The 288,358-nt window shown below is 38.2% G+C and overlaps 5 protein-coding genes across 5 annotated transcripts; 3 read left to right on the plus strand and 2 right to left on the minus strand.

Moving 5' to 3' along the window:
* Positions 1-3,907: 3,907 nt before the first annotated feature.
* On the plus strand, positions 3,908-12,438 carry sbspon (somatomedin B and thrombospondin type 1 domain containing; the record flags this gene model as incomplete). Its single annotated transcript, XM_081353493.1, has 5 exons — positions 3,908-4,133; positions 6,135-6,329; positions 7,679-7,754; positions 8,106-8,282; positions 12,321-12,438. 5 exons carry the CDS (start codon positions 3,908-3,910, stop codon positions 12,436-12,438), a joined length of 792 nt encoding a protein of 263 aa, XP_081209619.1.
* A 110-nt stretch (positions 12,439-12,548) lies between these two features.
* Positions 12,549-20,004, minus strand: terf1 (telomeric repeat binding factor (NIMA-interacting) 1). The gene is made up of 10 exons (XM_081353494.1): positions 19,804-20,004; positions 19,574-19,675; positions 18,011-18,135; positions 17,004-17,090; positions 16,590-16,739; positions 16,058-16,167; positions 14,609-14,647; positions 13,727-13,824; positions 13,138-13,208; positions 12,549-13,044 (listed from the first exon to the last, which is right to left on the minus strand). The coding sequence occupies exons 1-10, from the start codon at positions 19,979-19,981 to the stop codon at positions 12,883-12,885; spliced, it is 1,122 nt and encodes a 373-aa protein (XP_081209620.1). The 5' UTR covers positions 19,982-20,004; the 3' UTR covers positions 12,549-12,882.
* Positions 20,005-22,949: 2,945 nt separating this feature from the next.
* Positions 22,950-129,103, minus strand: kcnb2b (potassium voltage-gated channel subfamily B member 2b). The gene is made up of 3 exons (XM_081353033.1): positions 128,807-129,103; positions 126,959-127,657; positions 22,950-28,852 (listed from the first exon to the last, which is right to left on the minus strand). Exons 2-3 carry the CDS (start codon positions 127,538-127,540, stop codon positions 26,915-26,917), a joined length of 2,520 nt encoding a protein of 839 aa, XP_081209159.1. The 5' UTR covers positions 127,541-127,657; positions 128,807-129,103; the 3' UTR covers positions 22,950-26,914.
* Positions 129,104-190,805: 61,702 nt separating this feature from the next.
* Positions 190,806-228,122, plus strand: trpa1b (transient receptor potential cation channel, subfamily A, member 1b; the record flags this gene model as incomplete). Its single annotated transcript, XM_081352766.1, has 28 exons — positions 190,806-190,913; positions 191,125-191,287; positions 198,352-198,527; positions 200,445-200,552; positions 200,649-200,757; positions 201,716-201,861; positions 206,318-206,454; positions 207,038-207,086; positions 207,312-207,411; positions 207,503-207,603; positions 207,777-207,946; positions 208,147-208,311; positions 208,793-208,907; positions 209,608-209,774; positions 213,398-213,482; positions 213,571-213,630; positions 213,742-213,840; positions 214,072-214,142; positions 218,679-218,832; positions 220,724-220,813; positions 221,134-221,303; positions 221,820-221,949; positions 222,057-222,239; positions 222,337-222,405; positions 223,417-223,512; positions 223,653-223,771; positions 224,961-225,141; positions 227,973-228,122. Exons 1-28 carry the CDS (start codon positions 190,818-190,820, stop codon positions 228,120-228,122), a joined length of 3,459 nt encoding a protein of 1,152 aa, XP_081208892.1. The 5' UTR covers positions 190,806-190,817.
* A 7,093-nt stretch (positions 228,123-235,215) lies between these two features.
* msc (musculin (activated B-cell factor-1)) lies at positions 235,216-238,113 on the plus strand (the record flags this gene model as incomplete). Its single annotated transcript, XM_081352587.1, has 2 exons — positions 235,216-235,623; positions 238,030-238,113. 2 exons carry the CDS (start codon positions 235,216-235,218, stop codon positions 238,111-238,113), a joined length of 492 nt encoding a protein of 163 aa, XP_081208713.1.
* Positions 238,114-288,358: the final 50,245 nt, after the last annotated feature.

Genomic DNA, 288,358 nt, shown 5'->3' on the forward strand with positions numbered 1-288,358 from the left:
TGCAAAGCATTCTCATCCTAGGGCGTCATAATACTGATGCTTTTGAAATTTCTTTAATATCCGACACAAAGGGCACCCTTTAGCGTCAACATGTGACGCCGGTTGCCGCCGTGAAACATCACTCGTTTGAATCATAGACAGTATATAAACGAATCAATTATCGCGTCTGTTTTGAGCGATTTAAACTTACCGTTTTCGTTAAAACCGGAGCAAAGAACAACACTCGAAGCATACGTCATCCCTTCATCGATCTGATTGGTTTTAAGACTATACAACTGCGCCCAGATGAATTTGAGCTACGTCAGTTGGTGACGCCCCTTTGGAAATGATTTGTATACATAGCTTCCCCAGACCCTACACTCAGTTTCAACTGAGAAGGGTCTGGTTTTAACCAGGCTAGTACCAAACGTTTTCAGTAGATGAAATTCGCCTCCCGTTCATTTCCAATGTGATAGTTTTTGACCGCGAACAATACAAGTGTGACTTCTTTTTTTTCAGGACCATTTAACCTTTTCAAATAATGTCCATGATTTTCTTTTTTGTCCACATAGCAAGTGGCAAAACATAAATGAATAAAAAAAATTCTGTAAAAAATGACCAAATTGCACCAGAGGGTTCGCAAAACATTCTTAGAAGATATTTTTGCTAACTGGGATGGTGATATTGATGATGATGTTAAAAAGTGTTACTCTTGCTTGAACTGGCTCCCTTGTTACACTGAACAATCAAAGCAGTCGAGACTGCCGGCAGTCTCAACAGATCGAGGATAATTCTCACTAATATCCCGTCTTTCCCTTGATCCTGCTCTCTGTGCATGAGCCGACCCTCATTCCTCTCATGATTAGTCTGAGTTCCCCGTGGAGGGCACAACAGTCTGAACCAAAAAAGTTCTGGTCAAAACATCAACATTTTCATGCCTTCTGTGATGTTTCCTAGCTAACAGGAAACTTTCCAAGAACTTTGGCTAATCTTCTCTTCTCTTCTTTTGTATTGCCATTGTATTTGTATTGTATTTTTTTGCAATAGTAGAGGACAGTTTCGGTTTCAGTAGCGACGTGTCATACACAACGTTATGTGCTCTAAAATCACCTCAAAATATGAAACTTGTTTTGATATTCTCCGACTGGATGGAATTATAGTCTGAAGCTAATAATCCGAGTTTGTGCTCATCATACACTATGCAATTTTCTGTGAATTTTGTCAACTCTGACTGAAAATGGGGGAAAAAATCTGAGCAAAAGTTGTCTATTCCAGCCTTATACTACGGGGCAGTTAAATGCTTAAATCTGATTGGTTGACGAACGTTCTAAGGTGTGCAAAAGAGTTCAACAGTTCCCACCCCCTTTTTCAGAGGGAAAGAACTACAATCCCATGAAGCATTGCGAACAGCATTATTGATTTAAAAACGATGGAGAAATATTAAACTTGTTGATTATACTGAATATATAAACAATATATTTTAGGTTTTTGCTATATATGTATATATATATATATATATATATATATATATATATATATATATATATATATATATATATATATATATATGAATATTTAAGTATTATGAGAGCTTAGTTAGACTCGATTACACCATTCTATTTTGCCGCGTGCTCACTTATTGGTGTAATTTTCTCTACAGCATCATGGGTAATGTTAGCCTAGAAATCTAGACGCACCCTAGCGGCAGCAAAATGTATTTTGCAGCCAGGGTAGTCTAGCAACTCTCCATAGACTTTCGAGCTGCAAAAACCTAAATTGGGTCAGGCCAATCACGTCGCGTATAGAGTAGGCGGGGGCGGGCTTAACATAATGACGACAGAGTTGCGACGGTTACCTGCCACTTGAAAACAAAGAATGACGGCTGCTGCTGGAGAACAGTCTTTCGAATCGGCTTTGGCCGCGACTCTGGAGGACTTGGAGTTAAGTTTTTCTTTGAGAAAAGAGCAAAGAACGGCACTTAAGTCATTCTTAAAAAAAGGAAGATGTGTTCGTCGTTTTGCCGGCCAGATATGGCAAAAGTTGAATCTATCAACTAGCTCGGCTGTTGGGAAAACGCTCTGGTTGGTTGAAGCGCTGTCCTATTGCGTGCAGAGTGAATTTGAAAGACAGCCGTTTATCCCGCCCCTCGGATTGAGCCGTGTCTATGGTGAGTTTCCAGACCCAACATCTTGATGTAGGTCTGGCTTGCCAGGCTAGGGTAATGTAGTGTTTCACCAGTAATTGTGCTGTTAAATACAATTATTTTAAAAGTAAGCTGAAATAACGCAGCTTCAACAGAAGCAAATATCACTGATTATCAACCTCGTTGCTCACAGTAGGCCTGTATTTAAAGGTTTGAAAGTTATCGTTCAAAATCGATTTCCCTATGGAGAAAATGAATGGAGCTTTTACTTCCTGAACCCGACTGTTGCACTTATTATTTTCAGGGAAAGGCACGGCTAAAGTAGTTTTGCGCAGGTCTAGACGGTATCCATATCACTTCGCCAAATTATTTAAGTTATTTCAAAGGTCCTTACAGCCTACAACAGTAAAAGAACCAAAACCCACAATGACACTGACCAAACAAAAAATATATAAACAACAGGATAAAAATGACAAATTATTTCCATGTTTTTGCCGTGAAATTACATTTTATTATGTACGGAAAGCGCATGCTATCTTTTTCCCGCTCTCTCTCCAAGAAGCCCGTTCTCATCCTAGGGCGTCATATATTGACGCTTTTGACATTTCGTCTACAATATGACTCTGTGCGTGTCATATTGACGCTAAAGGGTGCCATGTGCGTTCGATGTAGACGAAATGTCAAAAGCGTCAGTATATGACGCCCAAGCGTGAGAATGCGTTGCACGTACAGCACAGACACACACTCGCACAGAAACAAGTTGTCAGTAAAATGGTTTAACAGCTTAAAAGCTACACAACATTTCTCACTAGCAAGGAAATAACAGCGCGGTTCTTGAAGCAGATAAACTTACAGTTTCCCTATTAGTAGAGACGCTCTTCCTGGCTGAAGCCTCCATTACTAGCTCTAAAATGAAGTTTTGGAATTAGCAACGGAGGCTTTGGATGAGACATTTAATAAATTAGTCCTACACACAAGAGCGTTTTAAGGACAAAAACTCTCATGAGAATCCTGACTCTGATTCAGTTACGGCACTGCAATCCAATGTACTGATTAGACAAGAACTAATTCAACAACTCAATTCTCCAAAGAGGAAACGTTGCAGACATACCTCAGTTAATTACCAAACATAACATCGAAGGTCTCTTTGGGAGTTTGCATAGCAGAGGTGTATGCGCTCATGGGCTGGAAAAGAAGCATGGTGATGTGACAGCAACAGGGCCGTGTGCTGCCCCAGGCTCTGTAGACTGGAGCCAGGCCAAATCTTCACATTCCTCCCTCTGTTTCCCTGCTGTACAAGCTTCGGCTGCCCGGTGGAAATGACCTGGGCACTGATCTGAGATCAGTTTGATGTGGTATGCCGGTGCACAGCGGCCAAAAGAGCAGTACAGAGAGAGAGAGAGAGAGAGAGAGAAAGCTCTCACACACCCTCCACTCAAACAACATTTCTATCGTGTAACATCTATCGTCCACTTTTGTGTGCTGAAACGAGGGCAGAGACAAATTTTACAGACAAATCAGGGGAGGACATTTAGTTCCACAGAATAGCTCTTTTCTTTTAGCCCGAGCTCTCTGGAAACGTGTTTTTATCTGGGCAAACAGAAGAGCTGTGTGGTCACAGGAATTCCAGGTCACAAGGATTCCTTCGGCAAGGATGACTTCACCTGTGACAGATTCATTTCCTCGCCAGGAATGAGACCTGTTGCTTTGACTTTGAGAGGAACTGAAGACGTTAACAGGAACTTTTGCCTTTTTATACCACTGAGGGAGTTCTTTTTGGACATTATGGGGTTGTTGTCAATGGATCAGAGTTCCCTACTGGTGGTGGCCGCTCTTTTTGGGATGCACCACTTTGCTGAAGGGGGATGCTCGGGAAGGTGCTGTCAAGGCACAGATTTCACCTGTTTCACTACAGACTGGAGGATGGACCGTGTCTATGGGATGTGCTATTGTGATGAGAGGTGTGTAAAGACTAAAGACTGTTGCTTTGACTACCCAACTGAGTGCCCAGGTAAGTGGTATATTTGGGCAGTTGACAAACTGATTTCTGAACACAGTAAAGAATATATTTTAAATATAGATTTAAATCATATAATAAGTACAAATAATAAAATGGTGAACCTGATTTCATCAAGCACAACATGTTCCTGGATCAACATTCCAATCATCCAATCAGATTTGAAGGACAAGTTTACAGTTTATGTCAATTTAAGGCTTACAACCAACCAAGCTTCTACATCAGTGTTATTCACATATAATTTCCCTCTGATTTTAGGGATAATTTATGGGTAGGGTTAGGTTTAGGGGTAGAGATCGGGTTAGGACAAAATTTTCGGACAGGAATGTTGTTCCAGGAATATGTCTTACTTGACAAAATCACAGTGACCATGATAAAATACCCAGACAGCAACATAGTGTCGGCCCATATCCGGCCCACATCTGGGATTCCACACGTACCGGATGTGGACCGGATCTGGGCCTACACTATGTTGCTGTCTGGGGCTACGTCTACATTAATCCGGATACATTTGAAAACGGCGTTTTCATTTAAAAAGTGTGGACATGGCCTGTACTGATGAATAAATCTTATATTTTAGGATAATTACCAGCTGACTGTTGTAACAGTTTTCAGGCAGGGTAGTTGAGCCCAGGATCTAGCTTTTATTAGAATAAACCCAGATGAATAATATCTAAAAATGTAGGAGTTAACACAATCCAAAGAATGGCCAACCGTGACAGCTTAAAGTCACCAGGAAATCAAACTTGATAATTCTTATTTCTTATTATGGAATATTGCAGTACTATCCGTGCACATGATTAAAAAAAAATAATAATCATGTGCCCTCATAATCTTTAATCAAAATAATGTCCCTTCTCTCTTGAAACAACATCTCTTCTCTGATGTTGTGTTTATTGGCGTGAGGGCGGAACATGTCACACACATGACATCACAGAAATAGCAAATCTAAATGATCCAATCGATTCCTGATAGACAAAATCAAGTTCCGGTCTACATTTTTTCTCTTTTGAGAAGGTGTTTCAATCGAATTTACATCACAATAAGGAAGTAAAGACAATCACAAGCTTTATTCTGACTTTATTTAACATAAAGGTAATAACTAACCATGTTAGACTAACAAAGAGGGCAATGACTGCATCCGGAATCACATACTTCTCTACTATATAGCAGGCGAAAAACAGTATGTAACTAATTAAATATGTCCGAATTCACAGTATTCATTTTAAGAGTAGGCAAAACGTACCCGGATGACCTACTACTTTCAGCGAGATTCTGAAGTGTACATACAATAGACATTTTACTATCCCATGAAGACACGGGAGAGGATTTGCGAATGGCAGGGAAGCGACGCAATTGATGCTGGTATGTCACGTGATAATGATAAAGCATTGCAAATGTAGTAGTCCGGATTACATTCAATATAGAACATACTTTTTTTTTTAGCTGTCACAAAGTAATTACTTATTTAAAATAAGAGAGTATGCGATTTTAGATGCAGCCTCCATATAAAAATGGATAAACAAGGAACTAAACAAGACAAAGGTAATACTAATCAGTAACCATGGAAACTAATACACAAAGGAACTAAACACAGGAAATGTGAACGTAAAGGAAAAGAAATGTTACCAAAATAAGATTCTCTGAATTGAAATAAAACACAACATCTGTGCATTATCTCAATTATTACATGGCTACTCATCAAACGTGGACAGTATAATGTTGACATTATTTTGTTACAACAGTAAATATTAAGAAATGAGAATATTAAGAAAATCATAATTAAGTGTTATAAAAAGTTGTGTAACAAATAATCTTAATATAATTCTAACTGTAAATCCAGTTTATAGTAAATTATAGCAAAGAAACTCCCTTTTCGCGAACATTTACTTTTAAGATTGTAGGACCCCCTAGTTGGCCCCAGCCACCTGGTTGAGAACTACTGATATATCCTGTAGATTTGTGCAACTTCTCACCCATGGGTTGTGTTTTAAGCCCAGCCATGTGTAGTGAGTGAGTGGAGTCACTGGAGCGGGTGCGCACAGCCCTGCCAGCCCTCATTCCGGGTCCGGAGACGCAGCGTTTTGAGACTGCCCCAAAATAGCGGACAGGCCTGTCCAAGGCTGGAGGAACAGGCCGGATGCATGGAGTATCAGGATCGCCAGGGCCAGTTTTGCTTTCAGACGCAAGGTATAAATCTGAGTCAACATGGCTTATACATCTTTTCGATCAAAATGCACAGTGACTTCCATAGTGTAATCATTATAAAGTTGAGTTTTCCATGGACAACACATTTGGATTTTTTTAAAGAGCTCTTGCAAAACTGCCAACCCTTGTATAAAAAGTATCAGCATACTTTTAAAAAGAGAAATTATTACAGAAATAATACACTTAAGTGTGAATGTTTTCAGACACTTAATTGCATGTTGTTTACAATTAAATGAAAATATATAGGCCTATAGTTAAATTGTCTTTATGTGATGCACCGAAAATCATTTATGATAAACTATGGCCTGGTTTCACAGGCAGGGCTTAGATTAAGCCAGGAGGACTTAAATTAGGACATTTAAGTAGCTTTTTTAAAAGTACCTTAGAAAAAAACCTTGAAGTGGATCGAGGCATTTTACGATATGTCAGTTGCTTTCAGTTAAGACAGCTCAAACATGCATTTTAGTCTGGGACTAGCTTAAGAAGGCCTGATCCCATAAGAAAGGCCTAGTCTGTGAAACAATTTCTAATGAAACTTGTATGTCATGTATTTAAATACTTGTAATTACACATTGTAATGATGATGTTGCAATTTAGTTCTTTACTTAATCCCCGGTTTAGATTTAAGATAGTCCCAGACTAAAATGCTTGTTTGAGCTGTTTTAACTAAAAGCAATTTGTACTGACACATCTTTAAATATATCAGTGCCATTGTTTTGTCTCAAGATGCACATCAGTAATGTTTTTTTTTCTAATGCACTTTTATAAAAGCTACTTAAATTGAATTTAGGCCCAATCTTTTCTTAATCTGAGCTCTGTCTGTGAAACCAGGCCAAAATGTAATATCAAATAACATTGTACAGTTACAAATGATCAAGAATAGGCCTATGTGTTAGTCACCAGATCATAATAAGTGTAAACTTCTAACAATCCTGACGAAAGATTATTAAAACATAATGATTTAACATGTATTTTAAAGAAGCATTTTTATTTTGACATCATCACAAAGTGCACTATTTTTAAAGAATTAAAAAAAGTGGCCTTTTATGTAATTGATATATTATCTGCAATTGCAGTTTTTAGTAGTATACCTTTTCAAGATTTGAAGTACTCTACAAGTGTACATCCAAAACAATTCAGCACACTTCTTTTTCACAAGGGAGTATTGCTTTTAAAGTACCTTCTTGCTTATATTGGCAGAGCTTTGTTGTTAAAGAACCCAGTGAACTTCAGTCAGAAATCAAGGGACTTTTCAACTTGATGGTCCAAAGTTGATCACTTAGCCGTTTATGGGTTGAAACTAAACACTGGCTGTGTTGGATTATTTCCAGGAGCAGCATTTATTACCACAATGGAGTACAGCAAAGGCAGAACACATGATTTGTATGGGGCCCAAATGGATGCTGGGTATGTATCACCGTCGATTAAACAAACACAAAGAGACTGTTGATGATGAGAATTTGTGAGGAGAAGCCTGTTTACTCACTTCAACAAATAGTTCATTACTTAAAGTCACAAAAACAGACAAGTAATAAACTAATAACATTAGCAATACACAGTATTAACAACGAATGCCTTCTTCATTTAGCTGTTAGCATTTAGCTTTCACTGAAAGCGACTTTGTCTTGAAACGCCATGTAAAACTTTGAATGTGAACTGAAACAATGTTAAATCTCACAATGTGACTGTTTCTTATAACTTTCTTACAATAAACACAATGGAAGATTTGAAGACATGTAATGATGATGTGCTCCACAGTTTCTGTATGGAGTTCAAGATGGAGTCTCTGACGCCGCATTGCACGGTGGAGAACAGACCCAATACACGCTGGATGCAGTATTTGAGGGAGGGCTACACTGTTTGCGTGGCTTGCCAACCTCCAGCTATGAGTAACCACAGTCGGGGCTGTCAAGGAGACGGTAACCTAGCCGAGAGGTAGTGTACCCATAGTGCCACAGTGTTGTTAAACTAGAGGACCTGTTACTGATGCAGCAACAACAGCACATTCTGTTACAAGTTCATTGTGAGGTCAGAGTATGTCTTCATGCTGAAACAACATCACAATTCATGAGATATCTAGGTTTCACAAAAGGCTCTTACAGACTTTTGAAAAACAAGTTTCTTGGGGTGATAATAGATCATAAAACAAGCTGGAAATCTCACATAAAACATGTACACAAACTTTCAAGAATCATTTCGGTACCACATATCACTCCACATTCTTTATTGCACACTGATGTTAACATTTAAATTACTGTGCAGAGATTTGGGGCAATAATTATAAATGCATCACTATCTATTTAGCAAAAAAGAACCATAAGAATAATTTATAATACTGGTTATAGAGCTCACACAAATTCATTATTTAAAAAAAAAAAAGAAGATATTTTCAAACAGCACAAATAATGTATAAAGCACAAAAACACCCTACTCCCTGGCAATATTCAAAAAAAAAAAAAAAAAAATTTAATAGAGAAGGGAAATATAATTTTAGGGGGTAGTGCAACTTTTTAGTGTAGTGTAGTGTAGTTTTTTTTTAACACTACTTATTATATATGGTGGATTTATACATGTAAATATGAATGTTTTCTTTGTATTTTTTTTATTTTATTTTGGTCTGTGGGGATAATTATAAATATATATAGTAAATGTATAGTATTAAGATAGGATTAAAATGATTTAACCATGAAGCCACTCTGATGATTATTAACGAGTAGTGAAGTACAATTAAATAAGCTTAATCTTCTTCCTACTCCTTTTCAGACATGTATAAGTTTATATTGTTTTGCTTTGGTTTATTAGCTTTTATTGTATTGATTTTAAATGTTCGAAAGTTAAAGCCATTTATTGATGTATACCTCCTAGAGGACTATACAGGTTCATAATTAGTGAGAGTAAAGCACAAAGCATGATTACTTCTAAAGATCTGGCAGTAACCTACTTGTAATTACTTAAGTGTTACTACAGCCTTCTAAAGGAATGACTGGTCTTTGGATCAGTTTTCTAAAGTAAAGATCATGGTAACTCATTAGTAATGACTCAAGTACTACCAAATCCATCAGAAGCAATTACTACAAAACCTTACAATGACTAAAAGTTATCATGCTTTTCACTTTAGGATGCTAGTAATTCTGAAGGATTACTTGAGTCATTACTAGTGGGTTACCATGATCTTCACTTTAGAATTAATTATACATTAAAAGGAGAATTCCGGTCAATTTTAACATTGAGCTAATTTTTTTGTACATTTGGAGTGCTGTCAATACAGAGAACAACGACAAAAGTCGGTGTTGCCTACACCGAGTTATTCTATTTTTAAAATTTGCACCCTGTTGACTTCAATGGGGCAAGTACTAAACCTGCTTTTAGCCTCTTAACATCCTTGATGTGTCATTACAAGTGCACAGAAAATGTGAGTGATTCCTTCAGAGTGAACACGAGTGGATCTGACTGCAGTAGATGTGAAAGATATGTATAAAAATGATGTTATTTAAGCCAGCGCAAATACCTGTGTTTACATCCTGTTTTCGGTTTAAGTCCAAATCAGTCGATTGCCGAGTTCACGCGCATAGGTTTGGTACCTATGATCACGCACGTGATCATAGGTAAACTATATAAAAATTATATAGTTTACCCCAAACTATATAAAAAGTTTGCCCCAAACTATATAAAAATTATATAATCATAATAACTCCAAAACTATAGCAAGGAGAGTCAAAAGGTAGGTATCGTTTGAAAGAACTCTTTTTAAATTTTTTGAAAATATAAATTACATTACATTTGGACATTGTCCTGCCAAGAAACAGCGGATAAAAGACAATATATATATATATAATTTTTATTATGATTTTGCATATCTTTCTTATTTGTCATGGAATAACTCAGGAAGGAAATAAGGTAGCAGGAAAATTATTACAATAATTTTTGGATAAAGGAATCAAAAGTTACAGCATTTGGAAAAGAGACAGCCTTTTTGTACAGTCTTTGACACCCCCTCATGGGCAATTTTTTCTCCATGAAAAATATCTTGTCATAAAAGCAATAGATTATGTTAATTTTGGGCTCATTTTAATTGTAATAATATGCTGTAAAAAATGAAGTGCCATTTTCAATTATCTGAGAATGTTTCATGAGCTGTATGATGTTTTTGACACATTGCAGTACATTATTTTATAGATTATGAAAAAAAAGAAATTCTATTTATCAGCAAATAACTCAGCAATACTAGTTTTTCAAAGTGGATACATTCACTGTAAAGTTCAGACTCTAAGCTTTCAAATGACATCAACTTTTCTGTTAATCAAGGCAAGATTTTTTAAAAATATGGTAAAGAATATTTTCGCAGCTAGGTAATAAATGTAATTAGATGCATTAAAAAGCTGAGATCCTAAGCTTTAAAATGATATATAATTTGTGTTGTTCCATCCATTCAGTGGTTGCTTAGTAATAATTTTTTTTCTTTCCGAATGGGAATAAATCAAATAAATAAAAAAGCTATAGGCCGCCTATAGGCGGTTATTGGACATGACATAAATTAATACATTTTGAAGCCACTAGATGGCGCTCTTCTCACTTGAAATTTTTTTTTTAGGCCTGCACTATTTTGATGTGAAAGGTATGGAAGCTTGTTTCCGCCACAAAATAAAAAAAAATAAAAGATAATTGCGACTTTTTATCTCACAATTGCGAGTTTACATCTCGCAATTCTGACTTTATTTCTCAGAATTGCGAGATATAAAGTCAGAATTGCGTGTTTTAAAGTCGCAATTGCGTGTTATAAAGTCAGAATTCTGAGATATAAAGTCAGAATTGCGTGTTATAAAGTCAGAATTCTGACTTTTTTTCTCGCAATTGCGACTTTATATCACGCAATTCTGACTTTATATCTCAGCATTCTGACTCTATATCTCAGAATTCTGACTTTATATCACGCAATTGGGAGATATAAAGTCAGAATTGCATGATATAAAGTCGCAATTGCGTGTTATAAAGTCAGAATTGCGTGTTATAAAGTCAGAATTCTGACTTTTTTTCTCGCAATTGCGACTTTATATCACGCAATTCTGACTTTATATCTCAGAATTCTGACTTTATATCACGCAATTGGGAGATATAAAGTCAGAATTGCATGATATAATGTCGCAATTGCGTGTTATAAAGTCAGAATTGTGAGATATAAACTATTCTGAGGTAAAAAAAAAAAAAAAAAAGTCCGTCTTTTTTCCCCCCTTAGAATTGGACTTTATATCTCACAATTCTGAGAAAAGATGTCAGAATTGCGAGATATAAACTCGCAATTATGTGTTATAAAGTCAGAATTGCGTGATATAAAGTCAGAATTCTGAGATATAAAGTCAGAATTGCGTGATATAGTCGCAATTGTGAGAAAAAAAGTCAGAATTCTGACTTTATAAGACGCAATTGCGACTTTATATCTCAGAATTCTGACTTTATATCACGCAATTCTGACTTTATATCACGCAATTCTGACTTTATATCTCGCAATTCTGAGAAATAAAGTCAGAATTGCGAGATGTAAACTCACAATTGTGAGATAAAAAGTCGCAATTATCTTTTATTTTTTTATTTTGTGGCGGAAACAAGCTTCCATAGTATGGTTACATTTATTGAAAAATAAAATAAAATAAATAAAATATATATATTAATTCTAATGGAAAAAATAGCTCATAAAAATTATATAATTAATGCAAAGTATCATAAAAAATTTAAAAAAATTCTAAATAATACTCAGAAAACATTATAGAACAAAAATATATTTGATTGGTTATCCTGGGAAAAAGTAAAGTAAAATTTTAAGGCTTCGCCCGTTTTCGGGCGGGAGGAAGCTAAGTGTGACTATTTTACGAAGAAGCCCAGAGGGTTAATGTTGTATTATTCATTTGCTCCTGTGTAGTTACTCATTCATGACGGAACAGTATTGTAAAGTGTTACTGATTCTTCTTATCTTGGCAGGGATGAGCTTCTACACTGGCAGGCGGTGGGAAGTCCTCGCTGTAGAGGAACATGGAGGAAAGTACAGAAACTACAGCACTGCTCCTGCCCTCAAGTGCACAGCTTCATTTTCATTTAACAGTCTATAAATAAGACTGCTTCTTCAAAGTCCTTGTTAAAATCCACAAATAAGCAATATGTTCTATTATACATATTAACAACAACAACAAAAAAAACATCACACATTTTGAAACATTAAAAGCTCTTTAGTTTTTTTTTTTGTACAGTACTGTTTCAAACTTTTTTTTTTTTTCTGTAAAAATAAATCCAGGAACAATTAAAGGCAAAACTAAGCTTTCATTTGTCTCACTTGCAACCTCTACTGGACAAATGTTGGCCTTACAGTATAAGCAAACAGCAATAGAACACTTTGAACGTTATACTATTCATCACCAACACTGTTCTGCCAAACAGTATTTCTGAACTTTTAATTAACCAAAAGTTTTAAATAATTAAAACTTTAAGTCTAAAGTTCATAAAATAATAATAAAAAAAAAAAAAAAAAAAAAAAAACGGCGGCAGCTCAGAAGTCCTCCCCCTTACTCTTCAGGGTTCTCCATCTGTCCTTAAGATTAACACCGGTGCGGTTGTCAAACTCAAAGTCATTCAGGATCATTCTCCAGTTGCCTTCCCCGTGTTTCTTCACACCTGCTTTCAGCTTCCTATCTTCTATCACAGTCCACTTCTGAAACAAACAAACATTGATGCGGTTTATACGTTCAAATACTTGTGCTGTAAACACATTTAACGGAACAGTACACATTTCAGAGTAACTCACCCTCCTGATTTTGCTAGTCAAACTAACATCGCTTTGTAATTCCGAAGGGCTACTACTTCTCCTAGAAAGCTCTGTGTGGATAAAATAAGAATGTATTAATGTTAGAGATTTATAAATGGAATGAGTTGTTCCAAACCCGCATGGTGTTATTTCTATGGAACACAAAAAGAGAAATTTGAAGAAATGCGCATTTGTACATAATCATGATGTTTTATGACATTAAACCAATTTTGATGTTATTAAGACCAGAACATACAATCATCTGTGAAATGGTGAATATGAACTTCCGCATTGAAAAGATCTACAGGATGTTAAGTTCTATGTATTTTTCTCATGGAAAAATAACAGGTTTGGAACAACATGAGACCGAGCACATGTTGTCAATACTACTTAAAAGGGTTAGTTCACCCAAAAATGAAACCTCTGTCATTAATTACTCACCCTCATGTCGTTGATGCCCTCAATTAATGAGAAAAATGTCATTTTTGAGTGAACTAACCCTTTAACAACATACAGAAGTACAAAATTATTCAGTAAAACAATATACATCAAACTACACACACAAAAAATCCATTGGTTGAGAACTTACTGCAAATGGAGGTTCTCTTGCCTGTGGTTCGCGCTTTCTTAGCAGTTTCTGGATTCCACGGGTCATGAGTTTGTTTGGAAAAAAGTTTCCTTCTGGGTCTGTGACGCATACAGAATTGTCAATTTTATGTTTTTAATTTGTTTTCAATTATTAAAGCAATTAGTTTATAAAAGCAAATACAAGTTGGTATGAGTGATAAAAAAAATTAGGTGACATCATATGCCAGCTTGTTATTGATAATTTGTCATACAAATAATTTTGATTTAATTTTTTTTTTCTGTTGTCACTTACAGTGTAAGCCTTTTTTTTTACTTTGAATCATACATAATAATAATAATAATAAAATTCATGACAAAACCTGAAAATTTTTAATTGACAACCATTGCGGTAATCTCAAATAAAAGTGATTAGATTGAATAACCTTGATCAGTCGATTAATCAATTGCAACAGTGTTAGTCAGTATGGTGACTCTCAAGGCCCATTCACACCAAGAACGATAACTATAAATATAACCGGAACAATTACTATATTAGCAGCATCCACACAAGCGGATGATAACAGTTTATATTAAGGGCGCTGCAGTTTTGTCGTCCGTCGCTTTAAATGCTCCAGCTCTTTAAAGCAGAAAGCAATCTGATTGGCTGTCAATGTTTTTATGGTTCATCAGCTGAAGGCATTGTTCTGAAAGTGATTCCAATGATATTGTTTCTCTGTTCTGTTTTCGTTATAGCTGTGGTGTGGACACTGCAATTCTTATATATTTAGAAAAATGTACCTATATGTTTATCATTATTACTATCATTCTTTGTGTGAACGGGCCTTTAAAATTCCAACATTGTAACAACGAATGCCGCTGTTGAAATAACTTTCAAGGCCCTCACCTCACATTTAGCGCCAGTTGATCCACCTGTGCCTCATTTCTGTATGGAAACAAATAAATAAAGCAATAACTAAACATACATTTTCACATTAAATAAAACATACATTAAATAAGAAAAATCCACAAAGGTCTCTACAATTTAAGATTTTACTTTAGAACAAAAAGGTTTATGTTTATATATATATATATATATATATATATATATATATATATATATATATATATATATATATATATTTTACATGGCTTGGTTGAATTCTAATGTAGAATGCGGTCTGTTATTTATTGATATCCTGCTAAGTATAACACACCGTTGCCATGAAAAAAGGATTCTAACCGTAGACGGAACAGACTATTATCTTTAGAGATTTAGCGGAAGGAATACAATTGTTTTTAAATCAATAAAGTCCTTTTTAAATCAATATTTTGTGTCAAATTATTGATTTATTTGGTAGGTAGCCATGTAATAAGCGGGATAATGTACAGAGAGGCGGTTGTTATAGGACAGCCTGTCGGGGTTGTATTCGCTAGAACAACCGCCTCTCTGTACATTATCCCTTACACACACACACACACACAAACACACACACACACACACACACACACACACACACACACACACACACACACAGTGCAATGCATAAGTTTAGACACCCATGCTAAAGTTGACTAAAAAGAGGAATAAAAAATCATATTTTGGAAATTGAACTTAATGCCTTAATTTAAAAAATTAGGAAAAATCCAACCTTTAAGGACACCAATTTCCTTTGTGAATGAATAATGTATCGTAAATAAATAAATGTTCTTCCTTAAAATACAGGGTGCATAAGTTTGGACACCCCTATGTTAAATTCCCATAGAGGCAGGCAGATTTTTATTTTATTTTTTTTAGGATACTATGCATCCTGATAAAGTTCCCTTGGCCTTTGGAATTAAAATAGCCCCACATCATACCTAGAGATTGGCATGGGGTACTTTCCATAAGATCATCTCTCAATGCAAATCAAACCAGCTATTAGGCTAACTGAAATAAAACCATGCCAAGGGGAATTTAACATAGGGGTGTACTCACTTATGCACCGTGTATTTTAAGGAAGAACATTTATTTATTTACGATACATTATTCATTCACAAAGAAAATTGGTGTCCTTAAAGGTTGGATTTTTCCTAATTTTTTAAATTAAGGCATTAAGTTCAGTTTCCAAAAGATGATTTTTTATTCCTCTTTTTAGTCAACTTTAGCATGGGTGTATTCACTTATGCATTGCACTGTATATATATATATATATATATATATATATATATATATATATATATATATATAAGACCAAAATTAAATGTTATTTTAGAAAATTTTATTTCTTATTTACACAATAAATAAAATGTTATTTTATTCTAATCATAGACATTTGCAGTTTAAAAGTTTTGTAGATGAGAAAGATAATTTTACTCTTCTGTTTGAATTGACTCTGGGCTGGACGGTATCCTCTCACTTCTGTCCTGTTCAGATAAGGTTTTCTCTGATCTCTCATGACGTGCTTCAACCACTTTTGATGCTGCCTAAAACACACACACACACACACACACACACACACACACACACACACACACACACACACACACACACACACACGATGAAAATTCACATTTCTTGTAATAAGCAGTAAACTACACGGTCAATAAATCACAGTCAAAGTAACCCATTAGCGGCAACATGACTGCATATTCAATGTGTTGCCTTTACTTTTCTTAGGTGGTTATTGAGGGTGAAGCTAACAGCAATATTTCAGTACCCCCATAAAAACAACACAATTCTAAGAGATCATTATGCAAATTCACAGTACGGTAACCGCATTGAAACCACAGTCAATGATGCCCATTAGCACAGGGATTCTCTTTCCCACAGGAGGTAGCACACAAATCAGTCAGTTTGTCGGAAAGTGGATCAGTTTTTTGTATGTAAAACAAAAAGGGCCTCATACTTCGAGTAAGAAAACGGAGGACCTTTCCAGGTTGACCGCGTCGAGGAACATGTCAATGTTCTCCAACAGCTGGTTGAAAGTGAAGTTCATCAGAAGCGGATCATAAGCATCTTTCTTACTCACAATGGCGGTAAGCTTTCCTTGTAGTTTCTAACACACACACACACACACACACACACACACACACACACACACACACACACACACACACACACACACACACACACACACACACACACACACACACACACACACACACACACACACACACACACACACACACACACACACACACACACACACACACACACACACACACACACACACACACACACACACACACACACACACACACGATGTTAATTTGCTGCATTGTAAGAAAAGCATGTTAAACTGTAACAGGTAAATGCACACCTCAGGTATTTGAGTCTCTTTTTCCAGCCACTGCAGGGTTTCCTTTGCCAACTTTGAATTCCCTTTCTTCACACACACAGCGACAGACTTGGACACAATGAAAATACGGTTACATTTTTATTAATTATTACCGCCATATTTTGTTATTTTGATTATATAATAATATATACAATATACATGTGTCTATTTTCAATGCTATGGCCTTTGTGTAGCTATTTATCTCGTAGTTTGGATTTATATGAAATGCTATCACTTTTCAATAAGAGCTCATTTGTAACTAACTAAGGTTAATAAAAGTATTGTTCATCGTTAATTTCAACATTTAGCCTACTAATACATTTTTACATTTTAAAGTTTTATCTCTTAGCAATCACAATCGCACACCTGCAGGTGATGGGTGCGTGAGAGAATAGACCAAATACGTCAGGTCGAATATAAAAAAAAACAAACAAGGAAATCCCACACAATATAGTTTTAGTTTTGCGGGATTTCCTTTTTTTTTTTTTTTTTTTAGTTTTATCTCTTAACATTAGTTAATGCACTATGAACTAACATTAATGATCAAGGTTTAAAATGTACAGTACATTTTCATGCTTCAATAAGTTTTTTTTTTAATTTTCATAATAAAGTTCAGCACTATTTTATGTGTTATGTTTGTTTTTATTCAGTAACCATTTTAAAAACTATTGGTTGATTAATCGGTTATCGGCCAGTATGGTCGACCCTAGTTATCGTTAGTGGTCAAATCCACTATAGGTCGACCTATATTATTAATTATAGAGGATTTATCCATGAACATCATTTTTAACATATAAATCCAATCAATTCCTGATGGACAAAATCAAGTCCCGCCCTACATTTTTCTTGTTCAATAAGTCATTCCATATATATATATATATGTCCCAATAGGGAAGAAAAGACGATCAAAACTTCGGTTTCATGCTGACTTTAAACCTATTAAAACCCTACAATGTTAAATAAAATAACTCTCTCTTAAGCATACGTACCTGAACAATCAGTAGCGTTTTGATCTTAGCGTGTAAATCTGTATCGGACGCTTCCTTTAATGACTCCCAAATAGGCAGCGCTGACATCAAGGGAGTGATTTGAGTAACGCGATCATAATGGACATCTTAAAAACACAACACATGATGGGTGAAAGTTTCAGACCAGCGCACTTGAATCTTTCATGTACTTTTTTATACATTTAGAAAACATACATACATACATAACATATATATATATATATACAGTACCAGTCAAAAGTTTGGAAACATTACTATTTTTAATGTTTTTGAAAGAAGTCTCTTATGCTCATCAAGCCTGCAGTTAAAAAAACAAACAAAAAAAAACAGTAATATTATGAAATATTATTACAATTTAAAATAATGGTTCTCTTTTTTAATATATTTTAAAATGTAATTTATTTTTGTGATGCAAAGCTGAATTTTCATCAGGAAGTACTCCAGTCTTTGGTGTCTTATGATCCTTCAGAAATCATTCTAATATGCTGATTTATGATCAATGATGGAAACAGTTGTGCTGTTTAATATATTTTTTGGAATACTTTTTTCAGGATTCATTGATGAGTAAAATGCTAACAGCATTTATTCATAAAAACAGCATTTATTCAAAATAAAAACATTTCTAACAATATAAATCGTTACCATCACCTTTTATCAATTTAACGCATCCTTGTTGAATTAAAGTACTAATTTCTAAAAAAAAAAAAAAAAAAAATAGTTATTGTTCCCAAACTTTTGAACGGTAGTGTATATTGTTACAAAAGATTTCTATTCTAAATAAATACAGTTCTTTTTAACTTTTTATTCATCAAATAATCCTGAAAAAAGTATCTCAGGTTATAAAAAATATATTAAACAGCACAACTGTTTCCAACATTGATCATAAATCAGCATATTAGAATGATTTCTGAAGGATCATAAGACACCAAAGACTGGAGTTCTTGCTGATGAAAATTCAGCTTTGCATCACAAAAATAAATTACATTTTAAAGTATATTAAAAAAGAGAACCATTATTTTAAATTGTAATAATATTTCATAATATTACTGTTTTTTTGTTTGTTTGTTTTTTACTGCAGGCTTGATGAGCATAAGAGACTTCTTTCAAAAACATTAAAAATAGTAATGTTTCCAAACTTTTGACTGGTACTGTATATATATATATATATTGGTTTTTTTACAGTATAAATTGGGCCTTTATATATAGCAGCCTTTTAAAAAAAATGCAGAATGGGGGTTGAACATATTTGAGGATCTGTGGCATCTAAATGATTTAAAAATCCTGTTCTAAACAAAAAGGATTATAATAAAATCACTCAAATTTCCATGATTTTCCGGGACTGCATTTTGGAGTTACATTACAGCTGTATAATTTCGTGGTATTATTGCAAATAATGACTTTGAAGCCAAGTATAATTCTTGTATATAATTTATGATTATATTATAATCAAATATTCTATACAAGAAATATACTGGGCTTCCCAGTCATTTGCAATAATACCACGAAATGATATGAATGCTAATTATATAACGTTAGTTGCATTACCCAGTTGTTCCCCATCTATCACTCTGGCAAGGAGGCAGCAGATCGTTCTCTGAGAGTGATGACCTGACCTCTGGGAACATGACTCGAGCTCATCCACCAAAGCTGAGGAAAACACCAACACATGAGAATGCAATATTAGTGACATTTATAATACAAGTAACGTTAAGAAACGAACGCACCGAGCATTAACTATCGGAATCCTTCGAGGAATCAAAAAAACATTTTCTTACCTTCAAATATTTTTAAAGCTTTATGAAACTCCGGTCCAGATCTTGCCTTGAAGTGCCGACATAGTGTCGCGAAATAATAGTCGACCATCCATGACTGAACAACACTTTCGACTTCAACTACATTCGTTTTTTCAGTTGAGCTCGAGATCTCGTGATGAGACGTGCACTCCGTATCCATGTTTATGCAGAAAAATAACAAACGTTCCCGCCAACTGTTGTGCGGGCGGAGTTTATCAGATGCTCCGGCCACAGCGCCCCCAACCGACGGGGAAGAAACAACAATAGCGACTTTTTGATCGAAACAGGGTTCTTCTTTTCTCACAATATCACAACTAAATTAACACTTACGTGAATTTTATAGCACTTTGCTTTGGTCTGACTTTTTCCGTGTAACTTCAACCATGAAACAAATCATCATCATTTTGTTAGGAACCTAGCAATAACACCAGTAAGTAGTCTAGCAATGAATTCTGTGACTGTGATGTGTTGTGGTTGCTGGTTTGTACGAATCTAAAATATTATGTTTGATAAAATTACAGAAACTGGTATGACCAACTTTTTATCATGCAAGTTAACAGTAAATTCACTGATTGGCCAGGTTTGGCTACTTATCTTTCTTAAGTATATAATGGTGTTATAGGCTACACAATAAATACAATAATGGCTATTATGTTAATTGTCGTACCCTTGTGTAAATAATCAATTAATGATTAATAAAATTATATTTCCTTAAATGACAACATAATAATTTACATTGCTAGAACTCAAATTGTACATAATATGTAGGCCTACCTGGATACACTCTATGAATTTATATACTGTACATACAAATATATAAGCTAAATCAAAATAAGAAGGGATTGTTCACCCAAAAATTTATATTCTGTCATCATTTAATCCCCCTCAAGTTGTTCTAAACCTGTATGAGTTTCTTTCTTCTGTTAAGAAGATATTTTTAAGAATGTTGGTAACCAGACAGTTGATGGTAGCCATTGACTGCCATAGTTGAAAAATAATAATAAAATAAACTATGGCAGTCAACGGCTACTGCCAACTGTCTGGTTTTGAACTACATATGGGTGAGTAAATGATGGCAGAATTTTCATTTTTGGGTGAACTATCCCTTTAATGCCTAATCAATTTTTAAAATCCTTTAATTAATTGAGTGACAGTGCTGTTGGAAGAAAACATTAACATTAAATGTGCAGTTAAAATGATCTACTAAGTCATTCCCTTCACTCCTAAGTATTTATAAATAATATATTTCACCTTTACTCTCTGAAAGAAAAATCTGTGTAGCAAATAAATCAACACTAGGTGTCAGACTAGTTCAACCCCATGAACACGTTGCTCGCTATCTTGAACCCTGGCATTAGATGACTAAAGCCATTCAGCTGTGTGTGGAATTCACTTCTATAACTGCTGTATGCCAGATTTCGTTACATTTTAATAAAAGCCTTAGAATGCATTTGCACAAAAGCAAATTACTCTGTGTATTATTGCTTCAAAACTTCTAACATTGCTTCAAAAATTCTTTAAAGGGATAGTTCGGCCAAAAATGATATTTAACCCATGATTTACTCACCCTCAAGCCGTTCGAGATCCATATGTAAATCTTTTTTCAAACAAACACATTTTCAGTTATTTTAGAAAATGTCTTAGATCTTTCAATGGTTATAATGTCAAGCTATGGGGTCCACCTCCTTCAAGTCCCAAAAATGTGCATGCATCCTTCACAAAAGTAATCCATCCGGCTCCAGGGGGATAAACGAAGGCCTTCTGAGGATAATCCGTGTGGTTTTGTCGTAAAAATATACATATATAAAACTTTAGAAATGAAAATATCTTGCTTCCGGCAACGGTCGACGCGCGTTCACGGAGATGGATGCTGGCGTATGACGTAGGACGTTTTCATTTATAAAGTTTTATATATGTATATTTTTACGACAAAACCGCACGGATTATCCTCAGAAGGCCTTCATTTATCCCCCTGGAGCCGGATGGATTACTTTTGTGAAGGATGCATGCACATTTTTGGGACTTGAAGGAGGTGGACCCCATAACTTCACATTACAACCACTGAAAGATCTAAGACATTTTCTAAAATAACTGAAAATGTGTTCATCTGAAAAATGATTGACATATGCATCTCGAACGGCTTGAGGGTGAGTAAATCATGGGTTTAATATCATTTTTGGCCGAACTATCCCTTTAAGGCTGAAATGATGTTTAGAGCATGTAAATTATATTGCGAATAAATTATTTTCTATTTAATAAATAGTTATACTATTTATATAAAAAAAATCTACACTTTTCCTCCACCAAGCGGATGGAATAAAGGCCATATTTGATCTTAATATGGCAAGTTTGTCATTCATGATATCACCTATTTTCTATTCATTTTGGATTGACAAAGTTATTAAACAAGAAAAACGTACCTGCTGCTTTTGTCTCAGGCTGTGAAACCTCACAAGATATTACGTTCGATTACATGTCAGTCTTGTAAACATGTTTATTGTCTTTTGTTTTTCCGACATCCTACAGAAAATACACCCAAGAGCAAGGAATGAGTGGGCACCTGAAGAGCCGCAGGCACAGTTCTGTTCAAAAGTTTGCAGTCGGTAAGATGTTTTTATTGTATAATTAATACGATATTTTTAAATTAAGTTTCTTATGCTCACCAAAGCTGCATTTATTTGATAAAAAATACAGTAATAATTTAATAATATGAATTATTATTAACTGTTTTCTATTTGAATATATTCTAAAATGTAATTTATTCCTGTGATGATGGCAAATCTGAATTTTCAGCATCATTACTCCAGTCTTCAGTGTCACATGATCCTTCAGAAATAATTCTAATGGTGCTCTAGAAACATTTCTTATTATTATCAATGTTGAAAACAGTTGTGCTGCTTAATATTTTTGTGGAAACTGATAAAAAAAATGTCATGCACACCACAACGATTTGAAAGTCTTCCTGATTTACATGTTATGTAATTTGTGCAATTTTTTGCGTACATTTGCAGTTTTTCTGTACTATGAAGAGGAAAAGGCTTGAATAAAGACAGGAGATGGAAGGTGCAGAACACAAGTGAGTTATTTACACATTTATTTGATATCCTGCATATGCTAGTAGACTTAACATAGACAATGCGGTTTATTTTACAGAAATGTTGACATACATGTACCATGACAAAGTGTTCTGTGATCACATAATTGTACAGACTACTACATGCATTCAAAGATGCTGATATGTGCAGAAACAGTCTGCAGTGTAAAGGTGTCTACGGACATTGAGATACAAGATAACACTTAAACAAACAAAAACAGAAAAGAGGCAGTGAGAGGAAGAAATACAATGTATGCATGGGAGAACAGGCTATGACAGATGGATGACACATTCATATTTAACCTCGCTTTCAAACAAACAAACAAAAAATAAAATAAAACACACACTTGCCAAGACAATATATCACACATGATCATGTTATGAGAAACATGCTTGTTCACAGTCCATCAGCTGTTAGAGTTCATTTTACCCTTTACACATGAGCAAAGTCACACAGACACAAATCCCTTTGCATCTACTGCTCCCATAAAGGCTCATGGGAGAAGCTTCTATAGTCATATGATGACATGCTACAGGTAAAAAAGCAGGTGATTGCCTGGTTGTTTGAGTTATGAAGAAAACAAAAGTTTAACAGTACCGACTTTGAGCCCCACTCATTTGTCTTGATTCAACAGGTGCTATGGTGTGAAACTTTTATTTGTGCAATATTTGAATCTGAACTGTAATCATGAAATGCTGCGATACACATGAGAGTCTGCCGTTGACAGATAAAAACAGTATATTGGGATACCAATTAACAAGATATGATATGTTCAAATGATCAAGGCTCTGAAATTGAATTTCTGAGCATATGCAAGCACTTATATGATATGGGACAGCATTTCATCTTGCTTGTGTTTATGGTATCCGATATCTTTAAAGGGATAGTTCATCCAAAAAAGAAAAGAAAAAGGAAAGTGTCATCATTTACTCACCCTCATGTTTTCTCTCTCTCTGTGGAACACAAAAGAAGATATTTTGAAGAATGTTTCAACTGTTTTTGTCTATATAATGAAAGTCATTGGTGCCCAAAACAAGACTGAACCCAATTGACTTTCATTGTAAGGACAAAATATCTTCTAAGTTCCACAGAAGAAATGAAGTAATACACGTTTGGAAAGACATGGGGGTGAATAAATAACAGAATTTTCTTTTTTGTTGTTGAACTATTCCTTTTAAACAGTTGTTGATGTGTATATACGGTACTGAGGAAATTGTAGAAGATTTAACATGCTGAAAAAATATCTTGCTCTGAAAACCATTTCCATTCATTAATCATAACAGAGGTGCCTAGCCAGGCACAAAACTGGTAACAAAACTTCATTCATCGTACCCTCGATAATTATCTCCACATAATATTTGGACACTTGTGTGAATGTCATTGCATTTGATACAAAATATCACACCAAGTAGCATTTGCATGATGCTCTTCTCAACTTCTCTTGATTTTTCAAAGTGATTGAGTCATTTTCCTTCTAGTATATACTGTACGTCAACATTTGACAACCAGAAAGTGTCCCAATTTTGAAACCTAACATGTCTTTTTGTAAAACGTTTTGCTTTAAAAGTGTGCTTGTGCTATATGTCTTTAAAATAAATGCCACTTCATTTGATATTTTGTTAAAAATATCATACATTTTGTCCAAATCCTTTTGGGGGCCATTGTATATGAGGCATATAAAGCACAGCAGGGAAGCTGACCGTCCTGTGGGAATGCATGAGATGGGCCATTATTCAACAGTCTGTCAAAACCAAAACAGGCATGTGATGATTTTCTTTTTAAAAAACAACGACAACAAAAGAAACAAGACGATGCTTTCTTTAAATGAGGAAAACGTAGACATCCACCATATTAGAAGATTAGTGTCGTAGAAAACCTGAGAACTTAATATTACGCATATCTATTACTTAAAGACCTGATTTTTTTCCCCCTATAAAAAGTATAATTTTCTGTACAGTGCTATATGAACAAAGCCAACTTATTTGTAGCCTTCTCATAAATGTTTATGAACAGGCACGTGTCATTTAAACCACCATATGGCAGGAAATTGTGGTCGTGCAGAATTTTGGTTTAGAAAAAATAGAACCACTGTCAGCATTAATTAATAAAACATAAAATACTTTTCATGAGCCCATTAAATCATTTCACAAGTTTGTTTTTCATATTTCAAATGGACCTGTTTGTAGACATTTATAAAAGACCCTCCTGGTCGATTTTGTCAAGAGAATCTTGTTTGAAGAGTATAACCGGAGTGATTCTGACAGCCACGCAGTGTTTTTGTAAAACGTCAAATCTTTTTTGAGTGGTAACACTGATATTTTAAATATTAAAGATATATCATCTGAAAAATACAATTGAAGTCTCTGCCTGTACACTTACAAATCCATTAGACTGTAAATAAAGTGCCACAATTCTTGGCCTGCATAGATTGCAGTATGCTGTATTGCACTTTCCACTATAGGGTAACCGCGAGAGCCAGCTGAAGTCTTGAGTTCCTCCTCCTTGTCTTTTCACAATCTTCATTCGGCCCATTTAGATTTCTCCAAACACAATGTACATTTTGAACAATCAGCCAACCGCCATGCCAAAGCAAGTAATATACATATACTTCCAGCAATCTTGAAATAAAGGCAACATAAAATGAATATTTTCTCAGGTGACAGTAATAAAAATGAAAAAAACTCGGCCAGATGATAATACATAACTCAAAAGAGAAATAAATATTCTTCAATACTCAGTAAAACTGGACAAATGTGAGTTTCTGTTAAGAAATGACTCAAAGGTTAGGCATCTGAATGATACAGATGTGGTGAAATCGTGTGAAAAATTAACCGTAGTGCCATTTACACTACTGTACTCTTGTCAAATAGAAAAAAAAGAATAACTTGGATGTCTGTGTAAATCAAAACATAGTTTGGGTTTTGGTCCTTTTGATAAACCAAGAGGATTGAGGTTTTTAGTTTTAAAAGGGAAATGTGTGAACAATATTTGTAGGTTTTAATGACCAGAATGACCAGAGGTTTTAATGGTTTGATCATTGACTAATTGTACAAAATTCAACTGTTTGCTGTGCTATGGTATATTTGATTATGTAAAGATAAGTTAAGACATACATACCTGCTGTAACCATGTGTTTGTGCGATGCATGTTTGAACTTAAGAGCAGGTTATTAAGCTTGTTTTTTTTTTTTTTGAGAAGCTATCGTGATACATAAATGTCAATAAATAATTAGCATTTTCATCTACTGTATATTATCTGATTGCTAGTCTCATTTGGCAACTATAGGTGTATATGCAACTTTAATATCAAGAAGAAAAAAAGGTGGAGCAATCCATCTGGTCATTAAATCAAGATTTTGATGCTGCTAATTTGAGTATCAAACCAAAAATAATCAAATGAATCAAATAAAATCCCCAAATAAATATGTGACATTATAGACCATTCCTAAATCGTAACACAAAACACATCTGCATTAGGTACACATTGCTTTTCTAAAGAAAGTCATGATATGTTTCAATACGTCGCTACTTTGCAGCTCTCTTTTCACAGTCTTTGATGAAAAATTCCCTCTTTAAAACAGAAAAAAGGCTAACAAAAAACCCTTTTGATATCTACTTTGCCCTCTGTGCATTTTCATTGCTGTAGTCTCTATATTTACCGTGGAGTGCTCTCAGCAAACTAAGCACCGTAAAACAGCTTTGTTAATATGCATGCTCATGTTCTGACTGTCTCTATAAAATGATAAAACAAGTGAAAAGGTAAAATGTACAGGTAGGTCAACGATGTCCTCATTGTTTGGTAAATACATTCTAAACAAGCCTCTAGTTTGCACCCGCATTCTCCAGGTCTCGTCTGCAAGAACTGCAGTCTCGTTTGCGCTATTGACAATAACACAATTACAAGGGACTTTTCATGCCATGCAAAAATATCTTTCAGACCACATCTGTGTGCCTTTTCTCCCCCAGTGCTCTCCATTCTGTCCAAATGTCAGGCCACAGTCACATCCCGGTTTCGCAAGATGGCGAGTGATTGCCATCCCCTGGCATTAGATGGATCTCCGGCGTAAACATGTGGTTCTCCATCTTGTGTTCAGTTTGGTTGGAGTCTGGCTTTTCCTCCTCATTACCACTGACTACACCGACAGTGCAGTTCTGTGCTGCTCGTTTGGGCGTGGAGATGGCTGCAGAAGCCACTTCCATTTGGTTCTGTTCCTCATGGTACTCCTGTTCCTCCAGGTTCCCCAGAAGCAGCGCCGTCTCACCAGGATGGTATCTGCCGGCCAGCATCTTCGGAGAAAGAACCAAGCCTTTTATTGGGATACTACCCAGCGTCTCCGAATCCGAACAGAGAGGAGAGCACTCTCCCTCCGGGGAGTCATCTTCCAGACTGTTGTTGACATCCTGTGGAGAAGAAGTGTTAGGCGGTGTCAGAGGAGCGTTCTCTGGCGTTTCAATGAAGTTGACTTTGAGGCTCTTTGTCTTCATTGGATTCGTGCCACGAATAGAGCTTCTGATGTTCTCTACAACCTCGTTGAAGTTCTCACCATCTGGTTGCAGGTCAGTGTCTCGGTTGACAGTCCCAGAGTTCTCCACGGGACTTATTTCAGAGGGGGTCAGCTGGCCGAGTTGAATAGTCAGAGGTACTTTCGGTTGCCTTTGCTGAATCTGCTCTGCTGTATTTGAAGGGGTGGATGCCTTCTCACCCTGTCCAAATTCAGCAGCGCAGCTTGCAAAGCTGTCAACGCTCGATATGCTTCTGACCTCTGTGATGGCTCTTTCCTTGGGTTGCCCCTCATTGGCAGTCGGGACTTCCTTCATCTCCAACTCTACCTCATGTTTTGACACGGCCACAGGTTGTGTGCTGTTGGTTGTGCTGAGATCCGAGAAGGACTGTGTCTTTGTCATCTGGTTATACATTTCCTCCAGTTTCTGAACGTTCAGATGCTGTGGACTAGGCGTTCTGACGAATTCCCGTGACCCGTGTTGGCCGCTGTCGGGAAACTTCTTGTCAAAGGATCTGAGGCTGGTATCCGAGGATGTGCGCTGTGGAATACCCCACCGGCTCGGAGATAGGTGGTTGTCCATTGGCTGTTTATCGTCATTTTTGTCCACGGCAACGTCCATTAACTCCATGCTTCGTGCGAAGGCATCTTTCAGGTTCATTGAGACAATGCTTCCGTTCCTCTTGGCTCGTTCTAAGGCCTCTCTTCTCTTGATGGCTTTCTCCTGTCGTTTCTGCTCCTTGTAGAACTCGGAAAAGTTATTCACAATAATAGGGATGGGTAAGGCAATGACCAGCACTCCAGCAATGCAGCAAAGTCCACCGACTATTTTGCCAAGCAGAGTCTGTGGGTAAATATCTCCATAGCCCACTGTCGTCATGGTGATTGTAGCCCACCAAAACGAAGCTGGGATGCTGGTGAATTTGGTTGCATCCTCATCCTTCTCTGCAAAGAAGACCAAACTTGAAAATATCATGATTCCCATGGCTAAGAACAATATGAGTAAGCCGAGCTCATTGTAGCTGCGCCTGAGGGTGAATCCAAGAGACTGCAGTCCTGTCGAATGTCTCGCCAACTTCAGAATCCTCAATATTCTCATGATGCGGAATATCTGCACCACCCTCCTCACGTTCTGGAACTGCAGCACACTTTTGTTCGACTCGGTCAGAAAAATAGTGACATAGTAGGGTAATATAGCTAACAAGTCAATGACATTTAGTGGCCCTTTGAAGAATTTCCACTTGTTTGGTGATGACAGGAAGCGCAGGAGATACTCCATTGTAAACCATGCGATACACACGGCTTCAACGTGAGCGAGTTGAGGATTGTCATTGGCTTGGCCAAATTCGTCGATCACTTGGAGTTCGGGCAAGGTGTTCAGGGACAGTGCAACTGTTGAAAGAACGATGAACAGAATGGATATGATGGCCAATATCTGCAAGAGAAAGAAAAAAAGAAGCTTAAGTTATTATGATTTTTTTATTTTATTTTGTTTGACATTCTTGGATCATTATGCAAAATGTTCAATGAATCTGTAGAGCAAAAGATTTTGTTGAGTTGCTGAAGTTAAAGTTGCAAAAATATGTTTAGTTAAATTGTGTACTCGTTTATGCAACCAACAGAGGCATAAAAGCACAAAGCCCTTCTCTCTCTCTCTCTCTCTCTCTCTCTCTCTCTCTCTCTCTCTCTCTCTCTCTCTCTCTCTCTCTCTCTCTCTAAGGGTTCACTTAATTTAAATCCTTAAATGATAACAAATCCATTTTTAGAGGACAATTTAATATTATTTATATTATTTACAATATACTATTTAATTTTCCACTAAAAATTGATTTGTTTTTATTTAAGGATGCATTTGCTCTTCAAGTAAATATTGTTGGCACCAAGAATCCAATTTAAGTTTAAAAAATAGTGACATGATTTGCCTTGAATTCATCCTTTACATCCTCAAAAGTAATCACCAAACTTTCTTTTGCATGCCTGTCCTTGTGTGCTTTATGCATCTCAAGCATCAAGACCAATTTCCCTGTTCCTAGAACTGCTCTGAAAAAATTAATAACATAAAAACCATTTTGCTATGATAAGAGGAGTCCGTCTCCATGCTTGTTCTGTTTGTGTGCCGTAGGTGGGACCGGAAACCGGAAAAATAAGGTTATAAATAAAACCGGGACAAAAATAGCATCCCATTTTCTTTGATTACCTGTGTTAAAATGGACCTCAATGAATGAGCGAGCGTATGCTATGAATAACAAACATGGGCATGAATGAAGTGACCCAGCTCTCTGCCCGTAAATGGCTTCAGTAAATGAATGAGTGGGAGGATCAAGCGTGAGAAGACCTTCCTGCCTGTATTGACCAACTGCAGGCTGAGCTTTTCCAGTAAGAGCAGGTCGAAGAACACAGCCGTCCCTTCACCCACGTATCTCTCACTGCGCCCTATCTGCTGAGAGTTGTTCATTCAACATGACCCATTTGTCACCCGTCCTCAAACTTTGTTAAATCATGGCTTTACCATGCTAGTCTAGTAAACAAAAGTATCGCTCTTTGCCTTTTTTAAAGACAGTCCTGGCAATTCTTTGTTCTCTCAATGATTGCTTTTATTATTCTCCTTTAAAGTCTGGCAATCCAGTGAAAGAGGGATTTGGTCATATGTAACTCGTCACATGGACTCACAACCTGACGCATTGTGATAATGTTCTTTATCTTGTATTCCTTTGTAATCTCCTGCATCTTCAGATGTTTTGCAAGATTGCGATTATACGCAAACAAAATAAACTCAAGGCTCAGCTTCAGAGCAAGCAGCATATTAAAATGACATAATTTATAATTAAACATCTAGAATTTCTGGTCAATTTTGCATCATTTTAAATGGTAAATTAGTTATTTAAGTGTTTTATATGTGTAATTTATCTTCCTTTACAAAATATGGATTTCTGGCCAATGTAAAACCACATGCTAATGCTCCATTTCCTGTGGTGAACCATGACTCTATTACATAAGCCAGTGCAGTGAACAGCTTCGAAACTGCAGAAGACAGTTTTATGCACAAGTAACAATTACTGGCTCTGGTATTTGGGGGGGGGGGGGGGAAGACTAAGAAATATATTTTTGCAAATTGTAATATAACATTTTTTTTTAAATATACATTCTAATAAATGATATTTTTTAAATGTAAATGAATTACATTTTTTTGTTAAACCGTTTTTTTGTTGAAGCAGATGAAAGGTGACTATTATTCTGATGGCGGTCGAGAGAAGGTCTCCAGGAGTATTAGGGCTAATGAATCAAATCTTCCATGGCAGGCTTAGAACCTTTTATAAATGAGAGCAGGATTGATATTTATTACGAGAGAGTTCTCTCAATCATCTCTAGCGCAGTTCGGGTAATTCTGAAGGCCACATAGCTTTCTCTGACCTTGGCGTGTCAGAGGAGTGAACAATCTCCTTTCTTTTGAAGAATTCTGTCTGGATTATACACTGAAATTGTGCCATGAATGCAATCAATAGCAAGTTTTCATTTAGGTATTTCAACTTGTATGTCTATAATTTTACAGTAGTAAAATTATATGAAGATGTCTATGAACATAGTCATTGCTTAAATGTATCTATAAAGACCCATTAAAATGAGAACATATACAACATGTTGTTTTCAACAATAAATAACTGACTTTTAAATAATCACTGTACTAAAGCGAAAGCAAACTTAAAATATTAAAATATTGTTTTGGGGATACCTGTAAAATCTTGAATAAATGAATCCTTCATTTATCTTCATCTTCGAAACAAAAAATGATGATATTTTAAATACATTTTGAGAGATTTCTCTCCCTCCACAGACAGTCCACACAACTACCATTTTGAAGCTTCAAAAAGTTCATGAAGAGATTGTAAAACTAATCCATATGAATTGAGCAATTTAGTAAAAAATCTCTGAATAGACTTGATCGCTTTATATGATCAACAGGTTGAATTTAGGCTTTTATTCACATATAAACATTGATCAGCAAACATAAACAGATGCCGTGCATGCTGTATGTGCAAGAACAAACCTCATTGGTTCCATTGTGAGCTTCAATACCAAATCTGATGTGTGTTGATGATGTGTGAGGTTGATATGTGAATAAAAGCCTAAATTCAATCTGTTCATCATATAAAGTGATCGTGTCCCTTTAGAAAATTTGGACTAAACCCTTCAATTCATATGGATTTTATTTTTACAATCTCATATGCATTTTTTGAAGTGGAGGATCTCTCAGATTTCATTTAAAATATTTTAAAAGATGAACGAAAGTCTTACGGGTTTGGAACTACATGAGGGTGAGTAATTAATGACAGAATTTACATTTTTGGGTGAACTATCCATTTAATTCAAATAGTTTCCACACTGTCATTCAAACGTTCGGGATCAGTAGGAATAAGCTATTTATAGTTTTATTCAGCAAAGACACATTCAATTGATCAAAAGTGACAATAAAGAAAGACATTTCTGAAGTAATGGCTGCTGAAAAATCTGCTTTGATATCACAGGAATATTACATTTTAAAATATATAGTAACATTGAAATTGTAATACTACTTCACAATATGACTGTTTTTACTGTATTTTTGATAAAATAAATGCAGCCTTGATAACTAAGCATAAGAGACTTATTCAAAAAACATTTTAAAAATTCTTACCCACCCCAAACTTTTGAACAGTAGTGTATAAAACATTTGGTAACACTTTATTTTACAATGTCCTTGTTACATATGTTACATGTACTTAGTAATAACAGTAAATTATGCCAAATTACATGCAACTAACCCTCAACCAGATCCTATACCCTTACCCTATAGTAAGTACATGTAGTTGCTTAATATTACTCAGTACTTAAATATAGAATTACACTGTAACAATGACACCTTAAAATAAAGTGTAACCAAATATTTTAATAATTTGCTTTGGTCCCACAAATGGGGCTCATCATTCCATTTGTCATTTCTGCGTTGATTTCTACTGTATTGTTTTTGCACCGTTAATGCAAATTATACTGCATGTCTGCAGTGGTGAATAAAGTGATTATGATGTCATAAAGGGAGCGGCTTCAGTGCCCGCTCTTTTAAAACCTCTGAATCAGTCCACTATTACAAGCCGACCACATACAATGTTAAACCATAATATAAGGAATGCTCAAGACCAAAGAAATGGCCATGAAATGAGGTAATGCCTTTTATCTCAGTCCACAAAGCTCCCGCTTTTCTACATTTTGTAAAGCAATAGCGCTTGTGGTTCAGGAAGTATTCTAATGAGCACTCGGTGGAAACCTATTAGCAGCATGTCCCATCAGTCAAGCATGGATTTACTGAAGAACTGTGAAGTCATGGTGTTCTAAGGACATGAAGTGCCGTCTCACTTCTACTCTCCTGAGCAACTTCAATCCCGTTCCGAATTACAGCAATAGCAATGTGCCCTTTATCTGTACTGCACGTGCAGGAGCGACTTGTCTATACACAATGTGTTGTGAAATTAATTTAGGTACTATAAGTCATACATTTTATTTATCCTCCCACCTCAGCACTTTCTATCAATCGGTCACATGCTTGCACTTTCCAAACAGCTTTGAAAATCACATACCCACAGGCAACATTAGAGAGAGTGGGGTCAAATGAATACGGACCAAAGTGTCAGACCTTATTTCAGTGAATCCTATAGTGGCCAGCATTAACTTAAATGAAGCGGGAGTTGTTAAAGAGATAAATTACGATGTGCATCCATTTCTGCTTCATGGGTTTATTGGGATAATCCTTTTGAAAGGACCCAAGCCCTCTCATTCTGACCTAGGAACAAGTCTGCAAGGTCGCTCGCTTCTGCTTGTCCGTTTACGTCATTGCCTGTGGTTGTTTTGACTGTAACAAAAGCTCATCCAGCAGCTTCCAATAAATCTATAAAATGTGTTACATGAGTTTTGAGATTAAATGTTTTGTCCAGCATGTGGTGAAAAATCTCTAAAAAGACCTGGCATTTTCCATATTCAAACATTTTCCATATTAATTTAAAGTCATTTTTAAAGTCAAGTAGCATTTTAATTGACAAGTGCAAAATGAAACTGTTCTATTTTAATATTTACAATTTTAGTCTTAGTAAAATGAACTAAAACTAAAATGCACAAAAAATTACATGATGAACTATTTACAAAATTGAAAGAAAAAAATGGTCAAAGGACAAAAACGGTCACTATATTGTAAGAAAAAATTCATAGAAAAACTGAAAAGGTACTTTTAATTTTCTGCCAGGACATTAGTTGTTTTCTTTAACCCTGAAACACAACACAATGCAAAGCGTAATTCAAAATATGGGTAAAACTCCTGTGACAAATCAATATGGAAAATATATATTAAACACAGTATGCTAGACAAAATGACTCCAAGACTTTTCCAAGACTGCAGCAAATAATCAAAGGGCTATGGACGTATTCCCAGGCTGGCCGATGTTTCTCAGACCGCTTTGTGTCATCGGAATGTGAATGAGGAGAGCAAATAAATAAAAGAAATTCCACTTCAACTTCTGCTTATGTGGACATAAGTCTCACTGACTGCTCAGACAAGCTCAAGAGCCTTTGGTCTTGCCACATCCAGCCAAACCAAGAGAGTTGAGCAAGCATCTCTTTCCTCATTCCATATCTTTTCATTTAAAGATGTTCAATAATGAAAGACTTAAATCTGGCCAAACCCACTAAAGTATGCAACATCTTCTTGCTTTATGGTCCCAAGGTTTTAGTCACCTGTCACCTCTTCCATCCAGACCTATGGATATTTTCTTCCACTGGGACACTAACTTCCGATCTTCCAACTGTCATGGTGGACAGCCGTGTAATTTCCTGCCTCGGCCTGGTTGGCTCTTACCTACACGGCATGCGAGAGAAATGCCCTGGGCCACACCAGTCTTTCTGTCAACCTAGAGAGGTTATTGATTGAGTACACATCACATTATGGACACTGCAAAGAGCAAGCTCTGCCAAGCCATATTGATCGGCCACTTTGTACATAATCGTGCCTGATGCACCTTGAAGTGGGACAGTTTGCTGCCCCACGTCATCAATACGAGTGCACAGATGGGGTAGTATGGGATCAATTCCTGTCGTTATGACTGGGGAAATGCTGAAGGATCACCCAATGTTATACTCAAATATTTTTATTAAGAGAGTCAGAGGAATATATGGTACATGGTGCTTGCTGTTCCAACAGGGAGGAAAGGTGAAATACACTGTCATTGTGGAGCTTCCTTCTTAGAGACAAAAGATGAACAGAGAAAAAGATATACAGTATTCAGGTTGAGTGCCAGTTATGAAATGTTACATTGCATCAGTAAATGTTTATTTATACGACACCATTTTAAACCAAAAACAGATTTTTTTAATGCGTTTTGCCCATTCACTTACACGACAACGACATTTTGGGGGCCTGAAAACGCAAACTTTTGAAAACGGGTTTCAAAGTGCATGTTTTTGAAAACGATACCATTATCGTCTCCGTGTAAACTGTAAAAACATGAATTCGTGGCGTTGTGCACATGCGTATTACATCTTCAGTCTATAGGCTCGTAGTTTTTCTTTACAAAGTGACATTGCCAACTACTAGCCTGATATGCATAATACAGCTTTTTAATCGTTTTCGCAGATTCGTGTGAATGGGGATCGTTTTGACAATGTTGTCGTCTGTACGCAAAAAACGCGAAGGGAAAACTGTTTTGTTTTTAATACATTGTTGTCGTGTTGTCGACTCTTAGTCTGAGCATTAATGGTAAGACTTTTTAACTTGCATCAATACACCAGTAGGTTGTGCTTAGTGACTGTATTATGATTCATTGAATCATTTATTCGCTTGGTTCAAAACGCTGAATAATTCAGACACAAAACAAGTGACTTGCTAAATTTGGAACCGTGTAGTATGCTAGTATTGTTCCAAATGGATTACTTTTTATTTTTCAGTGAAACATTCACTCAACTGATTTGTTCTAAACACTGATTCATTTAGAAATGTCACTACTGAGCTGCTCAGAGTCATAGATGAGCAATAATTACTCTGCTGTGTGTTCGTTCAGAAAACTTTGCACGTTCTCGAACAACTTATGACTAAATGCAAAGCTTCTTGGGAATGCAAGTTTTGCGAGAGAAAGCAAACGCATTGAAATGCATTTTTTAATAATTTGAATTATTATTGAATTAGTTTCCATACTTCCATACATGCTTGGTGTTTTTGTGGCCAGCGTTTTCTGTTTATGCAGTTTATTTCTTAGTTATCATACTAGTCATGACATACCAGCTCCAAACCTTTGAAGTTACTATAGTTTATAAGCATTGATTTATCGCGACGAATCTTGGCTGTTTAAAATGTGGCGAATAAAATGAAACAAATGTTAATGTTGCTGAGCTTCAGGAGGTCAGTACGTGTTTGACTGCCATGGCAAATACGAGTGATGTGATTGGCACTGGCTACAGACAGCTTTGCTCAGGTTGGTCCCAGACTCATCTTCACAGCGTCGAGGCCCCGGAGACTTTATTGACTGGGCTATGAAAAATTTTGGTTGTACAAGCTCCAAGGTTTTAAGGGCTTTGGGAGCTAAGCCAATCTTAGCTTCAAGAGAAATGACCGCTGATCCATAAAGCAGAGAAAAAAAAACAGAAAAATAAAGTCAGGAGTGTCAAGTGGCCCACAGATGATATTTCATGATGCGGAGATATGCTTCACTGAATGCAAGGTCTACAAATTACACCACTTCTTCAAGATTCAAACAACCCCACTGTGGAGTACCTGAATATAAAAGAGGAATCCATCGATGTACTTGATTAAATTCAGTCCTTTGTGTGTCATGCTCTGGCTGTTTTCAATTAATGACGCTAATAAAGACAACCAGCCTCTTCATCTTCCTTTAACCATTCCTAATATGATCAATAATGTGTCTTGACATGCTTTAGTGAATATTTCATCACCACTCAGAATGTTCCTCTTAATGAGGCCCTTAATCTAAAATTCACTAATACAGACATCACTTATCGCTTTTGGGACATAAGGAAAAGACAGAAGTGCAAACAAAACATCCCGTTTTTAAAATCAATTTGACAAATGACTGCCATGTATAATTGATGCACTCTTGTAAAAGGTTGAGGGGAAACCCTGGAGCCACGGCTTCTAGTGTAATGACTTTCCAATAGGTAAATCTAATCAGACTGAAAGTGCTTGCTATTAGCTCTCATTGACTTACCTAGCCATTCATAGCGCCGGTGGCATTGTCTTGTTCTAAACCTCGAGTCTGTATCTTCACGCATGACATCTTCTCTTCAAAGTCTGTCCTTCTCTCTTTGACAGATGCCTATATTATTGACACGGCTTCTCTTAAACCGTTTGTCAAAGGCCCAGAGAGAACAATCTAGCCTTAAGCTTCAATACGAGACAATTCTTTGAATGCACCAGTAAATACCCTTGTAAATGTTGTACAGCAGGTTCTGTGACGGATTGATGGGTGTGGGGGAGTGGAAGAAAACACTCTCTGTCATACACTGAAAGCTGAGCCAGGTTTGGAGCAATAGAGCAGCAGTTTCCCACAATGTACCTGCCAATCCATACGATCCAATCAATATATATATAAGAATAATTTAGTGCAGATATGGCTGGGTTATATAGCCTAAACAATTATAATTGTATTATTTTATTATAATTAAAGTTCAGCATTATGTACACTCACCTAAAGGATTATTAGGAACACCTGTTCAATTTCTCATTAATGCAATTATCTAATCAACCAATCACATGGCAGTTGTTTCAATGCATTTAGGGGTGTGGTCCTGGTCAAGACAATCTCCTGAACTCCAAACTGAATGTCAGAATGGGAAAGAAAGGTGATTTAAGCAATTTTGAGCGTGGCATGGTTGTTGGTGCCAGACGGGCCGGTCTGAGTATTTCACAATCTGCTCAGTTACTGGGATTTTCACGTACAACCATTTCTAGGGTTTACAAAGAATGGTGTGAAAAGGGAAAAACATCCAGTATGCGGCAGTCCTGTGGGTGAAAATACCTTGTTGATGCTAGAGGTCAGAGGAGAATGGGCCGACTGATTCAAGCTGATAGAAGAGTAACTTTGACTGAAATAACCACTCGTTACATCCGAGGTATGCAGCAAAGCATTTGTGAAGCCACAACACGCACAACCTTGAGGCGGATGGGCTACAACAGCAGAAGACCCCACCGGGTACCTCTCATCTCCACTACAAATAGGAAAAAGAGGCTACAATTTGCACGAGCTCACAAAAATTGGACAGTTGAAGACTGGAAAAATTTTGCCTGGTCTGATGAGTCTCGATTTCTGTTGAGACATTCAGATGGTAGAGTCAGAATTTGGCGTAAACAGAATGAGAACATGGATCCATCATGCCTTGTTACCACTGTGCAGGCTGGTGGTGGTGGTGTAATGGTGTGGGGGATGTTTTCTTGGCACACTTTAGGCCCCTTAGTGCCAATTGGGCATCGTTTAAATGCCACGGCCTACCTGAAGATTGTTTCTGACCATGTCCATCCCTTTATGACCACCATGTACCCATCCTCTGATGGCTACTTCCAGCAGGATAATGCACCATGTCACAAAGCTCGAATCATTTCAAATTGGTTTCTTGAACATGACAATGAGTTCACTGTACTAAAATGGCCCCCACAGTCACCAGATCTCAACCCAATAGAGCATCTTTGGGATGTGGTGGAACGGGAGCTTCGTGCCCTGGATGTGCATCCCACAAATCTCCATCAACTGCAAGATGCTATCCTATCAATATGGGCCAACATTTCTAAAGAATGCTTTCAGCACCTTGTTGAATCAATGCCACGTAGAATTAAGGCAGTTCTGAAGGCGAAAGGGGGTCAAACACAGTATTAGTATGGTGTTCCTAATAATCCTTTAGGTGAGTGTATATACTGATATACTTGATACAGTATCTCTCTAAAATGGCTTAGATATATTTTTTCCTCAGAGGAATATAATTTGAACCAAATAGCCATTGCAGTAGACAAGTAGATTGAAAGTGTTAACTAAAACTGAATAAAAATAAAGCTATACAGATATAAAATAAAAAAGACAATATAAAATTAAATTAAAACTGAATATACAATATTATTAAATAATAGTATATAAATAATCCCAAAACAACACTGATGCAAAATACAGTAAATATCCTACAGTCCTAATTGCATTTTTCATGAATCATCCAAAGAACCAATTGGATACTCTGTGCTTATCTAGAATCCTTATGCATTGTCACTCCAAAAGAGAAGTGTTTTTGTATTTACGATGTCTTCAGGACACCTTGAGGCAGACCAGCTATGCTCATGATTCAGTAAACATTGTGGGAATGAGCTGCCCTATGGCTTTCAATGCCCAGAAGCACAGCCACCTCGAAGAAACTGGAAACACACATCAGGCCAGAGCATCCTTCCTCTTAAACACGCATGCCGTGCTTCCATTACTACTTGCAGTAATTTAAACATAGCCAGTTTTATTCAAAGGAGGGCACTCAGCATTTTGGAGTCTTTTTTTGTCTTATAACTATGCAACGGCACTCTCGGGGTTCACTCAATCTATACCTTAAAATGTGAAGCTCAGTTCATGAGCAGCATCTCCAGCTGTGTGGGCTGATAGGACATGAAAGGAACCGTAATGAATAACAGATTCACACCCACTCACTCACTGGTCATCCTTTCTTTCTTTCTTTCTTTCTTTCTTTCTTTCTTTCTTTCTTTCTTTCTTTCTTTCTTTCTTTCTTTCTTTCTTTCTTTCTTTCTTTCTTTCTTTGGAATGTTTTGCAGGCTATCAGCATTTCAGAAACTGAGAGTTGTGCAGCTTAGAGCTGCGAGCTACTGTATTGTGGGAAGAGATGCCTGTGTAACTTTAACTAATTGGTGTTTCTATTCACTGCAAAACATTTTCAGAGATGGATGACTTGAGTTTTCCCTCTCTCACATTCCACACACTCTTCTCTGGTGCATTTCCAAGTAATGATAGCCTCTTAAATACCATATCTTGTCTGCCATCTGTTCTCTGAACATATTCAAGGTCTGTTGCTGATTTTTGTATTTTTCTAATTTCCTCATGACTTGCAAGCACCATGTCACCTACAGCAAGCATGCTCATTCTAGTGTATGTACTAATACATAAGGCTAACAAAACAGATAGAGACTATTGACCGGAAAACTAATTAGGGAAATACAGTATTACTGTAAAATTAGTGATACACACAGAATCAAAATCATGATTGCTTAATATATATTTAGGCAAATTTGGTTAATGCTTTCTGCTACTGTGCATTAAGACACATTTCAACTATTTAAATCCATTGCACAGTTTTACACAGATTCCCCCCAAAAATCAGCTCAGAAAATGTGAAAAAAGTTCTCCAATTTCTTTTGGGCTTACTAATAGAGAATAATATTTAGTATAATAAAATATTTTAAATAATTATTATTTAAATGTATTATTTAACTCACTGGCGTAAAAAGAAGTGTGGGGTCAGTACGATTTTTTTAAAGAAGATTTATATTCTTATTCAGCAAGGAAACATTAAATTGATGAAAAGTGACAAAGACATTTATATTGTTACAAAAGATTTGTATTTCAAATAAACGCTGTTCTTTTGCACTTTCTATTCATCAAAGAATCCTGAAAAAATGTATAATGTCATGGTTAAATGTTAAATCGAATTATAATTATTAACTTACTCTGGGTTGGAAATGGGCTTTCATTGCTTTGCACTTGCAAAAAATAAATAAATTAATTAATTAGTAATAAAAACAAAGTATATAATATATATAAAACACTTCTGTTATAGATGTTCAGTTTCCACAAAAATGTTTGCAGTACAGCTGTTTTCAAAATGTATATTAATAAGAAATATTTCTTGAGCAGCAAATCAGCATATTAGAATGATTTCTGATGGATCATGTGACTGAAGACTGGAGTAATGATGCTGAAAATTCAGCTTTGTCATCACATTACTAAATTACATTTTAAAATATATTCAATAAAAAATGTCTTACAGCATAAGAGCATAAGAGACTTCTTATGCTCACTAAATAATTACAGACACCAAACTTTTGTATAGTGTGTAAATATCATAATATCATTTCATTAATAGTTTAGGCATGTATTGAGCTTTAAGTTAGACTGAAATAGAAACCTTATTCTGTGTAATATATCTGCTGCCCCAGAAACCACACCTCTATGATAACGGCACAAGAATAGCAGCAAAAACAAGAAAACTGAGTTAGTATAGATTTGAACTTCTGTGGGAATCAGAGTGGGTTGATACTGTATGTCATCAGTGCACAAATGCATCAAGGGAGATGTGCGATTAAGATGTTTGACAGTTCTGGGAATGACATGATTATCCGTAATGGAATCCGGCTCTGTTTATTTCCTTTCTCAATTCTGCCCCGCATCATTGTGGGATTACTGTTGCAAAAAGTCCTCGTGACATTTATGACAGATGTGCCGTTGAATACCGGGAGCTTGCAGGTTTTTATATGAACATTGATTAAACCGTGTCTCGATTAAATTGTCCTCTCACTTTCACTTATGTACGGTCCCTTTTTTTTTGCTTCCAGAGAGTAAGTGACACTTTGAGGATTTTAAACAGGCTCCCTAATAAACCAAACACAAAAAAAAAAAAAAAAAAGTTCTTCTGATGGCTTGTCTTGTATGGAAGGCAATAAATAAAAACTAAAATAAAAAGGTAATTATGATTTAAGCTTTTAAACTTATATATAAACTTAATAAAAATAAATAAATAAATAAATAAATAATAATAATAATGAGAAAAAAAAAAAAATATGTAAATAAAAATTATATTAGAAATGTATATATCTGATAAAATGAACAACATATGTATATAAAATATATATACTTAAAAAAATATATAATTTAAACAACAACAACAATATATATATTGTTATAGGCTACTCACTCTCTTTCCCACCAAACATCCCATGTGTGACCTCAATGTGATCAGATGTGCTTTGCACAGTGCACATGGAAGAATAGACACTGAGGACTATAAAATGTAATTGGATACCAAAAAATAAATAAATAATACAGTCATAAATTTTAAGCACTAAGATTTATGGATGCATCTGCCCAGTCGGGCACGTTCTCCGATCGCTGGCTGCATTGATTGTGAAATGTGATTTCATTTTATCTGTCATTGTTGCAGCTAATATAGAAATTAGTCTAAAGTTCCTATTGATATTCCATATCCAAATACCAGATCCAGGCATTTAATGTCAAGAGGATTTAGAATCTCATTCCCTTTCCAGAGTATAAGGGGTGGAGGGATAAGAAATTGGAAATAAATAAGGACAAAAGAAAGATGCAGATGAACAATAGAACAAGCTCAAATACCCAGCTGTCCCAAACAACCGAATTAGCAAACTCTTTTGTCTCTTGCTGCCGGTGTGTAAAAGAAAGCTCTCATCCACTTAATAGGTAGTTTAATGAAAGCACCTTCTGATAAAGAGCTAAGTTCTTGCTTTGACTCTATCCTTTCTCTGTATGACACTCTTTGAGTAGCTGTCCTTCAAGCTGAATTATGCATGCAGAAGATTGTTTGCCCTTTGAGAATACACTGCACGGAAGAACGACTTGTCTCATAATTTTCTATTTAAGTTGTTTTAGGCACAGTAGCGCCATTCACAGCAGTCTCCCTGAGAGCAAACATTGAATGTCAGTAGGTTGACATCTTTCATATCATACCTCAAGGATTATGCAGGTTATTTCAGACTTGAGTGAGTCAGTCAGTTGTCAAATTGAGGTAATATGTCATTTGAAAACTCATGTACTCATGCACTTCCTCAAGTTAGAGGCGGCCACAGTTGTAATGCCTTAAGCGGGCGATCTGATTTTGGGAATACCTTCCAGTTCGATCCATAAGTGTGAAAAAAACCCCCAAAGGTTTATGTGACTCCACATACTGTCAAAATGACTGTATTGTCACACTTGTTGTTACTAGGGGGAGTTATGTACAACAGTGGACTTTTAAAGGCTATTCACTTTTACAACATGCAGAAGTATTTAACTTATGCAAAAAATTGGAATATCACATAAAACATTTGCGAATAAAGCAGCGTTTCCATCCCAGATGTTCAAGAGAACAAAATCATCACTTCCTGGGAAATTGGTGCAAAGTACCTGTAATAAAAATGGACGCTGTGCCACTGTGGCTCTTTTTTTTTTCTTCTTCTTTTTTTTTTTTTTTTTTACAGTACATCATAAATGACTTGCGCCTCAGAGCGCGCAGACAAACGCAATAAACTTTGTCATGTCGTCTTACGTTCGGATGCCTGATGTAATTAATTTTGCACCTACATGGTAACTACCAGTCATTAGAGTATTAGTAGACTGCTTAATATCTGCTAACACTTTATTTTTAATGGTCCCCAACAGACATTCTACTGACTATGTACCTTTGCAAGTACACTGTAAAACCTGATGAGTTAGTTCAACTCAAACCGTTTAAGGAAACCGATTGCCTTAAATCATTTAAGTTTATTAACTCAAACAATTTAAGCATAAAAAAATATTTGATTTGTGTCCAAGTAACTCAATAACTTATTGTTAAGATAACTTGGGTAAGTAAAAGTTAATAGTACTAATTCCATTCAGTTAATATAACTTAAATCTATGAAGTACACTGTAAACCCGAATAAGTTGGCAGAACTCAAAACATTTAAGGCAATCAATTGTTTAAGTAAGCAGAACTAGCAGAACTTTTTATTTTGTACTTAAACATTTCAAGTTAAGAACAATTAAAATGTATGAATACATTAATTCATACAATTAACTTAAAACTTTCATGTAATCTCAATGTGAACACTTTTATTAGTATAAATTTAGTTAGCTTTAAAAAGCTAATCTGCTGACATGCTAATTTGCTAACATATTAGCAATAGTATGTTATACAGAAGCACTTGCTGTATGAGCGCAACAATATAAAGGGATTATTTGCTCTCAAATCAAGCTGCATGCACTTGTCACCATGATGATAACTAAAGCCAACATTAACAGAAATTCTTCTAAATTAGCATTACAGAACATTATTCACTACTAAATCTCACACTTAACATTAATCTTACACACAAAAAAACATTATATTACACTTAATTTAAGCATTTAATCTCCCTTTCGAGTGCCATCGGCAAAGCATGCTGGGAAATAGACATCCCAGCCGTTTCAGTTAAACTTAAGTTTGTCTAAATTAAAAGAAATAATTTCATAAAACTCAAAACAATGAAACAGTTCAGTTTACTTAAAATATATCAGTTCTGTGAACTTGAAAGAAAAAGAAAGTGCTAAATACTCATAAAAGTTAATCTGACTGAACTAATTCGTTTAATTTAAGTTTGTCCTCAAACCAATTAATTATTTTGAGCGTTAGGGTTTACAGTGTACGTCAACTTATTCTACTAACCCGAACCTAACAATCATCTAATACTCTGAGAGTTAGTTGACATGTAGTTGCAAATTAATGAGAGATATTTGACATGTTGCTTATAGTTTGTAGCATGGCTTGGCGATAAACGGTAACGATAATTATCACAATATAAACGATAACAAGAGTTCGATATAATGTTTAAGCACCAAAAGCAGAACGAAACAGCGCTACTCATTTTAACCGTGCAACACAAACCATTTATCCTCTCGGCTCTAGCAGCGCAGCGTTTACTCGCTGATCGGTCTCAGTCATGTGACTACTGTGAGATCCAGCGAGAAGCGCTTGCATTTAGTGAAGAACACAAATGTCTCTGTTATTTAAACTAGTTCAGATGAGACCACTTTGGCAAGTTATGGTTCCTTATGGGGGTTCTTGCTCCATAATTAATGACATACAGAGTTTTAGCATTAACCCCCCCATGGAACATTAGCTTGAGTGATATACAGATGATTAAGACAGTTTAGTAATGTCTTTAAAGCAAAACAGTTTATATAGCTTGGCTATGAGGATGAGTGTCTCTCGGCGATGATGTCCATGACAGCTAGGACTTGAAAGCCTTGGTAATCTGCAACAAAGAAGACGAAAGCCAGAAGGAGCACAGAAATATTCTTGATACTTATAGTGGTGAGGGCGGGAGGGTTGCGAGCAGTTTGATCATGCTTACCGAGCAGTAATGCCATGTATATATACAGTATATCCTCCCGGTTTAATAGGAGAATGGTAGTGGTTGGAGCGATTTGACAGCTGACCGCGTCAGCTGATCGCGGCCTATGCCTATGTGGCCTGTCTGAACTAACACTGCGCTCAATTTTAAAGCCAGATGACACAGGCGAAACACTGCCCAACAATCAGTCAGAACGCTTTTCAGTCTACAAATTGCCATCATCTACAATGGATTTAACACCAGCTGCACCATGGTATTGTGGAAGAAATGTGGGATATTCATATATATTTTTATTACGTTAACGTAGACATTTATTAAATGTATTTGTCATCTCCAGCAGCTGGAGTGTCCTTAATCTCCACCAGAGGGCACTTCTCCCTAGTCCTTTACCATTGCATCTAGAACTACATTTCCCATAAACCTTTGCCTGGACTCAGATATGATTACATCCACCTGTGCATCATTACCTTGTTAACTTGGCCGATAAAAGTCAGTCTTTGTCAGTTGTTGTCTTTGTGAGGATGTAGTATGTTTTGCCTTGTGCTCCTAGTGTTCTGGATTTCTTGTTCATGTTTGGAATATCTGGTTTTATAAAATTTCTGCTTGCGTTTGGATCCAGTTTCTCCTCTTCTCTTGATTTACTATGTTACAGTATTAAAGGAGTAATACAAATGCAGTATTTTTTTGTGATTAAGCTGTAGCATTTGTGCGTTTATATGTATTTAGGTTAATGTTTTTCATACAAATACCACAGAATCCATATGGTTACATTTAACATGGTAGTGAGGTGCTATATGCGTGGTTTAAACTGTGGTTATCATAATCTAAATGTATGCTACTATGGAAAATCAATGGTTAATTTTAAAAAAGCTCAAACAGTCAGAATATTTCAATTTGGCCATTTAAAAATAAGGTTAACATTTTTACAGGTACTATTTTTGTTATCTATCTGCATCCTAAGCTACTACTACTTTCAAAACATGTAATATTATTAATATTGCAGCCTGCACTGCAAACTGTGCTGAAGATACGCATCAAAGTCAGGCAACACAAACCTGTGTTTGTACCTGTTAGAACATGCAAAAAGTAAGAAATACACTTTTCTATAAAGATATTTATTTTTTTAAGGTAAAATGACTGGAAAAGATTTCCAAAACAGTGTTTGTCATATTCTGACAACAAAATGTAGTTTAAAAGCACAATTAACGGTCTGGTTTCTTCAGCTTGCACTCAGGAGCAAAAATCTGCCTTTAAACTTGAAAGAAACATTTGATTTGACAAGATTTGACATTTATCGTGATATGAAAAAAAAATATTGTAATTTTTTTGGCCATACCGCTCAGCTCTAATTAGTAGAATGTCTAAACTATCAAAATAAAGTGCAACCATTTATTAACACTTATATTAACTACATTTTATTTTGTAGCACTTATAGTCATCCATATACTTGCTGTAAAGTTCTTGCAATTGTACTTAGTTTATGAAAAATAATAGGTGTACAAAATAGATGCATGATAACGCAACGCATGATTATATATTTACTTGCAGAGCACATCCTCCTAAAATGTCTGAAATACTGTATGCCTATATAATCAGAGCAAAGCCTTACTGAACTTCCTTTTATCTTTAAATGAGTTTCCCGGGATGACACACCGTAAGCATTATTTTACTGAGCCGGTGAATATTGTATGTCCACTGGGAATAGAAAAGAGCAGTTGTATAGCCACTTTTAATCAGGTTTAAATAGGATCTGTTTAAATGATGTTCTCATGAATAAATTTATTAAGCTGTGAACTCAGCAGTCAGTCCCAAATTAATTAACATACGCGGGAAAAACAAGCTGATTCTTATCTGGCAGTACAATTCACACGCTCACTTGAGTGCCTCTGTCTTAGTTAGCTGTAACAGATTTAAATGAAGCTTACAGAGAATCTGCAACATTCTCGAGGACATTAGAGGGTGAGGGTCATTTTCACTTGAAACAGGTTATGAACACCACTTGTAGAAGCGTGCGTATAATGAAAAGCTCTTGGTTTGCATTAGCCTGACGGCCAGATAATGACATGAATTCTTGAGACAAAGGTGCCCCGGCATTGTGGTGATGATGGTGTATGCCATCGCCATGACAACGGATAAATGGATCTCCCATTCATGGATGGGATTGTGAGGGAAACAGGCAGAGATCTGCATAGAAAAGATGCATGTTTATTTCAGCGAGATCAATGGTCTGTTCTGAGGGGGTGTTTACTTTGCAGCAAAACCAATGTGACATGACTCTTCTTGCTTAAAGCAATAGTTCTCCTAAAAATTGAAATAATCTTAATTTGCATTTAAACCTGTACGCTGCTAATTTTTTCTATGGAATACTAAAATGGAAACTTTGAAAACAAAATAAAAATATATAGGTTAAAGACTTGTACTTGTTGTTATATTTTATATATATATATATATTACATTAATCATAAACACACTGGTTTGCACTGCAAATAGTTTTGCCATTTACTGAAATAGTTTGACCATTTAACTTCTTGTTATTCTTCCAGTTCTTTGTCTATGTCTGCTAATGAAGCAGAAGTCTTATGCATTCACAGGAAATAGCTTACCTTCTCAATGCAAAATATGCTGGAGCAGACTGAAATTTATGCAGTTATTTACTGATAATATTTCCCTGAAATGACATTAAAAATGCATGTATGCCTTTAAAACATTATACAATTGTATAACACTTTACAATAAGGTTCCATTTGTTAACATTAATGTTGATATATATATATATATATATATATATATATATATATATATATATATATTATTTTTATTTTTATTTTTACAGCATTTATTAACCTTTGTTAATGTTAGTTAATACAAATGGTCATGTTCATGTTAGTTTCCGGCGCATTAACTAATGTTAACGGATACGACTTTTGATCTTAAAAATGTATTAGTAATTGAATAACAGTATTTAAGATTATTAAATGTTTTTTGTTAGTTCATGTCAACACATGTAGTTAAGTAAAGTGAACAAATGAAACTTATTGTAAAGTGTTAGCAAAAATTTTATTACAACCAGTAAATAATTAGTAGATATTAAACCTGAAGTATTTCAAAATTACATAAAGTAAATCAGTCATATTATTATACGTCCCTTACAAAAAACAAACAAAAAACAGATCTCATAGAAATACCATGGTGGTTTGATATACTTAAATATATTTACACAATACTATAGTATTATAGAATAAGAATATGGTGTTCTTCGAAGTATCAAATGCCATGGAATATATATATATATATATATATATATATATATATATATATATATATATATATATATATATATTTATTTATACAGTATACACAATAGTCTTTTTTATAATACTATAGTATTTCATTGTACTTCACACTAGTGTCTAAAACATTTTTTTTCTAAAACATCTTCAACAGTGCATGTAATTAGATTACTATTGTCATGATTCCTGTCTTGCGTAACCCAGTCTGAAGGACTTTTAAGTTGACCGTTCTCATTGTTTCATGTGTCCTGTTCCTGTGGCCATGTCTGTAGTTTTGTAGTTTTCTCTGTTGATTAGTCTTCCCCAGATGTGTCTTGTTAATTTGTTAAGCTTGTTTGCCCCTGTGTATTTAAACCCCCGTGTTTCTTGTTTTCTTTGTCAGGTCTTGTCCTACACAGATGTATATGTTTGGTGCTACTCATTCTGTTCCCTGGTTTTGTTATGTTTATTTTATTATTAAACTATTTTGCGTTTGGATCCAGCTCTCCCTTTCTCTTTAAGTTCACCCTGCGTTGCAATTGTAATCACTCTCTCTAAAGAGTATTGCATTACTTATTACTAATCACTTTCGAAATCCCATATCAACCTCAACCAGTTGACCAATAATAGGATATATATGAATCTTCTCTTTTAATTAAAAAAGTAAAACCGCAGTTTTTTTTTTTAAATGCAAATGTTCAAAAATTTCAAAAGACAACTGTAATTAATTATTAACCAAAATTTGAGAAATGGCCAGAAATAAAGAGAGCTGCTGGGCGCTCTCTGTAGCTTTATGAGATGCTGATGGGACGGCTGGGCTTGAGGGAGGCTGGATGCTATGCCCTCTCTCTTCACGGAAGATTTACTTTAATTCATTCAAATGAGTGCGAGCACACAGAATAATTTGGACATTTAGGAGGGAGATCTTTATAATGGAGCGCTGTCAGATTTCAGCCACACAATCTTCTGCATTAAAAACCCATGCAGAGTCATTTTAGTGCTCGTATTTCCCGAGCACTGAGGGGTATAGTGACATAAGACAAAGTTTCCATGCTGTGCTACTAGCAGGTGAAGAAGTATCAGATTATTTGACAACTCTTCTTGTAGGAAAAGAATTAGTAACCGTATATAACCTCTTATATCCTTACTAAAGATAGAATAGAAATCCTATTACAGTTATCCCAAAACGTCCTCACACAGAACGTTAACTGTATGCTTCTGTCATGATAGCGACTGTGACTCTCTCTCACTCTCTTTATCTCTCTGACAGAGTCATTCACAAATTACATAAGTCTAACTACTTAACCACTGTTACGACGGATGGCTAGTGCCAAGCAGACCTCTGTGTCAGCATCAAGGAGCAGTGCAACCAGATAGGGCTTCAGACACATCCAGGGATTTAAGCATTGCTTGAGAGCAAATTAACAACCACTGAAAAGCAGGAGGTTGCAGCGGGACCATTTATCTGTGTCCTTCACAACAAGGCTTGTTAGAGTTATAGAGAAAAGAGTTCCTCTTTTATTTTTACTGACATCAGCACAGTCTCAACTGAGTTTTGCAGACTTGCAAACTTCAGAACTCAAGATACAAGTCATCTTCTTTAATAAGAATGCCCCCTTAGATAGAAAATATCCGAGGATATTTTGATTTTCTTTTTTTGAAAGTCAATGGGGACCAGTGTTGTTTTGGACCCCATTGACTTTCACTATATGGATTAAAACATTCTTCAAAATATCTTATTTTGTGTTCCTCATGACAGAACTATCGCTTTAACTTTATTGTGGATAACCATAGATGTAGACCATGATGTAGACCTTGGCAAATGCGTTTTTGCATTAACGTGAGTTGCACTCACGTCTTGCGTCTTTTGCATGACACAACGCTTTAAAAACACAGCGCTTAACTTAAATTTTTTTCTAAACTAAAATGCTCATATAATGATCCAACAATCTCAAAGAACTCAAAAATTCAGATTTAGGAAGAAAGAAACATAACAAAAAAGATAAAGGAGAAGGATTCATTATTAATAGAAAACCAGTGCCTCCACAGGGATGTTTGGTTCGTGAGTTTTGTGTGCTTGTATAAAAACAAATCCTATAACAAGGAGAAGTTTGCTTCATGAGGCGTTTAGTGTCTTAACTGCTCCATCTTTATGGCACTTTCCTTCAACTTTAATTCTAGCTCATAAAACCCACAGACAAAATGACGCATGCCTCTTTAAACATATCCTGTGTGATCATTTAATAATTCGTCTAGTATGCAAATAATAAATAGGAGCCATTAAATGCTAAACAGCATATTTTTAATTTGGATGCTGTGTTTGGAGCTTTAACACTGCAACTGAAATAGCCAGGAGTCTTTAATATGCTTTTTAAAATTTGAGACCTCATGCTGTCTCATTAATTTCCTTAGTGCCAAGCTTCCTTTTTGCTTTCTTCAAAGTCTATTCTCACTAATAAGCATATTCAGTGGTGATATTATTTGTGGATAACTGGGAAAAATGATTACTAATATCAATAGTGGAATTACTGCTGATAATTTATTTTGTTGAGCATTTTTTGTAACATGTATTATATAATACAATATAATACCATACAATAAAATTTAATTATTATGATCATATATAAAAAATGATCAAATTCAATGCTTCAAATTTTTCAGTATAAAAATAAAACAATATAAAGTAAATAAAAAAAGTAGTTAAATATATATATATATATATATATATATATATATATATATATATATATATATATATATATATATATATATATATATATATATATTTAAGTTTCCGGATTTTAAGCTTTTACATGACTTCTATATTATGTCAGATTAAAAGGGTTAAAGCGCAAAAAAACGTAAGACCATCTGTTATCAGAATCGGCCAAAACAAGATATTGATTTTGATTATCGTACAACGACGTAACTCATGTTTAACCACAATAGTACTATACATTGATGTAGAATCCATTTTTTAATCACATTAACATGCAATATTTGGCGTACACTTTACTCATATAAATGTGGTTCATTCAATCAGCAGTTTTTTATCCACAACGCAATTTTTCTGATATGCTGCTGTAACAAACATTTTGCTATTTTTGATGTTTGATTCATCAAGGCTTCCCTCATACGTCATACGCATTTATGCACACGTGTACTCTTTAAAAACAGTGCTGATTGATGACACGCTAAAATGTATGGATTTATGTGATGAAAGATATAGAATGTACTGAATGTAAGCTTGCTTATTGTGCCCAGAGCCTGATCTATACAAGTCCACATGTCATTGCAAATAGAAACTATGCTTCTAACCACAGCTCGAGAGCTTTAGTTCCAAACACCTAAGTTTACGGCGCTGTTTGCCAATGTTTGTTGGGACTATGGTTTTGGGAAATGCCAAATCATTCAAATATGTAACTAGTGACCTGTTTGTTAACAATGCTTTTGGGAAACACACCCTTAGTTAATTTCCCATGAGCGCTGCAGAGATAGTGTTTGTTTTAGAGATGTCAGAAAACACTGAGGGGAAATTAGGCTTGTCTTAGTGTAAATCCATCATAAAACTATAGCAGGAAATTGAAAAACATGAACACGACGTATTGGCAGACTACAGATTCTGTGAAGTGTGCTGCATTCTGTATTTATTGTCCCTTCAAGAAGATGGCACCCATTGCATGTCTGAAAATAAAGGTTGCAGTCAATCAAGATTTCAGACGTCATTTGTTCTCCTGCAGCTCTTGACACTGTTTATACGGATCTTAAAGGTGTTGCTGACGCAAATTCCAAACAGGCCACAGCAGCCATAGAGCTCTGCCAGTATTCTTCCATTCTGAGCAGAATATCTATGAATAGGTCTTATATCAGAAACAGAGATGATCCACTCATACATATAGAGTGGCTGTAGTCCCGCCTTACAGTACAAAAGAACCAATCGCCTTTTTGATAGAAGCATCACAACACTCAATATGGCAGCGGCAGGAAAGTAAGTTCCATCTTAAAAGAGCAGTTAAGAGACACACAACACGTTTTTTTTTATTAGTCACTTAAAATGTCATGTTGCAAATAACATGAGTGGTTCTCAAAGTGTTAGGTGTCTTTGTGTCATGATCGGCTACATTTTTACACAGTTGAACAAATTAGAATTACCACTCTCAGAAAAAAAGGTACAAAAGCTGTCACTGGGACAGTGCCCTTCAAAAGGGTTCTAATATGTACCATTTAGGTACTAATATGTACACGTTTGGTACCAATATGTACCTTTGAGGGACTAAAATGCACTTTTTAGGTACAAAGGTGTACCTTTTGAAAAGGTACCGCCACAGTGACAGCTTTCTTACCTTTTTTTCTGAGAGTGTAGGTCACTTAGTTACTCAATTTATAATAATATTAATAAACATTTTGGCTTAACAAATTTTAAAAAGATATTTCACCCAAAAATGAAAATTCTGTCATCATTTACTCACCCTTAAGTTGTTCTAAACCTGTATGAATTTCTTGGAACAAAATATTATGGAAGTCATTCTTTAAAGTATCTTCTTTTGCGTTCAGCAGAAGAAAGAAGCTCATACCGGTTTGGAACAACTTGATGGTGAGTAAATGATGACAGAATTTTCCTTTTTGGGTGAACTATCCCTATAAGGCCACTTTTGACTAGGTCCAAAACTTGTTCATAATTTAAAATAAATGAAAACTTTGATGATTTTGTGAATTACATTGATTGTTCACAATTACAAATAAGTTGATTATTTAATGATTTTTTTAATGTATTTTACTGCAACACAAAGTGTACAGAAAATAATAATAATGCAGGCCTACTGACAGTGTAAATTTGAATCTGAAAGAACATTTGATTTCCTTTGTTTTTTTTCCTCAATAAAACTGTCGCTGTTATTAAAAAAGACAAATGCAAAACAGAACATTACTGAGAGCCACTGAATTAGATAAAACTCATAAAAGTAAAATACAAAAGCTATTAAAGTAAAGAAACAGCATTGTATTTCTAAATGAGCATTATTCTTTTAGCATTGTGTGTTATTTTCTCCCATTATGTCTTTCTGTTGGGACAAAAAACATGACAAAAATGAGCTGTCACAGAGATTGGTCAATAAAAACCACAGGTCTTTTAGATCAGAGCCATTATGTGATGTATCTAATAATGAACAACATTAGCGAGCTTGTACTTCAGAGGCTTTCTAGGCACTATTGGATAATTCATCAACTGCAATTTATGTTACCATTAAATATAATGGAGCTGTGCTCTAAAGAAATCAAATCTACAATCATTAAAGATAATTGATTTCCATGTACCTTTAATATGGTACTAATTACTAAGCTTAAAAATGTCACATGACTACTTAAATTTGATGTATGTACCTAATACAAAAAAATTGTCTTCCACCACAGCATTGTAGGAGATTGGTTTCAAATGTGACCTCCACAAATCACAGTGTCATCCCTCCATTCCTATTTCCCAGTAATAAGATGACAGCATTGAAACACAAATAGCAATGGCATAATCACATCGCATGCAATGGGGATTGTCCCGGGAATGCAGGAACGCAACGCAACTGCGGTTGGGAAATCCATCCAGTGCCCTTCATTCTCACAAACACATCAATAAAAAAAAGCCCACTGCATGCTGGGAGAGACTGCAGCAGTGTAATGTCTTACAGTGGCATAACCTGCAACAGGACGATGTGATCGAACATGCCTCCACTCACAGACACTCAGGCACAATGAGATCCCCGGATGCTTGCGGAGAGCGTGTTGACATCAGTGGTCCGACAACAATTGTCACAAGAACGGCAGACATTTAACCTTGGCAACACTATTAGATGTCATTCCAGAACAGATCTCAGTCCAGTAGGAAAATGGACACGCATAAATAAGCAGAGTGGAGACATGGCTCACAGTGAAGCATGTGCCTCTATTTGAGGTGCATAAACACTGTGCTTTTCACATGTTTATATGAGCATGTGACAGCCTAGTTTGGTGAAATGGAGTGAGCTAGTGAACGGCCATATTTGGATCGCTGTGTTGCCGGCAGGGCAACCCTCTCGCACTCATACACACGTACACGAATATAAACCGGTGCCAAAAGAGTAAACATAGTACAAAGCAGTTTTATACAGGATGTTAGCAATGTAAATATTCCCAACTAAAACGTTTAACCGCAAAACAACACTTCACCAACATCAAGCTCTTAAAATATTACAATAATAAGCAGGGAGGTAAAAATGATTACAAGATCAGATGTTGTGTTTGACTAAACAGTGATAAATCGATTTTGTCAGGTTGACGGCAACTTTTTCTCCCTTATGAGTCAGTTTCCATTGAACTCTAACATGAGACTTTTTCACATATTTTCAACAGTTTTAGATATTTTTACAGTACCGGTCAAAAGTCTGGGGTTAGTGTGATTTTTTTTTTTTTTTTTAAGAAGTCTGATCATATTAATTTCAAAAATATTTGATCAAAATGCAGTAAAATAAGTAATTATTATTACAATTTAATAAATAACTGTTTAGATATTTGTATTTAACATATGTATTGAGAATTGTACTGATATATCAATACATACAAATTATAGGCTGATCCATATTTGATTTTTGGTGTCACATAATCATTCAGAAATCATTCTAATATGCAGATCTCAAAAATCATTTCTTATTATCAATGTTGAAAACTGTTGTGCTGCTTAAGATTTTCGAGAAAACCATGATACATTTTTTTTCAAGATTCTTTGATGAACAGAAAGTTCTTAAAAACATCATTCACCTTTTATTTAATGCATTCTTGGTGAAAAGAAAACCTCTGTAAGGCAGTGTATATCATATGATAATGCTATACTTGAAATGGTAGTAGTTAATTATTTTATAATTATATTGTAAAAATGCGCCATACAAATAAATGCGAATTTAATTGAATCTTCTAACATTCTAGAGTTTAGGTAGGCCTAACTTGACTAAATAACGTTGACTAAATGAATCTGGGCACATTTTATGCACTTTTGATGAATAGTGACAGAAAATGTGTCTTATATTTCAGAGCCTATGTATTTCTTTTCTACTATGCCTCTCGATGTGTGAAATGGTTTGTGTATGTAAGACACGTTTTGAGGGTGTGGAAAGAATCATATCAGTTTGAAAGAAAGCGAGAAGCAAAACAGGACCGGCCCTGAAATTCTCATCAGTCAACGGATACAATAGTCAGAGTGCATTGCAGCAAAATTTGAAACTTTGCTTGATGGTAAAACTTTATTTTAGCTCCTTATTTTGCATCATGTTTTTCAAACTCTTCCCCCTTGCGATTGAAATCAACAGATTTACACCTCTAGTGGATGCTCTAATGCACATCCTTTGTTCTTCATTTTGTTCCATTAGGCCTAAAAAAGCTTCCTGTCTTTGTCAGTAAGTGAAATGGTAAGTGAAATAGAACATTGCCAAGTGTCAAATTTTCAGATTTCCAAACTCGCAATTGGGAACTTCCCAGGAGGACCTGAAGACAGCATGAGTATTGTGATTCTTCCTATTAATTTTTCTAAGAGTGATCTGCCTCCTCCTCCTCCATTTACAGTCTCAGCCTCTACTGTAAGACATTGGCAGACATCCGGAAGAATAAAGTTTAAAAAGTCTGTCTGAATAAAGGCATTGCACCAAGCCAAGAAGTAGAACTGTTCTTTATCAGCATATCAACACAAGCCAAGTCCAAACATACGGTAGAAATCTGTCTTCTCGTTCTAATGAGTGAAGTCGTTTTCTTTGTTCTCTCCTCTCTATCACTCACAGGTGTGAGTGTGAGTCTGTGATTCTGACAACGAGCATATTAGGTCTTTTCCAGCACTCCTGCAGGCTTTTCCCTGCACTCCCGTGGGAAAGCCTGGCGTTCTCATTTAGATTTACTCACACTGTTTGGTGTTTGTATATTGGCTATTTTACAATGGTTCAAACATGGCTCAACCAATCATATTCATAATGTACTGCTGTTTTGAGTTTCTCAAGTGTTGTTTAATGTTTCTTTTGCACTAATGCCACGCAGTCTTTTGATGCATCAACAGTCTTATCTTTTGGTTTGCATCCATTAAGGTCTAAATAAAAAAAGCAAATAATCAACTGATAAAGTACCTTTCACATGTACTTAATTAAAATAGGCATTATGCACAGTATATCGTTACTATGTTAATTACAGAGATTGTTTTCATTAGAAATTAGATATTAAATTGATTTTATTTCCCCTGGCTATTTTTTTTACTTTAAGTTAATTTTAAAACATATAATAATTGAATAACGCTGCTAAATGTAATGTTTAGCAACTCTTAAAATTAAAATCATTTTTTTATGCTGTACAATATTATGCTGTGATGCCTAAATTCACTTCTAGCATTTAAAACACTTGATTTGATTTTTGATTTAAAAAAAAACCAACAGAAAAATTTAATATTGGTAACTGGTCTAAAATATAACTAAATTATGAAATTAAAATTGGTCCATTGACACATGGTTAATATATGATGTATTACAATATTTTGGGGTTCATTTTCCATTAAAAACAAGAATATCAAAATATATGTTATATAACAAATTTAAATACCATTAAAAATACTCATACAGTGATATTAGATTTTGGTCATGCCCTTCATCAGTTCTCAAAATAAACCTGTGTGTTTACTTCGTATTCAGCTGTCTCTCTCAAAATGACATATAGCAGGCCTGTTTCAAGTCACAGGACTTGGAGAACATTTCCCACTGCTTCATCTATATATAATGAATGCTCTTAGGTGTCCTAGTCCACAGCAACCAGTGTCTGGCTAATGCTTTTAGTTAGGCTACTCTGAAAGGGTGAAATGTCAATGTTTTGCCCATCCAGTGCTGTTTCCTGGCAAATATGAAGCCCATCCATTTACACTGAAGCTGCATGCATGCATTTAGAGATTGGGTTTCCATCTTATCTTCAGATCTCTACAAATGTGGTTACATGAGTGGGGTTTTCTTGCAGACTGTCTTTCACAGCCCTTTTAAAAACACTGATCTGGAACCTGTGAAGTCAGAATAGTGCTGGAATCCAACCAGGAAGTCAAGCAGACTACATTATGAACTTAAGGAATCACTGTCTTTAACTGTCTGTCACGCACACCGCTCACATGAAGAACCTCGGATAAATAATAAAAAGTAAGATATTGTATGTGGTGAAACCTTTTTAAAAAAATGGGTCAACAAAAACGGACTTTTACCGCTAACAAGTATAGTGGTGTTGCAAACAAATCCCTCATTGCTTTTGTGTTTAATAATTTTAATAAAATTAATACTTTTATTCAGCAGTGATACATTAAATTGATCAAAAGTGACAGTAAAGACATTTATAATGTTACAAAAGATTTCAAATAAATGCGGTTCTTTTGAACTTTTTAAAGAATCCTGAAAAAAATTATTGGTTGTATGAAAAAATATATATAAGCAGCTCAACCCTTTTCAACATTGTTAATATAAGAAATGTTTCTTGAGCCCCAAATCAGCAAATTAGACTGATTTCTAAAGGGTCATGTGAAACCGAAGAGTAATGATGCTGAAAAGTCAGCTTTGCATCACATGAATAAATGACTTTTTATATCAAAATAGAAAGCTGTTATTTTTAAATTGTAATACTATTTTACAATATTACTGTTTTTAATGTCGTTTTTATCAAATAAATGCAGCCTTAGTGAGAATAAGTCATTTAAACATTAAAAAATCTTCCTGACGCCAAGCTTTTGAACGGTTGTGTATATTTAAAAAGATCTTGCCACTATAAGTAGCATCCTTCCAGTTAGCATAGCTTGTTAGCAGCTTGTAGTGCAGCAAACTATTATTTTTTTAAAAGCTTGACTGTAGTTGTAGTTTGCAGCTCGGAAGCTAGTTTCAAAGTAGCTTCAATAACACTGTCTCCACCACAATTAAATGTCAATTTATTTGTTTAATAAAAGCAGTCACACAAAGCTCTGGACTGCATATTGATCAGAGAACAATAAACTCCATACTGCGGTGCCATATTTTCAGCATTCAAATGCAGTTTTCCACACAGCCCAGCCTGGCAGCGAAATGCGTTACGATTATTGTCATCTTGCATTCATAATTCATTTCAGCGGACATTTCGACTCCTTTGGGTGTTCAAGACAAATCTAGACGCGGAAATCTTCACGGAATCTAGTCTGTCGGAAAAACAAACCTCACGTTCGGTAATGATACTCAATGAGTGCTACTAACTCATTGCGTTTGCCTGAAGGGAGAACCGGCTGCGCTGTTGTCCTCTGATAATACACTAACACTTGACATCTGGTGCAGAGGGAGGAGTATTGCCCGTCCACCCACTCTCTTCCTTTCTCTCCGACTCTTCCTTCAGCCTGTAAGCAAATCCGTTATAACATCCTCCTCTGCCGTCACATGTTCGGCCCAATGGCCTGTTCAGCAGCGTGCGGCAGATTTACTGCACTTCGCTAAACAAATCTGTGCATGCCGATCACCATGCAATGTCGAACCAAACGCAAACATAATGCCAAATACCTCAGGGTGGCCTAGCTGCCATAAAAAGCAATGCAAATGAGATTGTATTGGGAAAGAGCGAAGCTTGCACCTCCTGCATCCCTTATCTTTCACGCCAATAAAGACAAATAAGACCTAACCTGACCTCCATCTCTTCGATGAGCCACACAAAAACGAAGGCACTGTGTTCGTTTGCATGGGTTAAATTATGTAATGCCTCAACGATGAGTAGATTGCCGCCTTTCGTTCGCCTTGCTTCACAGTTTCCTGGGAAGCAGTAATTAGTGTCAAGAACAAATTTGTTGTTGTTAATGAGCCTACAGGCTAAGGCGACAGCATGGGTAAAGAAAAAAGAAAGAAAGTTGCCCCCTTGCAGAATGGTTTGGATAGCGGAGATACACTCCATCTATTCTCCAGCCGTCAACGCTCCTCTTACAACCTCTTTGATGGGACGTCTCTGCCTTTTCCTTCACAGTAAATCAGGCAAGAAGCCAAGAGAAGGCTTATCGCCACCACCAACAGAACAGCTGCATAGACACCAGTGTAAACAATCTCTAATACAGGGATGAATCATCCTGAATAAATATTGTACTGTTCTATCAAGCTTTTGCACTAACACAGAATCAACTGAAAATACATGGTAATGCTCATTATTTAAGTTTATGAGGTCTTAAAAGGTTCTATTAAAGTTCAGGTTGTGCACATATAATAGTAAGTGTGTGAGGTAAGGCATTTTTATTTTAGCACAAGGCACGCGCAGCCAGCAAGAGGGATATGCAACCTATTCGAATCCTTCAGCTGGATGCATATATTCAATTTCCCATAGCAAGCATTCTCATTCCGTGTTTGTTCACTCCTCATTTTCAGAGCCTCAAAGAGAATAAGAACCCCAATCATGTCATTTTTTTTAAAGACGCTCTTCTTTTCTGTGTCTCGTGGAAGACATTCCTTCTTGGCAACAAAGGTGGAATTTACCAGCTGAATTGTGGGAAGGGATTACTATGCCATTGGCAGCTAAGAAAGTGTAAGCCACTGAATTATCTTGCTGTTCAAGATGACTGTTAATCATACCACAAGCCTTAGTCACATTAAGTTATTTTATGGAAGAAAGGCACACCCGTAGTCTCTTTCTAAATGCATTCAGAGAAGCAATAAACTCACAGTAAGTCAACACCCGCATCAAAGCAGTAAACACTGGTCTTGTGGATGTACTCAAAGCACGCAGCTTCCTTAGGGCACACATCTGCGTCGAAATAAACTCTCGTACGGCTGTAAATACAGATCCAGATATGAGATGAAACATTTTGAAGTGAGAAGTTATGACAGGCTTTTTTTCCTAGTGTTTAGTACTGCCTCCGCTGCAAAAAAACATAACTTTTTCTTCATCAGAATTTTGGTCTTGTTTTCCAAGAAAAATATTTAAATTACAAGTATTATTAATTTATTTATTAATAACATTTTGCCATTTGCATTAGATTGTATTTAATCATAGACCTCAATACATTTTGAGTGAAAAATAGGTAAAACAAAACTAAGCATGTTATATATTAAATTATTAAAAATAAAATTAATTATTTAAAATTATGTAAATTATTACAAATCTATTTTACATATATATATATATACAGTATATATACAGTATATATATATATATATATATATATATATATATATATATATATATATACACAGTATATACAGTATATATATATATATATATATATATATATACAAATAGTAACTATATACTGTATGTTTAAAATGGTAAAAAAAATATATATATTTAAAATGATGTAAAGTATTATAAATCTATTATATATAATACAAAAAGTAATTATATACTGTGTTTAAAATGGTACTATGTATGTATACTGTAAAATTGAAAATACAGTAAAAACACTAAAACAGTTTTTAAAATCTCTTTTTAAAACACCAAACTTTTTATTCTAAAATGTATTCATAATAATATATCTATCCGAACAATAGATGACTGTTTTATGGTTGGACTTTATCAGACTTGAACAGCAGAGTCCATGTCATCACTGTTCACCTGAAATAAAACTCAAAAGCAATTCATCAGATTGCACTGGACGTCATCTTAGATTAATACAACAGAGCAATTTCTATTCTTGGGTAACAGAATGCTGACAATGGATTACAATAAAACCAGATGATCTCTCTCAGACACAAAAGTCTTTCCCAAAAATATGGTCAGCTTGCGACAGCGTGCTTGGCCAGAATGCCACAAGAGCGACGTCTTATCTTGTCTTGTGCACTATAACACTGATTGATTGACAAAGCACTCTGACATCGAATTACATTGATAAATCACTGCAGTCAACTTCAATGTTTTGCTGAAATATTATTAGGATAATGCGTTCTTTCAGAAATGAGTGACTAAAAATCTATATGCATTTTCAGAAATCCTTCACAGCATGTTACGCCACAGACAGTCGGTCATTGTTCACTGAATAAGAACAACTAGAGTAAAAGAAAGACAAAGAAAGATTGCATGGCAAATGACAGATGTGTCCGTCTGTGACCTATGTCGCAATGCAGTTTTCAAACATCTGGCTGCAAGAGAGATTGAAAGATTTGTATTCGCTCATCCTCATTAAAGCACACACACACACACACACACACACACACACACACACACACGCACACACACACACACACACACACACACACACACACACACACACACACATACACGCACGCACACACACACACACACACACACACCTTAACAGGCTTTTTTAATTTTTTTTATTTAAATATAAAAAAAAATCCTTAAAACCTGAACTGGCAGGTTTTATATAAATTGTACAAATCTGCCAGTGCAGTAAGACAAAATACCTTTAATATGTTGAAAATGGAAAATATTGATATTATGTCTTAACATCTTATGCAGTGTTACTTAAAAAACAAATCTGTTATTTTTTTTTTTTGCACTGTAGCCACTGAAGTGTGCAATTTATTTAATGATGGAATACGCCTAATACTCTTAATATATGCAATGGCTTTTGGCTTTATTGATGTCAAATCTTAATTTAAGTAAAGCGAAAATACAACAGCTATTGCTCCAAATGACTATAATTGTAAATAAAGACAGAACTTTTCAAATTTGGGTGAACTATTTATTCAAGACCAAGCCTCAGACTTATTTTTTACCATCCATTGCGCAATATTTTCCCTCTGCGCTCAGAGAAAAACTACATACCGTTGTAAATACAGTATGGCACCCTGCATAAGCCAAACAAAGCCACAGACCCCACAAATAATGTTCAGTGATCATCACAAAGAGAATGAAAGCTATAGTCAAGCCTTATGTCATGGCAAAAGAGGGAAAAACTGCAACACAATTTCATTAAATTATATTAAATTATTAACACAAAACCAACAACCTCCTCTAAGACAATATGTCATAACTTCTTTAGGCTTGATCTCTGTTTGCATTTTGCCTTTGAGAACTTCAGGTTTATAGATTTCATCCATGGTCTGTGAAGCATTGATTTGTATTTGATGGAGCGGGAGTGTGTTTTCCAGCAGGGAGACCTGAGGGCAAACCCATGCCGCAGTAATGAGAGGCGATGATGGTGAGAACTTCACAATAAAGGTGATCTTTCAAGGTGGCCTTTGATGTCTCGAAAGTGCTTTGAATACACAAAAGCCCCAAAAACAATCTATACTCTTTTTTCTGGGATAGTGCTCTTTGTAGATTGAATTTGCTTCAATCAATGTACAAAACTAATTTCACCTCATGGAGTGTGAATGGAGAAAAGAAATGCACAAACATTAATGGGAAGAGACTCAGCATAGGAGCCCCATATAGAGTGTGTTTACAGGGCACTGCGTATGCCATCCTGACTGACAGACAAACACACAGGCCATCTGATCGATTGTATTGATTACAAGTAAGCTGCTTTGAGCTCTATGGAGTGCTTCACATAAACACATTATTGCTTATCAGGTTCACGGGACGACTAAGGTCACTTTGGATTTATGACATTTCCCTTCAGGCCGGATACATTTAGCTGGTTTGGCGGAGAGATAAGAGTTACTTTGAACACATAGCTATTAGTTAATGTGCAGAGCCAGATAAAAACACATAGGCCTATTGTTCCTTCAAAACACTTGTCAACACAAGCATTGGCTAGCAGATTTCCTCATGCCTTAAAATAGCTTGAATATAACTCTACGCCATTGCCTCATTTAGTATATGTGGTTTTATAAATATATGCAAATGAGCCCCGCCTCCACTCACTCACACCAGCTCAGAGATCCACTCGTTGACGATCACACGTTGACGTGATTGGTAGTTTGTGACGTCAGAAACACCAGCGATTTCAAACCGTGTTTTTGAGACTGTCTTTGGTTCACTGCAGTTTTAAGGAGAAAATACAGGGATAAAATACAATTAAATGTTTCTTGTAGTCTCAGAAATAACTTGGGAAGGGAATAAACTGGAGTGTCTGTAGTTGTCTAGATCAAATCTGCTTGCAATGTGAAAGAAGCAAACAATTAAACAAAATGTTTGCTTAGAAGATGTACTCAGGATGCTTTACTCTATTTGTAAGTGAATAGTTCTTTTGAGTTTTTGTTGTTGTTGTTGAAGGAATGAATGAATTGTTCATGAACTGGGCTGCATCAGTCTGGGTGGTTCCCGAGTCAACGACTCACTGACTCATTAAACCGAGAACTGTCACTTTTGGAGATTCGGAATGAGTCAAGGACCAACGAGTGAGTTGGTAAAGGTGCGGTTTCCATTTACTGTTGTTTTGGGAATTTTCACAGTCAAAATCTAGTCATTTCAATAGAAATCCACACAATTGGGAATTTCGTGTGAGGGTGAAAGATTTGACCAACAGAAAGCTGGTTGGTTTGAAAGTGAAAACTGTGGAGCTCTGCTTCATACATCACCACACTATTGACAATAGACAATGGACCTTTAATACTTTTAATTCTAATTCACTGAAATTATGTTAATGTGAACACACCTTTAAAGTCCCACTGTGGTGAAAATCAAGTTTTTAATGTTGTTTTTAATATGCTTTAAGACAAACCTTGTAAAAATTTCATAGGTCAACACCATTGCTGAGTATTTTCTCCTTAAAACTGCAGTGAACCAAAACGTGGTTTGAAATCACTGGTGTTTTTGACGTCACAAACTACCTTGTAACCAATCACGTCAACGTGTGATCGTCAACGAGCTGATGTGAGTGAGTGGAGGCGGGGCTAATTTGTATATTCATAGAACCGCGTATACTAAATAATGCAAGGGTGTAGAGTTACATTCAAGCAATTGTAAGGCATTAAGAAATGGGTTTTCAAGGAAAAAACGTTTAAATATGTAATTTGGGTGATCAAAGATGAGTTTTACGGGATACAATTATTGACTGCAGGGGAATTTGTAGTGAACCGGAGATTTAACTGATGGTTTAGTTTCTTTAAAGGCAGAATATAAGAAATGTAAAACGCACTGGAATTATGTTTACAATTTTTTTGTATGACTGTTTCATCAAACCACAAACGAAACACTCTTGGTTTTAAGAAATAACAAATGTTTAACTTTTTTTTTTCTTAGCTGAGAGATGTAAATGAATCATTTGCTTGCTTTAACCTGTCAATGAAACAATCTCTTCCTGTCTAAGTGGGCGACTCATGGCTGGAATAAGCTGAAATGTGCTCTTATTCCGAAGTCAGGAAAAACCAAGGTAACACTTTAATTTAAGGTGATACGTTACATGTACTTGCCATAGTAATAACAGTAAATTATGCTTAATTACAAGTAACTAACCCTAAACCAAATCCTAACCATAACTCTATAGTATGTACATGTAGTTAATTGGCATTACTCAGTACTTATCTGAGTAAATACAATGTAACTACATGACCTTAAAATAAAGTGTAACCAAAACCAAACCTGTAAACAAAGCAGACCTATACAGTATGTTACTGCTATCCCTTTAAGTACATTATGACAAATCTTACTGTCAAGAAAGTGGAAGAACAATGTCCTCCTCAAACTTCTGTGTCAGACCCTGAGGTCAACAGGCACTGAACAATACAGACAGAGAAACAGTGAGTAGAGCAGTCAGGTCTACATGGATGCTCAGTTTTATTCAGGACATCTCAATATTGGAACAACAGATTCCAGGTCTGAATATGAAGTGATTCATAGAAACTATTTTCATAATGCTCTCTGACGCTGCTGGCGAAGAGCAAAAACTGCTTTTCTCCTCACAGAAGCTGCTGTTTATCCTTGTTTTGTTTTTTTGATAGTTTTAATTAACAAGGCCTTGTTAACATCCATATGTTCCTTAACATTCTGTTAGTGTAATTATACCCACACAAGTTAGATGTCTGGTTAAGGATCTGAGCTGGTAACATTAAAGTTGCAGGTAAGGTTGACAAGATGGTCTATCGCCATCTTACCCTTGATCAAGGCTCTGGGTAACTAAATTCCAGTATGGTTTTTGAAAATATATAACAATTTATATAATAAAAATATCACAATATTACTGTTATTACTGTATTTTTATCAACCCCAAACTTTTGAATGGTAGTGTATAAAATAAATGATGGATAAATATATGTTCCAAGTACTGTGCGATGCATGACTGTTTGAAACTATTCTCCTGTAAGATTAGATAAACTACTAACAGTCTGTCTGGTAACATATGCACATACTGTATGCTGTGCTTGCAGGTCTGTGTGCGCCGTGTGTCGCTGTCAGCGAGGCCGCTCAACGCCCAGAAGTGTACAAAGAGGTTCCTGTACCGTGTTCTCCTCACAATAGGTGATCCTGTGTGGCGGATCTTCCCTTTCAGGTGACTTAAGATTATGTTGTCCATCTGTTCAGCAAAAGCTTGATCACTCTGTCATCTACCGCTAGGTAAATAAGATGACAGCCAATTAGACCTGAAAACACACTCCCCTGCCTGGCCTGGGTTGTGTTCCTAATTAAAGAAGCATACTAGGGAAACAACGGCCAATTTATTTTAGGACACTTGGCACTGGAGGAGCACCACCCGCAGAAAAGAAATGCGTTGATCAATACTGCCGCTTTCTCTTAGAGCAATGACATATTATATAAAAGGAAACTTCATCAAAAAGTAAATGTAGCTAGAAACCTTCAATTGGACGAGGCATCAGCTGGTTTCTCTGAAGCCAGGAAAAAAAAAGTATGAACAAAAATAAAAATGCCATGGATGTTTAAGGCACATAGCTACAATTGTGAACTCAGGTGTGTCATGGTTGCAGTGATTTGTACCTTTGGCATAAGTAAGTGCGCCATGTGGTGAACATCCACTCTTTGAGGACAGCACGGGGGAAAAGTGTATGAATTGAAGCTGCAAAATAATCAGATCTCTATTTGTGGCATTTCAACAGATCTTATCTATCTATCTATCTATCTATCTATCTATCTATCTATCTATCTATCTATCTATCTATCTATCTATCTATCTATCTATCTATCTATCTATCTATCTATCTATCTATCTATCTATCTATCTATCTATCTATCTATCATATAGACATTAAATAAGGAATGAAGATAGACAGAGAGAGAGAGAGAGAGAGAGAGAGAGAGAGAGAGATGGACAGATAAATATGAATTTAACTTTTTATTTCGTTTAATTCATCATAATAAAATCTAAATTAAATCAAGTTGGGATATTGAACCAATGTCTCCCAAAATTGAAGCACACAACTATACCCTATTACACTTGTACATAGAGTCATATTTTTTTTAAGTAATTGTTTTTTAGATAATTGGTCACGCATTATCACATCTTATTGTAAGCCAACACTGCCACTGGTGCCCCTCAAAAAAGAAAAAAGGTGCATGACACTAACAATCCCAAGTAATCTGACACAATGCTGGAGGGAAAACTGTGTTAAAAAGAGCGTTGTGCCTTTGTTGTGGGTTCAGGCGCTCCCTGGGGCTGTAGAGCAGGAAGTGACAGCAGACGAGGGAGCTCGTGGCTAATGAGGGGAGAAATGTTTGTCCTTGCTCTGTACCCATCTGTGTGAACCTTTCGGTTCTTTCCAAATCTTACACAATCCATAGCCTCCAAGACGGCACACCAAATCCACAGATTATGATGTCCGTCTGCCTACCTCTCTGTCCATTGTCACAGTTCGCTGTGCTGTCCAGAGAGATATATGACCGACCGGTTTTGGTCTCAGGGCACATGACTCTAATTCCAGGGTGCAAGGGGAAATCACTGTAATTTTCCTGCTCAGTCACAGAATCATGAAGTCCCTGCGACCGTGTCCATTCCTCTGGCTATGACACACTTGTTCGGCTGCCAATAAAGCTGGAAATAATGAATTGTAGAACTGCCAGGGCAGAGGAACACAACTGCTGTGTGGCCTCCTCTTCTTATAAAACTGCATGTGAGGAAAATTGCCACTGCCCCATTGAGTTTAATTCTCAAATGCTGTTTAGGAAGTTTTAATACACCAGATAAAATTTGATATAGTTAATATGGTATATATAAAATATCTCACTGCCTTTCTAGATAACATTTAAAACCATGTGGATCTTGTTTAAGTGATCAAAAGCGTAACATTGAGTGTACTTTCTAACATGTTGGACTGACTGGTGTGATGGTATATACAGCATTGTTTTGTTTTGTTAGATTGTCATCTAATTTTAGCACATACATTTTAATAAATTTCAATACTTTAACGTATTGAAAAAAATAATTTCTTTCTGTCAAGAAATAACACAAATGCGACGTCACATGACAGACTTACACATGGCGTTCACAAAGCGTTCTTAACATTTTAAATGAACTTAGTTAATGAGTTAAATGAACTCACGCTTTTACATTTTTAAAGGAGTTTAATTAATTTGTGTCAGGAATCAGTGTCAGAAATTAAGGGGTGTCTGAGGAAAATATGCAACCAAAAATAGTTCCTTTGTTTTTGTTCATTTAATTTTTTGGGTAAATGGTAACACATTTCTAATCTAATCGTTAAGCATTTGTGTTAATTAATGGATTGTATTCTAGTATCCGACATAAAAGAACACATTACATTTATTTTATATGATTAAAACATGTGCCCGCAAAAAAATAAAATGCCCATGAAAATCAATTTCAAGGAGTAAATATTAGCGCCTAATGAAAAAAATGATTTCTGGTTGAGACAACATGAATAATTTTTGTTAGCATTAGCTGAAACTAGGTGGGGGATTAGAGTAAATGTTCAATGAAAGGTAATTTTATGTGTTTTTAACTCAAATTATAAAAAGGTAAACGCATTTTCCATTGTCCAAAATTGAATTAAATTGAGACTAAGATTTCTTTTTAAGTGAAGATGAAGAGCCAAAAATTCACCTTTATAAAGCACAAGGAATTAAAGCACAAGGAAATGGTCTTTGAAGTTTGAATCAAAGGATGATAATCATGACATTCCAAGAAAATGTTCCTCTTGGAATAGCCATGTGTTAATTGATCCACAGTGTTGAAATCCTACCCCACCTTTGTACAAAACACACGACATGGTGACATCTCTGACACCCGTTGCTGTTGAACATCTTAGCGTTTTCTTCTTAGCGCTAAATAACACACGGGTGTTCAACCCTCGTCTGTCACCATAAAAGAGAGTTAAAAAATAAACGCCTGACTTGGGAATAGAGAAATAAATAAAACAACAACCATCTTGTCAAGCCCTGGTTTCCATGTACGTTGTTTTAAACGTGACTAACGCAATCGAAGGCCAGTGGTTGTAATGAATGTATATTTCTGTAGACCGTAACCCTGAACTCTCCCTGGGGGAAGAGGACAATCATCTTAATGAGCGCCTGCTGCACGTCCACCTCCACCAAGAGAAGTGAGAAAAAGAGATAGAGCAGATGGCGAAGGAGAGAAATAGAGATGGGAGAAATCTGTGAATAACCTCCCAGCAGTACTTGATCTTATCCTCCGTAATACACCTAGATTCAGCCTCCACCGTGGGAGCTGCAGGGGTGGCGTGCAGCATGGGAATGACGCCGCTGTTGCCCAAAGAAAATATATATACGATATCAGAACAAACCAGGCTGCTTAAGTGTGTGTTCAGTCTTGGCAGGTTTGGTTTGATTAAAACAAACTCTGGTGCGGTTGCTCTGTTAGTGCAGTTTGTTTGAATAAGTGTGAACGCTGACATCCGAATCCTGGTGCGCACCAAACGGCTTCCAAAATAGACATCTAAACTAACCAAAAACAGGATGTGATGTCACAATATGGGACCCTAAAAAGGACAACGCTCAAGCATACCTGGTTTTTCTTATCATATAGGAGCTATGTTAGCCCATTACAGTTCGGTACAGGCATCAGAACCACCGTCCTTGCAGCAGATCTTCATTTCCTGGCTCTGTTTTGACTCCTTTACACATTTTATAAGCTCTTTGTGAGTTCTCAGTTGGTAAAAATACCATTATATGTACACATACGACGAGCATAATCAGCCCAGCACACAGCATTGTTATGGATGATCGGTGAGTTCCGTCGCAAAATATACGTCATAAAAGCCAGGGTTTTTTTTGGTTCAGTGTTAAAAATGACACCAAATCATTTTCTTAATTTCATCATTTTCTTTTTTTGGTCCGGACCAAAAGACCTTTTAATTTTTAGGTAAATATTTCTTTAAGAATATATTTTTTGCACACCCTTATACACGCTTGATTTAGTGAATAAATGGTCATATTGGAGCTTTATGTAACAAAATTAAGCCGTTATCATTACAAAAAAAAAAAAACAGGCTTCAGAGCACAGCGGGTTATTTTGAGGAGTCCACAGGCCTCGGGACTGTTCACCGGCTCCCATGTGGGACTTTTCCAATAGCCGCGGGCCCTTTCCTGTTCTCTGCTCCACTGCTTGAGTTAAGCCACAAAACACATCTAATCAAGAGTGAAAAGTTGGTAGGGACATTTTCGAATCATTCACTACGCACATGCACACAGGAATTCCCAATTTTCTACTTTATCTAGGCTTGTTAAAGATTTTTCTTGCCAGTTTGTTTCTAACAGCTGAAAAACTGAAATGTAAATATCTGCATTTTGCTAAAATCAACATTTTACCATGTTATTCTAACAAGCTGTTTCGATTTTGCTCCACTAAGGATGTCACGAGACAAACAAATTATAAAAAGAAAAGATATACAGTTGCTTAGGTTCAGATTTGCTGCACTGACCAACAGAAAGGTGTTTGAAAGTGACTTCTGTGTGAACTGTGTTTCATAAATCAATACACTTTTGACAATAGAAAAATTTGCTATTGTGACCACATCTTAGTTGTCAATTTAATTTTAAAAGGGAAACAAAGTACTTTTATTATGTGGAAGAAACATGACATTCAATACTTATATTGCAATCACGCACACAACTGTGTTCACTAGAAATATTGTTCATATTTATCTGATTGGATAAAGCCAATCAGCTTGAATCCATGTTGAGCCATGTTTGAATCCATTAGCATATATTGCGTGCATACATGTGACCGCATGCTAATTGAATTGCACTGTGTCTACACTGTTCTATTGTCTAAAAGACAATAAAAGACTAAATAAAAGACAATAGAACCCATTATAATTAGTGATGTTGTCTACACTGAATGCAGCGCGATGTGACATGACACAACAAATCCCTGACAGTAAACTGATGGCTCGTTATATTTATGACGTATACTCCAAGCACTCGTGATACTTCTCATAGGAAGGACAAATGGATTTGCAACAGTCAATTTGTCGCCTACAGTGTAGACAGCTACTAGCTGTTGCGGCGTGATGCGACACGTCAATGGTCTTATATGTATATAATATGATATGCCAGCAGCCATATCACCCTGTAGCCCAAGACTGGTTGCCCACTGAAGCTAAGCAGGGCTGAGCCTGGTCAGTACCTGGATGGGAGACCTCCTTTGAAAACTAGGTTGCTGTTGGAAGTGGTGTTTGTGAGGCCAGCAGGGGGTGCTCACCCTGTGGTCTGTGCTGTAACAAGCACCGTCCTTTGGATGAGACGTTAAACTCAATTGATGGTTGTTGAGGAGATTCCCCCTTCTATGTAAAGCGCTTTGAGTGCAGAGAAAATGTAACAAATTATTAATATTTATTATTATATGAATTGTTACTTTGCTTAGCATTTGTAAAAAACAACCACCATGCACGTCAACTCACCTTTAAAGGGATAGTTCACCCAAAAATGAAAATTCTGTCAGTAATCACTCACCCTCATGTTGTTCCAACCCCGTAAGACTTTCGTTCATCTAAGGAACACAAATTAGTCTCTTTTAGTCACAAATTAGACTATTTTAACGATGTCTTTACTAACTTTTCTGGGCCGGCAAGTTTCGATCCCATAGAAGCCTATGGAGGAGTGAGCCAGCTCTCAGATTTAATCAAAAATATCTTAATTTGTGTTCTGAAGATGAACGAAAGTCTTACGGGGTCGGAACAACCTGAGGGTGAGTAATTACTGACAGAATTTTCATTTTTAGGTGAACTAACCCTTTAACCAGGGTAAAATCACTGTAATGTCCTCTCATTGCTTATTGTTTTAATTTTATCCCTTGAACATACAGTAATTGCTACATTTCTTCCCACTCAGATTGATCAAATGAACTGGAATTGTTAAACAAAACATAGTATTGCTGGTGTTTGCTGTTGTTTTTATGGAGGGCACCGTGATGTTCTGGCATGGCTAGAGCCTCTCTTAGCGACATGAAAATAAATAATGAAATCGATGAGGGCCGATCGATAGGCAGTTGAATTAGAAACTTGGCTGACAGCAGAAGTTTCCCCAGCCTCGCTGGCCACACTGTTTCCATCAAACTTTGTTCCTGCTACTTGACACTGAAGCTGTAGGAGCAAACGCGGGCCAGAAATTTGAAGTGAGACCAGAATGCAAGGCAGGGAAGAGCGAGGACGATATGTCTGGGAGGGAGAGCGAGTTACACAGGGGAAGATCCATCTGTTGACGTAACCTTTGCTTCTGCAATATCACCTATCTCAGCACAAGTGCTTGACCTGTATATATATCTCGATGTCAGGCTGTCAACGTGAAACATGAAAAGCCTCCAAATCACTCATCGGAGGGTTCAAATGCAGTTTAGGTTGTTTGAAGAAGCGACTGCTTGTGGTTACGCATGTCAGAAGCCAACAAAGGCAAATCAATATGCATTTGCTAGAGTGCGGTAGGGTTTTATTGAGGGATCTGCATCTGTGATTGAGACGTCTCATTACACATTCAACACACAGACTCAACTTCTTCATTTGACTTAAAGGAATCCCTTTCATTTATTTAAAGGGATAGTTCATCCAAAAAAGTGAAGATACTGTCATAATTACTTCACCTTATGCCATTCCAAACCAGTATGACTTTCTTTATTCTATGGAAAATATAAGGAGGAACATCTTTTTTTCCATATAATAACTGTCACCATAACACCATAAAAGTAGTCCTAGTCCATGTGGCTGACGTGGTTTGTTCCAGGTTTTTGTGAATTAAATCTGTGTGTAAAAAAAAACATTTAAATTATTATATATTCTGAAAACAAAGAATAAGTCAGTATGCATCTCAAATAAATGTGTCACAGCAATTAAATAAAATACTACATTTTAAATGTTAATTTGATAAATATATTAATTATCTATTAAATAAAAAACTATGAAATTATTAGCATTTTTAGAGATTAACTTTGTGCGCTTTAGATGATGGCAAATGTAAAAGTAAAAATAAAAATAGGGTAATGAGCAATATTGCCAGATATACAGTATACTATAATGTGAGTTGATAGCCTATCTTGGGTTTGAGATCTTAAGAAGTTGCCTGGATCATTTGGTTTTCGTGCAAATTATCATTTAAATGTTAGTCTGTCCATCACACATCTACTATATGAAGACTTGGAAAACATGTGGACAAGATTTATGGTACTTGCACTGTTTTTTAGGCTGTGGTTGTTGTATGAAAAAATATTATATATAATTTGTTATACCAAAAAGAGATTGGTACTCGCAAACATATGGAAGAAACCGTATATCTTGATAGGATCCAACGAAAGATCAAATTCAGGATACCTTACACTGCCTGGTCTTATGTGACTAAGATGATCTTGTTCAGTTTGTCTGTTACAGAACAAGGATCTGTGATCTGTAATTAAAATGTTTTAGTTTAAGCCAGCATATTTTATACACAGGCAGGTTGCAAAGTCTTTATCTGTAGTTTCTTATCATTTGGTGTGGCTTCTTAGAAGAAAGGAAGAATATGATCTTGTGTATATGACCAGGGCTTTAAGAAGCTTAAAGTATTGTTTCAATGCGTCTTTTAAAAATCTTCTTCATCCGCAGTTTCTCTCTGGCACATCTGGTGCAACACTGGTTGCAAGTATGGAAGCACGCACAAATAAGCCCACACACGTAAACGTATAATACACATGAAGGGACAAAGAGACAATGCTCATGGCGCTGTGATATATTTAAACATATGAAATCTTGAATTAGGTTTATAGTGGAAGTCAGATTGGAAGTCATCAAGTTCAATCATTCGATTTAAAACATTCACCTGAAAAAACATTGCATTAAAGTTTAATTTTATTGCGTTTGGACCAGCAATACTGTGCCTCGAGAGCGTATCTATGGTAATGTATGCATGGCAACAGTTGCCTGGAGCTACAAGGCCTAAGAATAACTCAGTTTGGAGCAAGGGCCACAGCAAATCATTCACAAGAACATTTGCAACTTTGTTAATGAATTTCCTCAGACAGGGATTGTATCAAATTAAATGAAACCCCCTCAATATACATAATGATTATTTTATGAAGGAATTAATAACACAATTATGATGAATTAACCACTGCTCATGTCACATTTCAAGTAAAATGAGGTGATATTTAATTAACGTGCAGCGTTATTTGAATCACAGCATGTACTAAAAAGCAAATTAGAAGAAAGAGACTGCTCTTGCAAGAGAAGAATTTGTTGACTTCACAGACCAAAAAAGAGTTGCCAGCCACCGCCAGATTTTTTTGATTTTGACAAATATTTCATGGCCCCCAATATATTGTGTTGTATGAATATCTGAACATGCAATATATCAAAATAAAGAACAGAGCTTAATGCATTCTTTTTTATCAACACTTGAATTATGGTAAGTTTCATAAAATAGCAACATTTTGAGGAAAAAGCTCGGATTCAGAACGATGATCAAAACATAAATGGAGTAGATCGAGTCCATCAACACTCACTAAGCTTGCACAGTCCAATAACTGGGTCCTGGGTCAACATTTCATTCAGTAACATTAGACAGTTTTGATTTATATGCTGTGTAATGTTGATGATTGAATGCATTTATGTTTACATGTTATCACTTGTTCCTGCTTCTTCTTCGCCTGTGTTTTGATCGGGAGACTCAGTACTCTTTCAGAAAGTGTGCAATAGTGCCCCCTATACCGTATAACACAGAAAGCTGGAAATTTCTGTCAATGGTGGGGAAAGAGTTCAGATCTTGCCAATGTTTCCTTACTTCCCTGTATCCTAATGCCGAGTTCAGACTGCATGATTTTAGCCCCGATTTTGGCCCGCCGACAGGTTTTGAGAAATCGCCGACAAATGCCCGAAATCACAGGCAAATCGGTGCTCGTTCACGCGAGTGACAATCACGCAGTGTGAATGAGCAAAGACGCGATCTGAGAGAATCACAGACGAGTCGCCGACGCTCGTGAGATATTTGGCATGCTAAATATCTGGACCTGTCGGCGATTCCAAATCCTGCTGTGTGAAAGTGTTCTGACTGCAAACTACATCAGCGATGACCAACAGCCAATGAGAGAGCAAGATACAGAGCAGCGGGGAGTTCGGGGAGGAGTTATAGGCCTCAATATCAGTATTTTAATAGATATATTTACAATTATATCAAACAGAAACAAAGCACAAACATTTGCTTGACCAGCAGCAACAGCAGCACATTGCAAAATTATTTATTTACCCCAAACTCTCTTTGCAGAACACACAGTCCTTGCTCCCCTTGTCTTCCCATCCATTTCCTCACGCATAATGTTTTTCTTTTTCTCCTTTTCGCTGCAAATCAGTGCGCAGACAATTTGGATCGCAAGCTTCTTGCAGGCTATCATTTTTAATAACATTTTCAAACTCGCGCGAGAACTGCGGTCTTACGCACGCGGGATTTTGCGTTATTTCCTTATCACTTCTCGCGTGTGTTTGGTTGCGAAACGTAGTTTGCGGGCCAGACAGGAGTTGTCGGCGATTCTTCCTCCTGAAAGTCATGCAGTGTGAAACCTCCTGTCGCCGATGCATCGTGCAGTGTGAACACACCAGCAACTGAATGTTACCCTGGATAGTCATGCAGTGTGAAAAGAACAGTGACCCGACTACTTTGAAAATCGTGCAGTCTGAACTCGGCATAACAGTAACTTCTTCAGCTTATGCTAGAAACTTTAGTTTAGGGTACATTTACACTACAACGATGTACTAAAAACGTTTTTCGTGTGCAGACAACAACGTTGTCTAAACGATCCCTGTTCACACGGATCCGCGAAATTATTAAAAGCCCTGTTTTATGCATGTCAAGCCAGTAGTTGGCAATGTCACTTTTCAGGCCTTTTCATGTGTTTTCAGGCCCCGAAAACGCTGTTGTCGTGTAAATGAATGTCTAAAATGCATAAAAAGTTTTCCATTTTTAATTGATATCGGTGTTGTGTAAATGGCCCCTGAAATAGACCATGCACTGGAAGTATGCGGTCCCATTGAACATAATTAACGTGTGCTCTGGCGGTAACAAACCTCAGAGGGGCGATAAGAGTTACCTTCAAATGTCAGTGCCATTAAACCATTATGTTCTCATAGATAGCTATAAACATAAATATAAAGCTTTAATCAAAGTGTGTCCATTTGAGCTTCTGTTTATGATTCTTAATGTGCTCTATGTATGTGTATTTATCAATGTTTATATGTAAGTAAAAGCTTAAATTATTTCTGTTCATTATATCAAGTGATCATGTCTTTCTTTTGCAATGTCTTTATGAACTTTTTGGTTTGGGTTACCTGAACTTTCATCTCTCAGGATTCATAAAAAATATCTTCATTTGTGTTTCAAAGATGAACGAAAGTCGTATGGTTTTGGAATGACATGAGTGTGAGTAAATGCTGACAGAATTTAAATTGTTGGGTGAACTAACCCTTTAATCAAGAAAATGCTAATTCAAGTCTAACTTATAACGTTAAAGGAGAACTCCGGTCAATTTTAACATTGAGCTAATTTTTTTTTACATTTGGAGTGCTGTCAATACAGAGAACAACTACAAAAATCGGTGTTGCCTACACCGAGTTATTCTATTTTTAAAATTTGCACCCTGTTGACTTCAATAGGGCAAGTACTAAACCTGCTTTTAGGCTCTTAACATCCTTGATGTGTCATTACAAGTGCACAGAAAATGTGAGTGATTCCTTCTGAGTGAACACGAGTGGATCTGACTGCAGTGGATGTGAAAGATATGTATAAAAATGATGTTATTTAAGCCAGCGCAAATACCTGTTTACATCCTGTTTTTCGGTTGAAGTCCAAAGTAATCGATTGCCGAGTTCACGCGCGTGATCATAGGTAACTAAACCTATGCGCGTGAACTCGGCAATTGACTACTTTGGACTTCAACCGAAAAACAGGTTGTAAACAGGTATTTGCGCTGGCTTAAATAACATCATTTTTATACATATCTTTTACATCTACTGCAGTCAGATCCACTCGTGTTCACTCAGAAGGAATCACTCACATTTTCTGTGCACTTGTAATGACACATCAAGGATGTTAAGAGCCTAAAAGCAGGTTTAGTACTTGCCCTATTGAAGTCAACAGGGTGCAAATTTTAAAAATAGAATAACTCGGTGTAGGCAACACCGATTTTTGTCGTTGTTCTCTGTATTGACAGCACTCCAAATGTACAAAAAAATGAGCTCAATGTTAAAATTGACCGGAGTTCTCCTTTAAGGTAACATTATCAAATTATATTACAAAAACTAAAACCGATCAAATTAAACATTTCTTCATTTGAAAATGCATATTTGTGGTACATTATGAATCGTGGCCTGACACATTTCCGAATGCAACTTCAGACATTTTTTTTTTTTAGCTAGAAACATTTATGCTTATTGCAAATTCTTCAAGAACTGGCTTGAAGATGCTTTGAAAGCATTCTCTTGAAAAAGTTTATTTGGATTTGCCATATTGTTCCCAGCAAATTCTATTAATAAAACACAGGATACCCATATTTTGGTTTCAGAACCATCAAAAACTGCTATCTCTTATATACTGTGAAGACTTTATGAAGTCAGTAATCGAATGCTGAGCTGCAGAGGTCCAGTGGAGAATCCCAAAACACATTCTGCAGTGCTGCAGTTAAAGTTCAATGTAAATTCAAGGTTTTATGATCCTTACCACATCCTCTCTCACTCAACTTTATTGTGTCATTCAGTAGTAATGGTGCAAACCTCACATCCGCCACAGCGGTGGGCCTCGTTCTGTTCACTGGGGCGCTTTTGAACCGCAGTGCAGTGATGCCTTTGAATCCCCCTTCTGATTTAACTACCTCATCTTTCACACAGCGGGTCTGGTCGAGCAGGGTGACCCAGGGCACCTGTGCTGCTATCAATAGCTTTGTGTCTTTGCCGCAGAACGCTCTCACCTGCGGCAATTAAAGGTGTATTAGTTCAGAACCATGACCCTTCAACTTTGAAGTCACGCCACCCAAAGACAACAGGGTGTTTTCTTTACTCCTGTAATTCCCTAGCACCGCTCACTCTTTCCAAAACTTGCATCAAAACTTAGGGCCCTATTTTAACTATCTAAGCGCATGGTCTAAAGCACATGGCGCAAGTGCACTTAGGGTGTGTCCGAATCCACTTTTGCTAATTTAACGACGGGAAAAATGGTCGGCGCACCCGGCGCATGGTCTAAAAGGGTTGTCTCTATTCTCTTAATGAGTAATGGGTGTGTTTTGGGCGTCAGAGTCTCATGTCCCATTCCCTACAAAAGCCAGTTGCGCTCGCGCCATGACGGATTCGCTATTGGTGGAAAAACTGAACGCTTCTCTAGCGAGGAAACGGATCTGCTTGTGCGCGAGGTTAAATAGAGGGACAAGCTGGATTTCACCATATCCATATTATGTACAGTACACAATAATAATCTTTTACATTGTAATCCTTTTATTTTTAATATTTGTGTGCTGCTGCGCGTCCCTGTGTGTGTAATAAGCAGTATACACGCGTTGTGGACCCGCCTATAGGCACACATAACGCGCTCTTTAAGTAAATAAAAAATACTATACTATACTTTCTATACGCCGGACCTCGAAACAATATAATGATGTCAGTTTAGGTTTGAGCTTTTGTTCTTCATGGCCATAATTTAAATGATTTTTGTGTGTGCTTTTGTTTTAGGCTATAAATCTAGAGTTGAACATCAAGATCATTAACTTGAAAGGCTGTATCCAACTTTCGTGTTCTGTTGTTTTATAAGCATAAACAGAAAGTCCAGTTACAGACCATTGAAACTGTCAAAGACCATAAGTTACAGCTGAATGCCGACTATATTTAGAAGTGAACATAAACCTGTGCTGGGGGAAAGCTTGCATGATCCTGAGTGAATACTTATTGACTAAGCTGTTTTATTATTTAGGATGAAAGTAGTTCATTTTGATCTCAGTGGGCTTTGCTGTTTTACTTTTCATTTTTTTTTTTTTAAATAGGGTAGTCTATGAATAGATCATTAAAAGTAGGTGACAGTTTTCCAGAGTTTTTGGTATTTTCCTCAGACCAATCTATAATGGGATCAGAAACACCTCTGTGAAACTTTTAATAGCATCAAATCGTGTTAGGAATGGGTGTTTTAGTCATTTTGTATGTGGTACTCAACAGATAAATTAATTGGCCATCATATTGCTTCTTGCTGTTTCTTAGCTTTATCTTTTGCCACATTTCATTCTAAAAATAGTTATTTTATATAAATCCCCCCCCCCCCCCAAAAAAAAGCTCTCAAAACACCCCCTACATCCTGTTCCATTCAATTGCGCTCTTCTAGCTGTTAGAAAGCAATAACGTGTCCCTGTGCGAACACCCCCAATCCTCTCCAGAGTGCCGAGCGTGGCCCGGGACAGAAAGTGACCGTGAAGCGGTGTTGACGGAAATTGCTGTCTCAAAAATCAGACTGCAGGGTACTGTCGAAAATGTTTTGAAGTTGAAATAAGTCGTGCAACTATTTTTTTTTATTATGATTGATCACTTCTGAGTACTTCAGTACTTTGGTACCTGTTCACTCATCTTGCCTATAATCAACCCAAGATCAACAGATCAAGCCAAAGACCAAAACAAGCTGCTTGTCACTTTTATTAATGGCCCTCATATGCAAATACAGCCTTGTTTAATATTAGCTGACGATTTCATTATAGAAGCTCTTGGTTTCAGATCTGTTTATCTAGGATTTGAGAGGCTAGCTCCCGGTCATACATCACCTCACATTGTTTACGCAAGGAGGCATTGTGAGCCTATACTTCATCTGTCCCCAGACAGCTGTGTGGCATGTTCCACTGAGCCGTTCCCAACTTAGCAGCCTCACAGCACTTTTTGCGGATGTCGCCTTAGTAGAACGAATGCCAGAGCAAGGTTATTATAGTTTATATATATATATATATATATATATATATATATATATATATATATATATATTTTTTTTTATTTTAGTTTTGTTAAATGAATGAATGCTGAAATAAAACATAAACATTAGATGAAAAACTAAATGAAAAATGTTCCCTTGGCAGCTAACTAAAAAAAATTTAAGTTGAAGAACTAAAATTACTAAAACAAAAATAGAAATAAATTAAAGGCATAATATGTAAGATTTTTGCATTGAAAGTCCAAAAACCACTGGCATTGTTATATATTTTGTTCACTTGTGTACTTACATTATCCCAAATGTTTCCAACAATGTTTAAATCCAGAGAAATTCGCAATTTTAACCAGTGTAACGTCCCTCCTCATTGCGTCACCTGTCAATGGCGTCATGTCTGTGTTATCCTCAGTTTCTGGTTTTACTGCTGTAGAAACCATGGTAACAATGAGTCTCATGAAAAAATGCAAAAGTAGTAGTTGTATTGTCTATCTAGCCACTCTGTTGTTGTTTCGCACGGTCGTCATGGACCACAATTATTCGTTATCGTAAACGTACATGTGAATCAAATGACCCAAGAAGAGTTTTGGACAAGAGGAGAAATAAAACGAGGATCATTATCAGTATGGAATTTCCTAACACTGTTTAACAAGTCTTGCTTAACAAGTTTATGGCAGTGTAATTAAATGCAGTTTGTATTTTTTTGCAAATGCTATGGGTATGTTCAAATGTACATTTTAGTACGGTTGTTGTGAAAATGTAAAACTGCGCTGTGTTACCATACCATTTAAATCGAAAAATAAAGTGACATGTATGAGTAGTAATTTAGCATTAAACATTACGTTACTTGCGGCTAATTCATTATATTGAAATAAAATCAAACGTAAAGGTTCTAAAACTGTATTTCATTATCACCTCATACATGAACATGATTTGTGAGTCCAGTCGGATGGATGATAGCGGTGAAGACGACAACTCCCATCATTCCACACTCCTTAACAGCATCATCAAGCTACGCCTTTGTTGTCTTTTTGAATATGCAACCTCTATTTGGTCTAAAATGACATACTATGGCTTTAAAGCTAAATAGAAATATTAAAAAACTAATACAAATAACAATGCACATAACACAATTATTAAAATGTAATCTAAAAAAAAAAATCCCAAAATAGGGGAGTTGGGTAGTAGCTAACAAGTAGTGAAGCTAGTTCGTTAGCTTGACAGTAGAAAAAATAGTGAAGCTAGTTCGTTAGCTTGACAGTAGCTCAATTGCTTTTAAAATTGTAGCTTTTCTAGTAGCTACTGTAGCTACTTTTTTTACAGCAAGTAGCGGTGTAGCGCGACCAAAGGCTATATTCCGTTTTGCGTTTTGACGAGCCTGCAATGCATTGAAGTAGAGTAGCATCATCTATTGTTTCATTAGCATCTCGCGGCTTTACAGTTCACTGAGAAGAGATAGTCTGATGATTATGTACAGGACGTACAGTAAAGGCTACACTTTTGTAGGCTATGTAATTTATGCAGATCAAAGATTAAAACACTCTATGTGCCGAAGACTTCAAGCGGACACAGGTCTTAGCCTTTTTAAATGTATTGTTGTCCTGCTTATTGCACTCTATATCAAATGTCTATTTCTGATTTTATGATAGTTTAATCTGTCCCGCCACAGTGTAATAATGAACCTTAAAGATCACTAACATTGTGTTTTGTGTCATTGCTTTGGCAAAGCATCTGTCAATCGAACAAAAAACAAAATTGCGGTATACTGTAGCTTAGTGCTCTCTACACGCGGCAAAGGCTGTGATCTAATCTGACCTCTCTGGGGCCCTAAACAAAATTCTGTTAAGGGGCCCTTATACCTGACCCATGAGCCATGTAAACCATTTGTCACTGCCACACAGTCACACCTGACTCCCCAGTGCTCCCACTATAATCCTCCCTCCTTTAACTAGTACTAATGAAATCCAGATATCAGAAATAGACATTGTTACTAGAAAAAGTAAATTCTTAATATCAAGAATTCACATTTTAAATAGTACAAATTTAATTATTGATATCAAAAATGCATCCTGTGAATGAATAAAAGCTAAAATGGCTTGCCATAGCATGTCACTGGGTTTTAAATGATAAAAGCAATACTTGATACTTGATGGTTATTATTTACTGAGGGATGTGCATCCATTTTGACCAGTATGTCCAGCCAATCAACATTTTAAATGCAATAGAGCCTATAAATCAATAGTCAATGTCATTACATTGCTTTCCATCTTGCTTTATTGCAGAGTTACTAAAACTGACTTGGAGACTAGATAATCATTGTCTTGTTTTAAAAGTATGTGCGCCTATAATGAGGAGAGCCATCACGCCCATTGTACTGGTCCCCACAGATGTTTTGCTGGAAAGTGCGCGTTTCATTTTGTGAACGCGCATCTCGGTTATCTTTTCTGAGCTGCAGTTTAAACAAACACTGTTGCCCTTAATAAATAGTTGATAATAAACATAATAAATAGTTGTATTTCACGCTCACTTTTTATTTTGTCAGGCACAAAGTCACAGAATACAGCCCTGGAAGTGGCCGGCATTAGCAAGCAAGACACAGAAAGACCAAAAGATGCACTGCCCAGCTGGGTTAACAAGACAGACAGACGCAGACAAGGATGCACATCAACTTAACTTTACTGTTCTCTGCTGACATCAAACTTGGAGAGGAGAGAACACAACGACCTGATTGCTGTTCCCGCAATTCACTCTCATGGTGTTTTTTCCCCCCATCTCTTTTCGTGACCAGAAGGATAGTTCCGCTTAATTTTCTCATTGATTTTGTAAACTTTGATTGACACGCTTTAACACGAGGGGGAGGCGGGGCCTTGAGTAATTTGCGGGGCCCTACGCAATTTCCGTAGTGTGCGTATAGGGCTGACCGGCTCTGGATCTAATAAAATAAATTGCGGCGGATTTCAGAACAAAATGCACTATGTTTTACGCAAACAGCTCATGATTCGCTTCTCAGAGCGGCTCCGTTCACAGTAAATGAGCTTCATCTCTGCATGCGCTGTTTTCACATGCATTTTTGATGACTTCTGTGAATCCAATTTAAGTTGCATATATTTTGTTCTTGCATTGATGTTAAATTGTGTAGCAATTTTGCACTTTGACAGCCAGTTTGAAATATATATTTGAGTATTGTGTGTGTCTTTGGATATAGTTTACAAAATAAAACAACACTCTTTGAAATCATAATTGTATTGCATTATGTTGTTTTAACAGATGACGTGAAAGCCATCGGTAAATATTTCTATATTGTGTAGTGAATGGCGTTACTCAACCTGCATTGAAGGGGAGCAGAGAAGGGACTTGGCAGAGGAACTGCACGTCGACCCACGCCCACTTTCTCCTCTTCATTTGCATGCTCTCATGTGTGAATGCTTCACAGGGCCACAAATTAAATATTCATTCTGTAAAACCCTGGGTTATGTAACCATAGACGTGCAGCTTCAGAAAGATAACAAAATTAAACTAAAATAAATCCAAAAACACAATCCCATTTCCACTTTGGTCACACCTGTCAACTGCGAGACGATGGATAAGAGTGAACAACATTTAAAACAAAACATGGGTAATACCATATTTCCCACAATGCACTGCGGTCAAGCTCTGAGACATGTGTGTACTCTGTGGGTCTGACTGCATTTTCATATCTACCACATATGCAGAGTGATTTGTCTATGACATGGATCGTCATGGTAACCGGCCACACTGGCCTCAGCTTCTGTCACTTAACCTCACTTCTTTCAATCTGAATTGACCTGCATTAAAGCGATTGATCGCAATATTATCTCATCACATAACAATAGCAGGGCACAGCGTACCAGATGCAATTGATTTGACTGCATTACAAGGAAATCGCTAGTACTTAATGAAGTGAGCATTCTGTCTCTCACAGGCACTTGTGCTGATCAGCAGCTCTGTCCAAGATTGCCCAAGAGTTTCATTACCTGAACGATCAGAAAGAGAGGCTGACATGTGACTACAGGCATTACTTGTCTGTAGGGTTGTCAATTCAACATGTTAATTAAGTGTGGTTATTACATGGCTTGGTTGAATTCTAATGTAGAATGCGGTCTGTTATTTCTTGACAACTGACCGCTGCTAAGTATAACACACCGTTGCCATGAAAAACAGAGCGTTGCTATGATTATAACTGTAGAGACGGAACAGACTATTTTCTTTAGCGGAATCAATACAATCGTTTTTAAATCAATATTTTGTGTTTGTGTATAACAACGAGGCGGTTGTTATAGCGAATACAATCCCTTCAGGCTGATTCAAGACCCCTCCGCTTCACGTCGGGGTCCTGATCAGTCGGGATTGTATTCGCTATAACATCCGCCTCGCTCTACATTATCCCTTACTTATGACATTATTATTTAAAATATTTTGATGGAGGTCAAAAAATGGTTTTGAGACACATTTTAAAGTTCAACTACTGTTATAGTTTCCCAGAAAATGGAAATTCTCAATGTACTAATGTAAAAGTCCGTAGATTCTTTTCACCAAACAATAGCCCCTTTCACTCAGAAATCCCAGTAAATTACTGTAAAATTGCCAGAATGACTTTACCAGTAAATAAAAAAATGTGCTTTTCACACAAGCAACAGCGTTCTGGCTTTTTACCGGTGACAGACATTCACACATCAGTTCCAAAATACCAGTAAACTCTGTGATGATCCCATTAACCGGAAGTTTATGCCTTGTTCCTGAAAAAGGCTAATTATTTTATCATACGTGTCAGTATCGCTAACTGTTGTTGACAAATCTCTTCATCCGCCTGGATGAGGAGAAACGCTTTAGTTTCGGTATCGCTCCAATTTGAAGACATTTGTAAACAATGCTGAGTAAACGAGTCATAATTTTATGAATGACCCAGAGCCGTTGCTCTTTCATCGGCTTCTGATTGGCCCAAATCGCTTCTTGCGTTCTGACCTCGTACGTGCAAAATACCGGTAATCTTCATTCCGCGTTCACACAGCGCATATACCGGTAATTTACTGGTAATGTTACAACTTGGCTTCTGTTCACACATGATCTGTTACCGGTAATTTACAGGTAAAGACTGTATGGGCCCAATTTTAATAATCTGAAACGCAAGTATCAAACGCAAAACGCAAGGAACTTTGTGGGCGGATCTCGGGCGCTGTTGCTATTATACCAGCGGGATAAATGACTCTTGTGCCTGACACAAATCTAAAATGGGTTGGTCTGAAGTAGCTACATTACTCATAGGTGTGGTTTGGGCGTAACGTGAAATAAACCAATCAGAGCATCATCTCACATTCCCTTTAAGAGCAGACGCGCTTTTTCCATGGCGGATTGCTATTATAACGGCGGATTTGCCAGGCGTACGCCAGGAGCGGTCCACAGCCGAGGAAACCAACGTTCTCGTCAGGGCCGTAAAACACAGAAAAGTGACAATGTATGGGGATGGGAGAAATCCACCCAAATTAGCTTAAAAAGGTGTATAATAATTTTGGTAAATGTGTAAGCTAGATTTATGCCTATTTTTTAACATCTTCATGGACACCACAATGATTTCCCTCATGTGGAATATTTTTCCTTGTAATTATGTATGGTTTGCAAAAATGGCAACTGCTGCATCTGTGTGTAGATGAGAGAAGCAAAGTGTATGCGCGTTGTGCACACGCTTACACCTATGTGTGAAAGGGGCTAATGAACTCAATGGGGTCCAAACCTGACCTGACAGCCTTTTATTGAAAAGGTGGATTACTACGGGTATCATATTGATTGACTCCTTTGTCAGTATCCTATAGATAATACAGTCTCAACTTAATAGAGTTACATAAAGCTGAACACATTTCATTTGTTTATTTATGAGGTAATTTTAAATCTGGAAGCCTTTCTGTCATAAAACAGTGACAGCTGCAGTCACATTCAGGATGTTTGATAGCTCTGGATAAATGAGACAACATTTTTATATGAATAACAAAAAGAAATGTCAGATTCATGTAGAAGTCATAATTTCAGCCCACATGGTGTCATTATTGGACGTGCTTGGAGGGTAAACATTCGTGAGCATTTTCAATAATCCCCGACGGAACACAAGATTATGGCTTTTACAGAAAGCCAAGCCCAAACACAGAGAAGCTGGATCCTCTTGAAAGATGATATGAAAACCGTTTCTCCATGCCTATTTCCTGTGTTAATCCTCATTAAGGGCCCACGTTGAACGCACACGCATTGTCGGTACTGCACAGATGTATGGTGTGAATTATTGTTATAAAATGGATATAGTTCCAGTCGGCACTGCACAGATGTACAGTGTGAATTATTGTTATAAAATGGATATAGTTCCAGTCCTTGATGCTGATTGGTCTGTTGCCGTGTTCTATGACCACTTCACCGAACAGATATGTAACTGCGCAACCACTTTAAGCAACATTAACATAAACATCAATATGTCAAAACTGTTCTGTGTGAATTTCAGCAAAAGTAACTCTGAACTAATGAACTGAGTGATCCCTGCTACCGTTATATCTGCGTCATTCACCTTTAGTTTTCAAAGAGGGAAATCTTCTCATGTGGGAGATATGTTGATGTTGTCTTGTGTGTGGAAGCGTCGAACATTTTCTCATGCTGGGAGATAAGCATATGTATGTGTGTCTGTGAGAAAATATCTTATATTGTGTTAAAAAATAAATGACATGCAAGGTTTCTGCAGGTTTTACAAAGGTAGATTTAAGACTTTTTTAAAGACCTTTCTAAGGTCAAGTAAAGAAAATTGAAGGAATAAAGTCAAGGGAGCAGAACATGTCAATATGTTCTCTAAATGTATAAGGAGAAACAACTTTAGATATCAACCAAGCAACAGATATCCATTACTTTTTAATTCATTTTACAAAAATAGCTCAAGGCTTGAATACGTGAATACATAACTTTAACTGTACCTTCTGATTATACTGCAAAATAGTGATGCTCTTGGTGTTCTTAGTATTTTTGTGTTGTTTTCCAATGCAAATATCTAAAGATTCTTAAATCAAGATACTTTTACTAGAAGAATTATTATAAGATTAGAAGTTGTCTTGTTTTCTCTGAAATTGATCAAAAGTTTATGATTAAAACAAGAACAAATATCTGCCACTGGGCTGTTTTTGGTTTTAATTTCTCAGAAAAAATACAATATCTTTATTTTGCTTGTCAAGTAAATGTATCTTGATTTAAGGATGTTTAGATATTTGTACTGGAAAACAAGTCACAAATACTAAGCCTTTGTGCTCTCTGACTTAAAGTCCCCCTGTAGTCAATAATTGTATCCCTTAAAACTCATTTTTAATCACCAAAATTACATATTTAAACGTTTTTTCCTTGAAAAAAAAAAAAGAAGTCATGCCTTAAAATAGCTTGGATGTAACTCTACACCCTTGCCTCATTTAGTATACGTGGTTTTATGAATATGCAAATTAGCCCCGCCTCCACTCACTCACACCAGCTCAGAGATCCACTTGTTGACGATCACACGTTGATGTGATTGGTTACAAGGTAATTTGTGACGTCAGAAACACCAGCGATTTTGAGTGTTTTTGGTTCACTGCAGTTTTAAGGAGAAAATACTCAGCAATGGTGTTGACTTCTGAATTTGCACATGGTTTGTCTTAAAGCATATTAATATTTCATGCTTATATTTATATTTAATATTTTATAATACTTAAAAGACATATAAACAACATTAAAAGCTTGATTTTCACCACATGGGGACTTTAAGACCTCTTTATGACCCACAGAAACCCCGACATGGCTTTAATATATGTATTGTATGGTAACAGTTTTATAAAAGCAATGAGGTACTTATTTAAAGGTATCCCTTTAAAGTAAGTAACAAAAACGTATCAATTTATGCTGAATCACAGGCAAATAAAAAAACAGGTTCATCCATATTTAATAGCTCTTTCTGCAGCGCAATCTAGCTACCCATGCAGCTGCGACTGGGCCGTACACGGGGGCATGAGGCGCGGCCAACTCAGGGACCCGGATTGACACGGGGCCTAATCAGCGCATCAAGGGAGGAGGACACTGTACAGTTCATGTAATGACCATATGAATTATGTATAGGCCGCAGGAGGGAAGGAGATGGAGGAAGTGTGAGGTGGGAGAGATATAGAAACGCCAACTGATTAATATGAGTTTTCCTTCCTTTCTACATTTTTTGTCTTCTTTGAGGAACAGAAGCTCTTTTAATATCAGTTTAATTCGTCCCAAATTGAAAGAAGGGACCAACGCCATAAGACTAGAGTCTCTTAATAAGACTGTCATTGTTGTATTTCCTGAGCGGGCACCTCGAACAGCCCACATAGAACGCTATGATGAACTTGGAAGTGGTTTATCTCACACCATTACTATAAAGTGCAACCGAAAGATCAACAATGGACCAAAGTACAAATGGACCAGAGTGCTGTCTTTAAAACAGACAGAAATGATTACTCAGTAAAACACATTAGGTCCAAAAGGCTCCCATTTCCCAAAATGTTTCATTAATTGACTATATTAATTATATGATCAGAATAACAATTAAAAGTTAAAAGTTTAATCTTCATAATTTCTACAGTACAATTTCCATTTCATGATTAGAAAATGTTCCAGACAATCCATCCATCCATCCATCCATCCATCCATCCATCCATCCATCCATCCATCCATCCATCCATCCATCCATCCGTCCAATTGCTACTATATAAACATATTCAAACCTACATATTATATAGATATTAGAAGTACAAACAGTTCCTTATTGTATATATACAAACAAACCTCATCCCTTATTGACGGTCTGTGTTCAGTAAGATCCCCATGAAACAGCTCCACTAATCATAATGTTGCTAATGGTATCTGTGAGACATTGATTCATACTATGGGGATGTTTTTAGGGGTCATATGCAGTGGGTTCCTGATGAAGCTGATTGAACAGAATTTTCTTATTAGAACTGCAGGAGCTTCTTATATATTTAATCACTGAATTAATCATTCATGAGCTATGATGCTAATATTGCATAATATTAGACATACTTTCAAACTATAAATACTCAGCAGTTTCGTTTGCTCAAGCACTTTTAAGTTACTGCGATGCAAATAGTTGATTAATAAATAGACCTAGCATGGCCATCGAACTGAATTAAAGTAAACATGTCTTTGGGGAAGTGATTTATCATCTAAAACATGGAGTCTGAGTTCGGCTCGTGCAAGGTGGAAAGATGGTGAATGAAACCCATGAATCATGTTTGAGGAGGTGGAAGGCATGTAGAGAATGCCTCCTTATGGTATACATGCATATATATAACTCAATACTGTTCATGTGCTTCAATGATACAAGGTTTAACTGGTCTGCAGAAGAACACCAGCATGTAACAGAAAGCTTTGCAGACCTGAACTGATCGCGTCTCTCACTTTGCAGCGGGTTTCAGATGCATTTGCAGTTTCGCTTTACAGCAAACGGCTCCGCTGGGCAGCCCGTCTTCCTCCATTAGTGCATAAGACGCGGACTCTGGTGTAGCCTACATCATTTATTGCATTCTCAAGTTTGCTGTGTTCCGATAGCAGTACGGCAGGAGATAATGAGATTGTTCACAGAGCAAGGCTTAATGGTAAACACACACGGTGAAGTCCAAGTGCGGCCATCTGCACTGCTCAATAGCACAGTAAATACTGAGAAGATGTGTGTATACTCATAGCTTACCCTGTACAAACAACAACCACACTCCACTAACAGAAGACTGTCAGAGATTTGTGTTTGTTTGCTGAAAAGACCAGCATGAATTTCCCATGTTGATGAACCAACGCTATCTCACGACCAATTCGTACGAGTGAGTAAAATGTGGCTGATTAGTAAGAGTTCGTACGACCTCACTCGTACGAATTTGTACGATTTGTTTAAACCCCAGTGACGGTTAGGTTTAGGGTCGAGGTCAGGGGTAGGTCATTCGTATGAATTCATACGAATTGGGCAACTCGTAAAATACGTACGATTTAGCAAAAATCGTACAAATTCGTACGAATGAGGTTGTATGAATTCGTACGAATTAACCACCTTGTAAAATTCGTACGAATTGCCGTGAGATCGGGTTGGATGAACAGAAGCATTTCACTAAATATTCCTTAAAATCAGTGCAGGGACAAACCGATTCAATACAATTTACCAAAATTTCCAATGCTACATATGAGAATCAGAACTGAATCTTATTGACTTGAATGGAACATTTGAGAGCAGGAATGAATAATTTAAAATGAATCAGTCCCAGCTAACAGGGAACATTCCCGCAACTATTTGTTTTGTAAAGATTATGTAAATGTTAAGATAAAACATTCTTTAAATAACATTCTGAGAGAAAACATTCCGAGAACAACATTTTCGAAACATCAGTATGATGTTATTTGTACTTGATGAATGTTCTCATAATGTTGACAGAAAATGTCCTTAGAACAACATTTTTGGATGTCCTGATTCACTACAATGAATTAAACTTTCTAATGCTACATATAAGAGAAATAGACAGAGGATGCTTTAGGGAGAAATGATTCGCTAAAATGAACAAAACTTTCCAACACCACCTGACTGACTGGAATGAATCCAACTTTCAAATATATATGAGCACACTGTTTTCTGTAGGACAAACCGATTCACTGGACTGAAGAAAACTTTACAATGCTACATTTGAGAGAGAGCACCATTTAGTCACCAGAATTAATCAAAATGTCCGACATTTGAGAGTTATATTGAGAATTAGACATGATTAGGGTGAATCAATTAATTACAATATATCAAGCTTTCTTATGCTACAAGCGGGAGAAAGAGTATCTATTAGGACAAACCGATTCAATAGAATGAACGAAAGTTTCTGATTTACTGTAATGATTCCAACTTACCAGTCCTACATATGCAAGTGCCTTTCAGGATTAACCGATGATTCACTAGAATGAATTGAACTTTTCAATGCTACTTTTGAAAGCGATGAACATTTAGAACAATCAAACTAAATCAAACTTTTCAACACTACATAAGACTGAGAATTGTTTACAACAAACTGATTCACTATAATTAATCAAACTTATTAATGCTGCATATGAAAGTAGAAGAAAGAGGATCTATTAGGATGAACTGATTCACTAGAATGAATTGAACTTTCCAACTCTACATTTTAGAGAGAGGACATTAAGAACAATTTAATTCGTAAGAATGAATCAAAACAGTATGAATGTGAATTAGGATTGTTTAGGAGAACCAGCTGACTATTGAAACAAACTTTCTAAATTTGCCAATGAAAGAGAGGGAGAGGATCCTTTAGGATGAACAGATTCATGAGTGAATTTCAAACATTATGAGAGATAGAGAGGAATGTTTATCTTCCAAAGATATAAGAGAGAGCAAAAGTGTATGAACAGATTGACTGAAATGAATACAATTTTCCAAATGAGAGAGGACCATTTAGGACATACTGATCCACTTCAATGAAATGAACTTTTCAAAGGTACATGTGAGAGACAGAACAGTATGAACCAATTCACTTGAATAAATTCATTCAATTTTCCAAACCTACATATGAGAGGTGACCATTTGGACAAACTGATCCACTAGAATGAATTGAACTACAGGGAAATATGTGATTTACAGACTATACATAAATAAAAATACTGGAATTATTAAAACATTCATTTATTTTTTGCTGTAATATTTACAAAACAGGAATATTTTTCAAATAACGCACTTCTGGTGTTCCCCGTTTTGCCATCCTTACCCCATCATGTTAGTCTCTTCATCAGCATTATAAACCCAGTTGCACTTACAGAAGTATCACAGAACTGCACATTAATACGGGTTGCAAACTCCACTGGCCTTTTTCGGTGTCTCATAATTGCTGCCATAATCTCTTCTGCGGTTACACCACACATATGTCAAAGGGTGTGGTGAACAAGTGCTTAAAAGCCTGAGAGAGTCAAGCGGGAACATACAGTACAGTAAGCGATGAAACAGAGAGACATGGTCTCCTGGGCGGCTCGCTGTCTCTCTGGTCTTGTTTTGGAAAAGATAGGAAAGCATGTGGTATCTCATCTCATCAGAAGCCAAGCTTTTCCTTTTTTATCTCAGTTTTTTTTTCTTTTAGAGGAAAATCAATTAACACTGTATCATGGGCGCATCAAGTCTCGTAATCCCTCAGTCAGAATTCAAGCATCTGTCAGCCAATGCAACAGAAGCGCCACAATCAACGGCATAAATCAAAAGAAGCTCTGGGTATTAGGTGTCATTGGGAAAGAGGTAAAAATACATAACTCACAGCGGACACAGGTGTCTCTGTCAAATGCCAGCACGAGGAGCGAGAGCGCGGTGAGGGAGAGGGAGAAAGGAACTGAACACGTGTTCGCTCATATAAAACGTCCATTAATCACAAGCTGTCCTCCGTGCCTCGCTTGACAAATGGACCTGGAAAATGATGGTTACTGCAAAAAGAAGACACGTCAGTGTGAGTTACTCTCCCGCCCCGTGACTATGATGTCAAAGTAATATTAGGCACGAAAAAAGTGGACCTGCGCTTCTAATCTCCTCCTTAGCTCATCATCCCGGACGTTCTTAATGGACTACCTTATTAAATAGCATGTGACTCAGCTGACGGACGTCCATCGGCACACCCTTCCCCACATTTCATGCCACATTGATTTTACTCCAGCGGACCTAATCGCCTCAGGTTATTGATTACGAGGAATCGTGCCCGACAATTATTCTCGAAACTTACAACTCACCTTTGCGTGAATATACAGCATAATGTCATTATCGTAAAAACCCTTTATCTCGTTTCATTAAAGGCTGTTGTAATCCATCTAGCTGAGACTCTCCGCCAGCATTTAGTGCTTTATAAAGAATAGTCTTGTATGACGAGGGAAAAAAGGTGTGCGGGTGGTTTTATTTTGGGACGTGGCGGAGCCACAGTCAATTGCCCTTTACGACCTGGGCCGCAATAACCAGGACCTGTGTTAAATCATTCTGCGATATACATCCGCAGGGCACAGCCAAGTCGGGCGACAAGATCTGAAGTTTGATTCTGCATGTCCTTGGTGATCGTTTGTATTCTGCGCATCCCACGATGCACAGCTTTATCAGCTGAACTCCATGTTTGTTCATTATTGACGCCGGCGGCACGATCTAATGTCGGGAAGGCTGACTTTAAAGTAACACCTCGCGTACGGTCTGAGTCTCGGAGAAGGTGTGGACCGCAGTGATGACATCACAATGTGGGTACACTATGTCCCGCTGTATTCATATTACCTTGACATTCAGTGCAGTACAAAGACTTTGGTTGGAAATGCCACGGAATAGGGAGTGAAAGATAAAAGTACCACGGGAGCTGGGCGGGGAGGGATGAGTCAAGGTTAGGTCAGAGGAGGGAAGGGAGATGGGTTTAAAAAAAGGTAGAGAAAAAAGAAAGAAGAGAGAGAATATAGATAGAGCAAGTGAAATACTAGAGTGGCGTTTGAAGTATCACGCAGTCTGCTCACATCTCCAAAACACAGCGCACTAAAGCTGACCGACGGCATAAACACAGTTCCAGAACACCCACGGGGAGGTCTGCATGGGACAGATGGAAATATCTGGAATATTTGTGAGATTCGTGATGGGCTTTACAAAGTCAGCTGTATTTATGTAAAGCGGTGGTCCTGGAACTAAATGCTGATTTAATACACACACATTAAGAAGGTCAATAAAATAAAGTGCAATTAAACAATAGTGGTGTGGTTTTTATCTAGTGCACCTTTGAATATACTAACTACTGTACGGACTGTATTCAATTAGTGTAAGCAAACGTTTTCTGCCAGAGATGTCTTGGCACAGAATCCTGCATCAGTTTTTAGTGGACATATCCCTGCTGAAAATACCAGCACTGCTGGTCCACAGCATATTTGTATTTTGGATGATGGTGTGCTGAACGTGGTGTTCCCATCAAGCTTCATAACTCGCTTAACCAGGAAGCCTCCCTTGGTCAAGCAGCTTCCGGTGTAGACATGGTGTAAGAGTCATTAGTTTGTGAATTGGACTGCATTAGTACAATTCATTATTTAGTCCAATTAGGTTAGCTTTGATAAAAAAAGTTGCTGACTTAAATATTTAAGTACAAACAACTTGGATGTTTAAGTCATTTTAACTTAAATTACATTAAACTGACTTAAGGCGAGACACTACAGGCAAAAACAGTGTTTTTTTTATGCATCTGTCAATTTTGAGATTTTGGGCTTATTGACTTTTCATGAAGTGTTTTTTCAGACTAGTGGAAAGAAAACATCCAAAATAGACTTTTAACTGTATCTTTTAGAGCACTTTATCTATTTGCGTCTGTAGATTTCTATTACAGTATATGTCTTCAAATGCCATTTTCTCAAAATGAGTTTTTCCTCCTACGGTACATTGAGCCAGAAATCTCCACCTCAGTAGCACTTAACACACACCAAACTTTGCAGTTTAATTCTTCTATATATTCTGAAGATTTTTACTGAAGGGTTTGTTCATATATAATTTTCCTAATTTCATACAACAATATTCCTAAAAGAATTGTAAAAATGTATTTATTTTTGGTTGTTGACAGTTTTTTTTCTGATCTGTGGAGTGATAAATATCCAAAATCCCTTCAGTAAAAACCTATTAAACAAGAATTTTTAACCTGAATTCTAGAAATGTATGCAAATTAGTGCATATTTAATTAGATAACGCCTCATTTTATTTTTTTAAACATTACATTTTAGAAAACTTGTAATATAAAAAATGTTTGCAATTATTAATTTAATAAATCAACTGGTAAAGTGTGGTGATATCTATTAGTTTTTTTTTTTTTTTTTCCCTATTCACCCGGGGTGTCTTGTCTTAAAAAATGAGTTAAATCTTGTATAACTTCTTTTGATGATTTAAAGCAATGTCAAAACATATGCTGTCATAACTTATTGATCATATAATCATTTGATCATATTTTTACACTGTAGATACAGTACTGTAGTGGTGATGTGGCACTGTTGACTAAACATTTGCAGATAATGGTAAAGCATGGTAATTCACGGTAAGCAATTTTTTTCAGCAGAGATGATCAGTCTTTTTCTTTTTAAAAATACAGGCATAGATAGGTCAACAAATAATACATTCTGCAATAAAGAGATCTTTTTTATTTATACATTTTAACAGCACTAATGCTGTCAACACATTTTCTTCAAAGACTACCACACAGGTCAAGCGAGTAATATAGGCAGTTCTTGCCTCAAACAAGGTCGTTCAAGCACATTTGGTATTTGGCAGATTTCCGTCAGCAGAAAGTGTGCTGAGCCGTCAAACTGACGCAAATCACTTTTCTGCTTAACTTCGACAATTTTCTCATTTTAATAAGCCGCTAGGATAGACAGAACTCAAAATTCACTGTGATAGGCCCTCAGCAAATGACATATTTGATAAAGAATCAACAGCCATTAAGCAACTGCTCTCTGCACTATCCAGTTCAAGCGCAGACTGGGGATCAACTGTGATGGGCCAAGGACGGGAACAAAAATTGCTCACCAAAAAATTCTCCCTCAAGACTTTGTAAAATAAGGGAAATGCAAATGAACTTAAATGCAAGACGGGCTGAATCCTCACTGCAGGAGCTGGTTTTAACAACCAATGCCTTTTATTTCACCTCTTCAGAAACTTTAACTAATTATAACTATAAACTTTAATTTAATAATGATGTTGCCTTTGTAGTGATTGTCAAACGTCACTGTGTACATTGAGCTTATTAGCAAAGGTCATGTGGAAGATGTGGTTTTTGAGACCAGCAGGATGGCACTTCTCACCCGTTTGACTCAGATGAGTATAAAGACACATCTGTGAATTGAAATGTTAAACAGGACAAGCCCCTGCGGTAAGGTTACACAGATCTATATGCAGGATGACATGTTTTAATGGATACGTTCATGAGGACAAGGACAAGAACAAGCTGAACCACATCAAAAAGGTCAACTGAATCTTAAACACAATCAGATATTCTTCAGGTGCCAGGAAATTGTTTAGTGAGAAAGTGCTTGTAGGATTGTGTTCATAACCAACAAAGAGCTAAAAGTCGTATTCTCATTAATTATAATAATTATTACATAGGATATGTGATGCGTCTTCAACTTTGGGAACTTCTAAAATCCAATGCTTGATTTTTACAAAATATACACTTCAAAAGTGAGGTCAGGAAACCTTGAGGTAAAGAATTACCTTTTTTTAATTGATCAAAAGTTACAGTAAAGACATTTATAATGTTTTAAAAGTTTTCTAAAATAAATGTTTTTAAACGATCTATTCATCAAAGACAATTTCAACAATGTTTACTAAAATATTAAGCAGCACAATTGCGCAATTTCAACATTGATAATAATAATAATAATAAATGTTTTTAAGCACCAAATCAGCATATTATAATGACTTTTTGAAAGATCATGTGACACTGAAGCTGGAGTAATGATGCTGAAAATTCAGCTTTGCCATCCAAGGAATAACTTACATTTTTAAAAATATCTTAAAATAGAATTTTACAATATTACTGTATTTTTGATCAAATTGGTGAGAATAGAAGACAAAAACAATTTTACCCTACACTTTTGAACAGTAGTGTAATAATTTATTATTTTATATTTCATCTATTAAATACCTTTTATATATTATGTTTTATTGTTTTGACCTAACCATAACCTTTCAATAATAAAATATGCAAATTCATAATAAGAATTATAACATTTAAAACAACAGTGTTTTAAACAATGCACTAAAACAACAAATTCAATATATATTGTGTGAATATAAATATTAAAAAATAAAATAAATGCTAAGATCTTGACTGGTCAATTATTTCAATGTGTACATTTAAAACACCTCTACCACTTTTCTATCATTGTCATTATCTCCAAATAATGTATATTTAGTTTAATCATTTTTTAATAATATATTTATTTAATAATTGATTCAAAATGACTAAAAATACATTTACAGCTTTTCAGTATGTCATATTCAATGCAAGAGACATTAGATGCATTCAAAGCTATGTTCAGACTGCAGGCAAATATTTTTTTTTTTCCTGAAATCAGATCTTTTCAGGAAGATTTGAAATAAGATTTTGTGTATTCAGACATAACCAATCTATCTGCATAGGTTGCTTTGGTAAAGACGTAGGCATACCCACGTATGTGACGAGGCTTTCAAAACAGATGCAGGAAAAATGGAGGTGCATCATCTCGCTCTCCAAATAAGCGCCCTGTCGATTTGCGTGGTACAAGTCGCACAAGAAAATGCCGAAATCTTTGGACATACCATTTGAACACCGTATGAATACTTCCGGCATTTTCATCAGTAGTTTTGACATTATCGTTGTGTGTCGCGTTAAGAGACAGTTTGAAATCCGATTTGAGCAGCCAGAGCAGAGCGTTCAGACTGAGAAATCTGATTGGAATAGCATTTCAAACCACCTCCATTTGAAACAGATAAAAAAAAATAATAAAAAAAATCAATTTCATGTGTTTTTGTGTTTTTTTTGCTGTCCAGACTTTCAGGAACCCATCTGGATAAAATCTTAATATGCGAAAAAATATTTTTTCTGGTAGTCTGAATATGGCCTATAGAGGATCAAGAATGAAAGCACAACCACTGTGAGCAACACTCAGTAGATATTTTGGTCAGAGGTTGTTAAATCCACTGAAATGCGATAACAACAGGTGGAAATCAATTTACGTTAAGAGATGCCAGGTGTCCCACCTAATAAGGGGATTTGGCATTGATCAGGGAGCTCTATGAAAGGCCAGAGGCATAAACCTCGGTACACAGCCCTGTGTACTTAACTCTTCAAGAACTTTACATCCCGTCCTCTCCATGACACCAACGTTCTGCCAAGTTCATTTTAATTAACCGTGTACTCTGAGCTTAATCACTCTTTCTAAAACAGTCTTCTAATCAGCGAACCAATAGCCCGAATCATATTTTTCTGCCCTTTTTCACCGTCCATTAGTCATGTCTCCTTCATCCCTCATCTATGATCAAGAGACAAACAAATATGCAGAGTACAGTGTCGCAAGCTTATTAGCCAAATATGCAGTGCACAGAGGGAGGTTCCACCTCATTTGGTCAAATATCAGAGAGAGAGAGAGAGAGAGAGAGAGAGAGAGAGAGAGAGAGAGAGAGAGAGAGAGAGACAGAGAGAGAGAGAGACAGAGAGAGAGAGAGAGAGAGAGAGAGAGAGAGACAGAGAGAGAGAGAGAGAGAGACAGACAGAGAGAGAGAGAGACAGACAGAGAGAGAGAGAGAGAGACAGACAGAGAGAGAGAGAGAGAGAGAGAGAGAGACAGACAGAGAGAGAGAGAGAGAGAGAGAGAGAGAGACAGAGAGAGAGAGAGAGAGAGAGAGCAATACATGTTCATTACTGGATTCGCAATCGATGTAATTACTTTTAACATAATCATTTTTCTAAGGGACTACTAGAAATACTGGGCTCTGTAGAAGAAGGCCACCATTAAACTTTTGTGTTCCACCCCATGAATTTCAACAACAGCCCTTCTGCATTGTACAATGTGATGTAATAAAAAAAGATGTTTCACTCTTTTTTGTAAATTACTTGAAGGTGATCACACTGCCAACTGCATACTTCTGCCTGTGGATGGAATTCACGGTTGTCTTGGTTACTTCTTTTTTTTTTTTTCACTTTACAGAATGTCTAAAAATAATGTCCAGCTCTCGACGAGGAGGACGGCCGCACTGTGTTCTGCAGAAGAAGTAAATCATTACATCACCAGCAATGGTTTTGTTTTGAAAAATCTTAAACGCTCTCCTGATAATTTACAGAATAGAACAAGCACAACCGGTGGGGACGGAATGGAAAATTCCCAGCTGAACCAAATATGAGCTTTCCAAATGTTAGAAAATGTTCTTTCTGGAGCCCCCGGCGCCGTACAGATGCCGTTTAAACACTTCAACGACAAGCTAGGTATTGTAAACAAGCTGTACATAAACATTTGCTCTGTCCCAAAACCTAGACAGCTGCCTACTGAGGAAACATTTTACGGCATTGTTGATGTGCTCCAAGGCTTATCTCAAAAGGTAGACAAGTTTGTTATGCATTATTTATTATCCTAAAGCAGTATCACATATGGGCTTTACAGAGAAGGCAATCCCAGAATGCACTATGAGGAGCTCAGTGAAGGAAAAAATCTGACTAGGGTAGAGAAATGCCACTTTTAAATTATGATTTAGATTTGATCTCATTACAGTTTTTTTAAAATACTGAAAAAATAATAATAAACATTTAGTATGATTTATAATTCATTATTTCCCCCAACATTTCTGCTTAGGGTACAACAGGGTTAAAGGCGCACCAGGGTAAAAGGCACATCTAATTACAAAAATTAAAGCACTTTTCCCAATAACCGATTTTGATGATGCACGTGGAAATTTGGCTGATCCTTGAAGTTATCGCGGACAGCAACGCTGTAAATATTTATTGTTTTTTTAAATGTTGTAGATTTATGTAGCAAATGATTGTCTTGTTAATGATTTTCAGTTTTGTTCAAGGTAAATAAAGCAACAGTTTTCCAATAACGGAAGAATATGCAAAAGTATGGTATTTGGGATAAAATGCTGTCAGTGCTAAAGGCACAATAATTAACATGATAATACACAGCTGCCTGACTTTCCCATTTGTTGACATGACATGGTTAGTCACCATATCACCATATTTATAATGAAACCATCACATTTCAAATTATGATATTAATCAAATATAATAAAATATATTTAGTTGTTACTACTGTAAAGGGCCGTACACACCGGGACGAATATCGGCGCGCGTTATTCGCCAGCGTTTTTCAATGCGTTTTTTGTGTTCACACCCAAGCGATTTTCGCTGACGATGAGCCGAGTGAACATGCAAATTCATTCCCTGACATTAGATGGCGCTTAATACCACTCCATAACAGTTCTCTTTTATCAAGATTTTTGTAGTCGCTGTCGCTTTGTCATATAGTTCTTTATGTTCCGACACCAACGAGACCAGCAGTTCTACATTCATCTAGCCTTGCATCCTCCTCGTCTTATGTCTTCCCGGCAGTGTAGACGCTACTTGGCGTATATCTTCTTCGCCATTACGTATGTGTGCTCGGCAAGACCGTTTTGTGTTTGAGCGCCCCCTTTACTGTAACTTCAGAAGCTCCAGAATTTCGCGCGCGATATATCAATATTTAATTGGCAGTTTTTTTTATCAAAATACCTTTGCTAAAGTGATTATTTTGAACAAGTACCATATTGTACTGAAGATAAGATATTCAGTTTTTCAGGTTTTCCCCCTTTTTCAAGATGTACCTTTTGGAAAAAGGTGTACTTTGCAATGCTAAAGTACACAGTCTTCTTTGGCTTTAAATCTCATAGCTGGTTGATTTGGTTCATGGCTTACACCTCTTAAACAAGGACTGTTTTTTTTAAGTTTGTAAAAAATGGGAACAATTCTGACAGTGAACAAGCACTCTAAAAATCAACTGACAGTCATTTCTGTTCTTCTCAATAGTCCAGTTTGTTTTGTTATTGTATTAAATATAACTCTTATTGTTAGCCTTTGTTGTCCTGCAATAATTTCTCTGACTACTACAGAGTGTAACAATAGTCTCTAGTGACAGAGGAGAGCCGATCATATCTGATTAAGCAACACATTGCTATTAAAATCCTTCCTGTCTGATGACCTATCTGCTATTTTCTGCTTGTAAGCCCTTTGTGAACAGCGAAGAGCAGGTGATGATTCAGCTGACGCACACGCATCAGAATGCCTGGAGTGGCTCAGCTTACCTTTCATACTGATCTCAGATCAGCCCTTTAATTACATTTGTGCGTGTAAGGGGCCGGCTAGTACAGAACGTGTTCGAATAGGCAACTGCTATTAAACGCGGCTCTGTTTGGCGCCAATTACCTCTGTAGTCTAATTCCATTGAGCAGATTTACCGTACGGGCCTCATTCCTTTTGTGGTGGCACAGGGATCATGAGTTACGCCTTTCAGATTGGTTTGCATTAGAAGCACCCTGCCCTCCCTGTCAAGCTGACATAGCAAGGACATTCCAGTGCGGTGCCTAGCTAATGGACTCTTTCCGCATGGTGCTGCACCATGAAGAACACATTAGACATCATCTGCGCCGGCTAGTGGAGTGAGACTCGGCAGGAAAAGCCCTGCTGTAACTGCCCGGTGTTCATTTCCGCTGAGAATGGAGCATTTTGAGATATGCAGTGATAAACGTCTTAAAAGATGACACATTGCTCATTGTGTTGAAGGCTAGGAGAGGGTTTACATTATGGCTCGCAGTCACTTTGGCTACTTTATCAATTTAACACGGAGCTTACTGGAAGTAATCTAGAAAAACAGGAAGATTCTAGTATAGGACTGGATCGATACTAAAATTCTGTCTTTGGTACAATACTAGGGGGATTTGCTGCTAGTATTGAGAATCAAACCCGCAACCTTTGTGTTACAAGTATGACTCTCTGACCATTTGGCCACAGCTACCTAAACAGTCAAAATGTCTCTAAGCTACAGCAATAGCTGGATGTCTGAGTCCATATTAAGCCCTGTTCACACCATCAGCGACCTTGTCGCAAGTCTCTGTACTATGAAGATGCTTTGTGTGCGTCATTGATCTTTAGTGTGGCCATGTCTTTAGAAAATGCAATCACAAATGATATACAGTATACAACTACGGTATCATTCTAATTTGACTAGGAATTATAAAGAATTAAAAGTAGCATTCTGCTTTTGGAGAGTGTTGTGATGTAAACTACAGCCGTGCTCAGTGCATTAAATCATTAACCAGATTAACAATCATGAATTAAATTCACTCATACAGTCAAATATTACTAAAATGTATTCGAATTTGACAAATAATCCATTTTCTTGTCCCCAAAAACCAACAATGCAGGGGAAACTGTAATATGAGCTGCCGCAGTGCTAAACTGCTCACTGTATCATATAATTAACAACACAAACTATCAATGTATGGAGTAAACTCACTATGACTGCAGACATTTTCTTTTCCATTCCATATTATTATATCCATCTATGGATATAAATGACTGCTTTTCGAGTAAAGTATAAAAATTTCTTCCAGTCAGCTCTACACTCCATCTATGCGATCTTCAATTTAATTATATGCGTTCTTCCGTAATAAATGATAAACAGAAATGATCTAATGCATCTACTTCAGCCGTCTAATTCTGACTTATTGCAGTAGAAACTGAACTTAAAATAGAAGGATTACCGCAGGCACGCCACTCATTGCCTCATTTGCTTAAGACATCTTAAAGGGTGGTGTCAGATGGAAGTCAAGTGACTTGCACTCGTGAGAAGGAAGTCTGTCAGTAAGAGTTCAGTGAGGTGAAGAAAGACATCTAAGGTACCCAACCATCAAACACACGCACCATTTCACAAAACGAAAACTCTTTTTGCTGAAAACACGAGTGTGTGGATTATTCTTTTCCCTAGAAGTTGTTGAAGGCCAAGGCAGGCAGCAGATTCACTGAGATGATAGGACAGCCGGTTTACCTTAAACAGCTAACACAGCATACAGGCATCACCCACAATCGTTTCATCTCGCATATTTCTTTGTGAAAGTTTGACAACATGACACCATGCGATATTCAGCAGCGTGTCAGTGCTCCTTGGAGAGGCTTGGGCTTGTCACCACATTACTTCAGAGGGCAGCGCTGCAGTGCTTTGTGGGATATACTGTAGGAGATGTGTGTGTGGGTGGAAAGAGGACAGGAGACATGGCAGAGAGACGCATGGCAAGAATAACCTCAAGCAGGCAGATTTAAACATGGAGAGGCACTAAATGAGAGGCAAAGGTGACGGAAATTAATCTTTAGAACTGACACGGAAAGACAGGTAATATGTAGATGATAGATACATCAATATTTGAAAATTATATTGTGAGTGTGTCATGCCCCTCTGACGTAAATAAAGGCTGGATATCACTGAAGCATTAGAACAGAGTTACTCAAGTGGTTTTGCTTTAGGAGCCAGATTTGGACAACTAAAAACAGAGCCAAGACTATTTTTGGTGCCAAAGTTAAAGCAACTTAGAATGCATCAGTGCATATTGGCTGATACCAATAAAGCAGTATTATTTTACATTTATGCATTTGGCAGATGCTTTTATCCGAAGCGATCCAAAGCGGCCAAAGCAGCTTACAATGCATTTCAAAGTAAACATTCACATTCTTATCAATTATCTATCTATCTATCTATCTATCTATCTATCTATCTATCTATCCATCCATCCATCCATCCATCCATCCATCCATCCATCCATCCTATTTTGTCTAAAAGAATTTAACACTAAATAAATTTAACACTAAATAAATGTAAGTGAATTTAAACATCACAACATTATTATGTATAGTATAAAAATGGATATTCATTTTGAGATTCAACAGTGTTATACAATTTTTATTGAGCGTTAGATGACAGCACATTGTAAACTAAAACTATTAAAATCATTTTTGTTAATTAAAAAAAAGCTTTAAATTAGTTGAAAATCTGAGAAATGTTGCCTTGGCAACTAATTGAAATAATTTTAAGATGAAGTACTAAAATGACTAAAATCTAAACTAAAAACAAATAGAAATGTATAAAGTTTTAAAAAGAAAATTAATCAAAAATTTAAATGAAAACATTAAAAACAGAAATAAAAGCTAATAAAAAATATGAATAAATACCATACTATTATATAAATAGTTTGCAATTTAGATTAGGATCTAATTCTCACTATTAACTAACTATTAACTACAACCTTTGCCTCAATAAACTCCCAATTACTGCTTATTGATAATAAGGTAGTTGTTAAGTTTAGGTATTGGTAGGATTAAGGATGTAGAATAAGGCATTAATATATGCTTTATAAGTACCAATAAACAGCCAATATCCTAGTAATATGCATGCTAATAGTGAGAATTGGACCATAAACTAAAGTGTTACCTATAAGTAAAACTAAAATAACACTAGGCAAAGGTAATCTACATGTAAAATAGAGCATTCTTAAATATGCAATATCAACCAATACAGAGTTTTTCAAATATCAGTTATCTTTAAGATAAAAAAACCTCTAAAATCGACCAATAACCGAGACAGATGAAACATAATTTTGATTTAAAATGATCTTTGAGAGGAAGAGCATTTTTGCTCAGTCAGCAGAAGGTTTTCGGTCGTCGTGGCCTCCTGATGGCAGGCTTAGATCTGAGTCAATCAGGCACAGGGATCAAAACCATGACCTTCAAATCCAAAGGTGCTTAAACTTACCCGGCACGGTCTGGGAGGCTTTTAACTTCCCATAATACCATTGATTCCAGTCGAGATAAACCTCTGACAAATCTTGGATCACATCCATACAACCAGGCACGTGCACACATAGACATCAAAGGGGGCTTGAGCACCTGCCCTTTTTATTCCTGGAGAGAAAGTGCCCTTTTTTCTGGGGTGCTTTTTTTCTATTTTTGAAAAATAATATATATTCCTGTTTGCGCACAGCTTCCCTGTCAAACAAATATATTTATTGAATTAATTAATAATAATTTAGCCGTAAATAAAATGACCCACATGATGACCTTTCACCTCATTCCTCACGCTGCACGCACATTTTTTTTTTTATTTCGCGCGGCTATGCGCACTAGTACCAGAGGATGTCTTCAAATCTGCGGCTGCTGGTCAGTGGCGTTTCATTCTCAGCGAAGTGATTTTGATGTTCGTTTACTTATTATTATTTTACAAGGACGACGTGAAGAGAGCATGCAGAGATGTTGTTTATATTGCTGTGTGTAACGTTAGGCTATAGAAGTAACTGTTTTCCTGAATGCCATCAAGATTGAAACCGAGACTGATTTCATAACAGTTCAATAAACAAATAGTTAAAATTAAGTCACTTACATTTTAGACGCAGACTATTTTTGTTCTGTTTCAGCAGCGAAAATAGTTCCAAACAAAGATCACTGCAGAACCACAGTAGCGCATCTCACAGCAACACTTGTTGCATTACTGAATGATTCAGCATTTTGAACGAATCGGTTGAGTCAAAGATTCAATTACCCATTCATAAACTGCCTCATTCTGAATAAATCAGCCGTTTGAACGAATCGTTTGAATGAATGACTCAATGACTCGCTCATTAAGACGGTCGCCTGCCGCCTCCTACTGGCGGTTTAGTTTTATAAAGTATCATTCTTTTCAACATTCCTTATTTGTATATTCAAAAATATTTAAAATAATCCAAATTAATACAGTTATAATTTTTCAATGTTAATTATTTAATTTGATTGGTAACAGCCTAGTGTCTTATTATTTTAATTGAATATATTGATCAAATTTGAGAATTTGAAATGAAAGATGGAGCATACATTTAATAAAATTAGTGGAAAAATGCCCTTTTTAAAAGGTACAAAAAATTAGTGTTTTCAAAGTGATGTAATGAAACATTGACAATTTAAGTTTGAAGGGAGAAAAGCCTCTGTTTAGGCTATTAAGGAAATGTAATTTTGCCAAAAGAAGAACTTTTATTTTAAATAAATGTTCGTTTTAAATCAGCCTACTTCAGTGTGATATTTTACCATATTATCATGCTTAACACTGAGAATTTGAATAATTGTAATGTGATGATCAGATGCAGATATCTAAATTATTTATTTTAAACAGTGGATTCGGGTGACTCAAAGTGCACCAAATTAATGAATTTATCTTTAAAATGTACAAAATATTCTTCCGGGGGGCATGCCCCCGGACCCCCCTAGAGATACCAAGCTCCACCAACAAAAATAATGTGGGAAACACATTAGGCTATATGATGATCTACAAAAAAATACTAATTTAATTATCTTATTATTAAAATACATTATTAGCATTTTTACCACCTACGCCTCATTTTGAGGCTGTAAAAACCCTGTTACTGTATTTTGATCATAGCCCTATTTAAAGCCTTGTTCCATGTGCCCCCTTTTATACTTTGAGCACCTGCCCCTCCAGAGGTCTCTGCACGGCCCTGCATACAACACTGGCTGGCAATTTTTTTTTCATCCCAGTAGAGAGAAAAGATAGCAATACGTCTATTGTGACCAATTACCTTATTACAGGAATCCCTCAGGGGGTTAAACATGGGCTTACAGGGATTTAACATGTCTTGAAAGCAACCCAACAGACTGACCACTGGAGTCATTTATAACCAACCTGTGTCACTGTGCTCTGAACATTTCTCTTTGAAAGTACTCCTCCGCTTTTAGTTCCATATTCTCTTTTTTCCATTTTTTGTTCATAAACTTCAATTTGTGTCTTGCAGCGCTCTGTTGCTTTGTAGTGAATGTCGTTCCCATCAATATTTCAGTCTAAAGTGCTCAGATGCTTTCAATGGAACATACAAATGCTGACAGATCCACACCGATGGCTTCGCTGGACTAAACAAATAACGTTAGGAAAGAACAACGACAAGCTCTTATGTTTGACTTTCAATCATTGTTCTTCAACCTACTGATTTAAATAAAAAATGAGAGTAAAGGGTAAAATATCAAACACAAGAAAGTAGGGCTGCAACACCTAATTGTTAAAAAAATCTATTGATAATGGAAATACTTGACAGCGAATTAGATTATCAATTTATTACGACTTCACACAGAATGTAATTTTATGTCATATTAAGCGCTTCAAACTAAAGCCTATTGTTTAACGCGGCTTGCCATCATGTGCTTTATGAATGCATGTGCTGTTTACTGTTTACACCGCACAAAATATTTCTTGTTAGACATGTAAATGTAAGTTTAAAATTAATGTATAAAACATGAAATAGAAGTTATTATATTTTTTATTTTAAATAATGGAGTTAAATAATAGCGCAAATACAAGTAAATTGACTAGCACAAACCTTAGTAAATCACCTTGCATGACTGATTTAAAGGCTCTCCTCCCATAAATTCTGTATCTGAAAGGGAAACTCCTACAAATGCATATGTAATAAGGTCAATAACTGTGTCCATGCCTTTTCGGCGCAAATTTTTAAGTAAAGTAAATCCTGACAGTTGTTGTTTAACGCCAAAAAGAGGGTTTGCGCTGGCACAAGCTGTTAGTAAATCTGGTCCATAATCTACTACATTTTAACCCCTTTTTTTGCACATAGATACGTTCATGTGGGCTGCGTCCAAAAGCTGCCTTCGGAGGACGCATTCCAAGGTAGGACGGCATCAATGCACTTCTGAATCCAATGTTAGCTTCACTTCCTGTCTCCTGAGATACCTTTATCTGATCGATTTTTGAATCCAGCATAGATGTATCCTTCGTTACCTTTGATATCCCACAATCCTATGCGTCCCATTCGGTGACAGTTAAAGGGTTAGTTCACCCAAAAATGAAAATTCTGTCAGTAATTACTCACCCTCATGTTGTTCCAACCGCGTAAGACCTTCGTTCATCTTCGGAACACAAATTAAGATATTTTTGATGAAATCTGAGCCATGTCTGAATCCTCCATAGGCTTCTATGTGACCGAAACTTGCTGGCCCAGAAAAGTTATTAAAGAGATCGTTAATATAGTCCAAGTGACTCCAGTGGCTCAATCTTAAGATTATAAAGCGACGAGAATACTTTTTGTGCGCAAAAACAAACAAAAATAACGACTTTATTCCACTATTCATTTCCTTCTCTCTGGACCTCTAGTTGGTTCGCGTAGTGTTTTTGCGCAGCGCGTCTGTGTACACGTCACCACGTAGGCTCACTATTGGCCGACGCCGGTCATGTGTGTGATGCGTGATGACGTGCAACACAGACGCGCTGCGCAAAAACACTACAAGGCCCAGAGAGAAGGAAATGAAAAGTGGAATAAAGTCGTTATTTTTGTTTGTTTTTGCGCACAAAAAGTATTCTCGTCGCTTGATATACTTAAGATTGAGTCACTGTAGTCACTTGGACTATATTAACGATCTCTTTAATAACTTTTCTGGGCCAGCAAGTTTCGGTCACATAGCAGCCTATGGAGGATTCAGAAATGGCTCAGATTTCATCAAAAATATCTTAATTTGTGTTCCGAAGATGAACGAAGGTCTTACGCGGTTGGAACAACATGAGGGTGAGTAATTACTGACAGAATTTTCATTTTTGGGTGAACTAACCCTTTAAGCTTGAAAAAGAAAGATGGCGTCTGAAAGTTGCGGTTGCTGGTCAGTTTGTGTGTAAATGTAAGTTTTGAACCAACATTTTCCGCTTTCAATGTCATTTCTAGTGAGAAATTACTATTGTAGTAATTAAATGTTTGCTTAGTTGCTCAGAAGTCGGTCCGAAATCAGTTTTGTGAGGTACCTTCACCTGATAAGGCAGCGAGGTAACAAGTCAGCTGCCTACATTTTCGGACGCAGCCAACATTTGTTTTCATCATTTGCCTCCAAATTGCACAATATTTGGAGGAAAACATTGGGCAGGATATGGAATAACAATCTATTCATTTTAACTATTAATTTAATCCGATTAATAAATAAAAAAATAATCGACATATTAATTGAGTATCCAAATAATCGAGTATCAAAATAAAGGATGTATTAATGTCCTGCAAGGCACCAGCCTCTTTGGACACCCCCTCTTGTCACAACTGATCTGAAAAATATAATAAAAGTTAATATAAAGCATTGTTTAATGAAAATAAAGAAACTATTTCATAAAACTAAAGATAAATGATAATTAAAAAAGGTATTTACCATCGTCTACCTCAAAAGCACACATCTACAAGCAAGTAACTTTTTCTCTCTTTGACAATGACTTTACATGTTGGCCACAAACAACCACAAAGTTTTTCTTGCACTCCAAACCATTTAAAAAACCCCCTATAGTTATAGTGGCTCTGTCTAAAAACCCTATGAGCCCACTTGGTGTCTACTTCCTATATAGGCAGCTGTCTACATATACATTAAACTTACCTAAATGGAACATTAGCACCTGATTTGAGACACTTTTCATAGGCGGCAACTTTGTTAGCAGGCACTCACGCAATTAACTTCCCTGCAGAGAGATAATGCACACAGCTAACTCTCACATTAGCATAAATCCAGCAAAGTTACAAAATCAATACACCAATAAGTAAATTAATTTGCAGCGCTCATAACACTGGATGAAATCTGTGACCCTTAAAAAATGGGCCTATTTTCTAATCACTTTTTAACATGAGTAAACATGTATGTTTCTATTTGCTCCATCCAAATTTTTACAGTTGCTTAGCTTGTCGGATAGGCTAAACTAAAATGTAAGTGTTTTCTGTCTCCTAGATCACATTCATATAGATTGTACATGTGAAAATGTACAGAAACAAGCAACATCCCCACTTAGGGCCCTATTTTAACGATCTGAAACGCAAGTATCAAGCGCAAAACGCAAGTAACTTTGTGGGCGGGTCTTGGGCGCTGTTGCTATTATACCGGCGGGATAAATGACTCTTGTGCCTGACACAAATCCAAAATGGGTTGGTCTGAAGTAGCTTTATTATTCATAGGTGTGGTTTGGGCGTAACGTGAAATAAACCAATCAGAGCGTCATCTCACATTCCCTTTAAGAGCAGGCGTGCTTGTTCCATGGCGGATTGTTATTATAACGGCGGATTTGCCAGGCGTACGTCTATCTATCTATCTATCTATCTATCTATCTATCTATCTATCTATCTATCTATCTATCTATCTATCTATCTATCTATCTATCTATCTATCTATCTATCTATCTATTTATCTATCTATCTATCTATCTATCTATCTATCTATCTATCTATCTATCTATCTATCTATCTATCTATCTATCTATCTATCTATCTATCTATCTATCTATCTATCGTAATAATGTATGATTTGCAAAAATGAAACCTGCTGCTTCTGTGTAGATGAGAGAATCAAAGTGTATGCGCGTTGTGCCCACGCTACATTGATTATGGCCAAGCATGCGCCCTTAAAATAGCATATGAATAACATGCGCAACACGCCACTGACTTTAAACTATTTTTTCCTGGTTAGTGGCGCAATTGTTTTCTAAACCTGCAAAATAGCATGAAGGAACGTTTGCGCCGGAACACGCCTCCTCTTTGCGCTGAACCGCCCTGGGGAGCGCAAGTGTATTTCCTAACTTACCGACGTGCGTCTGTGGAGGGAAAAGTCCGCTTTGCACGGGTGCAAAATAGGAATGATACATGCGTCGGTGTACAAAGTCAATTGCGCTGGGTGCAAGATAGGGCCCTTAGAGTGCATTGTGGGATTGTTTTATCTATGAAGGGCACAGCTATCAGGGAACTTTAGCCGATGTTCTTTGTTTGTCAATGTTTTTTTTTTTCCTGTAATATTATTATAATTAAATGTTTTAGTTGGACTTTTGTCTGTTTTTTTTTTAAAGAAATGTAACTACTTCTGCTACTACTGTATGTCTAAAATGCTGTTTATGTAGGTAGCTCAGCTATGTTTTAGGATTGAGCCTTTATCTTCATTTAAAACCTTACAAACTCAGCTGTGCTCAAGACTCCATGTTCCCTCTGGAGCTTATCCTTTAGACACACGGAATAAAAGCCCAACTCGGGCAACATGCAGTCTCACGGTAATTCAGTTTCATTAGGGTTTTGCTTGAGACATGGACAAGCCGAGTCTCACATATTTCATTAGCTGCATGAAACCCAGTAATTGATTAACTGCCACCATCAACTCTTGATCTCTGTGAAAGACAGAGTGACAGACCAGACCAGGATAAACAATGTGGGACATTCACCCCAAAGTACAGCAGAATTATTTGCACTAAGACTTGTTAATACTGCAAAAGAGGATTAGTGAGTAGTGATGGGGTCTCCACCCACAAAAACCAGCTCAATCTCGACCCCAATATCTCCACTCATACAGTATGATTCAGTAAATGCTTTTATTAAAGAAGTATATCCTTTTAATACAGTAAAAAAACAGTAATATTGTGAAATATTATTACAATTTACACTTCAGTCTTTAGTCTTCAGTGTCACATAATCCTCTGGAAATCATTCCAATATGCTGAAGAAACGTTTCATTATTATCAATGTTAAAAACAGTTCATATTTACACTGCTTAACATTTTTGTAGAAACCATGCTACATATTTTCTAGAATTGAACAGAAAGGTCAAAAACATTTATTTGAAATAGAGAGTTTTTATTATATTATGAATGTCTTTCTTTACTGTCACCTTTGATCAATTTAATGTGTCCTAGCTAAATAAAAGTATTAATTTCTTTCTTTTTTAAAAAATCTTACTAACCCAGAGAGTTTGAACAGTTATATATGATTGAAATCCTGCATTAATAATTGTATTTATTCACCACTTAGTCCTTATATATACACAATATGAATAAATGAAAATGACCTTTCTTCTTTAACATAACATATAGTGTATTGTACATGTGAAATTATCTTAGCAATTTATCTTAGCAACTAATATCTGTCTGAGTGACAAGGAGAAAGTGTATATCAAGGTCATTTTCAGAACATGCCAACTGTTCATGCTGGTTTGCAGCCCAGATTGAAAGAAAATGCCATTTGAAACTGACTCATGTAAATGTGAATAAACAAATACTGAAATAATGACAGTCACAGACTATGAGAGATTGTTTTTGACTTCCGCATTTTTAAAGCCTTCTATAATCTGTATTATCCCAGTGGACATTGACAATACATAAATATGTGGAAATCAAAACTCAGAATTAATCTCGGACAAAGATTTGAACTGTTGTTCTTTGAAAATCCTTAGTAAAAAAAATAAACTTGAATTAAGATGTTTTACAGTATCAAATAGGGAAACATTACATAAAATCCTTTGGCATTCACCAGTTTAATTCACTGCACAGATGATAATATGAGACAGCTTTTGAGAGTTTCATTATCTACATGACTGTAATTCTTGTCAAAGCAATAGCCTTTTTGCCATTGAGTGGTCTGGCGGTCTATTTGAGCCGTATTCTCTTTGCTGATCCAACCGTGCTTTATCACAATGTCAAACAAATAAGGAAGGCAATATTCCAGCAGTCACTGAATTTAGACAAATAGCCTACTACTGTGCCAAATCATGTGTGGAAAAATAGCACCTGCAGCTCCGAGCGTGTGGGAGGAAACTTACCAAGACAAACAGGAAGGACAGAGAAAGAGCAGTCATTTGCCTTTGCTCATCAAACGTCTCCAGCACAAAGATACCGCTTCCTCGTGCTATTTACTTGACATTTGCAATGACCCTCAAGGCACTGGAAATGCATTATAAGGTTGGTTAAACAGGGGTTATGGTATTCTGACCACAATAGGCCACTGGGAATGACTCTGTCAGGTTCAAGACCATGACCCTGGACTTTAAGCTTATTAAGAGCCAAATGCATCATGGACTGGATCAGGGCATAGGTCTTTGAGGGCACAGCAGGAGTGAAGACCCAGGAGAGTAACAGCGCTGTCTACAGGCACACACTAAATAAACTGTGTGGAGACATAATTGGCATTGGCCCACAGTGGCTTGTGCCACTTGATGTTACATAAAAGACACGCAGTGACAGTATTTTTGCGGCTGGCTTTATGAATATGCATTTGTAGGAGTTTCCCTTTCAGATGCAAAATTTATGGGAGGAGAATGTTTAAATGAATCATGCAAGGTGATTTACTAAGGTTTGCGCTAGTCAATTTATTGGTATTTGCACCATTATTTACCACCCCCCAAAAAGCATGTTTTAAACCAGACCCTAATTTGCGTTGCTCTTGGTAGATTGCACTGGTCATTATGGAAATGATGATGATGATGGCTGCGTCCGTGTACTATCATTTCAGTAGATCACGCGCAACTTTACACACCAATAGGTGCTTTTTTTGGCGAATTGGGCTCTCACACTAATTTGCCCTGTTAAGTAAATCTGTCCCTATACAGTATTATGTGTAACAAGACAATACAATTTTAGACAATTCAAGACAGACAATCAAAGCTACCCGTTTTTTATGTAAAGGTAACATTTTTGCAGTATACACATCTCCCTCATTTCAGATTAAATATGTGGTTTAAAAATACCTAAATGTACTACATATCAAAATCTCCTTGCATCCACACCTAAGCTTTCTAAAATCCTCTTTTTATATTTTTTTTACAAGCAGGCTGCAGAAACTGTTCAAGTGCTGTTTTGTTGGCTCAGTAATCGAGGCTTATGCCAGCATAAAAATGAAACTAGCACTATTAACAACAACAAAGAAACTCCCTTGCTTAAACAAATAAGGTATAATGATGAAAGTCTAATTGCAGTCAAATTCCCCCTTTTCCTTTTGTTTTACGCACATTATTGGTCTACATGCATGCAAGCTAAGTGGGATTGTGCTCAGTCATTAGTTTAAGATAGCAGTCAGACTCACACCCGTACACCAAACCCTTCCAGATCTCCATGGCAACACTGCAAACACTGGGCTTTCTTCACAGAGAGGGGTGAACAAATGTAGTTAATTATTATTCCTACTTTTCCTACCCTCTCACTTCCGTTTCAGCTGTTTCGACTATTTTCTTCTGCCAGTAAGAACAACCAGAGGGGCAGTTGCTGACATTTAAAGTGATTTTTTTACCAAGTCAATTAGTTCATCAATCATCTGCACCACTCCCAATGTGAGTGTTTGTAAAGGATGTAGTCACGACATACCTTCTGCCCCCTGACAATGACCAGCAGCAGGTGGCCCATCATGGCAGGGACACCTGGAGGAACACATACAGCATCGCAAACATGATTGACAACCAGCCAAATATAGAAGTGTTGCATTAGGTGCCAATGCCAGAGTGTCTTCCTTTCCCTGAAAGATAACAGGACACACAAGATTTCATGTCTTCCCACACCTCGAGAAAGATACAGCTCAAGGGCGGAGTTACAGACTGACATTTGGTCGTGATGTGTTAGATCGTACAAAAGAAAAAAGGACAAAAGTTTGTCTGACAGAATCTCATTCTGTGTGTTTTGACAATGTTCATATACTTAATGTTTTGTATTGACAACCGTTTTTTTTTACTAAAGGCCAATTCACACTGTACTGACAGATGCCGTACAATGTAGATAATCACAGGACATCACTTTTCAGACATTCCACTACCCGTCAAACAGCGACCGAACATGTTCGGTCGGCAAAAACAAGCACCGACCAATGCCAACAGATGCCGACAGGTGTAACACACTGATACAACAAAGCCCAATGACAAACAAAACCCTGATCTAACAAATGTTGTTCGGTGTCTGTTGGTGCAGTGGCCTTAACAGGTGGGACTCTTGAATTGTCCAACTCGATCTCACCGCAATTCATATGTATTTTACGAGTAGGCTAATTCGCACAAATTCTTACAACCTTACTCATACGAATTCATATGATTTTTGCTCAATTGTAAGTATTTTACGAGGTGCCCAATTCTCGTTTACACCTGTATTTAACGTCGTCCACTTGTGATCCGATCGACCAAAATGCATCTAAATAGCAGGTGTAAACAGGGCCTAATTTACAGACTGGCAATCTGTCTGTCTGGAACCATAACTTAATGTATATCTCTGTTTAGAACCAAAATATGCATAAACATAACCACATTTGCCACTCTTAAACAAGACTGACCAGCGTATTCTGCCGTGAACTTAACCTGTGTGTCTCTTAAGGATGAAGATGTTGAGAGTTGTAGAGTATGTCAGGTCAAAGTATTCTTTCACAAGACAAACCTTTTTTATTTTTAAAGCACTTTTACAGCAATAGTTTTTTTTTCATTTATGGCACGACTCTTACCCAAGATCAAAATTCTCCAGAGGGATTTTGTGAATTCAGAAACCAGGTCTCTTCAGGTCTTCGATAGAGCTACTAGACCATCACCTCATTTAGAAGAGCCAGACATCTTCATTCTGTGTCTAAAATACTTCAAAACGCAATAGCAGTCTTTTTTTGTCAACTTTTCCATTAATTAAAAGTTTTCCTCCCTCTTGAACATGACTTTGATTTATGTTTTTACAGATGTGAGCTCTACACATACTGCTTAATAAATTATTTCTTCGCAGTTATTTTTGGCATCCGAATCATCAAATTACCGTCTTTCATCAACATTAGACGTAAATGCTGTTTTCACCGCATGCTTGTCTCTGTGTTGTCTTCAGCCACAGCAGCACATAAAATTAAGGCATGCTATGCAATGCCATAGCATCTCATGGGGATGTTATGACCCCTGGCTAACATTTCTGATGTCTCCCGCCAGCAAGCTCTCTTGCCGGGCCATTAAAACAAAGCACTAAGCGTGAAGCATATTTGTCTTGAGCTTGGTGTGAAAAGTCTTGTTTCTGATTTTTTACACTTCCATGCTTTTGTAATTACTGGGGCCATTGATTTCTAGGTTATGTGTGAAATAATTAAAACTGCAAATCAGAAATGCCAAGGATTTCATTGGTGCAGATCAATGAATGAAGTCAACAGGAAGAGGCAAGTGTTAGCTTGTCTTACCCAGTGACATTTCCTCTCTTTCTCTAGTTTAGTAACTCCTGCTCTTCAGGTAAAAATACATTTGCGCTCCTTATTCACCGCTGTGTCCTTAAATACATGTCCAGGGCCAAATGGGATCACTTCAGATGCCTTAAGCTCCTGAGATAATCTGAGCCTCCTGAATCATATCCCCATGTCATTTACACTGATTTGTTTGTCTCTGGTGTTCATGCTCTTTGTTGTGGTTAGCGTTATCTCGGGACCATTTCATAATTATTCTGCCATTTCCATCACTTGTTTTTCGTGCTGGGTTTATTTTACAAAATGAAAAATGGCCACATGGTTGTACAGTCTGCCATTCAGTTTTTTTGGAAGCAAGTGGATTGTCCATAAATTTATTCAAAAAGATCTGTGATTTTGCTTCAGCATTTAAAGGGACAGTTAACCGAAATATTACTGTATGAATAAAGTCACTGTAAGATACTCTATGACTTTCTTCCTTCAATTGAACACAAAACTAGAAGTTTTGAAGAACATGTATGCGGCAGCTCTTTTTCATACAATAAAAGTGAAGCTCCAAAACATAAAAAAAAAAAAAAATCTGCATAAAAGCATCATAATAGTGGTTAATTCAACTTGTGCACTATATTTCAAGCCTTCTGAAAAGATATGACAGCTTTGTGCGAAGTGTTCACTAAAATACGTGGTCACCATTCACTTCTATTGTATAAAAAAAAAGAAAAAGGGCAGCTTGGACATTCTGCTAACATCTTCTTTTGAGTTCCACAGAAGAAAGAAAGCCATACGGGTTTCAAATAACATGAGTAAATAATGACAAAATAAAGATTGTATGACTATAATCGAATTAAATGGATATGTGAGCACCACATAAATTGGATTACTGTATATCAATAAGTTGAATGTTAATGTAAATGCTCAAGCATTCAAAAGCAATTCAAAGAGCATTATGAAATCAAAGCTTTTTTTGATCACATTTTAAGCAAAGGGCAAAGTCTGGAAACTTCCCTTTCAATCATGATTCTCTGCAACCAATACAAAGCCAGAGGAACCGTTGTTACCCATAATCCAAAGAGTTCTTATCTGATTATGAATGCATAAAGAGGATTTAGGATGTGGTACCTAAATGTTAGCCTATGCTGATTAGATCTCTCTGGAAACTATTATGTAACTACACTAGCACAGTTTAGAAGAGGGTGCCTTTGCTCTGTAAATGACAGCTAGATCCGAGGGGTCCCCTAATTTAAGGACCGCATGCCGTTGAAATCAAGTTTGGTGTTATTATAATGCTCTTTGAACATTTGGTGGGATGAAACAGCCACAGAGCAAACAAGCAAAGTGGTAAATTATACATTAAGTATTCTGTCTTGATATAATTAATGATTTTGGCAAAACACAACCTCAAAGTCCAACTTCGACAATTAAAGCTTCCACAAAAGCAGAAAGAATCATCAGAAAAGATCCATGAACTGAAAAAGCTTTTTTTTTAGAACAAAACACAATTCGCACGGATGAAAGTGAGTAATAAACACTAGATCCACCAGCTGCTTCTTTTCACCAATAATAGTGAAGAACCATGTCAAATTCTGAGACTTTCTTGGGAACAGACCACAGTTGCCTATTCACACTGCAGACTGGTGTTAGATTGTTCATGAAAACACTTACTAAAATAAGAAGTGAAACTAAACTAAACTAAAATAAAAGTGACCACAAATTAATTTAAGTTTTAGATACAGAATTTATTGTAAAGGTTTAAGATTTTGTAACCCACATTAATCAAACAAGAAAATGCCAATGAAAACACTAGAAAGCCCTGAGAAATGCAATGTCCCTATAACCTTGGCATCGTAAAAAAGTGAACAAAAATACATTTTCATGACTCCAAAACCAACTCAATTTGATACTAAATTAAATATAAAGGTTTAAAATTTTCTAATCCACACTCATTAAACATGAAAATGTTTGAAAAGAATGATCACTAGAAAGCCCTGATAAATGTTGCTATTAAATTTATCATTTAACATTCTAATTTTGGCAGCACAAAAATACTGTACTAAAACAAAAAACAAAATAACATCGCTGTTGGGCGGAAACCATGTATCTTCATATTTAGTATCTCCATTTTTTTTAATTTATTTTTTTATTATAAATCATTCCTATCGGTAACCTATGGAAGCTTGTTTCCGCCACAAAAAAAAAAAAGATAATTGCGACTTTTTATCTCACAATTGCGAGTTTACATCACTTTATTCTGAGAAATAAAGTCAGAATTGCGAGATATAAAGTCAGAATTGCGTGAAATAAAGTCGCAATTGCGTGTTTTAAAGTCAGAATTGCGAGATATAAAGTCAAAATTGCGTGAAATAAAGTCAGAATTGCGTGTTATAAAGTCAGAATTCTGACTTTTTTTCTCGCAATTGCGACTTTATATCACACAATTCTGACTTTATATCTCAGAATTCTGACTTTATTTCACGCAATTGGGAGATATAAAGCCAGAATTGCATGATATAAAGTCGCAATTGCGTGTTATAAAGTCAGAATTGTGAGATATAAACTATTTTAAGGTAAAAAAAAAAAGTCTGTCTTTTTTCCCCCTTAGAATTGGACTTTATATCTCACAATTCTGAGAAAAGATGTCAGAATTGCGAGATATAAACTCGCAATTATGTGTTATAAAGTCAGAATTGCGTGATATAAAGTCAGAATTCTGAGATATAAAGTCAGAATTGCGTGATATAAAGTCGCAATTGCGAGAAAAAAAGTCAGAATTCTGACTTTATAAGAAGCAATTGTGACTTTATATCTCGCAATTCTGACTTTATATCTCAGAATTCTGACTTTATATCACGCAATTCTGACTTTATATCTCCCAATTCTGACTTTATATCACGCAATTCTGACTTTATATCTCCCAATTCTGAGAAATAAAGTCAGAATTGCGAGATGTAAACTCGCAATTGTGAGATAAAAAGTCGCAATTATCTTTTTTTTTTTTTTTGTGGCGGAAACAAGCTTCCATAGTAACCCTTTACTTCTTTCTGTGGGTTTTGCAAAAATATAACCAATGAAAAGTATTAAAAAGAGCTTGTGACTTTACTTTGCAACTCCATTGGATTGTCAAAGTGTCGGTAAAACCTCATAATGTGAATGAAGTGCCACACGCAGTTTGGACCGTCTCGGCTTGTTTGCAATGCAAGGGTAAATAAGAACTGGTTCTTTAAATAAGTACAGTGTTTTCTTTACTCATCTAGAAACACTATATATAAAGGCTAATGTTTTATGTATTTGAGGAGCAGAGAAGAGTGTCTTAGTCTAACATTTGTCATTGAGTTATAGCCAATACGGTCTTAAATAGCCTGGGTGTTGCACTTCATCTTTTATAACACAATATCTTGGCCAAATGACAGAAGAAGAAAAATAAGCTACAATAAACTTTATAACCTGTAAGTTGATGAAAATTGAATGCGATGCTCTTACTGCCTGAGATTGTTCTGTCCGTTCTAATGACGGACAAAACACGGATGTCCGAAATTCTCCGAAATTCGCTGGTCAGAAACCTCGTACTTCCATTTGAGCTTGATTTTCATAAAATGTTAATAATATAATAACACATGCAATAATATAATGACACAATATATAAAGCCACTACATCAACTTTGACAAAACAACCTTGACTTTAAATTTCAAATCTATAATAATCCTGAAGTAGACCCACCAAATCTAAATCCATTCCCACTCTATCATGACGAGACTTCCTCTACATCTGAGGCGGTGGCAAATATACTGTTGCTTTCGAAGACCTGGCATTAAGCGGGCATGTATCCCTCTTTTAAATCAAACCAGTTCATTTAAACCAGACTGCGAGTGCGAGCTCCAGTGTGGTGGAGATTTGTGGCATATTTTAGCCCCATAATTCTGTTTGAAACGTGGGCATAAATACAAGGCGAGAAGTGCATTAGGTGCACATGTAAAAACGACACTTCTAGCATGAATCCTCAGTAAGGTTATTAACTTAAGTTTGAGTGAGCTCTACAATTCTGCGACAGTCACTTAAACCTACAGGGCACAGCTGTTACTCTGCAATAACAAAGATACACTGGCACTGCGTATGTGAGTATGAGTATGTGAGACATATGCGACTATAAATAAATCACATATTATGAACCAACCAAAACTTTTGTGAGCTTCAAGGCCTCACTGTGCATTTCTATTTATTTTGAAGAATCAAGGCAGTCTTAGGCTAATCGTGGAATGCGATTTCATTATTATTCATATTATCAAGTGTGAACGTGTAGTTCTAGCCCATTTTTTCACCTTTAGATAGACATTAATACGTACAATACCAATATGGACAGCTTCTAAAACAACTTTTTAGATGTACAAATCTTTACAAATCCTCTATTTATGCTCATAGATTAAAGAGCCATGATACATTGGGTGATTTTTGTAAGGAATATCTGAGTTCTTATTTGGTTTTGTCACATGTTCTAGTTTTGTTTCCTTGGTTTGTATTTGTTTTCATGGTTTCTCATTGATTTGATTATCATGTACACCTGTTATTAATTCTGTTGATTGGTTTGCTTGTGAATTTAAGCTCTGTTTCTTTCAGTTAGTTGTCTGTTCTCTTCACGTTCTGTTCAAGTCAGTTCTTTGTTATAAACATCACTACTGCTGCGACTAGATCCAGGTTTTCTCATTGTGATTGCAACCGTCTGTGACAGTAGATAAGGACATGAAATGGTATTGGTCGATATTGTATGGTATATTTAATTTTACAAGCTCTTTACCCCTATTTTTACATTGCCATCATCTAATGCACACATAAAGTTAAACATTAATAATAACAAAGTTAAATGTAATCTTTAGCATTTCTCAAAAATAAATATCCATTTTCATACTGTATAATAATATTGTGATGCCTAAATTCACTTATAGCATTAAAAACCATTGATTTTAGATTTCAGTTTTGTAATTTTTTTTTTATTTAGTCAAAAATATAATATAGAAGTATAGAATTTTAATAACGGCTATATCGGTTATCAGTCATTAATATAATTATCAGTTTAAGGGTTTTGGCCAGAATTGTAATATTCTATCATACAATATAGATTTTATGGAATTAATTTATTTAATCTAAATTTAACTGTAATAAATGAAATTAATTACATTAATACTATACATTTGATGCATTAAAATTAATTTAACTCTTTAGAAGTTTAGAATGTTTTAGCATAAGGTATATATCACTGTTTTTAAAAACTACGAATAGTAATGAAATCTCATAGGAAAATGGCACTGAAAATAAGATTTGCAGGAAATGCCTCAAAAGACAATTATGTCAAATTAAATTATTCATTGAAACATTCACTAAGATCACCAGAAGCAATGCATCTGCTAACGTGGCCGACCATTACTTAGAATGTTGTATTTACAGTTACTTTGTTTATTTACAACTCCGATGATAATAAAATGGAGGACATATGCTCGTACCCAATGTGGTTTAGTTCCTGGAGGAAAATTTTGCAGATGTGGACAAACATATGGTTTAATGTATGATGCATGACCCTATATAAAGCCACAGAAACACTCAGTACATGAGATTGCATTTCTGTCATCTCCACCTTGATTTATTGATGTAGACTAGCATCATCTAAGACAAGCTCTATATTTGATCTTTGAATGAGAAATTCATTATGAAGATAATGCATCTTGTTTTGTTTTTACCAGTCCTTCTCAGTTTGTCCTGTGAAGGACTTCCTACATCTCCCGTCCTTTGGTGCAATCCCCCTGGTGAGTGAAAACGTTGTACCCTCACCTAAGGCTACTGTTGCATTCGCCAGCTGCCTATTTATAGGTGTATAGCGTCAAGGTGCAACTCTCCCAAATGATTCTCTCTCCTCTGCAAATGTTACTGCTGTAAGCCAGGACCGCTGCATGTTTGTGTGAATGTGAATCTGTGCATGAGTGTGAACTGACCAACACATTTATTATTCATGGTGAATGTTTGAAGAGAACTGATTCAGAAGAAGACGCATGCTGTGGTTTCACTTAGATTACCAGTTTCTCTCTCTCTCTTTCTCTCTATAGTCTATCAGTTTCTCAAAATACATGCTGTACTGGACTCATGCAACTCTACCTTTGATCGGACCCCTAAACAATGTGTCAATCATCTCCTTTCTATTTTTAACCTGTTCACTGCAAAGGAAGTGTGGTAAATGATTGCTCGGTGTTGTAATGTTTGGATACATTAGTGGAGATTCCTCTGAGGAGATGTAATAAGATCTCTGCATGTGTGCGAGCAGTGTCGCAGTGGTGGGAGGGGGGATTCGTGCATGTAATGGTCCTTTACTGACCAGGGAAAGAACGGATCATTTCCTAATAGAGCATTTTTTATCATTTTTTTCTGTTCTTTCTCTCTCTCTCTCTCTGTAAATGTTCTGTAGCTAAAGTCACTATGAAATCAAAATTCACAAATCTTATTTTTTACAGAATCTTGCATTTTATTACAAATGATTTATCCATGCACATCGTTACTTTTTTAAATCACATGCCCTTGTGATCTTTAATCAAAAAACGCTAACATCCCCTCCCCCTCAAAACGACATCTGTTCTCTTCATGACGAATGTCTCAGCAGAGGGTTTGACTGTATCCTCCACAAAATGTAGCAAACTGGCATTCAGATCTGAGGCCATTTAGTTGGCCACACCAAAATTCCTACGATCCAATCAATTGCTGAGGATGAAATCAAGTCCCGCCCTATTTTTATTTCTCATTCCAGAAGCCATTTCACTTGATATACGTCATATGAGGGATACTTCATAAATACTTTATATTTCCAACAAATACTTTGTTGAACTGTCTATCAATTCTCTCTAGAAAAAAAAGATAAGTAATTTGGTCTGACAAAACAAGCCCAAAATAAGAGAGTTACCTTAAGTAAAAATGAGTTTTCCCGAGTCTTGGGAGGGGCTATCTGTCCAACCGACTGCAGACATGGGGCGTGACCAACATTAGTTCAACGAGTTTGGAGGTGGGACTGTCTGTTTGTCTAACCATTGGTAGGCAGGGAAATGTTCTGGAAACTTGACAGTGCAACAGTGCGCATCCACTTTTTCAGCGGCCAATTTTTTTCCATAAATTTTTCACACAGGGATTTCAAAAATCTTCATTAAAGAGTTATAACATAAACCATGAATCAAAGCAACCAGCTACGAGGTTAATCATACTGACAATCAGACAAAAAGACAAAGGAACATGGCGTGTGCATCAGCTTTAATGAAGGGAAGAACTATAATCCCCAACTGAATTAAAAATGAAGGAACAAATATAAAACTATTGATCTAAAGATGCTGTTTATGTATATAGAAACAGTAGCCCACAATAAGCCCTTGTGAAAAAAAAAAACCTATACCAAAATGTATTTAAAATACTTTTATTTCATACAAATCCATTAACATGACATCACTTGAGACTTTTATAGTAAATATTAGAATTAAACTATTTGTAACTATTTGAGTACTTGTTTTTTTGCACAATGCACATTTCTTAATATTAAGCCTAAAATGTGTTTTAAAATCACTATCAGGAAGGATAGTGTGATCTCTGTATAATATCAGTCTTTAAATGCAAGATATTTAAAGTGAATCTAAAGTATACTTGCAATAGTTCCACTTTAGAAAATATACTTAAGTATATCTTTAATTATACCTCAGCACTATTTCCGGAAACCTAAAGTACATTTACTACAAAATTAGTAGTTCCAATTTAGCAGACTTTAAGTATATCTGTTTAGTATAGCAAAAGTACAAATGCAAGGTATTTATATTAAGTACAGTACATAAATATGTAAATGTATTTGTAGTATACTTAGCATAAAATTTATATATTTCAAATACAATTTGGTAAAATAATTTTTCACTATGGTGAATATCTATACAAGTATTAGTTTGACTCTTGAGACTGCTCTATTATGTCATTTGCAATGCTTTTGGCATGATTTGTTTGTTGTAATTCTCTGATTGCAGCAGATTTCTTTGCAAAAAATACATTACTTTTTTTTTTAAATAATGTGGGAGCTCATGCTTCTTCTACAAAAGCATATACTATCGATTAACAACCTCGTAGCTCACAGCAGGTCTGTCTTTAACAGAGGTGGACAGTAACAAAGTACATTTACTTACTGTACTTAAGTACACTTTTTGAGTATCTGTACTTTACTTGGGTATTATTTTTTCTGGAAACTTTTTACTTTAACTTCACTACATTTGACAGACAAATATCTTACTTTTTACTCCACTACATTTCTGTCAAGGTCCTTGAGTAGAAAGTAGTAACGTCAGTCAGGGGATGATTTTGGTTGCAGGGACCCTCAGGGGTTGCATTGTGACTGGAAATGAAAGTCAAACTGACGTCAGAAACCGACTGATGTTGGTTTCTGACGTCAACCCGATTTTCATTTTCAACCACGATACAACGTCTGTCCAACGTTGGAGATCAACGTCAATCTGACATTGGATTCTGACATAAACCTGATTTTCATTTTCAACGTTGGGTTTGGTCTTCTAAATGCGAATTTTGTCATTGTTTTGGAGCACACTAGCTTATAGATAACAGTAAGGCGAACATATTCATACTAAAAGCCAAAAAACTTTAAATAGGGCAGTATTTGAGGTGTCCAAAACCATTGTGGACGTTATTGAGTGCACTTATTCAGTCTCATATTCAATCCCACTACTGGAACTGTGTTCTAGAAATACATCTGATATTGATATGAGGGTAGGCAGGCATAGATTCAGAGGCATACAGTACTTCAAGTATTACATACAACAATGCAACAATAATAAAACAATGCATTGACATTTACTTTTTACTTTTGATACTTAAAGGTGCTGTATGTAACTTTTTTTATAAAATGAATCCTTTTTTTATTGCCCGTCTGTGAAGGGGTTGTAATCACACATTACAATGATCCACTTTTCGCGTTTTGCTATTACCTCTGAAGACCAGTATTCCTATTTTTATGTGAAGTCTCCGGGTCGGATTTTCTGCGAAATCCACCGGATGTGACGTGCATGCGCGCTCCCGAGCCTCTCCGTTTTATATACAGTCTATTGCGACGGCACTGCAGCTAACGTCATGGAGTCTGATAACACCAAAAAACGACCTGCCTCCAGCACAACACAGACTCCAACACAAACTCCAAAAAACCAACAACAACAAAAAAAAAAACAATTTATCTGCTGAAGCTCGTCAGGCCAAACGTCAATCAGATCGACTCAGGACGAAAACACGGATCAACATTGGCAGAGCGTTTGAATTATGGAGAGACCTCCGCTTTGTTTTAGGTATAAAAACAGACCCTGAGTTGGCTTTCATCCCTTTGGACAGGTAAGCTAACAATACTTAAAAGCATGTAAAATATATTGTGATTTTGTGCTTTAGTTGGCTCAAGTTAGACATCATAAGTTCGCCAGCTAACGCCGACCATTTGCTAACGTTATCTGATGTGAAAGACTACAGTTGTAACTTTATTGCTTTTCACGAGCACGAGCGCTGTTGTTGCAATCTGAAACATCACCGCTAGAGGCCGCTGGATCCTACATACAGCACCTTTAAGTATTTTTAAAAACGAGTACTTCTGTACTTTTACTTAAGTAAAAATAGGTCTTTACAACTTTTACTTGTAACGGAGTAATATTTGACCAGTAGTATACTATCTATACTTTCACTCAAGTAAGGAAGTTGTGTACTTCGTCCACCTCTGGTCTTTAAAAATGTATAAGTAACTGAAATACAAATTAAAAATATACATAAAAAATAATAACAGGGAAAAAATTTAAATAAAGTTAATTTTCATGACTGGAAAAATAACTCAAATAAATATGTTCACTAAATAATTTTAATGTTTAGTTAATTTGATTTTAGTTTTTGATACATGGTATATTATAAAACTAAAATATAATAAAACTAAACTACATTGAAAAGAGAAACTGCCAAAAAAAAGAAAAACAAATGAATTACAACTTGTCCATTTTATGACACACTCCGGCTTTAAATTGGTTTCTCTTCATCATGCACAAATATGAGGGATTTCCTGTGAATATAAAGAGGCTTCCCTCATTCAAACTGCATGAAGCTCTAAGGCAAAGATCTATGAGCAAGCTGTTGTTCGTACATTTGAGAACACACATGCGCACTCTATTCACGTCAAGCATGTAATTTCCTCTCTTTGTGCCTTTGCATGCTGTTTAGAAAGCCTTAACAGAGCACTGACAAACACAAATGACTCTCCCTCACTTGCCTGTGAGGTAAAATCAAGGCAGTACCACAGTTTTCCCAGACCACAGTGAGTGTCTGAGCTCTTATAATCCACACCCAGTGCAGGAAACAGCCAATGCCTCTTCTATATTACCACAATCTTCCTGCTCTTTCCATCATGAGCCTGTATCATAAATTAAGTGGGTGGAGGCAGGCTGAAATTGAATCAGCCATTATTCCCATATAGGTGGAGGAAATGTCCAACAAAACGGATGACACTGCATTTGTGGTAAAAACAACACGCACTGCAGGACGTCCGAAGCGGTTATGTTAACAACTGTGTTTTTTCATTATGTCTCACATGGCGGTGTACTTTTATCATACTTTAAGGGGATGTTTTTATGATAAGCTATCTCAGACGTGAAATATGATCCTTCTCTGCGCTGAGCGCTTTGCTGGATACTCCTCGTAAATGATCAGTGATTGAATTTCATCAGCGTTCCCCCCAGCCAATGGATGACTTAGAGCACACTGTACGCCCATAGATACAGGCACACATTAGAAGCTACACAGGACATAAAACCATTCGTTCTCTCTGCATTGTGAGCAAGTACAATGAAAGATCAAATGGATGTAATCGGATAGATGTAGCTTTGTGTGAGATGAACCATTTGGAAATGGAAATGGCCTTTATGATATATTCGAACAATAACATGGCATTCAAAACAATTCAGCAAGCACTAAATATCATTTAAAATTATGCAGGATATATTTATAAGTTTTAATGCGAGATATATGGTCATTCTGACACAACAAGCAGAGCTGCTCTTGCACACATTGCATTCAACAGCTAACTGCCAACCGGTGCCAACTGACAAAAACCTTTGCAGCATAAAAAAAAGCACATTTTTGCATCCACTCTAATCATGCTTTACTTGTTACACTTTGTATTCTGGCCAAAAAAATATGTTCTATCCTTCCTATTGAAGCTAGCATTACACTCAGTTTGCCAAATATGTTTGCACAGCATTTTTTTCCAGTAGGCATTCATATAATCAATTAAAAAGTCTGTTACCACGGGAGCAGTGTAATATCCAGACACAAATGCTCTGTTCCAAAACCTAATGAGACCATTTTAAAACACTGTTGGTGCACAACTATTTGTGTGAATTATGTTTTATGCTTATTAAGGTGCTGTCCATTGTCCATTGTAAATAGTGTAGTGATGCATGAAGCACAGTTCACACTGAAGTCACTGTCAAACCAAACAGCTTTTTGTTGGTCAATGCAGTGAATTCACACGACCAACTTGAACCCATTGCGAAATCTGCATGAAAAATCTTTCGCCCTCACTCGAAATTCCAAATCGTGTTGATTCCTATTGCGTGACTGGATTTTGCCTGCGGAAATTCGCTGAACAGCGGTAAATGTGACTTCACCTTCATTGTGCTTTAGCTTAGCAACATGCTAACGTCAACAATTCTAACTTCAAAATAAGCCGTTTTGTTTTGAAATGAGGCTGCCTCATTTCAGTAAAATAACCATTACATTACAAAGTCATCAAGAAATTACAATTATGTACTTCACAAGGAATAATGCTCAACTTTATAATGGTTAGTTTTCTGAAAAGAGATGACATATGCAAATGACAAATGCGACCTCCGAAGGAGACACAGCTACTGTCTCCCGTACAGAGCTGCTCATGAAGAGTGTTCCAAATCCCTCACTTATCGGACATCGGAAGTAGCCACTAAGTTTTGGAAGAGAACAAAACAGAAGGCAGCATTTATGCCTATTAAAGTATTGTGCTATTAGCTTAGCGACATGCTAACATCAAACTCTTTAGTTGAATTTCCTGTACACAGCCAATGTAGATTGTTCCAAAGTAGTCATTTATGAGGTTTCATTGATTAGACAGGAACCTGTACCTCACTCGTTTCTGGAACAGAGCTACTCTGAATCAACCAAATGTACTGACAAAACAGAGTTGAAGTTGACCTGCACTTCATCATTAATAGGGAAAGACGGGCTTGTGTTTTTGCCTTAAAATGCTTATTTGGGAGCCGTCAAACGCCCCAGGAGGCCCAAACTGTACCGCAAGGTGTACCGCAACACCTTACCTTAGCAGCAACTGAGGAACCCGGCTTCTCCAAAAGGTCCCAAAGTTTCTTCCTCTTGTCTGAGCAGCAGGTGTTATCAAATTCCCCCTCTCCCTCCCTTTCTCTCAGAGTCTCTGCCTCTCTCCTCAGCTCCTCGTTCATCTGCTCTTTCTTCTGATGGTAGCGAGCCTGGCAGCACGACTCCAGGTAGATCTCATCGATGCCCCAGTAATCGAGCTCTTGCCCGAAAGACAGAGCGCACATTTCCTCCATCATGTGTAGCTTTCCAGTTCTGTAAAAGTTCAAGATGGAAGTGAACGCGCCGGGGTGTCTGTCGAAGAAGAATTCGTTCTCATTCAGGCAGTAGTCGTCGCAGACCTCCATTAGTGACTCGTGGGTGTTACAGTCTCTGAGCTTGCCTAATCTGGTTCTGGGAAGCCGGTCCAAGGTCCGCCACAAGACCTCGTGGTTGAGGCCCCCGACGTTGATACGGACCCTTCTGGAGCGGGCCTTGGTCCGGATGATCTCGATAGGCTCAGGTGGAAGCGAAGTCGCGGATCTACCTCCAGGTTTCGGAACCCCCAGTCCAGTCTTCTCTGCCATTGTGCGTGTGGAGACAGGCGACTCTCGCCAGGAAGAGGTGTAAGGATGAAAATCAACCAGAAGACAACTGGAAAAAGACAATTATGTTGGGTCCTCCTTAGACGAGTCCCTCCATGGCTGCGAAGACAGACACAAGAGAAAGGATGCTGGAATATCTGAAGTAAATGTTCTGATCATGCACAGACACCTGTTGTTTCCACCTTGCACGTTGTGTGAAATTAAATTTTTCCATGCAGTGCACAATATTCCAGCTCATAATTGTTTAGGAAATGCCCTTCCTCTGAGATCCATTAGGAATATGTTAGATTGTACTGTATATGTTTTGCAAAGTACATTTGGAAGCATTAGATCCCATTTACATATCACCAGCCAAGCGTGCCCTGTATGTAAAGAAGAAACGTAAGCTCTGGTGTATTTCACCAAAGCCTAAGCTGAGAGAATCGTGGCACATCTTGTTTAAACTAAGGAGAATTAGTAATTAATACAAGCATTATCATGTTGCCACATTCAATATTTATCATTGGCCTTCTATCATTTCAAGGAGTCTAATGTAAGCTGATATGTGAGCGGAACATGCAGTTCTGTTTTTCTTTCTTAAATATTAAAACATAAAATAAAAGCAAAAGACATTGTTTTTTTGTACACTACTAATATTCAGCTGCTCCTGAACCTCTTTATTTTACTTTTTTGCACAAACTGAAATAATTGAATTGCATTCACTGATATTAACAGAAAAAAAGCAATATTTGGTGTTATTTCTGATATCTGTATGACATTCATTAATGTAATGTTAGTCAAGTTTATTCTGTCATATTAAAAAGGATTTTTGACTCTAATGAAACTAAATAATTTAGAAATATTTTAGTATACAAGGTTACAAATCATACATACACACAAGACAAAAACTGCAAACTCAGACTCTTTCACTCCAGTAATCTTTCCATTTCAGATTTTATTTTAGAAGTTAATATACCAAGGCAATAAAGTAATATAGGTATATCAGCAACATATCTACGTTTACAACTTGTGTGTCCATCTGTTCCACTGTTTCTCACATTAAGAGAGACATCAGTGTCTAATAAAACCGTTCTATGCTTTGCCATGCGATGCCTTTAACTTTGCAGCCTTGCTATTTAAAAAGAATGAACCTGTTCTGAAAAGCAAATCTCCTTTCACTTCATCTCTGCTCTTCCACTCAAACAAGTAACGTCCAGGCATCACGACTTGCCATAATAATGTTTCTGCCAATGCAACTATATTTCTTACCTTCCTGAAGTGAACCACCGTTTGCATATACAAACCGCTGTGTGCGCAAACGAGAGAAAAGACGTCTGCGGGTTTCCTTTAAGATTCCCAGCTCTCAACGGAGGCTTCAGTTAGGACCGGACATGTGTTCCACATTTTGTTCAGATCTCACAGTACACCGGGACATTTCTGTCACTGAAAGAGCTCCCCTTGTCTCGCAAAGAGCGCTACCTCCATCGATGGCATGATACGGTAAGTCGGGATGTCTGCAGATGTCGGACGCGTAAAAGCTGAGGGCGCGCGCACTGTGTGTGAAGCTGCAGAGTGACACTGAGCGCGCGTGTGTGTCTGTGTGTGTGAACGGAATGGATCGTCTGAAGCACGAACTGCATCACAGCCAAGAGGTGAAACCTAATTGGATTGGTCTGTACATCAGCAAGGGCAGCAGCAGATCAACTTCAGCAGGAACTCTCTCTCTATCAAGTTTATGTTCCGTACATTTATGAGTAGCTATAGACAATAAATATAGCCTATATTAACCACTTATATATATATATATATATATATATATATATATATATATATATATATATATATATATATATATATATATATATATGTGTGTGTGTGTGTGTATATATACACACACACATATACATATATATGTATATATATACATACATATATATATACACACACGCACACACACACACAGTATATACTAGTCTGTTGACATAGAATATCTTTCTCTGTACATAAGTCAATCTATACTTTTATTTCAAAAATATTTTACAGTAAATCTACATATTTTAAATCTAATTTTTTGTGCTGTATGACGTGACTTACAGTTAACCATTTAACCATTTGTATTGTTGTGCTGTATTTTACTGTATTCTTTTCCCATTAAAATTCACAATATTTTTTATAATAAAATATAAAACCCTTGCGGCCTCAGCATAATAAAGAATGCTACAGTAAGTAGTCTTAAGTTTACAGTATGTAGGCAAACATAAATTGCTGTACCCTGGACAGATTAAGACAGATCATAATGAATAAATCTATACTAATAATAACCAAGTAAAGGTGTGACTTGAAACCTCAGTGTCGTAAAAAAGGCTTGAGTGGACACCAACAGTGTCAGCTGTACTGGAGCCAGTGTCAACAAGACCCTGTATATATTGACTTTTTTTATGACTGGCAGCAGTCAATACATGATATATGTGACTTGGCACTAAGCATATGCGTACTGCATTACTAGCAAATATTTTACACGGTATAAGAAACCGTAAAATTCCTTAGCACTTTTCCATGCTGTGACAGCAGCGGGTCCTTGTTTTTATGACATTGGCCTGGGGAGCCATGTGTACGGTATGAAGTGTGATTTAAAAATGTATAACACTACGTGAGGATATGTAGTCACAGCAATTATTAGTTATGAAGCAGCTGTATTGAGTTTCAGTTGGTGTTGAATGACTTGCATGCCTGGGTCTGTGCTGTTAAAGTTCCCTCCATAACAGTAATTAAGCCTCTAAAACTGTGTCTGCTTTGTCTTTCAAACAGGGCCAAGTGAAAAATATGAAAGGAAACAATAGTTTGGAGACCGTCCATCTATACGCACGAGATGTCACAGGACTACAGGAGACACAGTGGTTGAGGAACAAATGGTGCGTGCTATAAATATATTCTATGCTTATCAAAGGGGCTGTTGTTTGATTTCAATACATTATGTGGCTCAGGGGCATTGATCCATGAATGATACTTGAAAAGGAATAAAGTGTGACATTTGCATCTACGTTAATTTTCAGATGACTAGTACGACTAATAACAATGAACAAATCTGATTCACACACTGTGTTGTGTTTCAGTATTTTAGAGAAATGCCGTTCACCCAAATGTTTTCTGTCACTTGAAATTTTCCTCTGACCACGGCATTTTTGTGAAACCGGCATTTTTTTACATCTCCATTGATTTTTCTTACTCCTGTGCATAGTCTGCTATGAGCCACAATGTGAGGGTGAAGGACAATTGGAAAAAAGAGATGAAATAGTGACAAATGACTAGACACAATTTACTAAGGAGTCGTAATCAACTGCCACTGCTGTTCAATAGAAATATGCTAGTTGTCCGCCTATATCAGTACACCCTAACAAGTAAACATCTTGCTGCTATATGCCTGTCCAGCTAGGACCAGTTCACACAGGTTCCTGTTTATAGTTTGCATTTCTCATCAATCCAAAAATTCCTATTGGCTTCCTTATTAAACATGATCATATATACACACAGTACTGTATATACAAGGATATAAATGGCATTATAATTATTTAATGATTTAACATTTTTTCATGATAAACTTCATGGGTTTCTGTTTGCATTTCCCATCAATAATAATATTAATAATAATAATAATTATTATTATTATTATTATTATTTTGGCTTTAAGCAATGTATTAATTTCAAAATTTCTCATACATTTTAACAGACACACACACACACACACACACACACACACACACACACACACACACACACACACACACACACACACACACACAATTTGGAATTGTTTAATACATTGCTTAAAGTCAAAATGATTTTTTATTTTTATAATATTTTTTATAACAGTTATTTCTGGTCCTCGAATCTGTTTGGCTGAGAGGTCTTTCAGAGGTCAAGCAAACCCACATACTTTTTCGTGAGTTTTGTTTAGGCGAGAATGTAGTTGTTTAGACCTCAAATATGTGATTTATATATAAACATATCACCGATTTGACAATTTGTTTAGACATTTTCGGAGATGTGAGCTCCAGACCATCAGCGGCCGTTCAGAGCTCACGTACCCGCCGAGAACAGCTTTTTTCCGGCCAGTCCTTCGGGAATTTGTTGCTGGCTTTTATGATGATAGTTAAACAAGAGATATAATTTTTTTTAAGGTATATCAAAAATGAACAGTCTTTGGTTTTCATTAATTTATTACTTTTTCCAAAGCAAATCGATTTGGCTAAGAACAAAGTTAAGTTTCATAACTTTCAATTTTTATTTAAATCAAATCCTGTTCTAATTATACCATGGTCTTTCTGAATACTTGATTCTGATTGGCTGGAAGGTGTGCAATAAAGTTCCAAGTTAGTTTAATCACCGTTCTATACTAATGCACTGTTTTCATTGAAGCTCGCGCACACATACGTCACTCGCACACAGAGAGCAGAGATCACGCTGCGCACACACAAACATTCAGGAGCACAGAAACTTATCAACGCTGCCCGGTGACTTTTATAAAAAAGAAATAGCTTCGCTACTGAATCGCTACATTATATTTCTCAGCAACGCAGGGGTAACGTCGCTGGTTTTGAAGATATTAAACTTACAGCTTCGTTGATAATAGATAGAGACGCTGAACAGACGCAGGTAATTCACACACGCATCTCTCATCTCTGTCTCTTTCCATAATTAATTCAAATAAATGGTATAATTCATTCATTCAAATAAATGTAATTATACGCTCTACTTTATCTCTGTGTCTGATTCAAAGTGGGCAGAAATCTATTTCTAACAAGCCGTAACTGTTGAAAATAAAACTAAAGTATGACCGTACTTATTATAGTAATTAAAATAACTGGGAATAACTTGGAACTAACCCATACTTCTAAACCTAATCTTAACCCAGTACTTTCTTAGGTAAGTACACTATACACATAAGTGCACATACTGTAAAATAAAGTGCAACCCACAATTATAATTGTTTAAGATATTAGTCCATCTGAAAGTCATGCAGTTCAGTGTATACTATATGGTGAATGTTGACATCGGTATTACCAGTGTAAATAAAGCTGAATTTCTGCTGTCTAGAAGCACTCTGGGCCCCATGTGAATGATGATTAAATGATACTGAGCTTCTGCATTTTTAATTTTAAACTTTATGCCAACATTGTGTCAAAGCACTCCATGTTACCAAGACTACAAAACATTTTGGGAATGTAATGCATGTTTAATTCTCAGTATCATGTGGGCATGTGTGTGTAGGCAGTTACCATAGAAACGGCAATCCTAGCATCATGCACAAGTAACATTTTGGCACAGCAAAAGGGTTATGCCTCAGAGCTAGAATTGCATGATACTATCAATATATCTGATTGATTTTGTACATAAAGCAAACATGAGGACCTTTAAAAGTGAATGTGCTAATGAAAGAAAATATGCAAGCATATGCAGCCCATGCATGTGTCATGTGTGCATGACAATGTTGGTATGTGCATGCTTGTGTGTTCGTGGGTGTTTATAGTGGAAGTGTTTATGGTGGGATTTAAGAAATACTTTCAGCTTAACCATCTAACAGGTAGTTGTCCACACCGGTACCCAGTTGTTCCTTCCCATTTGTTGTAAAGGCCCTCTGACCCCTCCAAATATACACAGTGCCGGATGCTCCGTTTCTATGAAACAAAATAAACAGCATAACATATACACAGAAAGGCTAATGGTTCCATATAAACGTGGTTGAAGCATTTCAGTGCTGCTAGCTTGTGAGTTTGCAAGACAATTGATGCTAGTGAGCTGCTCTGTTTATTTACTCTGTTTATGTGCATGGCATTAAGTTTTCAAAGGGCTGACAAGGGAGGGAAAGGGGTGGGGGGGGTGAGACGGACGGCTATAATTTAAGTGAACGTCTGCAGGAAGAAGAGGTGGGAGGGACCTCTCAGTTAAATTATAATAATAAGCTCTCAATCGATGCAGGACCCCCTGCTAAAAATAGAAGCAGCTCTGGATTGAATTGTGTGTGTGTCCATAAAAGAAGTGGGCTAATATAGGGTCAATGATGTACACACAATGGAACCTGTGTAAACTCTCATTTTATTCTTAGTGATGTCACACAAGTGATGATAAAAATAAGAACAATTGACACCCTATTGGAAACTAGTACACCGAATGGCTGAGGTAGGAAATTCTGTCACAGTTTTCTGGTGTCAACCGAACAGCCTTGTGTCAGACGACATTACAAATTAAGTGAGAGACCTGGAGTGATGTATTTTTCAATTCTAATGATTAATGGATTTCTGAAGCGTAAGGCGAAGAAAACGCATTAATGAAGCAGCCATTGGACTAGCAGCCATGGTCAGGCCAGGATGACGAGGAGATGGTTGATGTCAACAGGAAAAAAAAAATGGCTCCCATCCATTTGTTTTCTGGGATATTTTTAGACTCTGAAGCCACTGTGGTGAAGGACATTGGGCCCTATCTTACACTCGGCGCAATGCAGCGCCAAGCGCGATGCAAGTGTTTTTTTGCTAGTTTCAGTCTGACGCAGTTATCATTTTCACGTCCTGCGCCACGTTGTTTAAATAGCAAATGCATTTGCACCCATATGTGTGCCCATGGGCGTGCTGGTCTGAAAACGAGGTGTGTTCTGGCGCATTGTTGGCACGTTGCTATTTTTAGGCAACAGAAATAGACTGCAATATTTTTTTTTGGTTATTAAGAGCGTGTTAGTAATGTGCGCCTATAGGTGGGTCCACAACGCCTATGTGAGACAATAAAATGGGGTTACTCGCTCTTCGGTCTCAGACACCAACTCTCAGGTCCCCTATGCCGAAATACAGGTTCTGCTAGAAAAAGGTGTGATGGAAAAGGTTCCCGCAACCCACAGCGAGTCAGGGTTTTACAGACGCGATTTCCTGGTCCCCAAAAAGGATGGTGGCCTCAGGCCCATCCTCGATTTGAGATCTCTGAACCGCGCTATAATAAGACAGCCGTTCAGGATGCTAACCTTGAAGCAAATCCTCTCGCAGATATTCCCAGGGCATTGGTTTATATCGGTGGATATGAAGGACGCATACACCCCATCTGTATCAGGGGAGCGTCTCCAGATGGAAGGTAGTCGTAACAGAAGCCTCCAAGACTTTGGAAGGGCAGGCCTTTGGCTCTTGGACAGAGCCAATGTCCAGCTGGCACATCAACTGCCTGGAAATGATGGCAGTGCTTCTGGCTTTCAAGCAATTTCAACAGGAGCTAAGGGGGCACCATGTCTTGGTCCGGTTGGACAACACGACGGAGTGGTAGCAGTGGTAGTCTCAGGTCCTGTCTTCTGAACAGACTGGTACGCTGCCTCCTCCTGTGGGCTCAGGACAATATTTGCTCGATTTTAGCTCTGCATGTGCAAGGGAGCAGATATTCTGTCCTGGAACAGACCGCCTCCAGGGGAATGGAGACTCCACCCCCTGACGGTCTGCATGATTTGGAGTATTTTCGGACAGGTAGAAGTGGATCTCTTCGCATCAGAAGAGAATACCATATTCTCTACCATATTTACAGTTGGCCTCCTTTGCACCTCTATGCCTTCCTGCCGGCAGCACTGCTCCCTCAGGTCATCAGCCTAATCAGGGAGGAAAAATGCTCAGTCTTACTCGTGACACCACTCTGGCAGAACCAGCCGTGGCCGATCCCTCTGAGAAGGGACCTCCTTTCCCAAGTGAAAGGGTTGATCAGGCATCCCCAACCCAAGCTGTGGAGCCTCCACCTATGGCCTCTCGAATGGAGCCTTTAAGCCTTCCTCGTGGGTTATGAACACGATCTCTGAGGTGAGGGCACATTCTACCAGGCACCTCTATAGTCAAAAGTGGGCTATCTGGCTTATAGACCCCATGGCCTGCAAGATTGACACCATTCTCTCTTTTCTCCAGGAGCTATTGGACGACGGACGCACTCCATTGTGTCCACTCAAAGTATCCACGGCAGCTATCGTGGCTCACCACGCCCCTATAGCTGGCCAATCGGGAAACACGACCTGATGGTCAGATTTCTCAAGAGGGGCCAGGAGGGTTAACCCGCCTCGCCCCAACACAGTCCCTTCCTGGGACCTGTCCATTGTTCTAAGGACACTCATAGGGGGGCATTTGAGCCCGTCTCGACAGCTGACCTTCGACCTCTTTCGCTAAAGACCTCTGTCCTGCTGGTTCTGGCATTGTTCAAGTGAATTGGTGATCTGCAGGCTCTCTTAGTGGACTCTTCCTGCCTTGAGTTTGGGCCTAACGACAGTAAGGTGGTGCTTAAACCCACGCCCTTTAAAGTACAGATTATATTGCTCTCTGCTCCCCCCCCCCCCCCCACTGCACCACACCCACTCTGCCTGGTCCGGGCCCTTAAAGGGTTAGTTCACCCAAAAATGAAAATTCTGTCAGTAATTACTCACCCTCATGTTGTTCCAACCCCGTAAGACTTTCGTTCATCTTCGGAAGTGGAATAAAGTTGTTATTTTTGTTTGTTTTTGCGCACAAAAAGTATTCTCGTCGCTTTATAAACTTAAGATTGAGCCACTGGAGTCACTTGGACTATATTAACAATGTCTTTAATACATTTTCTGGGCCAGCAAGTTATAGTGTCCATAAGCCTGCAGGAGGAGTGATCCAGCACTCAGATTTCATCAAAAATATCTTAATTTGTGTTCCCAAGATGAACAAAAGTCTTACGGGGTTGGAACAACATGAGGGTGAGTAATTACTGACAGAATTTTCATTTTTGGGTGAACTAACCCTTTAAGGTGTACATTGAGCGGTCCAGCCAATTCAGGCAATTGGGGCAGCTATTTGTGTGCTTCGGAGGCCGCTCTAAGGTGCTGCTAGCTACGAAGCATAGACTGTCCCATTGGATAGTGGATGCAATAGAGCTAGCCTACAAGTCGCCCCTCACGGATGACAGCCACACACATGTAACCCAAAACATAACGTAAATGTCCATGCCTGGTCCTCTCTCGTCCTTGACTGTAGCCACTCCTCCATTTATGCTTCCGAAGCTCCTCTGTGAGAGATACAAGACCGGTGCAGCGCTCAGGGGGCGCTCATCATCAGTCACGCCACCGGCCTTGCACCATTCTCTCACGGCTCTAGGCCCCGCTCTGCTTGCCACAGTTAACATTAGTTAATGCACTGTGAACCAACATAAACAATGAACAGCTGTATTTTTATTAACTAACATTTACAAAGATTAATAAATACTGTAACAATTGTATTAAACATAGTTAGTTAATGTTAGTTAACTCATTAACTAAATGTTTTAATGGTTTATGTTTATTTCACCATTTCTTTAGCTGATTAGTGTTAAACATATAATAATTCATATTTTTATGGTGGATTTTGAAAGATTATGTCTGAGGACTATGCACAGCGAAAACGAAAACTAGGACTGAAACTTTTATAAAGTGTGATTTAAACCACAAGCCACATAAACGTTAATAAATTAAATAAAAAAAATTCTACTGGTCAATTGGGAAGTAACTTGTTTTATTCACTTTACTGGCACTTGGCGAGTGTTAATTTTGGACCCTGTTTATGTGTATCTGCACAGATGTTATGTAACAGACGTTGATAACAACTCAAATCGATGGGCAATATGGGCCTGCTTCACATTATAATTACTATAGCAACAAACTTATAGAGGTGATTTGTCAAATGCTCAATGAGACAGGTGCGCTCAACTAGCATATTCTCAAACGTTTCACGTTTGTAGTAACAAGGCCACATGTAGTGCTATCACTCTCTATCTTCCTCTCTTTCTCAAGAGTCCTTAACAATCTCTCACACACACACACACACACACACACACACACACACACACACACACACACACACACACACACACACACACACACACACACACACACACAAAGAGAGGCCCACACAGAGATAGACTCTCACATGGATGTGCCCACACAAACTTTCTTTGAATACTAACATCACTCACTCCTGAAATATATGATTCACGGTCACCGTGATTTTGCCAAGTAAGACATGTTCCTGGATCAATATATTTTGTTTATCCTGGAATAACATTCCTGTCCATAGTCCTTACTCTATCCCTACCCCTAAACCTAACCCTACCCATAACTTTTCCCTCGAGGGAAATGATAGGTGAATAACCCTGATGTTGAGGCACCTCACCCTGGTTCTAAGCCTAAACTTGACATTAACTGTAAACTTGTCCCTCAAATCTAATTGGTTGATTGGAAAGTTGTTCCAGGATCAACAAAGATGTTGATCAAGGAACATGTGGTACTTGGTGAAATCACATTCACCATGATCCACTGTATTCTCCCTCTTTGTGTTGAACTGTTACCTTCTCAGTTGCACTTTAATTATTGTATAAACAGAAAGCGCTATTTTTTTAAACATAAAATCAGCATATTTCTTTATATTATAAAGAAATTAGACTCCCCTAATTAGAGTTAATTAGAGAATTAAGGTTGTGTAATAATGGGATTATTTCTGAAACTGTACATGAAAAAGGCTGAAGGCTAAATATAAAAGAGAAAGGAAATTAACTGCAGCCCAAACGTGAATTTTAATTATATAGTTAATTTCTGGACTTGTAATATCTGGATGTTAAGTGCAGAATGAGTCGGACATTTTAGAGGTCATTCTTATGAGCTAAAACATTAAACAAAAGACACAGAGCTTTTTCATATTTTCTAAGACTTTGTAACAAAAAACACTTTTTTAAATCTTGATATTAAACGAGTAAAATCTAATGAATAAATAAAAGACTATATTTTTATGAATGGTGTTCCAGGTAGAATACAGTACACCGTGCTTAAAGTCACCATGAAATCAAAATTGTGACAAAAAAATAAAAATAAAAATCACAATAGAAAACACTATCACTACTTCCGTCTCATGACGACTTTAACATCTCAAGTGTCCATTGAAAGTTCATGTGGGAAGGAGAAAAAAAGAAGTTTATGTTGATTCTATAATTCTTTTAGATGATTATTTGGTTATTTACTTGCAGGTCATGATCACATGTTACTCTCAAAGCACAGTTATAGTTTTAGATTTATAACTATATAGATTTATATATAGAAACTATATAGAGTTATAGCCTTTCCCTTGGGTCCCTGTGCTATGTATTATGTAATAGTTTGCGCTCGTTTGAATGCTTGGATGAATCCAAGTTTATGTATTCATGTATTCAGTATCTGCTATGCTTCAGAAATTTCTCTGCACTCATCAAAACCTCAGACCATAAAAATGTTAACTTCCACTTGACTGTAAACGAATCACGGTCCAGTTTCTTTTGAACTCACCTACTGTATCTGCTTAGGTCAGTCTTGACTGGGCAACAAAATGTCAGCAGCCTGGTTTCTGATGAACGAGGGGTCGTTATTTACGGTTTGCCAGTAGATCGGTGTCATATCGCAATTATGGAGAACTTCCTGACATTCTGCCATCCCTCTTTGGCACTTTGCTGACAGTCTTCATTTGTACAGACAGCCAAGGCTGTGCCCCATGGCATGCGGGAAAAGGTCAGTCAGAGAGTCTTGTTTGTGCCATTACTGTGGTTGACAAGAGCTTTTTAAGCTACAAATGGATGAGAACAAGTGCATCTAATCTTATCTAATTTTGTAAAGACCTCATGTTTGATACAATCGTTTACTGATAAACTCATTGTGACTGAATCTGATGGTGATGAGGAGTGAAAATGGCTTGTGTAGGTCAGACAGTTCATTCTAAAGTGGTATAGGGCAATCAGTTTCTGGTTTCTAGCTCAAAATTAGCATTGCGTCATACCTAAGGGCTTTAATTGCTTCAAATAAAAGGATATGTAAGGGATAATGTACAGGGAAAATGACCCTGTCTTGTATCACACTGAAGGGATTTATTTTGTAATAATGACTGGATGATTGTACATTATCCTGCTTAATACACAGCTAGTGACTAAATAAATAAATAAAAATGTTTACTTGAGAATTAAATTTATAATTGTATCTGTATATTCCTTAAAGCCTATCAAAGTAGTCCATTACAAAATATAAAACTATCAGCCTAGCAACAAGACAAACACTGCAACAATATTACAGTACTAATAATATTTAAATACTCAAATATTTGTGTTAATATTATTATTAAAAACATAATTTGAGGTCATTTACACTACAATCCATAACAAAATGCCACCAGTTGCGTTTGTATAAAAAAAAATTATTAAACAAAAAAACGTGAAAGTAATGCCAGTTTTACTAATTCGAATAAGCAAGCTGATTGCAATAAAGATGAGTGCTTAATCGCAGCGTCTGAAAGAAACACAGAGCTTAAATACACAGAACTATTTAACCAAATAAACATCAGGTGCAAACGATAATCAAACAATGATTGATCAAGGTAACTAACTGAAAACAGTTCAAGAACAAAAAGTCTTCTTAATCCTAAACTTTTGAGCTGTATAATGTTTGTCTTTGCACAGTGCAGAACAAGAGAATGTATTTTAATGAAGAAAAAAAAAATGCACACTTCACCTTTAACAATCAAGTCTTTTCAGTTAACTTTGTTTGCAACAAGCATCATTAAACTTTAATGATACCTTGTAGCCTAGTGAATTTCAAGAATGAGTAAAGCAATTTAAAATAAATCAGCAGAATACTTATCTCATTAATACATTTAAAATGAATCAGCTGAATGTTTACCTCATTAATATTGATTAAGTGCGCAAGCAGGCTGCTCATGGTTACAGACACGTATCAATGGCCGTTTTACAGCACATGTAATGATACCTGTTTCTGGCCTGTTTGATCTTATCCTCCAGTTGCAATGGGTCTCAGAAGTCTCAGTTTCTAGTGCTTTATACTTCTTCCACTTCTATAAGTAGAGTTGAGGCGAAAAAAAATCTAACGTGCATTAGAACTAGAAGCTCAAATTAAACACCACTGACAAAAAATATACAAAGACAGTTAGTGTAGTGCTCATTGTGATCAACCTTCAGATCAGCCATCAGATGATGGACAAATGTGTTGAAAATGGGACGTTATTAGAAATTGCTTGCAGTGAGTGTCTCTATGAGGACGTCCTGCGACTGGAGGAAGTTTCTGGAAAATGTTCCCCCCTAGGTCAGTTTCAGAGGATTATAGTCTTTACGACTCACCTCTGTACTCGCCATAATTGTAATTGAGAACACCTAATTTTGTAACCCACACCTGAAGGGATGTCAAGCTCGGTCTACTTAATTAGACTGTCGAGGGAGAGGTAATTAACCTAATACAGTTTAATTACCCAGAGTGCCTGTCCCTGAATGTTTAATCAAATGTTTATTTTGGTGTTCAATTCTGCGTGCAATAGACTGGCATCATTAAACTTCAATCAGTACTCAGTGAAGATGTAGTGGTTATATTTTAACAATAGATAGTACATTTTCTGCAGTCTATAAATAATAAACAACAGTATACTGTATTCATTGAAGAAATGTGGCCGTGGCTATTTTCAAGTGTAAGTCATACCAAGAAAGTTTTTTTTTTTTTTTTTTTTTTTTTTGCATAAAACCAAAATGTTGTCACATCCCAGCAAGCAATAGCCGTCATTTCACCGTCTAGGTTAACTATAAACCCAATATAATCCGGCTATATGAGTAACCCACTTCTAGCCAAAATAACCTTGAATTTGTTTGTGTGTTGTTTTTGCCAAAATATCTGGTGCAATGTATATTCCATCATGTAAGCAAAGTAAACAGTGATTACAAGGTGTTTGGTTTCATTTCTTCACTCATTTCATTTCTTTGTTATTGATGACTATTCTTGGGCTATGGTTTAGACGTCTATAAAATTTTCACTGACAGCCAAAATTTTGCCTTGTTTTAGCCTAGACCAGAGCCATAGAGAGAAAGAGTTGCGACACTCTTTGATGTCGCCGCTATGGCTGTCACGTGGTTCATGTAAGCCCCAATAGTTCCAAAACATACGCTGGCTGTCATGCTCTTCTATGGGACAGACAGCAGCGATTACATTATTGAACGGTAAATATAAAATAAAACACACACCCAAGTACTTTTTCAGCTGTTATTGCATTATTGCATTTTGTTAATGTCAGTTTTGCATTTGGAGATAAGTTTTAGGCTATATTTTTGGAGGGAAAAGCTCAGTGTTCATGTTCGCATGGGTAGTAGCACTGGCTTTAGCGGCTCTAACTTAACTTTTCCATATCATTCATCTGATGATGGACGTCTCATGATATTTATTTTAGCACAACTGGGCTGTATTAGGCTATTGATTCCCGTGATTTTGCTTATAAATTTTGATTCAGCCATTAGCCTACCTTCGTGATCACGCAAAGAGGTCTGCCGTGGCGGTCCGTTCAGAGTTCGCTTAAATATTTTTTATTAAACAATGACAGACAACAAAAATGTGTGCTTGTGTGGGTGTGTGTGAACAAGAAAAACAAAAACCAGGGGCAGGTGATCCATGAAACAGACAGGACTGGTGATCCCATAACAATCCTAGAGGTCCAGCATTGTTCTCACAAGCCGCTTCACTCAAGACAATAAAACATAATGAAAAGTTAGTATATCCCAAAAAATTTAATTAAATAAAAGTTGCTATAAAGGTGGTAGTGATTCATTACCGAACTCTTACTGTCACAGCTGACGAAGTCGCACTAGCTAGCAGGCAGTGCTTGAAAATTGGTTGAAACAACCAACATAAAATATAAATAATTACGCTGTGCATATACAAATGAAGACCAGTATAAGCATCGCAAAGGGCCTCTGATACAACATAGACAGTTGACAAATCAAAAGAGGTCGATATTTCAGCAACTTAACTCTAGAACAACTCAACGCGCAGCAATGTAAATGAATGGTGTCCAACGCCAAAATGACAGTGTTTAGAACTATTCCGATCTTCAAATCCCGGAAGTAGGCGGTTAAAAGCGCCGCCATTATTTACAACGGAGGTCTATGGGAGTGTCGCAACTCTTTCTCTCTATGGCTCTGGCCTAGACCTCTGGGATGTGTTTGGACGGCTATTAGACGTCTTTTTAATGCAAAATTGCTTGCTGGGATCTATTGTGGTAAGCAAGACGCACAACGTCTTTAATTAAGAAATCATGCAGGAGAAATATCTACATCAAACAGCAAATCAACAATGATAACTGAAAAATAACAGAACGAAACAGGAAGTATTTATACACCGGGAAATAGGACACAGGTGTGACTAATGAGTAATCAAGTGTGGCAGGTGTAGGATTGAAAATAATCCAAGATATTTGAAATGATTAAAGATATTTACTTTACTGTTTTCCACCCCCTCTTTCGCCACTGACCATTTGGAGTCCCTAAAGGCACTGAGTTGCTGATAGTGATCAAGGCCTGTAGGCCAAGATGTGTGTACTTTGTGGGTCTATGAATTGTCACACCTTTTGTACAGTGGGAGAAGTATTTATCTGATTAAAATTATCTGATTGGTCAGTTTGAACGTCTCACATTTGGGTTTTAGTCACATGGTCATGGAAATGATAAAAGAAGATTGAAACTGTTGCTCTGTCTCTTTTATGCTCTGGCTCTCTTCTTAATCTTCTATCTATCTCTCAGGTAACATTTTACATATATGCTGGGTAAGATTATCATCATCTCATACATCTATTTTGTAACTATTTTAAGTGTAACCATAAACCAGTTTGTCATTAAACCTTTTCAATTACAAAGGATTCGCTAACTAGTTTTGATTTGGTATTGACTTTGAATTGCTTCCTAATGCAATACAATATTGTCACTCTCTATAGCAACGCTCTCCCACATATTAAGCTAGTGTTACTGTGCTTATTTCCGTCGTTGGTATAAGTAGCAGTGGGTGGTAAGAGACAAGAAATGTTCTTTAGTCATTCGGCAGTCTTGCAGTATGAACCCCTGTAGGAAATCCACCCTTACAGATGATGCCGAAACCCGGGATCCCTTGCAGTGAGTTTTCTGAAATTTACTTTGATCGGTCAACAGAATGAGGACATTTTTTCACAGTTGATTTTGTGAATGGATTAAAGCTGATCAGATCTCCTCAGGGCTAGAAGGGAAAAATTCTGATAACAGTGACGTATTATTTGCTTTATGGAGCAAAAAAGTTGAGCCTACCTTGTGTAAACTCAAGAAAGAGTACATTGGAATTAAATGTCCAGATGAGGAAATGCTCCAATGGTGGGACATAATTGGCAAACATCAAAAGAAATCAAACCATGGTGAAATAATTGAGGCTTTAAACTTCATAAGTTGTACACAGCTATGTGAGTTAACTATGTCTATCTTCAAGTATAGATGCTAAATGTAAAGAAGTGCAATCTAAAAATGCAGAGGCACAAAAGTCTGAGGCAAAGATTCAAGATCTTCAAACACAGCTAGATAAATTACTGAGCAGTTAACCCTGACTGAAAAGTGTAAAAATCACAAAGAGACCATTGCAGATCTCAAGGCTAAGCTGAATGCTAAAAAGTCCATGTCACCCTAAATGCTTAACAGCGATGGGACTAAAAAGCATGTTCACTTCTTATAGGAGGTGACTTGCTCTAATGAATCTGAAACGTTTAGTTCAGAAAATGCATGTTCAACTGAAACTGTGCCAGAACGCACGGTGTACAAGCATTAGAGAGTAGAGAAAATCCTCAAACTCCAGGAGATCGTAGCAATCAACCCTATGGTAAAGAGAGCAGGTTTTGCAGTTCCTGTCAGAAAATGGGCCATAAAGAGGGAAAATTTTGGTCACTAGGGAGGGGTAGACCTCCTCATTTTCAGAAAAATAGCAAACCACTTTCTAAGAGCAAAAATCAGCGATCTGCACGCACAGGTAAAACTCTTAGTGAGTTAACTGCTTTGTTCATGCAAGGCCTTCAGCTATTAACTTCACTTGCTAGTGGGTTAGTAGCCCAATAGCAACAAGTTTAATATCCAAATTGCAATGATCCTGTTTGAATTTTCAAATTTGTAATTGTGCGTTACACCTTGTGCTCAAAGAACACACTTTATAGTTGTTTGTGCTACTACATGTCCACATAGGCTAATTAAGTTTATTCTTTAAAACTCTGCTATTTTCCATATAGCTGCAGTAAAACCATGTAAAGGAGCATAGAATTGCCATGTGGCTACAATGTGATTCACAATTGCATTAACCATGAAAATGCTTTCCTCACAACAGGATTTAGTAAAGTTGTACTTGCACTTTTATCATTCTTCTTAACTGAAACATTGGTGTGGAAAGATTTTGAGCCAGATCACACCTCGTACTCACATTCTCATGCTGGCTCCCTGTTACAAACACAGGACCAAATTTGCATCACAATTGTAAAACCTCCTCACCTTTGGCTGGGGCATGACTGCATTTACACATAGCCATAGCTAAATGCAGCCACATCATTTGATCTTCACACAAAGTCAAATCTGATCTATCTGATTCTGCCTCACAAAATGAATGCATAAAATGTTATTTAAGTCTTTACATCTAGACTGAATTATAACTAAATTTCATCCAGTAGTTGTTTGTTTTGTTTTTCTTTGGATTTACTTAATCTTTACTTAAAGGGACACTTCACCCATTTGCATTAAGCTTTGCATTGTTATAAACCCAGTCATACTATTGAATGGTCGTGCAACACTCTCTCATTTTCCCCTGAGACGGGAGAAATCCGTTATTTACCTCTTACACTTCCTCCTACAATGACGCAAAAATCGTCATTTTGCGTCATTGAGGAAGTGTAAGAGGGGGGGATTTCTGTTGAGACTACAAGCACTCGTTCCTCATCTCTCCCAGGGGGCGGGACCCGCTCACGCTACAGACCTATTACAGATCAGTGGGTGGGACTTTACTCTCTGAAACTGAAAGCAATAATCCTCCATCTTGTTTGAAGCTAAGCTAACAGGCGCTGTGGAGACAGATGTAAAGTTATGACAATAGCGGAGAAGAGTGATCAATATGATATAGACTAGAGGAAGAGGATTTCGGAAGTCTGATGCTTGAATCAGGTGTTTGTGGCTACCTTTACAAGCCGCATTATAGCGAAGAGCAGCCGAGGCAGAAGACCTGCCTGCCGCGGACGAGGAGCCCGGACTGGCTCGAGTTAGGGCGGACTGGTGGCGCCGGTGATCTCACTATGCAACTACGAACCGCTACGAACACAGAGATAGTGTCCGTCTGCGGCAAAGAATTTCAACGATGACAATTTCTCCTGAACGAAATCTCTGAATCAGACGAGGACACGGACGTTTGTGTTCACAACTAATCTAGTTTCGCACCGCTGTTCTGACTGAACATCCAGGTACCATGCAATAATTCACCTTTTCGAAAGAAATACAAACGAGGAGTAATGCACTAATGAGTTCGCCAACTAACTAGACATTTTGTGTGAATGTGAAATGAATTTCAAGCTCTGGTGGTAGCTAGCCTTGTAGACGGAAGAGTGATTTCTCTTACAGGCAGATATGCGCTTTCTGGATTAGTGGGAGTGGCTTGCGGAGCTGTGCATTGTGGTGCATTGTGGGAGTTGTTGTCTTTCATACAAATGCGTCCTGAAGTTATTTTTTGTCTTTTCTCGGTCACAAAGGCACCAAATTCAAAATTTCTTTTACATTTCGACTACATATATGACCCACTTTAAATAAAAAACAATGTTCAAATGGGTGAAATGCCCCTTTAAAGTCATCATTTGTCTCACCAAGTTAAATTTTAAAATGTATGTCAGTATTTATCACTTTTACCTAAGTACAAAAAATTGTGTTATCATTAATGCATTTGAAACATTTCTGAAACTTATTTGGTTTCTGCTCGTTTGTATTTTGTCGATTTGACTTGCAACAATGTTTTTGGACATTAATTCAACTGAATCTCTGTGTTTGGTTACATGGAATATTTTGCTGATACTCTTCATGAAATGGAGTTTTAAAACCAGCGTTTGTTGTTTTGTTGTAAAACAGTGTAAGAGCTTGTAAGATCTTCTTTTATTCTCCCTTGACCATATTTTTACATCAATTTAAGGGCTTTTTGCCAGAGACAATTTTTAATCTGATCATATCAATCCTCTGACCAATAAAATGCCACATACATACTTTTTCTGTTTGTTGTTATGCTCTTTTAAATCACAGGAGCCCTGCCACCTAAGTTCATATCCAGTGTCCTATCTCAGAAAGAGACAGCTCCCAGATTGCTGTCTCACTGTCCCACTCATTTGCTCCCAGATTCAGTGCCTGTTCTTGTGGAGGTGTGAAGTATTCGATGGATGATTTGCATATCTTGCTTTCCTGTAGCTCAAATAGTAGAGCGTTGGCGCTTGCAACACCAAGGTCATGGGTTCGATTTCCTGGGAAAGCAAGAACTGATAAGAATGTAAAATGTGTACCTTCAAAATCCAATGTAAGTCGCTTTGGATAAAAGCATCTGCCAAATGCATAAATGTAAATATCTATGATCGGTGCAACACATTTGATGGAGCATCCTCATGCAGGGCTTAAAGGAGAACAAAGACTGAAGACTGACCAACTGCTATTGCAACAAGCCTGGGCGAAAAGTCTAAAGATGACATCTACACACAACAGACAGCATGTCTTAATGGACGGTGCACCTTTGGACTCCATGTGTGTGGCCAACGGTGCCAAGAGGGGAATTTGTTGGATTGAAAATAATCCAATAACCATAGTTTGTCATTAAACCTTTTCAATTACAATGGATGCGCTAACTAGTTTTGATTTGGTATTGACTTTGAATTGTGACCTATTGCAATACAATAGTGTCACTCTCTAGCAACGCTCTCCCACATATTAAGCTAGTGTAACTGCTTATTTCCGTTGTTGGTTTAAGTAGCAGTGGGTGGGAAGAGACAAGAAATGTACAGTTTTCTACTATCTTGCTAATAACGTTTCTTTAGTCATTCTGCAGTCTTGCAGTCTGAAGCCCTGCAGGAAATCCACCCTTACACAGGGTAGGTAAGTTCCCTGAATGATTGTCAGGAGTGACAGCATATCAGCACTCAATCCGTGCTGCAGTTATGCCACATGGCAAATGTTGCTGTCGGTGCACATGCATTAGTAAATTCTAGTTCCCTTTCAAGGGAACTCCCGTTGCGTCGAGAATGACGCTATGGGGAACGCTTTGCGTGATGACGTCTTGAAGCACATGTAAAATCAGTCCAATGGTGTGGCGGAATGTCAGAGGCGGGTGACGTCACGTACCAGGAAGCTATAAAAGCCGGCCCGAAACAGAAAACGAAAGCTTTCTGAGTCTTCAGTTGCGCTCTGTGTTGAAATCTGTCCTTGTTATTTGGTGTTGTCTGTCTATATATATATATATATATTATTCAGTATGGCGAGCAAGCAGCAGTATCGAGTGTGTGTCCATCCCTGCCCGCGTTATTTAACGGGAGGTGACACACACACTCTTTGTGTTGTTTGTTTGGGAGAGGAGCATGCCCAGTCAGCACTCGAGGGTGGTGACTGTGTGCATTGCTGTGCGCTTCCATTGCGTACGCTCCGATCCCGTTTGGCTCGGTTCAATCCCGACCACGTTCCCCAGGGCTCGGGTCCCGCCGCGGCTGAGGCTCGGCGGCGATCTCAGACCTGGGGTTCGCAAATGGATCTGTCAGTGGATGTTGAGACGGGCTCTGCCTTATCTCAGCCTCTTACTGACAGATCCAGTGCCTCTCATCAGGGTGTGGAAGCACGCGCTGCGGTTTCTTCCCCCCCGATGGAGGCACCAGTACTGCAACTATCCAGCTCTGAGGAGTTGGATGTTGTGAGTATTGAAGCTGAGTCTGAGGATTCGCCACCTCAGTCTCACGCGTTTGAGGAACTGCTCGATGTGATTACTAGAGCCGTTGACAGACTGTCTATTGAGTGGCCAGAGGATAGGCAGGACGTTCGTTCGAAAAGCAAACTCGACGAGCGCTTCCTGCCATCTCGTGCGCAGCCCCAGCGCAGGAGTCTTCCGTTTTTCCCCGATCTCCACACCGAGGTGTCGAGATCGTGGGGGAAACCAGTTTCATATAGAGTTTTTACACCAAACACATCCCACTACTCTTCTATTCACAAATATAAAGAGCATGGTTATGGGGAGATGCCGAAGGTGGAAGAGACGCTTGCGAGCTATCTCTCTCCAGCAACGGCATCTTCCCTAAAGACTCCTACACTTCCTTCTAAACCAGTGAAAATGACATCTTCACTGGTTCATAAATCGTATGCAGCCGCTGGTCAAGCAGCAGCGTGTCTGCATACGATGTCCATTATGCAGGCCTATCAGGCTGAATTGCTGGGTGATTTAGAGGAGGGCGGGGGAATTGGTCCAGATACGGTGGCTGAACTACGCAGAGCCACAGACCTGTCTCTCAGGGCCACCAAGGAGACCGCTAAATCAATCGGGCGGTCTATGGCAGCCCTGGTGGCCACTGAGAGGCATCTGTGGCTCAATCTGAGTGACATAAAAGATAAAGAAAAGCATGTTCTCTTAGATGCTCCGGTCTCCACTGTTGGTCTGTTTGGCGATGCTGTTAACAGTGCGGTTGCTAAATCTCAAGAAGCTTCTAAACAGGCAGTTGCGCTTCAAAAACTTCTCCCCCGCCGTTCATTCTTTGAGGCTGCTGAGCGGGAGCAGCCTCACTCCTCTAAAAAGAGCGCTGAACATCGTGCCACTCAAAAACAGAGCGTGTCCTCCCGTGCTCCCCCACAAAAATCACGGGGACACGGAGGGCGCGCTCAAACCCAGCAGTCTTCGAGGGGTAGGACGGATCTGCGGACCGTCATTACCGCCAAGAAGGCTGCTGGGAAAAAGTCCTGACGTCCGAGGGCTCAGGACAAATGAGGGTAGTCCCCCCCGAAGCAGAGCGGTTAACACCTCTTTTTACGGTGCCCGTCTCTCTTCGGTACCCTCAGGGGACCGTTCTGCCAACCCTGCCGCCTCCGGTGTTACAGGGCGCAGCGGTCTCCGGCGAGCACATATCTCAAGGACCACCCGGAAACGTAGTGGCCTCGGGATGCCCGCCCCCTCCGAGGAGGGTGTTAGAGCAGTCATTTCGGTCGTTCCCTGCCGGTGCGCCGTTACAGGGCGACGAATTGACTACTCAACAACAACGAAATCCAGAAACCAGTCTCGAGAGGCTGGTACCTCTAGTAGAATCTTTGACAGCGTGGAAGCTACTGTCGAATGTTTCTCGTTGGGTCCTGCAGACCGTGGAAAAAGGGTATCAGATACAATTCAAAAAACGCCCACCTCGGTTTATGGGGGTCCTGCCCACAGTGGTGGGCCCCGAGCAGGTTCTGGTTATGGAACAGGAAGTAAACACTCTGTTAGAGAAAGGGGCCATAGAATATGTACCTCCCTCCAACAGGGAAACCGGATTTTACAGCCGGTATTTCATAGTTCCGAAAAAGGACGGGGGATTGCGTCCCATTTTAGATCTTCGAGTTCTGAACGAGTCAGTCATGCAGCTCAAGTTCAAAATGTTAACATTGAGACAGATCGTGCCACAGATCAGGTCCGAGGACTGGTTTGTCACGATAGACCTCAAGGACGCATATTTCCATATTTCCATCCGTCCGTGTCATTGGAAGTTCCTGAGGTTTGCTTTCGGGGGCAAAGCATACCAATATCGTGTTCTTCCATTCGGCCTAGCTTTATCACCCCGCACTTTCACCAAATGCATGGATGCAGCTCTGGCGCCGCTGAGCCTCCAAGGTATTCGCATCATGAACTACATCGACGATTGGTTGATTTTAGCTCAGTCGCATCAGTTGGCGGTTCAACATCGAGATGTTGTTCTCGCCCACATGAAAGAGTTGGGGTTACGGCTGAACGCCAAGAAGAGTGTGCTTTCTCCACTCCAGAGGACCACTTTTTTAGGCGTAGTTTGGGATTCAGTGTCGATGCAGGCGCGCCTGTCACCGCCACGTATAGAGTCCATCCTTGCAGCTGTGAAAAGTGTAAAGCTAGGCCAGCTACTCACTGTCAAACAGTTCCAGAGACTGTTGGGTCTCATGGCAGCAGCGTCCAACGTGATACCTTTTGGACTGCTACACATGAGGCCCCTGCAGTGGTGGCTCAGGACCAGGGGGTTTTCCCCGAGGGGCAACCCATTTCGCACAATCAGGGTCACGCGGCGATGCTTACGTGCCCTGGTTATGTGGAAGAAACCTTGGTTCCTGTCCCAGGGCCCAGTGTTGGGAGCTCCTTGTCGTCGCAAACTGCTAACGACGGATGCTTCCCTCACGGGTTGGGGAGCGATCCTGGAGGGTCGCTCAGCTCAAGGTCTGTGGGAAGACCATCATCGTTCCTGGCATATCAATCGCCTAGAGATGTTAGCTGTCTTCCGGGCTCTGAGGAGCTTTATCACAGATCTCAGGGGACACCATGTGCTAGTACATACGGACAACACGTCGGTAGTCGCCTATATCAACCACCAAGGGGGTTTGCGCTCGCGCCCGTTATCCAACTTGGCACGCCATATCCTCTTGTGGTCCCAGGGGAAGTTACTGTCACTCAGGGCAGCTTACATCCCCGGGGTCCAGAATTTAGGAGCAGACACTCTGTCGAGGCAGGGGCCGAGGCCCGGGGAATGGAGGCTCCACCCCGAGGTGGTGGAGCTGATATGGAGGGAGTTCGGCCAAGCACAAGTAGATTTGTTTGCGTCTCGAGAGACTTCTCACTGTCCACTTTGGTTCTCCCTCACGCATCCAGCTCCTCTGGGACTGGATGCTATGGTTCAGGCGTGGCCGAGGCTACGTCTGTACGCCTTTCCCCCAGTGGCTCTGCTCCCGGGAGTTCTGGAGAGAGTTCGCAGGGACCGGGTTTGCCTGCTTCTGATAGCCCCGCGCTGGCCGGGCAGAGTATGGTTTCCCGATCTGGTCTCCCTCCTCGACGGGCATCCTCTGGAGTTACCCGTCAGGAGAGACCTTCTGTCCCAGGCAGGGGGCTCAATATATCACCCCCGCCCAGAACTGTGGAACCTGTGGGCTTGGCCTCTGAGGGGGCCCAGCTCATAGAGTCAGGTCTCTCAACTGAGGTTGTTGAGACCATTCTACAGTCCAGAGCTCCCTCCACGAGGAAACTTTATGCCCTGAAGTGGAGAGTCTTCACTTCTTGGTGTAGTGACCGTCGGTTGGACCCAGTTAACTGCCCAATTGGTACAGTGCTGGAGTTCCTGCAAGACCGGTTCACGGCAGGTCTGACCCCGTCCACTTTAAAGGTTTATGTGGCGGCCATAGGTGCTTACCACATTCCTTTGGGTGGAATGTCTGTGGGGAAAGACCCTTTGATATCTCGTTTCCTTCGTGGCACTTGGAGGCTGAGGCCTGCAGTTCGCTCTAGGGTTCCGCCATGGGACCTGTCCATTGCATTACAAGGCTTGTCCCTGGCCCCCTTTGAGCCCATTGAGGAGGTTCCTGAGAAGTTTTTAACTCTGAAAGCTCTTTTTCTCCTTGCTATTTCTTCTCTCAAGAGAATAGGGGATCTTCAAGCATTGTCAGTTGCTCCGTCATGCTTAGAGTTTGCTCCGGGTATGGTTAAAGCGTTTCTTCATCCAAGACCGGGTTATATCCCCAAGGTCCCCACTAATGTGGTCAGACCTGTTGTTCTGCAGGCCTTCTGTCCTCCTCCCTTTCAAAATGCTGACCAGGAGGCTAATAATTTGCTTTGCCCTGTGCGGGCGTTAGACGCATATGTCCACAGAGCTGCCCTGTGGCGTAAAAGTGATCAATTATTTGTGTGCTTTGGGTCCCCTAACAAAGGAGGTCCAGTGTCTAAGCAAAGGATGAGCAAGTGGGTGGTCGAGGCTATCTCACTTGCTTATGAAGCGGCTGGGCAGCCTTCTCCTTTGGCTGTCCGGTCGCACTCGACGAGGAGTATGGCGGCCTCTAAGGCCCTTATTTCAGGAGTTTCTTTACAGGACGTCTGTGATGCGGCAGGCTGGTCCTCACCGCACACTTTCGTCAGGTTCTACTCTCTGGATCTAGACTCTGCTCCAGGGTCTCATGTTTTGTCTTCCTAGTGCTGCTCTACTAGATTTCACACAGGACAGACATTCGTAGCTATGGAGGCGTTGGTATAGATGTTCCCCATAGCGTCATTCTCGACGCAACGGGAGTTCCCTTGAAAGGGAACGCCTCGGTTACGACTGTAACCTCGGTTCCCTGAAGAGGGAACGAGCGTTGCGTCGCCTTGCCATATCTTCTTCATGCCTGTCAGCTCGACTTCAGACTTTTACGAAGCTTTCGTTTTCTGTTTCGGGCCGGCTTTTATAGCTTCCTGGTACGTGACGTCACCCGCCTCTGACGTTCCGCCACACCATTGGACTGATTTTACATGTGCTTCAAGACGTCATCACGCAAAGCGTTCCCCATAGCGTCATTCTCGACGCAACGCTCGTTCCCTCTTCAGGGAACCGAGGTTACAGTCGTAACCGAGGCGTTTTGTACAATTCACATATTTGTATATAAGCTGCTGCAAACTGTGCTGTGAGCAACAGCATGACCCATGTGTGTCAGTGACCATTCTTTGGTGTGTGTATATATATATATATATATATATATATACAGTATATAAATAATGTAAGCAATAAGGTATGAGAGGCTGCGCTGTATCGTGAATAAGTAACGGCTGAAAGGCGCGAAGCACAGTGCCTGCAACCCCTTCAGCCGTTACTTATTCACGATACAGCACTTGCCTCGAGTACCTTATTGCTTTTATAAAACGGTTACCACACAATATTAAAGTAAAAAATAAAATGTATTAGTGCAACTTTCATAAAGTTAAACCAATAAAAGCATTCCTTCCACTATAAAAAATTAGTCCCTGACCATGAACAACAACGTTCCAAGTGTAATATGCATGAAAGCTCAAATAAAAACAACAAACCGTTCTCAAACTTTGTCTCAAACCCGTTCTCCGCATGATCTTGGATTGTTTGGTTCTTCGATGCTCATCATGGACTTGCTGTCATAGCAACAGGTCCTCGCGAGCAGGCTTATTTCATGTTAACAGGATTAGATTGTGGCTTTATAAGCGGAGGTGATATGGGAAGTCTTTTGCAGCCATGTCTTGTCTGTTTTTACGACAGGAACCTGTTGCTGAAGGTGCAAGAATAATTCGCAGAGCTTTTCGAATCACGTATTGTGAGATAGACAGGATCCTTTAGCGCAGCGCGATATTCTACTTATTGAGAGAAATTGTTTTTCTTGTGAGGGTGTCATATAGCTACATTATTCATTTGTTGGAACCACGTTAAATGTTCGACTCGGAGTCAGGCTTTAAAGTCCACATGAAATCAAAATTGACCATATTTACTTTGTTTGGCTAAATTGATCGTTTTGTGGTGAACAATTCATCCATGCAAGTCAATCCACACAAAAAAATTTTTTGGCTTCGTAATCTTAAATCAAAATCTGAAAATGCCCCTCCCCTCTGCATTGGAGGACCTTCTCTGATGACATAGGTTTGAGGAATTGGTTTGGGCAACGCTTAACCACTCCCCTCAAACCGTTAGTCTGCTATGAGCGAGAGATGGAGAGGAGGAGCGCTAGAGTAAAACCCTTCCCTCTGTTCAATATTCTGTTTCACTGGGAAATGCGTCACAACACTGGAGAAAAGTCGTTTGCAACTTCCGGTTCACGCGCACTTTAACAACGGCACAAACTGTTTGCATTGCATTGAGATTCTTTGCGAGTGGCTCTTTCCTTTACTCTATTGGAGATGCGAAATAACTTGGGGAAAAGTGCTGTCTGTCCTGCCATCCGCAAAGTTTACCTGGCATTCAAGCAGTTTTTAGGGGGTTTTGTGGTATTTTCAAGCCACTTAAGGCCCAAGGTTGTGAAGCAGATTTTTTTTTTTTGCCATTGCAGGTACATTATAATTGTTAATGAAGATCATTGGTGTCATAGACACATACCAACATACCCATCAAGGTCCCACCAGGCCCCAATGAAGGGGATTTTGTGAACCGAAAGAGGTTTCACAGTGTAAATGTGCAGGTAAATTACTATTAAGATTCTTAATATTCCAGATTAGTAATATCAAAAAAAAAAAAAAAAAAATTATGTCATCAAAAAGTATGCAGTCGACTGACTAAAAATATCTTAGATGGTGTGTGACTCCATGTCCTATATTACAAATGTGGAAGCAAAATGGCCTGGATCTGTGCATGACTCCAGAATTTTCAGAGAGTCTTGGTAAGGGAAATTTTTTATATCAAGCTCACTGTATTACATACATTTATTCTGAGCATAACAAAACTGCATTTTTCCATTATACAGGTTCTTACGACAGGATCCGACTTGGTGACAGGTGACCTTCATTAAATTAATAAAAAAGACAATATGCTTAGTTCCTTGAGTTTTATTTCATTTTCTTTGTCAAGAAAAGCCAGTGATTGTCATCTTTTGCCTGCAATAAGAGATATTGTTATACAAGGTCAGCAATAGTACTCTGTGTGAAATAGCATATTTGCACTTACTCTGAAGTTCCTTTTGAAGCAACTCAATCTCTAGTGCCAGTTTTTTTCTTCTTTAAGGTGTCAAGATATCACCCTGTGCCATTTTTGGATAAAAAGAATTAAAAACCCTCATGCAACACAAATAAAGGAAAAGTACTACACTGCCCACCACTGTATCACTTTGTGCAGTATGCCTTTCCTCCTGCAACTCCTATTGCAGTCAGAAATAATATGTACACAACTATAAATTAAGTAAAGTTATTTATGCACTTACAAGTACTTACTCCAAAGGACAGTAATCTGAGAGGGTTTCTTCAATGTCCTGTGCAATGGAAACAAATGGGTATTACAAAGTGTTGCACTTTCTTCCCTTTTGATGTGAAGTTAGAAAAAGTCCACTTACTGCACATATTTCAGCCACCACTTTCTTGGGAACAGGTAAAAGTGTTGGTGTATCATGTAAAACTGCACAAAAGAGGAAAACACAACGGCATTACAATGAACTACACTAGGGAAAAAAATGTGATCAATAACTCATGGCAAAATATTTTTACATTAATTTCAGCAGTTTTCACCTTCACAAGTCAAAGCAATTGATCACTACTCAACTCAATATTTAACAGTTGAAATGACTATACCAGCCATTTGGATTATAGGCCTACTTAATTTAATGCAGCAACACATTATTTTACAGTGTAGCAAGAGAATTTAAAACTCATTTACCAGTAATGAAGGAGTTGCTGCTACTGGTCCCTGGCTTTTGGTCGAAGGAAGAGCTGCCCCCAGGGATACCCTCCACAATGGGTCGGTTCACATTTAACCCAAGGGCCAGCTCTTCTGCCAGGGTATAATGTGGGGGTGCAGGACCACCACCTGTTTTTTTCTGCTCAGCCTTTTTCTTGGTTGCTGTTATAAACAGTAGGGCTGTACTCAACCAAAGAAAATCTTGGTCGACCGAAGTCCTGAAATTTTCGACTAGAAATCGACTAAAATCGACTAAAAATGACGTTAGAAAAAAACCCCGTTAAATTAATTAGATGCGCACTGTGCGCAGGACTTGGTAGCCTTGTTGTCCGCCTAAATGAATTATAAATAAACATAAACAACTAGTAGGCTATTTGCAGTATATTAAATCGTTTTTGACCTAATTATTTTGCACTGAAATGAGTCTGACACTCGAGTTTGTCAGCTCTGACGGCGCTGCATCACGTGCACCTGCGCAATATCATAGCTTATGATTTCCGAAAATAGTACTATGTTGTCAACTAGTGATATCATCACAAGAACTGTTGAGGAATATGCAACATAATTTAGACAATTATTTTTGTCATATGTTATAATAAGTTATAACTGTCAGACGCTATCATTTCACCGTGCATGTCCTCGCACCGAGCGAGGCTGAACATGAGCTCAGCGTCGCAGCTGAGACACGAATAGACTATTAATATTAAATTAAAGCTTTTACTCTTAATAAACACAAAAGGCACGTCCACTTTAATAAAAAAATAATATTTATTAAACAAACCAGATCAAGAGCAGAAACGAAATAAAGTGCATAACTGAAAAATAAAGCATCCTAGGCTCAAAACTAACACAACCAACAGCACAGCGCAATTGCGCATTAGGCTCCAAATAAAAAATAAAAAAGTTAGGTTATCACACTAAAACATTGAAATATGCAAATTCTAATATGTTCATATAGCCTACTCAAAACAGACAGGGCAAGCTAACGCAGACAAGTGAGCTTAACGTTACCACTTTTAGATGATATGTCATGTTTGTCGTCAAGCTGTGGAAAACTGTTGCTTGCAAACTTTGCATTCGACCTTTTTCATGTTATCAATTTTAACAAAATGCTGCCACACTGTCGATTTCTTTGTTGTTGACATGTTAGAAGAGGACTGACTATTAAACGCTCTCACAATTAAATAAATAATATTCAGCATCAAACCTTCTATGCTCGACGCTCTCTCTTGGGTTGGACTAATCCAAAAAAGGTGAAAACAAGGGGGGTGTTTTGAAGACAGACTGTTACAGTGAAACAAGGGTACTCTGAAAACACCCCCATTAGCAGTTAGTGCTTTCCACCTGATGAAATGAGCGCGCCTCAGCGCGGCAAAACTGATGAAATAAACGCGGCAGAAAATCGACCAATCAGAATTTTGGTCGAACCAGAACGTATCGACCAACTAATCGACTAATCGACTAGGGCAGTACAGCCCTAATAAACAGACAAACACATCATTTAACAGTGTTTTTTTGTAAAAGAGACTAAGAACAGTATAAGTAGAAAAGATTACCATTTTGAAGAATACCCTTGTACTTCACTTTTACTTGTTCCCATGTTCTAGTGGGTCTTGAGGTGGCTCTGACATTAAGCAATTATGAAATTATTAAAGTACAAGAATATATAGTGTAATAAGTGATAGAACCATAACATGGTGAGCACGTACGCATTTAATTTGTCATTTAATTCAATTTTTGCCAGCTCCTGGCTTTTGCACACTTTGAGGTGTTCCCTGGTGTTTTAATTAAGCTTTCAAATTCAGCATAACCTTCAAGCAATAACTCTTACTCTGCTGCGGAGAAAAACTGAGCACGCTCTTTGGCCATGGTGAGCAGCCAATAGCAGCATTGCTTATCAATGTTTCTACTATCGCTACATATCCCATTTTAAACCAGCGCATGAAGGCGCAATTATCTTAGATAACTCAATCCAGCTATACTAATCATAACCGGCAGGTGTGTTCGAAGAACCTAATTAGCCAGATCATGATTAGGCCGATGATATCATCTTGGATGCCTCATTTGATCTCGGATGTTTTAAGCAGCGTACGAAGAACGGACCCCTGTTTGAGTTTTCTTTGTCAGATCTCTGTTTGTTTCCTAGTTAGTATTCTAAACTGTTAATTACTTCAGTTCTCCTTGTTCGCTCCCTGTTTGTTTCTATGGTTACTGATTGTGTTAGTTGAGTTCAGGTGTGTCTTGTTAATCAGGCTCATTAATAACTCTTGTTTACCTGTGTATTTAAGCCTGAGTTTAATTCTGTTTAGTTGTCTGTCGATGTTGTTGTAAGCTTGGTTGTACTGTTCTGTGTATTAGAATTCCAAAGTATCCTGAGTATTTCTGTTAGTTTGAGTTTGTGATTAATAAAGACTGCTGCATATAGATCCTGTTTCTTCTCTGCTGCAACCAGGGCCTATGATGTCACACTTGGTGCGCCCTTGCACATAAAAGGGTGCCTAAGTTACACATTATCAACTATTTTGTCTGAAGGAGATTTGCCCTGCAGGCATGCTCTAAAGTATGGTCTGAAGTATGATCTCGCTCCCCTTCTCTGGGAACCTGGTTGCATATGCAACCTGAGACGTTCCCTTTCGATGCAACTTGGTATTGATGCTGTGGGGATCACAATTCCCACTACGCCATGCTGAGATTATGCACACCCACTAGGTAGGGAAATGTGCGCAAACAGAGCAAGCATCACATTAAGTGACTGCAGAACTTGCCAGAATCAAAAAGTGTCAACACCCAAGCACATCCTATGTGTTAGGAAAAATGTGTTAACCTGAACAGTGGCTTTCTTCCCTTAAGCGAGTGTCCCAAGAAGAACATATTCTGGCCTGAGAGGGTCATTGGGAGTAGTTCAGTAGTTAGTAAGAAGGGCAGGCTACAAATTCCAGAATGCCATAACCCAAAGGGGAACAATGTCCATCATGAATAAATTGATAAAGGGAGGGAGACAAACGAGAGAAATGGGGCATATTGATCTTTTTTTTCAACCTGCCCCGAAAGCCTCTATACCCTAAGGGAATCAAAGGGGAGGTTAAGCCCTATTTAAAACCCCATTAAGTTGTTGGAGAGGGTGGAATATGAATGGGTCATTATGTTCGTTCCTATTTATCCAGTTCTACCCTAAATATAAAAAAGGAACTCTCCAGTGACTTCCAGCACTGCACCTAAGTGGGCAACAAATAAGAGGGACGCCATTTCAAGCGATCTACCTCTACAGTCATCCCTACTGTGCACAGACGAGGCTTCTAGGGGGAAGCATTTAACCCTACCTAAAACTTCAATCTGAATTATTGGAGAGGGCAGCAATTAGGAGCTTGGGACGCAAAGCATTTTGCCCAATGCGACCCCTATTCACCAAGCCCAGGTGAAAAAGACGTACTATTGTTGATGTTTTTGGTACAATACAAATATACCATAATGCATTTTTAATACATTTAACAGTATGTCTTTTTCACCTGGGAGCTTCACCCACGTGGGGGAACACTATCCTACTATTTGCATAATATAGACAGTACTGCACCCAGCCTAAGAAACAGGTGACAGAGAGAGCGGGTTCCATTTGTTCTCTCCTTTAAAAAAAAATGTGTTAACCTGCTCTAACTCTGTGCCTATTAACTTGGCAACTGTTGCTCTAACTAGCACGAGCCCGACAAGGAAGTGTAATGACTCCAATACCTCCCAGCCAAAATGCTGGAGTGGAACTGATGAGAAATTAAATTCTATTTACATTGTTTACCAACCCCAAGACTAGTGGTTGACTATTAATACAGACGGCAACTGAGAGGAAAAGGGTCGCATCATTTCACCATGAACATCCTATAAAGAAGTTGCCTCCAAACAGTGTTCACAACAAGCATTATCTCTAGACCAATCAGAGACAAACACCATTTCATCATCAGTCCAGATTCAGAGCCTGCCCCAACATCGTCCTTGCTAGGAAGAGGAAGTTGAGGGATTGGAAGGTGATTTGTACCTTCGCGGGATGTATTTTCTTTATGCAGCTGGCTGCACTCTCGCCCCCCTGAATTTCCCCAACATTCCCTCAATAGAGGTGCCAAAGAGCCCAGAGGGTGAGATCGGGGCATCGAGGAGAAGAGTTTTCTCCTTATCCTTGAATTCCTATCGATTAAGCCACAGGTGCCTCTCTGTGATCAGGAAGCAGTCAAGCAACAGTCGACAAGCGAAAGAAGTGAAAGAAGCAGTTAAGCAACAGGAGGTGACAGTAACAAACGAGACTTCGAACAAACTGTCTCAGGTCTGAAGTACCTCAGCAACTGCCTCAGGTGGCAATCCCTGCCCCTGGATTATGTCCCTAAGCAAGTCGGCTTGGTATACCTAGAACACTGCCATAGTGTGCAGAGCACTGCCAGCCTGACCCGCATATGCCTAACCTATAAGCCGTGAGGTGGTCTGACATAGCTTCGATGGTAAGACCGGAGCCCTCAATGAGGATACCTCTGTGAGAGATAGCTTGCCAGCGTCTCTTCCACAGGGGGCACCTGTACATACCCTGCTCACATAATCCCTCCTATGAGGGTTCTTCCCCAAAATTCAGGAGACAGTGTATGAAGAGCTTTCAAAAATTACTTGTTTTATTGACTGTAAAGTTCTCTTTAATATGCTGGCCACAAAACATGAAAAGGGCAACATTTTCTATAAAAAAAGAATGAAAATAAATACACTTAGAACATACGAAAGTATATTATACAACATATTCAAATAAAAAAAATATCCTTTTAAACAAATCAAATCCCAAAACCTACATTTCCCATAATTCCCGACAAAAGATTTAAAGGGCATCAGGAAACACCGCGCCCTTTTAATAACCGGCCGCCGACTAACATTGCAGTCATTGATCCTGGCACAACCACGGTTAAGACATATAATAATACAAAAACAACATTGAAAAATGGAGCAATTCCAATAGGGTCCTCACACCATTGGTGCTCAGGCCCTAATATAGATTTAGAACCTTGTCCAATAGGCCGCGATCGACTTCCTGCTTCTCGTGAGCCTAAATCAAATTCAATCTGGCTGTTCCGCGTGACATTACATCAAGCAACTACTGATATGCAGGGCTGACGGAGGAAGTAGGCTCAGTAATTTCACTATCATGCCATACTCCCAACACATCTAACCACACAGCTAGACGCCACCAGCAACATGCTCTCTGCTAGTTCGGAAGAAACCGCAGAGTGGGCATGCGAATCCAACAGAGCTCTTGAACTGGCAAGTAGAGATTGGGAAATTTTTACTACCTGAAAATCTTGTTCTCCATTGACCAACGCATTCTCATCCTTGGGCGTCATATACTGACGCTTTTGACATTTCGTCGACATCGAACGCACATGGCACCCTTTAGCGTCAATATGACACGCACAGAGCTTTGTTCGGTTATGGGTAGGTTTAGGTCTAGTGTAGGGTTAGACCGCTAGGAGGCGCCTTCTGGCCCATTTCTATCTGCGTCTCATATTGACGCTAAAGGGTGCCATGTGCGTTCGATGTCGACGAAATGTCAAAAGCGTCAATATATGACGCCCTAGGATGAGAACGGGCTGCCATTGACACGCACTACAAGCAATCAGCTCCAAAAGACAAAAAAACTGATGATGTGTAAATTTAATGCACTGGCACTTTGCATGTGATGTCAAGGACTGTTGTCTGCCAATAGATTGGTGTGTGTTTACACATGTTTAGACACCGGTTACTCCAAGGGCGTTCCCCATAGCATCAACACCAAGACGCAGCGTCAAAGTTTTACTTCGAAAGGGAACTAACAACGGAGTTGTCACGGGGCGAGTGAGCGAGAGACGAGGATTCAAGTGCAGAGGAGATTTAATTAACAAACACAGACAAAAATACAGAAAACTCAGAACTCAGATAATCAACAGACAGCAACATCAAAGACAGGTAACTCGGACAACGAACCAGCACAAGACTACAAACACAAGGAGGCTAAATAGGGGAACAACAAAGGAGGGTAACGAGACAGACAGGTGGGACAAATTAACCAATAATCAGATAACAAGATGGGAGGGGCTAGACAATAGACAGGAGAGCACATGGCACAAAACAACAAACACCCATGTGCAGCACAAGACAGAACAGACACGTGACATTACCCCCTCCTTAAGGAGCGGCTACCAGACGCTCCACTAGGGACGGGAGGGACAGACCAGGGCGGGACGGGAGGGACGGGAGGGACGGGGGGCCAGGTCCAAGAAGGGAAACAGAAACAGAGGGTAACAGACTCAAAGGGGCCAGGGTGACACAGACAGTACATCGGGGGAACAGGGCGAAGCAAACAGTCCATCTGGTGGCCGGGGCGAAACGAGCAGTACATCGGGTGGCCGGGGCGAAGCGAACAGACCGTCGGGTGGCCGGGGCGAAGCGAACAGACCGTCGGGCGGCCGGGGCGAAGCGAACAGACCGTCGGGCGGCCGGGGCGAAGCGAACAGTCCATCCGGCGGCCGGGGCGGAGACTTTCCCTCGGGCGGCCGGGGCGGAGACTTTCCCTCGGGCGGCCGGGGCGGAGACTTTCCCTCGGGCGGCCGGGGCGGAGACTTTCCCTCGGGCGGCCGGGGCGGAGACTTTCCCTCGGGCGGCCGGGGCGGAGACTTTCCCTCGGGCGGCCGGGGCGGAGACTTTCCCTCGGGCGGCCGGGGCGGAGACTTTCCCTCGGGCGGCCGGGGCGGAGACTTTCCCTCGGGCGGCCGGGGCGGAGACTTTCCCTCGGGCGGCCGGGGCGGAGACTTTCCCTCGGGCGGCCGGGGCGGAGACTTTCCCTCGGGCGGCCGGGGCGGAGACTTTCCCTCGGGCGGCCGGGGCGGAGACTTTCCCTCGGGCGGCCGGGGCGGAGACTTTCCCTCGGGCGGCCGGGGCGGAGACTTTCCCTCGGGCGGCCGGGGCGGAGAAGACCCCTCGGGCGGCCGGGGCGGAGAAGACCCCTCGGGCGGCCACGGCGCAGGAACTGGAACAGACGCCAACGGCTCAGGAACTGGAACCACCGTCTCAGGCACTGGAACTGGCACCACCGTCTCAGGCACTGGAACTGGCACCACCGTCTCAGGCACTGGAACTGGCACCACCGGCTCAGGCACTGGAACTGGCACCACCGGCTCAGGCACTGGAACTGGCACCACCGGCTCAGGCACTGGAACTGGCACCACCGGCTCAGGCACTGGAACTGGCACCACCGGCTCAGGCACTGGAACTGGCACCACAGGCTCAGGCACTGGAACTGGCACCACAGGCTCAGGCACTGGAACTGGCACCACAGGCTCAGGCACTGGAACTGGCACCACAGGCTCAGGCACTGGAACTGGCACCACAGGCTCAGGCACTGGAACTGGCACCACAGGCTCAGGCACTGGAACTGGCACCAGAGGCTCAGGCACTGGAACTGGCACCACCGGCTCAGGCACTGGAACTGGCACCACCGGCTCAGGCACTGGAACTGGCACCACCGGCTCAGGCACTGGAACTGGCACCACCGGCTCAGGCACTGGAACTGGCACCACCGGCTCAGGCACTGGAACTGGCACCACAGGCTCAGGCACTGGAACTGGCACCACAGGCTCAGGCACTGGAACTGGCACCACAGGCTCAGGCACTGGAACTGGCACCACAGGCTCCGGTTCAGACACAGACAAAGACAAAGACACAGACACAGACACAGACACAGACAAAGACAAAGACACAGACAAAGACACAGACAAAGACACAGACAAAGACACAGACAAAGACACAGACAGACACTGGCTCCGGCTCAGGAACAGACACTGGCTCAGGCTCAGGAACAGGAACAGACACCACCGACTCAGGAACAGGAACAGACACCACCGGCTCAGGAACAGGAACAGACACCACCGGCTCAGGAACAGGAACAGACACCACCGGCTCAGGAACAGGAACAGACACCACCGGCTCAGGAACAGGAACAGACACCACCGGCTCAGGCTCAGGAACAGACACCACCGGCTCAGGCTCAGGAACAGACACCACCGGCTCAGGCTCAGGAACAGACACCACCGGCTCAGGCTCAGGAACAGACACCACCGGCTCAGGCTCAGGAACAGACACCACCGGCTCAGGCTCAGGAACAGACACAGGCTCGACGGCGGCCATCTTGTCAGAGGACACAGGCTCGACAGGTGTGACGTGGACACTCTCGGCGGCGGCCATCTTGTCAGGGGACACAGGCTCGGCAGACGTGACGTGAACACTCGCGGCGGCGGCCATCTTGTCCGAAGACACAGGCTCGGCAGGCGTGACGTGAACAGGCTCGGCGGCGGCCATCTTGTCCGAAGACACAGGCTCGGCAGGCGTGACGTGAACAGTCTCTGTAGCGGCCATCTTGTCCGAAGACACAGGCCCGGCAGACGTGACGTGAACAGACTCGGCGGCGGCCATCTTGTCCGAAGACACAGGCTCGGCAGGCACCACCGGAACTGGGACCACCGGAACAATTATGGAGGGAACCCTTCTCCTCCTCCTGTGTCTTGAGACCACCGGAATTGGGACCACCGGACTCGGGACCACCGGAACTGGGACCACCGGAACTGGGACCACCGGAATAGTCACAGAGGAGGTCTTCCTTCTCCTCCTCCGTCTCCGGACCACCGGACCACCTCCTCCGATCTGATCACCGTCTGACATGGTGCTCTCCTCCTCCAAAGTCCTCTGAACACATCTGGAGAAATATTCAAATAGGGAAATGGAATTTCCCTTCTCCTCCTCTGAAGAAAAAATCTCGCTCCGCTGAATCCACATTTTGGCTGGTTCGTTCTGTCACGGGGCGAGTGAGCGAGAGACGAGGATTCAAGTGCAGAGGAGATTTAATTAACAAACACAGACAAAAATACAGAAAACTCAGAACTCAGATAATCAACAGACAGCAACATCAAAGACAGGTAACTCGGACAACGAACCAGCACAAGACTACAAACACAAGGAGGCTAAATAGGGGAACAACAAAGGAGGGTAACGAGACAGACAGGTGGGACAAATTAACCAATAATCAGATAACAAGATGGGAGGGGCTAGACAATAGACAGGAGAGCACATGGCACAAAACAACAAACACCCATGTGCAGCACAAGACAGAACAGACACGTGACAGGAGTAGTCAAGACTAAACCACAATGAAACACAAGAAACAAAAACAAAGGAACAGAAAGACAACTAAACAAATCAATCCTGACAGAAGTAATCTGAAAACATATTTCTTTTAATTCTACATTAGTAACTACTGTTTTTACTGATTCACTTTTTAAATATTATTTATGGAAGTTGTGTTTTTTTCTATATTTTTTATATCGTTATTTTATATAATGTACACATTGTCTTTATTCTGTGAAAGCCCATGCCCATGCCATCAACTGATATTGTAAAAAAGTTATAGAAGATTCATGGCATGCCATTTATCTGACATTGCCAGCTGGACGCTCTTAGATAAGGGCCATTTTAATGGCTCCAGGAGGCACAGCAGTTTAGATAATTAGATCTAAAGGTGACTTTTGATTTTACTATTGGGTAGGCATTGGGTAGGCATGCGTAAGTGCTAAAGGGGAGAGGCAGTTTTCACTTAATCTAAAATGGAGGAAAAGGCCATTGAAAACAAATAGATTAGATTGCAAATTAAGATCACAATCTGAGTTCTCTCAAGCAAAGATAGAGATGAAATCAATAGGTCTCACGCCGGGTCAAAGAACAATTCAAAAGGAACCTATTAAAACGGCAGAAAGTGAGGGGAAAAGCACATTTCCATTGCATCAGCGTGTGCAAATCCAGTACGATAAGCAATGAATAAATTATTCCATTCTTTACTGCAAGGTTAGGGTGGCATGTCTTCTCCCATGGCGCTGCATCCCACGTTAGGAAGAACATACCCACACACAGGTCAAAGTCTTCAACCTTCCTTGTACAGTACACATACACATACAGTCAAACAAGGCTTTTTTGTCCAGGGTTATGATTCTATGCTAGGACGTTGTGCTTAACCTCTGCCTGGGCTCTGCATGTGGGATGCTGCTCGCTATGAGACGAGTACCATCCTTAACAACTCTAAAATGAAGCGTATCTAGTATAGAAACGTTCTGTATAAGGCCTAGCCAATCAATCTAATCTCTTGTCAGTTTTTTTCCTTCCATATTTGTGATTATTTATGTGATAAAAGGGGTAATAACACAATGCCCCCATCACAGGACTGCCCAACTTATGAGCGGCTGTAAATATCCCTAAACTATAAACACGTTCATTATTTATAACGTGCTGAGGAGACAAGTTTTGGGCATTATTTATTTGCAAGCTCCTACAAACACTTTCTGGATCTGTGTCAGCATCTTGCTTCAAACTTGATCTTTTAAAATACGAAGGTCGTGATGTTATGTTGGCTCCTTTTCTGTTTTTTACCCATATTTAAAGCCAGTTACCTTCATATAAATGTGTCAGGACTTTTCCTATGTCATTTTTCAATCTCATTTTCAATACGTAGGCGTCATTACATAACATTTTCAGGTGCAAAACTTAAATTTGTATACGTTTGGATAGATGCTGGAACGTACAAAATGGATGTATTGACAACATTTAAATGTAAACATTGTTATGCATTATGAAAATTACGAATCTTTTATATCATAAAGATATTTGTATAATTGCCTTTTTACCATTTATAGATAAATTGTAGATCCCTTAACCCTACCCCCAAACCCAAACATAACCATTTTATAGAATTTATGAAAATAATATATAAAACGTGGTCAGAAACTTACACCTTTTTTTACAAATTACACTTTTGGTAACAATATACCATAAAAAGATATTTCAAGCTGCTAATCCCACTCCTATAAACTTACACATAAACATTTGTTAAAAATATGTAGAGTTGTAAAGAAAAACATAATAGAGAGACAAGTGGAATCATAATCATTTATTTATTGCAAAAATGTCAAAAGTGGTACCAAAAATAGTTCAAGTGATGATGTGTTGCAGTCTCAGTCCCCTCTGGCGTTATATAATTTGTGTGAAGTACAGAGCAGAATTTAAGTTATTAATCACTGAAAAATGTGAAGGGCATGGCATGACATCACCCAAAACACGGCATGTCGCAATCTGTGACAAAGCAGATGAGAGCCAATGAGCGTTTGGTATCACTGCCGTAAAACGTGCTGTAAAGTTTCCGCGGTTTTTCCCGGGAATTACTTTTACACTGTTGCCACGTGTTGTTTTCTTTTTTTAGTGTTATATAAAGAATATAAATAATGCTATTCATTTTAAGGGTTATGTCATGTTTAACATAAAATCTTGTTTAACATTATGTAATCTTTCAAAACAAGTTTGCAGCAGAAGTCACAGGACAGAGCAAAATGTTATAATTTCATATAAAGTAGATGAGTAAACTGCTTTTAATAAATGCAACTGACATTGGCCTGACAATTATTAAATGCAATAGAATCAAAATATTAATGCCACGATTTTAAAAATTGATAAATGATTCATACACATTTGTCCAAAAGTTTATGTAATACGTAAAATATGTAAAAGCATACGTAAATAATTTATAAATAGTTTTAGTGCTGTCAATATGTCAAAATTTTACTTTCAGTGTGTTTGAAAACGTAAGTAAACGAAAAATACACAAAAATACTCATTATATCACTTTTTAGATGATGATAAGGAGCCAAGTGTGTTTATGAGCTCATGCAGTAATTTCAAAGAGTGCACAGATGGAACAAACACTTGAGTCAGCACTGTGAAACTGTACTTATTTTTGATCTAGAGTATATTTGAAATGCAAATAGGGCTTTTTATGCAGAGAAAACCTTCATGGGACCAAAGAAACATATTTTGAAACCTACATTATTCTGACTGTCAAATATTATTCTATAGTTTAAACCTCAAACTCTTCCACTCTCATTAAATCCTGCCTGTCAAAATATGTCCACAAGGTGGAGATGTGCTCATTAGCTATTAGCTGAACATAAGCCATCTACAAACACAAACACATTCAAATGATTTTATTATGGTTAATGCTAGGGCCTGCCCCTAAGTTTGTAGGTGAGATCATTAAAATAGGCCCACCAAACTGTCATAACATAAAAACATCCATCCATAGAACCAATGCAACAAGTTTAATGTGAAAGCGCTGAAAATGAATCATGATTTCCACAAAAATATAAATAAATTTCAACATTGATAAAAATGAGAAATGTTTCTTGAGCAGCAAATCAGCATATAAGAATTATTTCTGAAGGATCGTGTGACTCTGAAGACTGGAGAAATGATGCTGAAAATCCAACTTAGCATCACATAAATAAATTACATTTTAAAATATATTGAAATAGATAAGTTATTTTAAATTGTAATACTATTTCACAATATTACTGTTTTTACTGTATTTTTATCAAATAAATGCAGCAAGATACTTCTTTCAAAAAGATGTGTACATTTATGCTGAATTTTATTTCGTGCAAACAAATGTAAATATTTAGTATAATTCAGGTACAACAATATAGAAAAATGAAAACAAAGATAGAACATTTCAATTTCAACCAAATAACAGCATAACTGCTTATGTAGATTATGTGATAAACGCATCATATTGCGTCATATTTTACTTGTTTTCTGTTATAAGGTCTTAGACAACTTTCTATATCACCTATAGAAAGGTCAGTCTTTGTTTAACACAATTTAATTCCAATTCCTGCATGATTAAATTCATATTTGCTCCTTGTGAAACAGATTGGGAATTGCACAGCTGTATGTTTTTCCTATTGGAAGAGAAATAAAAAAAAGTCAGCTACGGAAAGCCTGTGGAGTGTTTTTCTGTCCAATTGCAATCCACTGTCATGAAACTGTACACCACACTGCTTATGATGAAGCCTGAAAGGAATCATACGCTTGAGTGCACTTGTGACCTCTGGTATCGACCTTCATGAATGGCTTGGTATGGGAGGAAGATGCCTTTCATTATTCGACGCACTTGACAGTGAGGCATCTTGAGCTGATACATTCATACCCTTCCTGCCAAATAGCATCAAATCTGCAGAGGTTATATGGTCTCTTAAGGTGCTAAAAGTCACTCTGTTTGTTGCTTTTTCTCAATAAGTGGCCTGGGATAGAGAAATGGAGACATATGGTGGCATGCCTGAAAATAAGATTAAAGCCGGTGGAGGGGTTTGAGGAGGGAGCAAATGCTTTCAATGCTCAACCTACCCTATGCTCGAACTGATTCTGCTCGATTGGATTCAACTCATTGGGAAAATATGCATCAGTGTATCAAAATTATCATTCATGCATGCATTTGTAATGCACTTAACCTGTAGGACTCCGGTAGGTTTTATCAATTGCGTTTTTGCAGCTATATCAGTAAGTAGAGATTTGCAGATAATTAAGAGGACTTAGAGCTTAAAGGTGCCGGCCGACATAATGGAATATCCTCCTTAAACTGCTAACCATCACGCATAGACAGCTTAAGAGATACAGCTGAAAGACAATGAAATACAGTTGATACAAAGCTAATCCAATAGATTTTACTGAGTAGTACTGGTAAAACAGCAAAAGGTACAAATGTATATCTTTCTGTGGTTTATTGCTTTAAAAAAAAAAATAATTACACTTATGGAATATGTACTTAAAATCATATAAATACTTAATACTGTCAGGAGTAGTAAGCAAGCCTGCAGGAGATATCAGGAAACAGTCTTGTATTAACCTAAACTGAACAATCACTAGATCTCAAGGACAGAAATAACACTATCCACATAAATCCAAACAAGAACCGACAAGAGACTGAACTAAAGAAGAGGTGTATACAGGACTATATGAGTGAGTTAACAACAAATATAGTACTTTAGGACGGACAGACAGACAGACAGACAGACAGACAGACAGGAACTGATTAAGTCTCATCTGTGAAGACTGAAGAGCTGGAAAAAAGTAATATATATATTTCACTTAAAAAATAATTTTATGGGAACCATTTCAACTATTATAATCCTGGTATCTCAGCTATTACATTGCCTTCAACATTATTATTTCCAATTACCAATCAATGGATGATGCTGTTTAATTATTTGTGGAAAAAATATTATTTAAAATAAAGAATACAAATATTATAAATATTAATACTGTACTTTTTATAATAATAAATTATTTATTATTATTATAGCCCAAACAGACCAGCAAATAATCACAGAACATTGGTGCATTAGAAATTTCTGACCATTTGAATTAGATTTTGAATACTCAAATGAGATCAGTCATTACATGTACATCATTTGCATGATCATTGGCTATGTAATATAATATGACAAAAAAAAATTACATAGTAAAATAAGCACCAGCATGCCATTCAAAAGTTTATATCAGCCAAAGAAGCTCATACTGTAAGTACAATTCACCCTGTTTGAGATTACACAGTTTATAGATCTGTGGATGCAAGCCCATTTCTGCCACATTAAGGCCAAAGTACACTTCACTTTTTACTCGATGGTCAGCGTGACGTGAATTTCATCGTCAGAAGAGTATGTGCGTACTGTACGCCCACCGCTGGATTTTTCTAAGGTCGCACATAGTGTTTCGGACTGCTCCGAGACTTGGGTTGAAGATCCAAATGCAGTTTTATTGGGACAATCCAGAATCCATGTAACAAGCATAAGGTCAAACACACGGGCAAACAATCCAAATAAGCAAAATGGCAGAAAGACAGGCAAAATGGTAATCCAGAAAACAGGCACAGAACATATAATAAAAAAAAAGTTAAAAAGACACAGGAAACCAGGATATTGCTCAGAAATGCAGTGTAAGAACATACAAGACAATGCCAAGAATGAGTGAAAACACAGGGCTTTAATAGGCAAGATAATAACACACAGGTGGAAGTAATCAGAACACGATTAGTCCAGGCAATGTTGAGATAAAGCAGATGGTAAGAGTCCCCTCTGGTGGAGATCATAGGCACTCAGCTGGTGGTTATGACAATAATATTTTTTTTAAAAAGTGCTTTGGTAAATCATAATTATAGCACACTAAGTCATATCGAAATTATGACATAGTAAGCCATATTTATGAAATAAAAGTCAAAATTATGACTTTAAAGGTCATAACTATAAAACAAAAATTCATAATTATAAAAAAAAAAGTTGCAAGCAATAAAAAACTCAGGAATCCGTGGTTTACAGTGATTTTAGAACAGCAATGGGGCGCAACAGAGCATCTAGAGTATACAGATACTTTGGCAATGTTTCATAAAATAAATACACAGCAACAAAAGTGTAGTAATTTATTGATAACAAATAATAATTCCTCCACCAAGCATTGTAGTTCTTTAGCAGTGTGGCAGAACGGTTGCCAAGATACACACAGATGCAGTAATACTGATGTAAGAAGTTCACAGGTGTGTTTATACAGAGTTTTACAACCACTTTGAACATGACTCAGCCAATCATTGTCATGGCGGATCAGGCAAAAACCAGAAGGAAGGTTCTAAATGAAGCAGTAACAAAAAACAAAGACGATAATCCACACAGGAGAAAACAGGAGCAAACGTGTGACAGGTCAGACAACACAAGACAAAGAACTGAACAAACTGACGGCCTTATATACATAAGATAATGTGAACAAAACTAGAAATAGGTGTACAACATAATCGGTTACCACAGAAACAAACTAGTGACTAGAACAAATGAAACCAGCAGGAAACAGAAAATAATTCAACAAAAACTAGGAGTCCATCAAAACAAACCTGAAACCTGTGTTTCAGACTACACACTTAGAAGAAACGGTTCTATATAGAACTTTAAAGGGTTCTGTCTGGTTCTTCATATATAGATCCTATAGGGGTTTCCAACATGGTATGATTTTATGGAATTAGTTTTAATCAAATAAATTATTAAAAATCATATCAAATGATATTTTATCACTAGAAAAATGTCAATAACATTTCAGTAACACTGTGTTTTGATACTGCACTTTGATACTCAGGCATTCTAACTATACTAAACTTACTAACTAAACTTACTAAATACGTTTGCAACTACATGTCAACTTACTCTCAGAGTATTAGTGGACTATTATAGTGTGTTCAATTTGTCCTCAGAAGTGTGAAATTCCTAGTTGCCAGAAGAAACTTTTAACTGGAACGCTCTCTTAAAGGTATAGCGGAGGATCTTTCCGAATTTTAGATAAGACCCGCCCTCTCCACTTTTTGAAAAGTTTGATTGATTCACCAGAATGATTGACAATTAGGAGGACCAATAGTATAGGTGATCCACCCGGAAGTAAAAAATCCTCCGCTATACCTTTAAGTCGGAGTTGCAGCTGGAAAAACTAGGGGGAAGCGTAACAAAACATGGCTTCAGAATTCAAAATGGCTGCTCAGCGCATCATCTGTAGTGAAACAGTAGTAATATATCATTTATTAGCACTTCTGTTTGTGTGTATCTCAATCTCAATTGTCCACATATTGAACTTCTATGATAGACATGATACTTCGGCATTATCTGTGCAAAATACTGCTTTTTTATGTGTTTGTATTCCGAAAAAACAAGCACAATGAGTGTTCAATCCCGGCTACAACATTCCTCTTCCGAGCTAATTGGAACGCAGCATTATGTTAGGGTTAGTAAAATAAGTTGACATGTAGTACTTGCAAAGTTACTTATAGTCAGTAGAATGTCTGTTGGTGGACCATCAAATTAAAGTGTTAGCAGATTAAGCAGACAGTCTGCTAATAATCTAATGACTGGTAGTTGTACGTGTACATTTTATATTAGTAGAATGTCTAAAGTGGACTATCGAAATAAAGTGTAACTGACTTTTCTCCTTATATAGAACATTTTTTGTCATAAGGGGCACTTTAAAATTGAGTGAAGAACCCCTAGGGTTCTATAGAACCCCACTGAACCTTTTTTCTAAGAGTACTTGCCCAACTCTCCCCGAACAAGACTGAACTTCATGTCAACTTTTAACCTCAGTCTGGTCTTATGAAGTCAAGGATTAGACATTGAGCCAGAAGCAGAAGTTCTGGAACATCTTGGACCTAAAGTAGTGAGTGTTATATATAGGTGCTTTAAAGCTGACACAAAATTATATTTTTATGAATTCTCCAAGACAAACATGCATAATACATGTGGATGCAATAAATCTGTTGGTTAATCGAATATTACCATGTAGGCCACTGCATGTATAAAATACGTCAAAGCTTTTGATTTCTGTAAGTACAGCAGGTGCAGATTATTAATGTAACCACGCACCACCCGCCCATTTGGGATGTGTCAATGTACTAGAAGAAAGCTTTCCACAGAGTGCTCTCTGCTCTCCTGGGATTCACAGTTATGTTGATAGAAAGCTGATAATGCATAGATCCTGAGTCTTTTAAGCAGCAGTTTCAAAGACAATTTGGGGATGTGGAGGAGTTTCCCCCCTTGACAATCTACATAAGAGTGAAGATCAGGTTTCATAGTTCTGTGAAAAGCATTACATGCAGTCCAATCGGCCTATTGCTGTATAAAGGCACTTAGTAATATGCTATGGGTAAGAACATGAGACGTATTTAAAACCACAGATGGTTGCGACAAATGGTAAGTTTAATTGTCATTTGGAGAATTGTTGTCTAAAATGAATTTCTAGGATATGAAAGGAACATTACACCATTTTATGGTGTCCATTGTGATTTTATTTGCTGTGTGGAGAGGATTTAGTGTTGAGTAATTAAACTACGGAAATTACTGAAATATGACCTTGAGGAAGGCAAACATTCAGTCATAATTTTGCTGATGACAGGTGTTTCAGGTATTGAGTACACACCAGATAAGGTAATAGTCTCTACACTTTAACTTAAAGTAGAATATTTGGGTGCCAGAGGTTGATTCTTATTAAAACTAACAGACTTAAAAACGTATTAATTATGAAGAGCATTTGCAGCCTCTCCTGAAAATATTTATTTGTGCTACTTTTTAAAAAGTATTTTTTAGTGTTATTTATACTTGATAAAAAAAACCTTCAAAACAATATCTTTACTTATCTTTAATTTAAACAAGAGTAAAATATATGTAAATAAATGAAATTACACTGTGGTTGTCATAACATGGCTTGAGCACAATGACGACAGTTGAGTTGGATGAACAATAAACAGGTACGTTTATTAATACAAGCAGCAGGAACACAATCCTGTCACGTATAAATCAAGAACATAAACGAGGACTCAAATGCAGAAAAACAAAAGTAAGATTTTAATTAACTAACCAAGCAAACATACAAAGAATAAACAAAATTCCCACGTGGGGGAAAACACTAGAACAAATACTAAACAACTAAGGAAGTAGTTCACACACTCACACACTTAAACACTAGGAACAAAACACAAGAACATTAGACAACGTACAGTAACAGCACAAGACTACAGACACAAGGAGACTAAATAGGGGAGCAAACAAAGGAGGGTAACGAACACAACAGGTGGGACAAATAACCAATAACTAGATAACAAGATGGGAGGGGCTAGACAATGGACACGAGCACATGGCTCAAAACAACAAAACACCCAAGTGCAAAACAAGACAGGACAAACTTGTGACATAATCCCCTCCTAAAGGAGCGGCTACCAGACGCTCCACTAGGACAGGAGGGACGGACCAAGGCGGGATGGGAGGGACAGACCAGGGCGGGACAGGAGGGACAGACCAGGGCGGGACTGGAGGAACAGACCAGGGCGGAACGGGAGGGACAGACCAGGGCGGAACGGGAGGGACAGACCAGGGCGGGACAGACCAGGGCGGGACGGGAGAAAAAGACTGTCCATCGGGCGGCCAGGGCGGAGCAGATTGTCCATCGGGCGGCCAGGACGGAGCAAACTGTCCATCGGGCGGCCAGGGTGGAGACTTTCCCTCGGGCGGCCAGGGCGGAGACGACCCCTCGGGCGGCCAGGGTTCAAGAACTGGAACTGGCACCCCCGGCTTGGGCATTGGAATTAGCACCCTCGGCTCGGGCACTGGAACTGGCACCACCGGCACTGGCACTGGAACTGGCACCACCGGCTCAGGCACAGGAACTGGAACCAACGGTTCGGGCACTGGAACTGGCACCACCGGCTCGGGCGCTGGAACTGACACCACCGGCTCGGGCACTGGAACTGGCACCAATGGCTCGGGCGCTGGAACTGGCACCCCCGGCTCGGGCGCTGGAACCGGCACCACCGGCTCAGGCACTGGAACTGGCACTGGAACCGGCACCCCCGGCTCGGGCACTGGAACCGGCACCACCGGCTCGGGCACTGGAACCGGCACCACCGGCTCGGGCACTGTAACCGGCACCACCGGCTCGGGCACTGGAACCGGCACCACCGGCTCAGGTACAGACACCGGCTCCGACTCAGGAACAGACACCGGCTCAGGAACAGACACCGGCTCCGGCTCAGGAACAGACACCGGCTCAGGAACAGACACCGGCTCCGGCTCAGGAACAGACAACGGCTCCGGCTCAGGAACAGACAACGGCTCCGGCTCAGGAACAGACACCGGCTCAGGAACAGACACCGGCTCCGGCTCAGGAACAGATGCTGGCTCCGGCTCGGGAACAGATACCACCGGCTCAGGGACTGGAACAGACATCACCGGCTCAGGAACAGACACCACCGGCTCAGGAACAGACACCACCGGCTCAGGGACTGGAACAGACACCAACGGCTCAGAAACAGACACCACCGGCTCAGGAACAGACACCACCGGCTCAGGAACAGACACCACCGGCTCAGGGACTGGAACAGACATCACCGGCTCAGGAACAGACATCACCGGCTCAGGAACAGACACCACCGGCTCAGGAACAGACACCACCGTCTCAAGTGTGTGCGTAGCCCACACACACCACATGGCTGTGGCCATAATGGCCAGTGTTGCGGTCACTGAGGGCTCAGGAACAGACGCCACCGGCTCAGATACAGGCACCGGCTGTACGGCCATCTTGTCCAGGGACACCGGCTCAGCAGGCATGACGTGAACAGTTTCTGGCTGGACAGACACGACGAGAACAGTCTCCGGCTGGGCAGACGTGACGTGAACAGTCCCCGACTGGGCAGACGTGACGTGAACCGTCTCTGACTGGGCAGACGTGACGTGAACCGTCTCTGACTGGGCAGACGTGACGTGAACCGTCTCTGACTGGGCAGACGTGACGTGAACAGTCTCTGGCTGGGCAGAGGTGACGTGAACAGTCTCTGGCTGGGCAGACGTGACGTGAACAGTCTCTGACTGGGCAGACGCGACATGAACAGTCTCTGGCTGGGCAGACGTGACGTGAACAGTCTCTGGCTGGGCAGATGTGACGTGAACAGTCTCTGACTGGGCAGACGTGACATGAACAATCTCTGGCTGGGCAGGCGTGATATGAACTTTCCCGGGAACCTCCAGGATCTTAAACAGCGTAGAAAAATAATCCAACAATGTTTCAGCAGGCGTCCTGTCAGGGGACACAGACTCAGTGGCAGCCATCTTACCCGGTGACACAGACTCGGCAGACGTGACGTGAACAGTCTCTGACTGGGCAAACGCGATGTGAATAGTCTCTGGCTGGACGTGAACAGTTGCAGAGGAAGCCTTTCTTCTCCTCCTGCGTTTTGGAGTCCCCGAACTCTGGACCACCGGCACTGAGATCACTGGGACCATCGGCGCTGGAACCACGGGAACAGGCGATGAAAGACGCTCGGGGCTGAACCTCACCGGTCCATGGTCAGAGAATGACCAAACTGGAGAATGCTGTCGGTGCTCACCTCTAGTATCTCCTCCCCTACGTCCTCCACGAGTTCCCCTAAATTTGACCAGACGGGTTCCTCTAAAAGTCTCTCTGTCCCATGTGGTAGGAGAGAGCCCGCGAGAATCCATCCTGCTGAGTCCTCAAAATGGCTGTTACGTTCTGTCACGTATAAATCAAGAACATAAACGAGGACTCAAATGCAGAAAAACAAAAGTAAGATTTTAATTAACTAACCAAGCAAACATACAAAGAATAAACAAAATTCCCACGTGGGGGAAAACACTAGAACAAATACTAAACAAGCTTAAACACTAGGAACAAAACACAAGAACATTAGACAACGTAACAGCACAAGACACTAGGAGACTAAATAGGGGAGCAAACAAAGGAGGGTAACGAACACAACAGGTGGGACAAATAACCAATAACTAGATAACAAGATGGGAGGGGCTAGACAATGGACACGAGCAGGGCTTGACATTAACTTTTTTGCTCACTAGCCAATGTGGCTAGTGGTTTTCCAAAGTTACTAGCCACACAGCATTTTTACTAGCCACATTTTTGTTGTTGTGAAATTACCTGATAAAAGTTGACTATGGCGTGCTAAAATTTACTTGAACTAGATTTACAACCCTCTTAAATGTAAAACCACTGTACACACCCAAACCAAGACTACATAAATATATAACAATACAGGTCATTATCATTAGCTCTGATAAGGTTGTGTGTAAAGCTCCTTTTTTAAAATGAAACCATGTATTATGTATTATATGTCGCCACATTGCTCCACCGGCATACGACATAACTCCAGCAGGGCAGCTAGCTGTCTCTTCGATTCTTTGTTGTCGGTCACTAGCGACAATACTCATTAGGGCTGTCAAAATTGCTCAAAAATGACCTTCGAATATTCCCTCTAAAAAAAAACCACATAGCTTATATCGCATTTTGTCAATGACGCGCATTACGTCAATAACAGGACAAATTAATACAAAGAGACATAACTACTTGTATAGGTAGTTTATTTAAGTTTAAACATATTTGACAACGTATTACCTACACGAAAACAAGTAAATCAACAAATGGCCAAGACCGCAGACATCACTCACTCTCGCTCGCTCACTCGCAGGCACTCTTTCGCGAATAGAGCGTCTGGCGCGAGTGTAAAGACGCGTTTACGCGCGTCTGGAGGTCTTGCGGCGCGAATGAGGCGGCACGCGCACTGTGCATAACAGTTTAAATGAACAACAACAATAAGCAAATGTTGAGTGCTGATCAAGAGTTTTGTGCAAGCAATTTAAGGTCGCGACTCTTATATAGCAGGCTCCATTCAGTGATTGAAACATATATTATTAACATTAATTGAAGTTTTACAGTAGGCTATATATAACCGACATTGAACGCTCCGAGCGAGCTGTGCTGTGGTAAACATGGAACTTTTCCTTGACATGAAACGGTAAATAATCAAACCAGTGGGAGCCTGCAGTGCATGAAACTGCTGTATCTAACCTACCTTATTCATGCAATATCTATTCAGTCAGTAGGCTACAGTAGCCTACACTTCAGTAATGTTTCTGTTTAACGTTAAATAAATTGACCCCTCAGGCAGCGCGCCCACTCGCAAAGCAGACAGCCGCGCCTCTGCTACCGCGGGCGTTTTTCCACATTCGAATATTAATTTTCACCTTCGAAATTCTGTTTTTTTTTAAACTATTCGAATATATATTCGAATTTAGAATATTCGTTGACAGCCCTATTGGAGTTGTAGTGTCGTAGTGTCACACTTATTTCAGATGCCTTTTGAAAAGACTACAATTATTCAACCCGCCAAAGTGGCTAGTTGGAGTGACTGTGTTACCCGCCACGAGCAAAATCCACCCGCATTTGGCGGGTTGGCGGGTGTTAATGTCAAGCCCTGGACACGAGCACATGGCTCAAAACAACAAAACACCCAAGTGCAAAACAAGACAGGACAAACTTGTGACAAATCCAATGTAGGCAAGCAATGATGAGCAGGATACATAGCAGCAATTTCGACTATGAAAAGGGTAACTGGTTTTGTCTTACAGGACTAACGGTTTGAGGGGAGTGGTTAAGCGTTTCCCAAACCAAGCCGTCAAACCTACGTCATCAGGGAAGATCCTCCAATGCAGAGGGGAGGGGCATTTTCAGATTTTGATTAAAGATTACGAAGCCAAAATTTTTTTTTGTGTGGATTGACTTGAATTGTTCACCACAAAACGATCAATTTAGGCAAACAAAGTAAATATGGTCACTTTTGATTTCATGTGGACTTTAAGCGATGTTGGGTGACGTCACTTCTTGTTGACGTTCGAAGTATTGTGAAACAAAACGGAGGCTCTCCCGACCCTCCCTCCTCCTCATCCCGTCCCCTCCCCCTCCCTTCCGTGCTTCCTGAAACATTCATGAACCATTTAGAAAAAACAAACTGGATTTACCCACCTGTCCAGCAAAAACAGAGCCACCTGAATGTCGGATTAGAAGCCCTTCTGCCGGCAGAGTTCTCGCCACCTTTTGAACGCTTTTCCAATGTAAATTCGGGACTTCACATTCCTTCCCCTTTTCCCTTTATTCTTTGTTATTTGTTCATCGGAACGTCGTCTCTTTGGTCGTGTGTCGGCCATATCAAAATTCTCAAGAATATAAAATTTTAACGTTAGTCGTTGTTAGGACATCTCTCCTCTAACTTCCCTCTTCATGCTTCTCTCTCCTCCACTCCCCACACCCCCCTTCATGTGCACTAACCCCCCAACCCCCACCCCCAAATCATTCTTGTCGGTTATTGGCTGCAACACTGTTTGTTATGTCATCAGGATTCATTGATGAATAGAACGTTAAAAAACACCATTTATTCCAAATAGAAATCTAACAATAGAAATCTTTACTATCACTTTTTATCAATTTAACACATCCTTTCTGAATAGAAGTATTGAAAGTATTAAAGAAAAAAAAATACTGACCCAAACTTTTGAACATATTGTTATTATGTGTATATATATATATATATATATATATATATATATATATATATATATATATATATATATATATATATATACTTTCATGTTAGATATGACAGCACTAATTCATATGAATTAATTAAAGGGGTCATATAATGGTACATGCACTTTTACAAGTTGATTGCACTGAAATGTCTGTTGGCAGTGCCTGTACACAACCATCCTATCATGATAAAAATCCATCCAGTGGTTTTGTTTTAATCTCCTTATATGTTTGACCCTCTCTGAAATCAAGCCGTTCGATATTGTGACGTCATAAGATCGTACGCCCCTCCCGCTATTGTGATTGACAGCCGTCTTTCAACACAAGACCCGCCCTGAGCGAGCTGTGACAGCCGTCATAGTAGTCCGCCATTGTTGTTATGCTGGAGCAGAATGGCGTCTAAGCGATTGTGGTGTTCAGTTCTTAGATGTAATAAGGAACACAGCAGTCATTTGGATGTTCCTAAATCCGAGCCGTTGAAGATGCAGTGGCTGAGTTTTGTTTTTGAAGCGATATGCCCAAAGGATTGACGCGGGGATTCCCTCACGGGGATTCCCCACGATCGTCTGTGCTTTCATGTTTGCGCGAATCATTTCAGACCAGACAGCTTTACAAACGAGAAAAAACGGATCGGTACCAACGTGTTCCTGCTGAACCTCCAGAAGATGTGAGTGTAATGTTTTATTAACCTTTATATTAGTATTTATATTAATCTTTGCGAAATTTGCAAACCTTGCTGCAGGCTTCACGATGAATGCTAAGGTTAACACTCATTACGGCATGTTTTCTATGTACGACGTTCTCAATATAATTCATAATCCCACGTTTATAATGAACAACGCGTGGTTATTGTGTTAGAAACGGTGTACGCACAGAACAGAGGGGCGGGGTCAGCAAAGCTCATTATCATTTAAAGACGCATGCACTGAAACGGCGTGCTGAAAACAGAGCTGTTTTTGACCAGGTAAAATGAGTGTTTTCTTACAATACTAATGAGAATTTTTAATTAAAGTATATTACAAACTTTTAATTTAGACCCTAAAGAATCATATTAGCTTGTACAAAAATGGCATTATATGACCCCTTTAAGTTTGTCTTTATGGTACATAATATACTAGCTATGTAATTAGCATTAGCAAGACAAAATGAGTCAGCAGTTTTATACCACAGGATCTTATGTGGAAATGACATTTGTTAATTTATTGAAAAAAAACATTATAAACACAACAGATATTTGCATGTCACGTGCTGTTTATTATAACATTCGCAATCCCTCATTTTAAATGATAAATGATAAAGGAGATACAAACATTTGAATGGACTTGAAGTGGAACGGATGGATACAGGACAATCTGTTTGTCCTTATCTGACATGGTAAAAAGATGAGTATGCCTCTGTGTTTAGCTTTCTCACTTATGTTTATAAATAATCATAAAGTAGGAACAGCTGCTCAAAACTCATTTGCCCAAAACTCATGTATATTTCAGCCCACTCAAGAGTATTTAATGCACTATCAATGTAATGAAAGTTGCGTTTTACAAACTGCTGAGAGCAAGATCCTCATGTTGATTATCTAGTTTCCTACCCAGAGTTGACAACACTCACAACCAACACTTGTGTATTATGCAAAACATTCATGAATGTATGGGTTTCAGCTGTTGAAAGCGTATGAGGCAAGTAGTAAACAAGCACACCATGTCTACAGTGAGAATACAATAATTCTTGATATCCCCCATGATACGGCATAATCCCTAGTTAATGATGTATTTTATCAAATAATCCTTTTTGATAAACAGTATGCCTGCTTTTAAATCCAGCCTTTCTTTTCCCAAATGAATATTGTATAATCCATGCGATCAACAGCCTGAGGAGTCCAGCTGAGTCCAGCTTGATTTGATCTTGTAGCAAAGACTGCTTTGTGATAAAATATCAAGAGGATTTACCTTAGAGACAGATTGGAGTGTGAGCTTTATCAGATCACGCTCGGACATGTTAGAAAGTTCAAGGGACAAAAGGTGGACAGTTTGAGGTCAAGCCTCAAAAATATGATTCATATTGAGGACAGCTCTTTGAACGTGAGCTTGACAATGCCCGAATCCTTTTTTTTAAAAGCATCTGATAGGGTCAAAGATTCAGCCATCATGGGAATGCAATTCATTTTCAAAGCATTATTTTGTAATTTACTGATATATGACAACCAACAAGTTATTAAACATAATTTGTATTCTTTCTTTACAGGAAATTTACAGGAAATTATATTTTTAGGATATATGTATTTTAGTAACATGTAAAATGTTCTTCCATTAAGTCATACATAAATGAAACAAATAAGAATGCAATTTAAATTTATTTATTAGTACTAAACCAAATCTATTTTTATAAATGTATTTAACTAATTTATAGTTTAATAACTAATTGTATTTGATATTATAACTATATATGTATATTGATATTTTAACTAATTGAATCTTCTAACTAATTGATCATTCTCATACCTTTTAACTGATTTTCACAATTCTGTATTCACAATTAAGATATAACCTGTTTCTAAGCCATTTGAATAAACACATTTACATATTAATTAAATATGTATATGATTATTTAAATAAAATCATATAAATATCAATACTTTATGCCATGATTCATTCTTTGTTAAACATTAAGTGTGTGTGAATGATAAATTAATATATAATACATACTGAGTGTAATACATACATTATATATTATATATACATACATAATACATACATTATATATATACATACAGTATATATATACATACATATATATACATACAGTATATATATATATATATACATACAGTATATATGAGGGGCCGTACAAGCCAAAATCCATTCTTCGACTCTCACACACATACATTCTCCTTTCACATACATACATTTCTACTGTCACACACATACATACTCCTTTCACATACATACATTTCTATACGCACACACATACATTCTCCTTTCACATACATATATTTCTACTCTCACACACATACATACTCCTTTCACATACATACATTTATACTCTCGCACACATACATACTCCTTTCACATACATTCATTTCTACACGCACACACACATACATACTCCTTTCACATACATTCATTTCTATATGCACACCCACATACATTCTCCTTTCACATACATACATTTCTACTCTCACACACACATACATTCTCCTTTCATATATATATATATATATATATATATATATATATATATACACAGTGCTATGCATAAGTTTAGACACCCATGCTAAAGTTGACTAAAAAGAGGAATAAAAAATCATCTTTTGGAAATTGAACTTAATGCCTTAATTTAAAAAATTAGGAAAAATCCAACCTTTAAGGACACCAATTTTCTTTGTGAATGAATAATGTATCGTAAATAAATAAATGTTCTTCCTTAAAATACAGGGTGCATAAGTTTGGACACCCCTATGTTAAATTCCCATAGAGGCAGGCAGGTTTTTATTTTTAATTTTTTTTAATTATTTTTTTAGGATACTATGCATCCTGATAAAGTTCCCTTGGCCTTTGGAATTAAAATAGCCCCACATCATCACATAGCCTTCACCATACCTAGAGATTGGCATGGAGTACTTTCCATAAGATCATTTCTCAATGCAAATCAAACCAGCTATTAGGCTAACTGAAATAAAACCATGCTAATCTCTAGGTATGGTGAAGGCTATGTGATGATGTGCAGGATGCATAGTATCCTAAAATTTTTTTTTTTTTTAATACTTAAAAATAAAAACCTGCCTGCCTCTATGGGAATTTAACATAGGGGTGTCCAAACTTATGCACCCTGTATTTTAAGGAAGAACATTTATTTATTTACGATACATTATTCATTCACAAAAAAAATTGGTGTCCTTAAAGGTTGGATTTTTCCTAATTTTTTTAATTAAGGCATTAAGTTCAATTTCCAAAAGATGATTTTTTTATTCCTCTTTTTAGTCAACTTTAGTATGGGTGTCTAAACTTATGCATAGCACTGTACATATACACTCTCAGACCCGGAAATACATATGCAATACTTGCTCAGCTCTTCATCACAACTTTACAATGATGCTAATGCTATTCAAAGTAATCCTGTTTTCTTTTCAGTTACAGTTTTTACTTTTTGGAGTAGGTAGCAATGAACATGAAATCAGACATTTTTTTAATAATGTGCTGACCAATGTACTGACCAAATGCAAAGAGAAACAGATTTTTTTGTGCATGATAGGCTGCATTGAGATCTTTGTGATCACATTCAAACCCTATGTGGATTTCTGTCAGTCTCAAGATTTGTTGAGGATTCAAGAAATAGAGCAGCAGTATACACTGGAGTCATTATATGGATGTCTAAATGTAGTGCAGACTGCTTATGAATCCAGACAAAGAATCAGGTCTAAGAACAGTTATGTCCTGTTGCACACACAGAAGAGGCTGTTTTTCTGGTGGCACATATAATTTTTATTTCTGTCACACACTGTACAATCTGCAAATTCAACAAAGACAACAATAAATTCGTTTTCGTTTCACAGCGTTGAAATAGCTGGCAGTGTGACTACTTGTCAAAAAGTGAAACGCTCTTTCAGTAAACTCACATTACACATTTATCTGAACTGTATGGTCACAGAAAATTAAACCGTGTATTCCACCAAATAAAACAATACTGACATTAACATTTCAGTAATCAGATTTAACTTTATAACTGTAAACTCTCTTTACAAAAACATTGAGTGCACTGAAAATGGATCTCTTTTAAACACTGTCAAGTCGCGATCTCCCGCACGACATCCGACAGCGCGGCCGCGGACATCCGCCTGAGTAGCTAACGTAATCGGATGAAAAAAAAGTTATCTTGCTGCAGTTCCTGAATTTACCGTAATCATAATAGACGTTCGCTGAACGTAGGCTATATGATCGGAACTCCACGCAGCTCCCGTACGACTCTTCATTGGAAATGAATGACTTCCGGTCAAAGGGCTATCGTTTGTCATGTGCAGTGGAAAGGCGGCTTAATAAGCGCACACCCATTTTTTGGCGGCTGACCGTGTATTTTCCGGTATTTTCAAACCGCGGCTCGCTTGACCAGACCTGCCTTCCGTTTCCATTATACACCTTCCGTTTCCACTATACGCCTTCCGTTTCCACTATACTTTCTCTCTCACATACATACATTATTCTCTTACATACACACATTTTTTTTCAGACATACATACATTTTCTTCTTACATACATGATGTATGTAAGAAGAAAATGTATGTTTGTCTGAAAAAAATACATGTATTATTTATAATAATAGATGCATACTTTGAATACATTTGCATAAGAGTAAAATGTATATATATATGAAAGGAGAATGTTTGTGTATCAGAGTAGAAATGTATGTATGTGAAAGGAGAATGTATGTGTGAGAGTACGAATGTATGTGTGTGACAGTAGAAAAGTATATATATGAAAGGAGAATGTATGTGTGTGACAGTAGAAATGTATGTATGTGAAAGGAGAATGTATGTGTGTGAGAGAGTAGAAATGTATGTATGTGAAAGGAGAATGTATGTGTGTGAGAGAGTAGAAATGTATGTATGTGAAAGGAGAATGTATGTGTGTGAGAGAGTAGAAATGTATGTATGTGAAAGGAGAATGTATGTGTGTGAGAGTAGGAATGTATGTGTGTGAGAGAGTAGAAATGTATGTATGTGAAAGGAGAATGTATGTGTGAGAGAGTAGAAATGTATGTATGTGAAAGGAGAATGTATGTGTGTGAGAGAGTAGAAATGTATGTATGTGAAAGGAGAATGTATGTGTGTGAGAGTAGGAATGTATGTGTGTGAGAGTCGAAGAATGGATTTTGGCTTGTACGGCCCCTCATAAGTATATATATACATACATATATATACATACAGTATATATATATATATACATACAGTATATATATATATATATATATATATATATATATATATATATATATATATATATATATATATACATATTTATATCTTGTGAGATATATAATTAGAGTGATTAATGAGAAGTAACCTAGAAGCCTTTATAGAACTCTCTGCTGGTCAAGCTAACTCCCTGCTGTCTGGCTGAAGTTTGCAGTCTTCACTCCACTTTCTCCAGCACTCTCACAACAGAAGCACAAGAGCACCAATACTCCTTCAATCCTCACTATTGCACAAAAAATAAAACGCACGGTTTAACAACTTGTGTGTTTTCTCTCCTTTTTCCCCAAGCCCGACTACAAATATATATATATATATATATATATATATATATATATATATATATATAAAAAAAAAAATATATATATATATATATATATATATATATATATACACAGTGGGGAGAGCAAGTATTTGATACACTGCTGATTTTGCAGGTTTCCCCACTTACAAAGCATGTAGAAGTTTGTAATTTTTATCATAGGTACTCTTCAACTGTGAGTGACGGAATAAAAAAAAAAAATCCAGAAAATCACATTGTATGATTTTTAAGTAATTAATTTGCATTTTATTGCATGACATAAGTATTTGATACATCAGAAAAGCAGACCTTAATATTTGGTACAGAAACCTTTGTTTGCAATTACAGAGATCATAGGTTTCCTGTAGTTCTTGACCAGGTTTGCACACACTGCTGCAGGGATTTTTGCCCACTCCTCCATACAGACCTTCTCCAGATCCTTCAGGTTTCGGGGCTGTCGCTGGGCAATATGGACTTTCAGCTCCCTCCAAAGATTTTCTATTGGGTTCAGGTCTGGAGACTGGCTAGGCCACTCCAGGACCTCGAGATGCTTCTTACGGAGCCACTCCTTAGTTGCCCTGGCAGTATGTTTCGGGTCGTCCTCATGCTGGAAGACCCAGCCACGACCCATCTTCAATGCTCTTACTGAGGGAAGATCTCGCGATACATGGCCCCATCTATCCTCCCCTCAATACGGTGCAGTCGTCCTGTCCCCTTTGCAGAAAAGCATCCCCAAAGAATGATGTTTCCACCTCCATGCTTCACGGTTGGGATGGTGTTCTTGGGGTTGTACTCATCCTTCTTCTTCCTCCAAACACGGCGAGTGGAGTTTAGACCAAAAAGCTCTATTTTTGTCTCATCAGACCACATGACCTTCTCCCATTCCTCCTCTGGATCATCCAGATGGTCATTGGCAAACTTCAGACGGGCCTGGACATGCGCTGGCTTGAGCAGGGGGACCTTGCGTGCGCTGCAGGATTTTAATCCATGACGGCGTAGTGTGTTACTAATGGTTTTCTTTGAGACTGTGGTCCCAGCTCTCTTCAGGTCATTGACCAGGTCCTGCCGTGTAGTTCTGGGCTGATCCCTCACCTTCCTCATGATCATTGATGCCCCACGAGGTGAGATCTTGCATGGTGCCCCAGACCGAGGGAGATTGACCGTCATCTTGAACTTCTTCCATTTTCTAATAATTGCGCCAACAGTTGTTGCCTTCTCACCAAGCTGCTTGCCTATTGTCCTGTAGCCCATCCGAGCCTTGTGCAGGTCTACAATTTTATCCCTGATGTCCTTACACAGCTCTCTGATCTTGGCCATTGTGGAGAGGTTGGAGTCTGTTTGATTGAGTGTGTGGACAGGTGTCTTTTATACAGGTAACAAGTTCAAACAGGTGCAATTAATACAGGTAATGAGTGGAGAACAGGAGGGCTTCTTAAAGAAAAACTAACAGGTCTGTGAGAGCCGGAATTCTTACTGGTTGGTAGGTGATCAAATACTTATGTCATGCAATAAAATGCAAATGAATTATTTAAAAATCATACAATGTGATTTTCTGGATTTTTGTTTTAGATTCCCTCTCTCACAGTTGAAGTGTACCTATGATAAAAATTACAGACCTCTACATGCTATGTAAGTAGGAAAACCTGCAAAATCGGCAGTGCATCAAATACTTGTTCTCCCCACTATATACATGCATACATATATATATATGGATTTTTCTTTTTTACTGAGTCATCATCCTTTAAATATTAACTTTTCTTTTCATTTTAAATAATGCAAAGTTTTAACCAAAGACAAACCAAAAATCCATATTTGAAATATTTCAATACACTGAGGGAAGCCACAAGCCACAATTTTTGCTTTTGTTTCAAAAATCCTTTTATCGGTTCTGGGAAGCAATATTACATGTGAAACCACAGGCCATTGTCTGGACATTTACTTTTACATTTACCAGCATTTGAAGTACTGAAGTCTCATGTGAAATTAGCATGGGCTTTAATGATAGCATTGGATTACCTCTGAGTGAGAGCCACTGTAACTGGATCTCCTTCAACCAACACAGTATATAACTCACTTCATACTGAGAGAGCAAGACCACATCGCACAACTGCTCAGCAGACACATCATCTAGGTAGGAAAAAGTTCCTTCTCTTTATGTCATCTAATAAACAACCATTTAAATAAGTAGTTTGTGATGTATGTGATATAAAATATATGACTTTATTTATTTTATTTAAATTATTGATTCATGATTATCCAATTACAATTACAAATTATGCCTTTTTTATTCAATTTAACAATACCAGTGCATGACTAGGTACTAGTCTTATGCTAAATATGTTTAATAATATTTTTTTCAAATCTAATTTTACAAATATTTTTGACCTTTAGATTTTTCAGTGACATTCTTTTTTCAATTTATTTTATAATTTATTATTATGTTCTACTGTTGCTGGTACTATCTTTTGTTTCTCATTTTTTAATGAAGAACTTTAACATGTCTAGATAATGGGTAAATTCTGGAGAACTACAATGTGTATTTCTCTGCAAATTCTTAGAAGACTATAAAAATGATTTGATGGCAACAAAAACAAAAGAAAACAATTTGCATCTCAGCACACCTGTGCGACGGGCCGTATTCCAAGAGCAGACTGTTGCGTTTACAGCAGCCTGGGTCTATCTCATTTAGCAGTGTTTGCTCACTGCTTGGCAACCATCTTTAGTGCTTCATCTTGAAAATAAAAAGACTTCCTGTATCCACTGTGTCTGCTGCATATTACACAGACGGAAATCCATCAATTAGTGCACTTATCTGGCAGAGGATATAATGTGCTTTCCTTGAAAATTAGATGTTCTATTCCAAAGTTCCCGAATTGGGCCGTTTTCCAAGAATAATCTCACACAGAAAATGCACACTGCACTATCTGGATCTGAATTTAAAAGCATATGGATGTTGTCAGCGTGTGTTCGGATCTTCAGTAAGTTGACACCTCAGTCTGGGAGGCTCATGTGTGGACAACTGTAAACAGTCGAAATGGAATAAAGCTTTTTCTGTAGTTCAATCAGAAAGGTGGTTGTTTGGTGCATTTGATTTTCCTGCTTTACAGCTTCGGTACACCCATCACTGACTGATTCTCAGCATTGTGGTTATCTTAGGTGAAACATGACATCAGCTTATCCTTCATGTTAATTGTGATTGCTAACTCACTCACTTTTGTGATTACTTTCATATCGTGTTGGAAAATCATTTTAGTAAATCATTTTTATAGCCTATAGTCACATCACGGCCACAAGCCATGACTTGCAACTTACTAACAGAAGTAGGTGGTATTTGGAGGAGGAACCACCTCAGAAAATTTGATTAGACAAAATGAGTCAGTGCAGGAAGAGTCTTCAATAGTTTCGGTCTGAAAGGAAAAATGCTACATTTTACATACATCAATCTGCTAAAAATTAATTTTGTTAAGGTTTAGTAGAATAAGCAGATGACCTCAAAGCTAACACACATGGACTAAAAACCAAAATATGTGTGCTTTTGATGTACTTTCTTGTTTAAATTTAGTGTAAATGTATCTGTTTTGTTTTGGTTTAGATAAATGCTGCCCTGTTAACAAAAACAAATTATACTACAGTATCTATGTACAAAATTCAAAGATTTGGGGTCAGTAATTCTTTTTTAAAGTTTAAAAATAAGTCAATATCAATTAAGCAAGGAAACGTTTAATTGGGCAAGAATAAATTGGTTTAAATTGTAATAATATTTTCACAATATTACAGTTTTTATGGTATTTTTCATCAAAGAAATGCATCTTATGTGAGCATAAGAGACTTTGTGTTCAATGTGTTCAGTTCCTGTTTGACAGTGTTTCCTTTGCTAGTTTGTCTCTGTAGTCGCTGATTGAGTTATGTAGGTGCTACTTGCTACATTATCTCTGGGTGTATGTTAGCCCTCGGTTCATTTAGTTATTTTTTCCCGTGTCGTCTGTGGTTGTGTACATTTATTCTTGCGTTTTCTCCTGTGGTTGTTAAAGGTGGGGTATGTGATTCTCTTTTTTGGCCATTTTTTCAAAATCACTTGAAATCCTATTGCTAACCCACTTACAGCCAATGAGTTACAGTAGAAGCACTGAAATGAAAATTAAGCAATTTAATCATCTGTGGAACGGGCAGGACTCGACAAACTCCAGCCAATCATTTCCAAGACCACCTAGAATCATTGGACAGTAAGTGTCAATCAAACGGTCGTACCATACCCCCCTCCCCCTATCCATGTCCATGTTCTTCGAATGGGTGGAGTCAAAGGAAAGAAGGTAGGACCATTTGAGTTGTGTATTTTCAATATCTGCCGGCCATTTTGCAAATCACATACCCCACCTTTAAAGAGTGTTATTAAAGTCTGTCATTATAGTATTCTTGTGCGTTTCATTCATATGACATTCCTTACAGACAAATCTTACAGACCAACTTAAAAAAGTATGTTTTTGATACAGTTATTGTATATAAAGTTAGTTGTTTTCGAGTTTTGTTTGTTAAATTTAGTGTAAATGTATCTGTTTTTATGCGTTTTTATGTCAGATAAATACTACTCTGATGGCAAAAATAAATTGTATTATCTATAGTTATATATTTAAAAAATGTCATCACCTTAAATAGCTTCAGTGTAGTAGCTTGTAATATAGGAACAGCAACATTTTCAAATGGGTTGCTCGACTGTAGTTCAAACTAACACATTCTGTCATACTTTGGTCAAATGGTTGAGATTGTGTTCAGTTCTCTTATACAATGTTTGTCTTTAATCGAATAAATCAATAGTTATGCCAGTTTTTGATGTGAGTCAATGATGTGAGTCAATGATGTGAGAATATACTCTCAAGTCCAATCACCTGCTCTCAGTTTAACCTTGGACCTCATCGCACAAAAGCAGCCACTAAAAGAAAAAACAATCAATGCCATTCTGAGGTTATTATTAATATCACCGATTGAATTATCTTTACAGAAGATCCTCACTAAGCTCACCAAATGCAGTTTGGAAAGGAGTTTGTGAGGCAAAACAGCTTCTACAAATGTGTGATAAATGAAGGGGAAACAGACCTGGATTCTGCGGATGTGTTTGAGGTGCGTGTTGTTTCTCCTACATATGTGTTTTAGAGAACTGAGGGTGGAGGGGAGCACAAATATTTACAAAAGATGATGCCATCAGCATGCATGTATATGTTTGCTTCTCTATCCGGTACAATAGCAACCAGAAAAAATACCAGGTAGCTGAAACTGACTTGTGTTTCACCTTTCCTTGGCAAGATACTTTTATAATCTGTTCCTCTGCCAGTTGGCTTACAAAGGGAAGGCTTCTGCTATCGACCACCTGATCCAGAAAAGTCCAGAACACCTAAGCTTCAGGGATGAGAATGGAGCTAGCCTACTGCACTATGCCTCAGCCGGAGGAAACCTGGACATAATTCGGCTCATTGTTTCTACTGTGGGTCCTGAGGGTAAGACTTACTCCTCGACATGGTTTTAAAGTCGCAATGTCAGGGAATTAGTGACAGGTCGTTACTTCCATATTGTGATGCACAAAAAAAAAAAAAAGTAGGAAAAACATACAATATCTTATTGTAACTTATCTAAGACAAACTTATCTATAAGATCAATAATATATACGGTAATCAAAATAGAATTTCTATTTCATTCTGACTTGAGTGAGTAATTTCTACACTATTAGCTGCTCTCTCGTCATATGCTATTGGTTGGACAAACAGATAAGCCCAGCAAACTGCAAAATCTGTGACATTTTCATATTAAATTAAATTTGACATTAGTTGTTGATTGGATGGAGGCAGATTTGAATGCAAACTTGCAGTCAATTGTAAGATGGGGTGGAGTTTAACTGGACTAAGTCCAACATACATCCCCAGAGAGAAGTCTGTTGTTTCACTGGAAAAATAAAACATTTAAAACATGCATAAATACATTTTTACAGTAGAGTGCTGCAAGGATGATGTTTTTTTGCAGGCCAAAACATTGGAACAAGTTAACATTTTAGCATTTCTTGTTCTATCGCCCCTAAAGTCAATGGATTTTTCAAATGGGTTTTTTTCGTTAAAAGTCATGTATGGTTGAAGTCATGCAACCTTTGTGTAGTTCATTTGTAGCCTACATTTAGATTTTTAATTCTGGCGATTGTATTTAGGCTTCAAAATTCATAAAAATGTTGTTTATTTGTGAAGATTATCCTGATAAACAAAACAAATACGAATCATAAACTTTTGCTGGTCACAGAGCTTATTTTTTTCGTAATAATACAAAAGTCAATAGGAAAATCCTATTGTTTTTTTTTATTGAGGGAGCCAGGGTGGTGCAAACCTCCAGGTTGGCCTACAGACTTATATATAAGATAAATAAGATGTAATCAAAATAGAATTTCTATTTCATTCTGACTTGAGTGAGTAATTTCTACACTATTAGCTGCTCTCTCCTCATCTGCTATTGGTTGGACAAACAGATAAGCCCAGCAAACTGCAAAATCTGTGACATTTTCATATTAAATTAAATTTTGCACTGTATATATACTGTATATAGATCAGTTTTGAAGACCTTGTCCTTAAGCCTTGTTTATTCACCCCAGTCTTTTGCTATTCAGATCACATCAGGTCAATGTGTCATTATGTTCTAATGATTATAAAACTATCACATAATCTCCTCAGGGATCACACACTTACGTCAATGGGCTGCTTATTGTATAAACTACTTCAATAAATCATTGACAAAACAGAGCCACCGGTTCACTCACTACAATGGCAAAAGACCAAATGATATTCAGAGTGCACATTTCTCTTCTTAATTACATCTATTACACTGCAATATCCTGCCGAAATAAACAACTTTAACTAGCCCAAGGTTAGCTGCTCTCCTGGCCTAAGATGTCTGGTCTGATTTTAGACACTTGTTAGCTGGCTAGGATGGGAGATCAGCTGACCAACCAGCAATGATTTTTTTTTCTCAAACAAGTCCCAAACTCCCCCTGCAGCCAATTCTTAAGATTACATTGGTAATTTCAACCACAGTGCTGATTGCCTACACAATGCTTGTGACGATGTCATAAGTTACCCCTGATTGCGGTGTATGCCCAGTGTTTGTTTGGTGTATATTCTTTGCATAAATGTTTGTTTGTTTCTCATTGTTTGGTTATATATGAGTTTGGTAACTTTTTCTAGTCTAAGGTGCACATTATACATATGTCAAAAGACACCAAGAGTTTTTATTTATACATTTTCTTTATTTAGAATTTACATCAACTATATTAGTTTATATCTCCATTTTCAAAACTTACCTTCTGGGTTCATGGCTGCAGCATGGTTTCCGGGGGTGGGGGTTTAAGAGGAAGTGCAGTCTTCCTGTTCCTCATTTTATGCCATCCCAAGGAATTATAGGTAGTGTAGGCATAGTCCATTTCCTAGTGTGAGCAAGGGAGTAATGTATTACATATTATTTCAATTCCCTATTATCATGAATTCGTTGAACCTTTCAGTATAAAATAATTTATTTTGTCTGTTCGAGTCAGTTCTGGTGAGGGACCTCCATGAGGAGGGTCACTTTTAGTGTCTTTGTTTATGTTATTGTTTGATTTGTTATTCTTTTTCTGAAGTCAACAAAAATTTAAATTGACTGCAAGCAGTGTCTCCTGCTTTTGCTCTGGTCATGTCCCTACATTATGGTGGCAGTGGTGGGATAATCCAGAAGAGGAGCATTGCTGTGTGAAATCTTTGGGTGTGATGGCACCAAAACGGGTATCACGTATGGAGACAGCTGATTCCCTCTGAGAGTTCTTCTAAGGACATTGGTGAGCTCAAGGATATGTTCCAGAAATTCCTGGTGGATCAACAAGAAAGACAAGTTCGTCAAGAACAAGAAAATGCACAAGAAGAAACAAGATGGAGGTCCTTGAAACATCAGTTTCAATTACTGCAGGGAGAAGTGACTCATCATACCTCGCTGAGAAATCCACTGCCTGGGGAGAGTGAGGGCCCATACACTTCTTCCAGAAATTCTGATGAAGTTCGACATTCAACTGCTGGGGGTCCATTAAAAGAGCCAAAGATGCAGCAGCTCAGTAAGATGGATGACGTAGAGCATTATCTGACTACCTTTGAGCGAATTGCTACCGTGTGCAAATGGCCTCCAGAGGAGTGGGCCATTCGACTAGTTCTTCTACTCACTGGCAAGCCCCGTCCTGCCTATGTGGACCTCAGCGACTGTGGGGAGGTGAGAGAGGCAAAACTGAAGAAATATTCTATCAATGCTGAGACTTATCGACAGTGGTTTCGTTCCATGGAGGTTCCGATGGAAGAAATTCCTGAGGAATTGTATGTTCGGTTGAAGGATTTACTCTATAAGTGGGTGAAACCTGCAGAAAAGACAATGCAGCAGTTTGCAGAGACTGTCATCTTGGAACAGTTTTTGAGAATGTTGTGTCCTGAACTACAAACCTGAATTAATGAGCATGATCCATCTTCTGCTGAGGAGGCCAGCAAGCTGGCGGATGTATTTGTGGCAGCTAGGCGAAGGACTGAGCCTTGGAGTTTTGCTGGAATACAGCAAGGGACAAGACTTCCTCTCACAAGACAACCTCACTGCTAGAAGAGTATGGGTGAGAGACTGGTGAAACAAACAGAAACATCTAGCTTATCTAAAGTTGGGACCTATTAAGTGTTTTAGTTGTGGCCAGATAGGCCATAAGAAATGTGTCCAAACCTAAATAAAAAGCTTACCAATGTCTGTTATGTTCCACGGATGATGATACCTGAACCTAGCATTACTCCAATGCCCAGTGATGTCACAATTCCTGTAGAACTGAATGGTAAAAAGGTTAAAGCTTTGGTAGACACAGGATGCACCCAAACGTTGGTAGAAATTGATCTTGTTTCTGAATGTTCTAGTGATTGCTTATGGTTAAATGTATCCATGGTGAAGAACAGTCTTATCTGACCACTGAAGTGTATGTAAGGGTGAATGAGCAATCCTACCTAATGAAATTAGGCAACACTGCCATATCCTGTGATCATTGGTCATGATTGTCCTGTGTCAATGGACTTATTGCAGCCAAGTAGTACAGGTCTGTAATGTGGTGTTAACTTGTGCAAAGACTAGACAGAGCCAGGAGGTGAGTGAGACAAACTCCTTGAAATGCCTTCCTTTTTATGATTGTGATATTTCAACCCATCCAGTGAAACCTGTGAAGTTTAAAGCAGAGAAGAGGTTAGACTAGTTTAGGGAAGTCACAGATAGGGAAGGTTCACAAAAATTAAATTTGGAGTGGCAGATCCCTGCCAATATGTCTGAACTGAAGAAAACCGATTCTGAAATTGGTCTCATCTTTTCTAGAATGAGTTTTGTAAGACGTGTCCAGAATGCCAATGTACTGCCCCTCGGGGTCCTCTAAAAGCTCCTTTGATGCTTTTGCCTGTAACAGAAATTCCTTTCCAACGTCTAGGCATGGATATTGTGGGCCCGTTAGAGAGGAGTAAAGCAGGTAACAAATACATGCTGGTAATTTGTGACCATGCAAGTTGATATCCTGAGGTTTTCCCTTTGAAGAACATTAAGGCCAAATCTGTAGCCTTTTGAGTGGTGCAGTTTTTTTCTAGAGTGGGTTTTCTCCAGGAGATACTGACTGACAGATGAACCAATTTCACTTCAAAGCTACTGCAACAGGTTTATCCATTGTTGGGTATAAGAGGTTTGAAGACCACACCTTACCATCCCAAAACCGATGGTCTTGTAGAAAGATTCAATCAAACCCGTGTTCAAATGCTCCGTAAATTTGTAAGTGACACCGGGTCTGATTACGACCAGTGGTTACCGTACTTATTATTTGCATACAGAGAAGTTCCACAGGCTTTTACAGGTTTCTCTCCCTTTCAGTTGATGTATGGCCATGATTTGGGTCCTCTATCTTTGCTGAAAGAGACCTGGGAACAAAGTTCACAGATATCTAGTAAGCTTAATGTCATTGATTATGTGTTGCAAATGAGAGAGAAAATGACCAAGTTAGCAGTGGAACTCCTACAAGAAGCACAGTATAGGCAGAAAGGTTAGTATGATAGGAAGACAAGGCAGCGGTCCTTTGATGTAGGTCAGCAGGTTTTAGTCATGCTTCCAACAGAAGATAATAAGTCGTTGGTTAAATGGCAGGGTCCATTTAAGGTTACTAACAAGTTAGGACCTACAACTTATGAAATTGCCACTCCTAGTGGGTCACGTTCTCATAGAACATTGCATATTAATCTCTTGAAGGAATGGTTTCCACAGAAAGAGTCTGCAAGTGCAAATTTGATTCGGTTGGTGGAAGAAGAGGAGGTAGAAAAGCAGTACCTATCGGTGAGTCATGAAACCTCCTCAGTTAATCTTGAGCACTTATCAGGGGAGCAGAAAATACAAATTCAAGAGTTATGTAATCCAGAACTGTTTAAGAGTACCCCTGGTTGTACCCCTCTCATTCGGCATCAAATTATGTTGAAACCTAATGCTCAAGTGAAAAGAATGAGTTATGTTGTGATGTCTTGTGTTGTGATATTCAGTGACAGCTGGAAGATGTATCTTTATCTTGCAACAGTGTTTCAGCGAATTAAGGATGCTGGTTTGACAATCAAACCTACCAAGTGTTCTATAGCCAAAAGTGAGACTGAGTATTTGGGCTATGTATTAGGTAATGGTGTTATTGAAACCTCAGATCCAGAAGATACAAGCTATTCAAGCTAGACCTTTTTAGGTCTAGTGGGGTGGTAACGGAGGTTTATACCTTACTTTGCCTCTAGGGCAGTGCTACTAACAGATTTGACACAGAAGTCGGGCCCAAATCAAATTTAGTGGACCGAACAGTCCAGTTTAGCTTTCCAAGATTTGAGGGAAGCATTAGTGACTAATCTTGTCCTGTGTAGTCCTGATTTTGAGAAAATGTTTATGCTTCAGACAGATGCCTCTGAAGTGGGATTGGGAGCTGTCTTGAAACAAGAGCAGGGAGGTGAGTTACATCCTGTGGCTTATTTGAGTAGGAAACTGTATCCTCAGGAGACAAGATATTCTGTCATTGAAAAAGAGTGTTTGGCACTGAAATGAGCTCTTGATTCTTTTAAAGGGGTGGTTGATTATGATTTCACTTTTCTAACTTTAGTTAGTGTGTATTGTTGCTGTTAGAGCATAAACAACATCTGCAAGGTTACAATTCTCAAAGTTTAAAGGAAAAGGAGATATTTTGAGATATTGAGATATTGAGGTAAAAGGACAAAAAGCTCTTGCAGCTCTGCCCTCTGTGCCAGGAGCAGCAGCTCATTTGCATTTAAAGGAACAGACACAAAATGTTGTGTTTTTGCTCACCCTCAAAAAGTGACAATTTTAACATGCTATATAAAAATATCTGTGGGGTATTTTAAGCTAAAACTCCACATACACACTCTGGGGACATCAAAGACTTATTTTACATCTTGTTAAAAGGACATTATACCACCCCTTTAAATACTACCAGTTGGGACGAGATTTTGTTGTTCAAACAGATCATAGAGCACTTCAATGGATTGACAAAATGAAAGATACCAATGCTTGTGTAACTCGTTGGAGTTTGGCTATGCAACCTTTCCATTTCATTGTAAGATATCGCCCAGGGTCAGAAAACGTGACCGCACAGTCTCTCTCTCTCTCGAGTTTGGGCGAAGGGGAAGATGTGACGATGTCATAAGTTATCCCTGTTTGTGGTGTATGCCCTGTGTTTGTTTGGTTCATATTTATTGCACAAATTTTTGTTTGTTTCTCATTGTTTGGTTAAATATGAGTTTGGTAACTTTTTCTAGTCTAAGGTGCACATTAGACAGATGACAAAAGTTTTATTTCTTTATTTTCTTTATTTAGAATTTACATCAACTATATTAGTTTATATCCCCATTTTCAAAACTTACATTCTGGGTTCATGGCTGCAGCATGGTTTCCGGGGGTGGGGGTTTAAGAGAAAGTGCAATCTTCCTGTTCCTCATTTTATGCCATCCCAAGGAATTCTGGGTAGTGTAGGCATAGTCCATTTCCTAGTGTGACCAAGGGGGTCATTGTTTCATTGTTTTATTGTTAGTGTTATTGTGTTTATTTTGATAGTATGTAGAAATGTATTGTTTATTATTTGTATTTCTTTCCTTGTAAAAGTTTAAAACATTTATTTAGACCATAAAGAAAGTAGAAAATATGTACGTCATAGTTTCGTTTCAATGTTAGTCTTGACAAGTTTAGATTTCTGAGATGCGTACAATAAAAGGAGCCGCAAAGTGGCTATTTATTTGAACTTGAAATACACAAGCACATGAGTTCTCAATTTATTGCCTTCAGCTCTTCACATCACAATATTAATCAATAATTAAAAAAAAATATATTATTTGGTTGAAGTCATTATTCATTCTTTTCCAAATAAGGTATTTTGACTCATCGCTATGACACACTGGCTTACCTCTGAATGCTTACTGAATGTCTTACTGAACGTTGCAACCATTGCATATGTAGAGTGTTTTTTGCTTTGTAGAGCTGAATGTACAGGATGAGCAGGGCAGAACTTCTCTGCACTGGGCTGTGGAGAAGGATCAACAGCAGAGCTGTGAATTACTGTTAGAGCTGGGTGCTGACCCCAACATCCTCAACAGTGCCCTGATCGGCCCTCTGCATCTGGCTGTCACTAAAAGATACAATCATATGGTAGAGGTCAGTCACACACATGCTGCTGGTAATCTGTTTGGGTTACTGTCAAGGTAAAGAGCAGCAGTAGATATGCATTCTCTTGAATATTTTGTCATCATGTGCATCAGACTGTATCAAATATTTTAATTTATTAAAAAAGTTTGGAATAATTAAGATTTTGTAATGTTTTTGATAGAAGTCTCTTATGCTTAGCAAGGCTGCATTTATTTGATCAAAAGATACAGGAAAAACAGTAATATTCTGAAATGTAAGAATTTTAAAGAACACTGGTAACATTGTATTTGGGGTTGATCTCCACACCGATGTGGAAGAAACCAAACATCTAATTATTATAACATCTTGGGGCTGAAGGATGATGGTTATAGAGCCTTTAATGGCTAAAACGGATTTGAGGACTGTTATCATCTCTAATAAGGCTTCAGCGAAGAAGTCCGAAACCACTGGCAGACCCCTCCAATGGGAAATGGATTATACCTCATTATACAGTGCCCATCTCCCCTCGGTGCCCTCAGGGGACCATTCTGCCAACCCCGCCACCTTGTGTGCTTTGGTGTTGAGCGTTTTCCAGCGAGCTCATGTCTCAGCGTCTGCCCGGAAACGTTGCGGGCTACATTTTTTAAATGTTTTCATCATTAACAATAATGCTTAATATTTTCGTGGAAAACAGTTATTTTCAAATTGTCAAATTTCAGTTCAAACTTCTTTCAAAAAAATAAAAAAATAAAAATAAATTTATTGTACCAAACGTTTCAACTTTCGTTGAATTTGATTGAGTGGCGTATTCTGTAACTTCTGGTTATTTTTCAAGGTGTAAGTTAGATATTACATGCACTCTCAGAAAATAAAGTACATAATTGTACCTTTAGGGGAAAAATGGCTTGTCACTGGGGCTGTACCCTCAACCTTTAAAAGAAACGGTACATGTATAAACCTTTTAATGCTTTTTGACCTTCAAAAAGGTACATATATGTACCTTGAGGTCCAATAATAAGCCCTATGGGGTACGTTAGTGTAGATTGTACCTTGGGGGACAGAAATGGACTCCTACTGGACTCCTACTCCTAAAACTTTCAAGTTAGTCGTTTTACTGTAAGTAAATAATTAGAGGAACAAAGTGCAGTAAATGGTAAAACTATTTTCTCTACAAACCAGTTTGTTTATAATTAATAACAATAAAATTAAACAAATATCATTTTCAAGCAGCATAGACTGTTTTTGAGACCATCAAAATAAAGTGTTATCAGATATTAATTAAGCAGACAGACTACTAATAATCTAAGACTGGTAGTTGACATGTTGGTGCAGTTACTTATAGTTAGCAGAATGTCTAAAGTGGGCCATTGAAATAGTGTTACCTTATTACTAAAACTAAAGCTGAACTAAAAATACTTTAAAGTTAAATAGAAATATATATATATATAAAAAAATGACAAAAACAAAATGACAAACTAATATTAAAATGAAAACTTGAAATATAAAAATAAAAGCTAATTAAAAATATGAATAAATAATCTAATATATAAATAATTCTAAAATAACAATGGTTGAAGTAAAAATAGATAAAGCAATATTGTGTCTAAAATGTAAGTTACTATGTATTAACTTCTTGTTTATTGAACTGTAGCAATGTCTAAAGTACAGAAGCATTATTACACTTGTAATTGTGCTGTTGATCTAAATATCATCAAATATCATGTCAAATATCAACACACTGTAATTACTTGTGTCCTCGTGCCCAATGTTTGAATCACAGTCACACTGATTTTCTGGCTTGTGAGATTTTAATTAGATAGCATAGGGACAGCTCAGTGGGAAAAATAAGGGCGTCTTCTGTGTAGAATCTGCTTCCTATTGGGCAGGAATTATACTGATTTTGTGCCTTGCAGATAATTATGATCATTTTGCTCATGTCTGGCATAGGTCCTTCTGACCTGTGACAGAACAGATGTCAATCTGGAAGGGGATCTGGGAAACACCCCTGTGATGCTGGCCTGCAGCAATAATAATTGCCAAGCTCTCCATTCTCTTGTGAGTACAAAGGGCATTAAAAGTCAAGTGTGAGAGTCAGAATCCAGAATCTCAAATATTGTGTAATAAAAGTGATTTTTTTTTCTTTCTTTACAGTCCAAACATGGCGCCAAGATGTGTCTTCAGAACAAACTGGGTCACTATGCTATCCATACAGTTGCTTTTGCAGGTGCCAAAGAGGCCATGGAGCTGGTTTTGAAAATTGGTAAGCAAGTTTAATATTCTCGTTGCACCAATTCACCATGACGAATCCAACCTATTCACCAAGCTGTTTAGACAGATGCATTGATTTAGCACAATGCATGGGTGGTCATCTGTTCCGGAATGATATGTTCAAGACATACTGTAAATATTTGTTTTCTTTTTCCGACAGTTCCCTTTGGCTTAGAGACAAATAACAGAGTTTTCATTTCGGTCCAATATTTTCAGATCCTGATATGCAAAACAGTTAAAACAGATAGAAGGGTCAACAAGTCAAACGTTGCAAGCATGTCACATGGTAACCAAACAAAGCAGTCATGCTTTCATTGTGATTGAGATTTGTGACATCAAAGGGATAGTTCATGAAAAAACTAAAATTCAGTAATCCTTTACTCACCCTCATGTCATTCCAAACCTGTATTACTTTTTGTTTATCCTATAAAAATTCATGTAAATTAATTAATAAATGTAAATAATGTAGACCACTGGTCAGTCTTTTTACATGTATTTACAATTAATGGTGACTGGTGCATCAAAAATACATGCAAAAAGGGAACTGGCGCTTCAAAAAGATAACCATAAACCAAGCACCATAAAGCGGGGTCTGTTTGCTTCATGCACTATATTCCAAGTTTTAGCTATTGTATTGTATGTCTCCAGAAGTCTTGAAATATAGAGCATGAGTTGGATGAAACCTTTTTATAATAACATTATGGTGCTTTGTTATTGTGGTGCTCCAGACCCCATTCACGTCATTATATTGAAAAGAATGGCCAAGATATTCTTAAGAAATTACCTTTTGTGTTCTGCAGGAGAAAGTGGAATTACATGAGGGTCAGCAAATTATGACAATTTAATTTATTTTAAAATGCCTCTGCGTATTCTTTCATCTGTTTGAACTGTTAAATATGAAAAAAATGAAGCTGAACATTTCATCTCCTCTCTTTCTCATCCTCATGAAGGAGAAGAGCGGGGCCTTTCCACTTCAGTGCACATTAATTATTTGGATAAGACCAAAAGCACCCCACTCCATCTAGCTGTACGTGGGGGCAACATTGAGGTGATCAAACTTTGCATCATTAAAGGAGCCAGAGTGGATCAGCAACAGGTAATTGCTGTTTCAAGAGGTATAACATGTCTCAGTTTGGATTGTAACCCTGGTTCTCTGAGAAGGGAACGAGATGCTACATCAAAATGTTGAAGCTATGGGAATGCTTCAGCATTACCTGCATCTGAAGCACGTGTGAAATCACTTCAATCTCATTGGTGAAACGTAGTCTGATTTAACGCTGATGATAACCCTGATGATGCGAAATGGTTTGCCCTCTCAGGGAAAATCCCTTGGTCTTGAGTCACCACTGCAATGGTCTCATGTTTATAAGGCCCATCATGTTGGACACAACTGCCATGAGCCCTAACAGTCCCTGAAATTGTTTTACAGAGACAGCCTAGTCTAACCTGATCTATCCTACAGCTGAGAGAATCGACTTGATACAAGCAGGAGACAGACCCTAACCCTATGCCTGCATCATAGTCGAATCCCATATCACTCCTAGAAAAGTGTTTCTCTGTAATGGAGAAAGCACATTCTTCTTGGAGTTTAATATTAACCCCAAGTAACATTAACCCCAAGCAACATTGCGATGCCAAACCACCATCTGATCTCTGGTAAAGGCTGAATATTATGACTGGAAATGACTTGCCGGCAGTGAATGACCAAACATACTTGTCCATATCCTCCTCAGAATGAGCGTTCAAATAACAACATTCTGCTTTTATAATTTGCAAAACCCATGGAGACACATTTGGCAGAAGTTGCCGTGCTGCCTAATAATCTGAAAGAGATACCAGTCTCTCGAGACTGACCCCTGATGTAGACTGAGTAATATGCCCGGTGCCCTGAAACAACTTGCTGACAGAGGACCATCAAACACATTTCTCCAACACCCTCCCCAGACGGAGTGAGCATTCTAGTTCAACAACATTCTAAGTTGGAGACTGGGCCAGAAGCTCACTTGAAACTTCTCTCCCCGAAACACCGGAGATGGCTGGGTCGGAAGACTGTAGAACAGAGAGCAGGGGACACAGGACAGAGAAGAAATGGGCATAGTTAACCCTGGTGTGGGCCACTTCTCCTCAGAGGGGCCTGCCCTCGACGTCCTGACTTACCTGAAACCTTCTGCGATTGGATGGCGGTCTTCAGACCCCCAGTCTCTCTGAGGGGGGCTTTAGAAGGGACACTCTGTTTTTGTTGTTCATGTCTAGAGGAGCTTATACTCAGCTGGGGCTGCTCTTTAATAACAGCCCTAAAGGCATGCACTCTGGAATGTCGCCACCTCTTTCTTGAAGTCCTGAAACCTCTCGACAATAGTATTAACTGCGTTGCTAAAGAGGCCAGGAGAGGTTAAAGAAGAAAAGAAAGGGTCCAGCGTGGAGGTGGGGAATTACTTGACAGGAAGGCCTTGTCTAACTTACTCGTGATGCGCTTCCTGCTTCTCTGCTGGCCAATCAATTTAGCAACATCATGACTCAATCTCCAAACTTTCCTCATAAGCTGGGGAGAGAGGTGACAAATCCTTGAACGAATCCACTGCCTCGATGCTAATAATATCCAACTTCTCAGAGCTGGATATAGCCAACACTGGGGCCTCACTCCACAGAGGTGTTTCAGGGTCCGGAATGAAGCCACTGAAACCGGCAGGTGAGAGTTGAGAAAGGGAAAAACCCGTCTCAAGCTCCTCTGTCAGTTCCATTTTTGCCCCCCATAATCTGAGCAGGTGCGTTTGCCTGACCTCCCTCCTCGAAGAGAGCCAGGTGGGAACGAAACGTTCTCAATGGCAGACACTTGCAAGCTTGAGAGCTGACTGTGCTCCTCTGCCAACCAGACCACACACAGGTCGTGTGTGTCACCTCCTATATAATGTAGTACTGGTCGGGAGACACATTTTAAACTGCTGCTTATTACTTGCCATAATGATAATATAATGGGTCAAACAACACCAAATAAGACTCACACGACACAGAGCACTTACTGAAAATATGTAAGCTGACGATGTTTGGTCAGGGTGTCCTTTATAGCTTCCGGCTGCTCCATCATCTGTCACTGGACTATGTTTTGCCAATGAGTTTGGAGTGATTTCACACTTGCTTCATAAAATATCATAATATAAAAGTTATCAAGCAAAACTAAAATGATCAAAGAACTTGACAGATTTGATGGCCCAAGGCTTGTGATGAAAAAGAAAGAGTTTATTTTTCTTTTGTCAGTGTCAGTTTGTAGCAGTCCATATACAGTAACTGTATGATATTGTGGAAATAAAAAATGTATAATTTTGACACACTAATTGGAGAGTCTTAAAGGGATAGTTCACCCAAAACTGAAAATTATGTAATTTACTCATCATCCTCATTTCATTCATCCTCATGCCAAAACTGACTTTAAAAAAAAAGTTATTTCTTGGGCTCTTAATTTTAACCTCCCTTATAGGGACTAAAGGCTAGATTTACTAAATGCGGCAAATTAGCCTGAGAGCACAATTCCACAAATGTGCTGATGGGAATGGCGAGTTTTACATGTGATCTACTGCTGACGTGCAGATTAAAGAACAAAGACGCAGTCAAATCATTTACATAATGAACAACACAATCTACCAAGAGCAGCCCAAATTAGAGTTGGGACCATGGATAACGCAGGTGAAAATGCGAACACTGAAATCCCAGCTAAAAAAAGCCACAGTACGTTGAAAAGAGCCAGAGGACAAACTATTAAGGGTTTCAAGAAGTTTTGATGCACCTGGTATTGCGTGACTCCTTGTTGTTGAGGGTTCCTAGTCATCTTTTATTTCCTGCAGCAAATAAAAAATAGCATGGCTTGGCAAACGATATGTTTGGATAACGTCTTCCTCTGGCATATTTTCTCCCTTCTACCACGCGCTCTCTGTACTCTGCAGTGTCTCTTCATAGCAGCAACAATTGCAATTGCTTTTTAGGAGCATTAAATAATGGCGCAAATACCAGTAAATTGACTAGCGCAAACATTAGTAAATCGTGTTGCGTGTATACTCGCCTCCCATAAATTTTGCATCTGAAAGGGAAACTCCTACAAATGCATATGCAATAAGGTCAGCCGCAAAAACAACTCAGTTATCTGGACTTGTTCATCTTTAGCTTCACTTTCATGGACTTTCAGTTTGTTTTCATTCATCACATGTGTTCCTTTTTTGATTTTTAATGCCACTCATCAACTGTCATGGACACTCATCAGATAATCACACCTGTTTATCATCTCCTCATTATTACTGTATTTAAGTTCCTCGCCTTCACTCTGTATTTGTCGGTTGTTGTTTGTGTTACATAGTGATGGGATGGTTGATACCGGGGCTCCGATGCTCCGACGCAGTTTTCAAAGCACTTTTGTATCACACACTGTACCGATGCTTGTATCGAAATGACAATACCACATGATTGATGACGTTTGAAGCTTTGATCGTCATGCAGTATCGGAAGGTTGGGACACGGGAACAGCTGGTTTGAAAAATATTGGCGCTTCACGACCCCACCTGATCAAAGGGAAACGATTATGGAGGAGGCATTATTTAAATGATTTAACACTACACTTCCCTATAACATAATTTATATATTTTTTAAACAGGACACCCCAAATATTTTTTCAATTACTATAATTATGATCACATACTTGTATATTTTGTATTATTGTATCCGTTGACCAGGCTACACATGGCACGAGTTGTGGTATTTTAGTCTAAATTGGGCATATGTTATAATTATGATTTACCAGAGCATGTTTTTTTCTTGTGTGGCAGAAATGGGTTTCAATAGAATGGCCTAGAAGCAGATATCATGGCAGGTTGAAACCACCACCAAGTGGTTTCAGTTTCCACCAGTCTGCTGACTAGATTATCCACCAATTTGAATTTTGTCATAAACATATTTTTCCATACTCTCCTGCAGCTGTAATAAGATATTCTGCAAAATTATATAATATAATCATGAACCCATTATCATCAAGACTTATTTCTGTAAAAGCTTTTTGATACATTAAACCACACCATGCCCTGTAAGAAGTTTGGGGACAGAAATAACAAAATTGTTAAATATGCCTAATGTCAGGCTATAATGTCACCATTCTGAAAAAAAAAAAATCATTTCATGAAATGCAGCCATAGAAAAATGTGGTTTGCTATGAATACAAAAGCAGCCTGATTTCCTAGCTCTCGATCTCGACCACACAGACACAAACACACTTACACTCCTCCATTTGTCGTCTTCAGTCTGTAGCAGGAGGGTTAGTGCATTCAGTAATAGCTTCAGATAGTTAAATTGATACAAATTGCAGCCACTTACGTCTATAACTGAGCTTGGGCGTTCTGTCCATTGCCACAGCAATTCAGGGTGCTCTCTCATTAATGGGTTGTGTTATTGGTGCAGCAGCTGAGAGAATGTCCCCCTCTTGCAATACCTTGCCCTGCCTCTCCTACTTATGTCAAGCTAATAGCTGACTTCCATCTTTGTGTCTGTGTATGTGTGGCTTGATTGTTTTGCAGTGTGACAAATCCACGGCCCTCCATTTTGCCTGCACTCAGGGTGCTCTGGATGCCATCAAAATCATGCTTTCCTCTTACAACAGAGTGGAAGACATCATCAACCTCAGGGATGGAGCCAATCAGACCCCCTTACATAGGTAAGTGTGATGCCATACTGCTCACCAGTAGTCATTATGAAGTCAACTAGCCTTCTGGGCCCGGTTCCCCGATAACGCTCACTCTTAGCGCGCAAGAAGACTCGAAAGATATATCTTACCAAAGTTGTTTATGTTCCTAAGTGTGTTCCCCGAACCATACCTTAGAAAGCTGCTTAAGATATACCTTTCGTGCTCGGCAGTGATAAGAAAGGATTTAAACCGTGAATTTTGAATCTCTTGTTGTAAACTCAGAGATGTGGATTCAGACGGCAATTAAATTACCACACAACCTGTTTGTCAAAAAACAGTAGGTACTAATTTGGACAGGGATTTTTACGCGGGTTGGGTGAGAAAAACACTGATATTATGGATTCGGACGGCACTAAAATCACCGACTTACCCCTATAAATGTTTTTTATAGTAATTTTATAGTAATTCTACTTACTTCTGTCTTTTAAAGCACTTTTTGCTATGACCAAACAATGATGATGCCATTAGGGTGCTTGTCCTATTGCAGTTTGCAGCTGTATTTGTTTAATTCCCAATGCTTTAATGATTAACAATGACTTTCTTTACCTAATAGAGCCACGTTGTTTGATCATGTCGAGTTGGCTGAATATCTTATTTCAAAGGTAAATGTTTGAATGGCTGCTTTGTGAGAATGTGAGTGGGTGAAACATCCAAACTCACACTTTTATTCTGCTGAATATGCACTTTGTGAACCAGCAAACTGAGTTGCTTGGATTGATCTTTTGACAGGACTAATATTAACCACCCAATATCTCATTATCTTATCGTATATGTCCTTTGATAACGCGGTAATTCACTGTTATTTGGATCTCATTTGTCTTGGAAAGGGAGCAGATATTGACTGCATTGACTGTAAGGGACAGTCTCCACTGCTGATGGCCTCCAACTGCAGTGCTTGGAAAACTGTTGCATTTTTACTGTCAATTGGTAAAGCCTTTTCATGAATTTTCAACACATTTTATCTCCAACATCATTTGCATGTTTCTGCATATTTAACATATTGTCCTATTGAAAATAGGTGCCAATTACAAAGTCAAAGACAAAGTAGGTCGCAACTTCCTCCACCTTGTCATTCTTCAACCGAAAGGGCTGAAAAATCTTCCTGAGACAGTCTTACAGGTGTGAAAATCTTCCTAAATGTCAAGTTCAGTTTGTCAAATGCAGAACATTTTCATTTTGAAAGAAAGCCTGAAGAGTCCAAGTGACCCTGTGTTATGGATTATTACATAAAGCATTGTTTTGAACATGCGTATGTTCTGTATATAGTTATAAGAACCCATTCCCTCCTCCAGAGTAATGCTGTGAAGGAGATGTTGTCTGATGAGGATGTTGAAGGCTGCACTCCTCTGCACTACGCCTGCAAACTTGGCATTCACGATTCGGTCAAAAATATGCTGGGTCTCAATATCTTCTTGGGTCAAAAGTCACGGGAGAAGAAATCAGCGCTTCACTTCGCTGCAGAGTGAGAACGTTTGTAATGCAGTCAGAGCTATATCAAAGCCATATCTTTATGCTTATTTTCTTAAAAGTAATACGTTTTGACCTACAATAACACATCGTTCCTGACCATTTATGAGAATTTTGCTGGAATTTATACAATGAATGCAGAATAACTTTCTCATTTCACATGCTCCCAAACCTTTTTTCTCCAATATCTGTCAGATATGGGCGTTTAAACACATGCCACAGGCTGCTGGAGAACCTCATGGACTCCAAAATGCTGAATGATTGGGACGATAAGGGTCTGACGTCCCTTCATCTTGCTTCAAGGGCAGGACACACACAAGTAGTGGAGCTGCTGCTCCGGAGGGGAGCGCTGTTTCAAAGGTACACCATACTTATTTTGGGGGAAAGCAAAACATCTACATTTTTCACAGTCATCACAAGCAGTACTTCATTACTCCAATAACTACCAGGCAGTGCTATTTTAATCATTGAGATACTACATTCTAAAAAGTGGTAACCTGGAATTGTTACCTTGAAGAGCTGATTTTTAATCCATATATTTTGTTGGTATACATTAATATTGGTTGATTCGGCAACATAAAAAAAAAAAAAATCTGACTGGAATAAAAGAAGTTAATTACCAATTTTTTTATATTTTTTTATTTTTCATTAGTTAATGTTGGAAATGTTTTATGGTTTAGATATTGATAGTAACCCTGCTACCAGGTCACGATTGGGTGAAAATATCAAAAGCTAAAATTCCATTCTTTTGTTAGGTTAGCGCCAGCTTCACAAAATGCTTAGTTAGGTTGTGAGTTCATTCAGCTGGACGTTCTGTCATAAGGTCTGTTGTAATCTCTAGTGATTACAAAGGCTGGTCCTGTTTACATCATGCTGCGGCTGAGGGATACACACAGACAATGAAGATCCTCCTCGCAGCCAATGTCAAACTGCTGGATGGAACAAATGAAGATGGGGTAAGCAGCATAAGAATCCCTAACACCTGTGGAGCACAGTCAGTTTGAAGAATACAATTACCAAACCATAGGAAACTGAGCTTTGAAGATCCAAAGAACAAAGCATAATACTCTCTTTAAATTTCACATTTGTCATAACAAAAAAACAAAAAAAACAAACGTGTATGTGTGTTTAGGTTAGTAAGATTTAAAAGAAAAAAATGTATATCTTTATTCAGCAAAGATGCATTAATAAAACATTTACTTTTTTTCATCAAAGATTATTTTTATTATTATTTTTAATAATAATAGTAATAATATTAATTAAGCAGCAAAACTGCTTTCAACATTGTTATTAATAAGAAATGTTTCTTGAGCAGCAAATCAGCATATCAGAATGATTTCTGAAGGATCATGTGACACTGAAGACTGGAGTAATGATGCTGAAAATTCAGAGTTGCCATCCCAAGAATAAATTATATTTTAGAAAACAACATTTATTTTAAATTGTAATAATATTTCATAATATTACTGTTCTACTGTATGTTGTCAAATAAGTGCATACTGGTTGAGCATTAAATAGTTGTTTTTTGTTTTTGTTTTTCTCAAAAAGTATTTTATTTTTTACTTTTACTGTCCTGCATTTATTGATGAAAGCAATTGTCATTTATGATAAGTTTGAACAACACTGCTTTTTAACCAAACATGTATGTTTTAATAGAACACAGCCCTTCACATTGCTGCAAAAGCGGGACATGTAAGTGCTGTTTTGCTGTTGCTGGAAAGAGGAGCTGAAATCACTCTCAACAATGCTGACAACTCTTTTATGCATGAAGCTGTGCGAAATGAGAAAAAAGATGTAGTGAATGCCACCATAGAAAGTGAGAGGTAAGGAGACATCCACATTTAAGATGGTTAAGTTAATAGCCTTGCATTGCTTTGACACCCCACAGCTAATACCTGTAGTAAAAAGAAAAAAAAGGATTGAAGGACAGTATTCATTTCAATATAAAAAGCAACTTTGATTGCATATTAATAATAATGTATGAATTAATATTGTAACATTATTGCAGTGTTCATTTTGAACATTCTGATTGTTCCCTTTCAGTCAATCAGGTTCTATGTACATATGAACTGAACAACAAATTGGGGATGGCTTTAAGAGACCAATCTACTTTGAGTGTAAACTAAACAAGCCAATTCGATAGGCATCAGCTGCTCTGCCTCGCAGCGCGAGCATATAATGAGCAGAAGGTGCGTCGCATCTTTGCTTTTCTCTTCGGAGCAGAGCAGTTCTACTGTTCCTGCTCTGATATTTGTGAGTGTTTAACTTCAAAAAGAAAATGAGTCTGCTTCTTCAGGAGGACGCCTCTGCAAACTTGTGTTGGTGTTAGTGTTGTAGTGGAACATGTCGATTGCTGCATCGGAGGGTGAGCTAATGTCCTCCGGGGATGAATATTAAGCTGTGCTGCCTCCTTCGGGTATGGCACCGCTGCCCGAGTCTGACCCAGAGCTGACAGCAATGCCTTCCCGGGCCTCTGTGAGCGTAGGACTCTAGTGGAACCCAACACCGTGTCCCGAACACTCATGGCTTGACGATTGGTATCTCGGGGCGGCCCTTGCTGGTTCTCAGCGCCCTGCCCCAGTGCCTTTCTTTCCGAAGGTCACCAGATTGTGGACGGCACCTTTTTCTGCCCGAAACTGGTCTGCTGCCCTTTCCTTCCTTTCTAACCTCGATGGCGGAGCAGTTAAGGGGTACGTGGAGCTCCCCCAGTGGAGTGGTCTGTGGCGATGCAATTGTGTCCCAAGACTGCTACCTCCTGGCGGGGTAATCCGCGTCTCCCCTGCCGGGCATGTAAGTTCTTGTCCTCTCTGGCAGGCCAGGCTTACACAGCGTGCAGAGAAACCACTTCTGAAGAAAGTCACTGCACGCTCCCTGGGTTGGGCGATGTCAACCTTAGTGGTCCAGGAACGCCATCTTTGGCTGAACCTGGTGGATATGCGTGAATCCAACAAAGTTCGGTTCCTCAACTCCCCTGTCTGCCAGGCCGGCCTCTTTGGCGACGCTGTTGAAAACTTCGCCCAACAGTTTTTGGCAGTACAGAAGCAGACAGAGGTGATCAAACCTATCCTGCACCAATGACCAGCTGCTGCCACCACCAAGTCGTCGGCTGCTGCTCCTCCACCTACTCATCGTCGCAGCCTCCACTGAGGCAGGAGGCAGCTGGACGCAAGCACTCAGCCCGTCCAGGCCCCGCCAAACCAGGCGGTATGCATAGGGGCAAGCGGTCCTGAGATGGACGACCCGGAGATCGAAGGATCTGCTTTTGCCTTGCCACTCCCGTGTCCCTCTTCTATCGCCAGCGGGCAGCAGTGTGCTGCTCAAGGACGCCTCTAGGCCTTCTCACGTACCCTCAGCCCCACCCTGGAACCAGGTAAGTGTTGCACAGCACACTCAGACTCCACTGCGGGCCGCCTCAGTGCCTCCCGAGTCAAGTCCCTGTGTTCCACGGTACAGCTACACGGTTCGGCTAGCCCGTGTCTTTTCCTTGACAAAGTCTGCTTTGTCGTCTCTGCTGGTGTTCTTTCCCCCCTAGAACTAGGCTGGAACCACCCAAGAGACTTCCATATGTTGAACTACCCTGCTTGGCTAGTCCATATGTGTAACACCCACATTTCACCTCCCTACAGGCAGGATGTATGTTCTGCAGCGTTCTCTTTCTCTAGAAGGTCATTCTTTCCCAGTGTTATCCAATAGTCACACTTGCGGAACAACAGTGACTGACCTCTGCTTGAGCCCTGATTACCCGCTCCAACAGTTGGGGGCGGAGCAGGAGACTCGAGTAGAGTGCTGGAAGGGCCAGCGACAGTGGCGTGTTGGTAGATATCCCCAATTCTATGTACGTAGGACGTGACCGACTGAAAGGGAACATCTCAGTTACATATGTAACCCTTGTTCCCTGAAGGAGGGAATGGAGACGTATTTCCATTCGCCACGGTTACTGTACCTCCGCTGTACGGCAGTTACTGAACTTGACTTCTCAGCAGAAAAACAAATATGCGACGCACCTTCTGCTCATTGGGCCCTATCTTGCACCCAGCGCAATTGACTTTGTTCACCGACGCATGTTTCATTCCTATTTTGCACCCGCGCAAAGCGCGTTTTTCTCTCCACAGAAGCACGTCGCTAAACTAGGGAATGAACTTGCGCTCCCTGGGCGGTTCAGCGCAAAAAAGGAGGCGTGTTCCGGCGCAAACAATCCCTGGTGCTATTTTGCTGTTCCATAAAACAATTGCGCCACTGGCCAGAAAAAACCTAGTCTAAAGTCAGTGGCGCGTTGCGCGTTGTTGATTATGCTATTTTAAGGGCGCATGCTTGACCATAATGTATAGCGTGCACAACGCGCATACACTTTGATTCTCTAATCTACACAGAAGCAGCAGTTTTCATTTTTGCAAATCATATTATTACAAATGATAGATAGATAGATAGATAGATAGATAGATAGATAGATAGATAGATAGATAGATAGATAGATAGATAGATAGATAGATAGATAGATAGATAGATAGACAGACAATTTATTATAAAAGCATACATCTAGCTTACACATTTAACCACATTATTAAATACCTGTTTAAACGAAGCTAATTTGGGTGTGTTTCTCCATCCCCAATGTCACTTCTCTCTCTTTTACGGCCGTGACGAGAGCGTTGCTCTCCTCGGCTGTGAACAGCTCCTGGCGCGCGCCTGGCAAATCCGCCGTTATAATAGTAATACGCCAAGGAAAAAGCGTGTCTGCTCTTAAAGGGAATGTGAGATGTCGCTCTGATTGGTTTACTTCACGTTACGCCCAAACCACACCTATGAATAATGAAGCTACTTTAGACTAACCCCTTTTAGATTTGCGCCGGGCGCAAGAGTCATTTATCCCGCCGGGAAAATAGCAACAGCGCCAAGATCCGCCCACAAAGTTACTTGCGTGTTGCAGATCGTTAAAATAGGGCCCTTTATATGCTCGCGCTGCAAGAAAGAGCAGCTGATGCAATTATCGCATTCCAATGTGCATTGGCTCGTTTAGTTTACACCCGAAGTAGATTGGTCTCTCAAAGTGATCCCCAATTCGTCTGTCAATTCCGTTATACTTAACCGTTCCCTCCTTCAGGGAACGAGGGTTACATACGTAACCGAGACGTTATCTGCTTTTCTTAAATGAAGCTCAAGGCTAATTAAAATAATTTAATCTCAAATCAGTATCAGAATCAAACTGTCCATGTATTTATTTGGTAATTAACCATTATGTAAAAAAGGGCACTTTCTTCTAAAATGAGACAACAATAAACACGTATGTTTCCTGTTCCCTTTTAATAAATAATATCTCAAAAACAGTTTCAGTGTAGGATTTTTAATGGAAAAATATTAGAGAATATGTTGAGGTTTTTTAAAACCTATATTATTTTTCTCCTCTCAGTTTGCCAACGGTTGACAAAGACATATTAATTCACTGCAGGTGTGCTGAGGCATTAACGTCATTTAAGGCTAAATCCCGCTGTGTCGTGATGGACATCATAGAGTTCCTTCCAGAGTCTTTCAAGGTCTGTCTATTAACTTCACACCTTATGAAAATCTCTGAGATATTGTTGATAAATTCTTTGACATAAAATCCCTCTCTCTTCTGAACAGCACCTTCTGGACCGGTGTATTATTGAGTCTGATCACGACGCCAACAGTCCAGATTATCATGTAAGCTTTCCACAAATGTGCAAAAAGTTGCATTAGAACCATTAATAGTTCATTAATGCAATAAAAAGATCATTAATCACATAAAGTACAATTCTTTTATGGTATTGGCAGATCAGGTACGATTTTCAGTGGCTTCAAGCTCCTATACAGTTGATGAAGTATGCTAAAGCAGACAAGACAATGAATCTCCAACCATTGGCAGCTATGAATGTAAGTCTCTTTAAATCATGTTACAATAAGTTACATTCCTTCAAAGCACTCATCCTTTCTAACGAAAATTGTTTATTAAAGGAGAAAACATTAAAATAAAATATGATTTTTTTCTAGTGATGTCTGACTTTTGGACCCCATTGTGCTGTACACATAATTAAATACAAACTTCTAATTAATTTTGCATCCTAAAATGGTTTGAGAATAAATCATAACTCTTTTACCTCACAGGCAATGGTGCGTTATAACCGTCTGGAGCTCCTCACTCATCCCGTTAGCCGAAAATACCTGGAAATGAAGTGGTATGTTAAAGATGTACTGTAATTCTCTCAGAAAGTCCCTACAGTTCTTGTTGTAATGTTTTACAACAAATTCACTATATTCTATATTCACCCTATTTGGATGGTAATTGTTACTCATGGGGACGTAAGATAATTTCAAAATTTACCGGGGCTAGTCAGTGATTCTACTGCTTTTTGAATCCAGAATGTCAGTGTTTTTCTACAACCACCCACGTAAAATTACTTTTTTTTTTGACAACACCAAGGTCATGTGGTAATGTCATTGTCATCTGAAGTTTACAAGAAGAAATCAATTAAAAAGTTATTGTGTAAATTGTTTTTTACCACTGCCTAGCACTGTACAGTAACTGTTGCACTTTGCGGTAATGTGCATTTTAAATATGGAAATTTTTTTCTGTGAAATGCTGAAAACAAGAATAATGCTAAGTCAATTCGAAATCTTCGCAGATACCATTTATTTATGTGACATAACACCCAACATTTACCAGCCCCCCCATGACATAACTGATGGAGCGAGGAACCAAGATGGGGCCAGGGGCCTGACCAATTGAAGTGACATTGTGATAGGAGAAAACCCAGGAGGAACAGAAAAGACGAAGACCCAAGGTGACATTGAAGGCCTGGAGGGCAAAGACGGAGCCGCAGGTGTACTTGACTTAGGTGAAGGCATGGGCTTGGCAGACCTGAGCGGAGTCAGTGTGACTCAGGATGATGGTGGAACTGGAGCGAGCCGGCCAGAGGGATGGAGGATTGAGGCACAGCAGGAGATACACAAGTCCGAAGCAAAGCCAGAGCAAAGATTGAAAAAGGAGGGAGCCCAGTGCAGCCTGGGGGTGACAGACCATGGTGGAGCTGAGGGAGCAGGGATGAGGTGGACTACAGGGTTTGGAGGCCCGAGTGACTGAATGGAGAGAGCAGAGGCGAGGCAGAGGAATTGGATGACTTTGGCAGAGGAGGAGGGAAAGGTGGGCTGGGCGGGACCATTCACAAAGAAAGGGATTTGGAGCTGAAGGACGATTTGGACGATGAAGGAGACTTGATTCTGGACAATGAAGGAGACTTGATGCTGGACAATGAAGGAAACCTGAAGCTGGGCTGAACCAGTGGCAATGAATAAGACTTGGGGCTGGGCAGAACCAGTGGCCACTAGGGCTGTCACTTTACGTTCGAAAATCGATTGCACAATCGATTGGACCAACCAACGCAAGTTTCGAAAACGAAAATAGGGAATCGATTTTAACGGTCTTTTCTCGGAGCGCGTCCAGCTCGTCACAATACGCCCGCAGCGAACGCGCGTCACACAGCAACTGCAGGCTCTGACAAACACGCATAACAGCAAATTATCCTTCTGCATAATACATCTCTTTTTACTACAAAACTGTGAATTCTGCCGGTGTGCAGACAGTCTCATGCATTCAGATACAAATTCGGGCTACGCGTCTACAATCACCTACGTAGGCAAAATTTGTTTGACATTTCTAATCGTAAACACAGCCATGTTGAAGACTGAGGTAATGTTTTTCATTTATGCTATGGCAGTCCACTCTGCTTATTGTTTTTCGAGAATGTTGCACTCCTGTTTGTCATTGTGTACGAAACTTCACGCCAATAAATCATCAGAAATATTGCAGACTTGTGCGCCTCTCAAGCGCCCTCTTTAAAGGGGTCATATAATGGTACATGCACTTTTACAAGTTGATTGCACTGAAATGTCTGTTGGCAGTGCCTGTACACAACCATCCTATCATGATAAAAATCCATCCAGTGGTTTTGTTTTAATCTCCTTATATGTTTGACCCTCTCTGAAATCAAGCCGTTCGATATTGTGACGTCATAATATCCAACGCCCCTCCCGCGATTGTGATTGACAGCCGTGTTTCAACACAAGACCCGCCCTGAGCGAGCTGTGACAGCCATGGTGACAGCTGTCGTCATAGTAGTCCGCCATTGTTGATATGCTGGAGTAGAAAGGTGTCTAAGCGATTGTGGTGTTCAGTTCTTAGATGTAATAAGTAACACAGCAGTCATTTTACTGTTCCGAAATCCGAGCCGTTGAAGATGCAGTGGCTGAGTTTTGTTTTTGAAGCGATATGCCCAAAGGATTCTGAAACGGCGTGCTGAAAACAGAGCTGTTTTTGACCAGGTAAAATTAGTGTTTTCTTACAATACTAATGAGAATTTTTAATTAAAGTATATTACAAACTTTTAATTTAGACCCTAAAGAATCATATTAGCTTGTACAAAAATGGCATTATATGACCCCTTTAAGTCCGTCCTAATGCCTGTTCGTTGTCCGTGGATTTGCCCATATTTTGCGTTTAAAATGGAAACGTCTTTAGACATGGAAAATCGATTTTACAATCGATTCAATGAACACTTATGTCTCAAAAATCGAACAGGATTTTTTCACAAAAGTGACAGCCCTAGTGGCCACAAAGACAACTTGGGTCTAGCAGAGACGAAAATGACTTGGGACTGGGCTGAACCACCAGAGCCAATTGCGACAAAGGAGAATTGGCCACTGGCAAACACTCTGGCTTTCGCTTCGTGGTGGGCTTGGGCTCTGAGTCTGTGATGGGCTCTGTAAAGATTGTGTGAATATAATGCATTTAATACAAGATCTGGCAGTTGGTCAACATTAGACAAACATATTGGTCCGATTATTCATCAAGGAGTTTGGGCCATGCAAATTACGGGAGTTTCCCGGAAGAAATAACAAACTGGGAGGGGTCCGGGAGATAGGGCTAAAAAACTGGAGAAATCCGGGAAAAACGGGAGTGTTGACAGGTATGCACTACGAGCAATCACAACAATAAACCCCATACGCTTAGCTACCAGCGGAGCTAACTGGTAGATAATACTCTTACCATATCCAGTCGGCAATACAGCAAAAATACAGCCCTTCTTGCAAAGGAACGATTCGAGCGGCGTCTTCTGTTCCTGTTTTAGATAAAAAGTCTAACTCATTCATTGTAGCAGCCAAAGCTGTTTTAAACAACTGGTATTCATCCATAACCATCTTGCAATGTTTACTAATGACTTCGACTTCACAGCGCTGTCATCTGTTTAGCTCGCCTCTGGCTCGCCTATATCAGATAACCCGATGTGATTGGTGCAGTTCAGATTGAGGGGCATATTTAATGAGCATCATTACTCGACACCAGAGTAACTCGCTGAGCAAAGTCAACTTGTGCTCTCGCGAGAACTCTGGACTACCAGGGTAACTTTCTGGTGCGATCGGCATACAAGCTGCCTTCAACAGCACCTTCAGAAGGTTTTATCGTCTGTGCAGCGCAACAGAGGTCTCACTAGAATGTAGCAAATTTATGTTGTAACTTGCCATTATTAATAAAAAAAAAAGCTTGACATTAATAATAATTCTAATAATTCAAAACTGTCGCCCAACATCGGTTAACAGCATGTGTAATGTTATCCTCTACTAATTAAAATGACAGACAATGATTTATTAAAAAAAAATTATGCTGATCATAACAACCTACTGTAGGCTATTTCATTCTTAATTTCACAAAGAATGCAAAAACACAAATGCTGCTGAGTCCGACTAACATCAATTAGCAATTTAATTTTACGATAATTTAGTTTAATTTATTTCAGTGCTATGTTTCAGTTAAAAAATCTACTACAAATTAAAATAACAAAGTTTAAGACACATAACCTATTGACATGCATAGCTTTCTAATTATAGAAAAACTGGGCTCACAGAGTAACGTTTACTTTGCTTAAATTTGATGCACATAATAAAAGCCTTTACATTTATTTTCATTTCTTAATTTGTACTGTAATTTCAGTACTGTGATTTATTAATTTGTTAAACTACAATGTTCACTTGAATTGATCTGCTACTGCTCTCAATGAGCCCCAGCAGATTATGTAATAGAGAGAATAAACTGACACTTTTCAAAGTCTGTGATTGTAGCGCCACTTAGCGGTAAAAGGGACCAAATATCCCCAATTCCCACAGCGGTAAAATTGGGGATGTGTATTTGCTGCCTTTTACTGCTAAATGGTGCTACAATTATGGGTGACCCAGAATGCATGAATAAAGAGACTTTTAAGAAGCACTACACTTTAACATTGACAACTCTGAACAATGAACAGAAAGAACTCAGGGCTTAAATACACACAGGGATAATCATCTGAACAAGAAACAGGTGTGTAACTTAATTAAAAACTATGGCAACAAACAAAGAACTCAAACAAACAGGAACAGGGAAACCAATGAAAACAGGATAAGACAATGAAACTGTTAAACTAAACAAGACAAGATGGTGACAAGAAGTTGCTGCCATGAAAATGTATTTTTTACAGACTTCCCCATGAGAAACAATTTCTGATATGCTAATTTATACAGTCACTTGTTTTTATGTGCTACACAAAATAGTCACTGCTTTTTTACTTTTGTGCATATGGTTAAAAATAGCAGCAGTAGAGTCTTAACATAACTTCAAACAAATAGACTGGTTTACATAAGCACCCTTTTGAATCTTCAACTGATATTGTGTTTTATTCTGACAGGAAGGCATATGGAAGCAAGGTTCATTTGCTCAACCTGGCAGTCTACCTGCTTGGCTTGTTGCCCCTCACATACCTCATCCTCAATCTGAGACCGAGCCAGGACATTTCTGCCAATGGCACATCTGTCATCATGGTGCCCGTATCTTTTAGTGAGGTAGACAGCCTCTATTCAGAGCTCTCTAGCGTATTGTAGGGAAGAGATGAGCTCAAAGAGTTCTGTAATTTGTGCGACAAATGACAGCAGGAGATGCTTATCTGTGACAAGCAGAGAAGGGAAAGGTGAAAGAGAATAATGGTACAGTAGTTGAATTTAAATGACAATCAAATTGATTGTGAATTACTTTTCAAAGTCACACTGTCATAAATGCTAAAAGAGATGCAAAATATGATATAACCTTTACAGAATTGTTAATATAAGGTGTATTTTAACAGCTGTCTTCTAAATGTGGTGCTACACATCAACAGTGTGAAAACATGTGAGGGTCTGTGTGTTATGAGACAGTTAAGGGGGCTCTTTCTATGAATAGAAAATTCCCATTACTTTTTACATCAAGTCAATAAAGGCAGATATTTAGTGCAAGCCTTTTACTTTATTGTAAGAAAAAAGATTGTACAAATAAAACACCAAAACACAGGCAAAACAGAAGCAGAAACAATTGACAAAAGCATTGCTACAACCATGTTGTAGTCTTTGACAAAAATTCGATTTTCTTAGCTTTTTGTTCAAAATGTTGCTTTCTTTATGAAACTTGCCCACATTCAAGTTTTGATTAAAAAAAAGAAAGCTGCATGAAGCTAGAATAAAATGTTTTTTGGTTGTTAAAAGCAGAGGCTTTTTTCTTTCTGACAAATTACATATTTCGATATTCATACAACAGAATATTCTGGGGGCCTTGAAAGTTTTGTGAAAATGATCAAAATGGTGTCTAAAAAAAAACAAAAAAAAAAACTATGTGACTTTTTAGCACCAGTTGAGCTAAATTTTGCATTGATGATTTGATATATATATATTACCGAAATAATAATATATATTATTTGTTTTGATTTGATATATTTTTCCAAATGAGCTGTATATATGTTCCTTATATAGAAAATAGCTGCTTGGGGTCATATGCAAGACAATTTTGTCATTCATTCACCCTTATGTTGTTCCAACTTTCAAACCTGAACTGGAACTCGCACACACAAAAAAAGGTGTTTTGTAAAATGTTCTTATGTTCCACAGAGGAAAGTCATATGACACAAGGTTTGGAACAACATAAACAATGTGGTGAGTAAATGATGACAGAATTTTAATTATAAAGTGCAAACAACCCACCTTGTTGGCAGATTCTATTTATTCTATTTCTGTCCACTATTGTCTGTTTGAGCTAGTGGTGTGGAAAGTTAGGCAGATGTCGTTAACTTTTGATGCCACTGTCCCAAGTTCTAAATAGTATAAATAGTTTAAATTGCATATATTTATACTTGGTGCAAAGAAAATACTGCTATTTTCACTTAGTATAAGTATCATCTAATGCTGACTTTGAATTTTTTGGGGTGAACTAGTCCTTTGAATGGACTTTGGCGTTACTTAAAGTACACCAATATTGTCATCATATACCTTATTTGTCATTAAATGGGGGTCAGAAGTTCTTGATGTCAATTTGACCAAATCTGTTATGCATTGACAAGCTAATTATCTAAACCATCATTTACAATCACATGCATCTCCATTCTCGCATTTTGAGTGAACCGAATGGCATCCATCAACGTCCCACTTATTCATCAGCTCCAAGGTTATTATCTCCATGAAATTAAGTATGTCTAATCTCGTACGCATATTACTATTTATCTTTTGAGGAATTGCACAGAAAGCTCATGTTGGCATTAATATGATCTATTTTTGAGTGTGAGGAACATGCACACACCATAGCAGATATTTTTAATTCAGCATAATATGCTAGTTGGGTTATGAATAAAAAGTGATACACTCATTATGTTAATGTGATTAATTTGGCGATAATGCTGTAATGACACTCTCTCTCTCTTTTCCCTCCATCCAGCAAAAATATTTAATCTCAGTCTGTATAATCATGGTGCTTGTCATGAATGTGTATTCCGTTTGCAAAGAGCTGGTGCAGTTGGCTCAGCAGGTAATAATCATGTCATCACTTCCCATGATGCATCCACTATAAATTCCTCTCATACTATACAGAGACTCTCAGTAGAGGGCAATCAAACCGTCACTAATCGTAAATGTCATGATGCACATTAAATACACATGCCTTTGCTGTGGGGATTCCCTTGCAGTGCTTTAAGCCTTCCAGCCAAGTCATTTTACTATAAAAACACAGCTCAGATTTTGCATGCATCGTTCTATGGTCTTTGCCACTGGCAAGAGTATTCAAATTGCACTATGTTTGGAACCTAAAGGTGATTTTTTATCTAACCCCTTATGTCTTTCACATTGTAGCGAATAAATTACTTCACGGACTTCTCTAACCCTGCTGACTGGAGTGCAGCTATTAGCTCTTTAGTATTTGTCATTCCCATGTGCTTCAATGTAGACAACACGTGGCAATGGCAGGCTGGAGCTTACGCCATTTTGACTTCATGGATCGGCTTCCTGCTCTACTTCCAGAGGTAGATTTAATGGCCTGCAGGTTTCTTAAATTTTAATATGAACAATCACATTTTCTGCTTGCACAAATTTATCTAAAGGAAATTTACTGGGGATTCCAGTCAGTTAATTTCTAATTAAATTAATTACAGTACATCACATGCTGATTAATCACTATGAATTGCATCGTACAGTATATACTGAAAGAAATGCACAATATACTGTATATTGAAACTAAAGAAAAAATCTTAATGACCCCCAAACTATTGAATGATAGTGTATCTTTGCCATCATTTAACACTCACTTAAAGTTAATCTTAAGAAATGTTAATAATTGAATAAGAGTTAAATGTAATCTTCAGCAATTCTGAAAAGGAATAACCATTTTCGTTCTAAACGTTACAATGTTATGATGACTAAATTTACTTTTAGCATATACTATGATTGATTTGAGTAGTTTATTTTTTATTTATTTCTACTAAATAGTCTAGAATGTATGTATAGAACATTAAAACTCTCATGCCATTTTCACATTGCAGGTTTGAGCGAATTGGAATTTACGTGGTGATGTTTGGTGGGATCGTTAGGACCCTGGTGTGCATCATGGTTCTTTTTATCTTCCTTTTGCTGGCATTCGGATTGGCCTTCTACGCTTTGATGCTCCACCGGGTACGTCCAAAAAGAGAGATCATATCAACTCAGCATGACAGACCCATCAAGTCTTGGCAAATTGGTGCAGTTTGATAATGATGTTTACTGTTTGCTAATTTCAACAGCCTGAGTTCAACTCCATCGGCCTTGCGCTTGCCCAGACATTTGTGATGACAGTGGGAGAGCTGAACTACCAGAGCACATTCCTGAACACTTATGAAGAAGGCCACATGGCATTCCCTGGGGTCACCTATTCTGTGTTTGTGCTGTTTGTGCTTCTCATGCCTATTCTTCTCATGAACCTAATGGTAGGACACCTAGATGCTGGAATTCAGCTATTGTTGTCAATGACAGTTGCAATTTTTCAGAATGTATTAGGCTTATTTGTCTAAATCATGTTTGCAGATTGGTTTGGCAGTAGGTGACATTGCAGAGGTACAGAGAAATGCAGAGTTGAAACGGATAGCCATGCAGGTGAGCAGACTGGATTCAGTACCGCTTATACCTCTATATTGATGTATATTTTCAACAATATTTTGCTAAATTGTTTTGCAAAAGCTTAGTAAGATTTAAAGGCACACTATGCAGTTTCCGTTTCTACAAATCTTGCATAGTGTGCCTTTAAAGACATCACTTACTCACAATTGGAGATTTGTATCACTCTGCCAACTTTGGCAAGTACACTTCAAAGCTAACTTTTATGTCTATTAGATTTGAAGTGTACTTGTCAAAGTTGACAGAGTGATCTCAGATACAGAATATATACTGTTTAAAAGTTTGGGGTCAGGAACCTTTTTTTTAAAGAAATTAATACTTTTATTCAGCAAGGATGCATTGAATTCAAGTGACACTGAAAATGTATAATGTTACAAAAGATTTCTATTTCAAAGAAATGCTGTTCTTTTCTCAACAAAGAATCCTAAAAAAAAATCCCAGACAGCAACATAGTGGATTCCACACGTATTGGGCCGGATCTGGGCTGACACTATGTTGCTGTCTGAGATGTATCATGGTCTCCAGAAAAATGTTAAGCTGCACAACTGTTTTCAATATTGATAATAATAAGAAATGTTTCTTGAACGGCAAATCAGCATATTAGAATGATTTCTGAAGGATCATGTGACACTGAAGACGGGAGTAATGATGCTGAAAATTCAGCTTTGCCGTATCAGGAATAAATTGCATTTATAAATAAAAAAGGTAATATTTATTGGTATTATTAATAGTATTATTATATTATTAGTAAAAAAATATTAATGACTCATCTTGTACTCAGGGGCGTGTCCAAATTTTTGTCCAATCAAATCTTCACTAGAATGAGAAACCATTTTAGTAAAATCAGGATTCAGAGCTGTGACGCAAAGTATCACCTATTTATCTCAAACTTCCTGTTTCAATAGGAAATATGTCAACAAGGGAAAGAGAACACTTTTCAATAGAAGTATAAATAGAATGATATCTAGTACATAACATTAATCATTACAGATAGATCTTCATACTGTCCTTGAGGAGAAACTACCTTACTGGTTCCTGAAGCGAGTGGACAAATCATCTATCACCGTCTATCCCAATAATTGCAAGGTTTGTCTATCAACAAGGGAGGTTCTTATTCTGGTCACACATGAACTTTTGAGCAAATTCTGTCAATGAACATTTTTCAATTAATATATGACATTTGAGGGAATATTAACGCTTTACAATGACAATGACTTGCTACACAGAAAATGCTGATACAGGTCCTCATTGATGGTGAGATCCAAAACACAGTTCGCACCCGTCTGAACCTCTGCTCACGACAGGGAGGGCATCTAGAGAGAGAGCTGCACAAACAGAAGAACAGGTGATCTCTTTGTACCACCACTTCTGTTTTGGGAACACCAACCAGGGCAACATAAAGGGACTGATTTGCAAACTTTATAGGGAGATTCTCCATTTCTCTATTTATTGGGAGGGCTTATCAGACGAATTATGCAATATTGTGCCTATATATCTATCAGGAAAAAACTGTGTCTTTAGGAGCACCTTAACTACCTTTAAAGGATATATATTAGTACTTTAAGATGTACTAAAGGTACATTAGGTGTACCTTTTAAAATGTACTACCCTTTCCCTGTATTTTTAGGGTATTATGTAAGTTATTATTATTATTTAATTAACTCAATATTTGGGGTATATGCATTTAATTGTTTTAGATTTTTTTTTTTTTTTGCAATGTGCTAGAAAATAAATATCCCAAACCTTTTAGACTTGTAGGAGAGCAGCCCCTAGTGTTCATCAGCTATAATGCTCCACCAACCAGTCATTCAAATTGCAATTTGGAGTTTGGTTTGCTACATCACATCACAAATTCAATTGCATTTTAATTTAAAGGTATTTCTCAATTCAGATGTGAATGGTGGATGACTCTGATTCGCATATCTCACCTACCCCACTTTTAAGTCAGTTTCAGATAATGTGATTTATTATATATAATAATTTAGTAATATTAATATTTAAAATATATTCTGTTTTAGTTTCATAACAAATACAAGCATTTAGATGCATCTGTGCAGATGTGGTGGCGTCACTTAACATTTGCTTTTTTATTTTCGTTTACTTAAAGGCATAGTTCTCAAAAAAAAAGAAAAGAAAATTCTGCCGTTAACTACTCACGCTCATGTCGTTATAAACCCATAAGCTTTTGTTCATCTGAATTCATCTTCATCTTCAGCCTAAATTAAATCTATTTATCATATAAAAGTGACCATGTCTCTTCAGAAGACTTGGATTAAACTGCTACAATTTCTTTATGAGAAGTGTCAGAGCTTTGAGTGACTTTCATTGGAGGCACAGAAATCTCTCAGATTGCATAAAAAATATCTTCATTTGTGTTCTGAAGATGAACAAAGGTCTTGTAGATTTGGAATGACGTAAGAGTGAGTAAATGATGACAGAATTTTCATTTTTGACTGAACTATCCCTTAAATTGAGTTTATCAGATGTACAATATGGAGTAGTATGAACAACATTTGACCTGCTCTTTCCTTCAGGTTGAAAGCAGTGTCCTGTACGCTGGAGAAACAGCATGACCTGCTCAAACTGATCATTCAGAAGATGGAAATCACTTCTGAGGCTGATGAATGTGACGGCCCACAGAACCCTAGAGCTCTGAAACAGTCCACTTCCTCATCTCAGAAGTCAAAGTGGGTCCCACTGATGCAAGCTATCAGGGCAAAGAAATAATATTAGAGACAATGATGTCATAATGTAAACATAAGCCAAATGCTGAGCCGTCATTACTCATATTGACAGTTTTGATGTTAGTTTTAGATTTTCCTCCCATATGATTAAGTGTAAATGTGTAATCATGGGATTATAATGTATTTGGAAGGTTACACTGATGAATATATTATGAGTCAGTCTATTAAATACTCTTAAAGTTAGTACTGAACTCAGAACAGAAGTGCTTGAATGATATTCAATGCTTTAATGCATAATGAAGATCTCATTGCTCCAGTACTGAAGAATATGTGGTTTGAGAAAAACATTTGGAGTTAATGCACTGACAAGCTCCTAGTGCAAACTTAAAGACCTCAAACTCTGTGATGCATCACATATAGATTTATCACACCGATCGGTCCAGATTTGTAGAAGAATTAGCATGTAAATTGCATCTGGCCTTGCGCCCGGACGCTGTCATAACACTGATTTCAAAGTAGTTCTGTTAAAGGAGAGCACAAGTGTGTAACCCTCATATATTGGATCTGTTTGAGCTCACTTTATAGTGTATCCACCACTATATCATGATGGTATTCCCATGAAAGCTGCATTACATAAAACCAACTTGTTGATCAGATTGTCAATGGTGATTTCACAGACTTAAGCAAAAGTCACTCATGTTGGGAGTAGATTAAGACATGCACCTGCATGACCAGAACACTGTAAAATCACTTTGTGATTTAGCATGCACATTGTGAGATGTAGTAAATTTGATGATAAGGATTACAATATCCAGATGGAATGGATTTGTTTTAGATTTGGTCACTTGAAGCAAACTGCCCGGCCAAAGAAAAAAGTGGCTGTTTGGATTTAAATAGGCAAATGCTTAAGAGTCTATAATTGGATCATTATTATTTTTTAAGCAGTGTGCCTTTACTGCTGTTGAGTGCATTTGCTTGAAGCATGAAAAAACAAAATAGAAAATTTTGAAGAAAATAAATTAAATGCCACAATATGTGTTCAAACCAACCAGAGTCTTTGGAGTCTTCATTTCTCTGAGACTGAAGCCCAATCAGCTGTGCTTAGGCTTTGGAGATAAATGAGAGAAAAACAACTCATCTGTCATCTGGTCAGTGCTTCACAGCATTAGGGGTTTACAGAGCCCAGATACAACACTTCCTCCTCAAAAAGGGTAAGCAGAATTTCGCACACCCACCACTCAGATCTCAGCAAGACAGATATAAAAAGATTTCAGTGACAGAGCCTTCGTGTTTTTCCATGTCACAGATTTGATCAGCAGATTCATCAATCTTGAGGGCCCTAATGTGCAGTAACATCAAGACATTTTGCAATGTTTGGCATTTTAAGATGTATTTTATTACCAGGTGATTCTAACAAAAGTCCAAGACACAGTGCATTAAAAAATATTTATTTTAGGAAATAAAAATTAAAGTTAAAGTTTGTGTAAAAACAAAAGCATTATCTGCATTAAAGTGCCCCTATTATGGTTTTTCGATTATTCTCTCTCATGCAGTTGTAAAGTTGAAAGTGCACGATAAATAAAGTTATTGTCTCCCAAAAGAAAGAATCGACTCTGAACCGCCTTTATGAGTCGTTTGTGTTTCAAATCTTACTGCTTCACGGTTCTATGTCACTGGAAAAACATTTGCATAATGCCCGCCTACTGTATGTTAAATTGTCCGTCCGGGTCATTTTACTGACGACTGCTTCTCAAATCTCACGGGAGCTCAACGCGGGATTCGCAAAATGCTTGCTTTTGAAAGATGGGCCAGTACTCAGTTTATTTGGACCAGCTTGCTCCTCAGAATCACAACCTATAAGTGAATAATCATTGATGGAAATACGTAGTTTTATGTTTTATATTGTGTAAGTTTCCGGCTAACCGGCTAACTCACGTTATTACTGTCTTACTGAAATACTTCTGCTAATCAGCCGTGGGCCACTATTACCTGTGTCTATTAATGCAGATTGTCTGTCGTTCTTACTACTTTGAGTAAAGATAAAGGATGGAGCAAGATTTGTTTTACAATGTTACATCAGTCATTCACGTTAGTGCTCGGGTAATGAATGCGCTGTTATTGATGCAGTAAATTGCACCGCAATAAATTAGATATACACATCGGTTTGCTGATGGACATACTGATGGTGAGGAATTACAGTTGCAACATCTAATAATGCACCTCAAACTGAGTAGCATATCACTGAGAAACGTCCTGCTCAAGTCGTCCTTGCGATGGAGGTTCCAGTTAAATTACTAGTTCTTCCAATGTTTCATCATCAGACTTGCGCTCAGATTGATATGTTAAAAATCGACTTTACAGTGTGTACAATCTGTGCGCTTTAGGGAGCCTCCGGACGGAGCTGAAGATCACTTTTGGTAATGGGCGTTCCGACACGTGCTTTACGCAGTTGACCAATCACAACAGACTGTGCTGTCTGGCCAATCAGAGCAGAATAGCTTGCGGAAAGAAGTGGTTTAGAGAGACTGATTCATCTATCGAGTCATTTGAGAGTCATTGAAAAATGTGGTGATGTTCAATGTATATTATGAGAAAATTGAGAAAAAAAAAAAAAGGGGGCACTTTAAAATTAAGCATAAAAAAGGATTAAGCACCCCCTATCCTCACCTCCCTGGCTCCTCCCACCATCATCACCACCCTGGTTCCTTCCACTGAGGCTTCGTCTTCCACCAGTCCCTCGTCCGCCTTCGTTCCACCAGATTTTTCCCCCCAGAAAATTCTCATTACCGTAACTGTCACAGTTATGCTTAGTTTTAGTTTTGCCTATGTTCCTTTGTTCAAAACCTGCTCACGGATTACAAGCCAGAGCCCACCGCAGACGGGGAGTTTATGCCCGCTAAGGACCCTGAGCCAGACCCAATGCCTGCTAAAGAGCCTGTGCCTGCAGCCACTTTCGCTCCGGAGCCTGAGCCCAAAAGTCTGTGCAGGTGTGTGAGCCGGCAACATCCATGACAGAGGGGACATTGGTGGAGCTGTACACTGACGAATGCTTGATAGGCTGGGAAATGGAGGTAATGCTTCCCATTACCTTCTCATTTGCTGATCCTGCACAGCTCCCACCTCCACTGCATGATTCAGCAAGTCCGTCAGCCCTGGCTCCACTTGTTCCCTTCAGCCCATTGACTTCTCCCGTAACACCATGCCGTTGTGTGGTTAAGCCTCAGGTCTTCTGGTCACCAGCTTCGTCCAAGCAAGTGGATACCCCGGCTCTGCCTCCAGCCGCTGATCCTGTCACTTCACCTCGGTCCATCGACCTGTCGGCTCCACCTTGGCTTCTCCCTCCCTCTGCTCCACCAGAGACCGTCATCCGTACGGCTTTGCCGGGCTCCCTCGTCCCTCTAGCTCCAGCCTTGGTCAGCCGTCACCCTGCCTGCACCACAAACTTTCAAGCCATCCACTGCACTCCATCTTCCCCCCACCGTCAGTCATCCACCGGGTGTCGTCAACCAAAGGTCCACCATGGCTCCTCCCCCATCGATTCTACCGTGGGTTATCGTCCTGGGTGTGCTCTGGACAACCACCTGGCCCCCCTGGTTCATTCAACCAGGGTTTTTTTTCCCTCAAGGCCCTTGTCCGCCACCAGAACCATCATTCTGTCACAGTTATGCTTAGTTTTGGTTTGGTTTTCTATTAGTCTGTTTAATCACCTGACTGCTTGTTCCTCTGTTCTCCTTTCCCCGCCATGATCAGTTACCATGTATATTAATTTATTCATCACAGCTGTTCATCGTTTAGTTCATCACCATGTGCATTTAAGTTCCTCACCTTCACTCACTTTGTCACACTTTGTCCTTCATTGTTTGTGCATGGCACACTGTTTTGTGTAGTTGGCTTATGTTTATTAAACACATTTATTACCGTCGTTAATTATACCTTCTTCATCATTGGACATCAAAACATGTCAATAATTACAAGAATACAATTTTTTTTTTTTACAATTAAAATCAGCCTAAATTAAAGGTTGATGTGTATATATATTTTATTAAATAAACTGTTTTAACATTACCTTAATGAAATGTTTAGTTTAGATAGATAGATAATTGTATATTATCTGTATTTTCTTGGACAGGTTTCATGAGATTCACCCCATCAAATTCTGGTTGGACATGGAAGCAAATGGATAGTTCACTCTTCAGCCACTTCTATCATTCAATTAAATGTGCTTGTTTCAATGCAGGGGGAGGCTTCACTAAAATGGGGGCGTATTGATTTTCCTAATGGCCGTTTTGATGCTGTTACATGCCATTTGTTTTACACTGCAGCTGTGAGAGCGTGGTGACCATGGGAACCAGGGGAGGAGAGCGCGCATAGCTGATGTCATAGTCCTGCACCTGTCTCGCTTACTCATTCACACAAAACAGAAGGAGAGAAAGAAGGAAAAGAGCCACTGCCCACACTATGACCCTTAACACGCTTATCGACAGACAACTGCACATTTCTCATGTTAGCTCTGACCCAAGACAACGTGGGCAGTATTGTTCCCATGTAATTAGTCCCTATGTGGAATCTTGGGAAAGATGTTCTTACACAGTTGTTTAAAGTAGAGATTAGTGTTAAAATGCTATGAAAGGTGCCTCGTTACTGATTCACATACTAACATTTGTTTACTTAGACTTTTTTTTACTAGGCATCTTGATCCTGCAGAGATTCTCTCAAAGAGACGCAGTTATTATTAGTTGAAATCAATGCAAGCAGAGCAACAGGTTCCCAACGGATGAACTGATGTTTTCATGTAAAACAGTTTAGACATGCTAGAGTCTAGACCGAAAAAACAATGTGTCCTTGGATAAGGAGCATCCTGTGCTATGATACGTGAGAAATCCTGTCATCCTGGAAGAAAATGTCACTTTGCGACTGTACCTTATGCAATATGCATCTGCAGATTTATAGAGATTCTTACTGTTCGTGTTCATAAGCCTCTTTTCCACCATCGGGCTGAACGGTTCTCATTGTGAAACCTCCCCAGTTTTTATTTTTTTATCCACTGTTATGCTATGAAATCAGGATTAGGCCAAAAATGCGTTATTTAGAGAATTTTCTCGGCCTAAATCCATTGATTTCACTTCAAATCCATGCAATTGTGAATTTTGCGTGAGGCTGAAAGATTTATTAATGCAAATTTCACAACGGGTTCATGGTCACGCGGGAGTGACTTCTGTGTGAGCTGCGCTTCATATGTACATCTCTACACTATTGAAAAATTGCATGCAAAAATGTCCTTTGTCCATCAATAGTGTACCAATGTAGGAAGTGCACTGCACTCACAAATATCACTTTTAAACCAACTCCAATATATGTGACCACAACTTTAGAATGTAGGTTACCTTACAAGAGTTGGCAACACTAGCAAGAGGACTGTGGAGGATCATATAGAAAGGTAAAATTATGAGTAATATGTTTTTGCAAGTATTTTAATGAGCTTACATAAAGCTCGGTTCACACTGCCAGCAACACGCAGTGACAAGTGACATGATCCCATTCATTTAAATGGAGAGCTGCCGATTTCAGGTGACACGAGTAAAAGTAACCTATGGCGACAGGATGTAGGCGTGTCCAGCGAAGTGACAAATTTGAGATATGTTTAACTTTATGCAAATGAAGAGCGACTTTTGGGAGTTTTCGGGACTTTCGGGATGTTTGTTTTCAGTGACAAGAAGACAGATTCGTCTACAACATGGAATAATATTCATGAAAGTCATTCACAAACCTTACTTAGCAACCAGTAAACACATTGAAATGTGACACGATAAAGTGAAGCGAATCACTGATGAATGGTGCTTTCGCACCAAACGCTAAACAACCGATCGCCTTCAGCTAATTCATGATAATAGAGAAAGCTAACCGAGAATGCATTCTTCCACGTGTATGTATTTCGTAGGTTTTTCCATTTGGCTTTAACCTCGTCCACTGCACAACATACAATAAATACATTTTAAATAAATTAACAGTTTTCAACTAAAAACAGAAAACTTTTTATGTGTTTTGGCCGGTCATTTACAACAGCGGGGGCCTGAAAATGCTAACTTGTGAAAATAGGTTTTTGAAAACCATACCGTTATTGTCTCCGTGTTAATTACAAAAACTCAAATTTGTGAAAGTGGTGACGTCATGCGCATGTGAATTACATATTATGTCTCAGACATATACTTTTTCTTAACAAACCATCGCCAACTACTGGCCTGGCATGCATTATACAGTTTTTAATCGTTTTCATGATTCTTTCACAATTTTTTTTTTTACCAATAACATCATAAAACATAATTAGAGCAACAATTAGCATCAAGCTACACTTCACAATTTATGCGATTATTACTCAAAACTTACTTTAAGCCATCATCGAGTGCTTGTAATAATTGCAATCGAAAGTGTAGGCTATTTTGATTATAAAATGGCAGACATGCATTATTTGTGTTTTCTAATGGACTGAAAGTTACACCTGCTTAGCATTTCTCATGTAATTTCTCTTAGCATCACATAATTCAGTGGAAAATTCATTGAAATGATATTCTCTATCAAGAAATATGAAGTAAACATGAGAATAAATCTGTTCTCAGACAGGAACAAGAACTCAACATCCATTCTCTTCTCTCTTCCAGAAATTTTTTTTCTTCAGCGTTTACACTGGTTTTCAAAACAGCACCACCAGTCTCGCCCCTTTTGTGCAACAGCTGCGTCTCCGGGTACGTGATCTAAAGCTCAGATCTAATTGGACGGCCCATTTCATTGCAATGCGCTGAAAAAAACAAACACACTTGGTCTGGAAAAAAAATCTTGCTTTGTCGTGCTGTGATTGACTGTAGCCGATGTGAATGGCTACATGTGGATCTATTGTTTCGATTCAAGAGCATTATCGCGTCATACCTTTCGCTTAGGGGCTGTTTACACGACACCTTTTTCAACTAAAAACGTAAAACTTTTTATGCGTTTTGGCCGTTCATTTACACGACAACGGCGTTTTGGGTGCCTGAAAATGCAAACTTTTGAAAACAGGTTTCAAAGTGCAAGTAAAAAAAAAACAAAAAAAACGTGTAAACAACAAAAACACGAATCTCTGCAGACGATGGCGTCATGCGCATGCGGATTACGTGTTCAGTCTATAGTGCTTCATCGCCATACTGACCTGGCAGCAGAATACAGCGTTTTTAGCCGTTTTCACGTATCCGTGTGAATCGTTTTGACAAAGGAAAAACTTGACATATTTTTGTCATGTAATTGTATCCTCAGTGTGATAGGCCCTTAATGGGAACGCCCACTAACAACAAAGTCCAAATGAACTTCAAACAAACCTATATAGTTTTTGCCTTATTTTTTCCGAAATTATGTCACACATGTTCGTTCTTTCGATTTTGCTTGAAGTCTATTGTCACAAGTGGTTTCACCAGCACAGTTGAACATGGGGAAGTAATTAGCTGGAACGGTTTGTTGAACCATGTTCAAGTGGAAATTCAACTGGAATCGTTTGGCCAGATGGTGGAACAAATGTGAGACGAGGTGCGGACAAATGGAAAATAATAAATAACTTCTTTTAACTTGACCGTCTTAAAACAGTATTCATGAGCAAGATGCTAAAAAAGCATTGAGGTGCAGCACAAAGGTTAAAGGCATCCGTCTAAAAGCAAGAATTTTGAAAAACTACAGAAGGCGTTGTATGTGAACAGGTCCTTATATGAATGAATATTTAAAATTCCACAGAGCAAGAAGAATAAACTGTTTATTGTAGGTTATTCCAAAGCTGTCTACACTTGGCAACAACCCTTTGCAAAAATGGAGCATACAAGTTAGCTATGCTTTTGGATAATTGTTGGCTGAGGGTGACCACTGTAATATAAAATCTTAATTTCACACTCATTACGCTGGAATGAAAACTCATACATATCAAGTTTACTGAGAGATATTGTGAGATGCTGAGAAAATTTCAGCTGTGGGAAATTTAGTTTTATGGTTTAGGAAATTTCTCTCTTCATGTATGGTCATATAAAAGATGCAGAGATATACTAACACATTTTTGATGCATTGTGTAATTTTATACAGATAATGTGTTGTGGCTAAGGACGTTATCACTTCTTTAAGGGCTGATGTTGTTCAAAATGGCCAAATTAAAAGTCCTTAATTATACATTCCGTATAATGATGATTAATTAATTATAAACATACAGATGACAAAATAGCTATGCCCTCCTTTGATGTGTCGTTTAACTGCCAATTTTATGAACAGGCCATACAGAACAGTTTACTGAAGAAGCAGTCATGCAAAGTTTCCTCTAACAGCTGAACTGACATCTGCCAAGAATAATTATATAGGCTAAAAATCATTTTAATTTGCCAGGCATGTGTGGTTCTATCCTCTGCCACGCACCTCATGGTTACGTGTTTCTATATGATAGGAGAGACAAATGAGAGCACAGTGTGATCATGTGAAGAATGTCAACATGGGTATTTTTCCTTTACCCACAGGGTCCCAGTGATTGCCCCCCATCCTGCAGATGTAATGTAAAGTGCTGACAGCTGTGGCCAATGTGCACTGAGCGTGTGTGAGAGCGTTCTAACCAAGCAGAAACCCAATATCTCTGTGAAATGGCCAGTGGATTAAGAACGTTTGATAAGCCTTTCAGACATTTCTATTTGCTTAAGAGCATGTGGGAAAAAGCATTTAAGTGGACCGTGGGTGACCACTGAACTGAAGAAATAAGAAACGAAAGTTTTTCACAATATTTTCACTGAATTATTTATTTGAAGCATCGCTAGGTTGTTTTGGAGCCTTTTTAAATTAATTGGATTCAATATTTATTATTCTGTAATAAAGAAACATTCATATCTATCTAGACCGAGTCAGCAAATAATTGTATGAAATAGGTACATATTAAATGATTTAGATAATATATATAAATATATTTCCATGACTAAAGGTAATTTATTAAATATTTGTATTTAATAAATTTAATAATAATAATAATAATAATAAATATCAAAATGAATATGTTGTTTATTGGCTTTATTATTATTATTTATTAAATACATTATATATATATATATATATATATATATATATATATATATATATATATATATATATGCAACCTACATATATACATGTGTCAATGTATCATGTATCAAAATATGTAATATAAATATTAAATTATATAAATAATAATAGATAATATTTGACGTGCATGTATATCTTTGTAATCAAAATGTGTTCAATTATTTATTATTGAACAATAGTATTATTGATGTTTTTAAATAAATAAAACAAGAATTAAATATTAAATAAATATTGAATATATTATTATATAAGAAATAATAATGTTCAATATTTATTTAATATTGAATTCTTGTTTTATTTTTTTAAAACAATACAAATAAATTAATATATATTTAATTAATTAATTTAATATCTATATATACAAATAAATTAATATATATATATATATATATATATATATATAAATAAATAAATAAATATATATATATATATATATATATATATATATATATATATATATATATATATATATATATATATATATATATATATACAAATACATTTATATATATATATATATATATATATATATATATATATATATATATATATATATATATACAAATAAATTTATATATATATATGCTATCAGTGCCACTTTGTCAAACAGTCTTGCCAAAAGTTAGATGGGGGAAAAGGGGAGGAGAAATGCCTGATCCACAATGACCCGGCCAAACCCCAAATCTTAATGTGCTTGGTACACCGCAGGACAAGCTCTGAGATGCTCAGTTAGAAGGGGCAATTGATACAGTCTGCTTTGTCTACATGACAATTTTAATAACCTTTTACATTCAGGAAATGCTGAATGACTTTGAAGGTGATTAAATTATGGCCTTGTTTTGATGTGCCTTTTCCCTGGGCTTCTTTTACAGAGATTCGAAAATCAAGGCAGCACCTGTTGCTTTGAATCTACAGCAAGGACGCTGAATATCACATACTATTGAAACAGGACTGCAGTTTTTTTCAAAATCAAGTTCCTTGCTCTGAAGCAGGTGCAGTCGTGATGTCCACAGGTTCGGTGAGTGATCCCGAAGACCTCCAGGAGCTGTCAATCACTCACACGGACACTCGTTCTCTGGAAGACTCAGAAGACGAGTTTGGTATCGATGACAGTTTGAAAGCAAAGACCAAACAACCCAGACCTGGTGCCAGCAACAACAAGCAACAAGTGAAGATGGCAAAGGATGGCAGACAGTCTCAGAGAAACGCAGCAAATGCCAGAGAGAGGGCACGCATGAGAGTTCTGAGTAAAGCGTTCTCTCGGCTGAAGACCAGCCTGCCGTGGGTACCGGCAGACACCAAACTGTCAAAGCTGGACACTCTGCGCCTGGCATCCAGCTATATATCTCACCTCAGACAGCTCTTACAAGAGGACAGATACCAGAACAGCTTTGTGCATCCTGTAAACTTGGTATGAGTGAGTGTTGTCTAAGTTTATGACCTGATTTTATATACTTCCATCTAGTTGAGAAGTTTTATTGTTAAGTATTACTTGTATAATATATGATATATAATCTATAATACAATATATAAATATATATAACATATACCACTAACAATTTTGTTGTATTTTTTTTTTTTTTAGAAATGTACCATAATAGTATATAATTTTCTAAAGTACTGGGTTTTAAAGTATTTAGAATTGTATTTTGTATTATTAAATGCCAATAATACAATGTGTAAATAAACATAAAAATAGTCATAAATATAAATAAATACATTATAATAACTACGTAATAATAATTTAATAATTACTATAATAATTTAAAGTACATTACTTAATAATTAACTTTATATTTTAGATATTGATTAAAAGTACATACGGTATACTCTGTTATATATATATATATATATAACATTATATATATTATATATATAATAATATAAAACAAATTATTTTCTTCAAATTGTTTTATTCTATATTAATCATATATTATAGTTTTCCTGTAGCTCAAACAGTAGAGCATTGGAGCTTGCAACACCAAGGTCATGGGTTCAATTCCCAGGGAAAGCAAGAATGATAAGAATGTGAATGTGTACCTTGAATTGCAATGTAGGTTGCTTTGGATAAAAGCGTCTGCCAAATGCATAAATGTAATATTAAAACAAATAGTCAAAATATACATAGGCATAAATAATGAATACCTTTTTATTTTGCATATTTACAGTAACAGTAAATATGCTGTATTAAATATTTGTGTGTGTGTGTGTGTGTGTTTGTGTATTTACTACCCCAGTTCCCAAAAAGTTGGGACATTTTGTAAAATGTAATAAAATCAAGAAACTGTGATTAGTTTATTGTCTTTAACCTTTATTTAACTGACAAAAGTAAAAAAAAAAATTCACTGTTTCAGTTTTCACTGACAAACTTGATTGTATTTTTTAAATATAAACAAAATTTTGATTTTGATGGCTGCAACACACTCCGAAAAAGTTGGGACAGAGGCATGTGTCACAAAGGGACTGTGTCACATCACCTTTTCTTTTAATTACACTTTTTAATCAATTGGGAATTGAGGATACTAATTGTTGCAGTTTTGCATATGGAATATTTGCCCAATCTCGCCTGATTCAAGATGGCTGCTCAACAGTCCATGGTCATCGTTGTCTGATTTTCCTTTACATGATGGACCATATATTTTCAATAAGAGACAGATCGGGACTGCAGGCAGGCAGTCAAGCACATCCACTGTCTGTGTGGTGTATAGTGTCTAAGAAACCACTGTGTTCTGTGCACACACTGAATGAGTGATGCAGCGGCAGACCGTGTTAAGTGACAATGCAGTACTCCTGAGAACATGTGGCTATATTTAACAGAGTAGCATGATGGCTTCTCATGTAATGACAACAGATGTCTCCTTTCTTACCCTACACGGACTGAGATTTCTATGGATTCCCTGAATCTTTTCACAATACTATCCATAGTAGATAACGACCTAAATACTTTGCCATCTTGCATTGAGAAATTAGATTTTTTTAATTGAAATTAGGCACAAAGTGGTAAGCCATGACCCATCTTTGTTTGCAAAGACTGAGGGACTGTGTACAAGACACTGTTTTCAACTAAAATGTAAAACCTTTTATGCGTTTTTGCTGTTCATTTACACGACAACGGCGTTTTGGGTTCCTGGAAACGCAAACTTTTGAAAACGGGTTTCAAAGTGCAAGTTTTTGAAAACGGTCTCCGTGTAAACAACAAAAACGCGAATTTCTGAAAACAATGACGCCATGCACATGCGTATTACGTGTTCATTCTATAGTGTTTCATCGCCATCTAATGGCCTGGCAGCAGAATACAGCGTTTTTAGCCGTTTTCACGGATCCGTGTGAATGGGAATCGTTTTGACAATGGCGTCGTCTGTACGCGGAAAGACTTCTACGTTTTACGCATATCGTTGTCATGTAAACATACCCTGAGAGATGCTCCTTTTATACCCAATCATGATAACCACATGTTACCAATTCAACTGCTTATTGTGGACTGTTTCTATATAATCTTTTCACTTTTTTTTTTTTTTGGAGTGTGTTGCAGCCAAAATGTGTTTATATTTACAAATTACAATTAATTTGGCCAGTGAAAAAATGTGAGATTTTTTTCTTTGTACTTTTGTCCGTTAAATAAAGGTTAAAGAGAATGAACTAATCACACAATCTTGATTTTATTACATTTTACAATGTCCCAACTTTTCAATTGGGGTTGTATATAAAACTATTTACTGTTACTGTAATATGTAATGCAAATAATAATGTAAATAAATCTGCTTCTGATGGCATTTAACCAGCATGTGTGGCTGACTTGTTCATTCTTTTTCCACAGACCTGGCCTTTTGTGGTCTCGGCACGATCAGAGGACACCAAAGACATTTCAGCAGCGGTCAGACTATGTGGAGCTACAGCATAAACATCTGGCACCTCTCTGTCTTTTATCCCCCTCCATCTCTCTCTCTCTCTTTCTTTTTACTGTCTGTACTCATGCACTTCCTTTGAACTTACATCAATGGACATTATGCAATGAAGACAACTACATGTGGGACGTAGCCTACATGTAGTTAAACAGCAAAGTCATTGCACACAAATTTGTCTTTATAGCGTGATTATGTTATGTCTAGCAAACATAAGCCGATATAACTTTGTGTTTGATGTTTTTTTTTTTTTTTTTTGCTGTCTGTATGTAGATTAAAACTAACTTTTAAAGAAAAGATAAAAAGAACAAATTGCATGACCAGAAGCACAGAAAATCACTTTTACTGTTTAAAGCGATTGTAATTTTTCTAATCACCCAGCAGACATTTAAAAATCATATTTTAACAGGATGTTTTCAACTTGTGGAATCACTCAATGATTGTCTACATCAACACCCTTGATGCATAATTATCTTTTTATGTAGCCTATGAAGTCATTTATATCACAGTATACGCCTGTTGATCAAGTGTATCTCATTTACTCATTTGTTCATCTGTATAGTTACGCTGTGATTCAGTTTGGAGAACTACACTTACACATAAACTGTGTCCCTTAATAGGAATACTTTGAGCAATGTACTAGTTAGCTAATTAAATGTCATAAAGTCCACAATGTGTGAAGTTTATTAATACATAAAATAGTGTTTTAATTCCTATCATGCCAACTTTTTTGGGATGCTTAATTTTTTTTAATTTTGCCTGGCCCTCAAACTTGGCACTTGCTGATCTTTTCACCTCATACAAAGTGATAAGAAATGTATCAACTATAAAATACACAACTTAAAATGCAATATTTTCCAAATTGTTGAACCCAAATGTGAGCTTGTGTTGTGCTCATGTGCGCAGCGGCCATTAGAAAAGTGTGTAGTTTGAAGAGGAAGTTGACTTTTCATCACGTTTGTGGAGGACTGCAGCTGTCGAGCCATTAGTTTCCCAGAACGCTGAACTGGTCCCTTGAGGGAGTCTCACAGGAGATGAAGCACTTTGTCAGGCAAGGACAACTCAGAAACGGCTCTCACGTTCTCCACCGCTGCTAGGATATGCGCTCTGGGGTTCACTGAGCTTACAATGAGGAAAGCATTATCTGACTGGTAAAACTCATGACTTCATAATCCACTGTGATTTGTCATCCTCTTCTACCTGGTAACCACCAGATAATACATCATTAAATCAGAATGGTACTGGAGTGTAAAAGTGTAATACAGTGTAATAGCATACACATTCAAAATAGTTCTATCTAGTGGTGACAGAGCATTCTGGACACGTGATACAGTAGTTCTCAAATGGCACTAGGTGACCTCAGTAAATTAAAAAATTACATTAAAAACATTGTTTTAGCGACACCGGTGGCCGTTAAGCGAACTGCAGCCAGGAACTTGTTGCTCGTGGCTTGCTGGCACACGTGCACACGCAACGTACAAGTGACTGAACGTGAGTGATTCTATCTAGGCCCTGATATCCTACTTATTGCGAAGTTGTTTTTCGTTCTTCGCTTAAAAGTAAAAAGAAGTTGGAAATACCTTTTGCAGCAATATACTTTTAACGAACACCCAGACGCCACCCGAGCCGGTGACAGCGACGTTTAGAAGACATTAAATATGTGCTGCGCGCGCGCGTTCCCTAACTTCCCTTTCAGAGTCTCAATAACAACACAACAAAACCGTGCTGAGAAAACAGCAGTTAAGAAAACATCTGATTGTAGAGATGTGGATATATTTGTACCAGTTCTGCAACTCACCGGCATCATGTCGACAGATGAGGTAATTACAATTGCACAATGATATTGATTTGATTATAAAGGAAGTAGCCTATATTTGAGACTGTAGATCTGACCATGTGAGACTAGTTTGAATCAACCCCTTTTCTTTGCCTGACACATTGACATTACAATACAGAATTGCTCTTTCGTATTATCTTTGAACATTAATTTCATGTCAATTTAATCTCTCGAGAGCGCGCGTGTAATCACACGTACCGAGTCCACATAAAATCAGTCTTCTACAGGTTTTCATACACATTAGCAAAAAAAAGCCCCTTTAAATATGTAAAATATTATATTAATTTAATTATATTAAAGTTGTTATATTAAAGTTATATTAAAATAATAAATGCCACAAATACTAACTGCTATATTTGATTTTATTAAGCCATCAATAATCTATCTAATCTGTCTATCTATCTATCTATCTGATATCTAACTCAAATCAACCAAAAAAAAAAAAAAAACTATACATAAATAGACATTAAAAATACGAAGAAAAAAGTGACAAGGCTCACATTTTACTATCGTTATTCCTCTACCGTCAGTTTTATTAAATGAACATTTTTATATAGCCAGCAGAGGTCGCCATTGATCCACAATACGCCTCAGCCACATCAAACTTTTGACACTCTCAAAGTTTTTGTATCTCATTTGAACCTTGATGTTTTCCTAGTTTACAGTCAACGCTAAAATTAGCAAACTCCCTTTCTGTAGACCTGTTGGTGTGTGTTTGTATTGGGAGCAGAAAAATGTCCAGCAGATTTAATTAAATTCTTGAAATACTCTGTATGTTTAGCCTTTCTTTTCTCAGGTGGAACACATTTTCATTAATATGGAGCTGTGTTTTTGTGTACCAAAAACACATTTCAGAGACAAAATTTCCATGAACAGGAAGGAACTGTAGGTCCAGAGCCAAACAGCACAGTTCACTGACCGTTTCTTTGTAGTTTAACCAAAAGCACTAACTGCAAACTCATGACGGGCCAAGATTCAGAGAAGTCTTTGAGGTTATGAAAGACATTCTGAGCTTATTTGTTATCTAATATCCATTCACTCAACAGCAAAGAGGAAGAAAATGTTAAATAGGACCTATTACTTTGATAATCAGTTTAACATCTGCTTTATTTTGGTTTCATTCAAAACACATAGGTCATTTCATCTTGTGTCTTGCTAGCTAAATATTTTTATCTATATTTGAAAAAAAAAAAAAAAAATCATAAAAAAACCCCATAATTTGTAAAACATATCACTGAACTGATGATAACATGCATAATCACAGTATAGGCCAAAATATACATTTTAGTATTCATTTTCTTACACTTTATCTATTTGCGTCTGTACAGTAGATTTTAATTACAATACATATCTTTGAAGGTTGTTTTCTCAAAAAAAAAAAATTCTCATGTCAAACTCTTCACAAATCTCTTTAACTACCCTTACATACACCAGACTTTCCAGTTTTAAAACAAATTTAAAATCACCTGATTTAAATAAAATTTTATTGCTTTTTTTTCAGTGCTAAAGATATCCAAAATCCCTTCTGATTTTTATTTTTTACTCTAATATGTCAACAAAATGAAACAAGAACTTTGCATATTTAAACATAACACAATACGAAACATTTGTCCTTGTACTGTGATTAATGTGCTGAGATTAATAAACTGGGAAAGTATGATGATATCTTTAAGTTAACATTTTAAATAAATATGTTGACAATAATTATTGATTTAAGTTGAAATTATTTTATAATTTTTCTTGCATATTATTTTAGGCTTCTGCTTAGTAAAAACTGTACGAAATAAAACAATCATTCTAGCAACAAGACAAACACAATATTACAGTATTATCTATCATAACATATTATAATGTCATATATTATACAATGTAAACAAAAAGTTGCTTCCTTAAATGTTTTAAGTACAGTCTATCCGAATGTTTAAGTCATTTCAACATAAATTACATTAAACTGACTTTAAAAAATGAGTTGAATCTTATATAACTTGAGTTAAAGCATATGCAAAAACATATGTTGTCAACTTATTGATCATATTTTTTTAGTGTATATATATATATATAATATATCATTATACATACAGTGTTGATCCAGAAGACGGCAAATATAATGACATCAAGTGGCTTGATTGGCCAATCAGAATCAAGTACTCCAGTGGGTCGTATAATAAAACGTTGTACTGTATGTTTACACTGGCAAACCAGCAAACCTTGCCACTCTCTTCCTTTGAAGATGGCTTTCTTTTCAGAGTGCCAAGTCACTACCCTGTGCTCAGTGTAATCCATAACTACATCCAAAGTGTAGTGTCATGAAACATGGCAGACTGTGAGAAAGTTTGGTGGTGCGCTGAAGGTCACTGCGAATATTACAGGGTGTGTGATCTGCTTGGCTGGAGACTTCCTGCTGGGCTAGGGGAGATGACACAGTTTTCTTTTAGGCAGGTGATAGAGTTTCAGCACAAGAGCAAGGCGCTCTATCTCCCGAGAGAATGGAGCCTCTTTGTGGCTGGATGTGCTCGCAGAGGAAGGTCAAACCAGGGAAGGGAGGGGTGATGAGGTTGAGCATTGACAAGAAAACATTTCATCAGATATTCCCCCCTCTTCCTATTGATTCTTTGCCCACTCAGACCTCTCTTTCTCTCTTCTCCATTATTTTCGTAGTTCGAGGGGTGGCGCTGGCAGCGTCCGTGAGCGTTTCATACAGTGGCCTGATTAGGAGTGTGATTCAGGATACTGATATTTTCTCGCAAGGTATGTGTTATTCTCTCCTTGCTGTGTACAAGAAAAGGGTGGGAACCGCACCCATTGTGGACCGAACAAAAGAGTTTAGGTGAGCTCCTGAAGAGCATTGTTGTTCACAATGCCACACATTGCGCTTGTCTCCAGGGCTAAGGTGTGTTTGGGAATAATGTCACCTGTGAAAACGTTCCAAGTGTCGGTTTTCACAACAGAAATGGCACAAAATATAATAACTGATGCTGAGGACAAACAGTGCCAGTATAGAAATGCAAACCCTGTTGCATTCTGCCATTTGGAATTGAATTGAGATTCTTTTTAAATTACAGCACCAAATGTGACGTGGAATTGACTATTTTAATGTAAGGAAGTAAAATTAACTAAAATTCAAAGAAATATTAACGTAATAAGTGCATGTGCAATAAGTGTAGTATAACTAGAAAAAGGAAGGTTTGTCTTTACAAACTTTGAATGATGGCTTTAAAAAAGTTTTAAAACATTTCTAAAATGTTTCTTGACTAGACTCAATCGGGTTCATACTAAAGAAATTTGTAAGGATAGTTCTTTCAGAACTGAAAATTCTGTCATCATTTGCTCTGTTCCAAACTTATTTCACTTTCTTTCTTCTGTGGAACACAAACGATGATATTTTGAGGAATGTTTCAACTGTTTTTGTCCATACAATGAAAGTCAATGGGGTCCAAAGCCAAACACTGGACCGTGACTTTCATGGACAAAAAAAACAAAAAAACACTGAGGCGAATATCTTCTTTTGTGTTCCACAGAAGAAAGAAAGTCATACACGTTTGGAAAAAGTGAAAAAGTGAATGAGTGAGTTTTCATTTTTGGGTGGACTATCCCTTTCCATTTACTTTATCAAATTTATGGACCCGGGTGGACAAACACTTCATTTCCCAGAATGCATACCTGCTGAAGTACTTTGAATTGTAAAATTCCACTTCTTTTAATTCCGAATCAAATTACAGTTTTGCTTCCTGTGTGTTTTGGCCATACAATTCAAATTCCAGTGCTAAGTCTTGAACAATCGCCTAACCCTTGGAACCAAGATGTTTTTGTAGTCATTTATAGGACACAGGTACATCCAGGATGGATAAGGTGAGTCAAACCTGACAGACACCTGCTTTATGAAATACGAACTGCAATTCTTTCTCTTTTTTATGGGCCAGTTTCATTACAAACATCTTCTGAAAAGCTTTCATGCAGTGAGCCATTTCCCCTCCAGACGCATATTTTCTCATCCATCAAGTGATGCTATAATGATGGCTACGGTTTTGACAATGGGGATAATATTTTTCTCCCACAATGGCTTTTGGTTCCCCCCTTTTGGCAAGATTCTGGCTACTATAAATACTCCCCGTTCCCGTCGCTGTGGTTCACAGACACTGCTCTGAGCGAAGATGAGGCCTAGTGTGGCTTCAGGCCTGAGCTGTCAGCGCTCCATAGGGATTAGTAAGTCACAGTCACTGTATTGTTCTCCAGGCTACAATGGGCACATGGAGATCTGGCCTTTGTCTCGAAGTCCGTTGTGAACTTCAGAGAAGGTAACAATGGTGTGACACACCTGTGAATGTAGATTAAACTCTTTTTTCCTCTCTCGTTCCTGTCTTTTCTCAGATTCATGGCTGTAGCCTTCAGCTATGTCCACCACATCAAACAAAGAACTTGCTAGTCATGAGTTCCTCAGTAGTCATTTGGTTACAATGAGATATTACATTTATATATTACAATTACACACTTTTTATTCATTCTATTGACATTTGTGACAGTGGGCGCTCAAATGATTTGATTTCAGGTGACGTAACGGTCAGACTGGGAAGGAATGATGTTTTATTTAATGACACTGACCACCTTTTATAACACACCCTTACTGCAAATTTCAGCCAATCCATTCGGAGAACAAAAACAAATTTCCCACAATTTTTTTTCCTCGCCATCAGTCTTATTTTGACAAGTCAGGAATAAGCTGTGACTTCAAAAGACAGAAATATTCTGTCATAGGTTTTGATGGAGATGTCTAAACAGCTAGGACGCTAATTCAGCGTTGCGTTTTTCTCGGCGGTGAACTTTTAGTGACCGCATCAGAGAGATTTCATGGATATCAGGTGCAATGTGTAGTCCGAGGAGATTGTGTTTGACAAATGAATTATAATTACTCAATTTCGTTTCTTTGAATGGTCAAACAAATGACTCAGATTTAAAAGTTCACTATACAAACAGAGAAAGAAAAAATATATACATATTTAAAACTTAATGAGTACAATAAACAAAAGCAAAAATTCCAACTTTTAAGAGCTATCAGGAAAAAAATGAGTAAAATCATGGAAAAATCAAAGACTGTTCAATGTTTGACTTTATATTACCACACCATAAACAATCATTGGTTTCATAATTAGGAGTTTCTACAACTATAGACACTTTTGGGCTGTTGGACTTTTATAAAATAAACTCTCTGAAATCTCTGTTTCACACTCTCACTAGTTTATTTAATGTGTCTAATAACAATGCCCAAAAGTAGATATACACACATAACCAAAGAATTTAGACTTTTTTTTTTCTTCTAAAAAGTCAAGAACATTTCCACCACACATTTGCATTAAAATGGCTACTATCATAGACAGCATTTTATGCTTATATTTATATTTATCTTAAATATGAACAATTAAATACACTACTGCTCAAAAGTTTGGGGTTGTTACGTGAACTTGACGCGCGAATGAGGCGAATTCGCGTCTACCGCGCCGCAGGAATTTTTTACGCGCGTAACGCGTCTTTGCATTGACTTAACATTGAAATCACTCGCGCCTGACGCGCTATTCGCGTCCGGTGTGAACGCACCATTAGTCTCTTAATTAAGGGCTACATTTTTTTGGTAAAAAATACAGTAAAAACGGTAATATTGTGAAATATTATTACAATTTAAAATAACTGTTTTCTATTTTAATATATTTTGAAATGTAATTTATTTCTGTGATGCAAAATTCTCAGGATCATTACTCCAGTCTTCAGTGTCACATGATCCTTTAGAAATTATAATCTAATATGCTGATTTGTTGCAGAAGAAACATGTATTATCAATGTAAATGCTGCTTAGTATTTTTGTGGAAACTGTGATAGTTTTTTTTTTTTCTGTCTGCAGGATTCTTTGGTGGATAGAAAGATCAAAAGAACACCATTTACATTTTTTATGTATCCATGCTGCATAAAAGTATTAATTTCTTTAAAAAAATCTTACTGCCCCCTACCCTTTGAATGGTATATTTAGAAAAAAGGACAAAATTGCATACTTTTTAAATATGTAATAATTCAAATTTTTATTATGGATTTTTATAACTTAACATTGAAATCTAGGTCTGGGATTAGAGTAAAACAATACAATCATTAAAAACATATATTTTCAAAAACGGGGGAAAAGGCATAGTGAAAAGTTTCCTGAAATGTGTGTTTTTTTTTTTTGTTTTTTTGTTTGTTTTTTAGTTTAAAGTCAAATACACCCCTATAGGCCATAAAAGTTCAGACTTCTGGTGGAGGTAAAATAAAATGACCCAAGTCATATCTAGTCCAGAATATTAACATATATAATCCAAAATATTTACAAGCTCTTTTGACCAGCAAGTAAACACCTAGGAGCCAGAAGATCCTAACAACCACTTAGCAATACTCTGGAAACCAAACCATTATAAACCTCTACAAACCTCTATAAACAGTGACTTTCAAATATCTGATAGATTTGCTTCACTCTTCATTGAGCTCAGTCAAAAGATAGCACTGTGACTGGATACGTGGGCCATATTATCGAGGTCAGTCTCACCTCAGCGTAGACGGTCATTGTCTTCTATTATGCATATTGTGAGTCATCAGCTGTACGTCTGTATCATTAACATTTGTGTGACATGCACCAGTTTGCAGGCCATCATTTCTTATTCACACATGGCCATGAATAACTTAACAGAGACTACGACAACGTCAAATAAACTGTTTGCGATATGTTGTATATCTCTGTGTAAGCGGTGGGCGGTGTGACCCCACGTCCTACTGGGGTCTATGGGCCTTGGAAGGGTCACAATGGGAGCGCTTGACAGTGCAGCCTGTTAGCAACCACTGATGGATCTGCTACGTGCCTCTGAGACCAGAAGCCTCTTGGGCTGATAGTGTATCAGATGGCCTGTTAATTATACTGACTTCAAAAGAGCAGGCGCTGATGTCTGAGTGTGTCACTGTGGGTGACCAAGTGTTCCCATGACATGCGTCTGCATGTGGACAGGTCTGTTGTTGTGAGTGGGCCATAGGTGTGCGATTTCTACCTGTGTGGGAATTCAGGAGTTGTTTGGATTAGCCTGATTAGTGCATCATAATCCTACAGGATGGGATGGTCTCTTTCCTATCCCGTTGTCTTTGTGGTAAGGGTAGTAACCTGACCAGAGGAATTTGATGACAGCTGCTAACCACAAAATTAGGGTTCTACCTAAGGGGTGACACGGATATTGCCATATGTAGATTAAATTAGCCTATTATTCACTGCTGGCTTGGTCACTCAGATATTTGTCACCATCTGCAAGTCGGCAATGAATCATTGGTGTCAACCAAAGTCGTCCATCTTCATCAGAAAGGCACCTGGATTGGGACAAATCAGTCACAGTAGGACAAAAAAACAAATTGGCTCATTGGAAAAACATGCTTCTACCAACATTTTTGCAAAAGCGTACCTTTACAAAAAAAACTGCACTGCATTTTCCAGCTGTAATGAACACTAGTGGCAATAAAACACCTTTTATCCCTTTTTACATAAATTATGATTGATTGATTTAAACTGGTGAAACGCATGGTGAAAAGTTTCCTAAACTGTTATAAAGGGATAGTCCACCCAAAAATTCAAATTCTGTCATCATTTACTCACTCTCAAGTTGTTCCAAACCTGTATGAGTTTCTTTCTTCTGTTGATATTTTGAAGAATGTTGGTAACCAGACAGTTAACGGCACCCATTGTCTTCCATGGTAATTGTTTTCCTACTATGGAAGTCAATGGCTACCGTCAACTGTTTGATTACCAACATTCTTCAAAATATCAACAGAAAAAAGAAACTCATACAGGTTTGGAACAACTTAAGGGTAAGTAATTTAGATTTTTGGGTGAACAATCCCTTGAATGTGAACCTAATATAACAAAAAGCAAAAAAGCTGAAATGTGTTATCAGAAAGGTTGAAGACATTTTTTTTTTTACCTATACATACAATGCCATTGCAGTTTCCAGTTCATTTGAAATAAACACTAGTGGAAGTAGAACACCAGCAACTTCCTTGGAGAATACCTGTTATGACCTACAATACTATATGACAACATTTTTACCACATTGCATGATTTGCAAACCAATACAGCCGCATATTTATTGGTAATTGCTGGTTATATCAGAAATGTGCAATAATAAATGCACCAAAAAACATTACGATGTCCAGAAATTAATTTCAGTTGTACTTAAGAGTTTCATTTATTGACACTCATGTTTAATTTGATTGTTTTATCCTTACCTCTACTATAATACAATATATTTTTAGTCTAGAGAGTGTATTTTACATTAGCGAATAGATATATGTAAATCCGCATCAAATATTCATATGTCGTAATGGACTGGAGGAAGAACTTGATTGTATATCAAGAGCAGGGACTCGTTTGTGTGCATTTTGTTTTGAGATTTCACCGAAAATTGTTTTAACTGAAGTTTTTCAAATTGAAAGTATTGTGAAACGTGCAAGAAGCAACATATAATTTTGCAGAAATGTTGCAATGTGTTTTAACAGTAGCAGTGCTTGCGTTTGCACTGTGTAATGCTTGTAGTCATTGTGGCAAGGGCAGGATGAACAGAGGTCCCTGACCTCCTCTATACTTTGGGACCTTAGGGGCCCTTAGGGGTCCTCAGATCAAAGCTTAAGTCAGGGGATGAGTGAGCAGAGATGAGGACTGACTTGTTTGCCCAGCAACTGGTGCAGAAAGAGACAAACAACAAGGTCCAAGGCTGCCTCAGAACCTGCACCGACAGATAGCTAATCCAGAGAGGACCAGAAAGCCATGCATGACACAGACACACAGTAGATTGCTTTAGACTACAAGAATGCATTTTCTTCAGTAGTGTGTTTTCATCCAAAATGTGAAAAATAAGAAAATCAAGAAACAATCTGCGAATAAGGCAGCGCTTCCATCCATATGTTCAAGGTTACAAAATTGTCACCTCTGGGAATTTTTATTATTTTATTAAATGTACACTTTAAAATAAAGCAGCAGCAGCAGTGACACTGAAGAACCTTTTTTTGGTTCCCCAAAGAACCTTTTTCCACTATAAAGAATGTTTTGTGCAATGGAAAGGTTCCAATGGATGATAAAGGTTCTTCATGGAACCATCAATGCCAAATAAGAACCTTTATTTTTAAAAGTGTAATACATTTTCTGCTGAAGCAACAGTGTGTGTCAGACAGTGTTATTGCCTATTAAAACTGAAACTAAACTAGCGTGACTAAATAAAAATACATTTAGTTTTAGCTTTTTATAAGTGGTATAGTATAACATTTAAAACTTTTAATATCTCATGCATTAAATACAAAATAATATTTTAAATAGTACCAACTTGCACATTTACTTGCCATTAATCAGCCTGCAAATACTAAATAACCTGAAACGATAAAAAACTAACAATGATATAATTAAAAAGTGACAACTAAACTAATTGAAAAAGACAAATAAAATAATATATATATAAAAAACAAACAAAACATTTTTTTTCAAACAAACAAATATTGGTGTTTCCATCCAGATCCAGCACTGTTATGTAAAATACAATAAATTAATAAAAAGGTGTTTTTTTGACTATGTTGTTCCTATATTCCTATCTAATCTATTTCCTTTCTCTCATTTATATTTTGACCTTTGTTCAGTTCTCTCTGAAGCTATCTATATCAAAAACTTCCTTTAAAAATCATTCCCACGAACCTGAGACTAAAGTGTAATACCCCAAATCCTCAACTAAAAACTAAAGATTTACGTCAACAATCTATAGAGGCTTAAACAAACCTCACAATCTATTTCATACCCCACAATTCACTGGTTCCCCAGACTCTAGAAATCACTGTTTCATTCACCGGCCTTTATTCCTCTGCTGGCAAAAAAAAAAAAAAAAAAGACACTATATTCCCTCATGATTCATGACAGCTTACTTTCCTCTCTTCACTTTACAAGGTGACAAACTGTTACCATCATCTCTGTGTGGCTGGTATCTATGTGAGTTGTGTCTCCCTATAGATCCATATGAAGTGTTCATAAGCGCTCCTGTGAGGACTCTAGGTCTCTATGCCTTTTCCACATGTCCGATGTGGGCTTAATTACTCCGCTCAGCTGTGCCTTCCGCCCACGGCTGTCTGCGTCTGTGTGGGAAAAGAAAGGCTATGGGCTGACAGCCATGGCATAACTCTCTCCGTTTCACTGTGGTACAAACGCTGTTTATGAAATTAATATGATTGATTGCATATCTTAGATGCATTGTTGCTTGGTTTCACCCATGTTCTTAAGCAAATGCTGGAAACGTTAGAAAAACAGAGCGTTGTCCAAAAAAACATTGGGCATCAGCTTTAACGAGTAAAGAGTGAAACCCAACGTAATCGCAGCAATATATCTGAAATGTCACAAAATAAGAAACGCAACACTCTCTGTGCATATAATACGCAGACTTTGCTGCAGCTTTGACAGGCTTTCGCTCGGGATTCTGGGAGAGAGGCAAGATAAGATCAGCCCGTGACCTTTTCCTTCTGATTGGACGCACACACACATACACGTGCCCTTCTTCTTGGCACATTCAGCACTGGGTGGCACCCAAGAGCCAGGCTGGATAGGTATTGGGTTGCACACGGATTCTGCCTCACATGTTTTAGCAATTTCCTCTGCCTTCCGTGAAATTATGCAAATATTTTAGTCCCGTTTCCTTGAGTCTGGAACGGCAATTAAGACTGTCTGTTTCACTTTATGATGGCCACTGAAGTCACTTGCAGACAGCCTTCATGGGATGTGAGGATTTATGCCTGTAATGTCACAAAGGTGAAACCTATTTAAGCCTGGAGGTTCAATAGGTGAGGAATGGAGAGGTTCTGCCACACTTTGATAAACTTCACCGCTCTAGTAGAGTTGTAACAAAACAAAATGACCCGTACAGACTACTGTGTCTAAATGAAACACAATCTTAATGTGATTTTTAGCAGCTTCAATTTTGTTAATTGGAAATATTGTGCATATCTCAAATTCAGACAATATAATAATGTAAACAATACAAAAGAAACATTAGATGGGTTTAGTAGATGCTTAGCTCAACTGAAATCAATTGTGGCATATAATGTTTATTACACATATTCATTTCCACTCTCTTTAAAAAAGCAAAACTCCTGGTAAAAGTGAGTCACTTACAATAGAAATAAATGGGACCAATTTTTTTACGTTAAATAATCACTTTTTCAATGTAGCCACAAAACTGAATGTCTTATGATTTTAGGGTGAAAACAGTACTTACTTACCTTTTTTAACTAATCTATAACTGTCAAGTTACAATTAATTTTATTAAAATGAAAATGAAAATGTTATACTATAAATGTTTAATTAACTGTTGCAATGATAATGTAACACCATAAAACATAAAATTGCTTTAAAAAGAGATGAGCTGAACAGCTTAACAGACAATACACAATATAACAATAATATACAAGTTTTAAAGTAAGTGTTTTTATAATATTGTAACCTTCACATTTCTGCTTTTATGTGCCTTGCCGTAACCTTGATTTTTAAAAAGGAAAACAAGGGACAAATTTAAATTTTTTTTTGTGGAATTCAACATTACGCCACAAATGCTGTCGGTTGAGCTTAACTTGTACTGAACCTGGAGTATTCCTTTAAGTCTTCCTTTGGGAAACTGCTTGGCCTGTTATATCATTTAGAGGGTCTAATCTGGTCCAGAGGTCATTAAAGTCTATGTAGAATGAGTTAAATTCAGTTTATATATTGGATGGCCCTGAAAGCCAAAGCAGATTCCTTTTTCCTCTCTGAATGCTCCAATAAAGATCTATAGGCTTGAAAATGTCCCACCACACAAAGACTGTCGGACCTGAGTGTCGAGCTATTGTCAGAAAGGGTTCCGCTGAATGAAATCGATGGAGGTCAGTGGATGAATATATCTTTCAGTTCAAAGGTGGATACAGAAGTAGCCCTCCACTACAAATTAATCTTGATCAGACCGAGACCTTTCAGGGAGCAAAGCATGTAATTGGATTAGTGAGCGTAACAACTCCATTAATTATCAAACAATATTGATCAAAGGCACGGCAAAGAATGGTTCAGCAGTGAAACATTATTATGAAATATAACCTGGAACTACAAAACCTCTAGGCAATGGATACTAACTTAAACTAAAACACTGTGTAACAAACATCCTGACAGCTTATTTCACTTTCAACATCAAGATTTAAGATTAAAGTGGAAATGGAAATGGAAAGTGTATGCTTTTAGATGCTGCATCTGCTCACCAGATATTTTACAATTTTCACCTTTTTATTTTTATTTTAATCACTAGTAAATAGTCAATGCTCCTGCAATTTGTGACAAATGAATTTATAGACATAGGTATAAGCAAGTGTAAATATTCAATTTAAGCTATCAATTAATATAATCATGGCTGCAATACATGTATATTATTGATTAATATTTTTAATACACTACTGTTCAACTGTTTGTGGTTGGTAATATTTTGTAATGTTCAGTTTTAGTGTACATTAAGTTTAAATGTCTCTCCTGTTCACCAAGGCTGCATTTATTTGATAAAAATAAACTAAATAAAAAAAACGTAATATTGTGAAATTTTATTTACAATTTAAAAATAACTGTTTTCTATTTTAATATATCTTAAAATGTAATTTATTAATGCAATAAAAAAAATAAAAAAAATCCATTAATCCAGTCTTTAGTGTCACATGATCCTTCAGAAATCATTCTGATATGCTGATTTGGTGCTCAAGAAACATTTCTTAGTATTATCAATGTTTTCTGTTGAAACCATGATCATTTCTTTTCAGGATTCTTTGACGAATAGAAAGTTCAAAAGAACAGCATTTATTGGAAATATAAATCTTTTACTGTTTTTACTGTCATTTCTGATCAATTTAACACAACCTTGCTGAATAAAAGTATTAATTTAATTTATAAAAGGAAGAATCCTACTGGTCCCAAACTTTTTAACTTTTTAACAATTTTTAAATGCGCCGGTTTATGAGATGTACTTCCTTTTGGGGTGTTAATTAAAATATGAAGGATTCATATATCAAGGATCCAAATATGAAGTCAATTTAGAAAAGGATTTGGTGAATCACATCACAAGAATCTAAAAAGATTTTGGGCAGTATGTAAATTCAAGACCAGTAATTTGTGATAATATTCAAATAGTATTTCTATTCATATTGTTCTTTTCTTTTCTTTCTGTTGTTAAGCATGTTCCCACTTTTTTTTTTTTTTTTTACACAAAACAGCGAACCACTGTAGACAGTCAAAAACATATTGGTCAAAGCATTCTGACCAGAAGACTAGGTTGGGGGTAGGTGGGTAAGTTACCCCCTAAGCCGAAAGTTCAAAGGGAAGCCACCTATTTCTCTCTCTCCATCTCTCTCTTTTTCTCCAGGTGGTCTATAGCCACCTGTGTTTTCTTTGTGTGCTTGTCATCTGTCTTTGGAAGGCTTTGTTGGGTTGCTAGAGTGAGGACAAGTCCAGTACGGTTCTGATGATGGACTTTCTGTCCCTCTGTCCTGCCCCTCACAGGAAACCAGTGTTATAACCTTGAGATCCTCATCCAGTCCTCATCAGGAGCCTGGGAAACTACTTATGTGTTGTTTATTCTTTTGTGCGTAGGCCTGCGAATTAGAGGGTGGTGGCTCCGTTTTTCAACGTATGTTTAATTCTCTTCAAATATGCGGTCAGTTGAAAACCCTTTGGTTAGGAGTTCTCAGAACATCAGCGGGACGATACAATAAACTTCTGTAAATGATGATGATGAGGATCAGAAATCATCATACTTCAAAACAATTCTGTCTAAAATTATTTCTCATACGCTGAAAGTGAGCGGCTGTAATCTGTGACACTGCCATAAATGATGTCCTGGAGGCATGTGTCTGAATGTGTGTGAACTCCACATACAGACAATGTGTGTGCTGGGGAGGTGTCCAAGAGTGTAACCTGACCACGGCTATTGTCTTGGCCTTTAAGAGAGTCATCACTCACACACTCACACACTGCACTGATGAGCCACTCCTAATCACGGCCATTTTAGGAGTTGGAGGTAGGAACATGAAAGGGCTCATAGTGTGGATGAGCTGTTCTTGTGGGTTGCTCAGGGGGCAATGTAGCGTCTGCCCTGGTAAAAAGAGATAACAGGGTAAGGTAGCAAGTAAACGCAATGGTTTAAGCATGGAGTGAAAAAGTGCACTTTATAAGCATGGAGATAAAGATTAATCACTCCTTGAGATATTTGTTTGCTTAAAAAAAAAAACTTTGACTTGTGACTTTTTATATTTTTTTATTTCCTTAGTGTCTTTCCACTCAGAACATCATAGCAACTTCATAGCAATGCCTCAAGTCAAGTCAAGTCATCTTCATTTATATAGCGCTTTTAACAATGTAGATTGTTTCAAAGCAGCTTTACAGAGATAAACGTATAATTTAAGGTAACAGAGTTTGTTTTGGCCTTATAGCGGTTCTTTAATAAAGTTATTTTCCAGCTAAAGTTAGTTTTGATTGATCCGCTTCCGTCGCAACAATCATTTGTTATTAAATTAGGGGCCGCTAAGACGACACCATTCTCTCTACACAGACTTTAAACGCGAACCTGTGAGAAACGCTGATGGCGGTCACATGCGCATTAAGAATTGGTTCTATAGTTATGTGCGTTTGAATATATGTGCACATGTTTGGAATTCCCTACAAACCAAGCCTAAACAAAGTACTGGTGTTTCCTTATAATTTTTGATACAGAATTTTATTTTATTTTATCAATTCGGGGTAGATACGCGAATTGAGTTTCCCGACAACGCTTTATCTGTAGAGTGGTAAAGGGGTCCTCCATAGGGAGAGACTAGTTGGCACTTAAGCACTGCGTTGGATCGGGTCCAGGCGAAGGTCCTTCATCAGATCTGGATACGGCCTGGATCCGGCAGGCTGCGGGAAAACCTCGGGATAAATAAAGACACTAAAATTAGCGTAGATGCCATTCTTCTTATGATGTAACGAGTACATCAGGATTTATGGGAAGTGTTCCCGGTTCCAGCTGACCTAATCTATGCAGCCTAACATTGAATTGTAGAAGTCTATAATGTATTATGTGAATGCTAGGTCAAAGAGATGTGTCTTTAGTCTAGCTTTGAACTGACAGAGTGTGTCTGCTTCCCGGACATTGTTAGGAAGACTGTTCCAAAGTTTTGGTGCTAAATAGGAGAAAGATCTACCGCCAGCAGTCGATTTTGATATTCTAGGTATTATCAACTGGCCGGAATTTTGAGATCGCAATAGACGTGAAGGACTATAATGCGTTAAGAGCTCACTCAAGTACTGCGGAGCTAAACCATTTAGTGCTTTGTAAGTGATCAGCAATATTTTAAAATTGATGCGATGTTTAATAGGGAGCCAGTGCAGTTTTGACAGAACTGGGCTAATATGGTCATACTTCCTGGTTCTGGTAAGAACTCGAGCTGCTGCGTTTTGAACTAGCTGTAGTTTGTTTATTAAGCGTGCAGGGCAACCACCCAGTAGAGCATTACAATAATCTAACCTTGAGGTCATGAACGCATGAACTGATTGTTCCGCATTTGTCAATGAGAGAATATGGCGTAATTTAGATATATTTTTAAGATGGAAAAATGTGGTTTTACAGATACTAGACACGTGACTTTCAAATGAAAGATTGGTATCAAAGAGCACACCCAGGTTCCTAACCGACGACGAAGACTCGACAGAGCAGCCATCAAGTGTAAGACAGTATTCTAGATTATTACGTGAGGAAGTTTTTTGTCCAATAATTAGAATCTCTGTTTTTTCAGAATTAAGTAGTAGGAAATTACGAGTCATCCAATTTTTTATATCAGCTATGCATTCCGTTAATTTTGTGAATTGGTAAGTTTCGTTAGGTTTTGAAGAAATATACAGCTGAGTATCGTCGGCATAACAGTGAAAGCTAATGCCATGTTTCCTAATGATATCTCCTAATGGTAGCATGTACAGAGTGAACAGCAGCGGTCCTAGTACTGAGCCTTGTGGTACGCCATACTGAACTTGTGATCGATGAGACATCTCTTCATTTACTGCTACAAACTGATAACGGTCAGATAAGTATGATTTAAACCATGCCAGGTCGATAGTGTCAAATGCAGCACTAAGATAGAGTAACACTAATAGAGACACACAACCACGATCGGATGATAAGAGCAAATCATTTGTGACTCTAACGAGAGCTGTCTCGGTACTATGGTACGGTCTAAATCCTGACTGGAAATCTTCGCAGATATAATTTCTTTCAAGAAAGGAACACAGTTGTGAGGATACTGCTTTTTCTAATATCTTTGACAGAAAAGGTAGATTCGAGATTGGCCTGTAATTGACTAATTCTGTAGGATCAAGTTGCAGCTTTAACAAGCAGTTTAATCATAGCCAGCTTAAAGGTTTTTGGTACGTATCCTAGAGACAAAGATGAATTAATGATATTAAGAAGAGGATCTATGATCTCTGGAAGTATTTCTTTCAGTAGCTTAGTCGGTATAGGGTCTAACATACATGTTGTAGATTTAGATGATTTAACGAGTTTAGTAAATTCTTCCTCTTCTATAACAACGAACGAATCAAATTTTCCCTCAGGGAGACTAAAATGCACTGCCTGATGCGATACTGTAGTAGATGGTTGCATAGTTATAATTTTCTCCCTGATATTATCAATCTTAAGGCCCCGATATGCTACAAAGTTCTTTGTTAGAGCCTGGGTATACTTCATTTTCAGAGTCGTATCCGCACAGCTTTAAAAATGTATACTCAACTGGGGATGAGTGCAGATGAGTTTGACACATGCGGAGTACAATTGTTTTTTTTGTATTCTACCAGGCAGAGTTGGCGCCAGGACACACAAACTCTGGACAGATGCATTGCTTTTCCTTTTTTATTAAAAATATTAACAAACTGGTTAACTATCATGAACTATCTGATATATTCAGATTGTCAAAAATGTGTATGTGAATGTTTTGTCTTTTAATAAACACCTTTATAAGGATCTTGTTAGTTGATCTATAAAGCGCGATGGGCGCCGCCATGCTATTTTGCACCGCAATTCAGAGAATCGGATCTGTCGGATGAACATCGCATAAATTTATTGTTTCTCCCAAAATACATAAAAATAAGTAGCCGGTGAACTAAGAGAAGAATAGAGTAAACTTTATTGTTACCTACACAATGTGTCAAATTATAATTGAAGGAATTATTATTGCTCTTTTCACATAAGTGTGTATTTTTTTTATATTTTTTATTTTTTTACTTAATTTCAATGTCTGGCACCTAAAATAAACATTATGTGGTTAAAAATACTGAATAGTTGTGATATTAGAAAAGTGCTGAGCTCGTCCGTCTGTGGCTCAGCACCAGCCAAAGCACGAAAATCTGAGATCTGAGGGGGCCATGCCCCATTTTGCCCCCTGCTACCGGGCATCAGAGGGCAGCACTGACGGATAGAAGAAGAAAAGTAGCGGATCTGCCATTGCATGCAAAATTTAGAACAAGAATAAATAAATAAAAAAACTAAAAAGAAGGATATGCTAGTTTATTTACTATTTTGTATCGCCAGAAATGGAAAAACTTTTCCACAAAGTTTTCTTTAGCAAGCTGTTTCAAACTCCTGAAACAAACTCCAAAAGAACTTAGTTTTGGCCTGATTTTGTTTGAAATGACGTCACAACAGTTTGTTCTTCGATTTCACTTGAAGTATATCAGGGCGTTTAGCAACCACCTAGCCTAGCATTGTATCAAGTTCTGCAACATCTACTCATATTTTTTCAGAACATGTAAAATGTTTTTTTTTTTTTTATGTTTGCACACTTAAAATTATACATTTGCATTAAAGCTGAAGTCCGTAGCTTTTTTGGGTTAAAAATTATCCAAAATAAATTTTTGAGCAAGTACATAACCAGCCAGTGTTCAAAACTATCTACTTGCCGTAGCTCGATTCAAAACGGTAAGCTTGTAATAATGTTTATAATTTCAGTGGTACTGGTGGATTTCTGCGGGAAATTCGAGCATGTCTTTGCGTCATTACGTCACATCTGTACACATAAAGAAGGTGTCTTGGCTAGTAGGCTATATTGCGTGTGAGGATGATGGAGGTGGGGATTTTATAGCCTTTTCTCACAGCACTTGATATAAATAAAATCAATTTGATGGCGGATCCAGAAAGGTTCAAAAGACAATCACCAGTGACAACTGGAGATTCACCCGAACAAACGCGAAAGACTTCGGAGAAAAAAAAGAGACTGCAACTGGCCCATGCGACAAGGATAAATATCAGAAGGGCATTAAATGTAGTCACGCAATGCTGATGTTGTTAACATGAACAATTTGAGAATAAAGTATAATTTGCACGGTTTGATGTGATATGATAAGCAATCGTTAGATTTAATCTGCGCAATTTACTGCAATGCTTTTTTCTCTTAGTTGGTCAGAACAAAAGTGGTTGTTACTTACTTCTTCAGACGACATTTTACAGTGAAAATTCTTATGTTGGTCATACTTCCAAAAAGTAGAATCTGTGATTCCAAATGACATTATCCACACCACCAGCGTGGTGATTGACAACCGCACATTCTCCTCAAAACAATGGATTCACCCACGCTGTGCCATGCCGAGGCACAACGCAAGTAAAGTTGATAATTCAGCAAATAACTGCAATTGCAGATTTCGAACAGAGATGGCAACAAAGAGGAAAAACTACGGACTGCAGCTTTAATTAAACATAAAATTTAAAAAAACAAAAAACACTGTATTAAAATAACTCAAATAACAAGTAAAACATGAAAAACTACACCTTAACTGCACAATTAGATAAACAAGGCGTCGTAATGGATGGTACTTGTCTCTTTGTGGAGATGAAAAAACACAAAGTTCTTTATGACCCACACAGGTTTTATTGATTTAAATGCAAAAGAAAAGGCATGAGAGTCGGCTGTTTTTGTCAGTTGTAAGTTTTAATTTAAAATGTTTGTGATTTTAACATATATGTTTAAATGTTTTGCCACTTGCTTGAGCAGCTTTCTATTTAAATCTGTATAGAAGTAATGAATTGAATAATATCAACGTGAATACGTCTATGAAAGACTGTATTATGGACCATTACTACTTCTGCATTTGAAATAAAAATAATGAATAAATGTTGTGTTTGTGCTGTACAGCCACGGATCAGTTGCACACTGTGAACACGTCATAAGTGAAAGCACAATGAGCCCGTGCTGCTTCTGCATGGCATACATACTACAATACAAATTTAATCTAGTACTTCAGATACTTGCCGGAACTAGTAGGTCATCAGGGTCCTTTTTGCCTAGTCTTATGAGTACTGTAAATGCAGACATACTTATTTTGTCACATACTGTTTTTCCCCTACTATAGGGAAGTAGCGATTTCAGATGCAGCCATACTGTTAGAATGTGTGTCTAACATTAAAGTTGTATGAACCAGATGTGTGTTCACATGCATACTAGAAACACATTGAGTCAAATCTTTTCATTTAATCATTTGAGTCTATTCACAAAAGTGGAACAATTCACGAATGGAACTGAATCAATATGAGCGATTCTCAAGTCACCGACTTAATGAACCAGGAAACGTTGAGTTATATATATAACTATTGTTCCCAGAAGGATGGAAACAAGGTACTGTACAACACATGACTATGGGATATTTGCTGAATACACCTTTATTTATGCCTAAAAGGAAAATGACGCATGCTGATTTGGACGGACCTAGCTGCCCACAGAATGTAAATGCGGTTGCATGTGTCATTCCCCTTTTTCAGTCCAGCTCTTCACAGAGCCTTCGACTGCACAGGGCTCAGAGGTGTTTTACCTTGTTTCACTAGTTCTGGGAACAGTAGTTATATGCGTAACTTAATGTTCACATTTAGTCCTTTCACTTGGTACAATACATGACTATCGGACATAGATTCACGCCCTGGAAAGTCAACAGAAATAAACGTAAGGGACCAGCACTGCCAAATAGGGAGAAACGGACCCTGGTTTAAAACCCTGCGGTAAGCACAGACTGAGCATACGGTGATGCCCAACCTGCACCAGCACAAATATCCTCCACAGACACCCCTCTAAACAATGCCCGAGATGTCGTCATGACCCTCGTAGAGTGTGCACGTACCCCTGCAGGCAGAGCCAACCATTTATTATTGTATGCTATTAAAATAGCTTCCAAAATCCAATGCAAAATACGCCAGCTTCCCATGGAACGGGTTAGCAAAGAATACAAAAAAGCTGGTCAGAAGAGTGCACGGCCTGCGTCTGCTCAATGTTTCTGTGCAAAACTCGCACAGGGCACAAAGCATGAATTCACCTGTCTTCTGTCAATAAAGACGTTTGACAGGGTAAGCAGCTCGAACTAGAGCGCACTATATGCTCCTGACATGACTTAGGAAGCAACACCACTTTCAACCCATCTAACGCAAATTGGATGCATGAGGGATGCACCGAAAGTGCATGGAGGTCACCAACTTTCGTGGATGTCAGCGTCAGCAGCAGGCTGGTTTTGTAAGACAGTATCCTTAGTTTCAAGGATTCTAGTGGCTCAAACAGAGGTTCACACACATAGCCTCTCGAACTACAATCAGATCCCATGACGGCACCATTAATTTTTTAACAGGCCTAAGACGCCGAGCCCTTTTAATGAACCGAATGGCAAACGGGTGCGCACTTGGCACAACACCATTAATGACCTCATGACAAGTCGAAATGGCTATTAAATAAACTTTCAACATGAAATGGGAGTGACCTTCCTCTAACAATTACTGCAGTAAAGTCAGTATCACCACAATCGGCCACTGATACGACAATAAAGACATTTGCCTGCACCAAAGCTTCAAACATGTGCCACTTCAATGCATAAAGCCACATTGTCAACGGTGCCCTAGCACTCTGAATTGTGGCCATGATATTAATTGGGAGCCCAGATGCCATCAGATTGTCCCTCTCAGAGAGTAAGTCAATAAAGACCACAGCTCCAGTTGAGGGTGCAGAATCTTCCTTCTTGTCTGGGACAGCAGGTCCCCTGTATAGGGTAAGACAGCAACATCATGATGCTCGCATACCATGCCAGCAAAGAGCCACCAAAATCAGTGACAGACCCTCCCAATGCACCCTGTCCAGGGTGGGCTGTATCAGTTCCACCGGCGGGAACCTGTGTAGCAGGGTCCTGGGCCATACATGAGACAGGACGTCCACCCCCAGCAGAGGGCTCCTGTCCGTGATCGAGAAAAACAGTTTTCCGCAGGTGCAAAAAGATCAAAATTGGCCCTGCCGAACTGATCTCTGAAATGTGCCACTATCCAAGGGTGCAAATGCCACTGCCTGACCTGCGCTCTCCCCCTGGACAGCAGGTCTGCTTCACCATTCAAATGGCCCGGGACGTGCACTGCCCTGAGTGCACTAAATGTTGACTGCCCCATATCAAGAGTGTCCGTAACAATTGTGACCGGGGAAGAGAGGGAGTATAGTCACTACTATACATGACAAAGCCTTGCCCAGGGGAATTCCCTCTGTGAACAGATCCGTGTTTCTCCTGGGGACCAGGGCTTCAATGCATTTATTAAGAATCCCGGAGCTTGCAAATGGGAGACAAGTGCTTGTATTTGTAACACTGCTTGTTCCCCACTATGTGCAGCCAGGAGCAGGTTGTCCAAATAGGCGAACACTCTCATGTCCTGCTGACGCAGTGGAGCCAACACTGCTTCTGCACATTTTGTTAATACAGTATGTGCAACGCTAGGTACAGCCTGAATGTCAGGACCTGACACCCATACCTAAACTCGTGCACTGGGTGGATTGTAGTGTAGTGAAAATATGCATTGGTCAAATCCACCGATGTAAACCAATCCCGAAGATGCAGAGAGCATAACAGGTGATGTACATTAAGCATTTTGAAATTGTAATGCCTGAGATGCTTGTTCAACTGCTGTAAATCTAGGATAAGGCACAAGCCCCCACTTTTCTTTGGGTGGAGGAAGTGACGGCTATAAAACCCTTCCTCAATTTTCCTTTTTGGAACCACCTGAAATGCCCCTTTTCTGAGGAGAACATGGATTTCCTCCCTCAGCACTGAGAAAACCCTCTCTGACACTGATGTTGCAATTACTCCACCAAAACAGGAAGGGCACGAAAGAAACTGCAGCCGATAACCCCCCTGAATGGTGCAAAGAACCTACGGTTGCAAGGTTAGTGGTTCTAAAGCATACTGATCGTCTTGACCAATTCAACACACGAGTCATTGAATGCTGAACACAAAGTTTTGTTATTGACAATATACTCAAAACTGAACTCTGGACTGACAGAGAAGAAGATCCCCCTCTTGCGGGCTAGGGATCTGACTGCCCCTTCTTCCCCTTCATCTCCCCTTTTTCCAGACCCCGCCTGCTGTTTAGGCTGTGTGTGCGTCAGATTGGCTCCCCAAGTACTGGGCCTTGATGCTGTTGCTGAGGGCGCCTCTTGGCTGGTGGCATCGGGAAGACTCCATAAACCCTGGATGTGCAGCCAACTGCGCTAGTATGCGTATTTTCTCGGCATTGAACCCCTCCGAGATTCTGCCTGTTTTTTAGAGTCCTCAAACCGCGCCTGAACCCAGTCAAGACCATCACCAAACAAGCCAGGCGGTGAGACCGGTGCACAGAGGCAAATTTGCCAGGGTCAACCAAAGATGACGCTGAGCCACCACAATACTGGCCATCGCATGACTCAATCACACTAATGCGCAATGTATTGCACATATTATGTAGTCGGCCGTGGACCGTACTCCCCCCCCCCCAACACTAACACCGCATCCCCCACAATTTTGAACTCTGTTAACTTATTTGACCCCGGCACCAGATGTGTGTTCTTACCACGGTTTGCACGGTACAGATCAATGAAAATATCCTCAATCACTTCACTTCCACCCTCCACCTCGGAGGTCGAGGGGGAAGCCATGATTTGCCCTGCTTGAAAAATGTCATCAGAGAATTCCTCGCCCACATCAAGTGAGACAGTCATCCTCACGAGTCACGATCAAATTTCCGGGGCAGTCATAAGAACATTTGTGATCACACAGACAATGTGGGATCTCTTGGCTTCCACATGATTGCCCCAACTCCTCATGGCCTCCCCAAAAGCGACCAGAGGCATCTGGATCAGCACCCAAAGATAGAAGCGGTTCGTGTCTGGCCACTGTTCCCCCAAGCACATGCTCAACAAACGCTACATGCCGCTCAAGTGTGGAACAACAGAGCTGCTGGCAGTGCACACATGCCCAGGAGTTGGAGAGAGCCAGCTTAAACACACCGGGCAATGCTCGTGGTTATCCTTTTCTGAGTGTAAATATCCAGATCCCATAGGACAGCGACAAGAACCTTTATGTTTAGACATATTCTTTGAAAAAAGTTTTTTAGCCCTTTCTTGGCTAAGCTGAACTTAAGCTAAAAAACTTTCTCTTTTTATGGCTAGTTTCAACAAGAGTCACCACCGTGGGCTTTTCTTGTGAATGTGGCGTGGTGTTCTAGCAGCAGGTGAAGAGCTGAAGAACGAGGGTGGCCACATTTACTGTATATGCTGTGGGCAGGTAGGTGTCAATGTGTCATTGGCCTTTTAGGAGATGTGTTCAACAAATGGCGCGAGGGCGCGATATCCCATAGCCATGTGCTGTACTGAGTGAACCGCCTGAATGGGAACACCTAGGACATGTCCAATTCGCAATTAACCAAAATCGATGAGTGAATTGATAGTAAAAGAATTTGGAGTGAACTGAGAATTTGACTGATTTGAAAAGTAAGTTAAATGAATAAATGAAAAGCAAAAAAACACCACACACATCCACATCCATCACTGACATGTATGACATTTCCATCAACACAAATTCATAAATATCATTAAAACGTGCAAAAACATTTTCAGCTATGTAATTCTATAATTGAACAATAAGCCCCAATAAAATAAAAATTTTGTCAGAAAGAAAATGTAAAAACAGCATTATGTCTAGATATTTCTTTGTCATAACGTTTTATAGCATGAATTGGATGCCAAGCACTACATGAGGACGCAACTAAAAGAACCACTTAAACTGTCATTTGAATCGGTTCTTTGAAAAGAATTTGCACAAATAAATCGGACTTCTCATCATCCTCCAGCACTGTGGGGGCATAAACACTCACTTTCATGCCTTTACACTTGAAGAAAACGTTACCGGTTGTGACGACTATTTATTGTTCCTGAGGTTAGAGCAAGGGAAAAGAACATCACTCATAGCAGTATAAAGTCATTACGACCTCCGTGATATGCTCAACATCACAAGCCCCAGCAACCCCCATATTCCTCCTTTATATTTACCCTGCATCCGGAGTCGGAGCGTGTTGATAAATGAGGAGAGGGCGTCCAGGGACTCTCTCCGTTAAGGACCGGGCCGTGCGATTTATGACGGCGCTCTTGCAGACTTCACGATGATTAATATGGCTCCTCCGTCCACCACGGTAGATCGGGCGCAGGCGCTGCACTCCACGAGCGCCAGTCGGGCTGTTTGGACAGGCAGATAACATCAAAGCGGCCTGCTGCTAGTGTTAAGAAAATATTGCATTCTGGGTCAGCGCAAATGAATCCACAAGGAGCACGAAACTGTTTTAATGATAGTGCCATCTATATATTATCACTTGTGTGCAGATTGGAATGGAGAGGTTTGGTTAATGTCATTTGCAAATGTCTTTTTTCTCAGTATGCACAATAATGATTTCATTTCATGTTTATTAATGTACTGTGAACTCCGGCTGTAGACATATCTGCCCTGTTTAAAAAGCTCTTCATAACTGTATACTCGTAATGAAATAATCATATTAGTGTTGCAGCCACAGAATAAAAAAATAAAAGAGTTAATTGTGACTTTTTATCTCACAATTCTTGACTTTTTTTTCCTTGGCTTTTATATCTCTCACAATTCTGACTTTTTTTCTCGCAATTGAGAGTTTATTTCTCAATTCTGACTTTTTTCTCAGAATTGCGAGTGTATATCTCAGACATTTTTCTTGTGAGATGTAAAGTCAAAATTGTGAATTATAAAGTCTAATTTGTGAGATTTAAACTTGCAATTGCGAGAAAAAAGTCAGAATTGCGATATATCAATATATTTCTCCAAATTTCCACAGGTAAGGCTGCAGGTGAACAAAGCTCTAAACATCTACAGTAAATATTCACACCTGCTCCATTGATCACTTTTTATTTCTGACAGGTGTGGCCAGAGGTGATAGAACCGGTGTTTGATCTCACCACGCTGGTCCGGGGAGCAACCATAGACTGAGGCCATGCTGTCAATATCCTGCTCTTCTCTGGTAAGAACATTCCTAGTCACCACATCACCCACCTCAGCCATTAATGACCCTTCAAATGTGTTCAGAATCCCACTGACATTTTGTGTTGCTGTTTAATGTTTCTTCTTAAATTGCCCTTGAAGTTGGATAGGTAGAAGTCCAATGATATTTCATTAATCACTTGCACAATCATACTTGGAATTTTTGACAATTGATGCTCTGGAAAGACCTTGGGATCATGTGGGGTGGGGTGGGATCAATGCTGTGTGCTTCCACTAAAGCTTTGGTATGTCATTAAAAGCAACACACACACTTCCTAAACCTACTGATGGAAGACTTCTTTTTTTCCCTTTCTTACCACTACTTATAGCCTCTACTTAAGTATGCCAATTTAGCTGAATTCATGAAATCAATGGCTCACTGTTAGCTGCCCATTGATGTAGAACTACGGTGGTGACTGCCCTTTCCCATGCTTCCATCCCGGGACCTCTGCGGCCCACAAACAGAGGGAACACCTGTTTCTAGTGAGCCCAGTCCCCCAGCACCTGAAATCTTAGCAATGGCTCAGGCTATTGAGAGGCAGCCTCACGATAAGCCCGCCCCAGAGATGGACGGCGGAAACTCGATAATGAAAGGGGATGCCTAATAGATGAATCTGGTGCAATTTGCCAAAACACGCCCTGCCTTTCTCAGGAAAATTATCCACACTTGCAATAGGAAGGCCATTGTCTTGGGAGAGTTTGTGCTTTATCTATGTATTCATTATCTGTATTACAACAGCATAATGGGCCGCTGGTCGGAGAGAAAGGCGCACGCTTTTCCAACGGGGTGGGGGAGCACTGACGTGAAATTAAAAGTAGCTTTGCTGTCATTGGCATAAATCAATGTTATTATACCTGGTGGGAAAACCCCAGGTTTCCTGCCGAAATACCTTCGGCTTGAAAGAATAAATCCTAGAATCATAAGCCTTTATCCTGCCTTTTGGAACAATCCGTACGTCCATGCATACCTATGTTTGCTAGCACTGCTTAAACTCCAGAATGAGGGGAAATTTATTCAGACGTTAAAATCTAAAGTGGTTTTGTGTATTTATTTATTAAGTTGTGGGCATCTGAATATCAGAAATCATTATGAGAAAGTTAGCATACATTTTCAGATAATGCAGTGACCAGTGTCAGAAATTAAGTTTGATGTTAAGAGGCTATATTTGCATCCTGGATTTGTTTTTTGGGGACCTTTTTGTGTTTTTTTTTTTGTTGTTGTTGTTGTTGTTGTTGTTTTTTTTTTAAATCCAATTTTTCCCTAACCATTGGTAAAAAAAAAAAAAAAAACATTAAATCAACTCTTATTTATTTTATATTATGTATGAATAAGCCTTCAATATACACACACTGTTCAAAAGTTTGGAGTTGGTTAATGTTTTTGGAAGACTGAATTTATTTGATAAAAATTTCAAATCCATAATGTTATGAATTTAAAATAACTTTTTTATTTTATTTTAATTTATTTCTGTGATGGCAAAGCTACATTTTCAGCAGCCATTACTTCAGTCTTCAGTGTCACATGATGCTTCAGAAATCATTCTAATATTCTTTGGATTATTCGTATTCATATTATTATTAAAGTTTAAAACAGTTGTGCTGCTTAATATTTTTATGAAAACCTCGATTTATTTTTTTTCAGAATTCTTTGATGAATAGTAAGTTCTGAAGAACATTATTTACTTTAACTCTAAGTGCAAATAGTCTGCCTTGTTTAAATACTTTTTTTTCCTGTAACAATCTAAAAGTCTTGTTTTGCAGTGATGTTTTGCATAGGGCAGTATTTAGCATTACATCAATATTTACAAGTGCACTGAAGACACATAACAGCCATAGTTTATGCATTGAGGCTTCATTATTTGACAAGGAACACAAATAGTCGGTCCTTGGAGAGCCTCATATAGTTTCTGTCTTTTTCTCTATTGGTCATATTTCACTAACCCCCTTCTGAGGGTGAGTAACCTTCCTCAGACCTCCTTTGATGTCTACGGGATGTTGAAGCACTATTTGTAATCATCGCTGAGCCAACCTCTACACTTTCAGCCTCCTACCAAGCCGCGACTGCAAACTCAGATCTTAAGGGTGACCTTTACGTCATCCATTATTGTAATGCCTGAAGGGGGAGTCGCCTTTGCTGATGCATAAATTGCAGTTTAAAAACATTTTTGTCTTCATGATCACTCCTCTTTCACGCTCAGTAGTCTGTACTTAAGAAGAAATGGCAGCTAAGGGGGTCATCACTCATAGAGGCCTAAGTTCCCTCTTATAGACTCTGCAGAAAACACTTTTACTACACTATAGATATTGCTTCATAGGTGATTGAATAAATGTTGTCATGATGAATTTCCAGTCTTCCAGATATTGATAGTCGCAAATAATTTTTGGGGAAAATGGCAACAGACTTTACATTTAAACTACAAGATGTCCTAGTAAATCACAGGGATTTTAGTTCACAATATGAATTCTGAGTGCCTCAAAGCCCTCTACCATGGTAAAATCACTGTAACGTGCAACCTTGAGGAACTCATTTAAAAAATGGTGGCAAACTCAATATGCAGAGGAAAATATGTTAAATTAATAAATATCTAATATAAATGATCATTAAATATGAATGCCAGGTTAACAAAGTTTGCATGAAATGTTGTGTTCCTTTCGAATTTGTTTTTGCATGTTTTCAAATAATGCATTGAAGAGTGTCAGAATTTAAGATTGATGCTAAAAAGCAGTATTTGAATCCTTGATTTTATATAATATATTTTGGAGCACTTTTATCTTTTTTTAAATTTTTTTTTTTTTTTTTTTTTTTTTTTGTTAAAGAGATAGTCCACCCAAATATGAAATTTCTGTTATCAGAAATTTCACCGTCATGTCGTTCCAAACCTGACTTTCTTTCTTCTGTGGAACATAAAAGATTATTAAAAGATAGTTTGAAGAATGTTGGTAACCAAAGAGTTTACCATGGTTAAGGGTGTTTATTTGGGCGCAACATGAATCCCTACTGTCTCAAATCCCTCTAGCATGGTAAAATCACTGTAATGTGTGACCACTATAACCAGCAGTTTTGGTTCCCATTGACTTCCATTGTATTTCTTTTCCATATAATGGAAGTCAGTGGGAACCAAAACTGCTTGGTTAACTACATTCTTCAAAATATATATATATAAAAAAAATCTCTTACTATAATGATACTATACTGATACTATTGATAATGATGATGCTATAATGTATAATCAGGCTAGAATATAGGCCTAATATTAGTTAATCATCTTAATTCTTAAACAAATAAAATATAATTAGTAATAAATACTTTAATTAATACATTATTAAATATATTTGGGGGCATCTTTGCCTCTGTTTATTTATTTATTTTTGTGCGCCAAGCTGCCCTTAAAGGGGAAATGAAGCAGTCAATCAAGTTTACATGATTTACAAGATGGATTTCCTCTTTAATCAACAATTATATAAGAAACATGACAAATGTAAACATATAAAAGAAAAAAAAAGAAAAAACGTTATATCTTTTGCTGCCAGGGCGCTGCCATTGTGTGCAGTATTCTAAAGTGTGACGTCACGGGGTTGGTTGGCTTTAATAAACCTGGCTGAATGTATTAATATCACGACGTCAAACTGTCTACACCACGGAGTTTTGACCGCGAACAACTAACGTAAGGTACAGTCATTATTAGCTAACAGCTGTAAGCATGAACTAGCTAACACTAATTTAGTGTTTAGCTAACTTTAGTGGAGTTTATTAGTACCAGACAAAAAGACGACGTCTAACGTTAACGTTATGTTAACAAACTGCACATGGAAACATTGTTCGCGATGTCTGCCATCATATTCATGTCTCTTGTCAACAACACCATGTAAGTTAGCATGTATTAATATATGCATTTGAGCTGATACGGCGTGGGAACCGAGCAGTGGTAAGTTACGTTGTTATGTCGAACAGCCGGTGGTGGTTTTGGGCGAAGAGCGGGTTGGTAAGTTGCAACGCGTGTGGCTGTTGTAATGCGATGCCCACCATGTCAGAGTCCATCTGCTGTATATAACATACGTTAGACTTCATTAGTTGTTTGCGGTCAAAACTCCGTGGTGTAGACAGTTTGACGTCGTGATATTAATACATTCAGCCAGGTTTATTAAAGCCAACCAACCCCGTGACGTCACACTTTAGAATACTGCACACAATGGCAGCGCCCTGGCAGCAAAAGATATAACGGTTTTTCTTTTTTTTTCTTTTATATGTTTACATTTGTCATGTTTCTTATATAATTGTTGATTATAGTGGAAATCCATCTTGTAAATCATGTAAACTTGATTGACTGCTTCATTTCCCCTTTAATTTCTGCCCTTGGCAGTAATTAATAAATAAATCTAACATTAATGATAATAAACAATACATTCGCCAAGTAATATAACTCATTAACTTAAATTCTTGATGTTTACAATTGACAGGCAACTTGCCATATTATCATATAATTTACTTGAATATGCAGTCACAGATTTTGTCATCATTATCAAGCAAAACTATTCGACTATCATAAAGAAATACTAAGTTCTGGCATGAAACTCTAGATGGTGCTGGCTAATAGGTCCTTTTACTCACCTGTTCATAATCACATCGTTATCTTTAGGACGCAGCTGATTGGTTCCTGCCGTATCAGTAGCCAATGAGCTTGCGTGCTCAACCTTCAAATACTTGGGTAAAATTTGACTTAGCAGTGCAGCGCTCTTCAGAAACCCTCCATCTTCCCCAGCTCCACCTGTATTGGGTCATTCATGTACGCTATATTGTACAGCAGCAGCATGTCTTACTTGCCCGAGAGTTGTCATGACAGAACTAGGTTTTTACTCTTTCTGATGAAATTTGAGTGATGATAAGGTCTTCTGTGTGGTTTCCAGCGCATTGCTGTATGGTTTCAGTTTGTTAGTGTATTGCTATGGAGTTGCTAGTACCTGTATTTTCTGGTTTAGTGGTTATAGATTTAGGGGAAGTAGTCGTTAAAATATATTTTGAAGAACATTGGTATCCAAACAGTTTCAGTTCCCATTGACTTCCATTATATGGACACACAAAAAAATACATACTGGTTTGGAACTACATGAGGGGGAGTAAATGATGACAGAATTTTGTGGGTGAACTATCCCTTTAAAAATACCTTGTCAACCAATCCAGACTAAAAATTGTATTCATAAAATGTTGTTTTAATCAGCTTACTGTTAACTGAGAGCCTTTATAATGTTGAATGACAGCTTAATGTTAACATCTAATTTATCATTCTCTTTCTGCATCTCCTAAAATGACTATTAGGTCTATTGCTTTTGTGGGGCAGTAGGATCCAGAGGGGGATCTTGTTGAAGAGGACCCATTAAACTGTCCTCACCTTTCCACATGGCCTCTGCTCTGGGCTAAAGATTTTAGTTTCCTCTGCAAAGCACCCTTCATTGACTGCTGGACTGACTGTGGGTCTGCTGAATGCATAGATGTGTTGAAGGGAGCTTTAAGGGCACATTGTGAGATTGTATTGATCTAGAGAATCAATCAGAGGGAGAGAGAGGCAGAGAGACATTATCTTTTAACACCGCAGACACATAGTCGTGATGGGCAAAAGAACAACGTCTAATACAGTCACTTGAGAAGACAGAACAGTTTTCCTCCCATCCTCTTTCTCCTTCCTCTTTCCTTCCCTATTAGTCCCTGGGGCTCGGTTAAGGATGCTATCACTCTATACTGATCACTCCATCCAACACTGCCACCCCATTTCTCTCTCACACTTGCATGCAGTCCTAAGCTCTTTGTATGCACACTAAAAATGAAGTATGCTTTTTATCTGTATTGCAATGCTCTCGTTTGACCTCATTTTTAAATGAATTTAACAGTTTCTAGGGATGCTGTGTGTTAAGATTTGATTTGTTCCATGAAGATCTGATCTAAACTATTTTCTGTAGGAACACCTTGATGAGATGCTTACTGAACTGCTCCCACTCTCTTAAAGAGACAGTACCTTTTTAGCTGTATTTGCAATGCATCTCAATGTGAAAAGTTTCCCTGCAAATGTTAATGTGAAAGTATTTAAAGGTTGGACATGCATTTTAAAATATTGCTACTTAATTATGTATACCTTTATTTATAATATATAATAGATTTCAAAATACACTCCTATAGCAATACAAAACAATAATGTTTAAAATGTTAAAATATTTTAGAATGTCTTAAATAATGCATAGTAAAAGTGTTAGCTATTCACTGATAATCATTAAATCTACACACTGTTCTTAACGTTGTTAAGGTTTTTAATTTTTTTTAAAATAAGTTTCTTATGATCACCAAGGCATTTATTTGATCAAAAATACAGAAAAAAACGTAATATTGTGAAGTATTATTACATTTTGAAATAAAATGTTCTATTTTAATATATTTTAAAATGTAATTTATTCCTTTGATGGCAAGGTTTTCAACAGCCATTACTCTAGTTTTCGCTGTTACATGATGTACCATAATAATTATGGTAATTTGGATATTATTATCAATATTGAAAACAGCTTAATATTTTTTTTTTGTGGAAACTTTCATACTTTTTTTCAGGATGTTGATCATTCAAAGTTCTAAAGAACAGCATTTATTTGAAATATAAATCGTTTAGCACATTATAGATGTCTTTACTGTAAATTTAATGCATCTTCACTGAATAAAAGTAATAATTTCTTTTAATAATTTTATTATATATATATATATATATACATATATATATATATATATATATATATATATATATATATATATATATTCTAATATATGTCTTTGATTGGTGATAAAATTACTCCATATTTGAAACCATAGCTCTTGAAAGAATGATTTCACTCTTTTTTTGAATGGAGTGAAAAAGTCTGGACCTGGATCTGGAAGGTATGTTAACGACTTACTGGTTTTCAAAATAATTGGTAATGTGTAAAAACATTGGCTAATTTGATATTGGTCTTATATCAGTTAATCAATTTTTTTTTACACATTGTAAACCCAAAATCACTGCTAAAAGGTCCACTGATTTCATTTGGGCCTGGTCATGGGTCTTTTAAAGGGTGAAAAACAGCACCTGTATACCCAGAACAGTAAATGCCACTGGTCCAATTCAGCTTTGAGTGCAACCCGCTGTTAATAAGCAGACTATGATGCACAAGTGTCTCGAGACAGTTTGAGTGGATAACCATATGCTGTCACAGAAGACCAACAGAGCTGAGCTGGGAGTTGTGTGGGAGTCTGGGAGTGGGAGGAAGGGGAGAGATGAGGGACGGCTGGGGTGTGGGAGGACTTGTCAGGGTTTTTCAGGAAGGTTACAAATCAAGGATTTCTGAACCTAGCCTTCTTCTCGGATTCACTCTCTGGAGTGGAAGTGTGTGTGAGAAGAGAGTGTGTTAACCAGGCCGTCCAGCTCTTTATTGAAGCCTTGGCTAAATCAATGGCATATGTGGAGGGTGACCGCCTCACAGAGCTGTCAAAATCTATTCTGCGCCTTCAACTGGCTCCGGTCCATTCAGTCACACTCCATCCACCACAACCAGCACTGGGGTAAACAAACTCAATCCCGCAAATGTCAGTGATGTCGAAAGATGAAAAACTGTGGGCTGCTCAATGATTACAAGAGATAATGATTCAAAGAAGAGGCAAGGACATATAGTAGATTTTAATTGCTGCCTGTGCTGTCAAACATTGAAATAGTTTGTACTAATTATAAAACCCATATCATCTGTCTGTGACTTGTTGTGGAAATAATTCTATTCGAAAAGTGAGGAGGAAGGAGACAAATACAAAAACCTTTGAAAAGTCAAAGTATCAAGATCTTTTATTTCTTGCAAGAAATTGGCAGTTCACATACAGAGAATGTCTGTCATGAGAAGAGCAAAGCTACTTCCAGTTGGCATCATTATATACCCTTAACACATCCTGGGTCCGTTGCATCCAGTCTTGTTTACCTTAAAAGGAAACATCTTGGTTCAAGACCCCCCCTGTCTCACATAAATTTATCTAGACAGCACAATACCTACGTCTGCAAAAGTTCCTGTTTTTAAGCTACTTGGTTTTCACACATTCTGCCTATCGCTATTTTGATCGAAGCTGCTCAAATCTACGCACATGCTTTTCACACTTCAAGTACAATAGGTCACTTGAAGTGCACATTGTCTCTTTGTTACTTAGTCTTCTAACCCAGAACATTTTGTTCCCGCAAGCTTGTCTTCACTTATGCATTTCTAAAAACTTGGTTACATATCTTCAATAATGTATTTTTAGCTTATATGATTATATTTCTTTAACTCCTTCACGAGTACAAATACATGTTCAATGTTAAATGTCTTATGTCAAAACCAGTGATACACATCTAAGAGTAAAAGAACACATCTATAAGTGTTAAATGTTAATACAAGTGATACACATGAGTAAAAGGTTCACATCTATAAGTAAAGAACACATCTAAGTAAAATGAACACTTCTAATAGTAAAAACACATCTAAGAGTCAAACACATGTCTAAATGTAAAATTTCCCTTACAATCCACCCCATGTTCATTTTCAAAGAACATACACACAAAATTTGACATTTACTTCTCCATAATCATAGTAATTTACATCAAGTAAATTTTTCCCATGGCTACTTCATTTCTTAGTCAAACGCATGTTCGCTCTCATTCTCATATTCTTCAGTCTCGGGCACTGTGGCATCCGCCTCAGGTTCCCTACGTATCATTGTGACGTACTCTCCTGTAGTTATTCTAACCATCGTGGTAGACACTGTTCTAGCAGTGATTGTAGAGATACAATTTATCAAACATGGGATCATCAAAATCAAAATCAAAATCAAACATGCTATCGGCATAACAGTACTTATTACCCATTTAGTCCACCCCTGGAGGCCAGAAAACCAAGCATCCAGAGAAGATGACATTTCTGGTGGAGTGGCCACAGCCAGTTTCATGTGCTCTATTATGTCTGTTACATTTTGATAGACGTCAGGCAGATTGAAGCAACAGGAAGTCCCTAACATTTTGCACACGCCCCCTCGCTCTGACGTGAGGATGTCGAGCACGATACGATGTTGTACGACTGCCTGTCTGACGCCTCTAAGTTCTTCGAATTCAATAAGACCTGAAATCATCTTTCTGATTTGACTATTAGGTGATTTATAGTCTGCTCTCGTCATTAAACCATCAAGCATATCATCTTTATTACCCCCGTATACATCTAGCCATTCACATGGTTCTTTACAAAAATACATGGCTTTGCCCCATTTGCTCAAGCTGGTGGGATTATACCCAGGTCCTGCTGCTGAAATAGGATCACATATTATAATCAGTTTACTTTCTTTCCCCTTTGTCATTTGTACCTGTATACTACCATCCTGTGCTAGACCTATGGTCAGACTAGTTAAGAGGATAAGATTTAGTAGCATATTCCCACAATTTACAACCTTGCCAGGCAAGAAAATGTTGTTGTGAAAAAGATATGAGTCCCTTTTCTCTATCTATTGTTGGTCTCAGGGCAGGTCTGGTGGCTATTAATAGACAAGTCACTCCAATGCCCTCACCATCAAAACTCCACAAAGTTCTTGACTCAGTTCTAATGATTCCTAGAATGGCTGAATCGTCTTCAATTAAAGATTCGTCCTCCCTCCAGAGATGATAGTGTTTGAATTGGAAACTTACAGGATGACAAGCCGCACCCTTTAGTTTGTAACCTGTTAGGTACTCGTTGGCTGTATATGGAATTCTTCTTCCGTTGCAGCTACCGCATGAGCTGATGCCTGGGATTCGTCCTCCGTTGCAGCTACCGCATGAGCTGATACCTGGGATTCTTCTTCCGCTGCAGCTACCGCAGGAGCTGGCACTTTCCGACAGTGCGTCCCGTGAATCCACGGAGCCCTCTCCTCGACTTTCACTGCAGTGTGAGTTGTCAGCAAAACTTGAAATGGTCCCTGCCACCGTTTTGCTCTCCAGTGTTTCCGCCTCAGATCCTTTATCAGCACGAAATCACCTGGTCTGATGCTGTGCAGGGCTGTCTCAGCCGGTTCTGGAGCCGCTGCCTGTACCTGTTTTGAGATATCACAGAACACCTTATCCAGTTCAACACAATATTGCAACATGTCATGTTCACAAAGAGTGGTGTCAGGCAGTGGTCTAGGTTTGTGTGGTTCCCAGCCCATGTGAGGTGGACGAGCAAACAGAATCTCGAATGGTGAGAGTTGTGCTCGCCCCCTCTTTCTCATTCTCATATAAGTCAAAGCAATGGGCAGAGCCTTAGGCCATGAGAGCCCTGTCTCATCGCAAATTTTTACCAGCTTGTTTTTCAGAACCTGGTTCTGTCTCTCTACCGCTCCAGCTGATTCTGGATGATAGGAACAAAAGTGTTTCCAGGGTGTACCCAGAAACGCTTCAACTGCTGAAATTGCACTGTTCACAAAATGCGAGCCATTATCACTTGATAATCTCTCAGGAATTCCCCATCGTGGGATTATCTCCTGTAGGAGTAATTTTGCCACCCCTTGTGCATCTGCTTTTGATGTTGGTAAAACTTCAACCCATCCTGAAAAAAGATCTACAGCAACTATGCAGTATTTCTTCTTATCTGATTGTGTCAACTCAATATAATCAAGCATTACATGTGAGAATGGTCTTGGCGGCCTGGGATGCCCCGCCTGTCTCATTGCCTGACCCCTGGCCACATTGTTCGTTCCGCAAATCAGACACCTGCTGCAAAAATCTGCTGCCACTGTGGAAAAACCTTTGGTAAACCAGTTATTTTTCATAATGGAAAACATTCCTGTCTTGGAAGCGTGGTCCAAACCGTGTGTCAGTTTCGCATATGCCTGAAAGAAATGAGAAGGTAAACATGGTTTTTCATTGGGGCCCCACCACTGATTATTTTTATACACACAGCCTGCATCTCTCCATTTTCTCTTGTCATCAGCAGATGCATGCTGCTGCATAGCTTCTATGTCCCCTAGTTCCTCATCCAGCCGTGCTGCTGTGGTTATCTGAACAGGAAGCAGAGCCGCAGCCTTTGCAGCTAAATCAGCTTGTCTGTTTCCTTTAGAAACATCATCACTGCCTGAAGTATGGGCCAGACATTTGCACACTGCCACTTCTTTTGGTAACATCAAAGCATCCAATAATTGACCCACTAGCTGGTGATTCAATATTGGCTTACCGTCCGCTTTCAAAAACTTTCGATGTCTCCACAACGAGCCAAAGTCATGTACAACACCAAAAGCATACCTTGAGTCAGTGTAAATTGTAACACGTTGGCCACTTGCCAATTTGCATGCTGCAGTCAGAGCAACCAATTCAGCAGCTTGTGCAGAAAAATGTGATGGCAGTGGTTGTTGTTCCAGAACCTCAGTTAATGAAACAACTGCATAACCTGCTCTGTTCTTGCCAAAAGCATCTTTGCTGGATGATCCATCCACAAAAAGAATCATATCACTGTTGGGTAAAGCCTCGTCTGTCAAGTCTGGTCTTGGACTACATATCTGTTCCAAAGCTGAAACACAACAGTGTGGTTCTCCGTCTTCCTCTGTGGGGAGCAGATTTGCGGGATTCAAAACATTACATCGTTTTACAGTAATGTTAGGCATTTCTAGCAGCACAAAATTATATCTCAGCCAGCGAGCTGCAGATAAGTGAGAAGTCTTTTGTTCTAACAAAATCAGAGACACAGCATGTGGTACAAGCAGTGTTAAATCACTGAAACCCACAAAATCTCTGGAAGCCATCACAGCTCTCTCCGCTGCCGCCACAGCTCTCAGACAAGCAGGAAGTCCCCTTCCAACTGCGTCTAACCTGGTGGAAAAGTACGCTACAGGTCTCTGTCTCCCAGCATGTTCTTGTAACAAGACAGAAGACATATAACCATCTTTTTCAGCTACTGTCTGCGTAAACTTTTTCTCTGGATTCGGAATTCCGAGGGTAGGAGAACTCTGCAAAGCTTGTTTCATTTCGCAAAAAGCCCTTTCTGCCTCTTCGGTCCATGTCAGTTTGTCAGAGGCTGCCATTTCCTGCCCGTATATTAATGCTGACAGAGGCCCTTCCTTTTCACTGTAGCTAGGAATGAATGTTCTGCAATACGAAGTCATTCCCAAAAACGACATCATTTGCTTTTTCGTGATCGGTTTAGGAATGTTTTGTATTGCAGTGACCCTTTTGTCAGATAATGACTTCCCATTTGCTGTCAACACGTGACCTAAAAAGGTAACTTTGGATTGATTTATAGCTACTTTACTTGGGTTGACCTTGTGGCCCCGTTCTGCCAAGTAGGTTAACAATGTGATTGTAGCCTGCTTACAGACCTGTTCGTTTGGACAGCAAAGTAACAAGTCATCAACATACTGCAACAGAGCCACGCCAGGTGGAAGTATCAAATCTTCTAAACTGCGTTTTAAAGCTTCGTTTAATATTGTTTGACTTTCACAAAAACCCTGACACAATCGTGTAAAGGTGTATGCTTTACCATTGAAATTAAAAGCAAACCAAAATTGTGAGTCAGGATGCACTGGAACGCTGAAAAAAGCATTCGAAATGTCAACAAGTGTGTAACACTTAGTGTCAGCCGGAATTTGAGCGAGGATCGTATAAGCGTTCGGTACGTTTGGAGCGCGAGCCTCCACGGCGTCATTAACCGCTTTAAGATCCTGGACAAATCTATATTCAACAGCTTGATTTGCGTCCCTAATTTTCTTTACCGGAAAAATGGGAGTACGGACAGGTGAGTCCGGACACTCAACAATGACCCCTTTTTCCAACAAAGAATTAAACACTGGCGTAATGCCTTCAATCGCTTCCTTTTTCAATGGATACTGCATTTTCTTTGGTCTGTAATCAGATTTCGGTTTTATTCGAACAGGCTCACAACCTGCAATCAGACCCACATCATACTTATCTTTAGCCCACAGACAACTCGGAACTCCCTCCAACCCCTCAGGGATGATAGGGAGATCCAATAAAGTCAGACCGTCAAAGTTCACTTCCTCCTCCAAGACTGTGACTGATCTCAAACCTTTCAATGTTTTATGACACGGTTGTTTAAACCATCCGGTACTTTCACTTTGGCAGATCATTCTTTGTTGATCTATTATGACCCAGTCGGTCAGTTCATGGCACTTGGTCATGAAGGGACCTGCGTCACGCCATTCAGCCTTCACTGGTTTAGCCAGTGAGATATGAGGCTGTGCATCTTCCACGTCATAAAACATTGCCTGTTTGTCAGTCAGTTTCACCCCCAAAACACACCAGTGGTTTGTCCAATACAAGTAATCTGTCTTTATATTTTCCACCTCAACATTAAACCAACGCTGCTCAAATTCATCATCAGGTTCAATGCTGACATGTGAAGTACAGTGCAGATCTGAGTCATTCATAAAATCAGATGATGACAACACTCTGTCATGAGCCTTTGTGGTCAGACACGTGTTAGAAACTTGCCATTCATAAACAAACAGATGGGTTTCCTCTGCTTCTAAATGCAGCATTCTCATGTCAGCCTGAAGCCCCTTAGCAGTACAGTGAACAGAAATACCCAGTTTGCACATTAAATCTCTTCCCATCAGATTAACTGGACATGACTGAGAAATCAGGAAACGGTGCTTGAATTTTCTCTCATTAATTGAACACTCAAACGGCGTTGAGAATGGTTCAACAACCACATGACCAGTAGCACTTCTAGAAGAAGTCATTTTCCCAGAATATGAAATAGGTTGTGTTAATTCTGTTTCTTGAATAATGGAGTTACTCGCGCCTGTATCTAACAAAAATAATAATGTTTTGTCCAAAACATTTACTTCTATCAAAGGTAAGGAATCTTTAGCCCTATAGAAAACATTAGCAAGCACTTCTTCTTTACAGAGAGCAGAGTCAGAAACGAAAGGAGAATGATACTTATCTGATGGAGAATCAGGAAACCCGTTGCTCGCACCCCCCTCCTCTCAGTCTGCCTGCCCCGTGTTGAACGCCGCTTGCGGGCAAGTGTCACGCCAATGTCCCTTTTGTCCGCAGATAAAGCAAGTGTCCCGATCTGGACGCTGCTGGTTTTGTGTAAAATGTCTATCTTTTCCACGACCTCGTCCTCTGCCTTTTCCCCCACTACTACTTTGGTTGCGTAGATAGTGGTTTTGCTTGAGATTGTTGTTATGCAGCGCTATCAGAGCTAGAGTAAGATCTTTGTCTTGTTTGGTGATTTTGGCTGTTTTCTGCTTCTTGATGATTGTTTCGTGATGTTTTGCATGTCGTCTGATTTCAACTGTGGAGGCCAGTTGCCATCCAACACAGCTTCTTTCAATTTCTTTTGAAATTTCTCTGTCCATTCCATCCATGAACAAAGTTCTCAAATAGTCATCATAAGGATCAGACCCCATAGCTTCTGCATTCTGGCCTGTTGGTGGTGGTCTTTTTTCGATACCACCATGGCGATCAAAGCACTCTTTCAGCCGAAGAAAATATGCTTCAGTGGTTTCATCTTTCCCTTGAATGCATTGACGAACTTGGTTAATGTCCATCGTGCGTGGAAATACTTTCTGTAAAGCGTTGATGATTCCCTCGACTTTAATTTTATAGTCACCGTTTGTCTGATGGTTGTAGTCGACATGTATCATTCGGGCATCTTCTGGCCAGTGCTCAGACATTTTAGCCATCTGCACTGCTCCATATCTCAAAATCAGTAGTCTCCACAGTTCACCGAGAGTCGGTCTGAATTCTCTGCAGAAAAGAGCTAAATCAGCCCCCAGTTTTGCCCCACCTGCTTCGATGTTTGGCAGGTGTTCAGAAGCTTGCTTCAGTTCCTCTTGGGTCCATGGTCGCATCACCAGAACCGATCCATTTGGTCCCGCCACTTCGAGCATCGGTGCCTGAAAATTCTGGAGACTTTCGTCGTCATCGTCGCTTTCACTCTTTATCTCTGTCTCTGAATCATCAGTCTGATAACGTTGGTTTCGCAGGGTCTGTTGCCGCCTTAACGTGGCTCTGGTCAAATCTTGATCAGCTTTTCTTTTTTGCTGCCTTCGTGAGTGCAAAGTCAATTTTCTCATGTTTGTGCTTAGCAGGTCTTCTAAGTCTTTGTTGCATTTCTGCTGCTTGGCTTCTCTGAACAGTGCACCAGAGCGCGTTGTCGATGCGTCACTTCTTCCTTCCTCTGTTGGAGTGTATTCGGGCGGCGGTGCAGTTGGTGCGCTGGCTTGCACCTCTCCCGCAACTTGAGCAACATCCCCCGGGGCAGGAAAGAGAGCAGGTGGTGGATGTCGAGCCGGATATCCCTCGTCCTCCACCGTCATTCTCGCGTAGTGACCGAAAAAGGGAGAAGAAGAGTCAGCAATAGCACTACAGTCATTTTTAAGATTCAATAGTGCTTTCTTTGAAGCCTCCTGTCTTTCCTCATCAGAGTACAATGGTGCGATAGCCCGACAGACTTGTTTTTGTTGTCTGCGTGTTGCTTCATCCAACCATTTTACTATGATTTCACCACATTTATCATATTGCTCTTTGTCCTTCTTTTTTACAATATGAGTCGCCCAATTTATTTTGGTTTGAGTCAAATGTGACACACTTAAACCCCCGTTAAACCCATATTGACTTATCAAAAACGGCACAAAAGCATGATACCAGGTTCCCATTATTTTATCCATTGCTTTATATGAGCCCTTAGAGAAATTAACCTGTTCCTCCACGCTTTTCGAATTTTCATTACCCATTGGGTTTATCTACAGTATTTAGATTTGCGTATTTGAATCTTTTCTCTCACGTGGTCACCACGTTACTTTATTTACTGTGTTAATTCTTCCCCCCAGCGTGGCCACCACGCCTGCCTAAATTCGTCAATTTAGGACTTTCAAAATGCCCACACCCGTCGATGTTAGGTCTTTTTCCCAAACAAGTGCTTTCTTAAAATGTCCGAAAATTACTATCAGGCTTATTTCGAACAGCCCCTTGTTTGGACGCTTGAGAAACCCTCTTTCTCAAACTCTGGCCCTTCTGGGAAAACAATTAACACCTGGCATTTGAGACTATTACTTTCAGGCTTATTCTCAAATCCTTTTGGAAGTTACTTTCAAGCTTATTCCAAAACTCCTGACCCTTTTAGGAAAAATATTCAATACGCAAATAATTTTCTTATATCTTATTTACCACGTAAATAATTTTCTCTCACCGTCTTTTGATGACCTCGTGAGTTCAGTTCTGGGAGTACGTTCACCTCCGTTCGTCGTGATGAGTAGAACAATTCTCTCTCCTTAAACTTGAGGATTTTGAGCCGCAGAGCTGGTCTCTCGGGATGATCAATTCAATTGTCCCTCTATCACGGCGATCGGTTGGTTCACGGTTATCCCATCATCCTCGTCGCCATTTGTTGTGGAAATAATTCTATTCGAAAAGTGAGGAGGAAGGAGACAAATACAAAAACCTTTGAAAAGTCAAAGTATCAAGATCTTTTATTTCTTGCAAGAAATTGGCAGTTCACATACAGAGAATGTCTGTCATGAGAAGAGCAAAGCTACTTCCAGTTGGCATCATTATATACCCTTAACACATCCTGGGTCCGTTGCATCCAGTCTTGTTTACCTTAAAAGGAAACATCTTGGTTCAAGACCCCCCCTGTCTCACATAAATTTATCTAGACAGCACAATACCTACGTCTGCAAAAGTTCCTGTTTTTAAGCTACTTGGTTTTCACACATTCTGCCTATCGCTATTTTGATCGAAGCTGCTCAAATCTACGCACATGCTTTTCACACTTCAAGTACAATAGGTCACTTGAAGTGCACATTGTCTCTTTGTTACTTAGTCTTCTAACCCAGAACATTTTGTTCCCGCAAGCTTGTCTTCACTTATGCATTTCTAAAAACTTGGTTACATATCTTCAATAATGTATTTTTAGCTTATATGATTATATTTCTTTAACTCCTTCACGAGTACAAATACATGTTCAATGTTAAATGTCTTATGTCAAAACCAGTGATACACATCTAAGAGTAAAAGAACACATCTATAAGTGTTAAATGTTAATACAAGTGATACACATGAGTAAAAGGTTCACATCTATAAGTAAAGAACACATCTAAGTAAAATGAACACTTCTAATAGTAAAAACACATCTAAGAGTCAAACACATGTCTAAATGTAAAATTTCCCTTACAGACTGTAATTGAGTACTGCTGTGTTGGAAGCACAAAACAAGCTAGTGACCAAACCCCATGTGGCATTTTCCTTTTTTTAACTTAATTTTTTTTATTACATTTTAAGAACTAGGTCTGGGTGGATCTTCACTTGAAAGATCCTATTATTGATTGTTAAAATCTCAAGATCAATGTTTTATCATGACTTTTTTGACCAGTGTAAACTTATTCCTGAACAAATTACTTTATAAGCTGATTCTTTTTAGTGAATCAAAAACATAAACTGATTCCTGAATGAATGACTTTCATATGTTGATTCTTTGTAGTGAATCATTAACATAAGTTTGAGTCTGATGAGCCAATTATTTTTAAAGGGGGGGTGAAATGCTCATTTTCACTCAATCTCCTGTTAATCTTGATCACCTATAGAGTAGTATTGCATCCTTCATATCTCCAAAAAGTCTTTAGTTTTATTATATTTATAAAAGAAAGATAGGCTGTACCGAGTCTTTCCGGAAAAAAACGAGCGGCTGGAGGCGGGCCGTGTGGGCGAAGCTAAAGCTGTGCTAACGCGCCGAGCTAACAACACACAGAGACATTTGAAGCAGTTTTACTCACCGCCCGGTTCCAACGCACGACCGCGAACCTTTATCATTGTGACTTCTCGATCCTTAAGCATTAGACGATCTACAAATCCGTCGATCTGGGCTTTGTTTATAAAACAATCATCGTCGAAATGCAGGGAACAAACAGTCTTGCACAACCTCCGTTGATGCTCTGGAAAAACAAACTCCATCCACTGGTCCCTTAACGCCGGGTTCTTTGGGAATCTGTGCAGGGTTGTCTTGCCCTGGCAACCAAAAACACACTTCTTTGGTGACATTGACTTCCCTAAAGCCGAGCAGGGCGCTTTGATGGGCGTACTGCTTTCGCTCTCTCGCTCTGGTCTACTGTTGCGCGCGCGCGCCTGCGTCCTTCCGGAGAAGTGCCCTTAGGACCCGTATAAGGAAATTCCGCTACATCTGACGTCACACATGCCCATACTCGAAAAATAAGGCATTTCCGAAACATTGTGACAAAACGGAAGGAGCATTTTTGGAACAGAAATACTCCTTCAAACGTACAATTTAATTTTTGAAACTTTGTCCATGTTTAGCATGGGAATCCAACTTTTTAACAGTATAAAAAACTCAGTATGCATGAAATAGCATTTCACCCCCCCTTTAAGTAAATCAAAAACACAGCTGGTTCCTGAATAAATGACTCTCAGAATGAATAAATTACTTTTGAATGTTGATTCTTTGTAGTCAATCAACAACATAATTTGACTAGTTTAATCTCATTCCTAATGAGGCTGATTGATTTTAGTGAATAAAAAAACACACAGAACAACCAATGTATAGTTTGTTTCCCGAACAAATTACTCTTGTGAGCAGATTATTTTTAATGAATCAGAAACATGAAGTGCAACCAGTGTAATCTGATTCCCAAATGAATGACTCTTAAACGCTGATTCTTTTAAGTGAATCAAAAGCATATAGCTCCACCAGTGTAGTCTCATTCTTGAAGAAATTACTCCTAGCTGATTATTTTTAGTGACATAATGCGGCCAGTGTAAAATTGAAATTGATTATTTTCAGTGAATAAAAAACATACAGTGTGACCAGTATTGCCAGTTTTCCTGAAACGAAAGATTCTTTTGAACTGGTTATTTTAGGGTGCTTTCACACTGGAAGTTTAGTTCAAAACTGGGCATGGTTCATATGAAAGATTGGTAATGTGAAAGCTGTCATGAGGACCCGGGAGCGCACAGAGGTACCGAACCCAAGACTACCTGTAGGAGGTTGTCTGAGTTTGGTTGCACTGGAACTGTGGCGCGATTCATGTGAATGTGAATGCAACTTGGTCTCAGGTGTGCAATTGTTCAGGAAGTAAAGTAACCTTCGCATGCATTTTAACCGATGACGACATCATTACTTTAACAAATGCATGTAATGCTCGGTAGACATTGTATGATTTTGGACTGTTCCAGACAAAAGATGACCAATCGTGGCGATTTCTGTGGCTGTGGCTCCTAAACGTGAATCTACCTCATACAGTGAGAGAGGTTCAAAGATGGCTGTTGTTACGGTCTTGTGACCAAAGATAGCCAGCGATAATTTGTGACAGTGTCAGAAATTTAGCATGATCATCTCAGTGTGTTTGCTGCTACGACCTATGTCTACTGACTAGCCAATAAAAATGCAACTTGAAATGGCATATTGATCAACGCGACATGCCACTCAAACTTAAAACTATCTCAAGCTCCATTTACAAAAGTGGCATGCCAAGTTGGCCTCTTTTCCCTAGCCACGACTGTGTCCATATTCTCCTCTTTCGCACATAAAACCCACAACTGCCAAAGTGCGATTCATTTTGCTCTGTTTGTTTACCACTAGCGCATGGTGATGATGTTTTATTCTTCTATAATAACTTGCATCATAGCCTACTATTCAATAGGTGTCATCATCGCACAGTCTACATACATGTCGTAACCAAGTTTATTGGTTTGTCGTACAGTGTGATTTGTAATGATCTTATAGGATTGCCGAAATCTCACAGTCTGTAGCAGGCATAAAGGGATGACATTCCAAAACCAATAATCAATCAATAAGAATCAATAATCAAATTTTCAATCTTGACATTTTACATTTGCGCCTGATAGAGGTTGATGTTAAGTTCTGAGACATCCAGTTACGTCATAAATGCGCTGTAATCTATTTAACTCCATAGACGACGCACTCACTGTAATGAGGATGATTTGTACTTTTGGTTTGCCAATTTATGTCTCAATGGATTGATTGCTGTTTTGGGAGATAAGCGTATGAATCTTGTTTATGGAAAGACTGATTGGACGCAAATGAAATTTTTTCATTTTTCTTGAAATCATGATTAGATCTCAATGAAATACAGCTCTTGATGTTTTTTGCGTCTTATGACGATGATTTCCTTTTATTGCATAAAAGCTTGTTTTTGCATGCGCTGCATATTTGGAAGCAACAGTCTTAATGGTGTTCAATTAGTTCCACAAGGATCTCCTCGATAGATAGGCCTCCAGCTTGATTACATTGAACGGTGGGTATTTCCTGTGTTCAATCCCACATATGGATTGAGTAAGGCAGTGGCTGTGGACTACTGTTTCTCTCCACTATATCTTAATTTCTCGTTCAAACCCCCCACCCCCCTAAAAAATCTCTATTTTATTTCACCAGGTCGGCTGTCCAAATGCAGAGGGAGGTTTTGGCCTGAGCCTTTGGAAGGTGAAGCCAATGCAAATTTCAAGAGGCACGCATGGCTCAATGCAGTATATTTCCCAAGATCCCTCACTGTCTCTGAGCCACACCTACTGACCTATGGCTGGAAGGTATATTTGTACCTTTACTTTTACAATAAGTTATCCCGCTTTGAAAAATGCATGTGACACATGAAAGGGTCTTTTTGAATTCCTCCTCGTGCATCCAGAAGCGTCACAATCAAGTTTGTTCCACAGCGTGTGCTGGCGTTGGGTTTTATGACTGGGTTCATTTCATCTCCATCAAGCTGAGTACTGTGTCTATCCCATGAGTCAGTAGTCTAAGAGCAGCCCACCATAAAATTAGCTGGAACCAGAACCAGTCTAATGACTAAACATGATGGTATGTGCTTGGATGGATATATATAATATATATATATATATATATATATATATATATATATATATATATATATATATATACACACATATACATATACATATATATATATATATATTAACACATATACATATACATATATATAAAAAAAAATTGTGTGTGTGTGTGTGTGAAAAAGGCAATATATATTGTTTTTTGACTGAGGGAGGTGTACATGATGTGTTTGGTAACACTTTGGCAGCAATTCACCTGTAGGTTTTGTGATTCTAGTTGGATCATATTTACATTTTTTTCCCTGTGTTCTACACACATAATGCAAATTGCTTGGCAGAGAGTAATGTGAGATTGAGGGTGCGTGGTAGAGACATTTGGGTTGTGCAAACCTCACTGAGAAGTTAAACATGATTTACACATGCACATTGGCCTTCTATTGTTTAATTCCTTCTAATATTACACAATTTGTATATTAGTTGATTTATTTCAGAATATTGAGTTTCTACTTGCTTATGTTGTTTATAGGTAAAAAAAAAGTTTACAAATATCATTTAGTTGTTATTTCAATATTTAGTTGGGTCATCATGGCACATGATCACCCATTGGCATGAAGACAAGAGACTGTTTGCTAAGGGTTGGGCCTATGAACATTGGCAGTCAACGCCTGGCTGACTTTTTCATCAGTTTATTGTGGTAAACAGGAACAAAGGTGATGGTGAGGGTCAAACACAGTTCATTGCTGACTTACCAAAGACTTTCTTTAGTGGCGAACATTTCTCAGGTAAGTTTTCACGATGTTCATTGTCTTTTTTTATTGTGTTTGCATATAGGGCTTTTGCATTATGTATGGATTGGGATACATATGCCTAGAGACTATTACATATGTATAAAGACTTATATATATATATATATATATATATATATATATATATATATATATATATATATATATATATATATATTCACACAATTATTCAGACAAATGTGATTCTAAGATAATCTTGCAGGTATATGCATCATTGATAGCTGGTCAGAGTTTGCTGCTCATTATTTTTCAGTAGGTCCTTGATGAGGTCTGAATCAAAGTATGTTTTCTTCCGTTTTTCCCCCGACCTGTGAATGTATTTACTTTGGCTCTCAACCCTTACACCACATCTCAAAACCCAAACTAACAGAGTATTTGGATAGGCAAAGCAGCTTATTAACATTTCTCAGTGAACCTCAACCGTCCAAAGGTTCTATGTTACCTTTTTTTTTTTTTTTTTTTTTTTTACAAATTCCTTACATGCTCAGCAATCGTGCAACTTCTAAATATGTTGAAATGAGTGTTCATGGTAAGGATATGGGTTACATATAAGTGTTTTCTCTCTCTCTTTTAATTTAGGTTTACTGTTTTTATTTATTTATTTTGAACATCACTGAACACCATTATTTTCTTTTGTCTGCCGATATCTTACATCCCATCCTGTGATAGCAAAACCACAAGGTATGTAAGTCTTCACATTCTTGTGTTGATTTAGTGGGCATCCTGGTATGATAAATGTCAAGTTTGATGAAGTGAAATGATAGAAATGGAGTACAAGGAGTCCTAATATGACAAACTAATTACTAATGAAGTTTATTTCCTCTCTTTTGTGTATGGAAAGAAAACATTTTTTCACAAGGTGCATGTTATTTCATATGTTCAGAAATATGATAGGACACTAATTCAAAACACTTGCTGTGTTGTCTGATTGGTTATGCTCATTTCTCCGTTTAGCCACAATAACTCAGGACTTTGTGCAACAAATGCAAACAAAGTCACAAAAAACAGATGTCGCTTCAGATCCCCAAATTATAAAATGAAAAATGTATGTTACAATGTAAGGTATTGCCAATACTGGCCTGTTCCACTGAAAAAAAAAGAAAATAAATAGCTATAACATCGTTATATTTTTACAGTTTTATATAAATCAAAAGTTATAGTCATGCTGAGACCAAAAGCGTTCAGTCTGCCGGTCGTCCATTTAAGTAGCGGTCAGAGCATTGGGTGATACACAGGGACCTCCTTCTGTCAGTTTTACTTCCTCCTGCTCTCCTCCTTTAGAAGAGACCTGATACAGCTGCAGGAAACCGCCAATAAGAGCCCTATCAGATCGACAAGGACGAGGGAAAAGACATGAAAGGAAATTCA

The sequence above is a fragment of the Scardinius erythrophthalmus genome, assembly GCF_964197995.2.
Source record: "Scardinius erythrophthalmus genome assembly, chromosome: 22".
NCBI classification, from domain to species: Eukaryota; Metazoa; Chordata; class Actinopteri; order Cypriniformes; family Leuciscidae; genus Scardinius; species Scardinius erythrophthalmus.

Coding starts and splice junctions, on each gene's coding strand:
- terf1 (XM_081353494.1), bottom strand. CDS start 19,981: ATGGATACGGAGTGCACGTCTCATCACGAGATCTCGAGCTCAACTGAA. Junction 17,091..18,010: donor AAACGCTACTGATTGTTCAG/GTACGTATGCTT, acceptor ATTGTGTCCAAG/TCTGTCGCTGTGTGTGTGAA. Junction 16,168..16,589: donor CCTCCGTTTTCTTACTCGAA/GTATGAGGCCCT, acceptor TGTGTGTTTTAG/GCAGCATCAAAAGTGGTTGA.
- kcnb2b (XM_081353033.1), bottom strand. CDS start 127,540: ATGGCAGAGAAGACTGGACTGGGGGTTCCGAAACCTGGAGGTAGATCC. Junction 28,853..126,958: donor GTTCCTCAGTTGCTGCTAAG/GTAAGGTGTTGC, acceptor TTTCTCTTGCAG/ATATTGGCCATCATATCCAT.